Source organism: Callithrix jacchus, chromosome 2, assembly GCF_049354715.1.
Source record: "Callithrix jacchus isolate 240 chromosome 2, calJac240_pri, whole genome shotgun sequence".
Lineage (NCBI taxonomy): Eukaryota > Metazoa > Chordata > Mammalia > Primates > Cebidae > Callithrix > Callithrix jacchus.
Window position 1 is genome coordinate 109,480,039 of NC_133503.1, and position 288,358 is coordinate 109,768,396.

Sequence of the window (288,358 nt, forward strand, 5' to 3'; positions counted from 1 at the left end):
TCCTAAAGTTTTTTGAGCTTCCTAAAGCCAGTGATTTTGAATTCTCTGCCTTAGAGGTCACACATATCCCTCTATTTAAAATTGGTCACTGGCACCTTATTTAGTTTGCTTCATGAAGTCATAATGCCTTTCATATTCTTGATGTTTGTGAACATTCATATGTCTGTGTATCAAGCAATTAGGTATTTACTCTAGTCTTTGCCTCAGGCTTTTTTTGCACTCATCCTTCTTAAGAGGGCCTTCTAGGAATTCAAAGGGGAATGATTAGTTTTCTAAGCCTGTGGTCACTTCAGCCTTTTCAGCACTAGAGGGTGTCCTGAGCCCAAGTGTGCAATCTTGCATATTCTTAGGTCTGGTGTACTCTGGGACTATCAGGGAGTGTTCCCTGGGTTTCCATGTAGTCTCTAGCTTACTTACCTTTCTTTCCCCCAAGTGGGAGGAGTCTCTGTGTATTGCTCCGCTGTTGAGGGAGGCATGTCACGGGCACTGTCATGGCCACTACAGCTGGCACTATGCCCTATCATACCCTAAGCCCATGACTTCCCAAAGCAGTACATCACCAGGGCTCACTCAAGGCCTGAGGATGATACAGCCTGACTGCTGCTGATATTTATTCAGGATCCAATGCCACATTAGTCAGTCAATGGTGAAGCTGGCTGAGAGCTGGATCCATTCTGCCAGGATTTCAGTGAGTCTAGGGCACCTACTATGAGTATTCGTCTGGAATCAAGGAAAACCAGGTTGTACCCATTGCTGTGTATCACTGTGGCAGGGCTGGTAGTAAGGTCCTAATCCCCTGCACTCTCTCCTTTCATTCCCTCCAGCAAAAAGAATCTCTTTCCATACTGCACTGCCTGGTTTGGGGGAGGGGTGATGCAGGCATTCCTATTGCCCTTGCAGCAGATATCACAGGGAGTCACACGCCAAACCCACAGTTTCCCCAAGCACTGCAGCACTGGGGCTCAATCAAGGACTATGGTAACTATGGCTGCCTGCCATTAAAATTCTGAGGGAGCTCATCTGCAGTCAGTTTAATCAGCAGGTAGTGAAGAAAGCTGGGACTAGGGTTTCTCTTTCTAGGGTGGTATATGCCCTTCTGGCATAGTAGCATGTCTAAATGCTCCCTCCATAAGAACTAGCTTGGAAGCAAGCACAATGGATTTCTATTTAATGCTGTTTTCCTTTCGTGTCACCAGTACTAAACCCCAATACAAAGTTCCATATGCAGTTTTTCCTCTATCCCCAAGCACACAAATTCACTCTCCCTCCTTGAGTTGGTGAAAGAATGCTTTAGGAAATATGAAACTGTCCTTCCTACCCTCTTCAATGTGTATTTTCTTTCTTGTTATTATGCTACAACCAGATACTGAAACTCTCACTTGATAATTTAAATCTTGTGAATGTGTTTTCTTATGTGGATAGTTGTTCAATTGGGTGTTCCCACAGGGGATGACTGCTGTAGCCTTCTATTCCACTATTTTTCTCTTGTCCACAACAATGTACAGCAATGTCCTAGGCTCTTAAATTAACTCACCACTCCCCTACTTACCTAGAGGAACTTCCAGTTCAGCAAGCTCCATTCATGGTAATTGCCCTATACAGGTGTACCATCTATTAAATTTTGTATCAGATATTTACTATATCTTTTCTGTGTATAGATATGTTTACACACACAAATAATTACCATTGTGTTTCAGTTGTCTTCAATATTCAGCATAATAACAGGCTGCACAGGTTTGTAGCTTAGGAGGAATAGCTAGTGTGTAGCCTAGGTATGTACGAGCCGATCTCATCTAGGTTTGTGTAAGTACACACTATTATATATGCACAACAAGAAAATTACCTAATGATGCAATTGTTAGAATATAACCACATTGTTAACTGACTGTGATTATATTTATCCAGAATAACGTTGATGAAGGACTTGTATTCAGAAAGGCATATAGAAAGAACTCCTAAAATTCAGCAATAATATAGCCATTGTGAAAAACACTGATAGGCTTTGGACATTTTGTGCCATCCAAATATTCTGTTGAAATATGACCACCAATGTTTCAGGTGGGCCTAATGGGAGATGTTTTAATCATAGTGGTGGATCCCTAATAAATGACTTGATGCTGTCTTCAGAATAATAAGTGAGTGTTTATTAACTCATGAGAGAGCTGGTTGTTTAAAAGAGCTTGGCACTTTGTTCTTTCTTGCTTTTTCCCTCTCTCACCATGTGACATACTGGTTCCCTTCCCTTCTGCTTTGAGTGAAAGCTTTCCGAGGCCTCACAAGAAGCCAGGCAGGTACTAGTGCCATGATTCTATAGCACACATAGAACGTTGAGCCAAATAAAATCATTTTCTTTATAAATTTCCCAGCCTCAAGTATTCCTTTATAGCAAGGCAAAATGAACTAATATAGACATTATCGAGGTTCTTCAAAAATTTAAAAGTAGAGCTACCAGACAATAAAGTGACCACACCTCTATGTTTTCTTGCCTTTCTGCTTCCAGCCATGAAATGATGCAACAAGAAGGCCTTAGCCAGATGTGTGCCATTTGATCTTGGACTTCCCAGTCTCCAGAACTATAAGAAATAATTTACTCTCCTTAAAATTATCTAGTCTATAATATTCTATTACAACAACACTAAAGAATCTAAGACAGTCTGTTTCCTTATAAGTTAGACATGTATGCCAGGCTCAGTGGCTCGTGCCTGTAATCCCAGCACTTTGGGAAGCAGAGGCAGGCAGATCATGAGGTCAGGAGACAGAGTCCATCCTGGCCAACATGGTGGCTCCCTGAATCTACTAAAATATGAAAAATTATCTGGGCATGATGGCGCATGCCTGTAATAACAGCTACTCGGGAGGTTAAGGCAGGGGAGTCACTTGAATCCAGGAGGCGAAGGTTGCACTGAGCCAAGATTGCACCACTGCACTTCAGACTGGTGACATGGCAAAACTGTGTCTCAAAAGTTAAACATGTAGTTACCATTTGACCCAACAATCCCATTTCTACATGTTTAGAGAAATCAAAAATTACTTTCACCCCAAAATCTACATAAGAATGTTTATACCAGAATAATGCAAATTGACATTAATTGAAGTGCATAGGTGATGGAATAGACAAACTTAGCCTACACAAACAAGGGAGTATTACTGAACAATGAAATGTGATCAACCACTGACACACACAACAACATAGATGACTTGCAAATGTGTTGTGCTGTAATAGAGCCAGTCTCAAAGGTTACATATTTTAAGATTGTACTTATTTGACATTCTGGAAAAGGAGAAACTACAGGAATGATAAACAGATCAGTAGTGGTCAGAATTTGTGGTAGGAGGGGAAAGAAAAATAGGATGGATAAGTAATCGAATAAAAAGAAAAAACACAGGGAAGAATAAACAACTTTAAAGACTGTTTCAAACCACAGGGAAACCACAGAATTATGAGGAGGGTAGATTTACTTGGCTACGAATACCTGGTGTGAATTACTCACATAATAGTAGATCAGTCTTTGGCCACAGTATGCAGTGTAAATTGAGAAATTCCTGTTGCTCAGTGGATGGAAGACAGAATGTGAGGTTGTGTTTATAATTCTTTCATTTGCCATTTACTGAAAGAGTGATAGATGCTGTTACATATTTCACAGAGAGAGTGATCCTGGATTGGATGTAGACTACATGATGTTTAAGCTTACCTATCAAGGTTCAAGAATGATAAGGATATAAAACAGGACTGGCAGAGTGCTAGGTATGATGTAGAGTAAACAAGTGAAGGATCCAAAAACTGGGAGGTAGATGCAGAATGGGTGGGTAAGAAACTCTTTGATTTTGCCTCGCTAAGGAAGTAGAGAAATGCTAATCATATTACCCTCCATAAAATCTCTATTACAACATTTTCTAAACCTTAACTTTCATTTTTATACCCAGATATCTGGATGGGTCATTCCATCTACTCATTCAAGTGTTGATTCAAATAAAATCTACACATTTTCCTTTTTTTTGCATCCTATTTAAATCTCTCTCTCTTTTTTTTCTTTATTTTTTTAATATATATATATATATATATATATATATATTTTTTTTTTTTTTTTTTTTGAAACAGAGTGTAGCTCTGTTGCCCAAGTTGGAGTGCAGTCAGACAATCTTGGCTCACTGCAACCCCAGCTTCTTGAGTTCAGGCAGTTCTCCTGCCTCAGCCTCCCAAGTAGCTGCGATTACAGGGGCCCAATAATTTTTGTATTTTTAATAGAGACAGGGTTTCACCATGCTGGCCAGGCTGGTCTCAAGTTCCAGACCTCAGGTGATTTGCCCGCGTCAGCCTCCCAAAGTACTGGGATTACAGGTGTGAGCCACTGTGCCAGGCCTTAAATCTCAAATTACACCCAGGGTTTCCTGTTCTTTTCCTGTCTTACTTTTCTTCTTAATGTCTATTGTCAGTAAAAAAACAGTTTTCTATTTTAATTTCATTTGCTTTGCTGCTGTATCTGTAGCATCTAGAACAATGTTAGGAAATACAGACACAATTTATAGTATACTTAATTGAATTTGATTGTCCCAACTCTGCTGATCCTCTTCCTTCAGATGATAGTTTTAAGAGCCATAACCACTAAATACTTAGCCTTTGAAGTCATAAAAGAATGACAGTTTACTTGAAGTAAATCTACAACAACTGATGTCCAGAGGGACATTGTTTCCCTCTGAGATGTTCCGCAATATGTTCTGCAACTGCTGACTGACAGCTTCACTTGCTTTCCACAAAAATAGCCAATGTCTGTCTGCTTAGACTACAGTTTTCTCTACTGAAATTTCTGTCCTTCCTTGTCTTTTGCCATATTAAGTGTGAGAGCAAAATAGATAAATAAATACATTAAGTTCTTTTAAGATTTGAACTGAAAATGGGCTCCCATTCTCATACAGAAACTTAACTTTTTTTGTGTAACACCGATAAATATTTCCTTGTGACACTAACTGGAGGCACCTTTGAATAATTGCTTTGTCATTTTTCCTGCAAAGTAGACCAAGAGACAGAGCTTTTTATGCAGGAAGGGCACTGGGTCATCCTCCATCACAGTATGAGGAAAAACAAGAAGTTGGATTGGAAAAAGAGAAGAGAGGAGTTGGTTGCAGTAGGAACAGAAACTTTAGCCAGTCGCATAGGGCATATGAAATGAAGATGGCCCTTCAGAGACGTTCTGATCATGTAAGGGGTCTGGGCATCTCTAACCTCACATTAAACCATCATTGGAACCTGACCTCTCGCAAGTATATATCATCACATCTTTGATGGTCCAATTCCCTTCAGCAAAAGGCATTTCTAAAGGGCTCAGCTGCCAGCCATCTTCATGCAATACTTTCTGTTTCTAATAGATTGTCTCCTAGAGCCACACAAAACATCCACTACAAGCTTCATACTCATTTACAGAATTAACAAGAAATGATATGGTGGAAATAAATTAGAAGTGCAAGGAAGAACAGAATCGCTTTCTTGGAGGTAAATTTAAGAGTGGGTATAAATGGAGCAGATGAATCTAGAAGATATAATTTGGTTAATATTACTGTCTGATCATTGAAAAACAAAGTAGTTCTGCTGAAATAAGTAATTATAAGTACAGTATATACTAAATAATAAATATATTCTATTTGTAATCATTAATAAATACTTGGTACAATTAATTTTATTAAAATAGTCATATATATTCATAATGACACATTTTAAAATACATTTTAAAGCATATGCAGAAAAATAAGAACACCTAATTTCGCTACCCAGATGGTGATTATTATAATTCTTTGGGTTATAATTCTTTTAAAGTGCTTACCTGGTCTTACTTACCCTCTCTGTCTCTTGCTCTCATTTTTTATACACACTAAATATTTACATATATACAAAACAAAATATTTATCATTCACTCACAAAAATTTTCATCATAATGTATATATTGTTCAATAACAAATGCACTTTATTTAACATGTTATGAACATTTTAATAACTTCAGATGTTCTTATAAAGTAGTATTCTACTGGTTACATATTATTCTATTGCACAGAAGCACATTAATTACTGTATTTCACAGTGTTATCATAATTTATTTAACTGATAAAATGCTGCTCTTGATGTACACAGATAACACTTTAAACTCTTATTTTTGTTAAGCCTTGGGCAGATTTTACTGAAACAGCTGCTAGAGAATATATGACAGCATGTTTTACACAACATGCTTATAATTCCTCAATATGTTTCTCGGAATGTAAGGGGGCTTTGAGGCAGAATATATCTTAGAAGGTAATTAACACTTTAAAATGTTAAAACACTTAAACATATGATTATTTATATTGTTTATATTTTGGTGAATCCAATTTTGCATTGTTAAACAAATTTAGTAATTACTAGCAACTTCCCTAAGATAAATATACCCTGCTTCTATCTTCATTCCTATAACTGAAGATAACAGATATGAAGTTTACTTTGCTTTATTTAAATATCCCCTTTAATAAAAAATACATAGGCTGGGAGCAGTGGCTCATGCCTGTAATCCCAGCACTTTGGGAGGCCGAGGTGGGTGGATCACGAGGTCAAGAGATCGAGACCATCCTGGTCAACGTGGTGAAACCCGTCTCTATTAAAAACACAAAAAATTAGCTGGGCATCATGGCGCATGCCTGTAATCCCAGCTACTCAGGAGGCTGAGGCAGGAGAATTGCCTGAACCCGGGAGGCGGAGGTTGCGGGGAGCCGAAATCACACCATAGCACTCCAGCCTGAGTAACAAGAGCGAAACTCCATCTCAAAAAAAATAATAATAATAATATCTTTTAAATATTTAATTATGGGTGGTTATTAAAGACACATTAATGAGCATAATTAAAGAAATCAATGCATTTTATAGTAATTCTTCACATTCTTTTATAGTGGAGGCATTTTGTACAGAAATAAGCTGTATCATTACAAATGAAATATACCACCTGGCATAATTAGTGTTATACCTTTTCTTAATTTTTTAGTACATCCCAGAACTATAGTACAGTGCCATAATTTGCATTCTCATAGTTCAAACAGCTAGAAATTGATTTTTAAAATATCTTGTCCTGATAAATGCCATGGACTTTTTAAAGACAGTATACTTTGTAAAATCATAGAGCTTGATATACAAGTGGCTAAAATGTTCAGATAAGGGTTCCTGACTCGCATAATCCAGTAAAAATAAAAGGACTGTTATATTAAAACATAAACTCAGTACAACTAATCATTTTAGTATATTAAACTATCCAAAGGTATAATTATAATAATATTCTGCAAAAGCACACAAATTTTTCTTCCAGTATGCCCTGGGACGATGGGAGGAATTCTAAAAGGAATGAAGTATTCAACATACAAGACCTTATTAACTTGAGAACAGTTCTCAGTAGGATAAATATAGCACTATAGCTATGAAATTTAAAGCGATGATGATTCTAATAAAACAAATGTCAAAAAATAGTGAATTTCTCACTTATTAGGCAGATTACTAAGAGCATTTTATTCTCTGTCTTCCACCTTCTATTAAAACCACTCGTGATCATATAAGAACAAATATCACAAAAACCCTGAAATATAAAGTTAAAACATAAACATAATGTATCTGTATCTGGAAAAAAATATTTTAAGAATATCAAATGAAGAAATTCTATTGATGGTTGACATAACCTAAGGTTTCATAATAATACACAGCTGGGAATGTGTAACCTTTGGTAAATAGCCATTGTTTGACCATAGACCTGGTCATCATTTTATACTAAAACATTTAAACTTTTAATGAACAGGCTATTTTTCTCTTGACAATTGACTCAAGTACATTGGGGAAAATGGAAAATTCTTGGGAGGTTTTAAATAATGAAACATTTTCCTCTAAGAGTTTAATAATTTCAAAAAATGAACAGATAACTTTACAGTAGGTAAATTGTGCTTACAAAGTAGAAATTAAAAAGATGAGTTGGGTACAGTGGCTCATGCCTGTAATCCCAGCACTGTGGGAGACAGGCCAGTGGATAATCTGAGGACAACAGTTCGAGACTAGCCTGGCCAACACGGAGAAAAGCCAACTCTACTAAAAATACAAAAATTAGCTGGGTGTGGTGGCACACACCTGTGATCTCAGCTACTTGGGAGGCTGAGGCACAAGAATCACTTGAACCCAGGAGGCAGAGGTTGCAGTGAGCCAAGATGGTGGCACTGCACTCCAGACTGTGTGACAGAGTGAGACTCCATCTCAAAAAAATAAATAATAAAAATTAAGAATTTACTGTGTCCAAATAAATTTCAACTCCCTACATTATAGGTATACATCTTTTGATATCTGTTGTTGGATCAATTCAACAATTGCATACACTATCTAAAAATTTATTAATTTTAATGCATACTAGGCTTATTAAGCTTAAAACATTTCACACAACTAAAATTACACAAACATTTACTTTGATGTCTTCAGAAAATACTTGATATTCAGCTGGATATCAGGAATCCTTCATTTGCTATGGATCCTTAAAGTCCACCAAGATTAATTTAATAAAAGCTACATATAGGAAGCTTGTTCAAGAGCTTTGTTATGATAAGGAAAAATCATAATAAAAAATGGATTTAATATTATATAATTTACAAGTACTGTATGTCAGAATCCTTAATTAAAATTAAGAGAAAAAGAAAGCAGTACTAAATTATGAGCAACAGTTTCAGACTATTGCTTGATAGAAAAGCCCACATAATTCCATAAAATAATAGAAGCTCAGTGGTTTAGTGGAGCCAAAAATTTAATCAAATAATTCAATGCCATCATTTTAGACATTTTATACTATTCTTTTTTTTTCTTTTGTTTGTTTGTTTGTTTTGGTTAGTCTTATTTATTTAGAGATATAAATATTTTCACATTTTGAACTTATCCAAGTATCTCTTTATTTTTCTTAATTGCATTTTAGGTTTGGGGGTACATGTGAAGAACATGCAAGATTGTTGCATAGGTACACACATGGCAATGTGCTTTGCTGCCTTCCTCCCCATCACCTATATCTGGCATTTCTCCCCATGCTATGTCTCCCCAACTCCCCACTCCCTGCTGTCCCTTCATTATTTCCCCCTGACAGACCCCAGTGTGTAGTGCTCCCCTCCCTTTGTCCATGTGTTCTCATTATTCAACACCCACCTATGAGTGAGAACACACAGTGTTTGATTTTCTGTTCTTGTGTCAGTTTGCTGAGAATGATGTTCTCCAGGTTCATCCATGTCCCTACAAAGGAAATGTGCCACATTTTCCCTGTCCAGTCGATCATTGATGGGCATTGGGTTGGTTCCAGGTTTTTGCTATTGTAAACAGTGCTGCAATGAACATTTGTGTGCATGTGTCCTTAGAGTGACATTTTATCCTATTCTCAAAAATGTAAATTAACTCAATGAATAATATTTTGCTATAAAATTAGTAAATACAATTTTTTGAATTACAATGACAATGTTTGCAATGGTGACATGAATAATTTCATACATTATCTGTGGCAGTAATGTATAAATTTGGCAAAATAATTTGTTATAAAAGTATTTTGTGGGGGGAGGACTCAAGATGGCACTGTGAGAACAACCCAGGATTGGAGCTCTTGTCGAATCCGTGGAGAGGTGAGTCAGAGCTGCATTTCCAGACTAATCTTTGTTGCCCATGGAACGGGGAAACTCCCAAGTATAAAGGAGATGCGGGAAGCCAGGCAGTACCTCTGTCTGGCGAAGCCAGCAGCTGGGGTGGCGGTGGCCGGACACCCCAGCGCTCCCCACAGGGCACACTTGTCCGGGTGCCCTGTTGAACCGGCAACCTGAGACTTGAGAGGGCTGGACTTGAGACTGAACAAGACTTGAACAGGGGGCCAGCCCAGGGGATTGAGGGACAGAGTGTTGGGGGCAGCCCAGTGGGACAAACAAAACTGCGATTTCAAACAATCCCTGGGCAGACGGTCCGAGACGCTCTGTGGGGAAGGGGCATCCACCATTACCGAGGCAACCCACCCCAACTGAGATACACGCCCACTGCTGATGCAGCCAGCCATTGCCGAGGCAACCCGCTACAAGGAAGAGATTCTGCTGCAAGGCGTGGCAGAGACCACAGCAGAAAAGCAGAGCCTGCAGCAACAGGGCGAAACACACAACAGCAGGGCGGAGCCTCGGCAGGCAAACAGTGGCTAGTCTGCCTCCTAGCTGGGCAGGACACCTCAGCGGACATCCAAAAATAAAGCCCAAACCCCTCAACACAGAGCATTTGAGAAAAAAGGGTTTTTTTTTAATGAGCTCTGTTGCAGCAGAATCAAACATAGCAGCCTAACAGCCCTGAATGAATAACAGAGCTCACAGCTCAGCAATTGAGCTCCTATAAAGTACAGACTGTCTCCTCAAGCAGCTCCCTGACCCCTCTATATCCAAAAGACTGACATTTGGCAGGCATCATCCTGGGACAAAGATAGCAGAAAAAGAAATGGGTAGCATCCCTCGCTGTGCCACAGCTGCTAGAGGTGCACCCCAGACAAGCAAGGCCTGGAGTGGACCTCAGCAGTCATAAAGCGAAGGGGCTAGGCTGTTAGAAGGAAAACCAAGTAACAGAAATACTTCATCATCAACAATCTGGGTGTCCACTCAGAGACCCAATCGAAAAGTCAGCAACTACGCAGACAACAAGTGGATAAATGCACAAAGATGGGAAGAAACCAGCGAAAAAAGGAGGAAAACACCCGAAACCAGAACACCTCACCTCCTAGAAAGGACCAAAACTCTTCACCAGCAAGAAAACAAAGCTGGACGGAGAATGACTGTGACGAAATGATGGAATTAGACATCAGAAGTTGGATAATGAGAAACTTTTGTGAGCTAAAAGAACATGTATTAAATCAATGCAAAGAAACTAAGAACATTGAAAAAAGATAGGGGAAAATGATAACAACAATGGATAACTTAGAGAGGAATATAAATGAATTAAAGGAGCTGAAAAACACAATACGAGAACTTCGCAAAGCATGCACAAGTTTCAATAGCCGAATTGACCAAGCAGAAGAAAGAATATCTGAAGTCGAAGATCAACTGAATGAAATAAAACGAGAAACCAAGATGAGAGAAAAAAGTGCAAAAAGGAATGAACAAAGTCTCCAAGAAATGTGGGACTATGTGAAAAGACCTAACCTACGTTTGATAGGTGTACCAGAAGGGGACGAAGAGAATGAATCCAAGCTGGAAAATACTCTTCAGGACATCATCCAGGAAAATTTCCTCCACCTAGCAAGACAGGCCAACACTCAAATGCAGGAAATACAGAGAACACCACAAAGATATTCCGCAAGAAGAGCAACCCCAAGGCACATAATCATCAGATTCAATAAGGTTGAAATAAAGGAGAAAATACTAAGGGCACCCAGAGAGAAAGGTCAGGTCACACACAAAGGAAGCCCATCAGACTCACAGCAGATCTCTCGGCAGAAACACTACAAGCCAGAAGAGAGTGGGGGCCAATATTCAACATTCTTAAAGAAAAGAACTTGCAACCCAGAATTTCATATACAGCCAAACTGAGCTTCAGAAGTGAAGGAAGAATAAAATCCTTTGCGAACAAGCAAGTACTCAGAGATTTTGTCACCACCAGGCCTGCTTTACGAGAGCTTCTAAAAGAGGCACTACACATAGAAAGGATCAACCAGTACCAGCCATTCCAAAATCACACTAAATGCTAAAGAGCATCAACATAATGAAGAATCTACAACAACTAAGAGGCAAAACAGCCACTTAGCATCAAAATGGCATTATCAAATTCACACATAACAATATTAACGCTAATTGTAAATGGACTAAATGCACCAATCAAAAGACACAGACTGGCAAATTGGATAAAAATTCAAAACCCATCAGTGTGCTGTATCCAGGAAACCCATCTCACATGCAAGGATACACAAAGGCTCAAAATAAAGGGATGGAGGGAGATTTACCAAGCAAATGGAGAGCAAAAAAAAGGAGGAGTTGCAATTCTCATCTCTGATAAAATAGACTTTAAAGCAACAAAGATCAAAAGAGACAAAGAAGGCCATTAAATAATGGTAAAAGGATCGATACAACAAGAAGAGCTAACGATCCTGAACATATATGGACCCAATGCAGGAGCACCCAGATACATAAGGCAAGTTCTTAATGACTTACAAAGAGACTTAGAGAGTCCCACACAATAATAGTGGGAGACTTTAATACTCCACTGTCAATATTAGACAGATCAACCAGACAGAAAATCAACAAGGATATCCAGGGCTTGAACTCAGACCTGGAGCAAGCAAACCTGATAGACATTTATAGAACTCTCCACCCCAAATACACAGAATACACATTCTTCTCAGCACCACATCACACCTGCTCTAAAATTGACCACATAATTGGAAGTAAACCACTGCTCAGCAAATGCAAAACAACTGAAATCATAACAAACAGCCTCTCAGACAATAGTGCAATCAAGTTAGAACTCAGAATACAGAAACCAACCCAGAACCGCACAGCTTCATGGAAACTGAACAACTGGCTCTTGAGTGTTGACTGGGTAAACAATGAAATGAAGACAGAAATAAAGAAGTTCTTCTAAACCAACGAGAATGAAGACACAACATGCCAGATCCTCTGGGACACATTTAAAGCAGTCTCTAGAGGAAAGTATATAGCAATAAGTGCCCCTATGAGGAGAATGGAGAGATCCAAAATTGACACCCTATTGTCAAAATTGAAAGAGCTAGAGGAGCAAGAACAAAAAAACTCAAAACCCAGCAGAAGACAAGAAATAACTAAGATCAGAGCTGAACTGAAGGAGATTGAGACACGAAAAACCCTTCAAAAAATCAATAATTCAAGAGCTGGTTTTTTGAAAAGATCAACAAAATAGACAGACCACCAGCCAGACTGATTAAAAATAAAAGAGAGAAAAACCAAATAGATGCCATAAAAAATGATAAAGGGGAAAACACCACAGATTCCACAGAAATTCAAACCATCATCAGAAAATATTACAAACAACTCTATGCACATAAACTAGTAAACCTGGAAGAAATGAATAAATTCCTGGACTCCTGTGTCCTCCCAAGCCTAAACCAGGAGGAAGCTGAAACTATAAATAGACCAATAACAAGGTCAGAAGTCGAGGCAGCAATTAAGAGCCTACCACTCAAAAAAAGCCCAGGTCCAGACGGGTTCACAGCCGAATTCTACCAGACACACAAAGAGGACGTGGTACCATTCCTTCTAAAACTATTTCAAACAATCCAAAAAGAGGGAATCCTTCCCAAATCATTTTATGAGACCAACATCATCCTGATACCAAAACAAGCAAGCCGATTGCAACAGCAAATCAAAAAACTTATTCATCATGATCAAGTAGGATTCATCCAGGTGATGCAAGGCTGGTTCAACATACGCAAGTCTATCAACATAATTCACCACATAAACAGAACAAAAAACAAAAACCACATGATTATCTCAATCGACGCAGAGAAGGCATTTGACAAAATTCAACAGCCCTTTATGCTAAAAACCCTCAATAAACTCGGTATCGATGGAACGTATCTCAAAGTAATAAAAGCTATTTATGACAAACCAACAGCCAATATCATACTGAATGGGCAAAAACTGGAAGCATTCCCTTTGAAATCTGGCACTAGACAAGGATGCCCTCTTTCATCACTCCTATTCAATATAGTACTGGAAGTTCTAGCCAGAGCAATCAGGCAAGAAAAAGAAATAAAGGGTATTCAAATTGGAAAGGTGGAAGCCAAATTGTCTCTATTTGCAGACGACATGATAGTATACCTAGAAGACCCCATTGCCTCAGCCCAAAAACTCCTGAAACTGAAGCAACTTCAGCAAAGTCTCAGAATATAAAATCAATGTGCAAATATTACAAGCATTCGTCTACACCAATAACAGACTTAAAGAGAGCCAAATCAAGAACAAACTGCCATTCACAATTGCTACAAAAAGAATAAAATACCTTGGAATACAACTCACCAGGAACGTAAGGGACCTCTTCAAGAAGAACTACAAACCACTCCTCAACGAAATCAGAGAGGACACAAACAGATGGAGAAACATTCCATGTTCATGGTTAGGAAGAATTAATGTCGTGAAAATGGCTATACTGCCCAAAGTAATTTACAGAATCAACGCTATTCCCATCACGCTAGCATTGACTTTCTTCACAGAACTGGAAAAAACCACCATGAACTTCATATGCAACCAAAAGAGAGCCCGCATAGCCAAGTCAATTCTAAGCAAAAAGAACACAGCTGAGGGCATCACACTACCAGATGTCAAACTATAATACAAGGCTACAGTAATCAAAACAGCATGGTACTGGTACCAAAACAGAGATACAGACCAATGGAACAAAACAGAGGCACCGGAGGCAACACAACATATCTACAACTATACAATCTTTGATAAACATGACAAAAACCAGCAATGGGGAAAGGATTCCCTGTTCAAAAAATGGTGTTGGAAAAACTGGCTAGCCATGTGCAGAAAGCAGAAACTGGACCCCTTCCTGACACCTCACACTAAAATTAACTCCAGATGGATTAAAGACTTAAACATAAGACATGGCACAATAAACACCCTAGAAGGAAATCTAGGCAAAACTATCCAGGACATAGGAGTAGGCAAGGACTTCATGAACAAAACACCAAAAGCATTGGCAACAAAAGCCAAAATAGACAAATGGGACCTAATGAAACTCCACAGCTTCTGCACAGCAAAAGAAACAGTCACTAGAGTGGATTGGCAACCAACAGAATGGGAAAACATTTTTGCAGTTTACCCATCTGACAAAGGGCTGATATCCAGAATTTACAAACAACTGAAACAGATTTACAGGAAAAAAACAAACAAGCCCATTCAAAAGTGGGCAAAGGATATGAACAGATACTTTACGAAAGAAGACATATATGAGGCCAACAATCATATGAAAAAATGCTCATCGTCACTGGTCATCAGAGTGTTGCAAATCAAAACCACATTGAGATACCATCTCACGCCAGTTAGAATGGCGATCATTAAAACATCTGGAGACAACAGATGCTGGAGAGAATGTGGAAAAAAAGGAACACTTTTACACTGTTGGTGGGAGTGTAAATTAGTTCAACCATTGTGGAAGACAGTGTGGCGATTCCTCAAGGCCTTAGAAATAGAAATTCCATTTGACCCAGCAATCCCATTACTGGGTATATATCCAAAGGACTATAAATCGTTCTACTATAAGGACACATGTACACGAATGTTCATTGCAGCACTGTTTACAATAGCAAAGACCTGGAATCAACCCAAATGCCCATTGATAATAGACTGGATTGGAAAAATGTGGCACGTATACACCATGGAATATTGTGCAGCAATCAGAAATGATGAGTTTGTATCGTTTGTAGGGGCATGGATGAATCTGGAGAATATCATCCTCAGCAAACTGACACAAGAACAGAAAATGAGACACCGCATATTCTCACTCATAGGCAGGTGATGAAAAATGAGAACACATGGACACAGAAAGGGGAGTACTAAACACTGGGGTCTATTGGGGGGAAAAGGGGAGGGCCAGTGGGAGGGGGAGGTGGGGAGGGATAGCCTGGGGAGAAATACCAAATGTGGGTGAAGGGGAAAAGGAAAGCAAAGCACACTGCCATGTGTGTACCTATGCAACTGTCTTGCATGCTCTGCTCATGTACCCCAAAACCTAAAATCCAATAAAGAATTTAAAAAAAAAGTATTTTGTTCTTTCACTTACTGAATTCATTTCTAAACCTCTTTTAAGGAGATCATTTGTATACTGCACAATATACAAAATATGTGTTTGCATTATTGTATTTATACATTTATACTTTATTATGTTATTCACTACAAAAGTACTATTGCTTTGAATTATTTTATGCATATATGCTTAAATCTATACTATCTTATTTATTTTTTTCTAAGAAAATAAATACAAGCAGTAAAATTGTAATGTGGATAAAAATATATATTACTTATGTACATACCCCATACAAATATAACATGTATGCATGTATTTAGGTATATGGATGCTGTATGTGTACAGTCATACACTGCACAACAATAGTCAATGACGGACCACATGTGTGACCGTGGTCTCATAAGATTATAATACTGTATTTTTATGTGTATATTTTCTATATTTAGATACATTAAGATGCGCAAATACTTAGCATTGTGTTACAGTTGCTTACAGTATTTGGAACAGTAGCATGTTGTACAGATTTGTTGCCTGGGAGCAGTAGGCTATACCAGATAGCCAGTGTGATCTAGGTTTGTGTAAGTACACTCTATGATATTTGCACAAGGACAAAATTGCTGGACAGCACATTTATCAAAATTTATCTCCATAGTTAAGTGACATATGACAATTTTGTGAACATATACGTTATATGTGTGTATGTATATGTGTTTCTACATATTTCTACTGTTCTGTGGATATATGTATGTCCATTTAATCTATTCCTTCTCATTGAACTTCACTTCTAATTTTTACAGCACTTTAATTGTACATATCACATATGTAATTTTAACCAAATGTAAAGTGTAACATTCTTATTACGTTTTAGTGTGTAATGGTTTTATATTTGTTATACCACCCCATTTACCTTCTTCAGGACTCCCATTACATATCCCATGGTATATAACAATCAAAGATGCATCCTTTCATATTCTTCTCAGCACTCACATCGTTTGGTAACATACATACACATCTAACAATTTTTAAAATGCCCATTGATAATGGACTGGATTGGAAAAATGTGGCACATATACACCATGGAATATTATGCAGCAATCAGAAATGATGAGTTTGTGTCGTTTGTAGGGACATGGATGAATCTGGAGAACGTCATCCTCAGCAAACTGACACAAGAACAGAAAATGAAACACCGCATATTCTCACTCATAGGCGGGTGATGAAAAATGAGAACACATGGACAAAGAAAGGGGAGTACTAAACACTGGGGTCTATTGGGGGGAAAAGGGGAGGGCCAGTGGGAGGGTGAGGTGGGGAGGGATAGTCTGGGGAGAAATGCCAAATGTGGGTGAAGGGGAGAAGAAAAGCAAAGCACACTGCCATGTGTGTTCCTACGCAACTGTCTTGCATGCTCTGCTCATGTACCCCAAAACCTAAAATCCAATAAAAAATAAAAAATAAGTAATTGGAATAATTTATATTGAAAACATTAAATGATATTACAATGTCTGTATCTTGTTTTCTTACATAACCATTTTTTTGGAAATCTGACTATTACAACTGGTTTTGTTGCTTTAACTATTTGTTTTAAGACTGAATATTATTTTTTAATATGAATGTTATTCAATATTCTAAGATTTTTTTAATTTTGTGAGGAAATCTTTAATACTCGTTCTTTGAATATATCCTTACTGTGTTTTACTTCAATAGGATATATTCTCAAGAGTGGGATGACTTGGTATAAAATATAGATATTTTTAAAATATGGGCCAGGTGCAGTTGCTCATGCCTGTAATCCCGAGGTGGGTGGATCACCTGAGGTCAGGAGTTTTAGACTAGCATGGCCAACATGGTGAAACCCCATCTCTACTAAAATAAAAAATATTGAAATAAAGTAAAAACTAGCTGGGTGTGGTGACAAGAGGCTGTAATCCTAGCTACTTGGGAGGCTGAGGCAGGAGAATTGCTTAAACCCAGGAGGTGGAGGTTGCAGTGAGCCGAGTTCATGCCACTGAACTCCAGCCTGAGTGACAGAGCAAGACTCTGTCTCAAAAAAGAATGGCTTCACATTGTTTATCTCTTTCTCCTTCTTTTTAGTATTCTACCCCATGCATTTTGTTCCAATTGATATTGTCTCTTATATTAATATTGAGGCTATCAATATTTTTCCCTTTGTGCATTTATTTACATTTATTTCATATTTTAATTTTTGTCGCTATGTTTCCAATTTCACTGACTTTCTATTTCTGGGCTTAATCTACCAATCAGAATAGATTAAGCACTCACATAGTTTGTGATGTGCATGTGTCCTTAGAGTGACATTTTATCCTATTCTCAAAAATGTAAATTAACTCAATGAATAATATTTTGCTATAAAATTAGTAAATACAATTTTTTGAATTATAATGACAATGTTTACAATGGTGACATGAATAATTTCATACATTCAATTTAATTTTGGTATCATAATTTTATCTTTAGAATTTCCCTTTGATTCTTTTTTTTATATACCTATTATTCTTCTCATTATGTTCATTTTTTAAAATATTTGAGCATGCTAGGCATGGTAATTACACATATTTTAAGAAATGTTTTCTATTTATCTCATCATCTATGTTATTTCTTGATTTGTTTTACCTAGGTGTAGAAGTGTTTTAACCTACTTCTTTGTATGTATGGTAATTCTGGATTGGATGGCAGACGTTGCAAATGCTAAATATTTTATTACTGGATTTTGTTGACAGACATTTTAACAATATTGAACTTTGTTCTGATAGTCTGGTGAGTTGCATAAAAGTCCTTTGATTAGGGCAAGTCTAGAGGAAGAATCAGCAGGGATTTTGTGTGTGTGTGTGTGTGTCAAGAGCCAGACACTGTATCAAGCTTTACAGAACATTTGATTTCTACCACTCCATTATGGTAGCACTGAAGTGTCTGTAGATAATATGTAAACAAGTAAAAAGCCGTTTTTCAATGAAATTTTAGTTACTAGAAGGTAATAGTTCAGATTGGTCCTTAATTTGCTAATCCCCAGTCCAGAGTAATCTATTTTATGGGACTAATTTAGTTCAATTACCATGTTTTCATGGCCTGTCTTGCATCTCCACTAAATGCCTAAGTATTCAATGATCTTACTTTACTTTGCTTGCTAGGATTTGGAAAGAATCATGATACTGTTTGTCATATAGAAAATATTTTGACTGATATGTACCTGGAAATTATTCTTTTCTCAGAAACTTTTCTTTGCCTATCCTTAGGGAGTTTCACCTTATCATGCAGATAGGCATTCAACTAAAGACTTCATTAATTTCTTCTGCAGATTTCTGAAGCTCTTTCTCTGTCTAACTCTTTCTTCATACGTAATCTGTCCCAAAATATTCTAGCAATCTCAAATTTGTACTACAAACATCACCTCCTCAAATAAAAAATAAGAAAATGTTAGTTACAACTCTCTTGGGTTTGCTCTCTCTGCCCAATTTATAAATAACCTATAGGTAGAAAGAAGTGTAGACAGTTACCCATTTTATTTCTTTAGCTCATAGTATTGACAGTTGTCTGGTATCTAAAAACATCTTTTATCTGTTTTTAGTTACTTGTGAAGAGAAGCAAGACCTTTCCTGATAGTAGAAGTCATCTATGCAGTTTTTAAAAAGAAACATTTTTTCAAGAAACCCATTGCCTTGAATGTTTTTCCCCCTGAGGAAAAAATTTAGATAATTCCGAGAAAAAAATACAGAATAGATAGATTATTGTTTTCAAAATAGTCTACAAGAGGTCAAAGGTCTTGTAGAAGTTTTCTAGTGTTTTAGGATGGCAGAACACTACTTTTGAAGTATATGTTGGAAACCACTGCTATAGTAAAAAAAAATGCCCTTACACATAAATTTTGTATGCTACTGTCAGAGAATTAAAACTACAATTACATATCTAAAAGTTTAAAATTGTATTTAATATTCTTACTCTTTTTTCCATCTAGAAAGGTGTTCAACAGGAGAATTTAAGAAGAAAATTTAAGTTTTAACAGTGACTTTAGCAAATTGTTTCTCATCTAGTCATTCTTTATCTACTTTTTTTTACTTTTTCCTAAAACAAGTAACCTTAATATTTTTAGTTATTTTTTATTCCTCTTTTTTCATTTTCCATTTGCTATTGTTGCACTCTAGAATTTCAAATATGAAAAAAATTCTGTTATCACTTTCTTGAGAAAGATGACTGGTATGTAGTCAAAAACCTGTTTGGCAATGCAGTTAGAGATATAATCTCTCCACTAAGCAAACCCTACTATTTTAGCAGAGAGTACCTAAGGACTTAGGATGTAGCCATAGAGAGAAGGTAACAGTGTGATCTTGGGACATTTCTGAAATATACTTTTATCTAATTTAAATATTCAGATTTTGCATGATAGCTGTATTAGGTTCTCCAGAGGGGGGGGAAACAATAGGATGTCCTGTTTAATATCTAGAAAGAGATTTATCATAAGGAATTGGCTCACATCGTTACAAAGGCTGACAAGTTCAAAACTTGTAACACAGGCCAGGAGGGTTAAGACCCAGGAGGGCCAATGGCATAGTTTCAGTCTAAATGCTGGCAGCATCAAGACTCTGGAAAGCTAATGGTGCAGGTGAAGTAGAATAGCAGTCTGCTAGAAAATTTCTTCATGCTCCCAGAGGCTGGAAATTTTCTTCCATTCAGGTATTTAACAATTTGGATGAGGCTCACCAACATTATGGAAGATAATCTGCTTTACCTAAAGTTAAACAATTTAAATATTAATCTCATCCAAAAATACCCTACAGGTTGACACATAAAATTAACCATCACAGATGTTCTTTCCTTAGGACTTATTAAAATGCCAACAAGAAGAGAAACAATTTCAAATTGATACAACTGATAAACTAACAAAGAAATGCCAGTTTTATAGACCATAATAGAGAAGTAGTATCACTGGGAGGGGAAAGAGGAGATTTAAAAAATGTGTTAGAATGGGGAACACTCAGGAAATTGAGATAATGGCAAACAGTAGTATGTTGTTTGTAATCTATTATTAAATCTCTACAGTGTCTTCCATAATCGCAAAGGCCTCACATAAAGAGAGCTGTAAAAACCCATGAGCACTAAGGACTTCAGATACTTCAAAGAATAATATGTGAAAGTTGTACAATTAATGTGATAATTTGTTAGCCGTTTTAGTAACACAAGAAACAGTTTTTTTTTTAACCATATCATTTGGTGTGAATATTCTCAAAGAGAAAGAAATATCATACATGCAATAATTAAATAATTAAACATTATTAAAGGAATTCTTGTTTTACCTACCAACATACAGAAATTAGATTTATTTATGTTTTTATATTTTTTATTTACAGCTTTTTTCTGAAGCTCTTTTATCAGCCTTAAAGTATGAGTCAAAAACTGAGTGTGTTCCTTTTCTTAACTGGGGTCCCTTTTTTCTTGCTTGTTTGCTATTAAATTGCATAAATTTCTTACATATTTTGCATACTAACTTATCAGATATATGGTTCACCAATATTTCTTCTCAATCTGTGAATTGTCTTTTCATACTGTTGATTATTTGTGGTGCAGAAGCTCTGCAGTTTAATGAAATTTTACTATTTTTTCTAAATTTATCGATTTTGGCTTTTGTTTTTGTGTGTTTAGTATCATATCCAAAAATTATTGCCCTAACCAATGGCAAGAAGCTTTTTCCTGTAGTTTCTTCAAGTAGTTTTATGGTTTCAGGTCTTATGTCTAAGACTAATAGATTTTCAGTTGATTTTTGTTATGTGGTGCAAGGGTTCAAATTCATTTTTATATGTGTAGATAACCAGTTTTCCCAACACTATTTATTGAAAATACTATTCTTTCTCCATTATGTGTTCTTGGCACCCTTGTCAAAAATTAGTTGACCATACAAGCATGGATTTCTGGGCTCTCTAATTTGTTCCTTTGGCTTATATATCTGTTTTTATGCCAGTATCATGCTGTTTTGTTTACCATAACTTTGTAATATGTTTTGAAGTCAGAAAGGGACAGAGAACCTGAATAGACATTTTTCAAAAGAAGACATACAAATAACTAAGAGCTGTAGGAAAAGGTGTTCAATATCACTACTGATTGGAAAAATCCAAGTAAAAATTACCATTAGATATCACATCACCTCAGTTAAAATGGCTATTATCAAAAAGACAAAATGCAGCACATACTGATGAGAATCTGGTGGAAAGATAACACGTGTATACTGTTGGTGGGAATGTAAATTGGTACACTCGTTATAGAAAGCAGTATAGAAATTCATCAAAAAGTTAAAAATACAGCTTTTAGAAGATCCAGCAATTCCACTTCTGGTGTATATCTAAGAAGTGATATAATAATGATATAATGAGTCAAATTAATATTTGCACTCCTATGTTTATATTGTAGCATTATTCACCATTTCCATTCCCATTGATAGATGAATGGACAAAGAAAATGCAAGATACCTAGGTAGGGAGGTAGGGAGGTAGGTAGTCAAAATGGAATATTATTTGGCTTTGATAAAGAAGAAAATCCTGATATTTATGACAACATGGATGAACTGGAGGACATTGCACTAAGTAAAATAAGCCAGACACAAAAGGTCAAATACTGTATGAACTGACTTATATGTGGAATCTGAAATCATCAAACTCAGAAGCAGAGAGTTCAAGTGGTAGTTATCAGAGCTGAGAAAATAAAAATGGGGAGATGTTAAGGGTTACAAGGTTTTAGTTATGCAAAATAATATGTTCTGAAGGCCTCCTGTACACCCATTAACAATAATAACTTATATATTTAAAATTTGCTACAATGGTAGATCTTAAGTGTTTTCATCAAAAATAAAAATAAATAAAATTGTGTGAGGGGATGCATATTAATTAGCTTGATTGTGGTGATTATTTTACACTATAACACATGTATCAAAACATCAAGATATACTCATTAAATATATACAACTTTGATTTGTCAGTTGTACCTGAATAAAGCTGAAAGAAATGAATTAGCATGTAATTCAGTGATCTGTAAGGAATTCTCCCAGCTACCTTGTTTTATTTTTACCTTTTCCTTCAGGATACTTAGAACGTATAAAATTCCTATGCTCCCTTGATTCTAACCGACCACCCTCAAAGCTAAGTGTTTTATTCAGTTATTCAGTAATTATGAATATTTTAGTTTAGCTATGCAACTACACTGAGTGAAACTGGAAGAATGAAGAAGTAGAATCTTGTTCTTTTGCATCAAACAAGGCACATAACCAGCACACCGCAGGTAGTGAAAAGGTAATTAAGCCACATCCATTTTTACAAGCTTCTAAAACACTCCTTTGGAAAATATCTCTCATTATATTTCATTAAACTACGAAGAATGCTAAAATGACTTCTAATTCATTTGTATTATTTCCTAATTCTTTTGGAATAACCAGTAAAATATTTTTAAAGCTCTAATATTGCAATTTATTATTTTATTTGAAACAATACAAAGAATTATACAAACACTAGAGAAAGTCAATGAGGCTAGAACAATAACAAATAGATGTCAATATCCATATACAAAGCCTGAAAACACACATTTGAATGTATCTACGTTCAAATGTGTGTTTTCAGGCTTTGTATATTGAATGTATCTCATAGCAATATGAAAACATTCAGGTAAGTGTTATTGAACATTAAGTGCAACCATGTGATTATTCAGGAACAGTTATATAAATTTTTCATTGCCCATCCAAGTAAATGCCACACTGAGTATTCAGTATGTTTGAATGTGCAGTCTCTCACAAAATACTCTTTCTTCAAACCATAATGTTATACATTAACTTACTACAGGGCTTTTAAATATTATATTAGAATGTAATTCTCTGGATATCATATTTGGGATTTGGTGCTATGAGCCATGTGAAGCTCTTACACAGTGGTGCCTGGATCAATGGACCTAAGCCTTACTTTCCCACTGCAAAGAGATAGTAGAGTAGAGGTGTTTGCTACTTGCATGACTGTCTCTTATTTAGATTGTTTTATTTTGATAGTAAATCTCAGTGGCATTAAAAGCGATCCAAAAGTTAAATATTGTAAAAGATTTCCAAAATTAACAGCAAGATGAACAAAATTTACTTAAAACCGTAGGTGGCATTTATTGTTTTCTTTACTTCCTTTTATTTTCCTTTAGGCCTCCTAGATTTTCTGAAACAGCTCTATTTATCTAGTCTACAGAGATATTGGGGGCATTCTAGAATTTATTAGGAAGGAATGGGCATCTTCCTTTTGCTGAAGTTAGCTTTTGGAAAACGTGTCAGGAATTGACTGTCCTTTTGCTATAAAATCCTGGGTTTCATGAAAAAGAAAATACATTCTAATTCCCATAAATATGTTAAATAACAAAACTCTAACATGTGTCACTTAAAATAGCCATATGTGTCAGCACTGACAGTAGAGAATAAACATAAGGGAACCTGAATCAAGATTCTTACTACTCCCAGAAGTTATAGTAGAAACAGGGAGGTGAAAAGGCCCTAAAGTGCTTATGAATGTGAAATCGAGAAGTAGTGAATAACACAATGTCATTTGCAATCACTTTCTGTAATGGATAATATGATGTACCACCCAGACTACTCTAGCAGGACTGAGAAACTCATTCCAACACCTTCTGAAAAAGTGAGCAGCTACATCTCTCTTTACAATTTTCTTTTAGCTAGACACATTTGTGTTCAGGTCATGACCTCTTCCAACATGTAAACCTATTCACTGTCAGTATAAAAGTGTAAAGTCGTAGCTCCTTTGTCTCAAGGCAAGATGACTCTGAAGGGCCATTCCAGCTCAAGCACTTTTCCTGAAACTATATGAGGCAATCCTGTGACTGCATTGAAGTTTAACTTCTTCCTCTGCCCGATTCTAGAGACTTTACATGTTTAAAATGTTGATATTGAGGGTGCCGCCCAATGCGGTTCCCACATGCAAAATTCATCTCTGTTTCTTTTCAAGGAATCCTGACTTAAGTCAACTGGCATTATCAAGTCTAGGTAAACATATTTTAATCTGAGATATTTAAGCTGGTTCCTCTATCAGCCAGCTGGTAAGGACAACATCATTATTAGCAGGAGATGAAGTATTGCCATTATAGCAGTGCAATTGTTAAAACTCTCACCTTTGATAAATTGGGATGGTATGCTAGTACAAGTTAATGCACTCCAAATTTCAGTATCTCAGGCTTTTAAGTGGCTAAGAAAGTGTTAGTTAGAAGGAAATTGAATGATATGTTTTAGCTGAGTGACACTGATGCATCAGAGAAAAACCAATAAAATGGTGTGGGTTATTAATCACCAAGGAAAGTCAACTGTATAAAATTCAGAGGGCCTCCATGGCAGGTTAAAAAAAGACTCTTATTCCCTAAAGATAGAGGGCAGGAAAAAAACCCTGCAAGTCAGTCCAAAGAATCAATTATACTATTATAATTATTACAGTAGCAAAAAGCTTTCCAGAGGAGGTTGAATTCATAGCCAACAAAGGCTATGTTAATGCCAATGATAGATTCCTGGTTGGAAAAGATTGGGACCCTAAGTCTTGAGTTGGAGATATTTTCATTGATGAACTAAAAATCATTAAACCCAGATCCCCTGAATACTCTGGGCTTGAAAAAGATGCCCATTTCTTCATAATAAAGAGTAGAATGCTCCATTGTCTGAAACCAATAAAGTAATTTCCACCTCACATGGTGTCTTGAACACTCTTAAGCATCTAAACTTGCTCCTTTTTTAGCTTACACACTGGGGAAATGCTAGGCATTTTAAGAAAGATAAGCAACTATATCCCGAAGGGACCCAAAGACACCTCTCAACAAACTTCTAATGAGTTCATCAAGACCTAGTCAATATACAATTAGTCCTTTGTATTCACAAGTTCCCCATCCACAGATTCAACTAACTGCAGATTGAAAATACGACAAAAATACAATAAAAAATAATACTGTACAAATTTTAAAAATAGTATAACAACTATTTACACAGCAATTACATTGTGTTAGGTATTATAAGTAATCTAGGGATGATATAAAGTATACAAGATGATGTCCATAGGTTATATGCAAATGCTATGCCATTTTACATAAGGGATTTGAGCATCTGCAGATGTGGGTATCCAGGGGAGGTCCTGGAACAAATATTCTTTGGATACCAGGGATGACTGTATATTGGAAGGAGTTAGAAGAGTGTGATTGGATCTATACCTCAAGGGTCCTGTATCAAAGAAGGTAGAACGTGAGATTAAATAAGAGATGGCCAGTTTATTGGTAAAGGATACTTCCCAAAAGGATTTGACACTTTGATGAAAACTTCAGAAAACAATGTTAACATACTGATTGATTTCTTAGAAGTTCTGAGAAAATGGTAGTGTGTAGTAGATAGAGTATAAATGCCAAAACTGCCAGTGTTGCAAAAAAGAGTTTAAACATTTACAAAAGTGGTCAAGCTACTGAATATACTATGTAAGGCCAGAAAATTCAGCATTTAACCATATTCTGAGGAAGAGCCTGAAAGGCTCCTCGTTTACCAAAGTAGTATGTAACATCCTGGTGAGGGAAATATCGTCCTCCTGAAGAAACTCAATGTCACCGTCCCTCAACTGGTAGGACTTATGAGTAATAAATACTGTACAGAATTGCATTCCCTGATGACATGAGGGGTAATAGAATATTGAAAATGTACAGACCAATGGCAGAATTTAATCATCAGAAACAGTATGGAACCAATTGCCATAACTAGTGGCAAAATCAGAACGGCAACCTACAGGCCATGACTCTCAGAGAGTTATGAAGGTGTTAATAGATAGTAGCATCCTTTGGTGGGCAGCTGACAAAGGTTTCTCCATACGCGCAATCAAAAGAAATTAAGTATGGATGGTCAGTAGACTGAGGGGAACATCTCCAATCAAATGCAATGGATGAATGAATGCCATTGTTTCTGACACAGTTTCTGAACTTAAGCCAGTTTTCATATATGGAGCCCATTGAGATAAGGAAAGAGAGAGGAGGATGTGGGAGGAAAGAAAAACAGAATTAGCATCTCCCACTCTTAAGGATATTGTTACAATTCACAAAGTGACATGTATACCCTGCTGAGTATGTCCAGACCAGTAAAGTGTTCTGCAGTAGAGAAAAGCTAGGAAATGTAAAAGCTGTACCAACCTGGCCGATTCTCTTATACAGAGGTTTGGGTAATGGGGAGTGAATGTTTGTTATTTATAATAGTGGAGAATTATGCAACATTTAAAAAAAAAACTCTGTTTCTAGCATATTACTTGTCCCTGGCATAGAAGAAATACTTAACCATAAGAAATTAAGTGGTCATTTGCCCTGCAAATCATCAGCTGAGTTCTGTAAGACCCTTCATATCATAAGCAAGGCAGGCCTAGTAGAAATACATTATAGCATGGAAATACATCTAAAATCAGGAATGTGTGGTGATCCAGACCCTCGTTACACCCACCACTGGTATACCAGTCCCTCTCTCTCTGCCTGCAGTCTCTCTCTCTCTCTGCCTACTTTTATAACAATATAGGAATTTATCTCATCCAACTTATGGAAGTTGAACTTAATCAGCTGCTGTACTACAGCCCTAGTCAATAGTAGTCCCGAAAGTAAAAAAGCTTCAGTTTTAAGACCAATTGGAGAAGCGGAGGTGACAATTTATCCCACTTTTCTTCTTTTTCTAAGTTTCTCTTGGATTACAGACCAATAAAAGTCACATGAAAGATGTATGAAATTTATGATAGGGTGGAATAGATTAAGATAGAACAAGAGGTGGACCATAGTGGACGCTGTGGTGCACAATACAGAGATCTCCTTCAGATCTCTCACCAATGATTCCCTGCTGAGTGCCTCTCCCTGAATTGCCTTAAGTCAAAGACAGCTGCCTGTTCAAGGTAATATTTCTACCCTGAAGAAACCCATATCCATGACTGGTCAATACAAGGATATCAAAACCTTATCCCTGTGCTTCAAGTTTGGATAACAGTGAAAGACCATCTCAGATTCAGAGTTCACTATGAATATGCTGAGGCTTTTGTTAAGACTGAATCACAGGTTGCCTTTTCTCTGCCCAGATTTCCTTCCTTCACTCCAATACAGATGTTAATATCAAGGGAAATGGTAAATCAAATTTCTTCATGCAAGTTTTCATCTCACAGTTCTGCACCAAATATAATGCATAATCCTTACAAAAAATCAGAGTATTTTTATCAGCTAATATATTAGTATAATAATTAATTTCAGTTCATTCCAATGTGTAGGTCTTAATTGGTCAAACAGGATGGGGCAGACTTGTTTAAATCTAGAAAAACATGGATATTTCTAGTACAGTATTAGCAATAAGGAATTGAAGCTGGAGTTCTGATCTGGCAAAAAGCTGCTGTCTCTGGCAATCTCTCCTGGATATCTGGAGTACTTTATTTATGATGGACCATGGTGATCACAATTAAACATAAAGGACAATTTCTGGCACACTAAAATATTTATTGGACACTATGCTTCTCCAGGATAATGCCACTTCCCCTCACAATAGTCTATATTGTGACATATTTCTTGTCTTTCCCCCATCCCAGACATGCATTCATAGTCCTCCAAGAACACGAAAATAATTCCCAGTTATCTTGATCTGTTTGTATTGCTATAGCAAAAGAACATAGATCATAGATTGGGTAGCTTAAACAACAAACATTTATTTCCCCAGTTCTGGAGACTGGGGATTTCAATATCAAGGCACCAATAGATTTCATGTCTGGTGAAGGTCTACTTTCTGGGTCATATATAGCTATCCTCTTGCTGTGTTCTAACATGGCAGAAGAAACTAGAGAGCTCTATGTGTCTCTTTTATAAGGGTGTTAATCCCATTCATGTGGGCTCCACCGTTATGACCTTCCAAAGGCCCCACTTCCTAATATCATCTTATTGGGGGCTGAGGATTTTAGCATATGAGTTTGGGGGATGCAAATGTTCAGTTCATAACATCAGCTCAAATAATTTACCACTAAGAATTCAGGATGCATTTTTGTTTTGTATATATTGTTCTTGGTGCCTATAACTTCTATACTGTTGTATTGGACTAATCTTAGTACTATTTGCATTATTTCATGTTGTCTTCGAGAAAGACATTAAAATAGGGCACTATCACAGGTGATGCTCTCTTGAAAGCCCAACTCCTGTCAGGAGGTCAACCAACACAAAAAAAAAAAAATAGTGCATTAACCAACCAAAACTAAGGACCTTCACAGAGTCCATTTCACCCCTCTGTGACTTCCACCAGAGCAGATGTTGATCTCCATGGCTAAGAGATCTGTAGATGATTCCCATCATAGGACACTGTGCAGATAAACCCCAGTATCAGCATGGAACCAGGTAGACCTGCTGGGTTGCTAGATCCAGAAGAGAGATAACAATCACTACAGCTCTGCTCTCTGGAAGTCACCTCCCTGGGAAGGGGTAAGGGTCCTACATCAAGGGAACCTTCTGTGGGACAAAGAAACTAAACAGTAGTCTCGAGCCCTAGATCTTCCCTCTGACATAGCCTACCCAAATGAGAAGAAAACAAAAACACAATTCTGGTAATATGACAAAACAAGGTTCTTTAACACCCACCCAGAATTACACTAGCTAACCAGCAATGGATCCAAACCAAGAAGAAATCCCTGATTACCTGAAAAAGAATTCAGAAGAATAATTATTAAGGTAATGAAGGAGGTACCAGAGAAAGAGGAAGTCCAATTTAAGGAAATCAAAAATTAAAATACACTAAATGAGGGGGAAAATCTTCAGTGAAATAAATAGCATAAATAGAAAATAATCACAACTTCAGGAAATAAAGAACACAGAGAAATGTAAAATGTTCTGGAAAGTCTCAGCAATAGAATTGAACAAGCAGAAGAAAGAACTTCAGAGCTTGAAGACAAGGTTTTTTGAATTAACCCAATCCAAAGACAAAAAAAAAAAAAAAGAATAAGAAAAAAAAATGAACAAAGCCTCCAAGAAATTTGGGATTATATTAAGCAACAAAACAAGATTAACTGGTGTTCCTGAGGAAGAAGAGAAATCCAAATGTTTGAAAAACATATTTGGGGGAATAGTCAAGGAAAACTTCCTCAGGCTTGCTAGAGACCTAGACATCCCAATACAAGAAGCTCAAAGAACACCTGGGAAATTTATCATAAAATCATCAGCTAGGAACATTATCATTAGGTTATTTAAAGTCAAGATGAAGGAAAGAATCTTAAGAGACGTGAGGCCAGTAATCTTTCAGACCACAGTGAAATGAAATTGGAAATCATCTCCAAAAGTAACCTTCAAAACCATGCAAATACATGGATATTAAATAACCTGCTCCTGAATGATCATTGGGTCAACAATGAAATCAAGATGAAAATTTAAAAATTTATTCAATCTGAATTACAATAGTGACACAACCTATCAAAAACTCTGGGATATATCAAAGGCAATATAAGAAAAAAGGTTCATAGTTTTAAATGCCTACATCAAAATGTCTGAAAGAGCACAAATAGACAATCTAAAGTTATGCCTCAAGAAACTAGAAAAACAAGAACAAACCAAACCCAAACCCAGCAGAAGAAAGGAAATAACCAATCAGAGCAGAAGTAAATGAAATTGAAATAAGCAAACAAAAACACACACACAAAAAAAAATACAAAAGATAAATGGGGAAAAAATCTGGTTCTTTGTAAAGATAAGTAAAAGTGATAGACCATTCAACAAAAGGTGCTGGAATCATTGGCAAGCAACATGTAGGAGAATGAAACGGGATCCTCATCTCTCACCTTATACAAAAATCAACTCAAGATGGATCAAAGATTTAAATCTGAGACCTGGAACTATAAAAATTCTAGAAGATAACATCAGAAAAACCTATCTAGACATAGGTTTAGACAAGGGTTTCATGACTAAGAACCCAAAAACAAATGCAATAAAAACAAAGATAAATAGCTGGGATTTAATTAGGCAAAAGAGTTTTTGCATGGCAAAAGGAACAGTCAGCAGAGTAAATAGACAACTCACAGAATGGGAGAAAATCTTTACAATCTATCCATCTGACAAAGGACTAATATCCAGAATCTACAATGAACTCAAACAAACTAGCCAGAAAAAAAGCAAACAATCCCATCAAAACATAGACTCAAGATATGCTTAGACAATTCTCAAAAGAAGATATACAAACATGAAAAAATGCTCAGTATTGCTAATGATTAGGGAAATGCAAATTAAAACCACAATGCTATACCACCTTACTCCTGCAAGAATGACCATAACAACAACAAAAACAATCAAAAGATAAGAGCTGTTGGCAAAGATGCAGTGAACAAGAAACACTTCCACACTGCTGGTGGGAATGTAAACTAGCACAACCACTATGGAAAAAAGCACGGAGATTTCTTAAACAGCTAAAAGTAGAACTACCATTTGATCCAACAATTCCACTACTAGTCTCTATCCAGAGGAAAAGAAATCATTATATGAAAAAAAAAGATACTTGCACAAAGATAATAGCAACACAATTTACAATTGTGAAAATGTGGAACCAACCCAAATGTCCGTCAATCAATGAGGGGATTAAGAAACTGTGGATAAAGAAACTTAAATAATTTTAGATTTATTATTGAATGCAAGGTTAATGTGTTTTAAAAAGTTACATTTCTATTTAATAGCAAGAAAGAATTGAAAAATGACGTCTTAAAATTACCATTCCAAGTAGTATTTAAAAGCATTTAGAAATAAATTTAACATAAAACATAGAAGACATACTTATTAAAAAGTTTAAAACATACTTGAGATAAACTAAAGCCTAAATAAATGGGAAAATACACCACGTTTATGGATTAGAAAACTTTATGTTATCAAGATGCCTTTTCTCCACAAATGGATTTATATATTCATTGCAATCCCAATCAAAATAATAACAGATTTTTTGTTTGTTTGTTTGCTTTTAGAAATTGACAAACTGATTCTAAAATGTGCATTTAAATGCGAAAAAAATCATGGAAGAACAAAGTCTTTTGGAAAATAAAATATATAGAGAGAGGCTTGGTGCGGTGGCTCATGCCTGTAATCCCAGCACTTTGAGAGGCCGAGGCAGGTGGATCACGAGGTCAACAGATCGAGACCATCCTGGTCAACATGGTGAAACCCCGTCTCTACTAAAAATACAAAAAAAAAAAAAAAATAGCTGGGCATGGTGGCGCGTGCCTGTAATCCCAGCTACTCAGGAGGCTGAGGCAGGAGAATTGCCTGAACCCAGGAGGTGGAGGTTGCAGTGAACCGAGATCGCGCCATTGCACTCCAGCCTGGGTAACAAGAGCAAAACTCCGTCTCAAAATAAAATATATATATATATATATATATATATATATATATATATATATATATATATATTTATTTATTAATAGATATATTAATAAAATAAAACACAAATTCTGGAAATAGTTTTACTCTTGGCCAACTGGGTTTTAGTGAAAATGCCAAAACAATTTGAAGGAAAGCAGAATGTATTTTGCATAAATAATGCTAAAATAACTCAATGTTTATATGGACAAAGTATATCTTAACCAGTAATATATAACATACAAAAATTAATTTGAAAAAAATAACAGGCCTTGGTATTGAACCTAAAATTCTAAAGTAGAATATATATTCAACCCTCTGGAAAGCAGTTTTTAGGACGCAAAAACACTAACCATTGAAGAAAAGCTGATAAATTGCATTTTACCAAATTTAAAACATCTGCTCATTTTTAAGCAGCTCTCAGAAAATGAGAAGAAAATATTTAGATTAGGGGAAAATACTTACAATAAGTATATTTGAAGAAGTATTCGTTTGATGCAAAAGTTTCTGTGGTTTCTGCCATTAGAAGTAATGCCATTAAAATCGGATTACTTTTGGACCCAATATTTTGTCCGTTTTGTATAAAGAGCTCCTATAACTCAATAAAAAAAGAAAACATACACAATAAAAATGTTCAATTCCTGAACAGAAATTTCAAAAATGGCCAAGAACATAAGGAGACAGTATTTCACACTCAATAGAAGGTATAAAATTGGGCAAAGGACTGAAAATATCAAACGTTGGTGATAATGTGGAATAGCTAGAACTTTCATACAATGATGGGGGGAGTGAAACACACCCTTATTCAATGACCAAACATTTTTACCCCTAGAAAATAAAAATGTTTTCCAAGAGAAATGGAAATCTTTTTCCACAAAAATACCTGCAAACAAATGTTCTAACTTTATTTACAAAAGCCTCAAACTGAAAATTACCCCAACAATCCATTAACAGGAAAATAAATGGTCAAATATTTATCCAACGGAATACTACACAATTTTTTTAGCAAATGAACTACCAACAAACACAACATTAAAACTCTCAAAACATAGGTGTGAAAGAGCAGATACTGCATACATCAGTTTTTATGGAGACCAAGAGAAGGTAAACATTTATGGTGAGATAAATAATAGAGAATAATTGTCTATGATAGATGGGGATTTACCACGGAGAGGGAAAAAAGGTCATTCCGGGATGCTGGAAATACTCTGTTCTCTGGTAAATGTGATAGTTATTGCTGACAGGTTTTGCCACAATTACCACATTGAACACTTAAGATCAGTACATTTCACTGACCATAAATTAGTATATAAAAGAAAAAATGATTCCAGCTAAAGTCTAGAATGGACAATGAGAAAGGATAGTCAAAGTCATTATCATACCTTTGTGAACCCATTATGCTCATAGTTCATTTCTCTCTAAGTCTTTCTGCCTCAATTGTCTTCATCAGTGAGATATTTTGGATTATTAATGTGATATTCAAGAATTTTTGAAGTCTATATCTCATATATAAGCATTATTAATTAACTGAGGTAATGTAACTAAGGGGAAGTTTTCTCCAAGTTTAAGATTCAGGTATGTATAAGTAAGATGTAAATTCCCGGCCGGGCGCGGTGGCTCAAGCCTGTAATCCCAGCACTTTGGGAGGCCGAGGCGGGTGGATCACGAGGTCAACAGATTGAGACCATCCTGGTCAACATGGTGAAACCCCGTCTCTACTAAAAATTACAAAAAATTAGCTGGGCACGGTGGCGCGTGCCTGTAATCCCAGCTACTCAGGAGGCTGAGGCGGGAGAATTGCCTGAACCCAGGAGGCAGAGGTTGCGTGAGCCAAGATTGCGCCATTGCACTCCAGCCTGGGTAACAAGAGCGAAACTCCGTCTCAAAAAAAAAAAAAAAAAAAAAAAAAAAAAAAAAAATTTCCTGGAAGGTGAAACTTGTAAATTTTTGGAAAGGAATGGAGATAATGGTTGCTTCTTTTTCTGTTTTTTTTTTTTTTTTTTTTTTTTTTTGAGACAGAGTCTCACTCAGTCACAAGGCTGGAATGCAGTGGTTTGATCTCAGCTCACTGCAACCTCTGCCTCCCAGGTTCACACAATTCCCCTGCCTCAGCCTCCCAAAAGTAGTGGGTCTACAGGCACATGACACCACGCTGGGCTAATTTTTTTTTTTTTTTTTTTTTTTTTTTTTTTTTTTTAGTATTTCAGTGGAGACAGGGTTTCACCATGTTGGCCAGGATGGTTTTGATCTCATGACCTCAGGTGATCCGCCCACCTCAACCTCCCAAAGTGCTGGGATTACAGGTGTGAGCCACTGCACCAGGAGATAATGGTTGCTTTTTGAGTGAGAAATTTTTAAATTAAAGAGCAGAGATACAATGTTATATGAGACAGGTTAGCCACATGCTGTGAATATATAAATGTAACCTGACTACATAGATTAAGAAAGCTAAACAATAAATGGGTCAATCAGAAATTATTAAGATTAAATCAGAAATCCTATAGAAAAGAAATTCGAAGATACAAGTTTTGGCAGCTCCTAGTTCACCACTTGTTTATGGAAAGAGAGCTTTGGCAATCAGCTTTCAAATACACTTAGACATCTGGCAGAACCATCTCTATCCTGAGAAGAATAAAGCATGCTCTTCGCTTCATGGGTTTAATAATACATGTCTGCCCTTTGACCTATGGAACACTTGTAGAGTGATGATAGAATCATGTACCTCAGTCAGTAAATTTGGTGGCCAGAATCATGAAAATGTTACCATAAAAGAATTGTCATGTATGAGGGTTTTAGAGATATTAACTCACTTTCTTTTTCCAACAGTGTTATTCCCATTGTTTCATTTGTTTTTATTTTCTAGAATTTTTTAGAAAAAAATATTCCTCACATATATTCTTTTATTAAATCCACTATCCTGTTGGACTCTGAGGATGCTGTCAGCATTTGGATTTATTCATGACAGATACGTGTCTCTTCAACTAGTGTGGATTTATCTCTCAATGATTTATTAGTCTTTCAATGATTTATCACACACAGCTAACTTTGGTATTTTTAGTAGAGCAGGGTTTCACCAAGTTGGCCAGGGTGGTCTTGATCTCTTGAATTCATGATCCGCCCCCCTCAGCCTCCCAAAGTGTTGGGATTACAGTCATGAGCCAACGCACCCGGCCACTAATCCATATTTTCCTAACTTGTGTGAGGGATCAGTACCACCTTACAGTGTTAATCTTACTTTTGCTGCCAAATTTTTCCTCTGTTCTCTTTCTAGTAAGGGCTTTATCCTGTGTTATTTATTGACATGTGGCATATAGGGCCCTCCTTAAAGAGATACTACATTATTGTTCCATTGATTTAGAGCCTGGCCACACTTAAGCTTTAGTTGACGGAAGGTGAGTGAATATAACATATGGAAACATCTGAGAAGAAAAACACTTCAGAAGGCATCAACTTTTTTCTGACAGATTTCTCTTGCTTGATGTCCCAAATAAGGACCACTGAAGAGGCTGGAATCTGGTGTGAGAAGAAAAATGGAAAAAAGCAACAGAAGTTGACCCACAGCCATGGATATCTATCCAGAACAATAAATCAATGTCAATTGTAGCCACTGTCATTTGGGGGTTTGTTATTAATAAAGCCAACTAATAAAATTCATATACTAGATTGGAAAACAATCAAGGTGAAACATTTTAACAATAAATTTGAATTGCAAATCTGAATCCATCTTTTCTTTTTTTTTGATATAGAGTCCTGCTCTGTCCCCAGACTGGAGTACAGTGACTCAATCTCAGCTCACTGCAACCTCTGCCTCATGGGTTCGAGTGACTCCCCTGCCTCAGCATCCCAAGTTGCTGGGACTACAGGAGTGCACCACCACACCTAGCTAACTTTTGTATTTTTAATAGAGCAGGGTTTCACCAAGTTGGCCAGGGAGGTCTTGATCTCTTGACCTCGTGATCTGCTCCCCTCGGGCTCCCAAAGTGTTGGGATTACAGGCATGAGCCACCATGCCTGGCCACTAACCCATCTTAAATGGCATGTCAAGAGTAAAAAAGTTTGCTTCGAATGTTCATTGCAGCACTGTTTACAATAGCAAAGACCTGGAACCAACCCAAATGCCCATCGATGATAGACTGGACTGGGAAAACGTGGCACATATACACCATGGAATATTATGCAGCTGTCAAAAACGATGAGTTTGTGTCCTTTGTAGGGACATGGATGAACCTGAAGAACATCATTCTCAGCAAACTGACACAAGAACAGAAAATGAAACACCGCATGTTCTCACTCATAGGTGGGTGTTGAACAATGAGAACACATGGACACAGGGAGGGGAGCACTACACACTAGGGTCAGTTGGGGTGAACAGGGGAGGGACAGTGGTGGGTGGGGAGTTGGGGAGAGATAGCATGGGGAGAAATGCCAGATATAGGTGAAGGGAAGGAAGGCAGCAAATCACACTGCCACGTGTGTACCTATGCAACTATCTTGCATGTTCTCCACGTGTACCCCAAAACCTAAAATGCAATTAAAAAAAGTTTGCTTCTTGAGCAAAAATAAAAGTATTAAAGTTATTAAAATTCATATTATAAGAATACAATACTCTGAATTCTCAAGTTACTAAAAAAATTATTTCTGTACCTTTTGGTCTTAATAATATGTGATTAAATAAACTAGTAGTCTAATTAATGTAACTCCTGAGTATTTGAGGAGAGATCTCTCCTACTTCAGCAAACCCTTACAAAGTGAAGGCTGCTTTTCTTTGATGTGTCATCTAAGTCATGGCCAGGAATAGAAAAGGTATCTTTTTTGGTTCTCCATTACGTATACAAAACACGTCTTCAAGTCCTGTGGAGGTTATACCACCAATCGTATCTTTCTCTACTACTACTCATGCTGTCATCTACAGATCACCTATTCTTCCCCAGAAATTAAAGCCATGCACAGATCATTGAATCCATGCTTATTACCATTCTTAGTGAGTTAAATTTTATTGATGAACTCTTCAAAACCTTAGTCTCTCTGTCTTTTTACTCCCTCACATCTAGCAAAATCTGGTTTCACCTTGCTTTCGTCTTCTGTTCCCATGGAAACACTCTGGTATATCAGTTAACTTATTTTCCTCCAGAAATCCGAGTTGTAACCATCTCACTTTCTCGGTATAATTAAATATCTCTCATCTTTTCAGCTCAACTTCTCTAGTAGTCCCTCAAAATTGAGATTTCATCACAAGGAGCTGTAGTTTTTATCTTTATGCATCATTCTCTTTGTGTTTTCACTCCCCTTGTTACCCTCTTAGATTTGGTGGTTCATATTTATTATCATGAGTTTTTAAGCACTTACAACTCTTGTTTTCTCTTCACTGCTGGAACTCAACTGCATACATTTTCTGTGTCTAAACTCTGAACAACCGAACTGGGCTGAAAATAGTCATAAAACCATATTGACAAGACTCTCTTTAAATTTATCTCTGCCCAAAAATAATATTATATGTCCTAAATCAGTTTGCTTTTTTACAATTTGGTATAATTATTTCAGAAATTTGCCTTCAATTGTATTCTTTATTTCCTGACATTTCTTCCTAGATGATTTCCACTTCCTGATCTTTGCACTTTCCATTTGTTCTGACTGTAAGGCTTTTTCCCATTCTCTTCATAGCTAGCTCTTATTCTGAAAGTCTCAACTCAAATGTCGCCTCCTTGGAAAGCCCTTGGATGGAAACCCTATTCAAAGAAAAACTCCTTTATTACTCTCAGTTACATTGCCCTGCTGGTTCCCGCATAGCACTAATCACAATAATTATCTCCATTTATTTATTTTATTATACTTTCTTATATCTAAAAATTAAAGTCTTCAAGAGGAGGATTCTTTTGTTTTGTATTCTGCTATATACTTAGTGTCTAGTATAATGCCTGGCAAAGAGCATGTACACAGGAAATAATTTTTGATTAATGAATGAATGAATACCACATACAAATCACTTGTTAACACTTATTCTGTTTTTATATGTTAAGTGAGCAAGTGAACATACATGATTTCCAAGGTCTCCTTTTGGATTTTACTCCCATCTTTAATACCTTGACTACAAATTGTGAACAACTATGCCACATGATTAGTGGGTGGTTGAATCAACTGTTAGTTTTGTGTCTATTTGGGCTGGTTCTACCATTTGTCATAAAAGATCTCCTGATATGAGGCTACTTTTGATTCTTCCTACAGGTGACTGCATCTTCAAAGAGATCTCAGCATCCATAAACAAAATAGTTAATTGTCCAAACATCTCTGCTCACCTTATTAGAGATATAGTAGCTCTCTGTAATACTAACTACACACATTCAAAATCTTTATGGGTTGTAGGTTAGTCTGCACAGGAAGTTTACACATTAAAAAAAGTTACAATAATCAATTCATTCCTGAGAACTCACTTTAAATTTATTCATCTGCCCAAAACATAAGTGGATAAATCTACTCTGCCACCTTCCTCATATTCCCATGTAAGAGGTAGTCACAAAGCAAATAGCTTTACATGTAGGTCATACAAGAGTTGTTAAAAATCCTGATAGTTTGGATCTTGTGGTAGAGTTTAATATGTATTTCTTTTTTTTCTAATGATAGGATTGCAATCAGACAGCAATTAAGATAAGCTGTCACAGTCTGCATAAACTTTGATATTTGTAAGTATCATATGCTTAACCACAATATCTATGCTATCTATAGGTATTGACATAAAGTTTTCTCGAGAAATGCAGGCAATTATAATTGTGGAAATACAGAAGAGAGATCAATTATTTATATTATGTTGGGTAGGCATAGGTCAGATGTGAATAAGACTCATTATTTTTCTTGTATTCCCACAGGCTCTCTCCAATAAGTATCTATTGATTCATTCCCCCAGAGCAACTTTCTCCTGCTGACTGATTAGGCATCTGTACGGTTACCATCAAATTTAGTTTATATGAGTTTTATTTCGTTATTTTCTTAACTATTCACTTTACAAATGTTGAATTTATTAAAATTTTAAACTATCAAGCAGATCAGTAATGAAATGTGAATATCATAATAGAATTATTCACTTTAACGATTGCAAACTCAAATTCATGCAGGGTCCAAGTAAATAATATCAATGAACACAGTTTTGGAATAAACAAAAATTTAAGATGAATTAAGATAACACAACTGTTACTTAACTCCATCTAATATTTACTCTTATAGTAGGTAAGTCTGGCATTAATAAATCATATGATATTTTGAAAAGCAATTTGAAGTACTGGCAATAAGAGAGTGCGTGTGTGTGTGTCTGTGTGTGTGCATGCGTGCATGTGTGTGTGTGTGTTTGTGTGGTGTGTGTCTATGTGTTTAATTTCAATCCACTTTGCAAAGAAACCAAAGTCTTCTGCAGGCTATATCCATCACTTAGCCTGTCAGTTAATAATGACTGCAGTATTATTATTTTTTGTGACATTCAAACAATAAATATTAAAATAATATTTAAAATATTATTTACTTTACAAAATGCAGTGTACATAGAACTGCTCCATGTAATAATATGTACTTTGATGCAATATTTTTTAGTGATACTCAGTTTTTATTAGAACTATAAAAGCAGTTATGTAGATGTGTATATCTCAAAAGCAATATATTTATACATTTTTAGGCTTGCACAAAATGTACCACTATTTATTCTTTTGCTTTTAATATGAAGAGTTGAAATTATTGGATTGGACAATATGAGAGAGGAAAGGTCCTATGACAGGTGAAACAAGTTGGCTAAACCATATACAAATAAGAATTTGTAAAAGCCCACAAATATTGAAGAAATCACAACTCCAAACAATAAACTTCCTAGAGATAGTGACATAGAAAATTACCTAGTAAACAATCACATTTCAACAAGAGAGCCCGTTGGAGGGATATTTGTTTACTGATTACTCTGTTCCTACCAGACAGTTCCTCTTATTATATTTGATCAGAAAAACACAGCAAAATGAAAACAAAGAAAAGAAAATATGTTGCTTGGTATTAAAACAGGACATCTGGGAATTCCCAAAACAAGTGTGGGATAGTGTATTTGTGTGTTACCAACATTCTAGGGGTCTGTACAGTAGAAAATAAAACAATACTAACCTGGACTATGTAAGTAAAGGGGGTGAATGTAGATAAACAATTAAAATGTAGACTGTGAGCAATTGAAGCGCTTATTAGAAATTGGGTATATTTGACCAACAGTAGGTAAAAGATGTCTTTCAAAGGACATTCCAAATGGATATTACAAATTGAAGACTTGCCGCTTGCAAGGACATTCATGTTTAAAGAGAGATCAGAGTGCTAAATGCAAAGGATAATGCTATAAGTACACGGGTTGAACAATGAGGATGAATTGATAAGGACGATGATGAAATTTTTCTGTTCTTCCAGAAATTATACTAGGTTCATGATTGGTTTTTCTGCCCAATGTGAAGATCATCTTTCTGTTGTAAGCTTATTACCTGGTTACTATGGATGAAAAAATGTAACAGAAGGACAATTAATACACATACAGAAAAATCATTAATATTTTATAGGAATTCATGTGGGGAAAAATTAATTTAGGAAAAAACATACTTAAACTAGATGTTTTGTCCATAAAGAAATGAAACAGAAATAACAGCAGTTTTCTCATTTATATGCTTTTCCTGATTCATAAGTAAAAAGCTAAGCATTAATAATGCTCACTATATCATATAGTCACAAATAAAAATTTCAACCTTTTAACTTTTTGTGTCAGCTTAGCTAGGCCATGGTATTCAGATATGTGGTCAAACACCAGTCCAGATGTTTCTGTGAAAGTATTTTTTTTAAATAAAATTAACTTTTAAATAAGTTATTACTATCAGTAGAGTAGATTAACCTCCATAATGTTGGTGGGCCCAAATCAATCAGCTGATGGTCATAGTTAAAAGCAGATTGATGTCCCCTAAGTAAGAGGGAATTCCCCCTCTAATCTGTCTTTAGACTTGAAAATAGCTTTTCCCTAGGTCTTCAGCCTGCCAGCTTACTCTGCAGGTTTTGGTATTGCCAGCCCACATATCATGAGGTCTATTCCTTAAAATAAATCTCAATTTCACTGTACATACAGATATTTTTGGTTCTTTTTCTCTGAACAAACTCTGAAGTATATACACTATTTAAAATTTCCATTATTAAAAATGCCATGAGTTCTTGCAAAGGGCAATTGAAATTTGAAATGAAATGCAGTATTAGTTACATTAACTCCCCAAACAATGAAATATTCAGGTATAAAACTAATTAAATATGTATCAGATCTACATTAGGAAAGGTTGAAAAAACTCTAATGAAATAAATTAAAGAAGAACTAAATAAATGGAAAGATAGTCCATCCTCATGGCTAGAAATATTCAATACTGTGAAGATATCATTTCTTCCCAATATGATACATAGATTTAGTGCAAGCTCAATCATAATCCCAATAAGATTTTTTTTTTTAGGTGTAAACAAACCCATTCCAAAGTTTATACAGAGAGGCAAAAGCCCTAGAACAGCTAACAAAATATTGAAGGAAAAGAATAAAGTTGTAAGACTGATGCTACCCTACTTTACGTCTTACTGTAAAGTTTCAGCAGTTAAAACAGTGTGGCATTGGTAAAAGAATAGACAAATAGATAAGTGGAACAGAATAGAAAGCCCAGAATAGACCCACCCAAATATATTTAACCATTGCTTCTTTGATAATACAAAAAAAAGCAAATGCAATATGATGGAGAGAAGACACCTTTTTCAACAAATGGTGCTGAAACAATTAGACATCCCCATGAAAAAAATAATAATCTAGACACAAAATTTGCATGATTCACAAAACTTAACTCAAAACAGATTATGACCTAAAACAGAAAATGATGAAATGCCTAAAAGATAACATATCTTAAAAATCCAGATTATCTTAGGTTTAGATTTTAAATACAAAATCAAAGGAATCATTAATAAAATACCTAATTAATATGCTGGACTTCACTAAAATTAAAACCCTCTCCTCTGTGAAAGAGACTGTGAAGAGAACAAAAAGACAAGCCACAAACTGAGAGAATGTATTTTCAAAAAAAACAGATGTAACAAAGAACTGTTATCCACAATATAGAAAGAACCCTTAAAACTCAACAATAAGAAAATGAACAACCTAATTAAAAATCTGAGAAAACTTCAGAACAGACACCTCACCAAAGAAGATAAACATGTGTAAATTGCTCAACATTATATAATATTAGGAAATTGCAAATTAAAACAGCAGTAAGATACCACTACTACACGTCTAATAGAATGGTCAAAATCTAAACCTATACAACAGTAAATGTTGACAAGGATATGAAGAAACAAGGAGTCTCATTCATTGCTGATGGGAATAAAAAATGGTACTGCCACCTTGGAAGACACTTTGGCAGTGTCTTACAAAGCTAGACACATTTTTACCATAAAATCCAACAATCTTGTTTCTTTCTGTTTACCCAAATGAGCTGAAAGCTTTACATCGACATGGAAAACAGTACACACATGTTTATAGCAGCCTTATTCATAACTGCCCAAACTTGAAAGCAATAAAGATGTCCTTCAATAAGTGGATGAATAAACTTTGATATATCCATATAATGAATTTTATTTAGTGCTTACATAAAATGAACTTTCAAGCCATGAAAAAAAATCTGTTTTTCAACTCATGAAAAAATATGGAGTATATTACTAAGCCAAAGAATCCAATCAGAAAAGGCTACATACTACATGATTCCAACTTATGACACTTATAAAGGCAAAGCTATGGAAACAGTAAAAATATTAGAGAAATCAGAGCCTGGGGTGATGGGGAGTGAGAAAGAAGCATGAATAATCAGATCACAGAATATTTTTAGGGCAGTGACACCAATTTGTATTAAACTATAATGGTGAATATATGTTTAGTATATATTTTGCAAAACCCATAAAATGTGCAACACCAAGAATGAATCCTAATGTAAACTATGTACTGTAGGTGATAATGATATGTCCATGTAGGTTCATTGAATGTAAAAAAAAAAAAAAAAGTACAGTTTTGATGAGGAATGATGATAGGGAGGCTGTGAGAATGGGAAGAAGGTAGAGTTATATGGGGAATCTCTGTATTTTCTCTTCAATTTTTCTACAAACCTAAATCTTTTCTGAAAAAATGTAGTCTATTAAAAATGTTATGGGTCATTAAAAACCCCACCATGAGACTGCAAGCATCTATCTATTTCTTGCCAGCTAGATTTGAGAGTACAGCCAGGAATGCAAACATGAATTTACATTAAGTCAAAGGATAAAGTAGCATTTTAAAACCACTGCCATTACTTATATTATTTATTTATAGGCTATTGTATAATTGCAGAATTGTGCTGAATAAAGACAAATATATTCTTTATTGAATAACTTACAATCCAAAGATTAAATGAATATTTAGAAACAATCTTATTTGCTCATGAACATCAAACTAAGCATTCTAATAGAAGAAGTTCATTCCAAAAGACTTCTTGTGTGGACAACACTTTTTATCCAATATTTAGAGTTCTTGCTCCCACTTACATATTGAGAAAAATCAGAATGTCCTCACTTTGGTCTAAGTGTTGGCCTAAATAGCTTCCTTTTAATTGGCAGATTATAATGGCTATACATTTAATGAATCTAACAATATTAAACAAACGGCATTCAATTATACTCCAAACATTTAAATTGTTTTAGTTTGGGAAGAAGAATTCCCGGAGTCTAGCTGAACCGTTATTAGTTATTCAGAATTGCTCACCTTAATATAAAAAGTTCTGTACTTTAAAAATTCAGAAATAGCAGCATTATACAATTGGGGAGTTCACTTATTTTTCTTCTGGACATTTAAATTTGTCTTATGTGGTCTCATAACTAGTTCTTGGTTGCTTTAGTTTCAGTTCGGGTTTTTTGTTTTTTTTTTTCCTGTTTGGGCTGAGTAAATAGTTTCCCCTAATGTAATTTAAAGCTTAATACATAAATTAAACCCACTTTCCTCTTGAAGATTCTTGTGTGTGTGTGTGTGTGTGGCTTTCTCATTAGAAAAGACAGTTCCACACTCTGGAGCCAAAGAATATTATGATCACACTGAAACTTATGACCCAGCACTCTCCCTTACCACTTTCCCATCTTACAGTTCTGAACCACTCCAAAGTTACCCCAAAGTACCAGCGTTTTATTCCTCTCTAGAGTCTGGCATTCTCCTTTTTCCATTTGCAAAGTCAGCTTTGGGGCTTGAAAAGGCTTAAACACTCCACCTGCTTCAACCCAGGAGCTTACTCAGATACCATATATATTTCAAATGATGCTTCTGATTCATGGTGACATACTGTAAATCATTATTTTAAAAAATGTCCCCCTTTGAGTGAGTAGGCTTTGTGTCTGACTAGATGCTACGTTTTGTTCATCTTTGTGTTATCCCCTCACACATTGCCTGGCCCATAACAATTGCTTAAGAAATAATGAGTTGAATGCCATGATGTATACTACCCCATCCCTGTCAGAGAGTAGTGTTTTACTTATAATCTAATACATAGTTGTCTACTGTTTAAAAATCAAAGTTTACCCTTGAGAAATTAGCATCTTAACCATGCATACTTACCCCATCCCACCCCTGCCCTCAGCCCCCGTTCCCTTTTCACTTAAATAAGAAGCTGTTTTATTCTGGCAGTTTTTGCCGGAATAAAATTTAATCCAACAGAAGTCAGTCTAACAGAAATGCATTAATGCAGGCTGCATTTGCCTAGACATCAATAAACTCGAAAGGCTCCCTGCAGGCCACTTGTAGTGTCAATAAAAGTTCGTAATTACTTGCTCCTTGGAGCATTTTTATACCCGACCCGTTCACTGTGCTGCAAACAGGAAACTCAAGATCTCAGAAGTTCTTAACTTCCTAAACTCTAGAGGAAGCATGGTAAGCACTGGCGGGAACCCGGGTTTTTAAGCAAAGATGATGGCTGTTTCGTTGCTATTTTAAGCTGTCAGGGGATGAGCAACCCAGAATTCCCCTTCTTACTTCCCGCGGGAGGGAAGATTGGAATTGGGCCTCCTCATTTCTGAGCATGGGGACGCCTAAACGCAATGACCAGGAGTGAAAGATCGCTGAAGCTACTGTTCAACCTGAAGGAACAACGATTTCAACTGGAGAGAAACTGGCGACCAGGGAGCTTCGGACGTGCGCATATAGATGAGGGAAATCCTGGCTCCCACACACCGTCTCATGCTGGAGGTGCCTCCCGACCTACCAGCCCACAGTAAAGAGCGGAACTAGTAGAGTGCAAGTATCTTTCCCAATGAGGATGAGGACGAGAGGATGGTGGAGAGGTACTCAGAGTGAACACTCGAACACAGGACTCTTGAAGAGTGTCCCCGCCACCCAATACCAGAACGAAAAGTGGTAGGATGAAGGACAGGTGACAATCAGACCTATATATTTTGAGACTTTTGGAGAGAACTTTGCTCTTCCTTTTTTGGAGAGAACGTTGCTCTTCCTTTCTCCCCTCCCTTTCCTTTTCTTCTTTCTTTCCTTCCTTCCTCGGTATCTGAATGTGTGTGGGTGTACTTGCGTTTAAAAGAGAGGTCCCTGGTAGCTGCTTTTTTTTTTTTTTCTTTCTCAGAATCCTGTTTCTCCGCAATGAAGTTTAAGTGGGATTGGAGTTTCCTTGACTTCTGCGTGAGGAGTTTCCATACGACAATGAAAGGGAGGCGTATAAATATCCACAAAGTTCCTAATGACACTTCTGTCATCACTTGTTTCCTGCAGCATCCTGATCCAGGGTCGTCTTCCACCACCCATGCTGAGTGGGCGATCGGCTAACAGGTTCATGTGTGTATTTGTACTTTCCAGATTGAGCTGTGCATGGAATAACAAAAGTCCTCTTTCTTCCACCGCCGCCCCCCACCCCCACCCCGTTTCACTCCACTTTGGAAGGGGTATTTTTGCGTGTGAGCGTGTATATTAAGCAAAAGCGATTGGAAGAAGGTACGCCTCTTGTAATCCACCCCCATCTCTGCCTGAGGCATTTCTCCGGCGGGACGCTTTTGTAATCTGTCCCCAGGCGAAGTGCCCTCTCACCGAGATGCCGATAGACTATCTTGGCGCTCCCAGGCCCAGAGAGCTGATGTTTTGGTGTTCCAGGAGAGTGTGTGAGGGTCTCTGTGTGTGTGAGTGAGTGTGCGTCTGTGTGTATGTGTGTGCGCGAGCTCGCCAAGCGCGTGGCACTGTGAGCTTCCTCTCCCGGCACAGAGCAGGCAGAGCCGGGGACGTTACTCTTCAAGCAGCCTCCGCCCCCTCAGCTCGATGATTGGCTGGCTTTGCGCAGCCTTTCCTTGCTAGAAGAGGAAAGGGCCAGTGACGCCCCCAAGCCAGCTGCAGAAGCGGCCGCCACCTCCAAAGCACAAGGTGTCTCATCTGAAAAGAAACCTGTGCCCCAGGGAGGCGGCGCGGACGACCCTGGCAGAGCTGGCGCGAACCGGGAGAGAGGGCGCTGGGCAGCGCTCGAGGACAAGAGGGAGCTCGGCCACAGAAGACCCCAGCGACCTGATCCTGGGATCTCGACTCCAGGCTCTCCTCGCATTTTACAGGTTTCCCCCCGGCGACTATCTCCCCAAAACGGAGCCTTTATATCAAGAGAAGGTGCGGGAGCTGGGGCAACCAGGACTTTCCCGGGCACCCAAGATGCGCTCCATTAGGAAGAGGTGGACGATCTGCACAATAAGTCTGCTCCTGATATTTTATAAGACAAAAGAAATAGCAAGAACAGAGGAGCACCAGGAGACGCAACTCATCGGGTAAATGCAAAGCTTCATTTCAGGATATGACAAAAAGTCAAGCCATAAATGAAATGTGAATATAGAGGGTAGAGTGTGCTTAGGATGTCATGTGTGTTTGAGCTCGCGTGTGGTTAGTGTCAGGAATTAAATAACAAAGGCTGTTGTTGAGATGTGCGTGCTTCTCTAAGCTGTTCCCAGTTTGAGTTCAACTTGCTCTGTGCCGTTGTGGTGACAATTGTGTTGGCTCTGGGTGCTCTCACGCCAAAGGAGAAGTCACTGCAGAAGTGTCAACAAAGAACGTGTGTCCTTGTCCTTTTAATCTGTGGCAGAATTCAAGAGAGATGTCTTTATTCACCAAACGGTTGCCTGTTTTCGCTGTCCTATCACCTAAGGCGATACGGGAGATAGATGATTTCTTGAAAGGCTGAAGTTAAAGCTCAGAAAGCAGGAAGTAGGTATCCTCTGTTTCTCTACTTTTTTTTTTTTTTTTTTTTTTTTTTTTGACGTTGGATAGATCTATGTATTATAATTTGAATTAGAAACTCCAGTACCACTAAGGATACTTCCTTATTTGTTCTTCTACGGGTAAAACGCATGGGCGTCATGGTTACAGTTTTAAAAAGAAACTGGGTACTGTATCTTCACACAGACTATATTTCTGCTATTTTTTTTAGTTTGTCTAGATGAATTCAGACTCTCTCCCGCCCCATTAAGTTCTCTAAATATCACACTTCCTTCCACCCTCCCGCTGGCCTCTGTGCCTTTGAAGTTTACCCAGGAGGTGGTGCAACTTTGTGTTTCTGACATAGCTTGGACGCGTTTTTCTGAGGATGTGAACCCGATTGTCAACTCTGTTCAAAGTCCTGTTTCGGAAATCCTCCCTGTTCCGGTCTGGAGGCGTCCTCTATCAGAAACTCCACACCAGCAGAGATGCCTACCCAGTGTATATTTTCTCTGACATTGATTTAAACAAAGAAAGAAGCAGTGTGTGTGTGTGTGTGTGTGTGTGTGTGTGTGTGTTTGTGTGTTGGGGTGTTGGGACTGCTAAAACACACACATGTTCTTAAACTTCATGCACTCCATTTTTTAATATTTCTGCTCCCTAGGTAATAAGCATTTATTTAAGTGACCAAGATGCAGGTTTATCCTTACAGAAAGACTTTCTATTCTGTAGCACAGTCAAAGGGGACTGGAAGAGAATGAAAAAGCTAGCAAGGAATGGGCTGGAATGGTAGTTATGCATCAACCAATCTATACGTGGTCTATTCTGAGGGGGTAAAAAAAGACGGGTATGAGGTCGTTTGCACAGGAGTGGGTGGCTTGAAAATCCAATCTAGCTCAATTGCAGAAAAAAAGGACTTTGGGCAGGGGCGTGGGCATCCCTGCCAGACCTGTGCTTGCCAGGCAGACAAAGGGGTCCTTAGAAAGGTGATGAATGGGCGCGTGGGGCTCCGATGGGAGACAGAGGCTGGAGCCTGAGGGTCGAGGCTCTTTGTTCCCTCCTGGGCGGTGGGCAAAGAGTATAAGCCTGAGCCCAGACAAAGCGGCCAAGCCTCACCAGGACTCCAGGGGTTCGGGCCCTTGGCTCGGACCCTGGTGAGCAGGAGTGGGCGGGGCTAGTGAGGAGAGGAGTCGCCAGACACTGCTGAGGTGTCCCTCTCCAAGCCTCTCTAAACCATAGCCAGGAAAAGAAGAGCTCCTCGAGTCCCTGCAGGGGAAGTGGAGCCGGGACACTCCACATTGCATGGATGTCATTTCTCCCGTGGCCCTTTCCTAGACATCGCCGGCTGGTGGGTGCAGCCATGGGCGCTGAGGAAGAGGAGGCGGGCACGGGCGCGGCGGTTTAAGCTAGCCGGGCTGGGCTTCTGCCCGCATCCTTTTCAAGCTGAGACAGTTTCTTCCCAGCTTAGCTGAGATGGCATTGGGGCGGGCGCTAGAGTTAACCAAACAGGAAGAGAGGTGCGCACCGGGGCTGTCCCCTGTTCCGAGAGCGCCGGCGGCGAGGGGGAAAGAATGAGTGAGAAGACAGGGGGATCCTCTACTGCAGGACTCAGACCCCTTTCGTCCACCCCACCCCCCGACTCCTTCCAAAGTCACTTTCACTGCTCAGTTGGCAACTGGCTCCTCCTTCTTAATTATAACCCGCAATTACAGTCCGATGGGGCGAGGCAGAGAGCTGGCCGCGAGCATCGCGCTTACACCAGTGCCCTGTAGCGTCCTGGCTGCCTTGGCTCTTCCTGAGAGACCGAGACTGTGGATGGAGTTGGAGATGCCAGAGCAACGCGAGGACAGCGAGGCTCCCTGAGCACTGTTTCCTTTTTCTCCAGGATGAAAGGTTCAGTGGAAAAGCTTGTGACCTGAGCTCGTGGTTTCGTTTCAACTCCCAAATAGCGCTTCTGGTGGAGCAGTTGACTCATCAAAGGATCTAATCATCTCATTGACTCTCTTTCTACCCAAGCCACGTGGAGAGGCCAGTTTTGAGTTTTCAGTAAACTGGAATGGAGGTTTGATTCCAGATCCTTGTCCAGTATTGAAGTGAGGTAACCAAGGCAGTCTCTGGCCATTGGGGGGCACTGTGAGCCTTGTGGCTTGACAGCAGTTTCAAAGAAGGGCCTTCCATAGTCCTTGAATCTTGCACCACCACCCCAGATTCATATTTAGCTTTTCTGCTACCATTTTTGACATAAGCAGTCAGTTCCTTTATCCCTTCAACCCTTCCCACAACTGGAGGTCCCATCTATAGTTGGTATAGCATTACTCTTCTATATGCCACAATATTAAGCAATCATTCCACACAGATGGAAAAATAGAGAACCAGCACAATCTTCTCACCAACCACCCATATTATCATATCTCCAGAGGAACACCTGTGGCATGATTTTTTAAAGTAATTATTCCAGAATAGGTCAAGTAATGATTATTGAACATCTAAAATTCATATTTCCTTTCTATTAGGTAATAAAGTTTAAGTCAAAAGGCAGTGAAGGCATTAAGTGGTGTGTTCTTGACTACCATTTTTTTCTTAGTAGACCTCACAGTTGGCTTATGACTTAACTAGCTCTGTGTGCACTTTGGGTATAATAGGAAATGTGTTAATATAAGGTCCCCATAGGTAAAATATGTAAGCATCCTCATTTAATGAGATAATATATTTCAAAATGTAATATAAACTTTAATGTCATATAAATATTTGTTTTGTTAGTCCTTAAATCTTGCCACACACTATTTTTCTGGTTGATTACAAATGAGACTAACTTACTTTTCTTATTATCCAGGAATCTCCCTTATAATTTGACTATATACTTTAGGTTATCTTACTAAATGATAAACAATATTAATTCTGAAACCTATGATAAAATTGACAGTGGAGATAAGTATTTTCACTTAGAGTATTACAGTGTCAGCAAAGTTAGTTCCAGTTTGGTTTAGGATGAAATACAACCTTGTGAATGCAAAAATTCAGAATTTGCACTTCACATTTCGAATTTCACAATTCTACTAAAACTCATATGCAATAAATTAATGTAGAACCTCTCATTTTTATTTTTAGTTGTTTGTCAATTAAGTGATGAAAATACAAAATGGTCTGCTGTGTGTGTTCATCCTTAGTTTAATGCAAGTTCTTTTCTTAAAATTTGTGTAATAAAGAGGAAGTTTAACCTAGTCCAAAGGGAGCAAATTCATTTAAAAGCCAAGTCATGAAAAGTTTCAGTGGTGTTGAATATGGGACTTTTGAGACCTAATGCCGTGAAGTGATATTAATCATATGAGTTACACACTGCAAAACTAATAGAGTAAATTCTAATGAAATCTGGAAACTTGTATTTCAAAGAGAAAAATATTTATAGACACTAGGTTACCTAACAAATGATTAATTCCTGCCACTGGTATCATATAGATAACGATCTTAGTGGATTTTTCTTTGCTCCATATAAGCAGGGACACTTTGTACTATGCTGATTTATGCAGAGTGATTTCTTGATATGTTTTGATGTGTTTTGCTATTTTCCTTTTAAAAGTACACATTGAATCTTCTTGCAGATGTGTTTTGCTTGTGTTTTGCTATTTTCCTTTTAAAAGTACATATTGAATCTTCTTGTAGATGACCCTATGCAATAAATATTTTCAGTGCAGCTGTTCAAAAGTCATGTCTGACCTAGAGTGAGAAATAAATAGGGGGGTGGCAACATCCTTTGAGCTTTGCATTCATGGGAAGGAAGAGCCTTTTCTAAGGCAGAATGCTACCAAGGTCATGAGGGAAACATCCCATGGGACCTATTTAACTTTGTACAAATTTACTCTAGAGCTGCAGATTGTACTAAGTTTGGCCTTCTCCCACAATGACTATTAGAAGTGTGACTAGTTGTAGGTATTTTGACTCAAAATTCTTTCCAGCAATAAAAGTCTGAAATTTGGCTTATCACCAACTCAATGATAGCAATTCAAACAGCAGAGTAAAATGGTCGTGTTTTATTCTTAGAACACTGATTTAAACTTTTTAAATCTTGGAGATTCTGAAAAGGGTTGGACCAACTAAAAACATCATAGCAAACATTCTGCCATGTCGCATGTATTTGTAACTACATGTCAATGAAGCAATCATCTATAGATTATTAATTTAATTAATTAGGTTTTAGAGACAGAGTCTTGTGATATTACTCAGACTGGTCTCTAACTCCTAGTCTCAAGTAATCTTCCCAACTCAGCCTCCTGAGTAGCTAGGACTATAAGCACTGCCCACCATGCCCAGCTCTTCCATACATTTTAAAAAGTGCAAGCCCATGCATATTTTCACTTATTCTATAAAAGTTTATTGGTGGTGAAAATAATTATTATAATGATAGCAATCTGTGGTTAGATAAAGATGACATTGATACATCAATTAATAGAGTGATGATTAGAAATATCCCTTACCCCTAGAAATAGTGATAGTTTGCACCTGAACACATGAAGTCATATCTCCCAAAGTGTGAAGGTTAGCTTCTGTGTATAGCCATATTTTTATTCATACTTAGTTATTATCATTAGAAATATAATATAAAAATTGACTTCTGGGCCAATTGTTAGTAAAGTGCACCCCGTGTTTCCTTGTATCCTAAATGCCCCCCTGTAAAGCAATCATTATTTGCCATGAATAGGCATGCAAATGTATCATTTTCATTAGTAGGATAGTTTAAGATATTAATTTTTATAGAATTCTGAATTTCACAGGGAATAGCAGTTTATGATGTTTTGAGCAGCTTCAAATTTAAACTACATGTTAAAAAAATGCAAACCAAAATACCAAACTATAAGGTTTCAATTACAGGATTCAACCAACAACTGTTATACAGGTAATGTTCCCATTGATACTAGAAGAGGATTGCCTGCATAAAAAACACAGATTTAGAGTTTGTTATGGAGTGCATAGTCATGTTACATTTCAACTATATTTTTGACATTCTAAGAAGTAAAAGGTGATGTAAAGAAATAAATACAAATATTCAAAGGGCTATGGTTATTGTTGGTATTCTATAAGAAGTAGCTTTTATATTTTCTGAGTCTGGGTTTACACTGATAAAGTACAAGAACATGGTCTATTGAATAATGAATTCATTCAGATATAAATGTTCTAATGGTATGCATGCTATTACAGGTATCTGCCAGCATCAGGACTCCCTCCAGCACCCTAGCTAGTATCATGCTGCATGACACACTAGCTTGACACTACTGGTTGCAGGGGGTAGTTTTTTAAATATAGGATGAAATACTAGTAATAATGACTACTGAATGAATTTTATCCTTACTGTAATCTCTGTCTCTCCATCACCTGTCAGGGAAGTGACTCGTTGAAATGTTTTGAAATCAATGCAATTTTTGAAAAATTAATTTTACATGCAGAGCCTGACTTGATCCTCACAAAGCCATTGAACATTAGATAATTTTACTTCAATCTTCAAGACAGAGTAAGGCCACTGTGGCTTAGAAAGAGAATAGAGTCCAGGACCACAAGCAAGTCATAGAATCACAAACACGCCCAGACCACCTGATATTCCAAGTTATCCTTGCTTCAAAACAAGAGCCCCTTCTATTATGCATATATGCCTTCTGTAAAAATGAAATTACAATCTTAGGAGTCACAATTATACAAAAGGAGGAGCACTGCAAAACATTCTGCCTATATTGTCTAAACAGAGTTAGTGAGAGGCTAATAGGAAACAGAGCTTTTTATTTGTTTTATCTCATTTTAATTGCCAAATAATAATTGTGTATATTTATTGTATGCAATGTGAGGTTTCCATAGAGTATACATTGTGTAATGGTAAGATCAGGCTAATTAGCATATCCATCAGCTCAAATATCACCTCAAATGTCATTTCTTTGTGGTGAGTACATTTAAAATCTCTTGCAGCTACTTAAAAATATACAATACAATATTATTAATGGTAGTCCCTGGGTTGTGCAACAGAACTTATTTCTCCCATCTAAATGTGAAATTTTGTACTATTCACCAATTTCTCCCCATTCCCCATTCACTCCCTCTTCCCAACATTCTGTTCTCTACTTCCACGATTTCCACTGTTTTAGAATCAATATATAAGTGAGATTATAAGGTATTCGTCTCTCTGTGTTAGACTGATTCACTTACCTTAGTATCCTCTAGGTTCATTCATGTTGTCACAAATGGTGGGATTTTGTTCTTTTTTAATGGCTGAATAGTACTCCACTGAGTATATATATAACATTGTCTTTATTCTTCTGTTGATGGACACATAGATTATTTCTATATCTGGGCTATTGTGAATAATGCTGCAGTGGACATGGGAATGTAAGGATCTCTTTGACATGCTGATTTCATTTCCTTTGGGTATATGCCCAGAGGAGAGATTGCTGAGTTATATAATTCTGTCTTTATATTTGGTGGGGTTTTTTTCTTTAAGTACTATAGAGATCTTTTTTTCTTTAATCATAAATTGTTTTATTTCAAAAGTATCACATGTAGATTCTTGTCCTGATAGTTATTTTCACTTAATCCTCATAAGTTATTTTCACTTAATCCTCATGAGTTATTCATCATGCTTATATAATTCCTTCTAACTTGTAGGGGAAAATGTATCTAACATTCTTCATCAGTAATTAATTCAAATTATGTATTGTGCTGTTTAGACAAAATGTTTCTTACTTTCACAAAGCTGGAATTTTTGTTTTGTTTCAGAGATGGTGAATTGTCTTTGAGTCGGTCACTTGTCAATAGCTCTGATAAAATCATTCGAAAGGCTGGCTCTTCAATCTTTCAGCACAATGTAGAAGGTTGGAAAATCAATTCCTCTTTGGTCCTAGAGATAAGGTGAGTTTCTCTACTAAGGAATAATAAATTTTACATCCTGTCCTCAAATATGTTGGGCTTGGCAAACTTATATTAAACACCTGATTTATGGTTTAAGTATGAATACTTAAATAAAAGAATGAACCAGGTCTATTTAATGTCACTCACTGAAGAATATGGAACCATAAAACTGAAATTATTACATAGTCAGAGATTTACGAATGAATATGTGAGTTTTGAATATAGTGTCTTTATACTAATGGAATAAAATATTCAACAGAGTACTAACATTTTTTATTTTATTTTTTATTTTTTTGAAACGGAGTTTCGCTCTTTTCACCAGGCTGGAGTGCAATGGCGTGATCTTGGCTCACCGCAACCTCCGCCTCCTGGGTTCAGGCAATTCTCCTGCCTCAGCCTCCTGAGTAGCTGGAATTACAGGCACGTGCCACCGTGCCCAGTTGATTTTTTGTATTTTTAGTAGAGACGGGGTTTCACCATGTTGACCAGGATGGTCTCGATCTCTTAACCTCGTGATCCACCCACCTCGGCCTCCCAAAGTGCTGGGATTACAGGCTTGAGCCACCGCGCCTGGCCCAAGAATTATCTTTAATTTCTTCCCTATTGAGTCTTCATTCTGCTTTTGGGTTTTCTCAGCTAGCTGAAAATAGAGCCTATACAGTTCTACTGTACTGACAATTATAAATACATTAGCCTTATCCTGTGAATGAGTATTTCTGTGTGGGCTCATGTTTTAAAAATTGGATACAAATCAGAAAATAAGCTTTCTAGATTACTGACTTCTTTTTTGTAAGACTAGTCATTTTAGCTGAAACCCACTCTTAACCATACTCCATGCCTACATATATCCAGTATGTAATTTTCTTCTGATATAAACCTGTTACTGATAAGAAAGTTAAGGTCAAACATTCTTAATTATGGAGGAAACAGGAAGACTGTTTTTTCTTTATAGTTACATTGCATTACTGCATTGGTTGGTACATTTGAATCAGAGCATTTCAGTAAATGAAAACTCACTAAAAGTGTGAAAGCACACATTCCTTATATAATAAAATAATCTCAAAGTCAATGAATAGCAACCAAAATGCTAACTATTCATTGACTAGATATTAACACAGAGATTTTATAGGAATATTCATTGACTACGAGATAAGGGGCTGATTAATTTTCCTGGGTTTCAACCTATTCACTTATTGGATTATACCTACCTTTAATGTAGATTATAAGAAATTTGAAGAAAATGTCTATTAGTCTACTATACTCATCTTTAGAGTATGCACAGAAACTTCATACAATGTGTTGAAGCAAAGATAATCACTGCATGTTGGAATTTACTTGAATGAATGTCTGGAAATTTTTAAATATTGGGCATCAGGGTGATGTAGAAAGAGTACTACTACTTCGCTTTAAAGGCTTAAAATTGACTGGAAAGGAAAATAGGAATCAAATCATGGCAATGTCAAGTGGTGTATGTTTGTTTGCTTTTAGTTTAGTGGGAGCTTTCTGTATTCACCTGCTTCCTACAAGAATGAGGAAATGAGTAGAGTCTGATGACAGAGCTCATAAATCGATGACTTCTGGGTAGAATATGGCCAGCAAGTAAAATTTATTTTCAGTGGATAAAGAAAGAAATTAAAAAAAAAAAAAAAACCCTTAAAGCCAGTATTAAAAATCAGGAGGATTTAAATAAAAGTACAGATTTTCACAAACTCTTGAGAAATTGAAATTTGACAACTTTAGATCTGTACTCTTCCTAAGATTTAGCTGGTTAGACTGACCCTAGCCATGGTTGCTCAAATTTGACATTTTCAGCCTGGAGCTCTCACATCCTTCACGATACCTATCTAGTGCATTTTCTCTGTCTCATATCCCCATCCTCACATTTGAATTTAGAAACCCTGTGAGAGGTGAGATAGTTATGGGGAAAAAGGCACAAGATATGAGATGATATGGGGTCATAAACACAGATATACTATGGTTTAGAATGGAGTAATGATTCATATTTCTTGAAGTTATATTGGAAAGAGAGACAGGTGATTAAATAGCAAAAGTTTGATCTGTAAGCAGAAAGAGAACTTTCAAATAACATAGTTTAGCAACAAATGAGCCAATTAAAACTAGAAATCTGGTAAAGAAACCTGATAGAAGAAAGTAAAATGAAATATTGTAGTCGTTTAATTAATATATTTAGCCATGCTGAATAATATGTCCAATAACAAAAAATCTAATAAATAAATGAAATAAGTAATTGCCACTTGTTCAACTATTATATCTGGTCATGCCTTTCCTCATATTTATATAAAAATCAAATACCATAAATATGCATGAGGCTATATACATTTTGCTATTAATAACATATTCAAGCAAAGGGTAATGAACCTAAGTTGACCCGAAAGATTCATATTACAACTTTACAAATCAATGAGAGTTGCATTCATATATTTGAGGGTGATCTATTTTTAATTATAACTGATAATATAAATGAAATGTTAGTACTATTTTTTTATGGTTCTCCTTAACAGATTAAAGAAATAAACAATACAACAATGAACAAATGTTTAATAATACATACAAATTTGTCACTTCCTTGAAAGAAAATAATAATTTGTAAAACCATTATGTACAATGTGTAAAGAGTTCATAAAAAATAGAATTGGCTATAGCAGAAATGACTAGTGAGTATTAATCAGTTTGATACCTGTAATAAAAACTTTAGAATATAAAAATATCTGATTGTTGGCTTAGGTTTTGCAACTTTTTTTGGAAGACATTGGAAACTAAATATGGATCATTTATTATTATTATTATTATTATTATTATTATTATTTTCTTTCTTCCTCACTTTTCTGGAATTTAAGAAGTTATATATCACACCGAGTCAGTGATTGGGCATGGGTAAATTTTAAAAGTGTTTTCAAATTTCTACTTTTAAGTTTTTATTTATTTTTATTTTTATTTTTTGAGACAGAGTCTCACTTTGTAGCCCAGGTTGGAATGCAGTGGCATGATCTTGGCTCACTGCAATCTCTGCCTCCTGGGTCCCAGTTCAAGCAAATCTCTTGCTTTTATTTATTCATTTATTTATTTATTTTATTTTACTTTAAGTTCCAGGATACATGTGCAGAACCTGCAGGTTTGTTACATAGGTATACATGTGTCATGGTGGTTTTCTGCACCTATTCAACCCATCATCTAGTTTCTAAGCCCTGCATGCATAAGGTATTTTTCCTAATGCTCTGCCTTAACTTGTTCACCACCCCAGACAGGCCCAGGTGTGTGATGTTCCTCTCACTGTGTCCATGTGTTCTCATTGTTCAACTCTCACTTATGAGTGAAAACATTAAGACATTACAGGCAAGAAGGGAAGCAAAGCACACTGCCATGTGTGTACCTACGCAACTGTCTTGCATGCTCTGCTCATGTACCCCAAAACCTAAAATCCAATAAAAAATTAAAAAAAAAGACATTACAGGCAAATGTTTTTTATCTTACACCATTCGATTATGAATATAAATTTTTTACATTTAAAAATCTTATTAAACTTATAATGCTTTTATTATATTCTTAATAATTGTCCACATATTAAAATGTGAAAGTTCCTGAGATTATTTTTTTTTACATTTGTAGACATAATTTTCTTTCCTATTACTAATTCCTTCATTCCCATATGTCTTATGTTATCTTCATAAGCACACCAAGAATTAGTTCATATATATTCATCAAACAACCGTACTTCTGGGGAGCTGTCTACGAGAGATGGTTCCATGTGTTACTTCATTGTATTTTGAGGATTCAAGATATATGGAGTTCATGCATTCTACAGCTAACTTTGCACTCAAAATAATTATCTTAGTTTTAAGGCTTGATATTTTTGGTAAAAGTTTGCTCTTTACTATTATAAGTTAAGTAATGACGGATTTAAGATGCATTAGATGTTGTGAAAAAATTGGTGAACACTGAACTGACAGATTGCATAGTCATGTCCAATATTTGCAACTTGACTTCTTTTCCATATTTAGATTATTTATTTGCTTTTTTTCCTTATTTTTTATATGTTGACTAGAAACCCCAAGAGTGTGAACATCAAGTATAGATGTATAGAAATGTACAAGCTCAGCTACTATCAGGATAGCTTTATCACATTATAATTAGAAAAAATATTTCAGCTCTCAGTATCATGATACACCAAGTTCTGAAGTACACAAAACTTGAAGGTTAACTAAACATAATTGCAAATTTATATATGCTTAACTGACAAGAATTTTCTATTGCATACATGGATTTACTTTATGGAAAGTTATATATACAGTTTTTATACCATTTTCCACTTGCTTTGATTCGTAAGTTCCCAGTAGAGCTAATCTTGGGTCATAAAGCTTATTAATGGCAGTGTCAAGATTCAAACTCAGGCCTTCTGACTAAGGAACCAGAGCCTTATACAATACATTTTTTAAGGAATATATTTTAGTACCCAAATATATATTATTAAAATTTATCATTATGGAATAAATGATTCTCTTTCCTCCTAAATAACAAAAGATATTCTTCATTCACCATTACCAAATTCTGGGCCAAATATCAAATGGCACTCTAGGATGTAAATTAAACTAAAAATGTTCTTCATCAAGTTGTGGGACAATTTTGCCTTTTCATTTGTTGTGCTTAAACTTTTTTTGATACTAAGATGTCTTTCCTATAACTGCTAGGACTTAGAAATCCTAAACAAGGTGCAGGTGAAAGTCTTATTCTTTCAGAGCTTTAAGCCAACTTTTTTTAAACAAACAAAAAAAGTGTGTTCTCTCTGTTTTTTTTTTGTAGGCATTATGAAACACTTGGCATTTCTAAGTTTTACTTTTTATTTTCTTTCAGTGAATTGTGTCAGTACTAACTTAATTTATACAGTGATTTTTTTTTCTTTTGGTCTGTAGTGAGTGTTTAAAGTTTGTAAAAACTGGTTCCTAATATATGTATCATAGCCTAATTTGCTTCTCAACTTGTGATACATTCCACATATAAGATTTGTCACACAGTACTTTCTCATGCAGTTAACAATATCATTTAGATTAAATTTTAGTTGCAGCTGTGTGTTTATTATTGCCAAGAAACCTATAGAGAAGAAAGAGTAGCAGCTGGTGATAGGTTGGCTATATTTAACATTTCACAAATGAAAACAATGTTACTAAACAATGTTTAGTAAACTAATTTTCTGGGATTCTGCAGTTGCTATCTCAAGTGATAGGTGATGTTGAAAGGAAAGTTCTAGTTGAAAATTCAGTTAATGCTTTCTGTGTAGAATTTACTTGTCAGTTTAACAGTCTAAATCAACCTTCCCGTTTAAGGCTGATATAGTCTAACAAAAAATGGTTGTTATGACTAAGATATTTAGTTTCACTGAAAATGAAACATATTTTCAGCTTCCTTCAGTTATCTTCTACGTTAAAATAGTTGCTGAATTTTGGTGTTTGCTTATCTAATGAGGTTTCAAAAATTGGATTATGATCACGAAATGACAGTTAAAGACCGATGAGGGGTCTTTTTGTTTGTTTGTTCTTTTCAGTCATGCACAGAAACGCAAACCCCTACTTTGAATATCAGGTAATAACTTGAGCATGTACTAGAAAAACTTGTACTGGTAAAGCATGCAATATTAAGCATTAGCTTTTTTGGATTCATGTTTATCTGGAGTGCAGATATTCAAGCCAGTTTTCTTTCTACCTCTCTCATTTCCAAAATAATTTTGTTTGACCTACTATTAAACAAAAATTCCTATCAACTATCTTCTGAGCAAAAGCATATATGTTCTCCATGGTGATATACTGTTGTTTTAGTTCAGTGTAAGTATAGGAGTTTCTATGCTTCCAATAACATTTAGCTAATTATATTTGAATGCTTTTTTATTTCATATTTATAGTCTTAAAAACAACTAGACTTACCAAATACACAAAGCTTTTAATTCTCCATTACATCTAAAATCTAAAATCTGTTTTCACTAGGGGATAAAAAATTAACCTGTTCTTACTGTTTCCAAAAATTACTAAGCACTTAAGTTATAATATTATTCCCTCGTAGTAATTACTTTCAGTCTTTCTTGGATCCTACAAAAGGAATTTTAACTCAGATAATTTTCCACATGTAGATGTAAAACCTAAAACAGAAACTAAAATTTTGGTTCAGGAGTAAGAAAAAAAAACAAAAAAAAGGGGAAAAAAAACTTAAAAAACCACACACCAGAGTCACGCAAGTTTACCTCGTTTTCTTTTTACTTTGTAAAATAGCAAACTCCGAGTTTTGCCTAAGTTTTTCATTTTTTTATGTTTTGATTAGTCTATGTGAGTTGGTAGTTTTTATAGTTTTTAAATCAATTTTACTATTTTTACTGCTTCAATTGAAAAAAAAAAAAGACTGCTGAGCCTATAACAACAATGGAAGACCACATAATTACAATCTGCACTTAGTAATTATTTACCTTATTAAGCATTAGTTTCTTCTAAGAGTTAGACAATATGATGTCTTTTAAAACTTTGCTTAACTCTTAGAGTTTTCTTTAAAATCATTTTTCTCTAAGAGAAAAATCAAGGTTTGATTATACTCAGGATCTTAAACACATGTTTAACATATGACACACATTTTTCCTCTAGTGCTCTTATTGTTTAAGTTCATCACAACTGGTAAATTGTATTACTAAGAGCAGAATAGAACCTCATCCCTTGACTCCATCAAGAGTATTCAGAAGGCAGAAGCATGATTAGCAAAAAGGTTTAATTATACTCAGGAACTTAAAATACATGTTTTAAATTATTTTTGAGACTGTCTATAACATAGCAAAGGTACTGTTATCGGAAAGTCCCTTTTGACATTAGTTGACTAGCATGTAAGTGTTAACTTTTTTGACCAAATAAAAGAGATTTTCTGTTTTGAATTTCTAAGCTACAGAATATATTTTTCAAATCTGGGCCACAAATCTACTCACTGCAAGCTTGCAAGTATGCCACTTCTTGGGAGTGTACATCTTCAAATACATCTACAGCAACCCATTTAAATTATATTCAAAGAAAAATGATAACACCATCTAGTTTGACGATTTTACCACATCCGTGTAGTCTCTATTTTAGAGTCAGCCTTGTCGTTTTCACAGGAAATGAGAAATTTCTGTTGAAGTACAAGTGTCAAATATTAATTATTCACCAGACAAGTAAGTGGTAGTCAATAAATATGTACAAAAGTTTCTGTGTATTGACACCTTTTGTGCTAGTTGTTACCTTTTGTGAAGCACCACTTAGTGCTTAACATAAACATTTTCTAGTTTCTATAATGTATAGGCCCTAGGGTTACTGATTTCAAATATCATTTTCTTCTTATATAACCTGTACTTTGGTAAGATAAACTGTTATGGTGTCTCAGTGGTATTTCTATCAATTTTTGTGATTTCATTTGTAGACTATTTATATAGACTTTCCTGTACAACTTCTACTGCTTATGAATCTGATATTCAGAATATTTGAGAAAAAATTTCATAAAATTATTTTTTCAAAGAGTTGGTGGACATATTTCTTGAGTATAAAATCATAACAGAGTATTTCAATCACTTGGTTTTCTAACTAGAACAAATATTAAACTGGAACATATTTAGAGCAAACCAAAATAAAGACAACAAAAGGAAAGATAAGTGTTACTTTTCTCCCTTCTTTAATAATCACACTTCTGCCTTCTAAGTCTGTTAGAGAATTACTCTTTTGATGGAGTAAAGGGATGAGGTTATATTCTGCTCTTAGTAATAAAATTTACCAATTGTTATGAGCTTAAACAGAAGAGCACTAGAGGAAAAATATGTCCATCATATCTTAAATTTTTTAATAATGACATTGTTCTTATTGCTTTGAAAATACTTGCAATAAGAACACTTAAGTAAATAATATCAAATATCCAAACTAAATATAGTCCCCCAGATTGCTTCTTGCTGGTATTATGTTGGATACCCCTAGAATCAAACAATTCCAGACTTTTGTGGGCCAGGTTCATAGTTTGAGTCACGCACAGAAAACACAATCTCCTGCTTTGAATATCAGGTAATAACTTGACCACACACTGGTAAAGCATGCATATTAAGCATTAGCTTTTGTAGATTCATGTTTCTCTAGAGGGAAAATATTAAAGCCTGATATATATGTGTGTGTGTGTGTGTGTGTGTGTGTGTGTGTATTTTTTTTTTTTTCTTCTCAAAACTTACCAGGATCCTGAACTCTTCTGTTCTTGTTAGTTCCAGGTGTAAATAACCTCATCCAATGATGTCTTCTGCTCAGAGTTCTTAAGCCTTCAAACTCTCCTCTAATTACTCTGACCTATCCCTCCCTCCTGTCTATGGACCTATATGGAAAAGCAATATCCCTTTTGCTTCTTGGATGGCTCCAATTTATAGTGGTGTCTTTTGCTGACTGGTGTTACAGAAACATTTAAAAGGTCCTAATCAATAGACTCTCACACAGCTTATATTACAGACATTGCTAGATATGTATTCCTTTTCATCTCAGCCTGCAAGTAAGTTGGTTATTTCATGTCTGACTTTACCTCTTTTAGTGCCTTCCTAAAGAAGAGACTAACATAAACCAACATACAAACACATTTCAGACAATTATTCAAGAACAACATATTTATCAGATATATGGCACATCTTCCAAATTATTGCAGACAGCATTTGTATCAGGTGCTTTTCTGTATCATGCAAAAGGTCATCAGTTTCCAGCCGACTATATGTATTTTATCATTTTCCATCATCTATCTATTTAGCATATGCATACATTTATGTTCATATAGCCTCTCACATCTGTTATCAATTTATGTATTAGGCTAAGGATCTGCCAAAAATCAACTGTAAAATTTAGTGACTAAACAAGTAGGAAATGTCTTTATTTCTCATATAAACTCACATGATCACTCATATCCTATTTAAGAAATCTAACTTACATAACCTAACTGAACTCTACTTGGGTTTTGAGACTTGCGAATATTCTAGCTGAGCACCCATGTGCTCAAGTAAAACTTAGAAGATTCAAATATTAGAAGGAAGAAGAGAAGAAAGGAACTAAGGAACAATTAGGTAACTCTGCCTCGCAGTCCAATGTTCTATCTATTCATCTTGTCTTTGATGTATTCATCTTACTTTCTGGACTCTTGATCTTAGAGAAAAAGTTGCATATACATTTATTGCTATAGTTTAATTCTTCTTTAGATAATTATAATATACATATCATGTGTACAAATGTATATAAGTTTGAGAAGTTCATTCCTTTTAATAGCATTAACTGTGTTACAATAAAAACAATTTCAAATTATTTCTATCCACCTTAACTGGACAATATTAAACAACATATATAATTATCAAAATAGGCTGAAGCTGGCAGGATAACTATTCAAAGTCGAATTATGTCAACTCTGTTTTACTTAGGAAACCGATTTTTCTATATATTTTGATAATTTGAGTGCTTTTTTTACTCCACAAATACATGTATATACTGTATATATGAACACAGTCATTCAGAAGCTGTACAAAGAATTTTTTAAAATGTTATCTCTTACAAAATCTACTTAATTCATTTGATTGCCATCTAAGATTCCTAGTTTACCAATTTGGTAATCTAAGATTAGTAGTTTACTAATTTGTATTTTGTCTTATGTTATTTTGTAAATGACTTCACCAGTTCTTGGATATGCTGTCCTTAATGTAAAACTTTGCTTGTATTTCAAATACAGGAAGAATATACTTCGTTTCTTAGATGCAGAACGAGATGTCTCAGTGGTCAAGAGCAGTTTTAAGCCTGGTGATGTCATACACTATGTGCTTGACAGGCGCCGGACGCTAAATATTTCTCATGATCTACATAGCCTCCTACCTGAAGTTTCACCAATGAAGAATCGCAGGTTTAAGACCTGTGCAGTTGTTGGAAATTCTGGCATTCTGCTGGATAGTGAATGTGGAAAGGAGATTGACAGTCACAATTTTGTAATAAGGTGAGCATTCTTCTGTTCTTTGAGACTGGAAGTTTTTCAAAGACATTTTACTTAGGGATGGAAAACTGGCAGAAAATTTAATAGTATTACTAAAAGCTCAAACAAATATTTGTCTATGATATTCTTTGCTGTGTAACATTTAAATTACATTTACTCTGGAATAGAATATTATAATTATTGCATAGTTGAAATAAAAAGTGATCTCATCATAGCAACAAGATTCACACAGCTTTTTTGGTGATAGAGGAGGCAATTGGCAATTTTAGTAAGTTTAATATTCACACACAAAATTTTTTCTTACTATTCTTTATGCTCATTAGTTTCGTGTGATTTTATTTGTTGTATAAAGATTATGAATATTACTATGGAATGATGTAACAGATTTGTGTTAATTTTGCTTTTTATTAATAATTATCTAGAAGATAGTAAGAGCCTAGTTTAGTAAGTTTATATTTGATATCCTGAGCCATATTTCTTTAATTTCTCTTTATATATGGTATTTGTGTATGTTAGTATATTTGAGTTTTATAGTTTTCTTACATAATTAAGCATGCCTGCTTGTTTTTTATTAATGGTCAAGAGACGTTTGATGAATGGTATGTTTGATTAACTTCTTAACTGAAAAAACTTAACAGTGCAAGTAGAATTGTAATCACATCATAAATATAAGCAGTTTATAATGGGCAATGGTCATATCTGTACAGGTTTTTGGCTTGTTTTAGTTACTTAGAAAAATTAGGTAAATGAATGAAACATGGATATTGAAATGTGAAACAGCACAACATAAAGATGGATAGAAAAGTATGCCGAGTTGACATATTGAAAAACACCTACAGTCTCTTGAAGCTATGCTACAGTACAGCCTGTGAAAGTATAGATCTTAAAAAAGTCTTTTTGAAATAAAGTCTTAAAATGAAAGATAATTAGTTATGTATGTATTAATCATAAATAGGCAAGTACTTTTTAAACAACGTCATGAAAAATCACACTCAAGCATTATCAAGTGAAGAAAATTCTTAACAGCGAATACAACTGCAAACATTTTTACCTTATTATCTTTCCTTTTCTCTCTTGGGTGGAGGGTCAGAGATTAATTTGAAACCAGTTGAGCCTTTTAAAACCTAAACTCTTAAATTAATTAGAGTAAGAGAGAAACCTTGTGAACAAGTAGATATATATGACAAAATTGTATAGAAAGAGGATGTAAAAGTATTTGATGAGGAAATGGCAATGGAAGTGAAATCAGGAGCTTCAAACATTGAGGTCTATGAGAAGTACAGCTGTGAAAAATGTAAGGCCTCTAGAATTTCTGACATGACCAAATCATAAGGCTGGTAAAATAAGAAAGTAAAGCTGTCAAGGCATAGTCAAAATTGTTGCAATGTAAGGACTGCAACAATTGCAATAGGGAGTTTTAAAAGGTAATTAGTACTGGAGTAAAACAAAGTCTATTTCTGCATTGCTCTAAACTTTGTCACTGGGGCCTAAGTTGTTAGATTTAGCCCCACCTGTGACTCTGAAATTAAGGATGCTTTTACATGTTTGGAAGAGGCTTGATTGCAGTAGTCCCCCATGTTTATGTCATTTCCTTATTGCTTCCTGATCTGGCTTTGTTACTCCAGTTTTTATTAACTAAGATTTTGCATTATTCCAGTTCCCAAACTACTGAGTTCTTATGTAACATGGAATTGTGTGTCCAAAAAAGTGGTTCCTACACTCTTTCACTGTCTTAAGAGTGACTGGTGGTCAACCCTGCTTTATACTTCCACCTCTCATTTTCACTTTTCCTACCTTCAATTTCTAGAAGTTATACAGCCTGCACTATATATCACTTCCCTGTAATTGGCTTTGGTCAGCCCATAGGTTTCCAGATTTCTGAGATATAGTCAATCTGTGAATAAAACTCTGATCCCCAAAAATTTTTCTATCCACCTCTTTTATTCTAAAATTGAAGACAGTTTTCTCTTTCACTGGCCAAGCAGCAACTGGCCACCTGAAAGTATTGCCTTCATAGTTCTACTAGGGACTACTGATCATTTAGATCACTACTTAGCTACTCTGGTGCTACTCCAGCAAAATGCCTAGAACTTGGTATTGTACATATACTTTCTCTTCCTTTTATGTTTTAGGCACCTAATTTGTCATATATTAACAAATTCCAACTTCAACTTCAGAATATTCTTTGATCATCCCTATAGTAACCCAACTCCAGTGAAGTTCAGTAAACTGCTTTACCTGCTTTTATTCCATATTCTGTGGCTCCTGGACTCTTAATCTACCTTATTGCTTTCAGATGGATTTGAATGTCTGTTCTTAGTTTCCTGTCCACTATTGTAAATCAAAAGATCTAATGTTTTAGCAGAATATCCTTGGCCCTTCTTTAAGTGGTGCATTGGTCTATTTTCATAGTGCTAATAAGGACATACCTGAGACTGAGAGGGAAAACAGTTTTAATTGGACTTACAGTTCCACATGGCTGGGAAGCCTCTGAATCATGGTGGGAGGTGAAAGGCACTTCTTACATGGTGATGGCAGGAGAAAATGAGGGATATGCAAAAGCAGAAATCCCTGATAAAACCATTAGATCTTATAAGACTTATTCATTACCATGAGAATAGTATGGGTAAAACTGCCCCCATGATTCAATTTATCTCCCACCAGCCCCTCCCACAACACATGGGAATTATGGGAGTACAATTCGAGATGAGATTTAGCTGGGGACAACACCAAATCTTATCATTCCACTCTTAGCCCCTCCGCATCTCATGTCCTCACATTTTAAAACCAATCATGCCTTCCCAACAGTCCCCCAAAGTCTTGACTTATTTCAAAATTAACCCGAGTCCCCAGTCCAAAGTTCCATCTGAGACAAGGAAAGCCCTTCTGCCTATAAGTGTGTAAAATCAAAAGCAAGCTAATTATTTACTACATACAATGAAAGCACAGGTATTGGGCAAATACAGCCATTCTAACTGGGAGAAACTGGCCAAAACAAAAAGGTTACAGGGCCCACACAAGTCCAAAATCCAGTGGGGCAATCAAATTTTAAAGTTCCAGGTCTCACATCCAGGTCACTCTGATGCAAGAGGTGGGTTCCCATTGTCTTGAGCAGCTCTGCCCCTGTGTCTTTGCAGGATACAACCTCCTGTCCAGCTTCTTTCATAGGCTGACATTGAGTGCAGCTTTTCCAGGCAAATGGTGCAAGCTGTCAGTGGATCTACCATTCTGGGGTCTGGAGGATAGTGGCCCTCTTCTCACAGCTCCACTAGGCAGTGTCCCAGTAGGGACTGTGCTGGGGGCTCCAACCTCATTTCCCTTCCACACTGCCCTTGCAGAGGTTCCATGAGCACCCCACCCCTACAGCAAACTTCTGCCTGGACATCCAGGTATTTCTACATATCTTCAGAAATCTAGGTGGAGGTTCCCAAATCCTAATTCTTGAGTTTGTGCACTCACAGGCTCAACACTATGTGAAAGCCACAAAGGCTTCAAGCTTACACCATCTGAAGCCACAGCCTGAGCTCCACATTGGCCCCTTTCAGCCATGGCTGGAACAGCTAGAATGCAGGGCCCCAAGTCCCTACGCTGCACACAGGGACCCTAGGTCTAGCCCATGAAACCATTTCTCCTAGGTCTCCAGGACTGTGATGAGAGGGGGCTGCCGTGAAGACCTCTAACATGACTTGCAGACATTTTCCCCATTGTCTTAGAGATGTACACTCAGCTTCTCATTATGTATGAAACATTCTGCAGCCAACTAGAATTTCTCCTCAGAAAATGGGTTTTTCTTTTCTATCATATTGTCAGACTGCAAATTTTCTGAACATTTATTTTATTCAGTTTCCTTTATAAAACTGAATGCTTCTAACAGCACCCAAGTCACGTTTTGAATGCTTGGCTGCTAAGAAATTTATTCTGCCAGATCCCCTAAATCATCTCTCTAAGTTCAAAGTTCCACAAATCTTTGGCAGGGTTAAAATGCCACCAGTGTCTTTGCTAAATCATGACAAGAGTCACCTTTGCTTCAGTTCCCAGAAAGTTCATCTCCATCTGAGACCACATCAGCCTGGACCTTATTGTCCATATTGCTATCAGCAATTTGGGTCAAAGCATTCAACAAGTCTCTAGGAAGTTCCAAACTTTCCCATATTTTCCTGTCTTGTTCTGAGCCCTCCAAACTGTTCCTACATCTGCCTGTTATGCAGTTCTAAAGTTACTTACACATTTTTAGGTATCTTTTCAACAGTGCCTTACTCTACTGGTACCAATTTATTGTATTAGTCTGTTTTCATACTGCAGATACCAGTTTACTGTATTAGTTCATATTCATGCTGCTGATAAAGGAATACCCAAGACTGGGGAAAAAAAGAGGTTTAATTGGACTTAAAATTCCACATGGCTAGAGAGTCCTCAGAATCATGGTGGGAGATGAAGGGCACTTCTTACATGTTTGTGGCAAGAGAAATTGGGGAAGATGCAAAAGGAGAAACACCTGATAAAACCATCAAATCTCATGAGACTCATTCATTACCTTGAGAACACTATTGAGAAAATCACCTCCATGATTCTAATTATCTACCACCAGGGCCCTCCAACAATATGTGGGAATTATGGAAATACAATTCAAGATGAAGTTTGGGTTGGGACACAGCGAAACTAATCAAGTGAGAACCTCATTGAGTTGACAGTTATATTTTGACCTTATACTTTTTCTATGTGCTATCTGAGGTTTAACATATTTTAGATTTCATGAGTATTTTATACACACACACACACACACACACACACACACACACACACATATCTCCAAACTTTAAAAGGCCTAGATACTAGTAATATTAAGTAGGGTAGAAAAATACTTCAAAAACTTTGATAATAATGACAAAACAGTTAACAAACTAGTATTTTCTATTAGTGGGAGTTTCCAGGAGCTTTCTCTTCTCAAAGAAAGGATGACCTCAGATGAACTAAAATGAGAGTTATTATATAAGAATATATGCCACACAAAATACTAACTTTCTCAATTCAAAGTAGAATTATCTCTATGCTTTGTAATACAAGAGTTCTTTCTCAATTCTAAGAGAGTTAGAATTGAGATAGGGCCGGGCGCGGTGGCTCACGACTGTAATCCCAGCACTTTGGGAGGCCTGGGCGGGTAGATCACGAGGTCAAGAGATAGAGACCATCCTGGTCAACATGGTGAAACCCCGTCTCTACTAAAAATACAAAAAATTAGCTGGGCACAGTGGCGCATGCCTGTAATCCCAGCTACTCAGGAGGCTGAGGCAGGAGAATTGCTTGAACCCAGGAGGCGGAGGTTGCGGTGAGCCGAGATAGGGCCACTGTGCTCCAGCCTAGGTAACAAGAGCAAAACTCCATCTCAAAAAAAAAGTAAGATAGGCCTGCTGGAGTTTCAATTTATATTTTTGACTTTGGAACATCACTGTGGAATTTTACTTTTTTTAAAATATATTTATTATACTTTAAGTTATGGGGCCATGGATGCAGCAAACCACCATCATGGCACTGTGGATTTTTCATATGCGTTTCTGTAAATCTGCAACCTACTTCAGCCTACCTCCCACTGTTGGTGACTTTCCTACATGAGTCTTACCTGCATACAAAATCAGAACTTTTAGATTGGAGCAAGAATCTGCATCTTTAAAAAGCATATATATGGAGAGTTGACACTTAATTCACTATAATGTAGAAATTTAGTGAACGCAGATATATGGTGTTTAATGTATATCTAACTCAGACAATGGTGTCTTAGAATGTCAGATTCATATACACGCCCACAAGCTCGTAAAAGTGGATTGACGCCCTTTTCTACTTACTATTATGTCACCAATTAATCAAGAAATTCTATAGATATTACCTTCCAAATATATCTGGAGTCAAATGATTTCTCATGATCTCCACTGCTGTCACCCTGGTAAAAGCCAACATCATCTCTTGCTTAGAACTCTACAATTGTTCCTTAACTGATATGCCTGGGTGCATTCTTGCTCTCTGTCCCTAAAGCCAGAGTCTCCCTTCATCATATAACAGCTTCTCATCACACTCTATAAAATACCAGTATCTTGCCAGTAATGGTAAGTGAGGTAATCTGAAGCGTCAGGGACAGACAATGTGCCTGTCAGTCATGTTCCCTGAAATCCTTGTTCCCACGTACCTTTGGGTGGTGTTGCCCCTCATTTGGGGGAAAAGATGATGGTCTATGCTTGTACAGAATATCCTCTGCAAGTCTTCCCTGACTGTAGTATCAGAAACACCCCTTACCACTATTACCATCTAACACTATCTCTTGTCTCTTTCATTTATGAATTTATTTTTGCATTATATGTTTATTTCTTTATTTTTTATTTTTTCAACTAGACTATGCAAGACAATCTTTCCCTGCATTTCTCCATTTTTAATCTCAGACACTAGCAAAGATTCTGACATATTTATATATTCTATAAATATTTGCTAGTGGTAAGCAGGAAGGCACATAGTGAGAAAGAAAAGAAGAAAGGAAGGAAAGGAGGAAGAAAGTAAAGAAGAGAGGGAGGCAGAGGAGTGAGAAAAGTGCTCTATCATGATCTTCCATCATCCATCCCACTTCCCATAAATGATAATCCCTTATACACACCTCAATATTATCATAATAATGGTCATCTGGGATGAGTGGCTGTCATATCATCTCCAAAACTAGAACTCATCTAGTCATCATCGCCTCTAAAATCTTAGGTGACCAAGTTTCAGAGCAGGATGCAAACTCTCCATACAATAAATGCAGAAGCTATCTTACTCCGTCTTTCATGGAGTAATATAGATTTGGCATTTTTTTTTTTTTTTTTTTTTTGCCTTTTAGCTCACCATCTCACCAAGCAAAACATGAAAATCACTGCTTCGTGTGCCTATTCATTTTCTCATATTAAAGCTACTCTCATTTTTAAAATTAGAGTATATTGTCTGTAGTTCCAAATTTACAGAATGTATCTTGTAAAGTACCAATTTGGATGAAGTTGAGTTTACATAAACTCAGTGTCTTGCAACCTGGAGAAATGTAGGGTAGAGGCTACTTTACATGTGTAAATCAGAAATCTTTTTGTAACTAGTTTTTTTCCCCCTAAACTATTGTCATCTCTATTATAGTATTCCTTCATAGATACATCTCTATTATTCCTTTAGAGATAAAACATTCCTTTATATTATATTTAAAAATTATAATAAAATTGAGAGCAAATATATTGGGTTCTATAAATTCATATTTTTATGAGCTTAGCTTTCAAGAAAAAATTCTAAACCCTTCTCTATAAACTTGCTATGTAAAAGTTAGTTGTATAGCCACAGAATTTACTTATTTGTACTTAAATATTTGTAAATGGTAGAGTACTCCATTTACAATGGACTAGGACTTTAGGAGTCTCTTGATATTTTTAGCAGCTATGATTATTTTTTAAAAATGTTTAATAACTAATTAGTGACCAATTCAAGTTCATAATTATGGACTTACCAAGAAGTACAGAAAGGTAACGATAAGCATCTCTAATGAAGGTACAACAATTATCACCATGATTATTTTTTATTTTTTTCTGTATTTTTACTACTTTCCAAAAGCAGAAGTTAGGATGTTGTAGGATAAATTATTTACTAAGTCTCTATTGTCATTCAAAGGGTCAGGGATTATAGATTTGGCATCTTTTCTTTGCAGTTGGGCCCACCGTCTCACCGAGCAAAATATGTGCCACTGCCTACCATCCAATCCAGTCTACAACATTCTACAACGAAATTTGTTTTCCCACAAAAAATCTGTTTTTCTAATAAACATTTTAGAAAGTATCTACATTTTAGAAACAATATCTGTAGAAAAATCGTATTTTGTAACAATAGCTAGTTGGAGAATTCATTCCTTTGGGTTTAATTTTATCCTTTTATTATGAAATTGTATGATGGTCACTTACTGTATTCTACAGTGTTTAATCGTGGAGATATTTGGAAACTTTTTTCAATACCTATGAGCTGAAAAATATATTTATTGTAGGAAGGAATAGGCAAAACACTGATAGTTGGTTATTATTAAATAGGTGGTGGTAGTATCAAAGTTCAATTAGCACTTAAGAGACATCACTGCAAACAAAAAAATAAGCAAAAGTAAGGCCTGTGGCGGGGTGGGGGGACTTTGTGGCAGGGCATGGTGGCTCATGCCTGTAATCCTAACACTTTGGGAGCCAGAGGTGGGTGGATCACCTGAGGTAAGGAGTTCGAGACCAGCCTGACCAATATGTAGAAACTTTGTCTCTACTAAAAATACCAAATTAGCTGGGCTTGGTGGCACATGCCTATAATCCCAGCTACTCGGGAGGCTGAAGCAGGAGAATTGCTTGAACCCTGGAGGCAGAGGTTGCAGTGAGCCAGGATCGTGCCACTGCACTTCAGCCTGGGCAACAAGAGTGAAACTCCATCTCAAAGAAAAAAAACAAAAAACTTTGTCACTTCTGAATAAAGACTGTCACTTCTTGCCAAGGGGCATGTGACTTCATTTTCCTCATTGTATTAATTAGGCCACTCCTAAGAACATATCTTTCAAACTATCAAGCCAGAAAATGAGGTGCTGTCTGGCAATATTAATGATGAACCAAATTCTCCCAGTGCCTAAACTCCCGGTTAGTGAGAGCCTTTTTAAAGGTTCATTAACAGTCATTTGGATCTCTGAAATCAAGTAATTATGTGAGGCATTGTAAAGACGGTGGAGTAAAACAGAATCCAATGCCAACTCATTTTCCCAAAGACAAAAGTTAATTTCACCTCACAAATGCCAATCTGTAATTCATAAGTGGAGAGTGCCACCATAAGTAATTTAAATATAGAGTATATGAAACAAAGATTAAAGATGATTTCAGTAATAATTTTAATAATAGAAGTTCTCCATAATCATATGTAAGTGTTCAATCGATACACTTTGAATTATTCTGATACCACCTTTTCTCCTAGTATGATATCTATTTTCTGTTTTGAAGGTCTTATTGTGCTACCTCTTAACATTCTTAGATTTGTAACAATCCTTTAAAATACAAAATTCTAATCTGATTAATCATAAACAAATCAGTCACTTCACTGTGGACACAAGATCTTCAATGACCTATTACTGTACCAGTCTTCCATCCTTCCTTACAGCTCTTGTTCTTCTCGTTGCCCTCTGGCTCATTAATTGTGTACCAGATACCTTTTCCTTCCCCAAGTGTGTGAGTAGTCCTTTGTTATTGCAAATATGTCTCCTCTATCTTAGATGCTCCAGAGAGTCCTCTGAACATCTAAGAGCATCATTTATTGAATTGCTTTAAATTCAATAAATCCTCATTATTCTTTCTTGAAATAGTTTCCTAGCCACATTGAACTGGTTAAAATTATTACAAAATTTTAGTAATAATTTTTAGAATCTCTAGACTATTTTATTATCCTAGACATGTATTGTGTGTATATGTGTATAGCTATAGATATGATTGGCTCATTGATTGGTTGGTTTTACGTCTGTGTTTCCAGTGTTTTGTTTCTCACATTTCCTATAACATAGTAAGTTTACTTTGTAAACCAAAGTGATATTTTTAGACAAAATTTTCATTCAGCATTAATTAGATTTTTGACTTGACCCCTATTTTTAAAAGGACTTTAAAGAACTAAAATGCTATCTCCTTTAACAATGTTACCAGAATGCATTATTACATGCAAATGGGAATCACTTGCTCCAAAAGGTTGTCCTATTGTGGGAGGAGACAAGGGCCCTGGAAATGATATTATTTTCCTTTGTAATATAGCTTTGAGGAATTTTTTTTAAAAAATGTTTCTTATTCAGACAGTGTTTTGCTCTGTCACACAGGTGCAGTGCCATAGTCATGGCTCACTGCAGCCTCAACTCCCTGGATTCAGGTGATTCTCCTAGCTCAGCCTCCTGAGTAGCTGGGAATACTACCTGGGATTCACCATGCCCAGCTAATTTTTTAATTTTTTATAGAGATGGAGTTTCACTATGTTGCCCAGGTTGGTCTTGAACTCCTGGGTTCAAATCATCTGCCCATATCTGTTTCCCAAAGTGCTGCGATTACAGGTGTGAGATACTGTGCCCAACCAGAATGTTATTTTTAGTATCTCACACAAAATATTTTAAAATAAACCTACTAAACATGCCGATTTTATACATTTGCACATGAATAGACACACAATGTCAAGCATTTTCTTTCCTATAGGAGATACTTAGTGGCTGTGGTATCATTCATTAATCAATTACATTGAATGATGGTTTTAGTGGAGTTTCAAAAAAAGACAGTTTAACATAATGCTAAAAGTAAAAATAAATAAATAAATAAAATAAAATAATTAAAGCCCAATTTTGATTTCTTACTGAGTGACTCAATATAGAACTGATTTCTAAAATTTGGGTCTGATGTATCCCTAAATAACAGAAAATAATCATGAGTAAAATTCTTATTTCTTAACAAAAATGTCTAAAAACATAATTTAAGTAATAATTTTAAATATACTATATTCAACTTTTTTATATGTGCAACCCTATAAATACCTAGGTTCCTTAAATAGCAAATGCCGTGTTTCAAGGAAAGAAGATTGGCTAAGACAGAAAAACAGAAGTCAGTCACTGATTAGGTTAAAGGTATCTTACTTCTTGTCCTGCAGCCCTCTCTGATAAGAAAGGCTTATAAAAATGATTATGTCCTTGTAATATTAAGATTCTGTCATATGATTACTGACAAGCAAAATTTTAACAAATTTGGTTAGACATTGATGTGCCATTTATATATCATTTCTCACCTGCTTGAAAAGAAAAGCAAATGGGAACATAAGAAAAACAATTATTTTGGTATTATTCCTTAGACCTATCTCTTCAAAGATTGACAGGAATTTTGAATACTCTTGATGTGCTATCTTAAAACTGCATAAAATGATAATTTCCCCCTATGAAATTCTGTACAAAAGGATGTTCGGTTACATATATAACTTGATCTCTCATATTCTCTTTTCCATCTCTGGGATAATTTCTTTTATCCCTCAAATGACATCTGTATTTCTGGTATTGTTAAGCACAGAGGAGTATAGTTTTAGGCTTTATCACTTTGTTTTATTAATTAATAAAAGAAAAATTCCAATTATTCAGTCAACTAATGCAACTCTTCTAATATCAATAGTAACAATGTGTGCAGAAGGTATAATATATGGGATTTTTAAAATTGTAAAACACTACTTGATCTCAGTACTTTTAACATTAATAAATTTAGGAACCTTGAAAACTGGTTCCCTAAAATTTGTCTCAACCAGGGTCCATAGTAATGAAAATTCTATCAACTGAAATACACTGGTTTTATATTTTTCTTGTAAATGTTTAAAAAGAAAATTACCTGTTGAAAGATAAACATTTTATCTTTTAACATTTTATCTTTTAACAGTTAGTGCCTTTATTTTATCAAAGGCACTAACACTTGTTACATTATTTTATTTACACAATAAGCCTTCATGAATACCATCCAAGAGCCAGTCATGAGCAGTGCCCAATTACAGAAATAAACATCTACATTCATTCTTTTTTTTTTTTTTTTTTAATTTTTTATTGGATTATAGGTTTTGGGGTACATGAGCAGAGCATGCAAGACAGTTGCGTAGGTACACACATGGCAGTGTGCTTTCTTTTCTTCTCCCCTTCACCCACATTTGGCTTTTCTCCCCAGGCTATCCCTCCCCACCTCCCCCTCCCACTGGCCCTCCCCTTTTCCCCCCAATAGACCCCAGTGTTTAGTACTCCCCTTTCTGTGTCCATGTTTTCTCATTTTTCATCACCCACCTATGAGTGAGAATATGCGGTGTTTCATTTTCTGTTCTTGTGTCAGTTTGCTGAGGATGATGTTCTCCAGATTCATCCATGTCCCTACAAACGACACAAACTCATCATTTCTGATTGCTGCATTGAATGTAGGAAAAATGTGGCACATATACACTACATTCATTCTTAAAGGACAACTGGCACTGTGTGAGGTAAGGAATAATCACTACAATTCAGAGTCTCCAAAAATATGTAGCACATTTAAAGTATTTGTCTATGGTCAGGTTTATTCTTTTCAATAATGCAGAGGGACTATAGAATGTTTGAAAGAGAGATTAAGGTATGCTTCCAATGCTGAATGAGGGGTTTACACTCAGAATTTTACCTGACGTCTTTGAGATATTTCAGGATAACTATTTAGATTACTAATCTTTAAATATCACACACAATAAAATTTAAGAATATATCATTGGTCACTTTAAAGTTTTAGTTAAATGCCATAAGCTGTCTGACATTCTGCCATACACCAACAAGAACACAGCCAACATCTACACACCTTACACATCTTACTATTAACAGATTCAGTCACCATTATAAGGTGCTGAACAATATTCAGCTGACTAAAAAGCACGGTGATTTCTGCAATATCTGTGTGGTAGAATACTTTGACCCACTTTTAGACTTTACATACAGTTCATGGGATAGTCTAAATATTACCATATCTGAGCTGAATTTAACTTAAATAACCCTTCTTAATACCACATTTAGTGGAATAATGATAAGACTAGAATCTTTATTAAGTTAAATAAAAGCTAGTAAGCATAAAAGAAATTGTGCAATTGATATTATTATTTTTAATTTTGCACTCGGATTGTCTGATGTGCTAAATATCATATAAACATAGAGATAGACAGATGATAAATAGAGATGACAGAAGCTGGGCACAGTGGCTCATATTTGTAATCCCAGCACTTTGCAGGGCCTAGGTGGGAAGATTGCTTGATTTCAGGAGTTTGAGACCAGCCTGACCAACGGGATGAAACTTCATCTCTACAAAAAATTTAAAAATTAGCCAAGTGTATTGGTGTGTACATGTAGTCCCAGATACTCAGAAGACAGAGGTTAGAGGATCACTTGACTCTGGGAGGTTGAGGCTGCAGTGAGCCATGATGGTGTCACTAGACTCCAGCCTGCATAAAAGAGCAAGAGCAAGACCCTGTCTCAAAAAAAAAAAAGAAGGAAAAAGAGATCATATGTAGAGAAAGAGAGAGGGGTGAAGAGGGGAGAGGGAGAGAGAGGAAAAGACACACGGAGGGGATATAAAAATATGAATCAAATTGATTCATATTTGTGCTGCACTGAAAAGCATCACTCAATATCTAGTCCAAGAGTCCAGTCAGAGTTTATTGTAAGTGGTACTGGATGAAGTTTTTTCACTTTGTTATATTTAGTTTAATAATTTATAAACTGAGATTAATATATGTACTTTCTCTCTGCCTGGAGTTTTACAACTTACCTATTCACAGAGACCACAGAGTGACAGAATTGTTCCTACAAAATCCTTGGCTCGAGTTTACCCCCACCATATATACTTACTTATCTAAAAGTGTGCTGTAAAATTTCAAGAACTGAAAGTTTGAAAGATTGCATATATCATTTATATATCATCATAGGTAAAGGAAACAGATTTAGAAAGAAAGATTCCCTTATACAATCTGTATAAAGTGTCTTTTGAAATCTTTTTTAGGTTCTTTTTCTTTTTGTAGTTTTGAAATTATTGTTATAGTGCACATTTTACAGTAAATAATTTAATTTGTTGATTGTGAAAATTGTTTTGAATTTTGCAAAGCAATCTTTAAAGTGCTTTTAAATTTTGCTGTAGTTTTCTCTCAAGTTTTTAGATAATCTGCTCTCAGGAGTAGCTACAAAAAAAATTCTAATATTTGTACTAGCTAATGCAATAATTTCACAACAGTGATTTTTAATAAAAATATTTATTTGGATATTTCCTAATAGTAATGTTGAGTGATGGCAGAGAGCAAAGTCTCATTCCATCACTCCTAGTCTCCTCTTCCCCAACTTTGTTGGAAAAGTGGTGGTAAATTATTTCCTTTCTCTGAACTGGCCGAGGATTGTAGAAACTCTCAAGTAGTACTTCAGTGCTGCTTCCTTATAGAAAAGAAATCTTGTTTCCTCTTAGTAACAAGAAAATCTGACCCTGTACTGTCTTTGGTGTTATATGGTATATTCTGGGGGCGGCAATGATTAACAACTGCAATTGACACCTAGTATTTTTTAACCATGAAATACCACTCCTTACTTTGCTTAAACAAAGATCCCAGAGATAATGAGTCCTACTTAAGAGTCAGAAAGAAACTAGGAGCTCCAAAACACTTTCTTTTGTCACTTTTGGCTAATTAGTTGGAATTTCTAACTTAAGTTTATTTCCTTCTTTCTGTCTACTTACCTGTTCTCCATTCTGTCTTCTTCCTATCTTCCCTCTAGCTTAAATCTCTATCTTGTATTTACTCTTTTTAAATTTCTTTCTTTCTTTCTTTCTTTTTTTTTGAGACGGAGTTTTGCTCTTGTTACCCAGGCTGGAGTGCAATGGCGCGACCTCGGCTCACTGCAACCTCCACCTCCTGGGTTCAGGTAATTCTCCTGCCTCAGCCTCCTGAGTAGCTGGGATTACAGGCACGCGCCACCATACCCAGCTAGTTTTTTGTATTTTTAGTAGAGACGGGATTTCACCAGGTTGACCAAGATGGTCTCAATCTTTTGACCTCGTGATCCACCGCCTCGGCCTCCCAAAGTGCTGGGATTACAGGCTTGAGCCACCATGCCCGGCCTCTCTTTTTAATTTCTTAACCAATATCTTCAGTCCCTGCCCTGCATCTTTTTCTCTACTTGACCACTTTCCTCCTAATTTCCTCTTGGTGCATATTTTTTTTTTTCCTTAAAAATCAAAAACAGCAATGAGATATCAGTTAAGAGAACCACTTAAATGTGTATGTATTTATATAAGTAAATCCTTGCTACTCAAAGTGTGGTCTTAGATGACCAGCATTATCACCTGGAAGCTTGTTGGAACTACAGAATGTCAGAACTTGCACCTGGTCTGCTGAGTCAGAATATATGTTTGATTACAGTGCCCATGTGATTCTTAGGTGCCTTGAAGGTTGAGATGTGCAGGCCTAAACAATATGCCCCAGGCAAGCTAGAGCTCCCACTATGTCTGATTTTTTTTAGCCTATATCTTTAGGACCTAGCACTAAGATTGGTACACCAAGGTTGGTCAACAGGTACAAAATTACAGTTAGAAAGTATATTAGTCCATTCTCATGTTGCTAATAAAGACATAACCCAGACTGGGTAATTTATAAAGAAAAGAGGTTAAATTGACTCACAACTCCCTATGGCTGGGACAGCTTCAGGAAATTTAAAATAATGTCAGAAAGTACCTCTTCACAGGGTGGCAGGAAAGAGAATTAGTGCCCAGCAAAGGGGAAAGCCCATTATAAAACCATCAGATCTCTTGAGAAGTCATTCACTATCACAAGAACAGGATGGGGGAAACTCCCTCCATGATTCAGTTATCTCCATCTGGTCCCACTCATGACACATGGTGACTATGAGAAATACAATTCAAAACGAGATTTGGGTGGAGACACAGCTAAATTGTATCAGAGAGGAAGGATAAATTCTGGGTCTATTAAACAATAGGATGACTATAGAAAGTTACAATGTATTGTATATTTCAAGACAGCTACGTTACCACCAGAAAGAAAACAAAATGTTTAAAGTGATGACTACGGTAATTATCTTGATTTGATCATTACAAAATCTGTACATACATTAAAACATCACACTGTAACCCCATATATATGTATGATTATTATGTGTCAATTATAAATGAAGAAATATAGAGTAAGATTTTTTTAAAAAAGAATGTAACTGCCAAGAAAACATTGATACATTGAGGTATACAGAATTTATTTATTGAATGAATAAATAATTGAGAAGATTAATGTAGAAGTTGAGAAAATTTTGGTTTGTATTCATGTATCTGCTGTCAGAATTTTTTGTTTAATGGTTTAAATTCTCTTTATTTTAATTTAAATTTTGAAAATTAGTACATAAGAGAAGTCATATGTAAAGAGAATTTAAACCATTGCAAGAAAACATGGAACTATGAAGAGTGGTACAGTGAAATGTTCTAAAGATTAGGGATCTGATAACCTGAGTTTCGCCTAATTACTATGAATGTAACATTAGACAACCATCATTATTTTCACTGTTCAGTGAGGTCAGTAATAATAAGTCTATTAATAGCAGAGTGATGAGATGAGTTATCAGATGAGAACATCGTAAAGAAAAGCGCAAATTGTAAAGTGAAACTAATAATGAATGATGCTAAAGGACATCTTGTTTGAGTTCACTGTCATAGGTAAAAGTTAAAATAGGCACTGCATTTTCTAATAGCCATGGCTAAAAGGGAAGCCTGTTGACTAGAGAAGCAAACTCTCATTGTCTGATATCAATAAGAAAACAAACTTTCCCCAAATTTATCAAATATATGTAAAGTTGACACTCAATAACTGGACATAACTGACACTGAAAAGTATATTAGACAATGTGATATGCAAAGACAAAGCAACACCACTCAAATAGGAGTGTCTACAAAATCTGAGTATGTAAAATGAGACATAAATGTATGGAAGACATAGATGTCTTCAGAAAACTAAAGTAATATGGTAAATATATATTCTTAAAAGCAGGGATGATATTTCTTTCAAAGAAGATGCATGGAGGAATTTACTTCCCATGGCTGGTACAACGTATTTTATAACTCAATCAATTTTGGTTCTCCACTGGTAGATAATGTACAGCAAGTTTTAAATCTCCTTCTTGACCTTCTTTGAATGCTCTTTTATAACAAAATAAACTTTTCTGGAACAGAAAAACATATCTTATTTCTTTTTCTACATGTTCACAATGTATGGCCTTAAGACTTTATCCTTCTACTCTCACAGAAGATGTGTATTTCCTAAACTCAAACAGCAAAGGGCAAACCACTAAGTTCATGGTAGAGAGCCAGGTCTAGGGCACTAGAATGATTGTTGAAATTTGCTATTAAAACAAATAACTACTTGCAATTTAGGAATAGTAACATTGCTTATCTAATATTTGCTACATACATTTTCTCCAGTACTTTGGTGTAATATTTTATTCACATTTTTGATCAATGAAATTTTATAATTTTTAGAAAACTAGTTAAGTTATACTTTTTGTTTATTGATTTTTAACTGCAAAATTCATGTTATATGTAGAAATGATTTGTATTCATGTACCTCAAAACCTAAAATGCAATTAAAAAAAAAGAAGTGCTGCTAGCATCTGCTCTGTGCTCTGATAATGTATATATCATTATATACTTGCCTTGTGCCAGGTACTGCGCTGAGCACTTGACAAACATTATATTATTTAATCCTTACAAAAAAAGAAATGATTTATATTCTATTATAATTATGATTTTTAAATTTTAACTTAAAACTACACATGAAATATAAAATTTAAATTTTAATGAGAGCCACAGCTCTTTATTTTTAATGATGTTGCTCCTTAAACAAAAATTATTTTATCTACAAATAAAAATTTTAAAAAATAGATATGTTAACAATAAACTGTCTACAATTTTTGGTTTGAAGTATTTGTTACTTTTCAACGATTGTATTTATCTTTAAATAAGACATAGGTTAAAAAAAATGTACTCCAAAGCCAAACACAAATAAGTTTGTCAGTGCTTATTGTTTAAAATTATGCATAATCATAACTTGCATCTTTCTTATAATTGTTCTCACTTCTTCATTCAGTGCTTTACCAGAAAGTTCAGATACAAATGTAGAGAGCAAGTGTCTACTTTTGAGGTAATCACACTCTAGGAAAGGAAGTAAATTGATACACTAACAATGTGCAAATTGCTTTACTAGAGGTACTCACAGAGCTAGGCACTGATGATGAGGCAAAGAGAGGACAGAAGCTCTCATTATTATTATGTGTAGCTTTACTAATTTATTAAATATGTTAACCCCTGTACAAGTAATAAAATATGCCAGAGTTTAATATATAGTAGAATACAGATAAGAGTAAGTACTTTTACACCAGGCCAGTGGAAACATCAGTTTTGCCTGGGAAATTATGTAAAGCATCGAAATGGATATTAATCATTGGTTTTTAAGAACAAATACGACTTTTTCAGGTTGAGGACTAGGATGTCTTAGGAAAGGAGTTAATTTCAGGCAATGACATCAGCATAAAGGAACACAGATAAACAAAGACATAGGTAGTTTGATAATATTTGGATCTAAGACAGGCAAAGGACATATAAAACAAAAATTCTGGGTAGGGGAAGGACTAGTTATGAAAGCCACAATTAGGAATCTTGACTGAAACTACTGAATATGTTTGGTTAGGATAGTAACATGATCAAATGTGTATTTTAAACAACAAAATGCCATCTCTGAAACAGAATTGATAAAGTTGACAGTCCTTGTGGCAAGCAACTGGTTAGACCAGTGTCTTTTAGTATCTTTTCACAAAGATGATTAGTAATAGAAATACATTTTATATCATGATCGACTCCTAGTATTTTCCATGGCTACTGTTACTGCACATGCACACATATATGGAAGACTACAACAAATTTTCTTAAAATGATGTGCAAGGGGCCGGGTGAGGTGGCTCAAGCCTGTAGTCCTAGCACTTTGGGAGGCCGAGGCGGGTGGATCACGAGGTCGGCAGATCGAGACCATCCTGGTCAACGTGGTGAAACCCCGTCTCTACTAAAAACTACAAAAAATTAGCTGGGCACGGTGGCATGTGCCTGTAATCCCAGCTACTCAGGAGGCTGAGGCAGGAGAATTGCCTGAACCCAGGGGGCGGAGGTTGTGGTGAGCCGAGATCGCGCCATTGCACTCCAGCCTGGGTAACAAGAGCGAAACTCCGTCTCAAAAAAAAAAAAAAATGATGTGCAAGGAATGCTTTCATTTTCTGTTATAAACTATTCTTTTTTATCCTTTCAAAATTGGTGATCAATGAGTACACAATTAATTCATGACCTACCAATGGGTCTAGTTAATTGTTTGAAAAATAATAAGGCCATTATACTCAGCTGGTGTTGCCTCAGCTGAGAAAATATCAACAGGAACTTAGAAGAATTCATATATTCAGGGGAAATTCTGAGAAGAATTTTTAGAGCTTTGCAATGAATCAGACATAGAGGATAAGAACATTATGGGGATGAGGTATTACAGCTAAGTCAAAGTATTTGTTAAAACAGAGCTTGAGAATGATCCCCTTAGAATAAGTATGGTGTAATAAATGTGAATTGCCTTTGCCCACCTTATATCAGAAATTGAAACATTCATTTTTATACACTCGTGACATTGTTTCCAATGCTTGATTGGTATTATAATGGCTAAGTCTTCTGAGCATCACATCAACTGTCTTTCTGGGACCCTGTATTGAATAAATAATACCCTGTATTGAATAAATAATATATAAGTTACAAATCATTTTTCAAAGCTGGGTTATCCTTTTAAAAAGATATTTACAAGAATGACAACAGAATATGATATTAAGATTTTGTTTATTTAAACAAGGAAGTTAAATGCTTAAGTGACATTTCTGTGGCAATTCGATGGTATAATTACTAAGAGTTAGATATTTTTCCTACAACCCCTCTAATGTACCAATTGTATGTACTTTATTAACAACATGAATTGCAAAGGGAAAAATTAAATTTTTTCTACCTTAGTTTCCTATTACGGGTAATTAAAACATCAGCCATAATATTTGATAAATGTTGTTTCCTTCTTTTAGTGTACTATATAATTGTTAAGGAGTGAGGCACTGTGCTGAAACAGTTCTTTCTTCTGTAGAACAGTAGTAACTGCTCAGCAACCACAGACCAATGAGGTAGTCAGTTTCCCTGATGCTTATGGCAAGAGTGTGCCATGATACATACATCCTGAGATTTCTCACTTGGTTCCCCAAACCCTGATTTTAAATATCCCAATTACAAACTTTTACTCTAAATTTTATTTGGCAATACACAAGGAATTCTTCAACAACTGCCATACTTTTTCCCTGCATTCCTTCAGGCAAATAAAAACTACACATCTTTTTAATTACAGAGACAGAATTTAGAGGGTATACCTAGTATTAATTCTATGTGCAATTTTAAGGAACATGATATTTATGATTCAAATATATATTAGTTGACTACCGTAAATACATCCATATTCACTTTTATGAAAAAGAAAACCATTACATGCTAATTCTTAATGTTCTGTGACAAATGGTGAAATTAATATGTCATATTTAAATTACTTTGACAATTCCTGTAGTGTCACAGCAAGTTCCTAACAATGCTCATGAAGTTTAATGATGTATTTTTTACATATATATATGTGTTTATTTAGCCCAGTGTGAGTGTAGAATCAGGAATTAGACTACTTGGTTTTCAACCCCAGCTTTAGCAGTTAGAAACCAATAATCTTAGCCTGGTCACCCATCCTCTGTGTTTGTGCTTCAGTTTACTAATCTGTAAAGTATATATAGTTATAGTACTACTTCGTTATGTTGTTATAAGGCTTAAATGTGTAAGTTTATCTACGTGTGTGTAAACATCATATATATATATTGTGTGTGTGTGTGTAGTTTAGAAGAGGCCCTGGCATTCTAAAAGTCCTTTGCAAGTGTTAAAATAAAAACAAAGATATCTTTGTAACATTATGTTGAAGAAAATTTTTGCATAATCATTATTTTTACTTATACCAATATCTTTCAGTTTACACTTCAAAAGAAAATGTTTGGTATATGTAATGGAAAAATGTGAATTAAACAGTTGATCACTATACAGTATGTATAGCATGTTTAACTTTAAATATTTCCATTCATTTTGACAAATGTTTTACATATCTTATTGCTGCTATATATTGGGCTTTGACTGATAGGCACTGGAAACATAAAGAGAAAATAGATATGTCTAAGGAATCCATAGTCTAGTAGAAGAAACTAACGTAACTATATAATTAATCCACAGTGTGATAAATTCAGTGAGAGACAAACAGACACTATGTTAACATTATGTCAATGAAGACAAGACAGCACTTAGTAAAACCAGTGTTAAAATGTTAAAATTTAAGGTTCGGTACTTAATTCTGAAGGCATAGAGAATTACTATTGGTCATGCCCAGGTATCCTCAAGCTTAAGGGACAAGATTATGCTTTCTAAAGCAGACTGAGATTCCAGAACACCAGATTTTAAGTTTCATTCACTGGAAGTTTCATAAAATAAAATTCTCATAATCAGTAAATGTGCATGGATGATTGGAGGAGTACGAGTCTAAAGATTGTAAGAATTGTAACAAATTATATTTTATTTATTATATATATTTAAATTATAAAAACCTCTAAGCAAGGCATAACTAAAATTGGACTGTGGCAAGAAAAGTAAATAGGAAGGATTATATTTGGGGTAGTAAGAAGGGTAACTATGAGGCAGAATTTGATGACCAATAAGATATGGGGAATACAATAGGGAATAAGGTATAAGAAGTCTCTGAGATGTTCGTATTTTGGTGACAGTAGAAGTAATAGTGACATAGTATTAGAAAATAAAGAAAAAAAAACAAGAAGTTTATGGAAGAGAAAAGAGAACACTACAGGTAATGGTTTTCAATTTTAACATGCTGACTTGAAGTATCATTGGGATAATAACTGAAGAGTTCAGCAACTGATTGACACTCAGGTAGGAGTTAGAGTTGGAGATGAAGATTATCTAACCATGCTAACTGAAGGATGGGGGTAGTTGAGCGTCTGCAAGAGGTGAGGTGTGCATTGAGAGAGAAAACAGCTAGTAACAAAAATCTGGAAAATGCCAACAAGGAATAATTAATAATAAGGAGTGACCAATTGGATCTTTTTGCCTTATTTCTTTTTGCTATTTAGTATTTGACAATTTCTCGTTATTTAAAGAGAATCTGTAAATATGTAGAAAGGGGCCGTTTTGTCAACTACAAAAGCAAAAATTGAACAATATTTCCATTTATCTCTGCCTAGCAGCAAGGGAACAGAAATATGGTGAAAACTACTCTAACCACATTTTCCTAATTATGACTTCGGCTTAGTGAAATGTCAGGTCAGAAAACTGGGTTTACTGAAAATTCAGAGTTCCCTGATAGTGAAAAATTACTGAGGTGTCCCTGACAGGGACCTAACCCATTGTTTGGATGCTATGATCTTTTTAGTGACTTCTGTGGTTCAACCAGCTTTCCAATAAATCACTTTTTTTCTACGTCAGAGTTGTTTTCTGGGTGTTGGGTATGGACAAGATAAGAACAGAAACAAAGGAAATAAGACTTCACTGAAATTTAAGAAACACCATGAAAATGTCACAAGAAGTCCAATTAAATAACAGACATTATAATAACTGGTAGTCTTATGGGATAAAATTTTGAAGATATAGTATTCACTTATGTGTATGCTATGTCTCATTGATATTGCTATGTGCTTTGTACTACCTTTAATAAATGAGAGAACTTTACAAAATGATTACTGAACACTTACTATGAAATAGATTGGCAGTGGGAATAAGTAATAAACCAGACAAGTTAGCTCCCAGCATTAGTAGAACCTGAATTTTGTTGCCATTTCAGAATTTGCTATTGCCTTCTATAAACATATTGTGAAGTCCCAGGTAAAGAACAGCAGTTAACGCTCTACCCTCCATATTGCTTATTACAAATAACCATTCATTGACAACCAGATGCTGTTCCACTTTATTTTTAATTGATAAAAGTATTTGCAAATTGTTGTCCTTGTGATGTATTTCATTTTATTTTATTCATTTCTTGGTTCATTTTACCCTATGCTCTATTTTTTCATCCTTTCTTGAAAAAAGTGCTAACTTGTAATTAGTCATACAACGCAGATCTCCAAGGAGAAAGCTGATAAATGCAAAGTTTTAGTTTGATTTGAAATGTGGATTCACAAGGAAGCACTCTGACTATAAGCGCCTTTCCTGATATTTCAGGTTCTTTTCTGTTGCTATGCTGAAGTTAATAAGACAGTGTAAGACAGAGCTGTCCTTACTGTTTGTCCTTGGCTAAAGTCTCTGGAAAGCTCTCTAATTTTAGGTCTCAGTTTAATCCATTGCTTTTTATCAGAGAAGATAATTGTATTTTATATTACATTTAAATAAATTAAAGATGCTAATAGTCTTTTAATGACCTCATAATATTTTGAGATAGTGCTTTCAGTATCTTCTTATTTATTTTAAGACTTAAGTTCCAATGCTAAAGAAAATTTGTCTTCTCAGCAAAAGCATTTGCTTATGTGTAGTTTTTCATACTGTGCTTACTTCTTATGCAATATAAATCTCTTGAAGAGAAAGAAAACACAGATGTTCACATTTCAATATATTTATTTTAAAATTAAACTCAATGAGTGGATTTTACTTTTCATTTTCACCTAGAACAAAATTTTATTTTAAGAAAGAGAATATAGGCCACTGGTTTTACTGTAAAGGGTCTTGATTTGAACTCGTGAGTTCTGAATTTTAGTACCGTACTTTTAAATGGCACCTCAGAAGTAGGTCATTTTTCTCTTTTCTTTCTTGCTTCTTTCCTCCCTGCCTTCTTTGGTATGTGCGCATCTACTTTTAATTACCTAAACTTTTTCCGCACTTCCGTAGTAGGAAATATCAGAATCAACATTTTCTTTTCCTTCACATTCTTTCCTATGCCTATTTTCTTTGGTGGCTTTTCAGAGGAACACAACCATATGTATATTCCTACCTGGGAGTGACTTTCTGCGTGCTGGGATTATCAACTGCCCCACGCATGACCCCAACTTGGGGAAGGAGTGTTTACGGAAGACTGAGGGAAGAAGAAACCTTCACTTTAGCCTATCAGACTTTCAGACCAAACACAAGTTTCAACAGGGTGAAAGAAGTCACAACCACATCACCTTCACATATGCAACTGAACTTGTGACCATGTTCTTTGTATTTATTTTTTGCTTCTTTTCCAATCTTAGGGATTAAGTGGTTAGCAATGTTTAAGAGCATGAGCTTAAAATCCACCTCTACTACTTACAAACTATGTCATCTTGGACAAATTTCCTGCAACTCAGTTTCCTCATCAATGGAAAACATAGCAATAGTACCTGTCTCATTGGCTTATTGTGCGAGTCAAATATATTACATGCAAAGCACAGAGAATACTCCCTGGCACATCACAAATACCTAGGTTCAATAAAACTTGAGTATTCATCTGGGCCTGGTCACTCATGCCTGTAATCTCAGATACTTGAGAGGCTGAGGCAGGCGGATCATGAGGTCAGCAGTTTGAGACCAGCCTCACAAATATAGTGAAACCCCATCCCTACTAAAAATACAAAAATGTTAGCTGAGCATGGTGGCAGGCACCTGTAATCCCAGCTGCTTGAGATGCTGAGGCAGGAGAATCACTTGAACCCTGGAGGCAAGATTGCACCATGTGATTTATGTTATTATGAAATTCTGACTGGGAGGCCTTATTCTCCTTAATACTTGAGCCACCTACCACTTTTTAAGTAAAATTAGCCATGTCTATGACTTTTAAAGTTTCCACACTGTCTATGGAGTCAAATTTGTTTCATCTAATATTTAATATGTTTGCTGTCTGGCCCCATCAAGTCATTCAAACTCCAATTCCTAGAGGACAAAAACTAAATTTCAGCCAAAGTGGCTTACTAAATGTGTTATAAATAAAGTTTGGGCTTTCTTATGCTGTTGCTCATAAATATCTTATTTGACATGTGTTTAACTTACCTGCAAACATGTCAAAAGATTTATGATCATAATGGATTGTAAAAGGAAAGAGCATGTTAAAGGAATTAGCATAATCTAATATTTTTATCCACTCAGGGCCAGGAATTTTGAGAGGAATTCCAAATACTTCGTTTAGTTCAATTTTCCCAGTATAGTTTCCATCAGTGTCAGCTTCATTAGTAGAAAAATTTGAATATCTGAAATATTTTTATTTGTCACCTGTACTTCAATAAAGGAAACAGAAAAAAAAAAAAGAACCATAAGCTTAGAGAAGTTAATTAACTTGCTTGATGTGAACTCCAGTGCCCACATGGTTGCTGTGGTCATATGGCTAAGAATAGAAATAAAGCTAAGTATCTTTTATTTCTTAAAGTTTAAGCCAAATTTGGATAAATATGAGGTATACAATGTTTTTATTTAACTAAAACAATATGTTTCTCCTTGGCATGCTTCCCCTTTTATCCCCTCAAAAATTTAAGCTGTTTTATAATATCTGTGCAGTTATAGCAAATTTGACCAATGATTTGACTTTTGTTTTCTCCGAAGTATGGGAATGACAGAGTCTAACATATTTCTTGGTATTTAGGTCTTTGTTTTCTAGAATGAGTTTGATTATATTTTTATTCTGTGAATTTCTCTAGAGAGTATGACACTTCCCACCCTTGCCACTAATGTAAACAAATCTGGGTTTGTGAAAAATTTCCTCTTCTGTTTAGTCACTTCATTATTTTCGTGATGTTTGTTGTTTGTATTTCCATGTAGTTGAGGATTTCATCAGTGGGTATTTTGACAGCAAGCATAAAATGTGGTATATGTGTATATATGTGTATTTTTGTATGCCTATTCAGCATACTGAACATGCAAATATTCAATAATATTTCAACTTTATTTATTATATTTTGTTTACTACATTATGGCATACCACATATAAGTCAACTTTTAATCCTATGGTTAATATTTCAAAAGTCTTACAAGTTAGTTATTTAATACTTTCTACTAACGTTTTTAAATCCTGTCTATCCAGAGATCTGAGGTATAGATATTATGTTTATGTTTCAGATACTTAAAACCTTTTGTTTAATAACCGCTCAAAGTTTTGGAAACATCAGGTGGAATGGCCTTGAATAATATACCTGAGTCCTAGGAATCTGAGATGAAAACTTAGGGTTCAATGATAAAACACTCTTTCTTCTACAGAAAGCTTTGTGTGAGGATGAGTTTATAGACATTTGTTGTATTTCTGAATGAAATCATATGTATAAATAGTGTCAGTTAAAACTCCTGTCCTGGAATGATTTCAAACGAGATGGTGCTTTTTCTTTGCAATCTGTATGCCCTTGGACATGTCTCTTAACCACTTTAACCTTAGTTTCTCATCTAAAAGTGGAGTTAATACTACTTTTTACCTCAAAGCAAAATGATTGCTTTCAGGTCTATGTGAAGCCCACAACCTTCATGACAGGAAAGTCAAAGAGACTGACAGGCTGCATATGCCAGCTTTCCCTAGAAATGTTAAGAAAGTAATCACAAAGTCTAAAAAATAGGACAGGTAACAGATTTTTGTTGCTCTTCCATTTGCTCCTCAAGCTGAGAAGCAAGATGGGAACAGACAGGATCAACAAGCTTCCTCTAGGGGCAGAAAAGAGAAGACATTCGCTCCTATTTCACAATGGATTGACAAAGGTGTTTCCATAGGTAATCATGTTTTGGCTGAGGACTGTCAGCACAGGAAGCAACGCAGTGGGATTGGCAAAAGAAGAAAAAGGATGATAATTATGTATTTGAAATTGTCTGAATATCAACAAAGGCAGGAAAAATTTGGTCTATAACATACCTACAATTGTTTTATTCTTATTTAATCTGCTGTGTGTGAAAGGATGTGACAACCTCCAATTGTCACAGAAAACCGTGTTTTACTTCAGTATCTTGGATGATGAGTTCTATATCTAGCACAGATATATACATCATAGAATTAAAAAATATTTAGCTAAGTGAATGAGAATTAACTTATTGATATTACTTATAATATCTGTCAAAATACATTTTGGACAGATTATGTCGTTGTTAAATAACATAAGTAGTTAAATAGCTGGAAAAAGATTTCTGAACTTCTAGAGTAGTGTTTGCAAAACAAACTCTCAATAAATGCCTGTTGAGTAAATGAAAGTGGGATCTTCTATTTGCATATATTGTTGAAATATAATTTAAGGGGAAATGCATAAAATAATGGCCAACCCAAGAGATATTTTTTGCTAGGAAATTCTGTAATCTTGAGGTGCTCGTACACGAAATAAACATTTATTCCCTATGAATTCTTAATTTAGTATCTTATATAGGTTTTAAATTAATGTGAAAGTACCTTCAATTCTGCATATAGGGATGAAAAGCCATCATATGCAGTGTGAAATTACTGAAGAAAATTCAGAGGCCTAGAATACAGTGGAGCTAGCTGCATTCCTGTAGGTGTTTAATCAAGATTGTAGAATAAACACAAATAAATTGAGAACTGGAAAGTTTAGAGTAAATAAAGAATTCTGTTAATACAGCTAATTCTGTGAATATGTTTTCAACATGTCAAAAGTAAAATGTGCAAAAAGAAATTTAATTTGGCTAAAGATAATATTGTTTGACTCTATTAAATATTTATATGCACTCAGCAGTTTTGACTCACAAAAAATCCACAAATTTAAAGCTGACCATTCTTCTCTTTTATGAGATTAAGAATAACACGAGTACTGTGTATTACTCATAACTACTTGAGACACATTCTGGCTAATTTCTAAGGAATTTTTTTTAAAAAAGATGAAACTTTGTGATTGCAAATATATTCATAATCTTGTTCAATCAGCAGTTTTGCTGCTAGTAATGTTCAGATCCTCACAACAAGTCTACTTAGAATTGCAGGAGTGCAACAGAGCTTATTGGTTATTTTTAATTTTTTAACAACTTTCTTTTAAAAATGTGGCATTCAGCTAATTATATGACTAAAAATCTGACTCAACCACAGAGTCATTAATTTACCCACAACATGTGGACATGGTATTACTCATCTTTCCAGGGAAAATGTATATGTAGTCTTCACCAGGAAAATGAACAAGCTGGACTCCTAAAGACAGAAAGGGTTACATTTTATGAAGTGTTTTCTGTCTTGTTGTTTTCAGTATCTAAGTTACTATGCCTGACAAAGTCTGATTGGGCTCTGCTCTGATCCTCAAGGCTCTGCATGTGGATTTGTTACTCTGTGATCTCCAGTTACTCTTTTAGTTAGAACCATAATCATTTAGCATTTATCAATTAAATAAAATATGTCGGTTGGTTTCCTAGCTCAATCCTATTCTCCAGAAATATTCTTATTCCATTAGCTTTCTTTTACTTTCAACGTGGAAAGCATTCATCTTTCAACCTTCAGCTTTAATTGATGAGCATCTTACCACCACTTGAGAGATTCATGGCCAGAAAATCAAGAGTGGGTATTGGCAAATATGGATACAGGGAGGGGTGTTTAAATATGTGGCAAGAAACAGTATAGAGTAATTGAGTGATATTTTTTCCTGAAAGGATAATTCAGCAGAATGTATCATTTTTATTCCCTTTAATTGGGTTGGTTTTTATAGTGAAAATAAAGTATAAACCTTGTTTTTCTACAATGGGAATTCTCTAAAAAGAAATTACTGAGGATTTGTTGTAATGGAAAAATACATCTGAAGCCATTGCCCCAACAGGAACATGTTAACTGCAATGGTACAAGTGTTCTCTCTACTTTACTGAAAGAAATGTTAGTAATAATGATGTCCAGAAGACATTTTTCCCCAGAGTATCCAAATTCAAGTTATAATTAGCTTAATTAAGATTTTAGATTACTTTTAATATTTGTATAAAGCACATTTTAGAACGATCAAGGTCTTGGTCTGTCATGAGTTCCACAAGAAGATGTTCACTTTGACAAGTATTCACAGGCAGCAAAGCTTTTTCTGGGTTGTGCTGTTTGTAATATTCTTGCCATAATGAGAATGAATAATATCTAATCATAATTAGTGCTTTGAATCATGAGTAGAAACAAATAAATACTCTGTCATATAACATAGTGGGTATAATTAAAGATATCTAAATTGAAAAGATGATAATCTTTAATCTGTACTTTCTAAATAATATTATTGTGTTAATGTTTTTTGCTCATTAGCTCACCCTAGATAACAGAGTTTGAGATGAAGTATATTTGTTGTTATAGCTAAATATTGTCAGAGACCTAGGAAGTAATAAGATATATTAATTAAGAGAGATAAGGAATGATATATAGGATGGTATTTTTAACATCAGAACACAGTTTACATTTTAATTAAAATGTAACTTGTTTAATAATTTAATGTGACAAAATACACAATGAAGAGAAATCTAGGGAACTTTCATAATGTAGCCAAACATGCGAAAATGCAAAAAAAGAATATCTATGCATCTTCCCTCCCCTTGAAATGTTGATGAAAGTATTAAAAATAGTTTCATATTTTCATCAAGGGTTAGATTGAATAGCTTTAAACAACTTTTTCTAATACAATAAACTCTTGTATTAGTGGAGAAAACAGGACAATATATTCTGTTTCTTCTCTACATATATTCCCCAGGGATGCATATGGCTGAAAAGGGAAAACAGATATTTTGAGTATGTCCTCAAAATAAACAGAAAGAATGATATTTGATCTTCTAGTAAGTGCTTTTCAGTATTACTTAAAATCCCAGAAAGTCATATTAAATATGATATCTCCACTTTTCTTATTTTTCTTCTCCATTTAGATCTAGAGAAAGCAATTGTAAATATATTTGTGTAAAACACTATAAGGAATTGCACTTTTCCCCTAACCTCAGAGTATAAGTAAAGCCAACTTTATTTCCTTACACTTACAAAGTTGTTGAAAAGACTTAAACTTTACAAGTGCTGCAGATTGGAATGTCCAGTCCAATGTGTTTTACTTACTTATAGAGCAGCATGTGGTTTAAATTGCCTACTGAATGGCAAAAGAATTCTTGTGAATTAACTATCATAAATTCTTTGATTACAAATTCATATTGTGTGGTTTTATGAAGATAACAGCAAAGGGTATTCTTAGACAACAGGTTGAATTCATATAAGTGGCATTTTGAGCCCTGTACTGGGAGTGTACATTTTTGTTGCAAGCAGTATTCCTGTACATGTGGTGACTTATTGAAATGTAATCTTACCAAGTATATGATCTTTTGGTTTTCTTTTCATCTAGTTAAAAAAAAATGCTCATTTCCCGTTCTTTTTCTCATGAACACCATCTTACTAGTGAATATTTCTTTTTTTTTCATTTGTCCCATTAATTTTTTCCTCTTCAGGTGCAATCTAGCTCCTGTGGTGGAGTTTGCTGCAGATGTGGGAACTAAATCAGATTTTATTACCATGAATCCATCAGTTGTACAAAGAGCATTTGGAGGCTTTCGAAATGAGAGTGACAGAGAAAAATTTGTGCATAGACTTTCCATGCTGAATGACAGTGTCCTTTGGATTCCTGCTTTCATGGTTAAAGGAGGAGAGAAGCACGTGGAGTGGGTTAATGCATTAATCCTTAAGAATAAACTGAAAGTGCGAACTGCCTATCCATCATTGAGACTTATTCATGCTGTCAGAGGGTAAGTGACTGGAAAGGACCAGTCTGTCCTTGGCACAGTGGAACACATATAACTAAACATTCTCCCTGGACAGGAAGAAGCTTCAGTAAAATCTCCAAATGGATATATGTTGTCATTATTTTATAATGGTTACTCTATTTACAAACTTGAAGGTTGTTTATGTACAGTATGATTTTAACTCATCCTCTTTTTTGAAAAAGCAAATTGTTGAACTTGGCACTTATTTATGTCTGCTCATGACCAGACTACTAATTTTTATAGTTTTTGCACTAAAAACTAATAAGAGTTCATAGTAAAATTAATGAGTTTTGGGTAAAGAACTACAACAGAAGTGCTGAATGGCTAGTGGGCAATATTGTATAAGCATAAATGTTAAATATATTTAAGGAGCAATTAAGTCCCATCTGTAGCCAAGAGGCCTATAGTGAGAAAGGCATCTGGCTGAGATAAAAATGTTTTAATGCTTCCCCCCAAAGTCACAGACATTGTTTTAATGAATTAAGCCAGTATTTCCCTTTTATTAACACAAGCTCGGGAAAAAAAGATTAAGATACAAACTCTTGCTTAAGAGTAGAAAATGACCAAAAGATTAATTCACTCATGCACACACATAAGTGTATAAAGTAGATAAATCAAAGATGAACAATTATGTATTTTTACTGGAAGTGTACTGAGTGTCAGATACTGTAGCTGCAAAAATGAAAATCTGATCACTACCCTTAAAAAATGCATAGGCTTTATGGTAGAAACAGAGGCACATACAATTCACTTAGTAGCATAATAGAGGAATATATTGTCAGGGATGTATAATTTGTCCCTTAGGTTCACAAAGAAACTGGGAAAGTGGACCAAACATTTGAATTGAACTTTAAAAACAGAATAGCAATTGCCAGGGGATAAAAGAAAGAGAATAAGAAAACCAAAGAGAAGGAAATGCTGTTGCATTATGAGAGGGTGCCAGGGCAAGGAAATGAAGTGCACAGTAAAAGTATGGAATAATGGAATCTGTTGTGGAACCTGGAATACAAAACTGGAAAAGTAACTTGGGATGTGATTGACAAGGGAACTGAGTTTATGCTGTATGAAGCACAGTTAGAGGTCTGAATTTAAGAACAAATCTTATAACTGCAGACATTTATTTTACAAGGACAAGAAACTGCTAGAAGCATAAAAACCAATTAGGCTTTTGATTAATTTATTCATAAGATAATAAGGATGTAGGACAGAAGCAGTGGACTTAAGAAGAAAGGGCAAGTTCAGGGGGCCAATTAAATACAATGGTTACAAGTCCTGAAAAAAAAAAAAAAAAAAAAAGCAGGTTTCCAAGCCCAGACTTAAAAATAGTTTTGTGTACTGTAATAGGAACTGGACTAAGGTGTTTTTGTTTTGTTCCTGAGATATTTCCTGCAAGGATTTACCATTTCCTGTTTAGATATCCAGATAGTTTCCTGTATTGTATTATTCGGCACACAATTAAATTGCGTTCTTATAATTAGATCATGGTTATTCAACACACATTCTCTTGGTGTTTGACAGGAAGTTTCAGCAAAATAAGATAAAAATACATACATTTGGAGGATAAGCAACTATTTTTTTTAAGTTACAGATATCCCTGGTAATTACAATTTGACTGTTAAAAAAAAAATCTTAAGAAAGAGTAACTTTTACAGTGCATCGTGTTAAGAATATGTCTGTTTTTGTCTGGGTATCTGTTTAAGTTACAGATTTCCCTAGTAATTACAATTTGAGTGTTAAAAAAAATTAGGAAAGAGTAACTTTATAGTGTATTGTGTTAAGAACATGTCTATTTTTGTCTGTTTGGGTATCATCTTATTCTAAAAAATATCTTAAAAAGATAACTTGTCCATCTTACACTCTCTCTCTCTCTCTCTCTCTCTCTCTCTCTCTCTCTCTCTCTCTCTCTCTCTCCAGTGATAGTATAGCAGATTAAACTTTAGAAAGAAATACTCTGAAGCAAGTACTTCCTGACTATGGAAAACTAATGAGAAAATTTAAGATTACTCTGAATTAGTATCTTTGTTTCCTAGATTTTGGTTTATATTTCTCAATCCAATACCAAAACCAAAGCATGAATAAAAGGAGTGACTGTAATAGTGCATTTTCAATTAGTTAGAATCCCAATAGTATTATATATGACTAACAGTAAATACACATGGGTTTTACAGATATTTTAAACATAAAAATTGCAGATAATTTTAGTAATTTAACAAGACTTGTATGTTTTGTCCTATTCACTTTTAGTTTATAACCATTATAAATGTAAACTACTTCACTACTTCCTAAGCATTTTATTCCAAAGAGCAACAAGGCCCAACTTCTGACCACTGGTGAAAGGAATGGTATGGTTTCTTTAGTTACTGTGAGTTAGATATATGTGCTAAACTGATTTGGAATTCTGTAGAAATAACTTCCCTCTTCATCTTCCTCCTCATACATCTACATATATCCCTTTAAAGTGTCAAGACATCGAGTTCTAAACCGTGGCTAAGGCTAATAAAAGTAGCTCTAGAGAGGCTTGCCATTTTTTAAATAGAATGGAAATTCATACAGGTGGTATGTGCAAAAGGAAACTTCATTATGGATTTTATTGAAACTAACACATTGATGCATGCAATATAGCATTTTGACATAATGTGTGCACTTGCTGCTGGAACTCTAAATGAAAATAAGGAAGTGTGAGCACTGATGAAACAAAAATAATTTATGTGATATGAAAGCAAGGGCAAACTCCCCAAAGAATTATTCTTTAAGTAACTGTTTTACATCTCCTTTGACTTACCTCTCTGAAACCTCGTGGTTAATACAGTTCAGCAAAATAAGATGTTTTATATACTCTGCTGATTACTGGAGTTTGTTGACTCTCATATACGATTAAAACATCCAAGACACAGATTTTAGGGTGGGTATAATCATAATGTTAAAATGTGAAGGCTCTTCCAAGTACTGCAATTACAAATGGAAAGTTTAAGTGATTTGTAAAACGAGATTCCTGAGCACAATGAGGACCAATTAGATAGTTTTCATATGGTCAGACTTCATTACTTAAACATTTTCCCCTCTAAAAATTGTGATTCCTTATGAAGTTTAAAAGCCTATTTAATTTTGGATTTTTTTAAAAGCTCTTAAAATGAAACCACTAGTCAAAAAATTCAAATACTCTTAGGTATTGTTTTAATGTATTGTCATTCTTCTGAAACCATATTCAGTGAAACAGAAGGAAAAAATATACAGGTAGATTCATAGTTTAAAAAGAATCTTGCAAAATAGTAAAAGAGTAATGGGAACAAATCAAATATACAAATTACAAGTTTAAGAGAATATATGCAAGCAAAAAATTGGTGTGGGATTGCCACTTTTTTATTGGTATTTTTTCAGAAGCCCCACATGGTCTGCATTTTTCAAATTATCATTTTGTATATTTTTAAACAAAGAATAGAGCAAAATAAATGTCTGTGCAGTGAGTGGCTCATGCCTGTAATCCCAACACTTTGGGAGGCCAAGGGTGGGTGGATCACTTGAAGTCAGAAGTTCGAGACCAGCCTGGCCCACATGGTGAAACCCTTTCTCTACTAAAAATACAAAAACTAGACAGGTGTGGTATGCACACCTGTAGTCCCTGCTACTTGGGAGGCTGAAGCAGGAGAATCACTTGAACCCAGAGAAGCTGAGGTTGCTGTGACCCAAATTTGTTTTAAGTAATTTCATTTCCTGTTTGGTAAATTGGTACTGTTTTACATTATTACTTTTAGTGACTAAATAACTTTTGAATTATTTCCTCACTCATAATATAACAGTGCAATTCATTTACATACTTTATATTCAGTGTCTTTTTTGCCTCATTGTTTTTATTAAATAAAATTACAGTGAACAAGAAGATATCACTTAATGTACCCTCCCAGGACTCCCAAGGTTTTGCTAGAACATTGATATTTTATTTTGGCATACCTTCCCAAAGTATCTCTGTCCTTACTTTATAGCACAATGACCAATACCATAATTCTTAGCTAAATGTAAGAGGGAAAAATATGTCTTATAGATATAAAATCAAGTTACATATCTAGCTAAATTCTCATCTTGGTAGTTTTCTCTCTGTTGAAAAATATTTAATGGTTATTAAAAGAGAAAGCACTCATTAGTTGCTTTGGTAGAATATATTTTCTTATTTTTTCTAACAAATAAACAAATTCTATGTTCACACATGATTGATCAACTTTTCTTCAGTGTTAACACTAACACAAAAATACTGTTTCTCAGATATTAGTTGCTGCACTCATCTTTCAGATGTAAAATTCCATTTAAATTAATGTAAATGTGAACTTCTATATAGAATGTACATGATCTTCTGCAGCCTAACTTCATATGAATGTCATGGGTTTGCAGAAGAATTTGAATCAAGCCAGGCTCCCAATAGTCTTTAGCAAAACTATAGGCTAAAATACATTCTCAGTAGATCTCAGGAAATTGAGTTTATTAGTCATTCAAATAGATTGTTTTGGAGCATTCAATCAACTCAAGTCACATAAGGAAAAGCAATTTTAAAAACAACTTTGTAAAGAGAAATATTCACTCTAAGTGCTTTCTGAAAATGACTTACTTGTTTTAAAATTAGTCTTATGCTAAAAATATTTCCATATGGTTTCTATTTTGACCTATGAGCAACACAGCTGTAATATTTCCTTACAAAACATAAGTCCTAGTTTAATGTTTTTGAGTAGCTAGACACTACGTATTAGGTATTTTAAACCAAAGGAGATTTCCATGGAAGGATATTTCTTTCCTTACTGGTGGACTCTGGTATGCACACTTCTGGAACTTCAGTGTTTCCTGATATTTTAATCTGGTTACCCTTCAGTCACAGTGTTATTTCCTATCAGGTCCCATTATTCATATTGCATTGTAGAATGTGGAAATGTAAATAGTTTATATCTGAGAAGATATTCACAATTGTGCGGCTCAAACTAGAAAACAGCTTTCATTCTGCCCCTAACCAACATGCTTCCCAGTTCTGGTTATCTCTCATTGAAACGAAAAGGCTTTGCAAAACATCTAGAATTTCTTTGGAAGAGTAGTTTAAGCTTTCATAGCACACCTGTGACATAGGTATATTTTGGCTTTCTTTCTTGGTATGTATTTTTCTCTCTTCTTCAAATAGATCATTTTTTACTCCTTCAAGTCTCAACTTAAAGGTAAGTTTCAATTGGGCGTTATTCCCCACTCCTATTCCTTTCTGTAGTATGACCTTGGTTCCTGCTCTCTGTATTCTCTTCTCAAGGGATGTATTTCTCTTTTAGAACATTCTTCAAAATAGATGACTCTTGCTTATTTTTAACTTTGTAGGTTTATTTTAAATTTTATAATAGCAGTGATTGACTTATTTATCTCTAGAACTAATAAGAAGCATGAATTTCCAGTACATGTTATGGTGGAGGTTGGGGCACATGTGCCAAGGGTTGGGAAAAAAAAAAAAAATGGACAAAGTTGTGCTGAAGTTAGATGTTGCAATTTGGTTCAGCTAGTTCTCTAGAGCAATCCAAACAAGCAGGAAACCAAGCGGAATTGAGGAAGATATTCAATCTGTGTTGCACTAGAAATTATTTTCACCAGGCAGTATTCTGGTGAATAGGAGGGAAAGTTTTAAGAAGGGACGCTTGAATTCCAAATAGTGAGGACGTAACCTGGATAGTTTCTCTTCCTGCAATTTATTATTAATCAAAGTGTGTATCGACTTGTGCCCTGAGTCTACTAAACTGTGAAATTAATGCTTACTAAATTTTACCTGCCTATGGTGTTGCTAGGATAAAAATAAAAGAGCAAGTTCTGACATGAAAAGTAGATGAATCATCATAATGGGGCATAACAAATGGGAGCATGCAGAATGACCATCTATAAATTTATCCTGGCCACCTGTGAAAAGTACCCTAGATCTATAATTTAGTAATTTAGGTATTATCTTTGAAAATCTATATAAAGATATCAATCTATTAATTTTTAATATTAATTTATTATGGTGCTCTCTAAAGGAAAAATGGTTATTAAACACATTTTTGCCAGGCAAATAATCTTCATTATTTTATAAATTCTAAGACAGAAATTTCATAATCAGAAAAAAGCACTATCCTGCTATATTCACAAACTATGGGAAAACTCAATAATTTGTTCTATTGCCTATCACTTTCAAGATTCAGTCTTTTAATGAGTGATAGAAAGTGCACAAATAACATAAGAAATCAGAATTTCCTTGTTTCTCTGACTTTTCAGAAGAAAAGAACATTGACCGATATGCAAAATATATGCTGAGTTAATTTGCATTAAGCTATTCTAATTTAAATCAAGATGATTGGCCAATTACTGCATTCAGAGATTTCTTATATATAGTAAAATATTTACTATATTTTAATTAATTATTAAATATTAAATAGTTGGGAATTTAAAGTAGAATACAAATCTAAAGTTTTAGACAGTGAACATGGCTAGCTAGTTCTGAGTTTGTGGAGAAAAGTTATTGAATCAGGTTTCCCACAAATCTTTGAAAATGTTACAGGTTCTTATCTTCTTGAAATGATACAAGCCTAATTGAGCTTCATTGTAACAGTTTAGATAAGGTCTTTTGTTTCTATGTGATTGATAATAGTCAGTCAACTAACTCTAGTTTCTCATGGGGTTGATCATATAATCATGGCCTCAGGCCACAACTTCTGAATTGTGGTTATAGCTATTTGTCAAGCTAGTTCACCATACAAGTAATAAGTTAGAGAAAAAGGCAAAAGATTTGGGGCTTGACCACTAGAATTGCCATGTAAGAAACAAGACATTAATATATTCTGCCAACTTTTTTAGAGACCAGTGTGTCACACCAGATTCCTATTGGCAAGAGATCAAAGAAAGATTCATTTCTGCTTCTCCTTTTTCTCTTTGCTCTAAAACCTTACCCCCAAAATCATTTAAAATTCTGGATGAATAAATATATTGTAGCAGAATAAGTTTAAAGACTAGCTATAAATATATTTTTAAAGTGACTTTAACAATCTTTTCAGGTATTTGATTTCATAAAGCCAAGTATTGGAGCCACCAGAGGCAAGCTGGAAGCTTTGTTTCTTACAGTTTCCAGTTTGAGCCTAAAACCTATGACTGACTTCTCAGAAATAATGCATTTACTTTTTCACATTCCATGGATGAAATAGGTCAAAAAGAATGTTCATACCTACAGGAGAAGAATCACAGATTAGAACCCTAGTGAAGACCAGTATTCAGTGCAGGAAGTAAAATCAAATTGCAGTGTCCTGATTCTGATAACTGGCAGGCTTCCCTTATCAATGTGCATCTCAAATAGCCAGGGTTATTCTGTGCTCCTCACGACTCTGTTGAATAAGATTTCTTGTTTATGTGTTAGTAGGTGAATGCACTCTTCCTTTAAGATAGAACATTTATGATTGAGTATGGTTTTCTGAAGATGATATTTAAATATCATACCTGGTGGTTGATGTATGTGGGAAATGTTTAATAGTTTCTTTTCAGATCAATCAAATTATGTAAGACGCAAATTCTTACACAACTGTATCCTCTAGATAATCTTATGTTGGAACTGTCACCTGAGGGGCATAAGTAAAAGCAAAATCATGAAGTATTTCCTCAGTTCTTAAGGAAGGATACATGCCATCATATCTTAAGAGCTCTGGCCCTCTAGGATAAAATTGTGCCTATTTGTTGGCAAATTAGGGAACCATCTAGATGGTACGATTTTTGTATATTACATGAAGAATTCCTATTCCTCTTAAGGCCTTACTTCAGTATAAATTGAAAGAATTTTAGTTTCAGTGAACACCACCTAAAGTTTAAATGTTGGAGACAGATAATAAAATGCTTAAATACCAAGTAAGGTGCAAATAACTGACAGCTAATTCATTCTTAAGGGCAAATAAGTTGTTGAGATTAAAAGAAGTGATTTATAGTGACACTATGAGCATGCTTCAGGAATTTGCAGAGCAAGAAGTGGAAACTATGCAGGACCAGCAGTATGGCTGACTTCCATTCCTCATGATAATGCATACACTGCATCTTCATTCAGGTGGATCATGGTTAGGCATCATAATTAAGCTCAGTAACGAAAAAGTTGTAGTGAAAAATCATTGCTCTATATTGTGTAAATGCCTGCTGCTTTTTTTTTTTTTTTTTTAATTTTTACATGAGTTTTCAACACCAGGTTTTATTTCTTCAGGAATTATTTTGTTTAGCTGTATCCTCTGGTTAAGTTTTCCTGGTGAGAAAACACGTCGAATGCTAGCATCTTAAGAACTCAAACACTCAATTCTTACCTGCTTCCACTTTTATCCTCCAAACCATCTCCCAGTGACCATGTTGATAGCTGAATGGAGTATGTTGCAGAGGGAGATTGTGCTGGCAGTTGCTACCATATTTCTAACTAAGAATAAACTGATTTTGTTTTAGACAGTATAAAGATTCATTGTCAACATCAAGTTATTTTCATAATGAAAGTAAGGTCTATATTGCTTGTCCCATTCTCTAATTAGTCATTTAAAGTGTACTCCTAAAGAAAATATTGCCCTTTGACATCACTCCTGAGATAGTAAAATCAGCAGAAAACTATTGTTCTTATATAATATAAAGAAAATAATAAAGGGACGATATAATAAAGTAATTAGGAATTCTGAGATACATAACTTATGTGGATTTTCCTTAATAAATCATTGGCCTTTGTAATAGGGGATTCCTTGGCCTTTATAAAAATTTCAGCAAATTTCGCCAATATTCATTAGGCTGTAGCATCAAGCAACTGAGTTCAGCTTTAGAGTTTCCTTGTTTTAGAAACTCAAAAATATTTGCACCAGTTACCAACTTGGATAAAATTAAATAGCTAAAAGAATCACGTGACAACTGGATGTATCTTTACACAATCTAGCATGGCACGGATTCTACTTTACACTATTAATATAATATAATATAATATAATATAATATAATATAATATAATAATGTGACCTATTTATAGAAACTAACTTCTTTTCACCAATAAATCTTAATTAAAGTAAAATCATTACTTGCAGCTAAAGTTCTGATTACTCATTTTATTCAAATGATGATCTTATTCCTCTCAATAGAATTCAGTGAGCTTTTTGCAAGGACTATTTTATAGGCACATATAAAATCTTTACAATATGGCTAGCTAATCTTACATGAAAATATATATTTCTCAATAATGCTTGAGAAAATTGTATAGTCGTTATAAATGTTAATAGTCCCTATATGAAAATAATAAAAATTGAGGACCGTGTTGAAGTGGGATATGGGCACTTTATCAAAATTTACATCTTTGTTTTTACTTCTTAATAGTCTACATATTTAACTTGATACTTTGTGGAATCCATCTGTCCTACAGTCTAATAATCCATCAGCAGGTCTCCATTAATAAAATTCACTACCAGGAAGAATCAATGCTGCTAAAATTTTATAGTTTACTCAGCTCACAAATACTTCCTCGCTTTCTGTTTTCTCTGGAACAGATGCATACAACAGAATTACTGTCAGTTTCAGAATTAAAAAGCTAATGATTTTATGAGAAATTACACAGAATATATAAATACAAGTATTTTAGCAATGTACAAAATGTGAATTCCTATCAGACTGAACAAAAAGTGAAATACAGATTTTTTTTATTTAAAAGTTTCTACTGAAGTAGCAAAGCATTTGAAATCACATAATTTCACAACATTTTATAAATATGAATAGAAGTGTTCCTGCTATATCACATTCATTCCTTCCATAAACACCTATAGAGTGCTATACTGGGTAATTCTGAAGTTGCAAAGAAGGAAACAAAGCAGAGGCTTCCTGAAGCAACAAAACCAGCTTGGTAACCAAGAGATTTACATAGGGAAGTGACAAGGTAGTTTAGGAATGCAAGATCAAGGAATTTGGCAAATACTTGGAATACCTCTGGTGGATGGGATGTGTAATTTGTCACTGATTAGAGATTCACAGAAGAGATTCCAAATAGTACTAAAGGTCAGCAAAAAGTATAGACTAAGAATTTACAGTTATGCCCATCCACAAATTTTGTCAGAACTATGTTACCAGTGGAGGGTGTCTAGGTTCTTGGTGTCTTGAACAAATAATTGGACAAGGCCGGGCGCGGTGGCTCAAGCCTGTAATCCCAGCACTTTGGGAGGCCGAGGCGGGTGGATCACGAGGTCGAGAGATCGAGACCAACCTGGTCAACATGGTGAAACCCCGTCTCTACTAAAAATACAAAAAAATTATCTGGGCGTGGTGGCGCGTGCCTGTAATCCCAGCTCCTCGGGAGGCTGAGGCAGGAGAATTGCCTGAACCCAGGAGGCGGAGGTTGCAGTGAGCCGAGATCGCGCCATTGCACTCCAGCCTGGGTAACAAGAGAGAAACTCCGTCTCAAAAAAAAAAGAAAAAAAAAAAAATTGGACAAAACAGACAAACAAAGCAAGGAACGAATGAAGCAACAAAAGCAGTCATTTATTGTAAATGAAAGTACACTCCACAGGACAGGAGCAGACACAAGTCTAAGGACTCAAGAACAAGGTTACAAAATTTTCTGGGGTTTAAATACCATCCAGAGGTCTCCATTGGTAACTTGGTGTACACCCTATGTAAATGGAGAGGATATTTCTTGTCATCACTGAAGTGTTTCCATTTGATTTAGTTTTAAGAGGTTAGAGTGAATTGGCCTTATGTTCTCTGCATCCAGATCCTGTTCTTCTGCATCAGCTATACATTGCATAATTGTCCTTTTTTGAAAGAACTAAACATAATGGCTCCAAAACCTATGGCTTGAATAAAAATTTGTATTTATCCCAATTTACAGAAGTTCCAGTTTACAAAAAGCATCAGGTTCTCGACCATAATTTTACATACTTTATTCTAGAGGGTCATGGAAGGCAATAAGAGGCTATGCAACTATTGAAATCAGTAACGTGTTTAGAAATCGTCTAACATGACAACAAAAATATGTTCCCAATAGACTTACGAACCTCTCTTCTTTCTCCATCATTATGTACAATAGGTTTTGCATTGCCATTATTCTATTTTTCTCATTTAACTTGGTGTGCCCAGGAAATAAGGTTTTGGATGTCTCACTGTGACATTGTGGTTGATAATGAGGAGGCATAGTGTGATTGCAAATGGATTAGGTGGGGGCCAGGGAAAGGGATTCCTACTAGAGAATAAAACACAAACAATTTGATTTTTTTTTTTTAAATCTATCTTCATTTGTTTTTATTGTTTGGAATATATGTAATAGAAAACTCTGGTGACTATATTTTTTCTCATATCTGTCCATAGAAATATAAGACTATAAGAAATCCATCTGTCTTATATTCTTAAGTAACCCAGAGACAATGATGTTACAAGAGAGAATCTAGGCTGACTGGAAAAGAGACTCTGTGGAAGACAAAAAACTCCTAAAATGTGATGCTGCCCAAGCTAGTCAGGAGATAATACAGGCATTCATCTTCCTCTCCAGTAACTTGTGTGTTAAGAAATGACTGCATTATTCAAGCATGTGACTCATGATGAAATGAACTGCTTTGGGGGAATTTTGCAACTCTCTCAATGTTCTGACCCTTTTAATATTTAGCTATGATTGGGGATTTTCTAACCAAGCTGATGATGATATTAGGGAACATTTTCACAGCTTGTTTTTTAGTACATTAGTACAACACATTGAAAATGAGTTTCATAGTCTCCTTGAAAATTCCCTAACTTGCACCCTAAAGAAAACTCTAAAATTGCCACGTGTATATGTATGCATATGCACACACATATGTATAAACAGATACACACAAACACTTATTTCATCAAACAACTGTATTCTCTGCTTTGGGTTTCTTTAAAAATAGCACTACAAACCTCCTTAAAATAAGTAAAAAATACTCTAAAATATTACAAAAAAGGTGAAAGGAAATTTTTTAAAACTTGGAGAAACCTAAACACATTTGAAAATTCTCATTTCAGGTATTAGACTATGTTGTTGTGTCTCACTGAGAAGACCAAATAAGATATGACATGGTATGAAAGTTTGGGATCAGTAATAGTTTAAAAAAGACTGGATGAATTAAAAATATTAAAAGTATATATTTTATTGAAATATATGCATATGTTATATATACTTAATGCCTACATGTAGAAAAAGTTAATTACGATTTTTTTCGGCATAAGCCAGGTAAATTCCTTATTGTATAAAGGAGACTGATGTGGTCCAGAGTCTCATTTGCTCAATAGACACTCGGTGGCAGTTAGAGTTGCTGATTCCAGGAGCAGCTCTCTTTACACCAACTTGCTGTAGAACAGTGTAACTTTATAATAGTATGGCAATATTTGTGTCATTTTATCATTTTGTTTTGATGTATGATTTTTCAGTTTAATAAAACCTATTGATTTATAGAATCTTGCATGCATTGCCAAAATAATATTCAGAAATGGTTTGCTCTCTCTATATAAGTTATCAAAGATCTTGAGCTGTTTCTGCTTTATGTTTCCTTGGCAGAGATAAAGGAAGATTATTTGTCATAGAAAGAAGAGGAAACAACTAAATTAACTGTCTTTGTAGCTGAGGATTTAGAGTTCAAACTTCGGGCCCAAGTTTTTAAATAAGTCTAAAATAGAATTTCAATGGTTATTTTTTTCAATTTTAACAAAGAGAGCATGAATTTTATGGCTGAGTTCTGAAGCATTTCATTAAATTTAAGTTTGTTTATCTGCTCAGGCTTTCAGCTGACATATGCAGGGCAAAATCAAGATCTTTTCTGACAAATTGATTGATAGTGAGCCATAATATTTATGAGACTCAAACTATGTACATTTGAGATATTTTAAATTAAATGAAATTTGAAACAAAATATAAAACCTTATGATATATATTTAGCCAGAAAACAAGTGAAATTCATATTATAATTAAATACAATTGTTTAGATATTCTTAGTTAACAAGAGGTTATAGAAAAATATTTAAAAGTGTAGGTGTGGGGACTCATGCCTGTAATTCCAACACTTTCAGAGGTCAAAGTAGGAGGATCGCTTGAGGCCAGGAGGTTGAAATCAGACTTGTCAACATAGCAAGCCCTCATCTCTATACAAAAGAAAAATGATAATAATGTTCTGTTTTTAGTGCAAGTTTTGTCACCATGGTTTAAATAGTTTTGTTGGGAAGTTTATAATGTGGATGTCATAGTGTTAGAAACAGAATGCTACCATTTTACAATTTGCTGAAATTACCCAGTAGCAATTTTATTTTCTATTGTACATATTTGCTAGTCTATTCAAAGCAAATATTCATGAAGCTATAGCAGAAGAAACTGCCAGATAATATGATCTAAGTATCTACAATGTTGACGACTTACAGTGAGTCTTTGGAATTCACAAAAACATTTTCATTTTAAATTCAGATTAATTAATTGTATTCTTATAGATAAATAAGTAAATACTTGTAATACTGTGACTTTTAATTTGATATTTAATTTAGCAGGTTCTTTTTTTCTCTAGTGCTCCAAATTTAATGTTACTAATGTTTTGACTGGAATGAAAAAAAATATAATTTATATATCACTCTGGTCAAGATGTATTTTGGTTATGTTATTGTTTGTTGTATATTTATTAGCAGTTTAAGTAATGTAATGTTGGGCTTCATTAAAATCTCTAATTTCTTTATTTATCATATACAAACACACTACTGTAACTTCTGTTCCTTCTTTTGGTCATAGAATGGGGGTAGCAGACTCATGACTCACAGTTTGATTTGGCCTACTAACCTGCTTCATACCACAGATATTTCAAGATGAAGTTAGTTGTCATCATCTAAGTATCACGAGATTTTCAACAGACATTTCAATTTCTGGTGATTCTTTTAAAAATAAGAATATCTGGGAGTCCTAGATCTTTATTTCTTCATGATTCTGGTGAGGCAGAGCTAAATTGTACTGTCTTCTATATTCTGGTCACTGATAATCCTGTCCTTCACAGTCCCATGTAACTCTTTCTCTCTTCCATCCTGATAACAAACCTGATTCATTCATCCTGGTTTCTGTCTTTTTTCAGCTCCCTAACCATTCATTTTATTATTCTGCCTTATGAAACTAGAATGAAGTATAAACATGTATGGTAATTGATTCAGACACTATTAGAAGTAGAGAAGACTTTAATTATTTTCCAATGAAAATCTCACTTGAAAATATTGATGTTAAGCCATTCTTGGGCAGATTAAGTAGCTTACTAAGACGACACATACAGTAGCTTGGTCTCAAATATACGTCTTTTGACACAAGTTTAAGAAACCAAGTTTGAAATAGTTGCAGAAAAGTAAGCAAAACTTCACCAGTAGAGATTCCTTTCAGGCAGTGTGTGCTGTAAATGTTTAACAAACAACACTCTGGGGAAACAAACAAATTGGATTTATAGCATTTGCTGATTTTCATAACGTAAATACTCACACCATGTCCAATTCCAAACTAATGAGGAAATGACAAACAGCTCACAAAATTCCAAAAACAGTAATTCACTGTGGCTCTGTGAGTCAATAAGGGCCAGCTCCAGCACACCAGAATAGACGTATGGGTCAAGGAGATTCCTGTGTAAATTGGGTGAAGAAAACTGAAGCTATTAACATACAGGATTATTAAATGAAATCCTTTCTATCACAATGGCAACTCTATCAGAAAGGTCTGTCATATGTATTAGAATATTTTCTTTAAATTTTACCTGCTATCATAGTTTAGATTGGTGAATGCAATTGCACTGGCAACAGTGATATCTGTAAGCACAAAGTCAATACATTTTATTGACTTCATATCTTCTAGTTTATTATACTAATCAAATATCAACATGTGTAATGGATATGTTATAGAATAATCCCTAAAGTGGAGTCTCTAAACTTTTATGACTAAAGAGATAGTATTTAAATTCTTCATCCTGCTATTGAAGTTGGCCTGGCTGAACGCTTCTGAATAGCATTCAGATTATGGTGTGTGTCAGAAATAGATACATACGCTAAACTGTTATTATTTTTCTAACTTTTCATCTTTTGTCTAAAGTGTAAACGATTCTAATAATAATAGTAATGGCATGGCACAGTACATATATTCTAATTTCTCTATTTTATATGCTTGAAAGCATTTTGACAATACTTAAATATTTTCATTTTACATTGGAAAGATTATAGTTATGATATTGATTCTCACAGGCAAGAAATATGTTTACTTACATAATTGGAAAAAACTAATTTCTTTACTACTTAGCCTGAAAATGAGATGATATTAGTAAACTGATTGCTGCTTATCTGATAAAATAAAATTATATAATTTCCATTAGTCATACCTAAATATATAAGAAGAAAAGTAATTTGTGATAAAAGTTTTATACAAGAAACAGAAAAAAGATTAAATACATGATTAAAATATTATAAAGATTACATATACATATACATAGTATATATATATATATACACACACATACATATGTATAGATATATATACACATTTGAGTATGTGTGTGTGTATATGTATGTATGTGTATATTTGTATGTGTATATATATATATATTCCAGTTATTATGCATTCAATTCTATTACTAATTCCAGAATCCGAATGCAGAATTTTTTTAAACTAATTATTAATAAAGGTTATGATTAATTTCTAAATAGAAATAAGGTGTTTGGCTATAATGTATGCTTAACTTTTTAAGGGATAAAAACCATTTCACATATAATGTTTTACGATACCTCTCAGCAATTGACTTATAGAGTTTTTAAATTAAGAATTGAAGTATTATTTCTCCCTCATTCCATAATAAAAGGAATCTCACCACTAAGGAGAATTAAAACTGAATATTTTGCAGAAGTACTTAAGAATATACAGGTTATCTTTATTTCTAGCATTTTAAATTTCATATTGAGCATAATGGTCTTCTCAAAAGACTATGATTTTGTGGTGCTAAACTGACAAAATAAAATAGCAGATGTTTCATTTAAAACCTCTTCAATTCATTCTTATGGTTGAATGTGATCCCATTGCAACGACTGCATCTAAAATATTTTACCCCTCTTGCTGAAGTAGACTTTCCCAGTGCTTCAGAACTATTAAATGTTACAGATAGAGAACCTGCATTATTTGTTTCCATTAACTGTTCTGTCTGGATGAAAAAAAATCCATAAAATGACAGATACATGTGACATTGACTTAAAGAAAGCAAATAAAGATAAAATTTGCTGAAAAATATTCCAATATTTTTAAATACTGGTAAAATATTTCTGCTGCTCACAGAACTTATGCACCCCAATTATTTTATTTACTGTCTGTGAAAAGACTGGCAAAATGAGTAAGTGTGTGCATGTGCATTGGGAGAATAACTTGGAACAGTTGCTGAAATCTGTCCTCTGCAGTTTATGTTTCCTCACCTATAATATAAAGGAAATCATCATTTGCCCAACTATTTGGAGATAGGACTTTGAACTTGAAGTGGACTGTGTATGAAAATAGAAAGGACATAAGAGAAGAGTAAAATAGTCTGTGGTCAAGTATTCTAGAATTATTCTTGAGAAAGAATTTGGAGCAGAAATGGTGATGTGAGACTGAGATTTAAAATGCCTTATTATTTTCATATATGTTCTTTCACAAATTTAATGAGAAAATATGGTATGGAAATTAAAGCTGCAGTAGACAATCAATTTCCAGATCTCTTTATTATTTAGCTATCTATCCATCTATCTACTATTTATTCTCTTTCTTCTCTCTCTCTGGTAAACCAGTTCAACACTGGCTCCCTGAAGCACTTGTGACACTTATTGATGACTCAGGTTTTGCAAGTAGAAAGTAGAGCTAATGATCAGAACGGTATCTTATTTCCCTGAGGCATTAAGCTGTATGTGTGTGCGCGCACACCTGTGTGTGTGTGTGTGTGTGTGTTTTAGGACTAATGAGAAAATTCCGTAGACTTCCTTTAGAGTTCCTATGAGTAAAGTCAATAGTAATAATAAGTGACACGGGCTTATTTTAACCTGGAAATTGGAAAGTAAGTCTCCAAAGTATTACATTTTAATGTCAGTACAGAACAGCAGCAATTTTTTCTGATAGATTTTTTTTCAAGTATCAGTCAGTGTTTTCTACCAAATCTAAGTAAAAAATTCAATCTGGGGATGATAAAATAAAAAATGCTTTTAGAATTTAAAAAATTATGAATAGTTCAAGTTAATTGTTTAAATTCGGTTTTATTTTAAAAAATCATTTGTCCATCTGAGAGTTATGAAATGGTAACTTTAATTTGCCATGTTGGAGAAGTCAACTTGGGATTTAACATTTGCTGTAGAAAAGTGAAAGTTATTTATTTCTAGGTTACACTTAGCAAGGAGTACCATATATTTAGCTGAGAACGTGTGTTAACCTTCCTTTCTACATTCAATCTTAGGTTTCTTCTTTTCTATGTATTTTTATCCAAAAGTAGTCTAACATACCTAATGACAAATCTCAGAAAAATGCAAAAAAAATGCAGCATTCAACCCTCTGTCACATCTTATGTTTTTAACAATTTAATTTTTAAATTTTAAATCAATGTAATCCATGTAAAAACAGCATGGCCAAAGTAATAATAATACTAGAAATCCAGCTCAACTGGTCTTTAGGGGCACAGGCTCTGGAGCCAGATTACTTCTTAATTCCCAGTTCCACATTTTACTAGCTGCATGACTTTGTGCCAGCTAGTTATTAGCATCATACTTCAGCTTTCTCATATGTAAAATAAGATTATTAAGAGTGCCTACATCATAGGGCTACTGAGAGATCGTTTGAATTCTACGCAAAGCGCTTAGAACAGTGCCTGGCACATTGTAAGTGCTAAACAAGGCTTATCTCTAATTAATACACACTGAAAAATAGATTCAGTAAATTCTCCTTTGGGTGATTAAGTAAAGCTCATTTCTCTCTCAAGGTATTTGTCTCTTTCCAGACACGTCTACCTTTTCTGCAGGTTTATTTAAATTAATCACAGATGTTCTAATAAAGAATATTGAAATAAATAAATGAATTTTGGTTCAAAAAACAAATAGGAGACTCAGTGATAACATCTTAATTGCCTTACCTTGATTTCAGAAAGTACTCTACTCGAAATCTCTGAGTTTATCTTCCTTTTTACTTCTATATCTCTCTCAATTAGATTGAAGTCAACTGATGGTTATTTGTTCTATTCTGGTGAATATTAATAATGAATGAATATGTCCAATGTATCCCCCAAGGTGAGGATAAGTCCATTCCAAACTTGGTGGTTGAAAGCTGTATGTTAATTTTTGGTAAATATCTATTGATTTTTCTATGTTATTTCTGAAACAATAATTGGCATCCACAGTATCTATAATGACTTTTTTTATATTTTAAACTTCATCTTAAGCTTTTCACAGAAGTAACAAGTACAACCTCAGATGAAAAATTTGGTATGAATGAACATGAATTAGTGGAGAATCTTATTTTAACTACCAGTAATAGCAATACTGTATGAAGTTAACTTTCCAATATTTATCTTGAATAGTATTGCACATTTTGAAACTGCAAGTAGCTACATTTACTTTGGCTAAAAGAAAAAAGATTTTTAAAAATGTAATGGTTTTTCTCATGCATTTTCCTACTCATTTACCTGCTTTCATGTGAGTATAACTTAATTTGTTTATGTTTGAAAAAATGACAACCTCTTTCAAAATAAGTAGAGAATCATTCATAGCTGTCAGAATATCTCACAATGTCATAAAAAAATTAACTCTCCATATGATAATTCAACAGATAAGTGTCACTGTATAGCTAATGATGTGATATTACTAATAGATCTGAACCTCTGGGTATCTTTAGTATTTGTGACTAAAAATTTTGTGTACGAGCAGAAAAAGAACAAATTAACGTCTTCTCTGGGATATAAAAATGCTACATCTGGCCAGGCGAGGTGGCTTACATCTGTAATCCTAGCACTTTGGGAAACCAAGGCGAGTGCATCACCTAAGGTCAGGAGTTTGAGACCAACCTTGCCAATATGGCGAAACCTAGTCTCTACTAAAAATACAAAAATTAGCCTGGCATGGTGGCAGATGCCTGTTGTCTCAACTACTGGAAAGGCTGAGGGAGGAGAATCACTTGAACCTGGTTGGGTGGAGGTTGCAGTGAGCCGAGATCACGCCACTAGCCACTATACTCCAGCCTGGGCTAAAGAGTGAGACTCTGTCTCAAAAAAAAAATAATAAAATAAAATGCTATATCTATAAGAACAAGAATATAAACTGGAAGACATCTCAGCCCTAGTTCCTTGTTTGTTTTTCCATTTCGCCCATGTTTTATGTTTTGGAAAAAAAATAATACAAGAAGGCTGTATGTGTTAGACCATTTTTATGTTGCTATAAGGAGATAACCGAGGCTAGGTAGTTTATAAATAAAAAGGATTTAACTGGTTCATGGTTCTGCAGGCCCTATAGGAATCATGGCACCAGCATGAGCTTGACTCTTGGGGAGGCCTCAGCAAGCTTAAAATCATGGCAAAAGGCAAAGAGGGGGCAGGCTCTCACATGGTGACAGCAGGAGCAAGAGAAAGAGCTGGGAGATAGCACACACTTTCAAACAACACATCTTGTGAGAACCCACTCACTATCTCGAGGACAGCACCAAGCCTTGAGGGATCCACCCGCATAAACCAATCACCTCTCACGAGGCCCCATGTCCAATATTAAGGATTACATATCAACATGATATCTCCCAGGGACACAGATCCAAATTATATCAGCAAATCAATTTGATCAGTAGTGACAACTTAAGAAAGAGAAAAAAAGATAACAATAAGAGAAGAAACAATATTAAAGCATTTACAAACTCAACGTAAAATAAATGCCATAATAATACATTTTAGCAAATATATTTTAATGATGCCATTAGATACAAAATTATAGGCATTTTCATAGATAAAATCATTTCTTTTTAATGTGAGCTAAGTAGCTATGAGGTCACTCTGTTTAGTATTTAAAGTTTTAATAAATGCTCACTTCTAAGCATTCTGGTCTCTATGCCCTGCAACGAACAATTGTTCCTTTTGTCATCAAAGCATTCCATATTTTATTATTCTTTTATTCTTTTACCTGTCTAATTCTATTAAAAACAGACCTCGGTAGTACATATACATATACATTATATGTGTGTGTACATATAAGTGTATACATATTTAGATTGAATTTTATAGGAATGATCTCTTTTGATTTTTATATTAGCACTCATTTGGTTAAAACGATATCCTAATCTCTTCAATATCCCTTAATTATTTCATTTACTTATCCAACAAATATTTATCAAACATATTGTACGTGCCAGGCATTTTGCTAAATCTGGGGTGCAAATTTGGATTAAATAGATACAGTTCTGGCCGGGTGTGCTGGCTCAGGCCTGTAATCCCAGCACTTTGGGAGGCTGAGGCAGGCAGACCATGAGGTCAGGGGATGGAGACCACCCTGGCTAATGTGATGAAACTTTGTCTCTACTAAAAATACAAGAAATTAGCTGGGCGTGGTGGCACTCGCCTGTAGTCCCAGCTACTTGGGAGGCTGGGCAGGAGAATCACTTGAACCCTGGAAGTGAAGATTGCAGTGAGCTGAGATCACACCACTGCACTCTAGTTTGGGCCACAGAGTGAGATTCCATCTCAAAAAATAATAATAATAAATAGATACAGTTCTCACCTCACTTAGATTAATTATATTGGTACTAGGTAATTATAGTACGATACGATAAGTGCAAGATGAGTGAGGAGTGGATGGTCTTGGAGAATCACTTCTAGCAAAACTGAGTTAGGGGATTGATTAACAGAAAAAGACCTGCTGATGAAATTGATGTTCTAGTTAATGCCAAGAATAGGGAGCTATGTTTCGGGCAGAGTAAATTACATGTGTAAAACCAGATGCCTTTTTGTTGTGTAATATTAGTTAACACCGTGTAACACTATGTGGCAATCATTACTGCAAGTGATTTTCACACTATGTAAACAACCCTTTTGACTTAGGTTTGTTATTACTCCTATTTTCCCCTTGAGAAAACTGAGAAATAAAATTAGTTAAGTAACTTGCCCTAAGTTATGTAACCAGTAAAATTCAAGGCTGGGGCCCAAGTAGCTTGGTTTCATCATCTGTACATTTCCTGCTTCCTCTTAATTCCATACTGCCTTCTACAATAAAAATGCACAAATGATTTAATTTATTATGCTGGGCATTCATTGTGCAGCCCAATATATTCAGGAAAATGATTTTAGAGATCAACTAACAATTGTTGATATGAAACAAAATCCCTGTGTGTCATCAATCATGAATTTGAACTCAACAACAAGGCTAGGAATTTACTTCACTTCAACAAAGATTTATTGCCTTTCTCTATATGCAAAGCTCTGTGCTAGGTGCCAGGGATGTAAAGATTAGTTGGTTTAATCTCTGCCCTCAAAAAGTTCACAAGTTTGCTTGCAAAATAATATGTTAACCATTAAAAATTTATAAAACTTATGCCAAATACAACCAAGCAGACACCCACATGTGAAATGAGGGCAAAGAGTTTGCCTGACACACATTTGAATTCATAGCACAATGTCTATTACCTGACTAAAGACAGAATGAATGAATAAGCACAACAGCATGCTATAATGGGAAGAATTGTTCTCCTTGAGGTAAGCTTTGTTAAAAGGAGGCATTCAGGGCCTGTAAGAGTGGACTGGATTTTTTTTAATGGAAGGTACTAGAGTAGTAAGGTAGATGAAGCTTGACACATAGAGGGGAAGAGGAGTAAAAGCAATAAAGTAGAGAAGAATAAGAAATGAACAAGAACAATGAGACAATGTCCTGAAGAGTTGTATTGGTGTAAGTTTCTAGATGGCCTCAAATGATGGAACAGGAGGCAATAAGAACATTTTGGAGGTCAATTTGTTAAATTTGTCAAATTAATGATGGTCTAAGGCAGACTAATGAAAGCAAGAAGAAAAAGAAAGAGATATGTGTGGAAGTTAGCTAGGGATGTATTAAGATCATGTTTTTAGAATGCTGCAATACTTTTTGCAGTAACCTACATTAACCGAAAAAGGGAGAGTCATACTTTGAAAATAAGAGCAATCTCCTTCATTGCGTTTATGGGAATAGCAAATCTCTCTTCTTATTATTGCAGTTTCTGTGGTCCAAATCATGTTTGAAAATGAAACATCTGTGATACTGAAATATCTTCAATAACCAAACATCTGTGATACAAAAATATCTTCAACTTTTTTGGGAATTGAGAAGGCTTCCCTCAGGCATATGTCCCAGATATACAGTATCACATCTTAGTTATAACTGCAAACACTGCGGTGCCCCAATAGAGCCTCCAAAAGAAAAACTAACCCATATGGATTTAACTAAAATAGTTATGAATAATTAATTAAATAAAACCAAAACTGTGAACTGATTTGTATCAAAGCTCCTGCTCTAAGTATCAATGAGCTGAGCACATTTAATCCATCCAAATACCAAGTTTCTGTTATTGATATTTAGTATCGATCATTAGAAATTTAAAATTCCATTTAAACTAAACTAAATTCTCTTTTGAATTCATAGGTAAGTTAGTCCCTTCTAAGTATTTCCCATAACTAATATTTTAAATAGCATATGGTTTTATATTCTGGGTGTACACTCAAGTATTTTTGACTTGCATACACTATGTAGATTCCCATCATTTCTCAACGCCTGTGTCACCTTTCTAGCCCCTCTCCTCACAACACAAACCAACTGTAGAAAAGTTAGTTCAAGAGTTAGGTAAGGAAATTTTAAAAAAAAGTTGTTTTGTTTTGGGCTCCCTGAACCCTCAGAGATAATCAGACTCAACTCATATAGGAACATTTTAGCTCTATGCATTAGACATGATGGACACCAACTTCAGTGGAGCAGCGATAGTGGAGAACGAAAGAAAAATGAATATCATGAAACAGGATAGAAACAAGAAAATATGCTGAGGAAGAGTTGTGTCTCTGCATGAAAGAAAAACAATGGTAGTAATAATAATTCCATTTATTGAACATTTATCATTGAATTATCATGAGTAGGTTTATAAGTCTTTTTTGAGACGAAAAGAATTGTGCTTCAGAAAGAATAAAGAAAAACTTTTTAAGAATCCAGATGGAAAGTTTTAGATAAATATTTTATATCTTAAGTTATAATTTTAGTATTTTTATAGTTACATTTTGGAGATTATCTTGATCTGGCACCTGTGAGACATTTTATATAGTCCTTTTGTGGGCTGGTAAACAGCTCACTGAGCCCCAGTTATGGGATAGAAACTGTCAGTTACCCCAGGGTAGGGACTATGCCTTTTCTCATCTGGGCTTGTTCACCAGCCGAGTACCTGGAGAATAATAGTTCCTCGAAATTAAGTGGTCGATGGAGAACTGGAGCAATACATGAGAAAAGAAATCATTCAAAAAGTTAATTTAGGTAGATAAATATAGTTATATAATGTGACTAATTACCTCTAGCAAACCAGCTATTTCAATTTCAATTAATACTATTAAAGAGAGTTGTCAGTGAACATTTATTATAAGCCTTATATGTATATGTAATGAAATTTATTTTGAGAAGCTATAGGTTTAATTTTAAGAATGCATTGGTTACACTGTGCTTTACCAATTCTAAATAAACCTAATAAAACATAATATTTATATTTGAAGTCATACGAAAGTATAGTTACACAAAGATCTAATTACTTAATCTCCTATAGAAATTATTTGCTTGTTTCTTAAAAAATTAATTTTAGTTGTACTTGCACACATTTTTTCATATTTGTACATTTATGCACATACACAGACAAATATAATGCAACCATTATATTTTTGTCTAAGTTATACAATAATCAGTTGCCATACCATTCTTGATGATGTGTTCTTGACTGCTTGCCTGAACTCATGAAGTTATTAAAATATATTACCATCCAGAAATATTAGGTTTATAGAGGTATCTTGAATTCAGAATAAAATATTTAATGTATATAGATATTTGTTGCATATAGCAGTTTCTAATCTAGAAATGAATTGGGCTTTAAAAATTTGAAGCCATAATGGGAAACTATTGGTTGTTTTATTCAGCAATAAATATAGGTGCTAATTATGTGCTAGGCGTTACTCAAAGCACTTCAAAAATTTTACCTTATTTGGTCTCCTTAACAACTCTATAAGATAAATATTATTCTCATTTTATTGACGATGAAACACAGCACAATGAAGTCAAATATCTTACACAAGCTCACATAGTAAGTGGTAGCACTAGTCTTTGAAACTCATCAGTCTGGCTCCAGAGTCTGCATCTATAATTATCACACAGTGTGTCTTCTAAGCTCTATTCCCTTACACTGGCTTGCTTCTTGTAACAGGTCTTCAACAGTTTTAAAAGTGATTGTTAAAGGCTTAGAGTGAACCACGTAAGTCCTTTATCTTCAGTGTGGCACATTTGTGGCCAGAGATTGCGAAAATAGCATTACTACACTCTTAAAAATGAAACATAAATAATAAATAAAGACTTCTTATCTCTTTATCTGTTTAATTGTGCTTTGGAAAGATCATTTTTCCTTGTAGAAGAATATATTGCTAGGTAGAAATGTCGTAGTAATTCTAAACAATCGGAATACATTCAAGAATTTTAGAGGTTACATATAGCAAGTAATTTATTATGTCTACTTTCTCTTTAACTTATGACTTTCCTTTCCTCTATTGTAGATATATCATTGTCAATATACTATTTTTTCAACTTTTTCTTTATTACTCTAAAATAGAATTCAGGTAAAGAAAAAAGTTCATGTAAATGAAAAGATTTATGAAAGCGTTTAGGCAATAGTTTGGAAAAGTAAAGGAAAAAAATAGATCAAAGAAGATATAGGTGCTTGTATTTGAAAAAGGATTGAGTTTAAATTTCTAATCCATGAGAGAAAAAAAGACAAAGAATTTTTAGGGGTCAAGTTAATAGATAATTGTTTCTAAGGGAGAGAGAGTGCTGGGTCGACTGCTTGGCTCACACTGCTGTAGGGGCTCACCAGGTACTGTTCACTGGGATTCTCTTGGCAATTAGCCCAAAAATGCCAGAGCATGGTGGTAAGGTGAGAGCAAGCGTGAATACACACTGATGCTCCTGTGTGCAGAATATCCACAGTTTATATGTAAAAATGTGTGACTTGAGAGTATACCTACACCTACAAATGACTATTAACCACACTATTTTTGTAGGTCACGGGCTGTATTTTGAGCTCAAATATTGTCTGCATCAGAATTCATAGTTGTTTCATAGTGAGTCACTTGACAAGGCTTTGTTATTTTCCTGGCTGTCATAATTAAGCTAATGAAAATTCTTCTGAGTCTCAGACCTGCTAAAAAAATTTCTCAGGAAAATGGGCCTTTGAAAAAATGTAACTCTCCCCTTGCTTAATTAAGGATTAGGTAGTTCACCTCTTTTGACTTGAACTAGTGCCTGTGGAGTAAGGATCGTCCACATGCCACACAAACTGCTGATCCTCTTCTAGAATTCTAAAGCTTTTCTACCGAGATTTTCTAGAGGCAAAGTGCAGGTGTAGGCAAAGGAAATAGCCCTCAAGATGTCTATGGAGTCCAAAGAGTAAGGAATCCAGGGCAAAATAAACTTTTGGCCTGAGAGGAGCCTTATAGCAAAGACATGATTAGAAATCTTAAACCCAACCTATGTTTCCATCTGATGGAAAAGCTTTTGATCCACAATGAGCCATTTTCAGGGTTTTTCAAAGAGATATTGCTTTTTGAAGTCTCTGAGAGGGAAAAATGGAGCTTGGAGCCAGCAAGAAGCACACTGACCCTAAGGGGTAATGGAAAATTGCTTTCTCAGGTGCTGTGGGTGAATGTTTTCGAAAGCTGCTTGCCTGGCACAAAAGAGGAACTCTGAAAGACTGACAGAAATGTTCCTCATTTCAGCACATATCAATTTATTACTCATCAGATCATTAGGGTTTTACACGGTGGTTGGTTTATGCAGGCCCCAGTGTGTAATGAACCCAAGAAGTGAAAACTCCCCCAGAACCCCAGGCTCTCCTAGGACAGGTAATCTACTTTCCAGTGAATGACAGTGAACTCAAGTTTTGTAGTTGTAATCACAGATTCGCTCTGATTAGTCAGATGTCCCAGAATTGTAAATTAGAGTGTTTTATTTTTGCTTCAGTATATACATCTGTATATGCATAGCTAAATGGATCTGGAGATGGTTTTCAGTTTGAAATTTGCATCACTTAACCAGTGTTTATCCACATTGTACAGTACTGATGTTGTACGGGGCATCAGGGCAAAGTGCTACAATAAAACACAGGACATCTGTGATCTTAAAAGGCACTTTGCTCTGTTCTTGCAGAGCCGCAGATTGTTGCTGTGAATGCCAATGCTATTTAGGGAGGAACTAGAGTGACAAAGGTACATCCTGGATATCTTAGAGTTTTCTGTGGACACACATGCAGCTTGTCTCTGAAGCCAGGAAGGGCCTGATTAAATACAGGGCCCACCCACTGTGAGAAAACACTGTGGCATCCCAGCTGCCATTCAGAATGTGAAATCCAGGATATGACCTGTCAAGATGAGCCACTTCAGCATATTGTGGCATTGCAGCTGTCACTGAGATACATAAGTCTCAGAGAAAAGCATTCGAACTGTTTCCATGGTGGAATGAATACAAATGCATAGCAGCTCTAGTCATATTTGAATATGAGTTTTTTTCAACAGGATGTTTTATACTAAATATGCAGATGTGTGCTAGTGACCCCAGTACCTCTTCTCGTCTCTGATTGCTGAGCATTTTCTGAAGGCATATTTCTCTTAGTTTATATCTGAGAGGGGCAAGGAACATTTTTAAACCATACAGAGTTAAGATATGCAGTTTTCCTTCTTCCTCAATGAAGACAAAATTGTTATAGATTATCCAGGCTACTTCAATGACATGTCAGAAAAAGAGAAGTTTTCACAGCCTAGGTTTATTTTATATTTATTTCTTGATATTGAACTTATTCTTTTCAACTTCTGACAAATGTATAGTGTTAGCAACACATTTATAATAGAACTTCAAAACTTCTAACTTGTACCATTAGTATCAGGAGAAGCCCAGTGATTATAATTAGTGATTTTATAAGCATTTTTCTAATAAGGAATTAACATACATCAACCCACAGTTGTGCCAAATAAGTGGTAATAAAAATTGGGGGAGGAAATTTCCTTCCTGTGGGGTGTGTGTGTGTGTGTGTGTGTGCCTGTATACATACACACACACACACACACACACACACACACACACACACACATATATATATCTGAATAGCAAACTGGAGATATAAATTTGCATATGTGTTATATATGTTTACATATGATTCCATGTATTAATGTATTATATATAATTGTATATATAAATATACAACATATAACTATACACGTCATATACTAAATAGGATACTCACACGGATATTTACTTTACAAATTGGAATGAAATGATCTGTTACCTAATGATACCTATATTTGTTTCACTTGTTTATCTCAGAAACTCTTGATTCCAATAATTCATTAATTTAACAAGTATATTCATGCTTGTTATGTAAAAATATTCAGTAGATAAGTGTTTCTAGTTTGTTTGCATATAAATTTAGAACTTATATATCTCAAAATACCTAAAAGCTGTAACTGAACTACAGAGTAACCTTCAGACCTTCACACTTGTCACTTCTTCATTGCACTGTGACAGATTTTATTTATTTATTTTTGCCTCAAGTACCTATCATATTCCCCAGATGGCTTAGCCATCATCACTGGCAGATTATAAATAATGTTTTACACTGAACAGATGTAAGCAATTTGTAATTTTTCCCCTTTCTGAACCAGCTTTGTTTTGATGAATCAACTGGAAATTGAAACTTAAGTAGAACTTCTGTTTGGAAAAGAGCAATGTTTTCCCACATTGGAGAATGTAGTCAGCTCTTAAATATAGACGAGAAACAACGAATAGGGGAACTGGCCAGGGAGTGTGGCAAGAAAACAAGAAGATCATTTCTTAGCATTGCCATATAGTTTCAATTTCTTTATTCTATAGAACCACATGTTTAAAAAAAGTTTTAAGTTGCTTCAAGCCAACCAAAAGTTCATCATCAGGTTGCCTGTGTTTCTATCCAGTAAGAATATTCTTCAAAATAACTAGAATTCTGGAAATATAGTAAATGCTGGTGAAATGTTAAGAAAGAAATGAGCTATCCCTTTGACAAGGAGGTGTTTGTTCGGCTGAATGGTATTTTATGTAGTTATACAAATTATAATTACATTTTTGACCCTATCATAAGCAAGTCAAATTGAGCCTTACTGGCAATGCAGTGTTAGGATAAGCTCTCTACAAGCTATGAATTAGGCAAATAATCTTTCTACAAGAGATTATTCATTTTGAATAATGACAAAAATGTCTACCTAAGAAAGATCTTAATTCTATGGCTAAAAAAGCCGCATTTATTTATACATTGATATCCTTTTCGTAAATAATATACTTTCCTTACAGTAGCCAGTGGCCAGACCTAAAACACCACTCAATATCCAGTGTTCAATCATGGTCCTGCACTTTCAAAGCCTATTTCTGACCTAGTAATTCTTGCAGTGGAAAGACCAATTATAGTGAGTATCCTTAGCTTTCTTTAAAGTCTATCAGAGCAATCTGATTGGCAGTTGGTCTAGAATAAATGTGAATAACTGAATATTTGCAAATCTGAGAACTTTGTATTCCTGCAGATAGAATTTGATAACAAAAATGTAAGCTATCCAAGACAAATACTAATACACTTCTTATTTATGTGCTCCTTACTTAATTTCAATCATCACTAATACAGAAAGTTTAATGTTAATATATAAAGTATAATTCAGTAGAATTCATAGACCATCCTCAAAGTTTATTTAATCCTTGCCTCCTTTAAAAAAAACCATGAAATTTATGTTTTTCTTTAGTAATATTTTGAATTGCAAAACAAATTAAATGTTATGATTTGAACCCAATCAAAACAACTATATGTATTTTGCTACTTCTTCTATCCCACTCTAAGAATCTGTATGTTTCTCTGACAGTGAATAATTACGGGTTCTAATAACCTGGTAAAATATGTTATTTTTATTTCTTTTATAGAGACAATATATCATACTGTCAGCCAGCCTGAAGTGTAGTGGCATGATCATAGCTCACTGTAACCCCAGACTCCTGGGCTAAAGTAATCCTCCCACCTCAGCCTCTCCAATAACTGAGAGTACAGGTGTATGCCACTACTCCTGGCTATTTTTTTTCTTTATTGTAGAGACAGGGTCTTGCTATGTTGCCCAGGCTGGTCTCATACCTTGGGCCTCAAGGACCCTCCCACCTTGATCTCCGAAAGTGATGGGATTGCAGGCATGAGCCACTGTGGCTGGCCTAAGGATCCTATTTACTAAGTCTTTTGTGTAGGCAGCTATTGGAGGAACCCATTAGATGTGTTTTCTTATTTACTTAAGAAACTCCTAGAAATAGAAATTTCATTTGACCCAGCAATCCCATTACTAGGTATATACCCAAAGGATTATAAATCGTTCTATTATAAAGACACATGCACAGGTATGTTTATTGCGGCACTGTTTACAATAGCAAAGACCTGGAATCAACCCAAATGTCCATCAATGATAGACTAGACAAGGTAAATGTGGCACATAGACACCATGGAATACCATGCAGCCATAAGAAATGATAGCTTTGTGTTTTTTGTAGGGACATGGATGAATCTAGAAACCATCATTCTCAGCAAACTGACACAAGAACAGAAAATCAAACAATGCATGTTCTCACTCATAGGTGGCTGTTGAACAATGAGAAAACATGAACACAGGGAGGGTAGTATCACACACTGAGGTCTGTTGTGGGGGACTAAGGCAGGGACAGCGGGGGGTGGGGAGATTGGGGAGAGATAACATGGGGAGAAATGCCAGATATAGGTGACAGGGGGATGGAGGCAGCAAACCACATTGCTGTGTGTGTACCGATGCAACAATCCTGCAGGATCTGCACATGTACCCCAGAACCTAAAGTACAATAAAAAAAAAGAAAGAAACTGAATGGGATGGCTTACCTTGCCCCCCGACTTTTTTTCTTTTTAGATTCTGTAATGTAAAATTCCTTAGCTGTATAACAGAGTCCCTAAATTCCTGGGTTTGCTTTCATACACAATTGATAGGCCCAAAATAAAAGGCCCTTTTTTCCTTATCTGTACAAAATATAGAATCCTCTGGATATCCTTTAAAGAGTTCTCATAAATTTTAAGGCTTTGCAGCCTTCTTCCAAATAATAATATTAAGACAGCAGCTGAGATAATTCAGAGGTTTTTTTTTTTTTTTTAGTTAATTAAACCCACTAGAGATACAATATGAGTTTTCTTAATATTTTAAACTTAATATTTCCCAGTATTTTAATGCAGTTTATCCTCTAGTAGTCTATACTTTCTTTTCAAACCTGTGTATACCCTAGATCCTTCTCTTGCCTTCTGCACTCTACCTGTATTACATGCATTTTTGCAGTTTATGCATGAAATTTGAGACATTATATAAAACAATATTACATGAATGTACTAAAAGAGAAACAGATGGTCAAGGATACTACACACTTCTTTGTAAACTAACTCCCACAGATTGTCTTTCTTCAGATTTTTTGCCCAACTAGAACCATTCATCAAACAAGTGATTTGAGAGGCTTTATTATGGAAATATTCCTCTTGAACAATAACAACAACAAAAAGCCATTTCAATCACATTTTCATTTTAAAGAAAGTTATGTTTCACCCTCTTTAAGTTTATTGTTATAAAGTCTGAGTTAATTATCTCTATCAACTTATATTCTTATTCAAAGTGTCAGTAAAAAAGTTCGTGACTCTCATTTTCGAATTTCTATTATACCAGTGTAACAGAAAGAAAGCAAATTGTATGGAATAAATTTTTGTCTGAGGCAGTGCCTCTAAATTTAAGTGAATTTCATGATTGCTACATTGAGTTGAATTGTATAGCTCACATTCTAGATAGATACCACATGATTATTTTTCCCTCCTTTTCAAGTCCTAAAAATGCAACTATTGAATTTTTTGTTTCTTCATTTGTTTTGATTTGTTTTACTAGATGATTTCAAGTCCTGGTTGTATAATTCAGGCACTAATTTATTAAATTATTTAAATAAAAACAAGAGTTAAATGAAACTGAACTTAAATTTGCTAGTTGGGTTGAGTGCTATATAAGCATGTGTTACTGGAAAGGAACCCAGTCTAGACCCCAAGAGACAGTTCTAGTATTTCAGACAAGAAAGAATTCAGGGTGAGTCCATAGAATGAAGTGAAAGCAAGTTTTTTAAGAACATAAAGGAATACAAGAACGGCTACTCCATAGACGGAGCAGCCCCAAGGGCTGTTGGTTGCCCTTTTTTATGTTTATTTCTTGATTATCTGCTAAACAATGGGTGGATTATTCATACCTTCCCTTTTTAGATTTTATAGGATAACTTCCTGACATTGCCATGGCATTTGTAAACTCTCAAGACACTTGTGGGAGTGTAGCAGTGAGGATGATCAGAGGTCAGTCTTATCACCATCTTGGATTTGGTGGGGTTTGGTTGGTTTCTTTACTGCAATCTGTTTTATCAGCAAGGTCTTTATGAGCTGTGTCTTGTGCTGACTTTTATCTCATCCTGTGACTTAGAATGCTTAATTGTCTGAGAATGTAGCCCAGTAGGTCTTGACCTTATTTACCCAGCTCCTACTGGTGATGGAGTTGCTTTGGTTCAAATTCCTCTGACACAAATACATAGGTAGTGTGACTGGACTTTGTTAATGTGGTTGCTTCAACATGATATATTACATTTCATTTATGTGTTGATTCATAATTTACAGTGAATTATTATTTGTATAGTATCAATCAATTGCTTCAGCATTCCTAAAGGGAAGATGTTTTTGCCCAAATTTAGAGATCAGGAATCTGAAACACAGATGTGACAAGGACTAGGCAAGGATTAGCACTTAGACTCTGAAGGCTGACGCCATTCAAAGTCCTAGGATTTTTTGCTGTACCTAAGTTATTCCTTAGGAACATTAACGTTATTTTAGAAACTTTTTCTATATTAATGTTCTTGAATTCGGCAACCATTTTATAAATGCAGTTTATAAATTAAGTGATTCTGCCTAAAATGTATTGAAGGTATCATCACTGACTCCAACAAAAAATAAAGGATTAGCAATTGTTTGAAAAGACTGACATTTCACCAAACAGAGATTAACATGTAGAGGGGAAAAAACAATCCAGGTATTTAATAATATTTGACTAATGGAAAATATTTCGTATCATCTTATGGCCCTTTAAAGTTTCAGGACTAAAAGTTAAAAGTTTTCCTCTAATATTTTGGAGAATTATAACAGTGGCTTTGGAATGTAATTGAAAACCCAAAGCCTGCATCCTTGACATTGTCTTAGCATTATTCCTTCATGGAGGTTTTCCACAGCTGGGAAATTCCTTTTTATGTGTTCATGAAAAGCCTTTTTTAAGTCTTCAATTTGTGCCAGGGACAAGTCAATTGTCTAAAGTGGCAGTACCCCTACAGTATCTGCCCCCTTTATGGCAGGAATAAAAATAGAGAATAAACGTTTATGTTTGACCTACCTTCCCAAATGCTATTAGTTTGATACTTGCTGGAAATGCTTTTAGGAACCACTTAGAATTTGCTTTTGGCTATCTTAATTCTAGTTATTTGCTGGGCTTTGATAACTCTGCTCTTTGACTGATGTTTAGTTAGTGTACTTTGATAGAAAGAATTTTACATTATTCAAAGGAATATAGATCACATTTGTTGGTACTTAGTTTTCCTGAAATTGATTTTAGCATAACTCCTATCTGGGAGGTTAATGTAACCTGACTTATTGATGTAAACTGAGAATATCCATTTGTAAATAGTCCAAATCAAGCTAAAATAAGATCATCAGACCGTTAGAAGACTTGTTTATATTTTGTTGTCATAGTAAACTTAATTTTCATTGGGAGGCTAACTTCATATAGGCTGGGGAATATGGAAGTAAAGTCTCTAAGTGCCTCCTTGATCTCCATGTTAATATAAAGCAAAAATCTGCATGGATGAGCACCTAGATCATGCTCATCTTCCCTGTCTAATCCATTTTTACCAAGCTTTAGGATTACCTACACCACTATCATCCCTTGTTTTTTAATGATTTTATTTTCTTCATAAGACTCCATGTCCTGTGATTAATGATTTCATGGTTTCCTTTCAATTTTAGTAAGAAAAATGTAGTTTCCATGGTTTTTTATTTTCAAAAAGTAATATGATCTCATAAGAGCACTTAAGTGTTCATCTAATTTAACTGCTTTATCATGCTTCAGAAGACCATCTCTCTTCTGTTTTTCTAGCATTTCACTTTTTAATACGTCACCACTTCTTCATTCTGGCAGTTTAGATTATGAGTTTCAGTTTTTTCTCAGAAGGATTAAAAGTGAAGGTCATTAAAAATGGTAATGGATTAAAAGAAAAGGCCTTTAACATCTGTGGTTTGACATCTGTTTAATTTTTGCTCTGCCTCAAATTTACCAGCTCGATTTTAAACATTATCTTTGACAACTCCCAAAAGATATTTTACTAAATGCAGTTATAATCCATCTATTATATGATGCTTATTTTTAAAATTCCCCTTCACCAAAATCTAGCCCACATATGATGATTTGAATCACTCATGTAGTTTGGGAGACATCTATTTTAATTCCATTCGACAATCTGACATGGTTAAATAAAGTCTAGAGTATTCTCTCTGGTTATTTTTGTTTAATTTTTCTCACTTTTCAGCAAGATCCCATTTTCCTGTGACTTCATTCTCTTACTTAGCTTTTGGTTTGAAATTGTAATGGGTCATTTTATAACTTTCAGATAATCAAACATTATCAAAACATCATGTTTTTAATAACAAGTCATGTAATTTTATATGTCAATTAAAATAAATAAATTTGAAAAAATACATTAATTATGAATTTGTCAGGAGAATACATTATATGACCCCTAGTAACAAGTATTACAGGAAAGTGGAAATTATATTGTTAGTTTTTTAGTAGAGATGATCTTATCAAATAGCTCTGTAATGCAATTTAAGAGAAACATTGCATGTTACGGCAGATAAAGTAGGGGTGGTCAGTATCTGCCAACAAAATGTAAAGATTAGACTGCTGCTATTGTTGGATGGACTCTCACCTTCTTTATTCTGAATTCATACTACTTTTGGTCAAATAGAAATGGAAGTTTTAGATATAATGAAACCATATTAAGATCTTCATTTTGTTGGTGAGTAAACTGTGTCTGGATATGTTTAAATGGTTTGCCCAAGATTACATCATTAACAAAGGTAAAGCAAGAGCAAACTTCAGCATTTCCCAATACTGTCTCACTGTTGAATAGTCACTAAAAGATTGGCAAGTTGTGAGAATGTTGCATTTAATTAACACTACAAACCTCTAAAATACCAGCAAGAATAAATTAAATGAGCATGCTTTAAGCACCTACTGTGTATCCAGCATTGTGATGAATAGGAGTTCAAAATAAAAACATCATTTATTACTTCTGTTTCTAATTTTATTAAATAATAATAATACCCCATTTTCTCTCTTTACAAATGGAATAAACAACTAATACCTGAAAATGTTTCTAAGTAACTTTTTAAATTGACTTTCTTGTTCAAAACTTATGAAGCTACAGGTCAGGAGGAATATTTTCTGTCTCCTCTGCAGTCTGCAGTGTACTGGAGCTGGCTTGTACTGTCTTGCAATATCTGATTGGGTCATCTCCTCTTAATTCAGTGTTTGCTGATGTCAGGGTTGTAGCTTGAAATCAGCCATGATGGTAGCATTTACACCACAGAAATTGACAAATGTTATATATCAGTAGCACTGTCTCCCCACAGCCAGTGTCTGCTTTAATCATTCACCAGCATACCAATGTACTGCTTGTTTGCTGAGAAAAACTGGGCAAGCTATTTTGCTTCATAAGCCACAACTGCATCCTCTATGAAGTAGGTATGACAATATATTCTGCGGCATATATTGTAGTATTTTATGAGGATCATGTGAAAGTGGTTTGAAACTATATGAAGTAAAGTTACTAATACCACAATAATGAGAGTTATATATTCACTAAATATGAGACAGTTGGCAAAACCAACTTGAATAGGTAGATCTAGAATTTCTTAACATTATATCCACACTTGATGTAACAATGTACATAGCCAGATAAAAAGAAGAGGGATGAAAATCAGAGTTAAGGGCGAAGCCTTGTTTCTATGATAGACCTCAGATAACATACATTGGTACTAAATAGCATATAGTGATAATTGAGCATAAAGTAGTATTTCCATTCCTTTCTTCATGCCATGAGTCCTTTATGGCTCTGATGAATTAAGCTAATAAAGTTTGATAAAGCATTTTATGTATATATACTCTGAAGGGCTTCTGTTGGAAATATTTTCTACTTTCTTCTCAGCTACTTAACACAGAGCTCTGAATACAAAGGGCACATAGAAAAAATATTAACAATTGACCTCTTAAAGTTACAAACTTCTGCTTTCACTTTAATGACACTTCAAAATACCTTCAGAAGCATCATGCAACTCTGCGTGGAAATTCTTAACCTTTGGTGCAATGTCATTGCCTTTGTCATTTGCAATGTGGTTAAATAATATATGTATATATTTAAGTACAAAATCGTCTTCTAACTTCAGGCACTTTGGGAGTGTATATGTGTACATGTGAACATGTGAAAAGTGGGCCTTTTATACTGGTAATCTCTTATCTACCTTTAAAAAAATTCCCAAAAATCTTCATACATAGAAAAAAATCATTATTGATACTGGCCTGTTAATCACTGTAACACCATGTAGATCATTATTTACTTTTTTCCAAAAATTAACTCTGTGTTGAAATGGATCCTAAGGTCTTGCTATTCCAAGCTGAATGTTCTTAAGTGACTAAAGAATACAATTTTTTTTTTTTTTTTGTTAAAGTTAAAATAGATATGGCCAGGTATATGTGAGCTTAAATCTTGGTCCTGTTACCTACAACTTCTGTGACCTTACATTGATTATTCATCCTTCCTTTCCCATCACCACCAAACCTCAATGTCCTCATCTATGACATAACATCTACTCACAGGTTTCTGGTCAGGATTAAATGAAAAAGCACCATATATAGAAGTCTTTATACTGTCTCTGACCCATTATATATACTCAATAAATTATTTTTGTTGTTACTTATTGATAACTGCTTCTCCTTTTACCCCTAGGTTTATTCTTAGCTTGCCAAATTCTGTTAATTACACCTCTCCCTTTATTTACATGCATTAGAAGAAAATTTAAGATCTATCACTTATTGTCTGTCTGGCATACTATATGGATTAATTCATAGCACAGTGAATTATTCTCAGCAAGAATAGTGCTGGAAGTTCCATTTTTATTTGAAGAATTTACTGTCAACCCTGCTTTATCTGGCAGCACAAGCCATTTCATAATCTTAAAAGGTACCATGAACTGTACCAAAATAATTTCAAAACAAAATTAACTTGTTTGTGCTTTACTTAATATACTGCAGACTAGTATGCAATGAAAGGACTATTTTAACAGTTGGGAAGAAAACAGCAGAGATATTCCATTTCAATATGTCCAGGGATGACCGCTTTAAGTTCCATGTTGTATAGCTGATACACATATACTCCTCATAAGAATGAACAGACATATTGATAAATGTGACTGATGGGATCTCAAAACACATATATTTTTTCTTGCTCCATGCTGTGATTTTTGGTGGAAAAATAATATCATCATAAATGGTCTCTGTTAGCTTTCTGGGGTGACTGTAGAGTTGGGGTTGTGCAGACATTTCCTGCAAAGATTACTTATAGAAAGCCAATTATTTTATAATATCTCAAATTACTTTAGACTGGAAGATCAAAAGCCATATTTTTACACTTGACGTAGTCTTCCAGGGATATCAGCACAAATCTCAGTTATCAGAAAATAAATATGAGAGGAGAAATAGAGGAGACTCATGAATTAAGAGTATAAAGACATATTTTGTTATACACTTCATCTCACATTCCAGGTAGAAGAATTTCTGGGCTCATTAATAAAAACTTTGCTTATAATATAACATTAAATTACAACTATTGGCACAGTAAGATTCTATCTTCTATTTTCAAATTCTTCTAGAATTGTCGCATTTGATTTTTCGAAGAAGAATAACATTTTCAGAGGAAAAAATATGATTATTAGGTTGGGATAAAATTAATTGCAGTTTTTGCCATTACTTTCAATAGCAAAAACCACATTTTTTTTTGCCATTACTTTCAGTAGCAAAAACCACAATTACTTTTGCACCAATGTAATACTTCTAAACTTTTAGACATTTTTATTTAAATATAAATACAAACTAATACTTTGTGTCTGTCAATATGTTGAATGTGAGCTCTCCTTAGTATCAATATTGTTAAATATAACTTTTTTTTCTAAAACCCTGGTTGCTTGAAAAAATCAGGTATTTTGACTCATCAGGTGATTATTATCTGCTTTTATTATGAGACAAAATATAAAATCATACTGGATTTAAAAGCAATAAGTGTTTATTAGGTACCTTCTTTACTTTGCAATGTATTACAACTTGAAGGCAAGAAAGAGAACAAAATGGTGAGGAGGAAGGAGACAAGGAATAAGCATGTTTCACACAATTTCATGGAGAGAGAAGATTGAAACTGCAATATAATTTTATAGAGGAAACCCCAAAGCCATAGAATTAAATGTTTGTTTCACAATTAAGGAAACATTTCCACTGAGGTTACATGACATGACCACAATTGTCCAGCCAATATGTAGTCACAGAAGTTTCCAAGAGAGAAGTGGGATTGAAGAATGATTGTTTTGGGATATGTTGAAAGTCAAGTAGTCTTACTTATTATACGTCAAGCTTTAGGAGCTTTTACCTTTACTATCTCTTTTACAGAAGTACAACTTTTTATGTTAAATATTGTTAACTGAGCTCCAAGGAAGTGACACAGCTTTCTTAAGTACCAATAAACATATCACAAATTCAAAGCTGTATCTTCTGACTATAAATATAGCCTTCTATATTTATACACAAATTTGGTGGCTAGAGACATTTCATATTTTGAGTTTGTTTGAAGTAAGAAATGAAACTAATGTGTTGGAGGTAGAGAATATAAGACACCTCACTTAGCCAAAACAGAGCTTTCACATTGAGAGAAGTGAGATTTACAGAGGCCATCAAATGTATTAAAAAGTTATAAATGTTCTATTTACACATATAGTCAAGAGCGAATGTTTCACACAACAGAAAAAGGTATAATAATAAAACAAAAGGTAAGGAAAGAAGGAAGAAAGGAAGGAACGACAGAGGAAATTAATAATATCAAAAATAAAACATAGCCTCTCTGATAAAAAATAATTTGTATACGTCTATGTATGAATGTAACATATATTAAGATCCAAATCAGCCAGAGAAGAAAAGTATGTCACATGTTGTAGCAGTAATTATCTTCATGTGGTTGGATTATAGGTAATGTTTTTCTTACTCAGATTTTTTTACCTTTATATTTTATACTTGGAGCTTACATTGATCTCATAACTCAAAAAGAAATCAACTTACAGAAAAAGAAATACATGTATGCAAGCTAAATTATTGAATTTAAAATTTTGCTAAATTTTAAACTGTAACATGTACATTTGAAGTAAAAATTAGAACATGTTATACTGAAACAGTGTGAATATTCCATGATTTTATCAATGCATTATTTTCAATTTAATATTTGTTCCAATGAGGATGAAAAACAACTTAAAAATCTATCTATTTTTGATATACTACATAAAAATTTGCAGTTTTTAAATATCAAATTGTAAAAATGTGGATACATACAGGTATGGATTTCAAAATTGTAGTCTGGGCTCTACCTTTTAATATTACCTAACCAATTATGCTAACAGAATTAAAAAGAATGTCTATTCTTGGTCTTTTTATATGTAGAATTTATTACTGGACAAATACTGAATTGCAATAATTCAGACTGGCCTGTACAATTTCAGGCACAACCTTAGGTTGATAATAAACACGAAATATAGTCCAATAGACTGCATTTGATCAGGTCTGTGTTTTTAAATTTTTAGAATGTTATTACTTATGGCCTGACTTATTTAAGGCATTTCTCAACTTATCTGTTACATATTGATGCCATTTATTAAGATGCATTTTTCCGTGACACTTTTTAGAAATCAATAGGATAAGTGGCATTTATTTTGTATTGTTTCTTCAAAAATGTCCTGAAATATTGATGGCATACTTTTCTTTGAAACTATTCCAAGTATTGCAAATCAAATATCACCAAATTAATTTTTCTGTTAACATTTCTAAAGCTAAATTAATTCAATATTTTAACTGCATATAGTTATTTATTTAGAACAAGACCAAAAAAAAAGTTTCTAAAGCCACTCTACCCATTATTTTCAAATAAGATGCTTTGCAATCAGTTTCATTTTCAAGACACTTCAGTGATATTTTATTTGTGATAGCTGATAAGATGCCCTGTATCAAAAAAGGTTGATTGCACATCTCTGACACCATTTTAAAGCATGTAAGCCAATAATTTCGCCTTCAGCATTTCTGACATTGTAGTTACTTATTTGTATTGCATATAGAAATTGCTTTGGTATTTGTCTATGAGCAGTCATAGTTATATAAACCTTTAAGAAATCTCTCCAGAATTAGAAAATACAAAGCATTCATTGATATTTAGAACTTGGAGTTTCATACAAGTAGTATAGCAGCATTTTTCTCACTTTAGAAATAACTCAGCATGACCCTCATACTGCCAAATTATTTCTATTCATTGACTTTGCCTAGTGGAAATACTCTTTTCTTTTTTACTGAATTTGAATTTGCTTAGCTTACTTTAAACATTTATAAATAGATACATTTTTTAACTAACCAATTTAATCACCTAACATCTGTAACCATACACAGATCACATTCACAACACTCTTCCATAATCATTATTTCATGTTAAAAAACACTTGTTTTCTCAAAGCCCAGAGAGCTTCTGGCCACATCATAGTTTCTTCAGTCTTCGAAGAAGTTTAACTATGCTCCTGGCTGAGAATCAATGTCTGTGGATTCCACATTATGTGAATAGTGTATAGGTTATGGTTTTGCTCATTCAGTTCCTGTGAGTTATGAGAAAATTCCTAGATGATGTTCTCTGAAAATTCCTTATAAAATCTTCTTTATGGATAACAGACAGTCTTAAAACAATTGTGATATCAACGGGTTAATAACACATTTCATACAGCTCAAAATATTTAGCCCACAGCCTTCACTAAATGAGAAAAAGAGAAAATATGTAAGACTAATCCTGACTGGGAGAAGGGAGAACATGAAAGACAAAATATGGAATTATAATGGCCAAGTATATTTTTCCTGTTTGGATGTTTCCAGTGAGGTTTAAAAGTATAAAGTTATTTAAGGAAATGAAGTAACATATCACTTTAAGTTTTTTTCATACTCAGTATTCTAGGAGTATTTTATCTCTCCTGGAAAGCACTATAATAGTTTTAAAAAAGAGAGAAAAGAAGAAAATAATCTTATGTTAAATCTAAAGCAAGTTTATTAAATACAGCAACCATCCAAATCTAACATAATACTCCCCTTAAATTTGGATGGCAGAGTACGTATCTCTCCAAATAGAAGACAATAGTAAAATCTAAATAATTTTTAAAACATATTAAGTTTTTGTGTTTATAATTAGACAACTTTAAAAGAAAAAATCCACACTCTTTTAGCTGCTTTCAAAAAAGATCATTGTCCTTAACGAAATGAATATGCCAAGAAGTATTGGAAGCCCCCTTTCTTCCAGAGGTGATGATTAATTTGTGAGTTGCATGCTTTTCACACCAATGTTTGATAGCAGTGATGGATTTAAACATTTTGAAGTACTTTATTGCCTACAAAATACTTATAAGCATTGAAATATATTTTACCTATTTAATAAAATGTTAAATGGTATAAGTGGTAAACTATCAATTATTCTACAAATTTTTTATTGCTGTTGTTCTTACGTGAATAGAAGTAAGTCTTCTAATTTGCTTTAGTAAAAAGTGACTTGGAAAATGGAGCTGAGTAAATCAGTTGATATAACATAGATAAAGCCTTTTTTCCTTGGATTTTTAATTGTAATAACATTTTCAAAATCTGTAGCGATAGTTTCCATCTATTTTTTTCTGGGAGGATTACTTAATCTGTACCCAATTATCATGACTTGTGCAGTCATATTTAATTCTTTTGAGAAAATGTTACTCTGTATATTATATAATGCTTGTTATTGGTTCATTTCAAAGTTGAGATTCTAGAGTAATATTTACCTACATCCCAGGTCCCCTGGGTATTTATATGACCTCAAGAACAAGAAAGAAAATAAGGGTTAAAGAAAACATAAAATAAAAGCATCAAATTTTCTAAATGCTTAAAAATATTTCTTCAGTTATCCTTTAAAATATTATTCATAAAGATACCTTTTAAGTTTTCTACATCATGTAATTGTTATAGGATATGCTCTATGTTCCTCTAAATTCTTCTCTTCTTGATTTTTTGTTTTGTTTTGTTTTTCCAGCTACTGGCTGACCAACAAAGTTCCTATCAAAAGACCCAGCACAGGTCTCCTCATGTATACACTTGCCACAAGATTCTGTGATGAAATTCACCTGTATGGATTCTGGCCATTTCCTAAGGATTTGAATGGAAAAGCTGTCAAATATCATTACTATGATGACTTAAAATATAGGTACTTTTCTAATGCAAGCCCTCACAGAATGCCGTTAGAATTCAAAACATTAAATGTGCTACATAATAGAGGAGCTCTAAAACTGACAACAGGAAAGTGTGTAAAGCAATAAAGTACATTTTGAAACATACAGACAATATGCACTTCTTTTCTGAAGATGCTTCTGAAGATTTGAAAATAGGATCCAAAACATGGCTGGGTTTCAGCACCCACCAATTAACTGAAAATTTATTGAAAGTCCTTAATAAAGGACGTTCATGAGAAATTTACAACCAGCTGATGAAATACCTGAAAAGTGCTCTAAAAATTAAACATTCTGACTTCAAGGGTCCTAGTAAGTGCCACTTCCACTAAGAATACAGTTTGAATGTATAATCAGTAGTGTTTACAAGATCCAACAGTGCACTCATCATTAGTTAGCAAAGTAAATATGTTCATCACTGTCAGGCTGCCCACAGCAACGCCAAGCACATTAGAAGAGAAACCCCAGGAATACAACTCAGTCCTTGGGAAATTAAACCATCCTTGTCACCAGAAACCAAGACGGAAGCAATTTGAGCAATGAAATCCATAAGATTAAACAACTTAAGTACATGCCTTCAGTCAGGACTCTGAGTCTGATTACAAATTTTATGTTTTAATTTATGTTTTTGTTTGTCTTCTGGAATCTTTTTTGGTTTGGGTATTGGAGTGCTTAGAAATCCTTTCTGAGATACATATGAATGAGGAAAATAAACTTTAAGTAATTATTTTTAAATTTCTTATATTTTTTGGAAATCTATCACACAAAGACTTTTTAAAAAAATGTTTTATTTTGCACAACTCTAAACCTCCATATTATTTTCCAGTGGTGTAGAAGGTACCAGCTAAACTGTGCCTCTATGTAATATTAGGTCATTCTAAAGAAAAGATGTTCCATGTCATCTGAGATGGTAAAATAGGCAGAATAAAAAAGATCTTTGGTACCAAAGATTATACTTGTGTTTCTACACAGCAAACCATTTTTCTTTACTGAAAATAATATATGCTTAACATGAATATATTATTTTGCTATTAATGTGAAAGTTGCTCTAAATATTTTTAAATTTCCAAACTCACACTTTATTTTCATTTGAAATGTCTTTCACATGTTTTACATTACATAATAATTTTGTGGAAGCATTTTGCCCTTTAGAATAAATATTTGATTGAAATAGAGAAATGTGACTTCCAGTTCTTTGATATTTCCCTTGTCATTCAAATGGAAATATGGGAATGCTCTATACATTACTGTTCAATTTATTAGTGCAGAAATATCAATTTTAATAGAGTATTGTTTTCAAAACAAAGATGATTAATTCCAAGAGGTTTAACAAGAAAATTCTGTGTCAATATTTTGCACTTAAAATAGATTTAATTGCCCAACATATTCTGTAGTTAAACTTCGTCACAATATCACGTGTTTTTCAAGAAACATATAAAATTATTAACAAAGTAATTTTAAAAATTTAATGTATAACAGAACTGACCAATAGGCCAGTTTTCTGGTAACTTATACTATGATAGTAGATTGTTTGGTTAGAAAGTAGAAGCACTGCATTCTCACTTCTACTTTGATTTCTTATTTCTTGGGGAGACAATTTGAGGAAAGAAGAAATGGCACGGAGAATATATATGTTTGCTTTCTTAGGGAAAACAGTCTGAGAAATGAATAAAAACCGTGAAGAGTGTGTGTGTGTGTATGCGCGCGCTCGCGTGTGTGCTTGTGTGTGTCCATGGAAAAGGATATTCACAGTAGTACAGTTCTCAATATTTTTAATTACATGTAGTATTTTTTTAATTATAGTAAAACCTTGGGATATAGAATATTACATCTTTTGAGAATGTATGTGTCTATAAGTAAAATATAATGCATATAGAAGACTGATAACTGAAAATGAATGGAAGGTTGATGTACTTTTATAATTAAACCTCTTATCTATTGGGTATTGTAAGAGAATTAGACACAAGTTTTTAATGTAAAGTTGAAAAGTCCGGTTTACTTAACAAATTAAAAGTGATTTATAAAATCTGAATTTGGACTACTTTCAACTAAGTTGTTCAAGTTGCCTTTAATTTAAATCCAACAAAAATCTAGAAGTCACAAGCAAATTTCTTATAGGTAAAATCCATCCAGGCACTCATTTAAGTATGTTTTAAAAAAGCAGTAGCAAGGTACCTTGCCATTTTTAGTATATTATTTCCTTCTCTTCTCTTCTTTTTCTTTCTTTCTTTCTTTCTTTTTTTTTTTTTTTTGAGACGGAGTCGCACTCTGTCACCCAGGCTGGAGTACGGTGAAGTGATCTCGGCTGACTGCAACCTCCACCTCCTGGGTTCAAGTGATTCTCGTGCCTCAGCCTCCCAAATAGCTGGGATTACAGGAACCCACCACCATGCCCAGCTAATTTTGTATTTTTTAGTAAAGACAAAGTTTCACCATGTTGGCCAGGCTGGTCTTGAACTCCTGACCTCAGGTGATCCACCCTCCTCAGCCTCTCAAAGTGCTGGGATTACAGGTGTGAGCCATCACACCTTCCCATTTTTAGTATATTTTCAATAAATACATTTAAACAATGTTAAGGCCACAGCACACATATCTCAGCCATTCATTGTTCTGTGCATTGATGTTTGCCTCATAGATGCATTGAGTAGTGCCTTTTTAGCTTTTTCACATTGCTTTGTCACGGTATCCTTTGTGTTCCCTAATTATACTGCCCACTTCCAAAAATGCTCAGCATGAGAAAAGGGCTTCAGTATCGACTGAGACTACTTTTGTTCATCTCAGGGAACTTTCAATAGTCAAGAATGAATTAAGTTAAAGGTATTTAGGGTTCAAAGAAGACAAACAGTACAAGCCCATTTTATTTCTTGTTGCATACCTTTCCATCTGCCCTCTGGTTTTCACTGTCTACTGTGGCCTTCTTCTAGGAACAGGGCAAGATCAATGAAGGCTAACGAATAAGAAAAAGAGTTGAGATTTAATGAATAGGGGAGCATAAAAAATTATAACTAAATCATATTATAAAAGCATACTTGAAATATCTGGAGTTTTCTTTTAATTTTGAAAATATCATATATTCAGTTTTAATATTTGAATTTATTTTTTACTATTTAACCCTGTACCTGGCAATGCTCAGACAGCTGATTGTGAAATATTCCTTTCCTTACAGAACATGGTTGTTATTGTGCTGTTGACATGAATAGGCCATGGAAACATTTTTATCATTATTACTCAGCCTGTGCTTTAATTAATGTTAAGTTGTAAAAAAATAAAAGTTAGCAAGTAATAGATTTTCTGGGCAAATCTAATGATTCAGCCCACAGGACTGATGAAACTACTGTGGAAGTTTTTCTATCTTAAAGAAGGTGCTGGGCATTCAAATGTCTTCATGTATTGTATATCATATGAATTGTATATCAATTGCTAATGGGAATTTCTATATTTATGCTTACAAAAGCAATTTATTTAAGTAATGCTAGAGGTAGTGTACATACCAATTAGTTATTCAGCTACTATACAGAAAAAGAATGAACAAATTAATTTATTTCTAATTGAGCCAGTTAGACATAATGAATATAATGTGATATTTGGTTCATAAAAGAGTTGTTTTCATGTGGTTATTGTAGGGAGTATATATAATTGTGGAAGGGGTATGGGAAGAGTTGTGTATAGTTAGTTGTCATCTCTACAAGTTTGAAAGTTTTCCTATCAAACATTATCAATATCCCAATGTTTTAAAAATTGAGTGAGGGTTATTATTTGTATCTGATGAAAGAAAATTCAAATAAGGCCCACCTAGAAATAGATATTTTATTATATATGTGCTATAGATATATCTATATAGTACAAATAGACATGTGTGATGCATATATACAATGTTATATATGTGTATATGTGTGTATACACACTAAGTCTGTAATATGTACACACTAGATTTGTGTTATGCTAACATCTTCAGGGTCTGCACTGTGAACTCCCCTGGAGATAAGTAAGGCCACTTTAGAATAAAGAAGTTCTTTTGTGACTTCAGTTACTAACCTGCTTTAAGAGGTATCTAGTTTATAACTGAATCCTATGTCATTCATACGTAGAGTTACAGTGAGGGTCTAGTATGTCCAAATCTTAAAAATAATAATAAAGAAGAAAAGTAAAGCCTTCAAGCTAGCAATGTATCCGAATTGCAGTTTTCAGATTGTGGCTCCAGGCCTTGTGTTTCTCATTTAAGTAGCACCTTTTAATAAATATCATTTCTTTATTTGTACTTGGCAAAAGCACAAGTGTTTCAAATGTAAATAGCAGGAAAAAAAAAGAGTTTACAGAGATAGCATTGCTGCACAGAATAATTGCTACTGAGTATTTCTTACACAATTTGTGGAATTGAAAGATGAGGTTTATTCTGTCAAGTTCATTCTGTTCAACACTGTTTTCTTATTGTTCCTGTGTAGTAACCGGGTATTATTGTTTTATCATTTGTAAAATTGTAAAATAAATTAAATCCTTTTTTTCACTGTTTCTTTTATCTCTTGTATCCAAACCGTTAATTATACTTTGTATGTCAACATCAGGTGATCACTTTTAAGAAGATTTGTCAGTGCTTTTGTTTTCCACTCCCCTTAGTCCTAGTGGTTGGCAATTAGGCAAACCATTTATTTTTAAGTGTATGCATGGGAATAAGAACAATAGGAAAAAACTCCAGGACTATTAGGGAATCCTTAATGATTTTTGTGTAGTATATTTGTTTGTGGTTGAGAGGATAAAGTATTTCACAAGTGACAGTCATTTATATCTAATTTATGCTCCCACTGACTAATGTTAGTGGGTCATTTTAGATACAATGGCTTCATACACACCACATATTCTATGGCAGATGTTTGATTTAGTATTTCAACTGCTGTTTAATTCACGTAATACCGTTTGCAATTTACCTTCCCAGAGATGATTCCGAAAAACTCCATGCTTAAATCTTCTTCCATGGCTTTCTATTACTTGCAAGTCTGTTTTCAGACTCTGTATTGATTTGTGCAGAAATGTTTAACTGTAATTTTAAGAAGCCACTGTAGCATTCTGCAATTTTGAAACATTTACTGGAGACCAACAATGAAGCATTGACAATAATTAATAAATATAGATGCTATTTATATTTGCATGATTACTTTATTTTTTCAAAGATTCAAATACAATAGGTTATTCCTAGCTATTTGGGGGGTTATAATCAGATCTTATCATGTAGAACTCAATTTTTGATGTTATGGAAGAGCTTCCAGATTGTAATATGAGTTTTCATACCTGAAGCAATTTTCTAAAAGGCAATATTTAAAAATAATTTAATCCTACTGTCAAATATTATTTAAGGGCTTATTGGTTTAGGTATGGTTTTCCCTCTCTTTACTCTTATTATTTTATGTTATAGCCCAATCCTTTTCAAAATATATTCTGAGAAACATTACTATTTAACATGCTCTGCAAAGGATTGATACATTCTCACATAATTCCACAATACTCCCTGGAATTAATAAGGAACAGTATTATATTACAAACTAGGAAGTCTCCAAATAAAGGAAATTATTTAAATTTTCCTAACCAAGAATTTCAAAATTTAGCAAGTTTTTGCACCTTTAATACTTATTTTAAGCAATGCCAAATACACTATTTTTTACAAACCTTTTCTGGAATTAAAACTTGGCATACATTTTTATTTGCCTTATACTTAAATATCTATAATGTTCTACACGATTTATGATTTAAATATAAATTGCCTTATTCACACCTTTTCCTTATATTACATGCTACAATTTAAAATAGAAGTGTCAAGATGAACATTTTGATTAGGTAGGGCCTTTCCAGATAGTTTATTAAAATGTACATTTCTCTAAGTTTTTGAACAAGTTTTATTAGCTATAGATTACTGTATCAAACAAATCCAATTAACCAGGGCCTATAATGTTAGTATAAAATGGATTGAATATGTGCTCATAGTAACCCAAAAATGTACCAGGTCATTTGAATCTCCCCCATCACATGTTATCAAGACTTAAATTGTTCTTACTCTGAGCCAAACATAGTTTTTAATATCTTATGTGTATTAACTAATTTAATACTAATAAGTCTATGAGATAGATTTTGCAAATATTATAATTTCATAGATAAGATTACGGGAGAGGTCATATGATGTGCTCAAAATCATGCAGCTCAAAAATGAAAGAACAAGGACTTGAACTCACTGACTTCAGTGTCCATGTCCCTAACCATCACATTTTGATGCTGCCTTTTTTAGCAGCCAAGAAGTTTTTTGGGAAATAGTCTGCAAAAAAAAGATGAATATTTAATGAGTACAGATCAAAAATATAGGTAGATATATAAAAATAATATGTAATTTAGACTTTGTGAAGGTCTAATTACTAATTCCTGCCCCCACATAGGACAATCATTTTTGATAATAAGAATATCTGGACTTCCAGGTCAATGTCTTTCCCTGATTGGTGCTGGATAAAAACTGCAAATTCTTGCTCCTGACTATTCTTGTTATGTTTTCTTCATGCAAGCTGGATTACCTTTAGGTTCGAATCCGACTTTATGTATCACAGAATTTATTACATTACAGCTATTTTAAAGTCGAAATATAAACTTCCTACATAAACATTTAGATTGAATGTGTTTTATTCATCTCCATTAGCAACTGTTTATAGAAATCTCTTAAAGTTGAAATTCTGCAGATGGCTAAGCTCACCCAGTTGATATCATTTTCATTCTGTTTATAATTTTTCCTTTTCTTGGGGATAGGAGTAACATAACCTCCAAATTAAGGTGGCAGCTTAATGATTTGCTCTATAAACTAGCTTCATTACGCATAAGCCCATGAGAAGAAAAAATAATATCAGATATAAGTATCAAACTAACTTAACAAATTTTTAAAAGATAAACTATTTCAGTCACTTAATTGCTTAATTTTTAGAATCTCAATAAACAAATTATGTAAGAAAGTGAATACCAATACAAAAATAACTCTATTTACTTTTTGCATCCAGATTGCTGATTTCTGATTCAATCATGAAAGTAGGATTTCTCATGTAAACACAAAAGAATTCTAGCCCAGGATGTGTGACATCTCCATACATTTCCCATTTGGAGATTTAGAAAACAGATTAACATAGTAAAAGAGATGAGAACCTATAATAAAGAAAGAAAATTCTATTGTTTAAAAAGTCATATATACTTTTATAAGTACTTTTTTTGGCTATGAAATTATCTTCAGAAGAACATACTTTAGATAACACTTCTGAATGTAACAAATGTAATAAACATTACAAGAAGAGAGAACAAATAAGAGTTTCACATGTAAAAGCTGATACTTATTCAGTGTTTACGTACCTACTAACTATTTTTAATATTTTCAAATATGAAAAATGTTTAAAGTGATATATTTATTCTCTAAACATTTCTTAAATTATTTTTTACAGAAATTATTACTCTCTTTTTAAAAATATTGATCACACACCTACATGGTTCCATTCCTAAGAGCAGTCGAACAACTAAAAGCTATTGCTCATTCTAGGCCATACATACAAATCAGTTAACTTTCAGGCCTTTTTTGTAGCACAGGAAGAAACAAGTGCTATGATGCACTAGTTTGCATTTTCTAGAACAAGTAAGGATATTATAGTAACCTCATTCTCTGCTGTCTGTCCAGCCCAGCTTCCTTGGCTTCAGCCTCTGGCACCACACAGATGGGCTGACTGCGAGCACATCTGCCACTGCTGCAAAAATGTAAACACACTCAGCTGGCAGCAGATGTTTTCCAGGAAAGATCACTACCACTGGAGTTGTTCTGCTTTGGATTCCCTTAGCTGATCTCCATGGTTGGACATAAGGCCATTCTATTCAAATAGATCATTTGCCTCCCAGGTATAGGCAATAACACAGTAGATTAAGGCTCAACTGTTTTATAATTACCATGTTCATATACGTAGAAATGTGGTTAAAGCCTCTCCTAATGGGTCGAGATTTTTCTTCTTATTTAAATGGGACTTATTTTACTTTAAGATCTCTTTTACTGAGTTCTTCAATAGTAAAAAATAAAGTTTAGAGGAAGAAAAATAAGCATCTTTTCTGCTTTTCTATGGTCACTGGTATAATTTAAGTTAGTGTTCTCTTGTGATATTCTAATCATTATCTGCATTAATAGCTCTAGTCCTGCATTTTTATTGGAATACTCAGCATTCATTTGTGGTAAATGTTATTTAATACTGTAGACCTTGAAAGCACATTTTATATGAATTTATAAACTCATTTATTATGTATGTATTTGTAAATCTTGATGGCATATAAAAATCTAGAAATACTCCATCTTATAAAATTTTTACACTTATTCAGCATTTATAAAGTAATAGTAACTACTTGTCACTCTGTTAAACATGGAGGAATACCTTTCTCCAAGGTTATCAAGATTTAAATAGAAGCAGCAGAGAAGAAAATAAATGATATAATTTTCTTGTCAAGTACTCTACTCATCATGTGCCCAAAGAGTTAGGGAAGCCTTGAGGAGGTTTCTGAATGAGGGACATTGATCATGGCCTATAGAAATGGATGTTCAAGAAAGCATCTTCTGACTAGTGGCTATTAAATTGAGTGTTAAAGGACATCTTTAATTCAGTTAGACAACCGTTATTGAGTGTTGACAACATGCACCTACAGAGAGCTAGTAATTTTTACATTTGTGTGGCTTTTTTTCAGTTATCTGAATGACAAGTCATATGATTTGACTGTGTCCTCACCCAAATTTCATCTTGAATTGTAATTCTGAAAATCCCCGTGGGTCATGGGAGGAATCTGGTTGGGGATAATTGAATCATGGGAGTGGTTTCTCCCATGCTATTCTCTTGAGAGTAATTAAGTTTTCTCAAGTTACGATGCTTTTATAAGAAACATCCCCCTTTGCTCAGCTCCCATGTTTCTCCTTGCTGCTGCCACATGAAGAAGGACATATTTGCTTCCCATTCTATCATGACTGTAAGTTTCCTGAGGCCTCCCATTCCCTGGCAACAGTGAACTATGAGTCAACTAATCCTCCCTCCTTTATAAATTTGCCAGTCTTGGGTGTGTCCTTCTTGCAGCATGAGAACACACTAATATGACCCAGGAACTCTGATCATCCATGAGTGCAGCAGCTGATTAGGCAGGACATGGAGCAGAAGAATTCCAGGAAAGATCTGAGCTTGGTGGAAGAACCCCACTCTTTTTAAATAAATTGCCCTTGCACATCCTCTGCAAACTTGAAATGTCCTGAGCAGAGGACACAGGCAAAATTGTACATGGTTTGTAGTCTTTGTAAAATCAAGACAAGGGATACTTCATTAATAGACAAACAATATTCAATTAAGACAGAAGACCAAAATAACAAAAGGCAGCTGGTTTTTCTTGTTTGTTTTTAGAAATCTAAACATTAGAGTTTGAAGGAAGCTAATGATTGACCTAGAAAATTGAAATACCTAACAATACCTGCATTTGGAATTTAAAATTCTCTGAGCTCTCCCATCCTGATCGTATTTCTCCAGATTAACTGTTGAACTACAAGTTTGAATAAAACTGAAGCATGACTTACTACCAATACCAAGTAACTGCAGACTTTCTGAAATTATTTATTTTATGACACCCTTTACTTGCAAATATTACTGTTAATAGTTTGTGTTTCCAACTTGAAGGAATGATTCATAAAAGAAAATGTCTCTGACTTGATTCTAAATAATAAATTAAAAATTATTCTAATGACTTTAATATATGTTTCCAAATTATCCTAATTATAAAGTTTGATTTTTGAGTGATCCCAGGATCTGAAAAATCTACCTGCCAAAATTTTCATGATGTACAATTTGAAACTTCTAATATTACTTTTTACTCAATGACTAGTCCTCTCTCCTCTGTAGGCTCCTCTTTTATGTCCTCCTCTAAAATATTGTGTTTCGGGGAAGATATTTTGGTCTTTTTAAAAAATCTCTACACTTCTAGAGAGCTTATCTATTCTGATGTATTTAACAGATATATGAACACTCTGGAGATAATAAAAACAAGGAATCTATTCATAGAACTATGTCCACATGCATGTATTAGTCTAGGTCCCCTTAGAATCATAGCTCAAGGGAATTTTAATGCAAATGGTTTATTGGGGAAATGTTCCTAGGAAGCAGAAGCGAAGAACCAAGACGAGTGTAACAGAAAAAGAGTAAAAGCCTATAAAAAGACATTTTCAAATAGGCTGTTTCTGTGAATGATAGGTGCTCAATCCTACTTGGACTCTCTGAAGGGCCTTAAATAAGGATCTGAGGATTCACGAGATGAAAGAAGTAATTGTCCATCAGACCCCCATCACCTATAGAGAGTTTCCCTATGAGTGATTAACTTCCTGAAATTCTGTGTTGTGCTTGTGAATTCTAAGCTAGCTGCCACGTTACTCATAGCATATGCCAGAAAAAAAGCTTTCAGTATCAAGGGAGGTAGAGCTTAACATGAGGCATGGTATGCAAAATATCGTTTGCTGAATTCGTGACAGGAATCATGGGTGAAGCAGAGAGGAAGTGATATAGTGCATTAGAACACAGTCTTCCTAGTGCATCACTTGCATAGGCTCAAGCACTCCATTAATTCCAATTCATAGCCAACTCTCCAAATTGTTAGAAGACCGTCAAATTTATGGAAGACTTTATATAAGAGAGTTAACTGTAGCCCATCTATCTGTAAGTCATTTCAGGATGATTAATATTTATCAACTTCTTCTATTACCCATTTTAGAGCACCCTCATTTCAGTTGGTATGTGTTTGTTAACTAAGGGATGACCGAAACTTTTACTTCAAGGAGTCTGAGCACTTAATTGACTTTTATTTGGTGAACTGGATTGCTGAAATTTTCCATTCATATTTATTTATGGGCATTGAAGCATCAAGAGACACTTGGTGACTCTTCCAGGTCCCAAACATACTCTACTCTACCTACTTTGTATAGCAGGTAACTCTCTTTGTCATAATGAATGTCTATCACTCCTTCCAGCATAGTAACTCTTTTCCTTGCGTATTTGTTCACTGTGATGAGGAGCCAAATTTCATAAGGTAGCTGTTTTAGCTTCAAGTTGAGTAGGAACTTCATTGTGTCTCTTGGAAGAAACATCCCTCCATTAGAAACCAGGATTTCTGATGTACCACACACTGAATTATGAAGATAGGAAATTCAAAGTTCCAAAATGGGTTAACAGAAGTAATTTTACTTTCACCTCTTGGTTATGGAACTGGGATTCTAGATATTGGGGACACAGCATTATATAATAGCCTTTAGTTTAATGTCTATAACAAATTTTAAAGGACAGCTTCCCAAAACTGCATGGTGTCATGGCCCCAAACTGTCATTCTGCAAACCATTTAACAGGTCGTTCCATTGTATGATGTTGGTAGTTTGTGGTAATAAGCCATGTACTGAGAGAAGTGGATTCTATGGTAATGCACTTATCTCCTCACTTTGTTTGCTAAGAAATTGTTAGTCTGAAAAAAAAAATAAATAAAATAAATCATTGTCCAGCATCCCGTTCCAATAAATTAGTGATTTTGTAAGAGCCTGGGTGGTAGGGTTTGCAGAAGTACTGTATATAAGAAAGAAAATCCATATCCAGATTTAATTATATCAATTTGGTAAAAGTAAATTATTGCTTCTTCCAGGGTTTAAAGAGTCCAACAGAATTGCACCTGTCTCATTTCAGCATGCCTCTAATGTTGATAACATTTTATGGGTCCATATTGGTAACTGTATTTGACATTTTGTCCAATTAGCAATGGCAGTAGCTACCAGCCTTGGTGAGAAGGAACCCATACGGTTGGGCCCATACATAGTTCCATTTCTACCACCATAAATGTGTATGGGCCCATTGTGCAAACACAGTGGCAGCTGAGAAACAAGCCAAATGACATCAGCAGGACAAGCCATCCTATTCACTTACTGGTCTAGATTCTCCTCTATGATAGAAGCTCTCTTTTAGACATCAATGAAACATACCATAATTCACAGACTTTGTACCCCCTCTCCATATTCATCTGCTTATAATTTTCCCAACTTTATTTTATTCATAATTTTTGTCTGTTTAACTCCCAATTCAACTAGTAGAAATCATTTGCCATTTTTATATCAAAATGAATAATCAAGTATATTCTTCTTAACTCTGCTCACTGGGAGGATATCCCCTCACCACTGTCCTATAAGTGAACACCTGGAATGGGCTTAAGTATAGTAGCAGTACATATGTAGCTCACATCATCTATTGAGCTGACCCATCTGAGAACCAGACCCAAAGTTTCCATCACAACAACTTAGTCATAGAGAACTCCCTTGAAGGCCATAGAAGTGAACTAAGGGATAAACAGTGGTTCAATAGAAATAGTTTACATGGAATTCTGGGCCAACTATTTCTGTAACTTAGGTATATACCCTAGATCAAATTAGGTCCTGCTATAGGCTGAGTATATGTGTTCCTCAAAATTCATAGGCTAAAACTTTAACCTTCCAGGTGACGTTATTATGAGGTAGGGTATTTTGGAAGTATTTGGGTCATGAGGGCAATGCACATTAATGGGTTCAGTGCCCTTGTAAAAGAAGCCAAAAAAGATTTCTTCGCTCCTTATGAGTACATGGCAAAAAGGCACTGTCCATGAAGGGTTAGTGGGCCCTTACCACAGCAATTTTACCAACACCTTGATCTTGGAATACTCAGCCTCAGAACTGTGAGAAATAAATCTTTCTTTTTCATAAGCCACCAAGTTTCTGCTATTTTGTTACAACAGCCCAGATAGACTAACATGAGTTGTATCCTGATTTTCATTCCACATTTAGTTATACTTGTATGATCTTATGACTCAGAGTATCTGATAATACCCAGCTCAAGGTGGGCAGTGTTAGCTACATAATCCCTTGAAGCCCCAAGCACAGCCATTCAGTCTTTAGCAGAGTCCATTAGTATTCACAGAGTTGCTTCTCAAACTGCAAGTAGTTATCTCCCAAAGAAGACAAGACTCTGACTCCAAAACACTAGGGATTTATGGTGTGACCTTCCAGCTGGAGTATTCCAGAAAATCAACACAGAAAACTTAGTTACTAAAAATATGTCAAGCATCATCTTATCTGATCATAAGGTCAAAGTAGTATGGTCAGCTTCCACTGCAGCCTAGAACTGTCACAGAATCCTCTGTCTTCTGTCATATGGGTCAGAGTAATTTTTCCTAGTCCATTGTATGCTGCACTCAAAATCCAGTGTCCCTCTGAGTAATATGCCTCTTTCTATGTCTGAGGAAACAGACAATGTAAATAAACATAATTAATGAGAAATTCTATACATTTATGGGCCCTGCCCCACGCCTATGGGGCTGTCTGTGGGTCTGCAGTGGAGTTTGACATCTTCTACAGCCAAAATATTCTTTCTCTCTCCCTAGTACACAGATAATCATTCCTGATAAATATGCAACATATAAAACTCCATCTCAATGTCTGCTCCAAGAGAATTCAATCTGTGACAATTGGTATTAGAGGTGGCAGAGAAATCAAACAATAAGATGCCACTTTGTTGACAATTAGAAATTCATTTTATCACTGTTGGTAGGTAGAGCACAGGTATCTGCTTGCATACATTGATGTTTAATTGTTACAAGTCTCATCCAGTGAATTTAGACGACATAGTGGTGTCACGTAACAGGCAAAGGGAAGATAGTGATTATAAGAACATAAGATTGAATGACTCTTGTTAAGCACAATAATTTACGCTCTAGGAAAACGTAAGAACTACTTCCAATTAATAGGCAGTTGAAAAGTAACAGGAAAGATAAAAAGATTCTCTGAGAGCGCACACAAACATTCTTCTTTCACGATGGGAAGATGCAGACAGGCCCCAGACCTAATTATCATAATGGCAGATGGTTTGATGCTTCTCATCTTATTGAATTCCTGGATTCCTCTGGGCCACATTTAATGTGTTCAAGTGCAACATAGGACTAATGACTATTGACTTGGACAGGACAGCCCAGAACATCCCTTCTTTGATAAATTGTCTATGGACCTTCACAGTCAACAATCAGGTTACATCTATGCAGGAAAGAGCCCCAGGGCTACAGACCTGGTCTGGTCCTAGCTCCTTTACTCATTTGCTGGGAAGTTTCTGATTTTCCTCATCTCTTACCTGGAGAGAGTGGTAATATCCTCATAGAGTCTGACACTTAGATATGTTAAGATGCCATGATTAATAGAAAATAATCTTAGCAGTGAGAACTCTGTGATGTGCTGAGTGTACCAGATACTGGGAATAGTGTAAAGGAGCTAGTTTCTCACAACAAATAGAATACAGAAAACTTAACATATACATTAACGTATACTTATAACAAAATAGAATACAGAACACTTGGGTTTCCATAATAATTTTACCACATGCTTACATTATTAAATGACATGTAGTTCATTCTGCATGGCTTTAAGCTCAATACAAGTGGATGTTTGTCTGTTATATTGATGTTGATACATGTAGCACTATTTGATACATTTTCGATACTATTTTGTATTCTATTTTATGAATATAAATTTTTAAACGATTTTGGTTGGGATACTCAAATTGAAGAATCATTTGACAATATCTTGTCTTCAGCTTTCCCAATGTAAAGCCAGTTTCTCTGCATGTGTCAAGATGCACTCCATGTGCATAACTGTATGTCTCAAGTCAAAAAGTTCTGTTAATTACAGGTTGATTCTCTAGTTAAACATTTTCTCTCACCACAAACATTTAATTCCATTTTCTCCAAAGGAAGCAGACTATCTCAAGGAGAAGGTCCACTCAGGGTGATTTGGACTCTTACTGTATTAAATGATAGCAATTATGGATCTAAATGTAGATTTCTGTTACTCTTTTCTCATCAATCCTTCAAGAACATTTTTTGTCTCCTTAATCACATTTCCTGATGCTTAACTTCATGGGCTGTAGGGAAAAAATAATTATTTTTCTCACCCATCATTAGGTCATGGCTGAGACCCCTTTAACAAAAGAAAGATAAACAAGAGAAAAACATATTAACTTCTTCAATATATGTTTCACATGACACAGGAGGCTTGATAAGAAAATGAAACTGGAAAGAAACAGGGAGACCTGTGTACTTTTATGCTTAGGTTTGATGAAGAGTGGGCAGTGATGGGGGAGTATGATAGGACAAATGGGGGAAGAATGAGTAGTGTTTAGAAAGGCCTGTTTGGATTCTTATCTGTGTTTTTATGTGTTTTCAGAGAGAAGGATGTTCCTTATTTCCAGATATAGGAGGGTACATTATAAGTAAGGGTTTGATAACCTGCTACAGGGGAACTGGTGGGAGAAAGTCAGAGAATGGCCTTTCTCGATTTTGTGGTCAGCTTCAGGGAAGAAGTTCAGTGGGAAGGTCAGAGTGACCTTCCTGCTGCTTCTATATTTTCAAATGCCAATATGCCATATTTTGGGGTCGCATGTCCTGGGCCCATCAGGGCCAAACAGAATATTCTATCTGTACTATATTTAGTTAGTTTTCTATGTGCACTACCCTCTTTCTATTACCTCTGGTTTATTTGTTCCAGTTAGAGTATATGATACCCCATTTCAACTACATATCATCTGGTTAGGATCTATACCACTTGGGACTCAGCTCAATTATCAATTTATATGCCCCCATCACAGCACCATCCATACTTTATTATTACTTGTTTATTTATCCATTGATTTCATAAAATTATCAAAATAATAGAGGCAGATTCTATTTTATCAGTTAAACCTGTTATGACTAGAGGCCTCCCAAAGTACCTAGCACATAGTAGGTCCTTGATAATATTAGATGGATGAATTATTTACTTACTGTGTTTCAACTGATTTCAAAGCACACATATTTTAACATCTCTAAAGTCAGAGTGCTGCTTGTGTCTCAGGATCATTAGGGTGTCACTTTTCCCGCCAGAAACCTCTGTGGCCAATCCCACCCACTTGGTCTTACAGGCTGCACTTGGCTTGCACTATCGGTCTGGATCCCACACCTGCCAAGGGCTAGCCAGGTGCAGAGTGGTGAGGGGGTGTGTGAACAAATGCAGGGCCTGGTCACTGTGCACAACCAGGCACAGTGGCTGTGGCAGGGCAGGCAGCTCCAGGTACTGGCACAGGTATTGGCTCTGTGCAAGCTGCAGCTAGACTAGACATATCACAAGAGGCTTCTGCTTTGGCCACCAGCATCTGGACAAGGGGAACACAGTGGTGCCCAAAATCTCGGAACCACCAGAAGAAAATCCAGAGCCCCAAGGAGGGTGTTACTGTGTGTCACAGCCTTAACTTGGGGAGCCCAGAATTGTGGACTCCCAGAGGAGCCTCAGCTCTTCTCTCCTTGTTGCCTGAAGCATAGAAAGTTGCGGGCGGCGGAGGCCGGGGTTGTTGTTGGTGTTCCAGCCCTGTTTGTGTTACAGCTCTTTCAATCCCACCATTCAGTAGGTCCCAAGTTCCAGAAAGAATGAAGTATGCTGACAACTGCAGTATGAGCAAGGTGGAGAGGAGCTTCATTGAGTGATGTTCTGACAGAACATCTCTCAGAAGACCAGCACTCCTTTCTGTTAGACCAGTTAGCTCCTTTCTGCAGGCAGGTCATCCCAATGAATCCAGGAGATCTGAAGTAGGTAGCTCTTTCCCACAGCTAGCAGCCAATTTGTTGGAGTCTGGCTGAGTCTGGGGGTTTTATGGGTTCAGAAAGGAGAAGGTACTTGCTGATTGTTCCATGGGCAGCCATGTGTGGGCCTGGAAATATACCCTAAGTTCTCACTCTGGTGGTGGACTCCACCCACAACTCACAGCCCAACCCCTAGACTTCAGGCCATCCCTGGCTTGACTATAGGGTTTCACCAGGGACCTGTCCCTTTCTGCCCAGGATACTGTCTTCTACCTGTTGCCATCAACATGCCATCCATGGTGCCCAGGCTGTTCATGCCAAGGGTTGCCTGCAGGCCAATGCATAGCTGTCTTCTGTGTTCCCTTGGCCTCCCTTCCATGCTCATTGGCAACCAAAGTCCAGATCAGGCTGAAGCAGCAGGGGCATGGAGTGTCAGGGTCACACTAAATGTGTACACACCTGGCTGGATGGTGACAGCAACTGGGCTCAGCCTCAACTTTGTTCTGAAATTGGAGTAGGAGCAGGGAGGATTGGGAGCAGACACTTCCAAGACTGTTGGGGAAGGGGGCTTTCCAGGGCCTGGAAAGTGCAGGGATGCCCAGGTCTTCTGAGTCCATTTAGATCTCACCTACGTGGCTTTCATTCCCATGCTCTTCACAAAATGTTCATATTTCTAAATGCATTTTGACAGTATGGACAGTTATGTGACAAAATACAACAAAACTCCTCTTTCTTGGCTCAGGGAGGAAGCTGACGTTACAGGGATTAGACTTGTTTTGAAATGCTCAAAAGAGTAGCTGTCAAATGAATCTTGATATTGAAAGAAAAAATGTATATATCAAAGTAGCGAAAATTTTTAAGATAAACGTACCCCCTCTGTCATCTCACTCAAGCATAAATTCAGTCCTAACAGTGGCCCAACATGATCTGCTGCACTCTGACCCCCTCACATGCTCTTCTTCCTTCCCCTCCAGTCCCCTTCCCTGCTGTTGTGACATGTAAGTCAAGGTCCTGTCTCAGAGCCTTCGTCCTGCTGCAGTCTCTTCAGTGTTCCTTCTACTTGTGGCTATCTCAGGGCTCACTTCTTCTTCACCTTCCTCCTTCATATTTCACATTCTTAGAGGGCTTTCCTAAGTACATTAAATTAAGCTTAAACCCACCTCTCTTTCTTACTTTATTTTTTCCCCTAACATTCATCACTATTGGATAGACATACATTACTTACTTCTTATTCATTGGCTAATTTCCTTTACTAGAATGTTAGCTTTGAGAAGACAGGAAGTCTTGATCTTAGTGTCTGTATTATCCTTGGCATTTTAAACATTATCTGATACATAATAGATGCTCAAAAAATAGTTTTGGAGAGAAAGAAATATTTCAAAACATTTTAAGACTCAGGACAACCATGATATTCAGGTCCATAATTTTCACAGCTGATGAAAGGATTAAAGTGGAAAACATATCTAATTCAACAAGCCCATTCCCTATTACAAAAATTTATTAATTTTATACATGAAATTCAGTGCAACACTCATTCTAAAAGTATCTAATGCTTTCAATTAAAAAATGTTGGATTAATCTTTTGTATTTTCAAAAATTTCTGACACTGTGATTACAACCATAAATTAAATTTAAAGAATCATTAATTTACTCACTTGTTCATTCTTTTAATGTAGGGATATGAAATGACTCATCTGTGTTAAAGATTTTTAATGGTCTCATGGTACCCACTAGTCAGTTTGACTTATCATGAATCACCTTATAAAACAAAAAAATAAATAGCAAATATAGACTTTCTGGTCTTAGGTTCTGGAACTTCACCCTGCAAATAAGACAAAATGAATTTTGGTTATCTGAGCAGAGTCTATTTTCTCTTCTTTCATGTCAGATATGTTTCTCTAAGAACATTTTAGACATAAGAGTCTTCTAACTTTTTTTTTTTAACCAGGCATTCTACTAAAGGTAGAAGAGAAGTATGATTCTCAACTTTGCAGAAAGTGTGCTGCATTTCACAGATTACACATGTATACAAGCCAGTGTCCACACTGGTGGTTTTGGCTGGTTTCTTTTATAACTTTAATTATATTAGTATAGGTTTTAAATTTTTACTATTAAAGCTCTCCCTGTGTTTTCAAGTGACATGGATACATGTCAACATTTTCCATCAGGTCCAGTTATGAGCCTGGTCTCAATGGCACAATTGAATTTAAGTTAGAGTGGTGTCTTGGAGTAAGAAAAAACAAAAGGTAAAAAAGAGAAATAAAAATTTCTTTCTAATGCTTTCTGAGAAAATTTTTGTTCAGACAGGACTCACTTTCAGGGAGGCTCCAATAGGTTTTAAGGGAGAGTCTGACAAAGTTTCTGGTGAGTGAAGAATAGTTAAAATTTAATTTTGTGTCTTCAGGCATCCCTGGCTGATTATAAGTGGTTATGTAGATCATTAAAAGAAGGAAGGCAACAGTAGAGATGGGGTTAGATTTTATTACAATAAATAAGTCCTAGATACGTCTCTCTATATTGCAGATATATTTGTTTCACCAATTTACAAAAATCGTTAAAATGCTAAGCAGCATACAATTTCATTCAGACTTTCACTTAAGAGTATACATAAAAGAAATCAGTTTTTTAAGCTTACTTTTCCATTTGCACTTGGAATTCATTCATAGTAAGGTGATTATACAATGACACACATAAAAAGTAAAACCTTCCATTCCAATAGATGGAATTTTAATTACTGCCAAATAGATTGAGATACTGCTCCAGTTTAGGGAGTTAAGAAATCAGTGCAATGCTATTTATGTTCTTCACAACATATGATGCAGCAGTCCTGTTTTTCTATTATCTATTGTTTTGGAAACTGATTATGCCAGGAGCTATATAGCTTGTGAGGCAAAACTGAAATGTCCCACCTATTTCTAATTAACATTAAGAGAATCTTTTTGTCATGTTGAGTCTATTCACACATAAAATTACAATTATTTTGACATTAAATTCCCATTATTGTATTTACCCTGTGTGATCTTTTTACAGATATTTTTGGAAATGCTGACTTAAAACAATATTTTTTAAATGCTATTCCCTTGTCTACTTTTTTTTTCCCTTACCTCAATGTTTATTCCACCCTACACTAACACCACCCTCTTACCTGTCATGACCTTTGAAACTGAATAGCAGGAAAAAATTAAAAATGAAAAGAAGCATAAAATTATCATTTCCCCACTGGTTTATGTAGGAAGAAAAACAAAGACAAGAAGCAATCAGTAAAATCCCTGTCATACTAAATAGGTTTCTGAGAGCCCATTTTAGATGTGGTGAGGCGGCAGTGACAGCAGGAAGAGGCATTGCAGTGCTCTGTAATACTGAGCCCTGGCAGCTGTGGCATCAGGGTTCTAATTTAGTGCCCTGGCAACTGGAATGTGGTCTGAGGTCTCAGATACAGACCAACCCACCCTCCAACCTTCAGTTAACATAACCACTGAAGCTACAACCTAAGTGCTACAGGCAGCCCCTTGAGCAGTTGAGGACAGCTTTCTATAATGTCCTAAGAACTTGCTCTTTTCTGCTGCACACAATGTCCCTGAACTTTTCTGTGCTTTCCTCTCTGGAAAAGCTGACAGGCACAACCTTGGACAATGGAGCCTTAAAGGAGGCATGCTGACTTTATTGTCTCTTTTAAGTGTTCCTTTTGAAGTGAAGGAAGTCAGTCCACAGTAATCATTATAGCTCCCTCTAGGACGGTACTGCAAGGTCAGCTCTGCACAGGAGTCTTGCACTGAAGCATGAGAATAAGATAGGAATATTTGACTTCAAACCTCCTGGCGATTTTCATTAAAAGATAAATCTACCTCAATCTATTTTGAGATTGGGTTTTTTGTAACAGAATAATAAAAGGGTCATTGTGAAAAAGATTTCATTTCGCCTACCATATTTTTTCTACTGCTTGATCTACCCTATAAATGCATTTAGCAACTCTAAAGGCAATTGGAAAGTGTGTAGCATATGGTAGCTTTGCATCCAGGTAAAATATTGCTCAATCCAGTTAGAAAATGCAAGATCTAACTCTCCCAGAGTGACTGTCTTTGTTCATTTCTGAGAACACTGCAAAAGTCAACGTACTCTCTGAGTCTGTTCGTGTGAAGTGACATGATCAAGAGCTGCATTGTGTGAAAACACAGTGAGCAACAGAATGTCACCTACTATTTCAAAGCTATACTTCAGAGCATCTGAGAGTCTGAGAGATCCTGAATAGGTGATTTTAGTGAAAAAAAAAACTACCTTTAGTGGGCAATGTATCTTAGAACCCACTGTTTTTCCATGCTTTAGGGTTAGACTGTTTCTTGCAGATTTGCTGCTGCTTGGAGTCACATCAGAAAAGATACAGTCATATGAGAAGGGTGTGATTATCTCTGACGGGATATCCAAGAGGCCATACATTTTCTGGAATGACACATAAAACCTGACAGCATTTTAAAATGAATTAATTTCCAATATTTTAAAATACTTTAATCCACAAGAAATACCAGTTGTGATTAAAATGAATGTACAAAGAAGCACTGAATTTGAATGAAAGAAAGATTTGTTGTTATGATAATGGTATAAATAACACTAAAAGAGGAATTGCTTCCAATGAAATCATTAACATTTGCTTCAGGTCTAAGGCACCTATTTACCTTTCATCTCTGTCTCACATACTTTAATTTTCTTCTATTTCATTAAGTTTTGAATGACTTCTTCTTTCTACTTTTTTCTGTATCAATTCTCATATTAAAAAAAAGGCTTTCTCATGCACCCATATATTTCTTAAGCACTTATAAAGGTTTATAATAAGTCAATTATAAGCCTATTACAGGCATATCTGATTTTGTTGCACTTCATTTTATTGCACTGTGAGATACTGAATTTTTTAAACATTGAAGGTGGTTGACAACCCTGTATGGAGTAACTCTGTGGACACCATTTTTCCAGTAGTATATACTCACTTCATGTTTCTATGTCAAATTTTTGTAATTCTTGAACTATTTCAAACTTCTCATTATATTTGTTATTGTGATTTGTGATCAGTGATCGTTGATGTGACTGTTATAATTGTTGTGGGGCACCAAAAACTGCACCATGTAAGACAGCAAGCTTAGTCGATAAATGTTGTAATAGTGTATATATTCTTACTGCTCCCCTTACTGGTTTTTTCCCAGCTTTTGTCCCTCTCCTCTGGCTTCGGTATTCCCTGAACCACAACAATACTGAAATTAGGCCAATTAATAACCCTACAATGACTTCTGAATATTTAAGTGAAAGGAAGACGTTCAGGTCTTTCACTCTAGATCAAAAACTACAATGATTAAACTGAGTAAGGAAGGCATGACAAAAGTCAAGATAAGCTGAAAGCTAGGTCTCATACACCAAACAATTAGCCAAGTTGTGGATGCAAAGGAAAAGTGCTACTCCACTGAATACATGAATGATAAGAAAGCGAAACAGCTTTATTGAATATAGGGAGAAAGTGTGTGTGGTGTGGATAGAAGATCAAACGAGCCATAACATTCTCTTAAGTCAAAGCCTAATCCAACACAAGGCCCTAACTCTCTTCAACTCTATAAATGCGGACAGAGGTGAGGAAGCTGTGGAAGAAAATATGGAAGGTAGCAGAGGTTGGTTTAGGGAAAAAAACCCATCTCTGTAACACACAAGTGCAAGATGAAGTAATAAGTACAGAAGTACAAGCTGCAGCAAGTTATCCTGCAGCCCTCACTTTGATAACTGATGAAGAAGACTAAATAACAGCTTTACAATGTAGATATAATAGTATTCTATTGATAGAAGTTGCTATCTAGGACTTTCATAGCTAGAGAGAAGAAATTAATGTCTGTCTTCAAAGTTTGAAAAAAAGAGGCTGACTTTCTTGTTAGGATTAAAGGCAGCTGATATCTTAAAGTTGAAGTCAGTGCTCATTTACCAATCTAAAAATCCTGGCGCCCTTAAGAATGATGCTAAATCTACTCTGCCTGTGTTCTAAAAATGGAGGACCAGTTGAAAGCACATCTGTTTACAGCATGGTTCACTAATTTTTTTTTTTTTGAGACAAAGTCTTGCTTTATTGCCCAGGGTAGAGTACAGTCGTGTTATCTTTGCTCACTGCAACCTCTGTGTTCCATGTTCAAGCAATCCTCCCACCTCAGCCTTCAGTTGTAGCTGGGACTACAGGCACATATCATCATATCCAGCTAACTTTTGTATTTTTTTGTAGAAATAAGGTTTCACCATGTCGCCCAGACTTGAAATCCTGGGCTCAAGCAATCTGCCTGTCTCAGCCTCCTCCCAAAGTACTGGGATTACAGCTATGAACCATTGTGCCCAGCCAGTTTGTGAACTATTTTAAGTCCACTATTGAGATCTATTGCTCGGGGGGGAGAAATTTTTTCAAAATATTACTGCTCACACCTGTAATCCTAGCAGTTTGGGATGCTGACATGGGAGGATCACTTAAGCCCAGGAGTTCAAGACTGGCCAGAGCAATATAATGAGACTCCATCCCTACAGGGAAAAAATTTTTAAATTAGCCAGACATAGTGGCACATGCCTGTAGTCCCAACTAATTGGTAGGGTGAGATAGGAGGATGGCTTGAGCCCAGGAGTTTAAGGCTGCAGTGAGTTGTGATCACATCATTGTACCCCAACCTGGGCAACAGAGCATGACTCTATCTCAAAAATTAAATATATTACTGCTCATGAACAATTCATTTAGTTACCAAAGAGCTCTGATGTACAAGATTAATGTTATGCTGCTAATACAACAGCTGTTCCACAGCCTGTGACTCAAAGAGTAATTTTGACTTTCAAGTTTTGTTATTTAAGAAATACATTTTGTAAACCTATAGCTTCTATAGTGATTTCCCTGATGGCTTTGGGCAAAGTAAGCTGAAAACTTTCTGGAAAGGATTCACCATTCTAGATGTCATTAAGAACATTCATGATTCATAGGTCAAACTATCAGCATTAATAGGAGTTTGAAAGAAGTTGATTTCAACTTTCATTAATGATTTTGAGGGGTTCAAGACTTCAGTGGAGGAAGTAAGTGCAAATGTGATGAAAACAGCAAGAGAAATAGAATTAAAGTGGGGCCTGAAGATGTGACAGGAATTGCTACAATCTCCTGATAATATTTTAACAGAAGAGAAGTTACTTCTTATGCATGAGCAAAGAAAGCAAGGATGCAATCTACTCCCAGTGAAGATGCTGGGAACATTGTTGAAATGACAACAAAGGATTTGATTATTATTTAAACTTAGTCAATAAAGCAGTGGAAGGTTTAAAGAGAATTAAATCTAAATTTCTAATTTGTAAGTTCTGCTATTGGGTAAAATGCTATTAAGCAACATTACATGCTAATGAGAAATATTTCATGAAAGAAAGAGTGAAATTTGGCAAACTTTATTGTTATCTTATTTTCAGAAATTGCCACAGGCACATCAACCTTCAGCACCCACTACACTGATCAGAAGTCATTAACACACAGACAAGACCTCCCCCTGGCCTCCACGCCAAGACTAAGACTTGCTGAAGGCTCAGATAGTCATTAGCATTTTTAGCAAAGTATTTTTAAATCAAGGTATGTACATTTTAAAAGACATAATGCTATTGCACACGTAATAGGCTACAGCAATGGCACCAGGGACTAGTTTCATGGAAGACAATTTTTCCAGGGACAGGTGTAGGGAGTGGTGGATAGTAGGGTGGAGATGAAACTGTTTCACCTCAGGTTATCTGGCATTAGATTATCATAAAGAGCACACAACCTAGATCCCTCAAATGCATAGTTCACAACAGGGTTTATGCTCCTATGAGAAGCTAATGCCGTTAATGCTCTGACAGGAGACAGAGCCCAGATGGCTTACTTGTCTGCCAGTCACCTCCTGATACGCAGACCAGTTCCTAACAGACCACTGACTGGTACCAGTCTGGGTCTCAGGGGTTGGGGTTTCCTGAAGCTCATGATAGTCTATTAAGTAAAGTAGTATAGACATAACTTTTAAATGCACTAGAAATCCAGAAAATTTGTGTGACTCACTTTATTGTGGTATTTTGAAGCCAAACCCACAACATCTCCAAGGTGAATATATATATATATTTTAATTGCATTTTAAGTTTTGGGGTACTTGTGAAGAATAAGCAAGATTGTTGCATAGGTACACACATGGCAGTGTGATTTGCTGCTTTCCTCCTCATCACCTATATCTGGCATTTCTCCCCACGCTATCTCTCCTCAAATCCCCAGCCCCACTGTCCCTCCCCTATTTCCCCCTAACAGACCCCAATGTGTGATGCTCCCCTCCCTGTGTCCATGTGTTCTCATTGGTTAAATGTATATTTTTAATAGGACATTTTTTTTCTCTGAATGACAACTCCTAGTGGTATCTGTTGTCAGAATCTTGAGGCCCAACTTACAAGGAAAGCATCTCAGTGCCCTTGTAAAGCCATCACAAAGAGTCAGCCCATCATGAGCCAATTGCTGCATTGCAGGGATAGACAAAATCAAATCAGAAGCTGACACCAAACTAAACATTTTAATATACAAAACTCCATCTTTGCTCTGAAGAGACCCTTAAAAAATCAAAGGAATTTATTCATTTTTCATTAAATTTTAATTTTAGACTTATGAATATCAACTATATGCAGGGATCACTGCTCCTAATTCCAGGTAAGCCACTCTCTTTCACTTCTTCCCATGCTGCATATTCTCTATTGGCAATCTCTTCCATCTGTGTGGTTTTCATGGTGGCCTGTTTATACTTACATCTTTATGATCTGATTGTTCAGCCCAGACCAGTCTCCTCACTTCAAAACTCATAGAAACAACTGCCTATTGGCAAATGTAACATATTCAAAGCTAAATATTTTACCCCATTTCTGTCCCTTTCCTTCTTTTAGTGTTTCTACTTTAAATGGTATAATCATTTAAATCATATAAATCATTATAAATGGTATAATACTTACAAATAATGAAATACCATTCACTACATTTCTTAATACCTCCTAAAAATATAGATTTTTCCTTAGCCACTTTGCCACTGTAATAATTCATGATGCTATAATCTTTCACCTGAAAAATGACACGATTTTTTTGTGATGATCTCTGTGACCCCACAATCTATTCTCCATAAAGGCAGATACAGAGACAAAGCTGATTATACCTATGCTTTGCTTTTAACAACCATCTACCTTCTGACAAATTAACCCTACTTGATTTGCCTTTTAAACTCCTCCATTATCTGACTCCCAACTGAGATGGGGCAATATCTTTCCCACCTCAGTTTGTTCTTTCATTCATAAATCTATTCCTACATTTCTAAGATTTAGTTCCTAGACAGAACCAAATTCACTCTTACCTCCACATGCTATTTATTATTTTTTCTTGTTTCTGCCTTATATCTTAAATTTATTATTTTTCTATGTTTCTCCCCATCTCTTTAATTTGACATATTCTTGTTCATCACTCAAGATTCAGTCTAAATATCACTCTCCTTGTAATACTTTCCATTCCTTCCTAGAGTACTCTGTAAACCTCTAGGGTGTTTTTTTAGCAAGATGATGTATAGGTAATGATCACAAAATCCCGTTTGTGTGAAAATCATACCCAAATCATGCTTTCAAATCATCTTAAAGGTTTCTTCTAAACAACAACAAAAACACATAATTTCTTTCAATACTAGAAGCTAACTCTCTTCTATGTGTAATGCTATGTGCTTTGCATACACTTTAATTCTTCCTTAAAGCATGTACTAGTATCATCTCATTTTACTTCTGAAAGATCTGAGGCTACATTAGTGAAAGTGAAACAAGAACTTAAAGGCAGAAAGTTTGACTCCTAAGGTTACTGTAGGCTCACAGATTAGCTGTGCTCACTCAGTCTTTCCACAAAATAGCACAGAGATAGGAAAGGATAGTTGTGATTGAAAAGTCAGGAGTCACTCAGAAAAAGGAAGAGTTGTAGGAAGTTGAGAGTCTGCAAATAACAAACAAACAAAGAAGGCAGTGAAGATAACCCCCACTCAGTAGATCACCAAGAGCTCAGAGTGAGTGCAGCCTGAAAGGACTTTTGTGGTAGCTAATCCCTGAGGTGGACCTCGCCTCTCATTTTTACCTTCAGATATTCTGGAATAGAGACTGGCTGTAAGTGTGCAGATCCCTTTTTCTGTCACAGTAATTGGGCAATTTTTCAACATGGCCAGAGTTTTCTAGTGTAACAGACATTGCTTATGTGGCAAAAGTAAATCCCTAGTAGACACCAGCAAGTGAACTCACCCTCACCTCCGTCCTGACACGCACCTTCAATCAGGAAATGGCCTCCCTCGAGCTACCTCTCCCAACAACAAAATACAAAGGCATAAACAGCACCAGCTCAAGCCAGAACTTGCTGATGACTCCTGGCAAGATATCTCCCAAACACCCTGACTAATTTAGATATATATACACTAATATTCTAACACATATGGCATGATCAACTCACACTTGTGGCCTAGGCAGGCAGATCACCCCTACATAGGCTGCCCACTAGTGACAGAGCAACGGCATAGGAACACAAACACCTCTGAATGTACAGACTACTTTTTTTTTAACATAATGAAAATTCATAAAACATGGATTATTTGGCCGTTGAGAATACACTGAACTTCCCAGACAGATTCACAGCCCTGGAAATATCAACTGGTCTGGACGCATTTACAGCCCTTACTGCATCCTAATACTTCTGTCCCAGTATCCCACGGGCAACAAGTTAAGGAGGAGGTGCTTAGGCCATTCAGAATTCCCAGCAGGCCATATTGCACCTTCATGTTTTTACTAGATTTAACAGTAGTGGTTTTTATTAAACATTTCAGTCATTGAGCCCACTACCCACCTATTAATTACAAGAAAGCTATGCCTTGTGTCACAAATATTGATATCTATTTAATCACTTTGAACTCAGTCTGTGAATTTCAATAATATGTACTGTTAAACATCATCCATGTTGAATGTTACATAATACATTAAATGGTATATAAAAATTGACTGTATCACTGAGTAATTCATCAGGGTGTTTTTAAAAAGAATTTATATCTTCAAAATCAGAGTTACATCATGGACAGCTATAAGTTAATTTTTCAAGATTTCTATAACTGGATTCATAAGAAGCCATATCTGATGCAGATTTTTAATTGTCAACATTAAAAAAGAGCATGTTAGAGGTTTATTAGTAATTATTTAGATCTGCCAAACAGTATCTTTTATCCTGGAGACAATTAGTTATTGTTAAATTTGACATGTTAGTCCTGTATTCCTAGGTCTTAGTGTAGTGTCAGGTAAGTAATAGACAAAAGCATTGTTAAATGGTTAAATGCATCAACGGTTCCTCTCTCTAGAAGTTTCTACTCCAGATGAGAATATGAAACAATAAAATCACAAAAATGGTACCATAGTAGTAACACTAAAATGTTAGAGACAAGATTGAACAATGCGGGAGGTAATGTTGCAGACACAGCTGAGTTTTAAGCCACATAAACTTGGTTTCAAACCCCTGCTCTGTTACTGAGTAGCTAGGGGACTTCAGGCATATGGCATCTCTTTTTGAGCCTTCAATTTCTCATCTGTGGAATGGGTAAAAAGGAAAGCACATTACTTTCCAAGATATTACTACTTTATAAACTAAAATAAAATTTGAGGGCCAGTAGAAATCATGAAAATGTTTGAAGAATTGGACCATAAACTGAAATTTTAAGAATGAGTAGAATTTCTGATAAATAAAGAGAAAGGAAATGGAGACTCACTCTAGTTGCAATAAAGAAAGGGTAGAGGAGAAAAAAAAGTGTTTATGTGACGAGAATTGTTAAGAAACTATGTGATGAAATGGGGAAACATGAAGGTAGCTTTGATGGACTTAGTGGGGATGTTTGTAGTGTATTGCGTATGTGGATAAGTCAAAGATAACACCCATGTTTCTAATTTGTGAAACAATATAGAGAGTGACATAATTCACTGAGGCAGAGGACCCCAGAAAATAATCAGATTGAAGAGTAGTAAATCAAGAACACTGTGTATGATTAAGTTGAACTGCTATAAATTTTTCATGTTACTGTGTAATTATTAAAGAATCAGTTGAAAATTAAATGTACTAATCTGGAGCCTAGAGGTTTGAATCATCAGAGAGGCGGCTGTTATTCATGGGATAGAATCTAGCAGCAAATGCACCAAGGAAAAGATATTCCCCAAACCCAGCCAGCAAGATCAGAACAGGCTGGAAGCCAGAAATATTACATAGGATGAACTTGCAAAGCTTACTGATGGGGAGCGGGAAGTTTAATTAGAACCAAAAGAGATCTGCTGCCAAATAAATGAATGGAGAAAGCTTTAACTTAGTAGCCACATTTAAAGCCAAAAGAGTATATACAATGTGTAAGAGAGAAAGCATAGAAAAGGAACAGAGACTTGGCAGAGGGCCCCATTTATGGGAGCAGAATCGGGAAGAGAAACTGAAACAGGAAATGAAGAAAGCATGAGTCACTGGGAGAAAAACTTTAAAATGCAACTTCAGAGGAATCAAAGGGAGATGATTTTAAGATAGGCCCAATGAACATTTAAAAAGTCCTCAGAGAAACCAAAGAAAAAAGCTGAGAGATATCCCATGAAATTAGAAATTTTATCAACTTGAAGACAGTGATGGAGTCTATAGTCAATATGTAAAAAAATGTGTGAAGTCTACAGATATTTCTCAAAAGCTTTACTGGTTGTTTTCCCAAAAATCCAAATTCTTCCTACTAAACAATATGTCTTTATCTCCGGGATCAACATGAGAATATCAGAAAAACAAAATACTCTCTTTTAACATTTGCCATAATAATGTATATTCATAACAATATGTTACAAGCTTGCATATTAGTTATACATATTAACAGTTATCTGAATTACATTAAGATTAGCATCTCCATTTCCAGGTGGATATTTTAAGGCCAAGGAGATGTCAGATGTCTTGACATTTGTTCTGGTAAATAAGAAAAAATGGGCCTATCATTTAATATTAATAGAACTTGGAATGTCTTCCAATTTATTTAAATTAAGATCTTCATCTTCCGTGCACATTTAGATAATTTATTTTAAAATAACTTATAGCTAGGAAAAATTGTGATTTATTAAGAATAATCAGATCTCAATTCAGGCTGATATAACAGAATACCTTAGACTGGGTGGCTTAAACAACAAATATTTATTTCTCACTGTTCAGAGGCTGGGAGGTCCAAGATGAAGGTGCTAGCAAATTTTGTGTCTAGTGAAGACCTTCTTGCTGATTTTCAGATGACTGATTTCCTGCAGTATCCTCACATACTGCAGAGAGAGGGAGAAAGTTCTCAGGGTCTCTTCCATAAGGGCACAATTCCCACTTATGAGGGTTCTATCCGTATGACCTAATCACCTTTCAAAAGCCTCATCTCCTAATTCCATCACATTATGGGTAAGAATTTTAACATATAAATTTGGGAATGATACAAACATTTAGGCCACTATAAACCACAAATAAATAAATGATTCCAAACTTATTAAAAGCATTCTTCTCTCCCTTAAATTAATGTTGACACTAGAAGTCATTAGAGAAGACCATGTTTTTTTGTACTCTGCTGTTATGTGACTCAACAATACACATTTCTTCAATCAGCATCTCTCCTACAAGCCTTATCTTTCACAAAGGTTTGTGAAGGAAGTATATATACTATAGGTAATTATAGCAAAGAAATATTGTGATTTGTAAAGTATAATCATGTCTTAGTTCAGGCTGCTGTGACAGAATACCATAGACTAGGTGACTTAAAATAGAAATAATACATGTTTTTAAGAATATGCATCAGAGACATTTAAAAATGTTTTAAGCTTTAGGATAGAGTTGTGGTAGGGAAAAGTTTGTATTTCTTTACCTATGCCACTGCGTTTTCAAAAAAAAAAAAAGGAACTAAATTATCTATGTTAAAGAAAATGCGTCACATTAGTTGACCTAATTTCCTTTTCTTGGTGCTTATTATCAGAACGGATTACTGTTTATTGAAAATACAAAAGTGGACCTCTTTCCACCCTGGGAATTTTTGCAATACTTCGAAGAGCAAAGCTTAGTTTAAGAATTCTCTTTGAATTTAGACTGTTGTAAGCCTTAAGTACATGCATTTTTATACATATTTGTAGGCAGATAGCACGCTTTCAGGCTTTTGTACCCTCTGGCCTCTACCCACAATGTCACTCTGCGTTCCTTAGAAAACACAAAGAAGTAATGCCACTGGATAAGTAACTTGAAGTGAGATGCTGTTCATTGCCATGAAAAGCCAGCGATGTGTTTGACCCCTTGCTCTAGCAATAATATTTCTCTTGTCACCAAGCCTCAGTAACATTTAAGTTCTATCAGTAAAATTGACTACTATGTTTGCTCCAAAAATGCAGCAATTTTTATACCACATTTTGTGGATCATCTTCATTTTATCATTCTCTTAAACCTCCTACTCCCTTTCCTTCCTTAAAATTCAATAATTTTATTTTTATTGTACATTTTAGATATTCATTTTTTAGATCTTCTTTTCTTTTGTAATCAGCTGCCGTTTTGACCCTTCAACCCATCACCACATACACCTTCTAAAATTTGATGAGTGTGCCCTACATATCATCATCGGACGTTTTCTTTCTTGTGCCTAGTGTCTAAGAAAGAAAGTAGAATATCATAACATTTAAAAATATGTTTTTTAGATGTTTCACCTTTTTGTGGTAAAACTGTTTTAGTAATGATTTTTAACATTTTCTTGAAAAGATAAAGGACAGTCTTATATCACCATGATACAAATTGCTTATTTTCAAGAACAGAATTTACAGCATCTAGAGTAGAACTTGAGGAATCTCTGTTGCCACTTAGACTCTATCCTCTCATCTACCCTGTCCTCAGAAGGCCCAGATAATATTGCCTGACTAGTAAACTATGAAAACAAAAGTGAATAACTCAATATATTTCATTAAGATTCCACTCAAAGGGAATTTGTACCTTGGGGCCAGTGTAGTTCAAGGTTGGGCTAATGGTCTTATGCTAACTTCCAATTTTCTCTCCATCTATGTGTATTTTATACTCTTTAAAATGTATGAGCTATAAAGTGTAGGAGAAATAAAAATAAATTATTTTACGTGCAGATGGCAATACATGTAAATGTACCGTCATTCCCCAAAATATGGTCCTAGCATAAATGGATCAATCCCAGAGAGGTCTGGACACTTTTTTAAACGATGGAGCCATAAATGGTATTGGATAGAGCATGTGAGTGAGTATTTTGTCATGTCTTCAAGTTTGAGTTTAGGCAAGCAAATACAACCTGTTATGGTAGGAGCCTCAGAATTCCTTTTTGAAGAAGAATTCTGAGCAAAATTACAGATAAAAATGGCCCTCAATTAGCTAACCAGTGTCAGCTTAGTACCTTGGTTAAAATAGGCTTGCCAAATCACTTCAGGGGAGTTGTTTAATTCCATCTGATCAAATTTTACAGGTCTGTGATTCAAATTATTCCACGTTGTCGGCTGCAAGACTTCATCAGGAATGAATTTGTTCTGCTTGGAATCCTTAGTGTTTGAGAAAGATCTCTGTGATTAGCCAAATCAAAACTTTTCAGTGGTGGCAGCAGCCACATTCAGACTAAATTTCCACAAATGACTTATCTAACAAAACATTATCCTCTCTTTAATCAAGGGCCTAAAAACAAGATTTTGTTATGCACTTTCAGTAAATAATTGAACTTTGAGCAAAATGCAGAATCTGGAGTAGCTACAAAGATACACGCCCTATCCCACTCCCCAGGTGGGGGAATCTCTTCAATGCCTCTCCACATAAATCCTCTCAGACCTTCTTAGTCCTCTCAACTCAACTACTCATTCTGAGTGACAGAAGTGAGGCCTTTAGAATACTTCTGACAAGGGAGCAGCTGAACGCAGGCAATCCAAATATGTGTGAAAAATCTTAACAGGAGCACATCAGGGAGGTCTCTGTCTAACCAAATTAGGCACTTCTCCCGCATTTACCAGCCAGAATCTGCTTTAGGTTAATTATTCTGCACATTGCAGGTAGCTTTTTTCCTGGGGCTTCCAGGAGCCACAGCTTCCTCCCACTACATGCAGAATCTGGAGGAGCTAGGAAGACACTGGGTACATTTCCCTAGGTCTTGAAGGAGTTTCCAAATAGCCATCTTGTTTTTGGCTCACACTTTCTTTTTTTAAAAAAAAAAAAAGCTCAATGACTGGCATCTCTCCTAGTTTAAGCGTGCATACAAGTATAAAATTCTGATTTCTTGTTTCATGCATGGTTAGCTGTTTATTGTTATCATTTGCTGGTCGGCTAAGCTCATTGATGACTTTAGAAGGCAAGCAAATACCTCCAGTTTACAGCTGAGTACCTTGGCTGTTGTGGAGCTATATTGGATGGGAGCTTATTTGGATGTCTAGTGTTTGTTCAAGGTTAAGTGATGCTCTTACTTCTGCTTCAAAAATGGCAATTAATCAAGACATCTGACAAGTATTCTAGGATTGCTTTAGAACATCTAGCTGCTCAGCATCACCTGAAACATTTCCACAGTCCCTAAGAGAGTAATGTTTCACTAATATTGCAGAAAATACATCTTGTTGATAATCCTGTGGCAACTCTACTCATAACTGATATTTTTCTTCCTAAACATGTGTATTCTCTGCTCGATTCTTTTTGAGACAAAGAGCTATTAGTTGACTGGATGTTAAAGGTGAAGTATATGATATTTAGAAAAAATAATGATGAGAATACTTAATGACTGCTGTTATTGTTATTTAATCTTTATAATAACCATGAAAGATGGGTACAATTATTTTTAAATAAAACTATTATTATTGAGGATAAAATAAAAATATTATTATTGAGGAAGTAAAGCACAAAGAGGTCAAAATACAGCTAAAAAGATGCTGTATTATTAGCAGAAGCTTTTCTTTTGTTATTTCCACCTTAATTTTCCAAACCAAGCAGTGCATTCATCATCGTTGTAGGATGAGATTTTTAGTAAAGTAAAGGAAAATAGCCAGTCTCTGGCTTTTGCTTGCCCCAAACCTGAATTTATTAATACAGTATTTGAGGTAAATATCTCAATAGAAATAATGATGTTTAGGGAAAAAAAATCAACATTTAAAAGAAGGAAAATGCCTTCCCTGCAACCTTCTAATCCCAACCCCTGCCTAAAGAAAAATTCTCCCACTTTAGATATCTGTGCATATGTGATGGATAAGAAATAAAGGTAAAGGGGGAAAAAGATGAAAGTGATCCCAGGTTGAGACTATTGCTTCCTTAGAAAAACCAAAGTGATTGTTAATTGGTAATAGACCTGTGTTGTGCCTGGAGAGAGTCTCACATCAGAGTGACAAGCAGAAATGGCTCAAATTCATTTAAATGTGAATCACAAAATGAATGATTTTGCCTGAAGAAGATGTATGTTAGGTGTTCCTTATATATTTGTAGAACTAGTGATGAAGTTTTGGAAGAATGGTAAGTTTTAATTTAGAAATACCAAGTTTGTGTGACAGCAAGTCCTCCAGGATAAGATACCAAGGAAGCAAGTTTGCAATGTGGTATTGGTTATTAGGAGAGAGAGCCAGACTAGGAACATCATTTTAAGAGTTAAGCATAGAGATGTGATGGTTAAAGTCATGAAAAATGATAACTGAAAAGTCACTGCATATGAATAGCAGTCATTTTCCAGTTACTTTTTTATTCCCAGTGTCTTAAACAATACCTGACACTTCAGTGATTAGACAACCCATTGGACAAATACATGAAAAGGGTGGCTAGAGAGAGAGGGAAGGAAGTCAGAACATTGGAGAAGAACTAGAAGCATAACATGTCAAAAAATGGAAACCTCTCAAAGCTATCAAGATCTCACTGAATTTCAGGATAATCTTCAGATTAAAGAATATAGATTATTTTTAGAGGTTTCCAACCCGGCTACATTTTCACATCACTTGGGGAACTTAAAAACAGTCAAATCAAATCAAATCAAATAAAGAATATCTTGTCAGACGACTTAAATCCAAATGTCAGGCAACTGACTACAGATATCTGTCTTTTTAAACCATTCCTGCTCAGTTGTTTTTAATGTTCAGCCAGTCAAAAACCACTGAATTCAATGAGCTTTATAATCTCTTAGAACATGGAAATGTTATCTTTTAGAAATTTTTTAAGTACTTGCTACATGTCAAAATTTTTTTTACTTTTCAGAAGAAACTCAAGAACTACTGACCTTGACTTTTCCAAGTCTTCTTTGTCTACATCGTTCATCTCATCATTATCTTTCTGTTATCCAAAGACATTTTTGACCATTGTGACTTCATCTCCTACATTCCATCACTCACGAAATCTCACTGCTATGTTCCTTCCTTTATATTTTCTTTGTTACAGCTGTGGCTCCACACTACATGTCCTCTTCTTTCATGTTAATAATTTGTGAAACGATCCCTTTAATTTGAAGTGTTGGTTGCTGTAATCTATTCCTTTCTTTGCTACCAAACTTACCTTCTCAAACACAGGTCAGATTGTGCCATTCCCTGCTTGGAAACCTTTTATAGAATCCTATTACATAAAGAATAAACTCAAAACTCTGCAGTGACCTTCATGAATTAACTTTGATCCCCCCATTCCAGCTTGAATTCCTGTATCATTCTCCCTCTCTCCCAGTGTTCTAGCCTCTAGAATACCACCTGCTCCGCAAGCCTCACAATACATTAACTCCTTCATGTCTCACAGATTCCTTCCATCCTTTTCCTATCACAATGTGAACTTTGCAAAACAACTTGTTCAAAAACTACTTTCGGGAAACTTTTTCCTTCTCTAGCCAGAATTATTCTTCCTTTTGCTCTATTCTCCTGTCACGTTGTATCTATATTAAAGAACTTAATACATGATGTCTTACTTTATAGTTAATTGCTTTAAACTTCTTTCTCCCACACTAGATCATGATCCCTTGGAGGCTAGCTGTCAAGTTTTACTATCTCCCTATCTCACATTTCGTCTAGCACTGTGCTTTCTAGAAAGTAATTACTTAATATGGACTTATTTCTTTGACTTGAACTGAATTGACTAGCTTTATGCTAAAAAAGTTTTATATAAAATGATTAAAATAAATAAATATGTCCTAGGAACCTAGTAAAAATTTTTCCATACTAAAGGTATATTGACCTTTAATACAACTGATGGGATTCATCTTCCTTTTAAAGTATTTATTATTGCTTTGCAGTTATGAGAATGTCAAACAAATCAAACAGTTTTTGTTTTTGTTTTTTACTTGACCCTATTTATCTGTCAAACAAGAAGCAATTAAAAAAAAGTCTTAAGAGAAAGGATAGTGTATCCAACAAAATTGCCTTTGTTCTTTTGGGACTTAAGGTAAATTGTGTTTGTAAAATCATTTTGGATTTAGCCTATCTTTTTGTTAGAGCTAATGGATTTCTCTTTCTATTTAATAATTATTGTGAAGACTATTGCTAAATAACCACAGGCTTAAAAAATCAAAAATGACAGCTCTTAAATGTTGGCTCCCCACCCTTTTAATAATACAAAAGTCAAAATTGCTCTCATTGTGTTGTCTAGGTTTTACTATGCATTAGGAAAACGTTCTTCCAGAATAAACAGTAAATGACTTTCCTAATCACATGCCTTCTGCTTAACTTGAGGAGCCCTAATCAGTTATTGCTTCCCTAGGCACATAGGTGATACAATGGCATGCATAGAAGCTATAGTTATAGCATTAATTTTTTATTTTTTGCAATGATTTACTGGAAATCACTTTCTAAATTATCTGAAAAAATACTTTATTAACAAGGCTTTCTAAATCCAAAATATAATCTATATTAAAGAAAAAAAAAATCAAACAGTTCCCATTATAACCCTTTCTGTATTACAAAGAGTTTTTTTTTTTTTCTGCTTTTCTAGGTTCTGTTATTTTGCCCATGCTGTTTGAATACAAAAACTAAAATGTAATTTAGAGTTGCTGCCAATGAATTAATATGCACCTCTTTTGGTTAATCAGAAGTTCAAATATATGCTGCCATTTTAGAATATAGAAATGCATTTTAATGTGAATTATAATCACAATGGGAATTTCAAATGACATGAGGTATTTGCTAGTGGTGGTAGGTGAGAAAAATCTTGAAATGTAATAGTCTCTTATCAGATGGGACATTAGTTTTTGCAGATGTGTGCTGCAAACCAGAGACTATTGAAAGGCTATATAAACAATTACACTCACTTTACCTGTTCTCATAAATATCTAAATTGTTACATTAAACAATACAATATAATGTCCATCATATGTTTATGTTATTTGGAGGGGGAAGGCTATTTTTTGTGGGCTTGTCCACTGTTTTCCTAAAGGCTACAAAAATAAAATTTGTATCCAGCATTTTTCCTACTCTGTTTTAACTCTACTCACCTGTCAGCCTTTCCTATGTATTTACTATTTCTGAACAACCTTATTAAGAATCTGTGTGCTCTATCACAGAACACCTTTCGTGATCATCCTAATACATAATAGCACCCTGTATATTCTGTTGTCTTTATGTATTATTCTACCGCTCACTTATAATTACCTGACATTATTTTGCATATTTTAATTTATTTGTTTATTATCTGTTTTCTGTCAGAAGGTAACCTACATGAAAGCAGGACCTTTATTCGTTGTGCTCGTCATGGAATCCCCAGTACCTAAAACAGCTGCTGGTGATCTTTAAATCTACACAGAGTTTTGAATGAATGAAACCTAGGTATTACCTCTCACTCCAAAAACAGTAGGTACAACTTTAAATAATTTGGTAAACTCCAGAAAGTTTCTACCTTCAAAAAGAAAATGTCCAATAGTTCAACAAAACATTTTTAACAAGTAATATTTTAACCTTGGAAATGGTAATAAGTATTATGCAACTTCTGCATAATTATTTAGTCACAAAGCATCGCTTTATGTCTCTTTTGGTCATTTTCTGTGAGAGATTATAAAGATACAAATATAAATAATGCATCACCTTTATTCTTGAGAAGAATATCTCCCTTCAAGAAAATCATATGCTAATAAAGTAACTTAAGTAAGTAATTTCAGTCCTGTGATTAAAGAACAAGCAAAACAAAACCAAGGGAATTATAAGGAAGAGTTGTTCAGTGGGAGGTGTAATTGCCTCTTTAGGGGAGGTCATCAGGGAACTGCGACAGAGTAGCTGAGTCTTGAGCTGCAATGTGTAGTTCCCCCTTGTACTTCTTCTGGAACCCTTTAGAGTAAGAGTGAAAAAAAAAATCATCATTTTGCAAGTTATTTTAAACAAGACCACAGATTGTGGGAGTCTTTCTTACACTGCCTAAAAGTTCATACAGAGATCTAAAACTTCACTTAGAGCTAATGAATACACACATAAAGAAACATTTTAATCTTTATCCATATTATTAAATTGAGTAGATTTCGACACAAGTACTACCTGGGTTATTGAAAGCTCTAAAAATTGTCATCAGCTCAAAATGAGTCGTTGAACAATAAAGTAATTGCTAAAATATTATTAGTAAAGTTTCAAGAGGCCATCAGCTCAGTAAGTAACTGGCTATGTTTTTAAGAAATTAAAACTTACATATCTTTCTCTGTTTGGTTCAAATGGTGGCCATTTGTTTATTGCAGGCAAATAAATGGCCAGACACTTCAGAGATTCTAGTTTTTTCATTAACCTGCTGTGAGCCCTTAGAAAAGCCAGTAATTATGTATTCTCTTCGTGTGCAAGGGAAGAAAGCGAGCAGTTCTCTCCTCTAGAAGATTGTTCTCTATGACAGCTGCATGTTACTATGCTTCTCACTCCCATTATTGAAGAGTATTACTGCCACACCATCTTTGCCTCAGTACTGCATCTTGGCTAAACAGTACCTTATTTAATTGTATTTAATTTTAAAACATCTATAAGAATAAAAATGTGTGCTTTCTTTAGTTTTTTGGGTTTTTTTGTTGTTGTTTATTTCGAGATGGAATCTCACTCTCTCACCTTGGCTGGAATGCAATGGCACAACCTTGGCTCACCGCAGCCTCCGTCTACTGGGTTCAAGTGATTCTCCTGCCTCAGCCTCCCGAGTAGCTGGGATTACAGGTGTGCAGCACCATGCCCAGCTAATTTTTGTATTTTTAATAGAGATGGTTTTTTTAATAGAGAGTTTTTTAATAAAGAGTTTATCCATGTTTGTCAGGCTGATCTCTAACTCCTGACCTCGTGATCCGCCTGCCTTGGGCTCCTAAAGGGCTGGGATTGCAGATATGAGCCACCACACCCAGCCTCTTTATTCTTTAGCCTTTAATCCCAGCACTTTGGGAGGCTGAGGCTGGTGGATCATGAGGTCAAGAGATCGAGACCATCCTGGTCAACATGGTAAAACCCCATCTCTACTAAAAATACAAAAAATTAGCTGGGCATGGTGGCCCGTGCCTGTAATCCCAGCTACTCAGGAGGCTGAGGCAGGAGAATTGCCTGAACCCAGGAGGTGGAGGTTGCGGTGAGCCGAGATCGCGCCATTTCACTCTGGCCTGGGTAACAAGAGCGAAACTCGGTCTCAAACAACAACATCAACAATAACAACAAAATAAATAGTTTAGGTGGTCTAAATTTTAACCATAGGGAATATAAGACTAATTTCCAGCATCTTTGGGCCACTACTTTCCAACAGCAATGAGAAGACATTTAGAGGTTTTAATCAGAAAACTGAAGTTAAGAATAAATTAAAGAGGTCCAAGTCAGAGGAAGCCGAGCCAAATTTAGGTTGTGCAGCAATCTATGTGATGTAGATAGTGACAATGATTTGGATAAGAGAATTGATAGCAGGAACCGAAAGGCATAATGAATATGAGAAATAAATTAGAGGTGGATGCAATAGGGATTTGAAATTGATTTAGGTTGGGCGTTGTGGCTCAAGCCTGTAATCCTAGCACTTTGGGAGGCCGAGGCGGGTGGATCACGAGGTCAAGAGATTGAGACCATCCAGGTCAACATGGTGAAACCCCGTCTCTACTAAAAATACGAGAAATTAGCTGGGCATGATGGCGCGTGCCTGTAATTCCAGCTACTCAGGAGGCTGAGGCAGGATAATTGCCTGAACCCAGGAGGAAGAGGTTGCAGTGAGCCGAGATTGCACCATGGCACTCCAGCCTGGGTAACAAGAGCGAAACTCTGTCTCAAAAAAAAAAAAAAAATTGATTTAACAGAATAAAGAGAGAAGAAAGGTTGAGCAATCAAGAATATCCTAGTAGCTGACTTCAGGACTGCTAAACATGTCAAAGTAAAACTAGAGGAAAAAACTGGTTTGGAGCAAGAAGCCATAATTTAAATTTTGTAATTTTTGGATGTTAGGTTTCTAAGAGTCATTCAAGTGGGAGTAGTTAGTAGGTAGCTAAATATATGCCTATATAGAACTAGAGCTCAGAAGAACAATCTGCGTTGAAGACAAATTAGGAAATCAATACACCTGATGTCACAAAAAGCCCTGGAAAACATTAGTGATCTAAAGCAGAAAGACTCTCATTGGCAGAAGAAAGATTATCTGTGATATAACTACAATGATCACCACTGTATAAGTGTAAAAACAGAAGATTCACTACAGGTCATTAGCAATGGAGGACAGGCAAAAAAAATTAAGAGAAGGAAATGTTTTTGAAAGTAAGGAATGTTCAACAGCATCTTAATCTACAGGAGATGAAGTAAACATGGACCTGAAAACAGGCACTACATTCAGAAGCAACAAGACCATAACCATGGTAATAACAGTGTCAGTGTGAACCAGAGTAGTGGATATTCAAGCAGATTGAGGAGGGTTCATGGAACAGCACTACAAAATGGAAACAGCGAAGGTACCAGTCATTTTCTGGAATTCAACTGTAAGTGGAAAGAGAAAAGATGGCTGGCTAGAAGATATGGAACATAGACTGCTCTTTTGGGTTAAAGAGGCTAAGGCATGTTCTCATGGAAGGACGCAGTAGAGATAGTGAAGCTGAAAAGCAGGGAAGGGATGGTAAGATTCTTGTGGCAATGTTCCCCAATTCAAATTTTAAATCTGGGTAATGCTACGTAATCCATTGCCCTTTGGGACATACTTAATACATAATGGTATTTTAATAAAGCAAGCCTCTGTGAATTTAGTAGTAGATCTGTATAATTTTTTGTATCCCAAGTTTTCTCAAACTAATTTTATCAAAGAACATTTAAAGAAATAGAATTTCTGTTTTGGAACTTTGTGGAAAGACTGGGTTCCTAGCTTAGGGAGAGAAAATAATGGGATTCTGTGCTCACATAGGGGGATTCATTTTAAAAGTAGGATAAATTGTCCCAGTGTGACAAGATGAAAGAAAAGAGTTTGAATGCTACCTGGTTTATATGCTTGATGGCAATAAGTTGATAAATTCTATTTATCTTTAAATTTTAAGACTATGTCTTAGCAACACATACACAGAAGTAAGCTCACAAATACATAAACTGAGCTACACACATACAGACCATACACAGACATTCACATAAACACAAATCGTACATAAACTCACAAATGCTAGCACTTAACATATAAATTCACATAAATGGAGACACTACATAATATTCAGATGGAAGAGGATTACAGTTTATACAAAGATACTATTATTGAAACAGTCTCTGAAGAGACTGTCAGAAAAAGCTGAGTAGAATTTCTTAGAATTGCTGAATCCAAGTAATGTAGAGATCATAATTTATATTGACACTCATCTCCTTTCTAGTGCAATTTCTTCAGCAGCTTTAAATAGCTTCTTTTGTGGAAAAAAAGGAATTCATAATTAGGACTGATTCAGGATCAAGTTTTTTAAGGCTATGTACAGGAGAAAAATAAGGTGAAAGAATTGAACATATTGGGAAAAGAAAAGTTGAAGTATTGCATAATAAATTTAACAGTATAAACATAACACTAATCATAATTATAACACAAGATCCTCAGACGATCTAGAACCCCAATTTATATAATCTGGTTTCAGACTTTGCTCTAGAGAAGATTGACGAGACAAACAGTGAGATATATTGTCTACATGTCTTGATGGCCTCGAAGATCAGTTACAATAAGAGACACTGAGTAATAAAAATAGAAAGAAAAAGATATTTTTATTAGGCAATGTAATATTTGAAATTAGGATTTTAGAGATGAAGTTGAGGTGATAAGATCTAGGCTCAGGCAATAACAAATTGGTAATTGGAGTACAAAGAAGATTAATGTCACTGGAGAGGAGATTACGAGATTAGAATATTGACTAGGTCATCTATATAGCCACTGGATTTACCTACTATAATGTTAGAGAGGGAGGGAGCAAAGAAGATAGTGAAATCTAGAATTCCAAGGAACTGCAGGTAGCTGGGTGGCAAGACAAGGTAGAGAACATGTAACTAGAATAATGGAATCACATATCTCATATAAGCTGAGAATTGTTTTATATGAAAATAGGGTTTTTTTGTTAAAATAATGTATGATTATCATTACAAATTCAAACAATGAAGAAAATTACAGAGAAAAAGAAATTAAAATCTAATCACATGGAAATTACTATTATTAGTACGCTTACATAATCTCTTCTAGCATGTCTCTAATCACAGAAACAAGGTTTTTTCAAGAGAATGGAGTTCTTATCAGGATGTGGAAAATGAGGAGAATGTCAAAGCCACATTCCAACACTGAGAAAAATTGGTTGTGGGAAAATGTATGTCCCCCTGAAAGGGGAAATGGTGGCTTAAGGAGATAGCAAATCCCAGATAAAAGAAAGAAATAAAGATAATGTTCTTTGAATAGAAAGTGATTGTGATGATAAGGTATTTGTCAATAACAGAACATAGATTTCAGATGTCATAGAAGAATGTTTGGGAGCAGGAAAGCTGATAAAGGACGGGTCATACTAAAGGGAGTGCACATCTGCATTGGCAAAAATGTAGGAGAAGAAAGATAATACAGAGATTCCGTCTCAGATGGCAACCGAAGAACATGACACAGGGCAGATGAGGCTGATGCATGGCTAGCAATGCATTTATTCCAATGGCCTCTTCAGAATCTGGTGGGCACACAGGCCTTTCAGGATTCAGTGGCTGAGATGGCACTGATTTATTCTCTCATTCACTCAAAAACAGGCTTTAAGCACCTAGTTTAGCCAGGAACTATATTCATCTCTAGAGTATACACTGATAAATATGAGAGACGTAGTCCCTGCCCTCATAGTGAACAGAGTGACAAAACACTATGTGTTTCTAAATGATCTGAACATCTGAAAGTAGATAATATACAAAGAAATATGTCCTCCAGCAGAGGAATATGAGAAAAATTTTCAGTGAAGCAAGAACTGACCCAGGAAAGGAGAAATACACTTCAATCATAGTTTTCAGATAAAATAGCTAAAAAGTTCAGCATCTCCAAACTGTTTTTAATTACCTGGACTCTTCAGTTAATAAATATTAGCATTTTGAATAAATTTTAACATATTTATAGTTTAGGGGATTAGTATAACCACCCAGGAGTGCCCATGTCTTAAAAATATTAAGAAAAAGAAGATACTAAGTTTTATATGTATTATACACTTGAATCTTCCATATATAATTACTAAGTGTTATTTAATAGACAAGATTCCTTTAATAAAATAAGACACCAGATAGTTTCACGTGCATGTACAAAAAAGGAGTCACGGGCGTTTTGAGTAATGATTTATTTCACAAAGACACAAAGCATGACTTTGCAAAACTATAGCAAAGCAGATCTGACATCAATAGCAATGTCATCATATGTATACCCAGAGGAGTTGTTAGTATGACCAATATATTTATAAATCTCTAAAGACCACACACAGCAAATTTCTCCTGTCAGATACTGTTTCATTTCTTTCCTATCTTTCAAAGATAAAAATTATAATAATCTTTCAAAAAGAAGATTCAGTGATTTTGTACATTTGTAGATTCTTCAGCACTTTATTCCAAATAGATTTTAAATAGTCTTTGGCCTGAAGAAATATCTTGTACTGTTAGCACCATGATTCATAACATAAGCTGTATTCATAGGTAATATTGTTAATTTGTTTTTTATTTTTAGGATCTGATGGACTGTGGTTGAAATAGTTATTCGTAAACTAAGGAGATGTGATATGCTTGCCAGTGAGGAGAATAAAAAGCTTTTCAGTTTATTTCAGGGCAACTCTATAACAGGCAGTTATACTCCAAGCTTTAGTAACATTTTCCTGAGAACAGTCACCACAGGGAGACAGAAGAGTGACAGATGGGGTAGTGGCAGTTACATTTTAGCACCACAGAGTGAGGGCCATTGTTCACTTTTGAAGGCACTTGATCCTGTGGCATTGGCTTGAATGTGGTCCCCATGAGAGGACATCACCTGGTTCACCTTAGGCTGTATAAATCAGAAACATACTGTCTAGCAGAAGAGCTATAGGGATACAAACAAAACAGCTGAGATGTTTTAAAATTCTAATTTCTGATTACCACTGGCCTGGAAACTAATTTGTCAATAATCTCATTAAGAACAGCAGGAAATTTTTCTTTCTGTGAAGATGGTTTGGATTAACCTACTGAAATAGGTGGCTGTTTTTCCCCTACAGGTGGTTATGTATCCCAGGAATAAGCCATAGAAGAGAAAATTCTGGGAATGATTCCAGCCAAGGAGAAGAAAAGAATCCCACTCAAAACGCCTTTTCAGTCCTTCCCCTTAAGCATCTAATTCTTTGAATGATTATTATATAATTTCATTTTTAATTGTTTTTTCTGACATTCATACAGGTAGGATACCAGTAGCTCTTCTGATTATTTTCTGACTCATTGTACAGGAAATCACGACATAAAATGGCTTAATATAAGATGTGTATAAACGAACGATTTAGACCTTAGTTAAAAGTAGCAAAATAATTTATGAAGATTTCCCATGTGTGACAACTTTCTGGATGCAGAAAAATCCCAGGTATTGTGTTAATAATTAACATCCCTTAAGCATTCAAAGGGGAAACAAATTCACTTAACATTTCAAATTAATTAAAATTTTAGTACACTAATTTGTAGTGTACATACTCATTGTTTGCAGAGCAAAAGATGCAAAGTCTGCTTTGCTGAAATGCTTTTGTTTGTATTGTGCATCTTCATGTTTCATTGACCCCATTTTTCATGTCCGCGTCGCACTTCATTTCTTGCTCATGTGTGCCTGCCATCTGAATGGTCGGAGAGAATGGAATGCAGGACTATAGGCGAGACTTAGAAAATGACTTCATCTTCTACTTGCCCAATTTATCTAAAACAGGGAGGTAACCAGATAGCCATCAATAACCATGACAGCCATTACCTCTCTTAAGAAAGCCTGTACTATATGAGGTGAATCCTAAGCCAATTTCCCTCACACCCCAACTGTACATTTTTCTTGGATTCTATTATCTGTGACATTTTTCCTTATGTATCCTTGTGGTTGGCTTGTCATAGAACATTGAAATCATAAAAATCTGGAGCTACTTAATATTTTTTAAAACCCTATAATTCACATGTAAGATGTTACCCCTAGAAAGCCATATTAGTTACATCCTAACTGCTTTCTACTCTTAGGAAATGACATTATTTTACCTCTTAGACATCTTTGAAAAGACTAATAAAATGCTCAGACATAAACTGAGGAGAAACGTGGTGAAAACAAATTCTTCCTTTTGTAAATAAGTATGGGTCACTTTCAGGCAAGGGTTTTGTCTCTGCACACACCAGACTTACTACCTAAATAACAAAATTGATGCTACTATAGTTTGAATTTTATCCTATCCAAACCTCATGTTGAAATTTGATTCACATTATTGAAGGAGGAGGAACCTAAGAGGAAGTGTTTGGATCACAGAAGCATGTCTCTTGTGAGGAGATTAATGCCTTCCCTGTGAGTGATGATTGCCTTCTTACACTATTAGTTCCCACTAGAGGTGGTTGTTCAAAAGAGCCTGGTATCACCTCTCTCTCTCTCTCTTTCTCGCCATGTGATTTATGTACACATTGGCTTCCCTTCACCTTCCACAGTGAGTGGAAGCAGCCTGAGGCCCTCATCAGAAGCAGATGCTGGTGCTGTGCTTCTTGTACAGCCTGCAGAACCATGAGCCAAATAAACCATTCCTCGTTATCAACTACCCAGCCCCAGGTATTTATTTATAGCAACATAAAACAGACTGAGATAGATGCTAACATAAATTAAACACCCATTATGCATCAGGCGCAGTGGTAAGTGCTTACACGAAATAATTCATGAAGTCCATCCACTCTGCCAATGAGTCGGGTACATTATATGTAAGAAAAAGGAGACACAGAGAACTTAAGTGATTTTTCCAATACCACACAGCTACTAAGTTGCAGACAAGACTCAAGATCACAGAAATCTGCTGCCAGACTGCACGCAGCTGGTAACTCTTTTCAGTGTCTTTCTCCACTAAGACACTTACTGGCACAAATCTCACTAGAAAACAAAAACTAATGAAATATATAGAAAGATAGAAAGAGCAAGAGCAAGAGAAATTATGTTCAGGTTTAAATCCAACCCCAAGTTGCCATTCTGCATCCAGCATACCTAGTAATTTTCTTCTTTTTTTTAATATAAGAAATTTGTGTTGAAACAGGACTAATTACCTACATGAAATATTTAATTACATGTGCCATTTGAACTGCAGAAAATATATTAAGAAGAAAAATTCACTATGGCTTTTGACGATAACTACTTTCAAAGAAAAAATGTCAGATAAACATATCTGAGTACAGTTTCCAATTGCATAGCTATACGTTTTTTCTGAAGTAATACAAATCAAATAAGATCAGCAACTTATTCCACTGAGGAAAAACTCACCTTTAGAATGAAGGAATTTGTGTATCGCATATGCTGATTTAAGAGTTATACACATGAAAAGGAATCCCCATGGTGTCTGATCTAATCTTGACACTGACAGCATCCACAAGATCGATTGTCATTCGCAGCTCAAAGCTACCGCCTAGGGAAGAAAAAATGCTTTGATAACTCATTGTGTCAAAGAAAAAGATTTCACGGTGTGAAATATTGATTAAAACTTTAACGTAAAATTGGTACTTTCTGAAAGAACCTTGTAAAAGAAACAAAGAGAATAACAAAGAAAATCCAAAGGGCACTTTTTAAGATTGTTTTCAAAATGTTAATCTATAAAAAAAATCTTGTGAAAAAATGTGCTTTACATTTTAATGTCTACATCAATATAATTTTTTCACTGTGGCAATATGCTTTCTTCATATTGTTATTATTTTATATTTTAAGGTCAGAGTGCATCACTGGTTAACAAAATAAATGCATTTGAGCTCTAGCTTTCAGACCATTATTTCTATCAGTACAAACAAGTTAAGGAAGAGTCAATAGTGCCAACAGATGTTTTACAGTAAAGGAAGACCTGTGAGTTTATCTAAGCTTTTCAATCAATAAATATACTTATAAAATACTATAATGTGCTCACAGTAATTTTTGGAGAGCTCCTATTGTTGTAGAGGGTGTAGGAAGTTCTAACAGTAAAAAGTAATGGCAAATGGGGGCCCCTAAGGTGATTATATTACTATCAATGTTTTGAGAAATGTTTAAAACATTAAAAAGTCACTCTGGATAAATCACACAGTTTTCAAAAAAAATGGGGGCAGAGTGGAAAGAAAGGTTAAAACAGGAAACTCATGTTGAATCCCAGCTAAATGACCTTAGTAGCTCTTCAGAGAAAGGTAAGAGCAAAGATATGTGTGTGTTGTCAGACTACCTCAAATGCCTCTTTCAAATGACTTATCACTCAGTCCTCCTACATTTACTGTGCACCCACTCTGATGACTGCTATAAAAAAGGTAAGTCTAAAAATATGGTTCCTACAATTTGATTAAGAGAAGATTTCTAATGAAGTATTATAGTGCATAAGGTTTGTCTGAAGATATCCATAATATGTTGAGAGGACGTGATGAAACGGCAAATTATATTGGCATGGTTCCTAGGAAATAGTAAACAATCAAGAAATATCAGTTGATAAAAGGGTAGAGACCACTGAAGATCCAAGGACATGGGTTGGATCCTACTTCTTTTTCTGACACTTCAGTGTAAGACCATGAGTTTGGGGATTTATTTCTCCATTGGCGAAACAAAACAAGGACAAAATACTTCAAATGATGGATTCTCCGTCTCTAGCAATATTATTATATGAATTTTGAGAAGCAAAGGGTTTTCTAGATGAAACAAAGAAGAAATGATGGCAGTACTAAAGATGGAGGTCAGAAACCAGTTGAAAAAAGCAGCTAGGTTGAGGCTCAATTCAACTCCTGGAATCAAATCTTGTGCCTACCACCAGGAGTGTGATCTTGGCAAGCAACTTAGATCCTGCACCTCAGTGTCTCCACCATAAAATAGGAAGATAATTATATTTCCCTTATTGAGATAATGGACAGACTAAGTGAGTACCTAGAAGGCACTTAGAATTGTGATTGGAATATAGCACATGCTCAAAACATTTTGGATGCTGGTAAAAATGGCTCAGGTTTATAGCATCCTGGAAATTCACATGGTTCTCCTATTTTAATCTGGTAAGTTTGCAAGCATAAGTCCATTTTTCCATGAATGCACATAGTCCTAACTCAACTTTGTTGTAACAGGATGGGTCTTTTTTAATCCTCTTGACAGGACTACAACACCGAAGTAATGTTACACTACTTACAAAATAAAATAAACAGATGTATATTTAGCTCATTTATTTAAGGAGAGTGACAGTTTTATTCTTCCTCCTTTCTACATCTGAGATGAATTTTTCTAAAATACCCAAAAATAAAGACAAACCATAAAGATTTTCTTTTAGTTGTTTAAGATCTTTGCCTAGGTATTTCACATGACGTTATAGAGACAGACATGTCTGAGAAGCAGGGGGCAACTCTCAAAACGCTCTTTTCTTTTCAACTTAGCCTTTCAAACTATTAGTCTTCTTTGTCCTTCAAATCATTTTATATTGCATAGCCAGACAAATCCAATTGTTTTCTTAATGCTGAGGTCTGTGACTAACATTCATCCCTTTGGGATTTGGTTAGAAACATTAAACCTGCATGATGTATAATATGAAGCAGAGCATATTTACTAGCTGTGACCTTTATCATCCATAGTATCAATAAGCAGTTTAGACAAACTCAGGGAGAAGGTCAGGTTAAAGATAAAGAAGGTGGTCTCAGATAAAGCCCTTTAAGTGATATTTAATTTAATTGGCTGCCTTACCTGAAAAATGATGGAAACTTTCCCCTTCCTCCACAACCTAATATGTGTCCTACACCTCTCATTCTGTAATTCTAACTACAGTACAATTTTGCTTAGTTGTGCTTTTAAAATAAATTTTTTTTATCATTTTGCTACATGACAATGACACTTTCTGATGGATTAGGAAAAGTATCTTTTTATTTAAGATAATTAAGAGTTCAATGTGTGTAAATATATGATGAGTTTAACATTTTAACATTTAACTTGCCCTATGTTCAGCATTTCTGAGAATGTGGTGTCAATACAACTAAATTACCCATATATTTAACTCTGCATTTCATTCATTCAACCAGTAGCTATCCATGTGTTTTGGAGTACTAAGCAGTCACTCCCTAACACTTTTACTTAAACGTCACATTAGTTTGACTTCTTTACATAGCTGACCTTGTTTTGACACAGTTGTCACAAATGTCAATTTTTATAGGATCCAGGCAAACACAATTAATGCCAAAAGCAGGTATAAGATGAATAATTGCACGTGTTAAGCTATATTTTCAGGGAACCATATAATACAACATGGACTTAATATCATTCTGCAAATTATAGCCTAAAATTTTTGAGATAATGCCCTTTTTTCTGTGAGCAGCTGATTTGTTTAGATTCAGATGAGAAAAACTTAGGCCAAGCTCTTACAACTATTTCAGAATTTCCTCAAAAAATTGTTCATGTGGAATTCCGGCCTGGACTAGAATAGAGTGATCCCAATGTCTAGGCTTTATGATTATACAACAGGACTCTTGCCTCATTTGATTCTTGGAATTTTACATAGCAGAAATGGGCTCTGTTCACTTTTAAGGCTAAAAGAGTATGTGGTTTTGATTGATGTATATTAATGCTTCAAATCTCCAGGTACTGAGTTCCATCTTATAGAATACATTGCAGCATCCACAGTAAGTTCACTGTATAGAACCCATGGAAAGATTCCTAGACGCACATCATCACTTTGGTCCACAGCAGTCTTAGTGTGCGGCCTTTAAGGATCATGATCTTACTGTCCAGTACATCAGATTCTTTTTCTGTTTATCCAAATCTTTATACTCAAATCTTTATTTGATCTTACTGTCCACTACATCAGATTCTTTTTCTGTTTATCCAAATCTTTATACTCAAATCTTTATTTTTTTTCCAAGAAGAAAAAAAAAATCAAAGTACTATAAATCTTGTTACCTGACAAGATTCAAGTAGCAAATGATATAAATAAAATTTTAAAAATGCATACATAAAAGAATGCTCATAGCAACCTTAAAACTTATTTTGGGGTGACACCAAGCTTGCATTTTATTTAATTGCAGTTTCTTTTTTCTCTTTTTATTTTATTGTATTTTTCAAAAATAGAGGCAGGGTCTCCCTATGTCACCCAGGCTGGTCATGAACTCCTGGGCTTAAGGGATTTTCCTGCCTCAGCCTTCCCAAGTGCTAGGATTACAGGCATAAGCTACCATGCCTGGCCTTTAATTGAAATTTCTATTAAAAAATTAGCATCAAAAATCATGTCTTTACAGAAAAAACTTTTTGAGATATGTTAGTAGGTGCTTACTTTGTTGTGGTACCACTGTGGTTAACTTTTACTCCATTACAAAGTATTGAAAAACAGTTGCTGACTCAGAAAAATGCTCCTCAACCCCTCAGAGTTATGCAACTGCTCTCATTGTACCAACATTTTATTGTGGTCCCCAACAGTGCTATCCCCAGGTGAATAGTTTTTGCAGCATTTAGGAATTTACCAATAATTTGATTTTTAAATGTATTGTAAACTGACTGACTCATAGGGAGTATAGTGATTTATCAATGAAATCTAGAATAATAGATACAAAAATGGTACTTATTTAGTTTTTGTTCAATCAGTGCTTGTGAGATATCTTTATACTTTGTGTAGAGTAAATGAGAATCACCCCAAATCATTGTGTCAGCATCATTCTGGTACCCTAATTGCAAAAAGTCAGCAAAAGTAATGTCATGCTGAGGAGAAAGAGTGATACGTATCTAGGCCTCATTCATGGAACCCCAGCCCCATCAAGGGGCAACAAGGTCTTATATGCACAAGTCCTGAAACACCTTGGTGCATATGTTTTACTCCACTGGTCTGATACACAGGCAGAGAATTAGAGAACTCCTAGAAGGGGAGAAATGTGTTCAGAGCCCACACATTTTTCCAGTTCAGCTTCTGGATAAGGAAACAGCACTGCTTTCTTCAGCTCCACCATGTGTAAGATGACAGTACTGGGAGACATAGAAAATTTCCAAAACTGCAACCCAAAGTCATAGCAAAGTCCTTGTTTGCCATGGTCAGGGAACTACAGTGGACCTCAAAGAAGACTTAAATCATCCCTAAACTAGATTCTATTCCCTACTGCTCAATGGGCACAAACTAATTGAAAAATAAAATTGCTTAGATAAACTACCATTCTTAAGATGATCAAAAAAGCCAGGCTTGAGTTGTTTCTGTTACCAACTGCCTCATCCTACTTATTTCTATACCTACATCTCCCTAACTTGCTCTCCGCTGTTAGTCTGCCTTCCTTTGTCTATCTAGGTTCCTCAGGAGACTGTATCTTAACTTGCTGATTGCTAGAACAACTTGTCTTTATAAACAACACCTTTATATTCCCAGTCTTCCCAACACACTAGCACTGGCATGAGTCTGACTTTCGCCTTATCTATTGGCTTTCTTCCTCCTCACTCTAAATATTATTAAATTTTACTTTCCCTGTGTCTGGTTCATGATTGTCAAGAAGCTATTTAATTAGTAGAACAGGTTTGTAAAAATGTATTGGGAAGTCGAAGCAATTTAATGAAATGAGCTAAGACTTCAGACTTAAATAGATTAACTTCAGCTGGATGCAGTGGCTCATGCTTGTAATCCAAAAACTTTGGGAGACAGAGGCAGATAAATCACGAGGTCAGGAGTTTGAGACCATCATAGCCAACATCTCTAGAGCCCCGTCCTCACTAAAAACACAAAAAATTAGCCAAGCATGGTGGCACACACCTGTAGTCCCAGTTACTCATACGCTGAAGCAGGGGAATCACTTGAACCCAAGAGGCAAAGGTTGTAGTGAGCCAAGATTGTGCCACTGCACTCCAGCCTGGGTGATAGTGTGAGACTCTGTCTCAAAAAAAAAAAAAAAAAAAATTAGAATAGTTCCAAGTGTCTGCTTGCTGTGCTTCTGTAACACAGAGAATGCACACACACACTTTGGGAGTTTTGTATTTCATAAATGAGATGACTGAAATGACTAGCAATAGTGTCTGGCATATGACTATTATTTTAAAGCTTAATAATCATTACAGTGACATTAGTCTCACAAAAGTATTTCTTGTGGAATCTAATAATATAAAAGACCAAACCCTTAGAAAAAAATATGTGGTCATGTTAAAGGGCAATTGAAGATGAAATAGAGAGGACAAACTTGGCTGTTTTCAGCTTAGAGGCACATTTGCCATCATATTCCTCATCTTCGTCTTTCTTTGAACACTCACAAAGTTGGTTTGAATCAATGACCACAGTCAGACTTGGCTTTTAAAAATTTTTGTTTGCATCAAGAAGTCCTCATGTTCTACCATATTGTTCCCCTGAGTTCACATGATGTCTGAAAAATCTCACCTGTGAGGCTAGTATTTTGAGTCAATTGTGGCAAATACTTCTTTAAATCCAGGGCAGTTGTGTGAATGGTATAACACATTAAACTATTATAATTCCATTAGTCTCTTGAATGAATTAGCTGTCACAGTACGCAGAGTAAAGCCCCCAGGAAAAATGAGGGGCAAGCTGTGATGAAGGAAAAAAAATTTTCTGTGTTTAGATTTTGCTGTCCAGTTTAGCAAAGTTCACATGAAAAACCAGAATGAACTCTAAATAACTTAGAGTTCCGCTGAGGATGAAGGATCAGGGAGCACAGAGACAGATTGTTAGAAAACAAGCTTTACAAGAGGTCTTGATCCTAAACAATACATTTCCCCACTACAAAGCATTTTTCTTACTTTCCCCTTTTATATTTTAGAAGGTTTAAAAAATCATCTATGTTTTATAATCTATGTAGTTAATTAGGATATTTGATTGAAGTCAAGATATTTAGTATTAACGATTAGAGTAGATACAGTGTCTAGCACAAAAATACACACCGATACTCAGTATTTTTGAGCACTTGCCACACATCAGTTTCCTTGCCGGGAGAGGTGATTCAGAGCAAAAGAACTTCAGTTTTCCAGACCAGCCAGCATTAACACTCTAGTGGAAGGCAGCACATAGAAGACAACTACATGGCAGGAGAATCTCCCTTCACTATTTCAGTCAAATGTCTCATCTATCAATCCTTAACTTATCCAAATCCAAGGCAATTTGATCATCCCCTTGTAAAGACATCATCTCTTGTGCATATCTTGCACTGTACTTACCGTGCTGAGTAACAATCATGTTTACATTTCTGTCTCCAGAATTAAAGCTTAAGCTTCTTTAAAGCCACAGGTCAATTTTTGTTGAATTCGGTGCCCTTAGTACCTTACACAGAGTTTTATTTGTAATGGGCACTCAAATATTTAATGAATGAATAAATGAATATTATAATCACAAACTGTCTTTGAAAAGAGCATAAAAAGGCAAAACATTAATTTCAGCAAAGGAATATATCGCCGAGGCGATGACCTTCAGCTCAGACTTTGGAGGCTGAGATAAATTATGCTAGTATACAATAAGACAAAGCTCAACAGATTTCTAAGCTGATTTTAAATGCATTCATCTAAATTGCTTAGAATGTCCAAACACAATCTAAAGACAGCTTATCAAAATAGAGATTGCTTAGAGAAATATGTTGAAGCTCAAAGCAGCAAAAGTATTTATTTTTCAAGCAGTGTAAGAAGGAATTTAGGAGTGAGTGGGGAGCAAAGAAAATTCATATTAGTGAACTTCAATGAGCACCATATACCACAGTGGGCCTTTTCCTTGGATTTCAGAGCACACTGCTGAAATCTGTAATGAGGCTGTGATGCAACTGATCTTTAGTAGCACAATGAAGGTGAGCTGACAGGCCTGTAGCAGTGTGTTCTATGATTGAGAGGATTTGGCACACTTTGGGTTCTTCTCACATGGAACTTGTAACGGGTTTTTAAGCTTATCTCTCTTCTTGCCTAAAGGGGGCAAATCAGCCTTCTAATGTTTTTTCAGATATTTTCATGCTGAGACCGGAATGATGTGTGAGGAAATCTTGCCTAGAAATAGGAAAAATGTGTCTGGATATTATCATGGCAAATTTGACTTAGATTGGTCCAAGGAAACCAGATCTCCTGTGAAATAAGCTACGATAGCACATTTACTATACTTAGTGGCAATTTTGTGACGTATAACTTTGGAAATAACCAATCTATATAATGGTGTATCCTGACAAGTAACAAGCCAAGAGTCTCTTAGTCCATAGAAAAAAAGATTTTGAATATCACAAATTTAACTGTACTCAAAAATATTGTTTTATTTGTTTTAGTTTAAGGATATTTAGATTCACGCCGGTGATGATGGTTAGTAGACTTGGGTAATTTTCGTCTGTTTTTCAAAGTGTGCTACATTTTAAAGAGTTACATTAGGTAAGCCATGGAAAGAGACCCCAACAATCACGTTTTAGTGCCCCCATGAAGAGGGGCTATGATTTCACCATAGTCAATCTTTACCAGGCCACATCTGAATTACTGGTTTTTCAGTTATACATGCAATATTTTGAAAGGATCAAAGATCAAATGTATTGCGCAGGGAGGATAGCTATAATTGAGACACATCTGAATATCATGGCTTATGAGGACAGATAATGTAGCTGGGGATATTAAACCTAAAGAAAAAAATGCTATAGGGATGACAATGATAGCTAAAGAATTATTGGGTATAAGATGAAATTAACCTTTTTAAAATTTTGTTTCAGAAGGCCTAGTTATAATGAAAATGTAAAAGTTACAAGAGGATAGGTTTTATTTCAAAGTAAAATGATCACGGGTAAAGAAACCTAATCAACATTGTGATAGGTTACCTGGAAAACTATTAACAAGGCTGTGTAAATGACACTGAGGATGATCCATCTAGCTTATTGTAAGAGACATTTGTATACTAGATGGAAATTTGGATTAAATCACATTGTTATTTCTTTATATTTAAAAAACAGATCAACTAGATAATTAGAGATTACAAAGTCAAATAATAAACATGGTATAGTATAAGACAAAAACAGACAATGGTTCAGTGACATAAAAAAGGAAGCTCAGACACAGAAACAAGAAGCTATAGAACCTAAATTTACAAAAATGGGTTTCCACAGATCAATAAATAAACGGTAAACTTTTATTCTATAGGATTAGAAAAAGTAGCACATTGTATGGAGAAAAATAATATTGGATCACTACTGGCAACACATAAAAAAGAGGTTTCCAAAAGAATTAAATACTAAATGTTAAAGATAACACTGTGAAAATAATAGAAGGAATGTCAGAAAGTATCCTTGTGAAAAGGAAGAAATTAAAATTTCAAAAGTCCAAATTGTAAAGCAAAAATCTCATTTATTTGCATTGTAAAAAATTAATAATGGATGTTTATAAAGGACTTGGAACAAAATTAAAACTTACATAACTGAATGGGAAAAAAATTGAAGCATACAAATAGTAGGGCAATCAAAACTAAAATTCCTGAAAAATCAACAAACCAGCCACAATGGAAAAAATGTCAAAGGATGTGAAAAATAATTTTACAGTGGAAAAATAAGAAAAAGCTAAGAAACATGTAAGGAGGTGCTCAAAATCATTAGTGAACAGAGAATTCTACATCTAAAGTTAATGAGAGATCATGTTTCACCTATTAAGTTGTGAAACAAGCTAATACAATATGTTGGCATAGATATGAGATGTATGATTTCCATGTGCTGCTGCTGAGAATGTAGATTAGCATCTCTAAAGGAATGCTGTCATCTCCTAAAAAAAATGATATATACCTTATGGTCCAGTAATTCTACTTCTTGGTGTACATTTCTAAAAAATTATCACACAAGTCACCAGACAGATATGTATACAAACATTAATTGCAGCAGTTAAAATTTTTGAGGAAACCTAAAAATGCTTTGCTAGAAGGGTAAAAAATAAAACAAAGTAGATGTATACCATGAAATACTCTGCAGTGTTGAAACAATGAATTAGAGGTACATAACCATTAATGTTCTTAGAACATACAGATATTTATAGAATATCAATCATATGTAATACAATATCATTTAAGTACATAAAATACATATACACACAATGATGCATATTTGCTAAAGCATATGCATTCAAAATAAACATTAAACATATTAATTTAAATATTTGAAAAGCAATGATGAATAGAACACAAGAATAAGGAAAAACAAAAGCAAAAAAAGGGCTTTGGATGGATCTTTGATCATTCCACAGATCAGTGTCATGAAATGAATTAGGATAATTAATTCAGCCAATGCATCTGAGATACAGAAAATAAAATAACAAAGCAATGTAGTTATATTTTGTTTTCAGGAGACCTAGAGACTGAGGACATACTATTGCATGTGGTTCTATATATTTTAGCTGTTATTATCCCATATCCTTTACTCAGATCTCCTAGGAAGCTATACAATTTCATTACACCACATGGGAAGTCTCAAGTTTTTGCCTATAAAATGCAGATGTTTCTAAGGAGTTTCTTCCAGCTTATGATGTGCATACATATATGAAAGAACAGCAAAAGAGAATTACATCTGGATTCTTCACTTTGAAACAGTTTCCAACTATGTACTAAAATATTTCAATCACTTTTAAAGGTTTCATTTTTTAATGGAAGAAAAGTTTAATTCGAAGATAATATGAAACTGCTATAATAGCTTTTTAAACATAAAGGGTAAAAGAACTAGTGAAGCTTTAAAATGGTAATTAAAAGAGCTGATGTGTGTCTAATGCATTTATTCAGCATCTTCTAGCAGTAAGTGAGGATAATGTTAAAAAATTTGCCTATATAGTCAAGTTATTATTATTGCTGAAATTTCTATCTCCATCAACTGTCAAAGTACTGTGCTATTACTGCATTGGAGCCACCAAAATTAATAAACAATATACTCAGAAAACCAGACATGTGGACACATTGCCTGCTGCAACCCTACATCCTACATATAGAGAGTACACAGAGGCTGTGTTGCCATCACATATCTGGGGAAGGAGGGGGGTGTATATGTGACTTTCAATCAAAGCAAAACTTAAAGTGACAAAAATAAATAGTTATCCATATATAGGACATCTACTCTTCTTAAGGATGCTTCTCTTTTGCAAAGAAATTTGCATGTATCAGTAATCCACTGCCTCATAAATGTCTGTGAGATAAGTAGAGGGGTATTATCTGGATTTTGCAGCAAAGGAAACTAGATCTACAAGGACATTTTTGTAAATTTGTAGAAAGCCACATTGTTGTTATGCTAAGCGGTGATTTGAACACGGGTTTCCTGATCTCAAGTCAGAATCATTTTCTCTATCACAATTTGAAATTTCCATCAGATCATAAACAGTTTCCTTAAGTTCTTTAAGTTATTTCTCAGTTTGAATCAGAAGTTACATTTCCATAATGCCTGCCAGTAGGGAGACGTGTAACTTTTACCAGAAAGCGTTGGGGGAAGAGGGTGAGACACTGTGATGGAATCATAGAATATTTTGGTACAACGTATGGTTCGAAGTGATAGTTTCAAGCTGGATTTATGTTGATTTGGTTTAGTTTTATAATAATAATTAGCAATTCCTGTAGAAGTATTGAGAAATACATGTTTTCATTAAAATATAGAAGAATATGATTATGTTGGTAGATTGATTAAGCATACAGTGCCCCATCTTTAATTTTATTTATATGATTCTATTGCATAATAGTGTATAAACAAAAAAATTGCAGAAAACTAAATAATGAACAGAAAAAAATGTTAATTTGGAAATATAGTACTAGATCATTCTGTAAATCAGAATAGTATTTTCCATGTCAGAATTGTGTTGACAACAACAAAATGACATTACGAGTCCATAGGATGAAGATTTGTTTGTAGCAAGTCAATCTTAAGTGACTGTCAGGAGAAAGAAGAGACCCACAAGTCCTTGAATAAGCATGGAGATTCAGAAATCCCTGTTGAGAGAAACCTCTCACATACTTTCTATAACTTGTGATTAATTTGGCTAATGGCTCCTTTTAGTAACCACAAATAGCCTAGGGTGAGAGAGAAGCTATTTTATAGAATATTCACAGCTTGGTATCAATCATTTTAATTAAATAGGGGTTTTACCAGTTGTAGATGTTGACCCACTAATGAGTCTCCATGAGCAATTTTAAACATAAAATAGAATGAAAAATGAATAGAAGACTCAGGTGGTTTGGGTACAATCTAATCTGCACAATGTTTGTTTCAGTTACTTCATGTGTCTGTTTTTGTGTGTATATTTAGGATGTAAAGTCTATTGTTTATGCTTCCTAAATTTTTAAAACCAATGAATGCAGTGAATTTTATGCCAACAGCTTAAGAAATGTTGATGTAGGTGGACAAGAAGAAGTAAGGAACTGAAATAATAGGTTTCTTTGAAGCCTGTAACTATTTAGGGTCAAAAGAGCTGTGGACATGGGTAAGCCTCAGAAGAGTCATGTATGACATAGGGACTAGACACTGGTGTGTGATGTAAGATCCTTGGATTAGTTAGGAATGCAACTCAGTCCAGTCTTCACCAACCCAGGCAATCTTCTATAGTTTAGATCAGAGTCTGCAAATTATTTTATATATATCTCAAAAGCTAAGATTACTTTTTACCATTTTTAAGGATTGAAAAAAAATCAAAAGAACATTTTTGTGACATTTGAATATTATGTGAAATTCAAAATTCTCTACACAGCCAACCCCCATTTGACTATACCCATGATTAATTTGGCACTACAACAATGTCAGAATTGAATTGTTGCAACAATGTATGGCTAGCAAACCTTAAAATACAATAATGTGGCTCTTTGGAAAAAACGTTTGCTGACCCATAGTTTAGGTTACTCCAGGTACATTACAATGTTTAGAACAATCTCAGACCATCAGACTGAATCACAGAGCAGATTGAAGCCTCTCCTCCTAACTTGGTGTTTAAAGACATCACCTTGATAGTTTGGCATTACCATGTAGGAGTATTTACAATACTGAAATTAACAGGTACAAATTAGGTCCTTTTTTTTTTAAACCTGAGAACCAGTTAAATATTTATCAAACTATCACTGTATTAAACACATATGGAAACAAAATTTGTGTGATATTTTGTTTGGTAATAACCTATGTGAACTATATTTTTCTGATTTTTAGCCTTGACCACCTATACCATACAAAATTGCTTTTCATCCACATCCCTGCAAAGGACATGAGCTCATCTTTTTTTTATGGCTGCATAGTATTCCAGTGTGTATATGTGCCGCATTTACTTTATCCAGTCTATTATTGATGAGCATTTGGGTTGGTTCCAAGTGTTTGCTATTGTAAACAGTGCCACAAGGAACATATGTGTGCATGTGTCTTTATAATAGAATGATTTATAATCCTTTGGGTATATACCCAGTAATGGGATTGTTGGGTCAAACGGTATTTCTATTTCTAGATCCTTGAGGAATTGCCACACTGTCTTCTACAATGGTTGAACTCATTTACACTCCCACCAACAGTGTAAAAGTGTTTCTATTTCTCCACATCCTCTCCAGCCTCTGTTGTCTCCAGATTTTTTAATGATCATCATTCTAATTGGCATGAGATGGTATCTCAATGTGGTTTTGATTTGCATTTTTCTAATGACCAGTGATGATTAGGATTTTTTCATATGTTTGTTGGCTGCATAAATGTCTTCTTTTGAAAAGTGTTTGTTCATATTCTTCACCCACTTTTTGATGCATTCATTTGTTTCTTTCTCGTAAATTTGTTTTAGTTCTTTGTAGTTTCTGGATATTAGACCTTTGTCAGATGGATAGCTTGCAAGAATTTTTTCCTGTTCTTTTGGTTGCTGGTTCACTCTAATGATTGTTTCCTTTGCTGTGCGGAAGCTCTAAGTTAAATTAGATCCCATTTGTCTATTTTGGATTTTGTTGCCATTGCTTTTGGTGTTTTAGTCATGAGGTCCTTGCTATGCCTATGTCCTAAATGGTATTTTCTAGGGTTTTTATGCTGTTAGGTCTTATGTTTATCTTTAATCTACCTGTAGTTAATTTTTGTATAAGGTGTAAGGAAGGGGTCTAGTTGCAGCTTTCTGCACAGGACTAGCCAGTTTTCCCACCACCATTTATTAAACAGGGAATCCTTTCCCCATTGCTTGTTTTTGTCAGGTTTGCCAAAGATCAGATGGTTGTAAATGTGTGGTGTTACTTCTGAGGCCTCTATTCTGTTCCATTGGTCTATATCTCTGTTTTGGTACCAGTACCATGCTGTTTTGATTACTGTAGCCTTATCATATAGTTTGAAGTAAGCTAGCATGGTGCCTCTTGTGGAGGGTTTTATATGTACCAGACACTATAAAGAGTCAAATGAAAAGTCAAAACTTCATTTCTTTTTTAGGAGCAATATAACACAAAAACTCCAACAGGCTTTTTACAAGGTAGGTCTGAAAAGTCAAGTCAGCTCTCTGAATAAATATTACAGACAGATTTTTATATAAGGTCAAAGCAACTTGCCTAGAGAGGATCATAAGCTCCTGTAATTTTCATTCACTCTTTTAATAAAGAAATAAGTAGGTATATGCATATATACATGTATATATTGGTGTGTATATGTTTATATATATTTGTGTATAAATATATATACACATGTATATATATGTGTGTATAGATATATATTTTTATACACATGCACTTCCTCATTGCTCTCAATACATATATATATTTATATGCATGTGTATATCAATACATACATATATATGCTAACAGTGTATACCTGAGAACATAGATGAGTAAGACATTATGCCCTGACTCAAGAGAAATACTCATTCAAGTGGTAGAATTGGACATATAAACAGATAGTTGCTGTGCAACAGGTTCAGCACTAGAATAGAACATAATCTCATCTTCAGAGGCAAGATTACCTAACGTAGCCTGAAACATACTCTCCCATAACCTATGGGGACTGGAAAGAGAATTTTCAAGTCTGCCTAATGTAGAAGGAGTTCCAACAGCTCAACAACAAAAGAATAAATAATCTAATTTTTAAAAGAATAAAATATCTGAATAGACATTGATCAAAAGAAGACATACAAATGACAAACAGTTGTATAAAAAAGTTCAGCATCACTAATTACCAGAGAAATACAAATTGAAACTACAATGTGACATAATTTTACTCCAGTCAAAATGGTTTTTATCCAAAAGATGAACAATAGTAAATGCTGGCAAGGATATGAAGAAAGGGGAACTCTCATACACTGTTGATGGGAATGTAAATTAGTATGACCACTATGAAGAACAGCATAGCACTTCCTTAAAAACCTAAAAGTATTAACTGCCATATGATCCAGTAATTCCTCTGCTGGGTATATATTTAAAAGAAAGAAAGGAGATCAATGTAGCAAACAGGTATCTGTACTCTCATGTTTATTCTAGCACTATTCACAATAGCCAAAATACTGAATCAACCTAGTTGTCCATCAATGGATGAATGGATAAAGAAAATGTGATATATATTCACAACACAGTCCTATTCAGCTATAAAAAAGAATGAGATCCTATCAGTTGCAACAACATGGATAGAACTGAAGGACATTTTAAGTGAAATAAACCAGGCAAATATCTTAGAAAGACAAATATCTTAGAAGGTTCTCATATGCAGGAGAGAAAAAAAATTGAACTTATAAAGATAGGGTAGAATAATGGTTACCAGAGGCTGAGAAGTATAGGAGGGAGAGGGGGCATGAAGATAAAGTTGGGATGATTAATGGTTACAAAAATGCAGAATGAATAAGATTTAGTATTCTAGCACAGTGAGATCTAGCACAATGAGACAATGATAGTTAACAATAATTTACTGTATATTTTTTAAAACTAAAAGAGTAGAATTAGAACGTTCCTAACATAAAGAAATAATATAGGCTGGAGGTGATGGATACACTAATTCCCCTGATTTGAGCATTATATATTGTCTGTTTTAGAAATTATCACAGGTACCCTATAAATATATACAACTCTAATCTTCCCATTATAATTTAAAATAGAAAATTTTAAAATTGATTCATTCCTTAGTTATGATGTCAAATCAAGATTATATGAATATAGATTTATATTTATGAAAGTTTATGTTTGATGATTATAAAATAGGTAAAGTCCATAATTTCAGGCTTTAGGATTGTTTATTAAATACTACACTGGTATTTCTATTTCCCCATGTTTTATTGAATCATTATTTAGAAGTAGATTTTCTTAAAAATCTACTTCTAAAAAGTAAAGGTTTTAGCTTTTTCTCAGTAATTTATTAACTTCAGCATCATCATTTGTTAGTAAAGCAGACTAGACAGGAAGATATTATTTCTTTGTAAGCATGACTCCATTAAAATTTCTTGACTGATTTGACATAAGTTGCTATAGAAATGCAGAATTTATAACTTAAATTATTATAATTCTTTGCCACAAACAAAAGTATCTATACCATTTAAGTAATATAATTAAATACTAACTTTACTCAGTATCCTGTCAACTTTAATGACCTCAAATTCAGCAAACGATATTCCAAATCATTACCTTGTTAACATATTAAAATTTTTCATTGAGTCCCTAAAAGCACATATCATTATGATCTTAAAATATTTATGTATAGTCATTAATCAAATGGATACTTTTTAACATTAAAAAACAGACTAAGGTTTAATTATTGAGGTTAATAGAAAACTAAATATAGTATCCATACATTGAAACTAGAGATATTTTCAAGGTGCCATTTTAATCATAAATTTAGTTTTACTTCAAAATCAAAGTAAAACTAACCCCTATAGTCACATAAAAGTTTTATTTTTATGGTGATTTTTTTAACTCCATCATAAAATGCTCTGATAAAACTATATCATAGGTCTATAATGATCAGAATGGCCTAAGTGAGGGCCTGCGATAATTCTGGTACATGTCTGATATCTTAGTATGCTTATTAGTAGTGCCTATTTACTTTTAAATGTGTCCTTTATTGAAAGATAAATTATCTTACTATCCAAATTATAATTGAATATGAGAAAATGGCCATTTCACTTGTGAATACACTGTGTGTCAGAAAATTGAGAGAAAAGTTTATAATTGCTCCCAATTTTCAAAAGCTAGATTACAGTAAAATTTAATTTTCAACAATTTGTGAGATTCGTTCATTAGCCATATTCAAATATACACCTAATAAAATATTTAATAAATAAAATATCTTAATTTCTTTGGCTTAAATCTGCAACTACAAAGGAAATACCAAACTTGGTTGACCATAATAAAGTTCACAATTATTCCTTTTTTATAAAACTATAAAGTTACCTAGTTGTTTAACATCAGCATAACTAGTGTAACTGCCTAGCACATGCTTTCTTTATAGGGACATCAGCTCCATTCTCTTGCTGAATCACCTTTAATTCAAGGTTATCTTTGTAATTTGATCTCTCCATTATGCCAAAATTACTCTTACCAAGAATATCAGCCCCTTCCCTTGATATCAAAAGGATAGTTATTATGTATGTCAATGACTGGAACTTTGCTGCTAAGTATTATAAATTGCTAGGACTGACAAATTAAATTCTTAAAATGTACTTACTTCAATTTGTAGAAAGTGCATTACATTATTATGAAAGGAGCTACATTGAAATCTCCAAGGACCAGTTTTTTCCCTGTATCTAAAGAACAAGTTGCTCCTTTTCATGTCATGCTTTATGGTTATATTTCATAATATAAAAATCTATCAAAAGAAATTAGAATATAAATGTTCACTTTCTATTGTTTAGTCTTTAACGTTTAACTGGTGTTCTGCCACAATTGTCCCCACTGCCATGGTGGTAGTACAAATTAGTTTTTCAGTGATTTCATTTGTTGAATCATTGTAAAATCTTTGCATATTAATAATCATCTTCATTTTCTCCTGATACAAATTTACAAAAAAAGAGCCCATGTAGAACTCTATATTAGTCTCAATATAATAAAAATGAGGCAGATATTTGCTTCAAACATATTCATTGCACAGAATCAGAAATATAATAATTATTTTTTGTATTAGAAATAGGAATAACTTAAAATAATAAGCACATAAATTAACTTGATGTTCAATTATTTTCTCTTTAGCTAATACCCCAATTCTTTACTTCCATGTAATATTAAAAACTAATTGTTTGCTTAATTATTATTTCATTAATCTGTAAATTCAAGACTATAATTCATATGTAGAATGTACCTTTTTATATCATTGAGTGAAATGAGAACACCATCATTTTAAAGAACAAATTAACAAAATAACACAATGTAATCGTTTTACAATTAAACACAACAATTTGTCAATAGAGGCCAAAAGTGTTAGAAAGCAATCTGTTATTTTTTTTTTAAGTGTTTTCCTTTTATGTGATCATGTTGACTTAATGCTGTTGAAACAATAAAGAGTGAGAAAAAGGATCCTTAAATTTTTTGAGACATGGACAGCATTGACAGTTCGGGGAAAAAAAACTATAGATTCTTTCTCAGAAAAATAATTTTAAATGTATAAAATAAAATATGTAGAGTTAGAAAGGATACCAAAAGTAGGTCTAAATTAAATTTCAGTGTAAGATCCCTTTATGTAGAATATAGTAAGTTAATACATTGGTTTCTTCTCATAACAATCCACCATAAGGCACATATATCAGAGTGATGCATATCAACACAATTGACAGGAATAGAAACATGAGTTAAATCTCATATCTAAGGTATAAAGATGGATCATGGGGCCGGGCACAGTGGCTCACGCCTATAATCCCAGCACTTTGGGATGCTGAGGCGGGTGGATCACTAGGTCAAGAGATCGAGACCATCCTGGTCAACATAGTGAAACCCTGTCTATACCAAAAATACAAAAATTAGCTGGGCATGGTGGTGGGCGCCTCAGCTACTTGGGAAGCTGAGGCAGGAGAATTGCTTGAAACCAGCAGGCGGAATTTGCACCAGTGAGCCGAGATCACGCCATTGCACTCCAGCCTGGGTAACAAGAGTGAAACTATGTCTCAAAGAAAAAATAAATAAATAAAGATGGATGATGAAGCTATTTTGAAATGATAGAATAATTAGCTTGTTAAAATTTTATACTAAGTTTTGTGTGATTTGTAACAATCCAGGCTATTCAGGTACAGCCTAATTTATCCAGCTGTATATAGCAAACTCTGATTTTTTTGTCTGTTAAATATGATACTAGTTTATTTTATCTGAAGTGCCTTTTTGCTAGTTTTTTCTTTTTATTATTTGCTATTTTATTTATGTTTTTGTATTCATATTTATTAATTAGATTGGTTAAAGGTTTCTTTCTTTTTTTAGATAGAGTTTCGCTCCTGTTGCCTAGGCTGGAGTTCAATGGCACGATCTTGGCTCACTGCAACCTCTGCCTCCCAGATTCAAGCCATCCTCCTGCCTCAGCCTCCCAAGTAGCTGAGATTATAGGTGTCCACCACCACACCCAGCTAATTTTATATTTCTTTAGTAGAGACAGGGTTTCACCATGTTGGTCACGCTGATCTTGAATTCCTGACCTCAAGTAATCCACCCACCTAGGTGTCCCAACGTGCTGGGATTACAGGTGTGAGCCACTGAGCCCAACTAAAAGTTTCTGTCTTAAAAAAAAAAATCCATTTTTATTTTAGATAAAGGAGACACATATGTAGGATTGTTACATGGGTATATTGGACCCAGCTAGTAAGCATAGTACCCAGTAGGTAGTGTTTCAACCCATGACCCCAAACTGTCCCTTTCCTCAGTAGTCTGCAGTGTCTATTTTATTATATTTATGTCCATGTATGCTGAATGTTTAGCTCTCACTTATAAGTTGGAAGGCAGTATTCAGTTTTCTGTTCCTGCATTAATTCATTTAAGATTATGGCCTCCAGCTCCAGCCATGTTGCTGCAAAGGACATGATTTCATTCTTTTTTTCTTTTTAAAAATTAATGCCCTGTTCAAAATTTTTTCTTCTGAAGCTTCTTTCTCATGAACCTGTAGTAAGAATTGTTTCTTCCTCAGTGTTCTCTATTTGTTTTATTTTCCTTGTATGTGTGAATTCCCAGAGGATGGTGACTGTTCCTTACACATTTTTAGATCAGGATTTAAATATATTTTTTAAAATTTTAGTTTTTATATTCATGTAGCAGGATACAAGTTTAATATACCAAAGTTGATCACTTTCCTATGCACCACCAATGAACAAGTGGAATTTGAAATTAAATCCACATCATTTATATCAGCATAAGAAATTAAAATACTAAGGTATGAAACTAACAAAATATATTCAAGATCTATATGAAAAAACTAAAAAACATAGATGATATAAATCAAAGATAATCTAAATGAATGAAATGATATTCTAGGTTCTTGGATAAGAAGACTCAATATTGTCAAACTATAAGTTCTTCCCAACTTGATATAAAGATTGAATGTTATATCCATTAAAATTCGAGTAAGTTATTTAGTGGAAAGTGACAATTTGATTCTTAATTTTATATGTAAGGCCAAAAGTCTCAGAGTAACCAAGAAAATATTAAGGAAAGAGAAAAACAAAATTAAAGGACTAGCACTACCAAACTCCAAGTCTTACTACAGAGCTACAATAATCAAGATTGTATAGTATTAGCAAAGGAAGAGATAAATTGATCAATGAAGCAAAATAAAGAGCCCAGAAATATAACAACATAAATACATTAAATTTATATATAAAAAGGAAGCAAAAATAGGCTAATGGAGAACCAATAGTCTTTTCAACAGATGGTGCTAGATCAACTGGATATTGACATGCAAATCGACAAATGTAGGCACAGAATTTACACCTTTCACAAAAATTAACTCAAAATGTATCATAGACCTAAGCTGAAATGTAAAACTATAAAACTTTTTGAAGATAATATAGGAGAAAATTTAGGTGGTCTTGGAGTCTTTGATTTGGCAATGACTTTTTAGACAGAATATTAAAAGCACAATTCCTGATGTTAAAAATAGTAAGTTAGAGTTTATTAAAATTAAAACAAAAACCCCTCTTTTGCAAAAGATGGTATTCAGATAACAGAAAGAGAAAGCACACATACAAGAAAAGAAATTTGTAAAGCACATATTTAAAAAAGGTATCCCAAAATATAAAAAAAACCTTTTGAAATACAAAAATAAGTAAACAGCCCAATTAAATAAGTGGTCAAAAATGTGAATACATATTTCACCAAGGTAAATACATGGATGCTGTATAAATGTATACAAAGATAGTCAACATCATATGTCATTATAGAACTGTAATTTGAAACAACAGTAAGATACTATTGCAAACTTATTAGAATGGTAAAAATCCAAACCACTGACATCACCAAGTGGTAGAGAGAATGTGGAGCAATGAGAACTCTCATTTATAGCAGATAGAAAAGCAAAATGTTACAGGTTCTTAGAAGACAGCCTGGGTTTCTTACAAAGCTAAACATAATGTTACCATCAATTTTACTAGTGGCTGGTTTCCTTAGTATTTATTCGAATGAGTTGAAAACATGTCCACATGTTGCCTACAATTGCTTATAGCAGCTTCATTCATAATTGTTCTGAATTGGAAGCAGCTAGTATGAATACAAACTATGGTGCACACATACAACAGGAGGATTTTTCACCAGTAAAAAGAAATCAGCTACCAAGTTATAAAGAGACACAGAAGAACCTCAAATGCATATTGCTAAGTGAAAAAAGCCAGTTTGAAAGGTCTACACACTGTATGAGTTTAACTGCATGACATCCTAGACAAAACTATGGTGACAGTTTAAAAATATTAGCGATTACCAAGATTTTAGAGAGAGGTAGGGAGGGATGAATATGTGGTACATGAGGGATTTTAGGGGCAGAGAAACTATCATGTATAATACTCACTGAAATAGTAAATTCAAAATATCATGCTTTTGGCAAAACCAATTGAAACATATAACACAAAGAGTGAACCTTAATGTAAACCATAGATTATAGTTAATAATAATGTATCACAGTATAAACCTTACAGAAGAAACTCTTCAGATATATTTAGTTTGCAAGGGATATGACATCTAGTAATATATGCTGTATAGCTGAATATCCAGTTGCAGAACCAAATGGGCATTGAGTCAATCAGTAACTGAAGGGTCCATTTCCCACCCAGCTAAATTGGGTAACTCTCAGAATGTAAAATAATTTTATTCCTTTTCCTTAAGAATAACAGATGAAAATATTATTGTATACAACATAAACTGAGACTATATAGTTCAGTCTAGAGTGTTAATTATGTTTTGAGATTAAAAAAAAATTTGGGGCTGAGATTTGCCATTAAAGATTTCATGATGCTAAGCTTGGCTTGATTTCTGCTTTCTTTGCTGTTTTGTTTGGGGTACAGATCAAAGGAAGTGCAACATTTCTTAGGCAAAAAAAATGAAAATATTATTCTAAGAAATAATAATAACTCAGAATATAGCACCATATAGAACATGGTGCATAACAGTTATTTAATAAAGAAGAGAATCAAAGAATGAAAAAATGATGGTTGAGAAAAAGGTAATAATAGTACCAGATGTGGACTTTTAGAAGTACTTTTAAAATAATTTATAACAACTAAACTCAGGGAAAATAGGTCTTAAATTAAAAATTATAAAATATTAACTGGCCATGATATTAAAGAGTTCTCAGAGGTATTACAAAAGATAAAAGCATGTGGATTATAGAATTAAAATATTTATCATACAATATGTAAAAATAAGGAAAAATTGACAACAATAACAAAGCCTTTAAAAATACTTTATGAAAAGTATACTAGAGGATAATCAATAGGACAATGACAAGAAAGAGAAGAGTGTAATGAAAAAGAAACAAAATCAAAGTCATCATCTTTCTAATTTTCTGTTAACTTTTAAATTAATAGCCTATAGAGTGTAATAGAGGAACACAGGTCATTCATTTCTTTTTACTTTAAACCCTGTGTAAGGAATAGAAAGACTAAGCTGTTTAACATAGAATATAAAATATAATGAATAAATTAGGTGGTTTTCTGTGCTATCTAATTAAATGGGCCAGAGGTTCGCTATTCCAGCTGTAATTTGACTGAAATGTAAACTAATTACCCCTTTTTATAGATGAAGATAGTGTGGCTCAGAGAAGTTAAGCAGGTTGAGAAAACTAATAAATAGCAATATGGACTCAAATTTGATTTATCTGATTCCACCTATGACATTCTTTCCATTTGACAGTGAAACTTCACTGTTATTACTGGATTTTGAAGTAAGACCTCAGGGCCACTAGTAACTCTTTAGAAATTACTGTAGTGTAAAAAAGGTCTCTGAGGGATGCAAATGGCTAAATGCAGCCTAATGGAGGATGCTAATTTATATACAGGATATTATTATGCCCTGCAGTAAGACTGGCAGGGAAATATATAAGGTTGTTAAGGAATGTGAAGGAGAGTATTTTAGCAAGTGATACATAGAGAAGAATCTCATCCTTTCAATAAGCTTCCTGTCTACAAAATTTGGCTTTAATCAAAATGGGGGCCTATTTTAGGACCCTGAGATTCTATGGAGGATTCTATGGAGATTCAAGAAATTATATGGAGGATGATAAAACCTGACTTTCCAAGTTCCAGAAAGCAAGCAACTGGTTAGTCTGTGTTGTTTGGGAGGTATGTCTCCTCTTGTCTGTATTGCTCTGTGTGTTGGCTCCACCCACTTCTGAAGCTGGGCTTTTTCTTTTTACTCCTAGCTTCTCTGCACAGGTGGATACTCCTCTGAGTACACAACATTCCTTTTCACCTTTCCCTGCTTTATATTTCTCCATTGAACTCTTATAAACTCTCTACCCTTCTTGTCTGTTTACCATCACTTTCCCTGACCAGGTAGCATCACAGGGGAGGTATATTTGTCAGTTTGAGTCACTGGCTGTGTCCCCAGTCCCAGTACTTACTTAGTAGTTGGCATATATAGACTCTCACTAATTATATGTTGGGTTAATTAATGAGAGAATAATTAGATGAAGACTTCCATAAAAACTTAAACACTTTCCTGATGATTTGATATTTATTGATATTGATCAGGAAATTAGTTCAAACTCGCTCTTCAGGCTCTCTCTTTGTTGTATTTGACAAACAAGATTTGCATTTACCTATTCTTAGGCTTCAGATATATTTTTTTTTCCTAATTCTCTGGAATAACTAGTATCACCAATTTCTTAACTTCTAGTCTATAGTACTGTGGTAGCATCATGATCAAATGGAAAGACCAGTATACTTGGAATTACAGATCTGAAGTGGCAGCCATACATAAATCCTAATGTAGTTATTGTTTTAGGTGGTGAAACACACAAAAGGTATAGCCCATTTTAAAAGGGGTAATTATTAATTTTTTCTATGAAAGTGTATCTTGTTCATCACTATTAAAGTTCTTTTTAATTTAAGGCTATTACCTGTATGAACATTCTGCTATAAACATTCATGTAAACTTCTTCTACATGAATGTTCACAGCAGTTTTGGACATGTGCTGTCACTCCCCTGGTTAAATACCTTAGAGTATAAGGTATAATGGCTAGATCATATATAAGATTTATGTTTAACTTTCTATGAAAACGTCAATGGCCAAATTATTTCCAAAGTTGTTTAGCACTTTACATTGCACCAGTGGTATGTGAAAGTTCTAGACCCTCTGCATCACTGTCAACATTCATCATGTCTCTTCTTTCTAAATTTAGCAATTCTCACAGGTGCACAGTTATACATCACTGTTGTTTTAATTTGCATAACTAATGATATTGAACATTTATTCTTTTGCTTATTTTCTATCCACATGTCTTCTTTGACGCAAAATCTATTAAAATATTTTGCCCACTTCGTTGTGTAGTATTATTGAGTTTTGAAAGTTCTTTATTCTAGATATAAATCCCTTTTTGTACATAATATTTAAAGTATTTTTCTTAATGGCTTTCCTATATATATGTGTTTATGTATATGTGTGTGTATATATATATACACACACAAAGGCAGACTGCTGCCTCATCCAGTGCCTCATTCGGATGGTCTGGAGTCTTGGAAGCTTGACTACCCATATTCTCCTACAAATAGACCTTCAGAGCTTGTTTGGAAGTTCTAGCAGGGGAGCCCAGCTGCTCATATACCCTTGACCAAAGACACATCTTCCTCTATCAAGGATGGTTGTCTTCTTTGACCAAGCGTGTAGCTTCAGGAAGAATGCACATAGAGCAGTGAGGGAGGAAGGGGGCACATGCCTAGCCAGCTAGATCAGTGAAATCAACCCGGACGATGAATAGGGTGACAGATATTGCAACCAGATAGCCTTCACATTGTGCCTTTATTAATATATTCTCTTAATGGTATTCTGAAAGGAACTTCTTTTTAATTTTAATGAATTTAAATTTATCAATATTTTATTTTACAGATAATGCTTTTGGTATCATATCCAAGAAATACTTGCCTATCCCTGGATCTTTAAAAATGTCTTATGTTTTCTTCTAGAAATCTTATAAATCTAAGTTTTATATTCAAGTCTGTAACATACTTTGAGCCAATGTTTGTATATGGTATGAGTTATGGATTTAAGTTCAGTTATTTTACTTATGGATTTCCAATGATTTCAGTAACATTTATTGAAAGACTATCCTTTCTCACTAAATTGTCTTTGTACTTTTGTTGAAAATAAGTTGTCAATTTCTTGGTTCCTTTTCTGAACATTGTATTTTGTTCCAATAATTGAACTTTCATTCATTATCTCACTACAAAATTGTCTTGTTGGTTATACTTTTATAATAATTCTTAAAATCCATCACAGTTCATCTTCCAATTTAATTACTTTTTTACATAGTCTCTTTTGGTAATTTTAGGTTCTTTGAATTTTTACATAAATTTTAGTGCAATCTTATAAATTTCTCCTAGAAAACTTTGCTGTTTTTTCACTTGGGATTGTGTACTACATCTATAATTCTATCTGAGGGCATTTTTTTTTTTTTTTTAGAAAGAAAGAAAGAAAGAGAAAGAGAAAGAGAAAGGGGGAGAGAGAACAGGAGTCTTGCTCTATTGCCCAGGCTGGAATGCAATCTAAAAATAGGTATTAAAAACCTCTTTTATGCCAATAATTGTTTTTAACAGTGGAGACAGGAAGGAATAAGGGAAGAAAATAAACAAATAGCCAACCAATATTTTATTTAAGTCTGTGAAATGCTATGCAAATGCTGAAGAGTGATTTACTTCCAATTATGTGGTCACTTGCAAAATAGGTGTAATGTGATACTGAGGAAAATGTATGTTCTGTGGACCTGGGGTGAAGAATTCTATAAATATTCACTGCATTTACTTGCTCCAGGTCTGAGTTCAAATTATAGATGTCCCTGTTAATTTTCTATCTCATTGATCCGTCGGACATTAACAATGTGGTGTCAAAGTCTCCCACTATTATTATGCGGGAGTCCAAGTTGCTTTATAAGTCATTAAGAACTTGTCTTATGTATCTGGGTGTGCCTATCATACATATTTATGGTCATTGACTACTGTTATTGCATTGATCCTTTTACCATTATGTAATGTCCTTCTTTGTTTCTTTTAGTCTTTATTACTGTAAAAGTGTATTTTGTCAGAGACGAAAGTTACAACTCCTGGTTTTTTTTTTTTTTTTTTGCTCTCCATTTGATTAGTGAGTCTTCCACCAACCCTTTGTTTTGAGTTTTTGTGTGTCCTTGCTTATGAGATGGATCTGGATACAGTGCACCGATGGGATTTGACTTTTTATTCAATTTGCCTGTCTGTGTCTTTGATTGGGGCATTTAATCCATTTAAATTTAGGATCAATATTGATATTTGTGAGTTTAATATTGTCATTTAATGCTATCTGGCTATTTTGCCCATTAGTTGATATAGATTCTTCATTATGGAGATACTCTTTACCTTTTGGTAAGGTTTTGGGATGACTGATGTTGGTTGTTCCTTTCTCTGTACAGTGCTTCTTTCAGAAGCTCTTGTAAAGCAGGCCTGGTGGTGATGAAATCTCTGAGTGCTTGCTTGTTGGTGAAAAATTTTATTTTTCCTTCATTTATGAAGCTTAGTTTGGCTGGATATGAGATTCTGGGTTGAAAATTCTTTTCTTTGGGGATATTGAATATTGACCCCCTATCTTCTAGTTTGTGGGGTTTCTGCTGAGAGATCTGCTGTGAGTCTGATAGGCTTCCCTTTATGAGTAACCTGACCTTTCTCTCTAGCTGCCCTTAGAATTTTCTCCTTTATTTCAATTCTGGTGAATTTAACGATTATGTATCTTGGGGTTGCTCTACTTGAGGAATATCTTTGTGGTGTTCTCTGTATTACCTGGAGTTGAGTATTGTCCTGCCTTACTAGGTTAGGAAAGTTTTCCTGAAAAATATCCTGAAGAATATTTTCCAGCTTGGATTCATTCTCTTCATGGCATTTGGGTACATCTATCAAACATAAATTATGTCTTTTCACATAGTCCCTTATTTCTTGGAGACTTTGCTCATTCCTTTGTACTCTTTCTTCTCTAATCTTGTGTTCTCATTTCATTTCATTAAGTTGGTCTTCGACCTCTGATATCCTTTCTTCTGCTTGATCAATTCGACTGTTAAAACCTGTTCATACTTCACAGAGTTCTCACATTCTTCAGTTCCAATAATTCACTTATATTTCTCTCTAAATTGTCTATTCTCATTAGGATTTCGTCAAACCTTTTTTCAGGTTTCTTAGTTTCTTTATATTGGGCTAGAACATGTTCTTTTAACTCACAGAAGTTTCTTATTATTCACCTTCTGAAGCTTGATTCTGTTAATGGAATGCACTCTTTCTCCATCAGGCCTTGTTCCCTTGTTGATGAGGAACTGTGATCCCTTGTAGAAGGAGAGGCATTCTGATTTTATGTATTCTCAGCCTTTTTACGCTGGTTTCTTCCCATCATTGTAAGTTTATCCACCTGTCGTCTATGTAATTACCGGCTTTCAAATTAGGTCTCAGAGTGGACGTCCAAGTTGTTGATTCTCAGCACTGGAATCTGAGCAACCCACTGCGCAGGCTAAACCAGTGGCATTAAGATTCATGGTGCTTTTCTGCCTGGGAATCTCTGGTCTGATTTCCTTCTTGAGTCTCTTTTTCAATCGGCTGAATAGGAGACTCTGCTTTCCCGGAGCTCCAAATATTGACCAAAAGGGGACCCAGTCCCATTTACTCTGCACCAAGAACCACTGTGCTGGTCACAAGAGTTGTGCTGGTGGGGCTCCTCTGCTGGGAATCTCATGGTCTGTGAGCAACAAAAATTCATCTGAAAGTGTGGCATCCTCTCGTTCTCTGCACTTTCACTGGGAGCTACAATCCTGAGCTGCTAGTAATCAGCCATCTTGGATCTCTCTCTCCTTGAGATAGCTGAACAATATTGAGACTGCAACCTGTGAACATAATATATTTCTCCATTTATGCAGGTCTTCACACTTTTTTCTCAGCATTTGTTAATGGTTTTCAATGTGTGGTCATATTACATCTTTTAAAACATGTATTTTACATAATTCATAATTTTCATATTACTTTAAAAAGTATTTTTAACATTTCACCTTCCATTGATAGTGTGTAGAAATAGTTATTTTTTATTTATGTGTACTGTGATATTCTGTTATTTTTGCTTCACTTTGTGTATTCAGCACTGCCATGCCTTTTAAACTACTTCCACAGAAACCAGTGATTTTCTACTCGACAGCTGAGAATTTTAGCAGAAATAGAAGAGAGGGACTCTCCATCAAAGTGAAACCACAGAAATCCTGTTTACTTTGCACTTTCGGTTTAAGCATAGTTGAAACACACAGCTAGCCACATCAATTAGAAAGGCTGCTCTTTCTTCTTCCTGTCCCTATCTTCTCTCATCAGTGCACAAATTCTAAGCCATGTGACTACTTGGCTCTCCATTCTATGGCTGTGCTAGGAGTCCATTTACTTGAAGAACATAATCTCATGTCTATTTCCTTTAGAGAGAAGCTCTGGAAATACATTTGATAGTGAAGATTTGGAAGACTATTCCAACTTATCCTTCCAACAACTGTTTTTATTACCTCTTTTTCTACACTGTTTCTTCTACACTATATATCGGCCACACGGTGGCAAGGATAATTAAATTTAAGCACATTTTAGGTTAAAAATGTATTATCAATTTTTCTTATAAATTATAATATATTTCTTTGTATCTTTTGTCTCCTTTGCATTTTTATTTAGGTTACCATGATTCATGAATTTTACCAGATAATACTAATTAGATGAGAATGTTAAGATAATTGGTTTATACGAGGATATCTGCCTTGTAATTAATATACTATTCCTTGCTAAGGTACTAATTTGTGTTCTTAAGTTGAACTTTTAAAGTTCAGTATCCCATTAAAATGAAAAGAGCACAAAATATAAAACAAGAAAATATTAAAATCCAAAAATAAATCTCTTTCTGAAAATTCCAAGTTTTATGAAGGAGCTGATTTCCACAAAAGGCTAATTTTGTACATATTTTAATTTTCTAAAATATGATGTGTCACCTATTGTGTGTGTGCGTGTGTGTCTGTTTTTGAAATTTCCAATAATTAACTTGGTTTGGAAAGTATTTATTAAATTATGTCCTATTTCCACCTTTGACATTTTTTACTCTTCCTTTTCATACATTTAAGCTCTCAGATAATTGAGAATATGAAGTAACAGGGAAATGAGATACTAAACCATTTGAACTAATATAAACAAATTTCCAATATTCATCTCAAGCATAAAAATGCTTATGGGATCATGTTGGGATTAGTTCTTAATTAGATCTTGAAGCTCATTTTCTTAACCATATTCCAACAACTTTGAATGACATTTTAAATACTCCATTGCCTTGGTGTTTTATATCAATTAGCACTGTTGTTTTCTAGATTGCTTATTATTCTTTACTTACTAATTTATCAGTCTAATGATTTCATGTGTATATATCCTCATATTACCAGATGAATTTTGAATAAGTTTTTAAATTATTTTCATTCTTCTTTAATTAAATGGTCTCTACTGAAAACAAGATAAATTTGCATATATTCCATATGCATGCTGAATCAAGAATGCAGGTTTTTCTTAAGCAATACCCAAGGTAGTTATTAAATATTCAAGCATTTTGGCAATTTCTTTATATGCTGTTATTGACTTTCATTGGACTAATTTCTCCAATGAAGGTAAGTTGAATTTACAGATAGAATGGTTTGACAACAAAAGAAACTTAAATTTATAAAAATATTATTTCCCTGAAATAGATTGTGATGAGGCTTCTGTAGACAAACATGCACATGAGGTCTCATTCTACTTTCAATCTACCACTAAACTACTTAAACAGTTTGAAGAAGACTCAGTAATTAAATTGTAGATAAAAATGTCTATATTCATATATCAGTCAAATATCTACCCAAGCAGACCAAGATGTAGGAAAATTTTAAATGTTATCTATCTAAGCAGACTCTATGAGATACCACTTAGAAACAACCAAAACTCATTTTTATATAACAAACCCAATTTTGGAATTCCAAATAAAATATTCCCAAATCGTTAGGAAATTACATATATATACATATATATATATACACACACACACACATATGCACACAATACATATATATATTTCATGGTACAAAGTTCACTTAAAAGAGCAAGTTTTATATTTTCTTTGGTACATTTTCTCTCTGATGCTGTATTTTCAATATTTTCTACAGCTAACATACATTGTATTTCTACTTACACAAAATAAAGACGTGTTAATAAAAATTAAAATGTAGAATTGAAATAAACATAAAATCATAGAGCAAAATATTCTCATATATGTTTACATTTAAATATACACATAGCTATATATGTATACTACTTTGTCAAGAATAACATAGTATTTATTGAATTATGCCCTATTTAAAGGAAAGAGATTGTTTTTCTAAACTGATTGGCCACAGATTTGCCTTGCCCATGTATTTTTGGTCTATTTGATTTTATAACTTTGCTGCAACATCTTCTGGAAATTATTATTTCAGTGAAAAGTTGAAATATCTGAGTCAAAAGTTTACATATTTTCCAGGATTTGGAAATGTTTTGATACATACTTTCTAGCCAAGTTGCCTGTTTCATCCTTTCTTTAACAAAACTGCTTATTATAATTCTTAAAATATGTGCTAATTTGATAGTAAATAAATGACAGCTTATGTGCACTCACTTCAATTTTGTTTTTGTTAATAGCATGACTATTCTTTCACATATTAATTAGAGGATTTTTGTACCAATAGTTTGCTTGCATTATTTTAATGCATAGTATTTATGTATTTATGTTTCATACTTTGTAAATTACTTGTTTAAAAGATTTTTGCAAATCAAAATTAAGCTGTCATCTGTATTAAGCAATATGTAAATCTATTACGTAAAAATATATGAAAATAATAATTTGATCCAGATAATGATTGTGAACCCAACTTGACAAATCAATATGTCTGAGGCACAAATAAACTATCTGGATTGCATTTACATGCTAAAATTCTAATCATTAATCTATGCTTAAGCTATATCAATCTGTATTCAGCTACCAGAGTTTGGAAAATTGAACTATAAAATTAACAAAGTACAAGTTTTGCCAATAAATTTGTTTTTTTCTTTTTGAGACGAAGTTTTGCTCTTGTTACCCAGGCTGGAGTGCGATGGCGCAATCTCGGCTCACTGCAACCTCCGCCTCCTGGGTTCAGGCAATTCTCCTGCCTCAGCCTCCTGAGTAGCTGGGATTACAGGCACGCGCCACCATGCCCAGCTAATTTTTTGTATTTTTAGTAGAGACGGGGTTTCACCATGTTGACCAGGATGGTCTTGAGCTCTTGACCTCGTGATCCACCCGCCTCGGCCTCCCAAAGTGCTGGGATTACAGGCTTGAGCCACCGCGCCCAGCCAAATTTGTTGTTTTTACTGCAAGACAGGGAAACAATTTATAGTACTAAAAAGAGTTGCTTTCAATTACTAATATGCTTCTTTTGAAATAGCATCATTGTATTTTTGGCAGTAAATGGTTCAAAGTGCATCTCATACATTCAGAGTTCACCAAATTCTTTGCATTTCCAATCTGACCCACATCATATTTATTGGGCTATAATGACTGTGGATCACAACAAATTCAGGATGTTTCTGGAAAGCCAAAACCTCTTCTATTAATAATGCAGCAGTTGAACATTAAAGTACTGTCACTATGCTAGTTTATGATGTGATAAAATTGTTAAAAGTACATTGCTATGTAACTACAGAGGTATATTTGGCCATAAGTGCATTTTAAGTACTGAAGAAAAAGAGGAATTAAGTAAGGAACATGGAAGCTTTTATAAAGATTAAAAAAAAAAAAAAAAGAGGCATACTATGTGCTGTCTGCTTGGAATGATAGTTTGTGTTTACGTAGTGTGCATGTGCTAAATTCTGTATGTGTTTTAATATGTATGTGTGTACATGTGCGTGTCCATATGTGTTTATCTACTTATATGATTGTGCTCATGAAACTATGTGCGAAAGTGGCTTCCAGCTTTCTCAGCTTGCAGGTGAAGGTGGATGAAAGGAAGTATGGTGACTATATGAAATCAAAGTATGAATATTTCTTAGAATAAAGCAGAGAGTGGTGAAACCTAAGTATCTGTAATTACTAGTAAACCCTGCAAGATCTAAACTAGTTTGTAGCACAGTGCTGATTTCTTGCATGGGAAATATATATTTTAAAAAATTGATTTCGGGAGTTGTCTGTATTTGTTTTCTATTGCTGTCACAAATTACCACAGTCAACGTCTTAAAACAGCACACATTTATACATCACTGTTTCTGTGCCTTGGAAGTCCAGGTAGAGTTTAGCTGGGTCCTCTGCTCAGAGTTTCACAAAGCTGCATTCCGAATCTCTGCCAAGCTGCTTCGACATCAACAGCTTCATTAGGGAAGAACTTGCTTCCACGTTCATTCAGATTATTGCCAAAATGTATCTCCTTAGCATTGTAAGATTCAGTTGGCCATTTTCTAGCTGGGTCTTGGCTGGGGTGACTCTTAGCCCACAGAAGTTACCCACAATCCTATGCCTTGTGGTGTTTTCAAGACCAGAAGAAGAATCTCTCTAATCTCAAGAAGAGTGCATTTGCTCCTTTAAGGTCATTAATTTGAATAATTAGGCCCACAGAAATGATCTTTCTTTTGCTTAATCAAAAATCAGCTGATCTTATTTAACTAAAAATCAACCTTAATTTCATCTACAAAATCCTATTATTTTGGCCATATATATGACAGGAGTGACATTTCATCATATTCACAGTTTTCACCCTACTCCAGAGAGGCATTATACAGGGCATGGGCATGTACCACAAGAGGCTGAATCTTGAAGTTCATTTTACAATTCTGCCTGCCATGGTGTCCAAGCTATTTTAATAACTTATACTATTTACCTTTCCCTAATTATTCCTCCAACTTCCAAGATTGTCATTTGTTTAGGAAATGTTTCTAATTTTCTTATTACATTATTTCTTCTAACTCTCTCACTTTTCTCTATTTTATTGCTTCATTTCTTAAATTTTTACTGTGCCAAGATGCTTAAAATTGACAAACTAGTACACAGAGCTGCTGACTGTGGATTAGTCTTCCCCAATACCTCACTGTACCTTGCAAAAGCAGCATGAAAAAAAGACAAAATACATTTTCCACAGACAGATCTGAGTTTGAGTCTTGCTACTTTTACTAATTATAAGGTCTTGAGTAAGTGATTTTACTTTTTTGAGTTGCCATCTCCATGTCTGTTAAGAGAAATCATAGTGTTTGCTTTTGTTATAAGTAGAAGTAGAAACTATAATGCATGCATAACACCCAGTAGAATAATTGGCTCATAGAAAGTAATCGATAAATTGGAAACCCATTCTCTGAGTACAAATATCCTTTTAGTAATGGTCTAAATATCCTTTAGCATAGGTCTTATACACTGCTCAGGTTTTATATAATGATAATTTCTATTTATCAATATCATGTATGTTCTAGTCCATGTATTACAGAAGCAGCATGAAATGATATTCTTGATAATTGTCCCATTGAATGATGTATTATTTTTATGTGGTTGCTATGTTAAGTTACCACAATCTTGGCTTAAAATACAAGTTATTTCATAATTCTGGAAGCCAGGAGTCCAATATCAAGGTATCAGTATGGCCACACTCCCTCTGAAGGCTTGAAGAGAGAATCCATTCCTGACCTCTTTTATGATATGGTGACTCCAGGTGTTCCCTCCCTTGTGGCCACATCAAGTCAATGTATCATCCGTGGTCACATTATGTTGCTCCTTTTCTGTGTGACTCTCTTCTGTGTGTCTCTTGTATGGATACTCATATTAGATTTAAGGTCAACCCAGTTAATCCAGGATAATTTTCTCATCTTAATATCCTTAAATTAACTTCAAATGCAAATGCCCCCTTTTCCAAAATAAGATATGATTCACAGGTTCTAGGGATTAAAACAAGAATAGTCTCTTTAAGGGACATCATTTAGCCCACTACCAGTAACAATCTAAATTTTAAGTACTACTATTATTTTAACTTTATTGAAGAATGAACCATGTCTTAGAGATGTTTAAGTACTTTTCCCAAAATCACACAACCAATTAGTGGTATAAGGGTTGGAAGAGGGGCTAGGTATACATTTCTGACTTCAAGCTTGTGTCCTGAAACCCCCACTGTGCCGTATGCTCTGGCCCAACTAAGCAAGTCCTAGAACTCTTAGGAAATCATATCTTGGAGGACACATCCATCACTAAAATAAGAACATTTTACCCTTTTTTCCTTATATAAGCTTGACTTGACTTTCTGAAACTGTCAACATTATTTCTTCTAGCAAAAATTTACCTGGGTGTGGGAGTAAGAGTTGAACTGCTTTAAATTTGACGATGTCAAAGTGAGGGTCGAGTAGATGCCTATCTTGGTTCTTTAATTAGAAGATCTTAGAGATCTGTGATAAGGATTAAAAAGCAGGGTGAATCATTTCACCTTTATGCTGTTATCTTTGATGCTTTGTTGCTGACCCTTCACCACCACAAATTGCAAAGGTCAGAAACTATTTGGAAAAGAAGGTAAGTTCTGATGTCTATAGAAGTACGTTGTCTCCCACGCTTCCCCACCATTCCACGTTTGTCTCACCTTCCTAGCTAACCTACATTCCTCTCATCTACATACTGTGTTTTATTGGCAATTATGATAATTGGTTAATATGTCTCAACTTGTACTATATTTTTTCTAATCAGAATAAATTTCCGTCTTTATAAAACTCTTACCGGATCATCTAATTAGTCTTTCCCCAACCTCAGTCACTTTTATGTATTTGTACTGCATACATATTTTTGTGATGACCATCGAATAGACGTACAAGTCACACACTCCAGTAAAAAAAAGTCTTGGTCTGGGATAACAATTGTTATCCCTGTTCTAGTTTCAGTTTGGCATTACTTAGTTGTGTGCCCTCATCTGAAGGCCAAGATGAGTGTTTATGCTTTTGCTTTATTTGTAAAACTGAGATAATTACTGTTTCCTGACTCAAGGCATTATTGTAAGTATAAAAGAACTTTTAAATGGATGTCAAAATGCTCAGAAAAAAAAAATTGTATACTGTTAGCCAAAAAAGAGATGAGGATACAAAGCAACTGAAATAAATGAATTTAAAATCTACAGAATTATTTGGATGTTTTTCTAAGTCAGGGAATTCTCTACAGTTATCATAGTCTATTTACATGCCTTAGCATTTTCTGCTAATGACATTGGGATAATCAGGATTTCAGAAGTATTTTAATGTTGTTAAATATAAATTTGACTCTACTGAATATAATTCCTCCTATAATGGCAATTTTGCAAATTCTAAGATATGACTTTGGAAACTGATTCTAGCCTCCATTTCCTCTTAGCCCTGATTTGCAGAATTGTTGGAATACTTACTCTATGTGAAAGCTCATCAGCCAACTCCAGGGAGCTTTAATTCTGAGACAGTAATGTCAATAGATAAGTGCTTGAATAGTAACCAAGGATGCAGCCCCTTTCCAAGAGAAGGTGAAGACATTTGTAGTGAGAATGCAAGGCAGTTGAAAAGTATTTAAACTCAAATGATTAGTGGAACTGTCTGGGGTCCAAAGGATCTTATGTCAAGTGGTTAGCAAAAAAGATTTGCCTGCTGTTTTTTACAGATAGTTCACATTTAAAACATAAAATAATTAAGTGTTTTAATTTTGATCCCCTTAGTGCTTCTCCTTTTAAGAGCACAGCAGGGTGGGTGAACATAATTGGCATCATTTGGAAGGTTGAGTGCCTAAGGTTGTATCAAGTTCTCTGATTGTATCTAAAAGATGACATTTTGGTTTAATATCTTGCTGTACTTATCCATACTTTGTTCCTATACTAACTATTAAGTAGAAAGATTATGCCTGTCTCAACTCAAAAAGCAGCCTCAAATCTTCAAAAGCTTCATCTGAGAGACTTAATAGTATGTTTACTTGGGAAGAAACCCAGGCTAAAAATGTTTGGGTATGCATTTTTTTTCCTGATATTATTGTGACTCAGACAAGATGATACAGTACTTTTATAGTTTTGTTTCGCTCTAAAACTCATTCATATACTATTTAAGTCCTTTTATGGTCCCTTTCATTTCCTTGTTAACTAAGCCTATGAATTAGGCTCACATGCCAAGAATAATTAAATAACAAAATAAACCCTTTTTCAGTTGATATAGTAATAATAGAGAAATATGAAAGAAGCAGCTCCTCTTTAAAAACGACTTCTTTACCAAGGCACTGAAATTTCAAAATAGTGGCTGGCATGCTGTAATATGCTCTCTATAAATATTTGAGGGTTAAATAAATGAATAAGTTTTCTGCATTATTTATTTCTGTTATATAACACAGCATGGCAGCTTCTGACCCTGCCCTTGGCTATATAGCTTGAAGATCAGATGACAAACATCGAATGGGTTAGATTCAGTGTTTCTGTGAGGATATTTCTATTTGATTTACCGTGTCAAACAAATGTTTGCTTTGTATTGCAGTTAGAGGTGTGTTGAATTAAAAAACAGAAGACCTTGATTCTAGATGGTATTTGAATACATGGCCTATTTATCTCATATACAAAATGGAAATCTTAATGTCTTTCCTACCTATTTTACCTAATAATGATATAAGCCAAAGAGAGTAAAGACACAATCTTTCAGACCTACCAAAGATGCTGTTATCCAGATGTGAGAGATTTTACTTTTCAAAATAAATGAGAAACACATAACCTGGGTGAATAATTCTTGTCATTATAAGAAAAAAAAAACCCAACATATGAGGATTTAGAAACAGAGTTTTCCAATCTTTTTTTTCATGTTGGATTGAACCAGAGAAATAAGGCTATAAATTGTTGATATTTTGGCATAGCTGTTTGTTAATGAAAAATAGTATATGACGAATACACCTATGATATTGCTTTCTAAAAAAGATAGGACTATATTATTTAAAGCAAATAGGTAAATGTTGAATAAACACAGTATTCCACCATACTCATTAATATTTCAAGTATGGACTAATCTTTTTTAAAATTTATTATTTTTTTTAAAATGCCATATAAAAGTACATGTATTTACTACATACAATATGATGTTTTGAAGTATATATACATTATAGAATGGTGAAATCTAATTAACAAATTAATTACCTCAAACAGTTATCCATTTTGTGGTGAGAACATATAACATCCACTTTCTTAGCATTTTTTAAAAATACAATATGTCATCGTTCACTATGGTTACCATGCTGTACAGTAGACCTTGAACTTATTCCTCCTATCTAACAATATATATGTAGCTTTTGACTAAAATCTCCCCAGCTCCTTGTCCCCCACTAACCACCCCAACCTCTGGTAACTACCATTCTACTGCCCTTTTCCTTTCTACTTCTATGAGATCAGTGTTTCTAGATTCCAAAGCTAGGAACTATTCTTGATCAGTTCACCGTTCCACATAATTATTCTTATATTTTTATTTATCTAATATGCATTGTTGTAACTTAACTGCAATTGATTAGTAAATAATAAATAAATACAACAAGATATTTCTTGTTTCAAGGGAGACAATTTTTAGAGATGTTTTAAAATTAGGGCATTTAAAAAATCACAGTACTGTAACATTGTAAAAGGGGAGATAAATTGAGAATAAAATTAAAATACACAATTTTAGAAATAAACTAGGAATGCAAAAAAAAATTGAAACTTATTGAAAGTAGTAATCCTCTAAACTAAAATGGCTTAAGAAAAAATAAAGCATGGTATGGACATTATTGCATCACAAAATGAATGTCGAAAAATGTTTTGATCTGTAATTATAGCATATCTGGATCCAGGGCTCAAATAATATTGACAGAAAATGTTTTTCTCTCCATCTATCTCTTGGCCTTGCTACCATTTAAGTTGGCTTCATTTTCAAAAAGAAAATATCCCAGTGCCAAAATGGCCACTGACAGACCCAGGCTGACTTTCAAAATCTAGCAACCTAAAGCAGAGTTTGGCTTCTATCCATAATTCAGGCAAAAGCCTCAAGTCTGATGTCCATTCACTTGCATTGTTCAAGCTTAGTTCACACTTGTACTTCTGAACCAATCACTATGGACAGGAGAATACGGGAATCTCACTAGCAACTATGGATGATGGAACCCATGCAGGTGGTAGAAAGTGGGGTGAGGCTTACCAAATCATAGGAGCAAAAAGGCAAAGTAATGAGCAGTTACATAAAGAAGGGATAACCAATGCTGGGAAGGCAAAAATCGATAAATGTCCACCACAGAAAAAGGTACAGCACTGACAAAACTTTTTAGAGAATGGAATAAAGTGTTTCAGAGAAACACAAGAAACATAAGAAGGCATCAAATCCTCCTTAAAATTAATCTTAGAGGATATTATCCTGCAGAATGAGGACTGTCAGTTACTTGCAAGATGCTCAATAAGATGTCAGAAGAGTAAAGTTGATAAAATAATAAGAAAACACAGAAGCAAACCCCTTTTCATCATCCCTCAGAAAGAACAGTTTAAATTCCAGGCATGAGGAAGCTTCAGGTCACAGTTAAATTCGGTAAATAAGTATTTAGTTCATCCAGCATCTTGTAACACTAAGGAAACTGGAAGTATTTTAATGAATGTAACCAGCGTTATAGAGACATATTTGAAAGCATCAGTTCTGGAGCCAAATTGTCTGATTTGATTCCTACATTTTCTCTTTGCTATCTATGTGACCTTAGGAAGGGTATATATGCTGTGTCCCTTCATTTACTCGTTTAAAATGTATATAGCTGGGAGTTGTTGCCCATGCCTGTAACCCCAGCACTTTGGGAGGTCAAGGCAGGTGGATCACCTGAGGTCACGAATTCAAGACCAGACTGGGCAACATGGTGAAATCCCATCTTTACTAAAAATGCAAAAATTAGCCGGGCATAGTGGCATGTGCCTTTTGTCCAAGCTACTTGAGAGGCTGAGGCAGAATTGCTTGAACCTGGAAGGCAGGGTTTGCGGTGAATGATTGGGCAACAGAGTGAGTCTCCATCAAAAAAGAAAGTAAGAAGAAAGAAAGAAGGAAAAAGAAAGAAAGAAAGAAAGAAAGAAAGAAAGAAAGAAAGAAAGAAGAAAGAAAGAAAGAAAGAAGAAAGAAAGAGAAGAAAGAGAAAGGAAGGAAGGAAGGAGAGAGAAGAAGGAAGGAAGGAAAGTAAAAGAAAATAATATTAGAAATGATTTAACAGGGCTTTGTCAAGAACGTGAATAGTCTGAAAGTTTATTGTCTCAAGCTAACAAATTATCCTGTTATAGTTTCATGAATGCTGGTAGAAGACAAAAGCCTCCTGGGTCAGAGAAAAAGTACTTAATTACTCATGGCATATGCCATTTCTTCTTTCCCTCAAAGTCCCATCAGAGCAACATAGAGAGTTTCAGATGGATGCTACACACATGGTGAATTTGTGTTACAGCTGAGGATCCCTGAGGACAGGAAAGCCCAGTCTTTTCTAATAAGCTGCAATCAAACCTACCTGAATCATTTTTCTGAAGGGAGACATAATTTTTATTTTATGGGGCAAAAAACAAGTCAGCTTTTTGCTCGGGAAGAAGACACAGTATCTGTCTTCCAAGGATGTTCCTTACACAAACACTTTAAAAAAGATAAACAGAAATAAAAAGGCACTTATTACTTCTAATTCTAATAACAAAATAAATTCAAGAGATCTATAAAGGATTTTTTCTTATATCTCTCACCAAGTTGTTGTAAGTTGAATAAATGTATTTTTATTATTAAATATTTTTGAACTATTATTATAGTTACAGATTTTATTCCATCTATTTAGCTGTCATGCATATGATTTATTATAATCATATCTGAGTGGTCTAGTGAGTGTGAATACGACAGTAAATTGTATAAGGCCCCAGATATTCAGAATTAGGTCCCAAAATAACTTTCTAGGAAGTAATCATTTAATTTCTTTGTTTTTTTCTTAATAGTCCTTACTTTAGGTTTAGAAGTTTCCCACTTTCAATTTATTTCCCCCATGCTGAATGCTATGGTTTTAATATTTGTCCCCTCTGAAACTCATGATAAAACCTAATTCTCAAGGCAGCAATATTGAAAGATGGGGATTTTAGGAGGTGATTGGAGTAATAAGCCCTCATGAATGAATTAATCTATTCATGGATTAACGGATTAATGGCTTAATATGAGAGCGGGGGTGGTGGCTTTGTAGTAATAAAAAGAGACACCTGAGCTTGCACAGTAGCAGGCTCATATCCCTTGCCTTGTGATGTTAGGCAATAGTTTGGGACTTTGCAGAGAGCAACCGCCAACAGAAAGGCTCTCACCCTATGGACCCCTTGACCTTGAGCCTTTCAGCTTCCAGAAGTATGTAAATTACTTTTTAAATAAATTACCCAATTTTAGGTATTCTGTTAAAAGCAGCAGAACATAAACGAAGGCACTGACTTAGTGTACTTTCATGTAAGACCTTGTAATTGACAGAATAATTTAGTTTTCTCAATATATATGTAAATAATTTTGTGTGTTATAAAATAATCATGGTGATAACAATAATAATCTGGAAGAGTTCTCCATAAGAGTCCACATTATCTCTGCATAATACTTTTTTCTGCAAATTTCATGAGGAACTGCTTTTTTATAGTTAAATTAGAAATATTGAAGAACATTAAGAAATACTAATAGGAAAAGGTTAATTAGTAATATGAAAAATTTAAAGGTTTAAAATTTCAAAATAAATGCTAGCATATCAAAAATAGTCAATGATAAATTAAGGGATTTTATTAAGTTAGAATAAAGCAATTTACATTAACCAGCCCTAAAATATGACCTATAAAGGCTTTCTGTGCAGATGTAGAAATAATTTTTAAAAATTCAGTATGTGTACCCAACATAGAAAATACATGGAATGAAGATCATACACCACAGGGTAATGGTGGCTAAGAATGCAACTAAACCCAACCATCCATTAATATGCTCACCAAGGAATAACCCTGTAGCTGCCAACAAAGTTGAATTTTCTGCCAGAAGACCAGATGCAGTTCTGTTTAAATTAAAAGAAAACAAAGTCCCTGAATTACTCTATAGCCTGTGGCATCTAGGAATAAAACAATATCTAGAATAAGAATCAATAAACCTTTTGTGAAAACAAAAGTTAGCAAAAGAAAACGTAGTAAGGGTATGCTTGGGTACATGTAGGGTTTTGTATATAAAATCTATTGAAAAATAATGATATCTCTTAATTGTGCAGTTTTTTATCCTTTTTAGTAGGATTTTTAATGTAATATATAAAACAAGTAAGTTTTGTTATGGCTATTACTCTGCCATCACTTTACATGTAAAAAAGTTGATGTCAGAAAACATAAGTAACCAGTGACACCTAATAAAACTAATTTTAACCTAAGAACATAAATGTCTTAAAACCAAGAAAACATCAAACCAGAAGTTAATAGATGCCAATTTATTTTGGAAGAAATTCAATCTCTGAACAGACCAATAATGAGTTCCAAAATTGAGGCTGCAGAAAAAGCCTACCAACCAAAAAAACAACAACAACAAAATCCAAGACTGAATGGACTCACAACTTATTTCTATTATATGTGCAAAGAGGAGCTAGTAGCATTTATGCTGATTCCAAAATATTGAAAAGGAGGAGTCCTCCCTAACTTATTCTATGAGGCCAGCATCTTCCTGATACCAAAACCTGGCAGGGATACAACAAAATAAAGAAAACTTCAGGCCAATATCCTTGATGAATTTCAATGTAAAAATCCTCAACAGATTACTAGCAAACTGAATCCAGCAGTACATGAAATAGCTTATCCTACCACATCCATTAAGTAGGCTTCATCCCAAGATGCAAGGTTGGTATAACATACACAAATCAAAAAATGTGATTCATCACATAAATAGCACTAAAGACAAAAACCACATGATTATCTCAATAGATGCAGAAAAGGCTTTTGATAAAATTCAACACCCATTCACGTTAAAAACTCTCAATAAACTAGGTATTGAAGTAACACACCTCAAAATTGTAAGAGCCATCTGTGACAAACCTATAGCCAACATCATACTAAAAGGGCAATAGCTGGAAGCATTCACCTTGAAAACCAGCATAAGACAAGGATGCCCTCTCGCACCACTCCTATTCAACACAGTATTGAAAGTTCTGGACAGATCAATCAGGCAAGACAAAGAAATAAAGGTATTTACATAGGAAGACAGGTAGTCAAACTATCTCTGTGTGCAGATGACATGATCCTATATTTAGAAACAGCCATAGTGTCGGCCTTAAATCTTCTTAAGCTAATAAACACTTCAGCAAAATCTCAGGATACAAAAAAAAATGTAAAAAAATCACCAGAATTCCTGTACCCCAACATCTGTCAAGCCAAGAGACAAGTCAGAAACAAACTCCCATTCACAGTTGCCACATAAAGAATAAAATACCTAGAAATAGAGCTGACTGTAGAGGCAAAAGATCTCTACAAGATCTGTAAGCCACTGCTGAAAGAAATCAGAGATGACACTGACAAATGGAAAATCATTCCATGCTCAGGGATAGGAAGAATCAATATTGTTAAAATAGCCATAGAGCCGGAAGCAATTTATAGATTCAGTGCTATTCCTATTAAACTGCCATTGACATTCTTCACAGAACTAGAAAAGAACTACTTAAAATTCACAGGAGCTCAATGAGGTGATCTAGTCAACACAATCTTAAGAAAAAAGAACAAAGCTGAAAGCATCATGCTACCTGACTTCAAACTATGCTACAGAGCTACAGTAACCAAAATAGCATGGTACTGGTACAAAAACAGACACATAGACCAATAGAACAGAATAGGGGACTCAGAAATGAGACTGTACACATAAAACTATTTGATCTTTGACAAACCTGAAAATAATAAGCAACAGGGAAAGGGTTCACTATTCAACAAATGGTGCTGGGATAACTGACTAGCCATATGCAGAAGGTTGAAACTGGACCCCTTTCTTACACCATACACGAAAATTAACTAGAGATGATTTAAAGACTTAAATGTAAAACCCAAAACTACAAACACATTGGAAGGCAACCTAAGCAGTACCTAAGCAGAACACAGGCATGGGCAAAAATTTAATGAGAAAGATGCCAGAAGCAATTGTAACCAAAGCAAAAATTGACAAAAGGGGTCTAATTAAACTAAATAGCTTCTGCACAGCCAAATAAACTATGAACACAGTAAACAGACAACTTACAGAATGGGAGAAAATTTTTGCAAACTATGCATCTGACAAAGGTCTAATATCCAACATCTATAAGGAAATTAAACAAATTTACAAGGAAAAAACCCACTCAGTAAGAAAGTAGGCAAAAGAAATGAACAGACACTTTTCAAAAGAAGGCATGCATGCAGCCAGCAGTCATATAAAAAAACTCTCAACATCACTGATCATTAGAGAAATGCAAGTCAAACCTCAAGATACCATCTAACACCAAACAGAATGGTTATTGTTAAAATGTCAAAAAAAAAAAAAAAACAGATGCTGGTGATCTTGTAGAGAAAGAGGAATGGTTATACACTGTTGGTGGGAGTGTAAATTAATTTGTCTATTGTGGAAGACAATGCGGCAATTTCTCAAAGACCTAAAGACAGAAATACCATTTGGCCAAGCAATCTCATCACTGGATATATACACAAAGGAATATACATCATTCTATTATAAAAATACATGCATATGTATGTTCATTGCAGCACTATTCACAATAGCAAAGACATGGATTCAACTTAAATGCTCATCAACAATAGACTGGATAAAGAAAATGTTGTACATATAAACCTGGAAAACTATGCAGCCATAAAAAGGATGAGATCATGTCATTTGCAGGTGCATGGATTGAGCTGGAGGGCATTATCCTTAGCAAACTAACGCAGGAACAGAAAACCAAATACTTCATGGTCTCACTTATAATTGGGAGCAAAATGAGAAGAACACATGGACACAGAGAAGGAAGAAACACACATGGGTGCCTTTCAGAGGGAAAAGGGCAGGAAGAGGGAGAGGATTAGGAAAAATAACTAATGGGTACTAGGCTTAATATTGGGAGGAAGGGAATGAAATAATCTGTACAACAAACCCCCATGACACAAGTTTACCTATGTAACATACCTGTACTCGTACCTCTGAACTTATAATAAAACTTAAAAAAAGAGATATGCCCTCAAAGCTTTCTTTAATTTTATTCAGAATTTAATATAAAGGCAATGTTTACTCAGAAGATGACTCTTGGCTCCTTTATCTTATCCAAGACTTTTTGTATTACTGAAGTGGCAAAAGCCTAATTGCTGACCACTTTTATTTGATGAATATGAGATAATCTTTATTTTAAAGAGTAATATGTTTAGATTTGGTAATAATTCCATGATACTATTTTACCATGGCTACCTAGATTAAAATAACAATAAGAAAATAGTTGGTCATACCCAAGTATATCACTTTCTTAAATACATTTTTATGGAAATTGTTTTTAATAATTAATAATTTATTTTTATTCTTGTATAACTGAAAAAAATCACAATTTAATAAACTCAAATCATGACTATATTTTCTTAGGGTTTATGATGAAGGAAAAGCAATAACTGAATTGGAGAGCATTTTAAATACCACAGAAGTTGCAGGCTTCCTTAACATACCTTTTAAAACATGTCAGTAATTATAGTTATTGAATCTCCCCAATTTATCTTCTCTGTCCAGAAAACTCTATTAGGGGAACAGATGAATTTTAGTAAGCAGTTTCATGGCTGTAAACAAAAGCCAAAAATCACAAAACTGACTGAGCTGAAGCAAATTTAGAAAATGGCAGTGGTTGCAAGCATGAGGTCTTTTGGAGATATATCCCTGTTAGTAGTGCACCAATCTGTATGCAAGCCCTGTCTCAGGATGAGATGCCAGGGAGGCCTAATTGGGTCATACTTGTCAAATCAGATGTTGAGGATTAGTATCACAATATCACATATAGGACTAATGTGCAAATAAAATTCCTTTCTTACCAGGTAGTGCTTCCATCTTTCTTTTTGAAATCTGCAAAATATAATTATAAAGTCAACACAAAACAAGAAATTTGGTGTTGCTGCTACTGAGCAATGATGTAGAGAAAAAAATTTACTCCCAGTAGCTGTTCCAAATTTTCATTGAATAAACAGGTAATTATTTTCAGGTATGCCCCTTTTATACCTTTGTCCTGTCACTCATGTGGATCACAGTGCCCTCAAACTACCACCAGAAATCATGTTTTATAATATCTTCATGTATGTATCCATGAATTAATTAATTAAACATATATTTACAGATTCATATATAATGTCATCATGGGCTCATTGATAGTCAAGATTGAACAGAGTTCTCTCTTGGATAGCATAGTTCGAAAAAAATAATTAGCCCTCCTTACAAGGTGCTCTCACTTGTCCTTCCCATTTCCCTTTCGTTCTTCTTGTTTTTAGGTTAAGATGTCTTCACCAACATAACAGTAGTTAATAATTACCTGATGTCTTAATGTATCCTTAATAAAATTTTAGTTGTATTAAACACAAGGATACAATAATGTAATTTTATTTTTAATTAGAGTGTTCTAAAGATATTCTAACCAAAGATTAGAGGCATTGTAATATACTCATGCAGGAGAGTTGATATCTGTCAGAAATCAGGTTTTCTTTATATTAGTCTCCCCTACTTGATTACTAAATCCTTAGAGGCTAAAATTCATCTGTTATTTAATTTTTTCTTTTTTTTTTAAATTGCGTTTTAGGTTTTGGGGTACATTGAAGAACATGCAAGATAGTTGCATAGGTACGCATGTGGTAGTGTGATTTGCTACCTTCCTCCCCTTCATCTATATCTGGCGTTTCTCCCCATGCTATCTCTCCCCAACTCCCCACCCCCCGCTGTCCTTCCCCTATTCCCCCCCAACAGACCCAAGTGTGTAGTGCTCTCCTCCCTGTGTCCAGTGTTCTCATTGTTCAAAACCCGCCTATGAGTGAGAACATGCAGTATTTCATTTTCTGTTCTTGTGTCAGTTTGCTGAGAATGATAGTCTCCAGGTTCATCCATGTCCCTACAAAGGACACGAACTCATCATTTTTGATGGCTGCATTATATTCCATGGTGTATATGTGCCACATTTTCCCTGTTCAGTCTATCATCAGTGGGCATTTGGGTTGATTCCAGGCCTTTGCTATTGTAAACAGTGCTGCAATGAACATTCGTATGCATGTGTCCTTATAGTAGAACGATTTATAATCCTTTGTATATATAACCAGTAATGGGATTGCCAGGTCAAATGGAATTTCTATGTCTAGGCCCTTGAGGAATCGCCACACTATCTTCCACAATGATTGAACTAATTTACACTCCCACCAGCAGTGTAAAGGTGTTCCGATTTCTCCACATTCTCTCCAGCATCTGTAGTCCAGATTTTTTAATGATCACCATTCTAACTGGCGTGAGATGGTATCTCAATGTAGTTTTGATTTGCATTTCTCTAATTACCAGTGATGATGAGCATTTTTTCATATGTTTGCATAGGATGTTGTTGGGCTCATAAAATGATTTGGGAAGGATTCCCTCTTTTTGGATTATTTGGAATAGTTTCAGAAGGAATAGTATTAGCTCCTCTTTGTGTGTCTGGTAGAATTCGACTGTGAACCCATCAGGACCTGGGCTTTTTTTGTGTGGTAGGCTCTTAATTGCTGCCTCAACTTCAGATCTTGTTATTGGTCTATTCAGGGTTTTGACTTCTTTCTGGTTTAGGCTTTGGAGGACACAGGTGTCCAGGAATTTATCCATTTCTTCCAGGTTTACTAGTTTATGTGCATAGAATTGTTTGTAATAATTTTTGATGATGGTTTAAATTTCTGAGGAATCTGTGGTGATATCCCCTTTATCGTTTTTTATTGCATCTACTTGGTTATTCTCTTTTCTTTTTTACTATCTGGCTAGTGGTCTATTTTGTTGATCTTTTCAAAAAACCAGCTCCTGATTTATTGATTTTTGAAGGGTTTTTTTTGTCTCCATCTCCTTCAGTTCTGCTCTGATCTTAGTTATTTCTTGACTTCTGCTAGGTTTTGAGTTTTTTTTATCTTGCTCCTCTAGCTCTTTCAATTTTGATGATAGGGTGTCAATTTTGTATATCTCCTTGCTTCCCATGTGGGCACTTATTGCTATATATTTTCCTCTAGAGACTGCTTTAAATGTGTCCCAGAGATTCTGGTATGCTGTGTCTTCATTCTCGTTGGTTTTGAAGAACATCTTTATTTCTGCCTTCATTTCATTGTTTATCCAGTCCACATTCAAGAGCCCATTGTTCAGTTTCCATGAAGCTCTGTGGTTCTGAGATGGTTTCTGTATTCTGAGTTCTAACTTGATTGCACTGTGGTGTGAGAGACTGTTTGTTAGGATTTCTGTTCTTTTGCATTTGGTGAGGAGTGATTTACTTACAATTATGTGGTCCATTTTAGAGTAGGTTTGATGTGGTGCTGAGAAGAATGTATATTCTATGGATTTGGGGTGGAAAGTTCTGTAAATGTCTATTAGGTTTGCTTGTTCCAGGTCTGAGTTCAAATCCTGCATATCCTTGTTAATTTTCTGTCTGGTTGATCTAATATTGACAATGGGGTGTTAAAGTCTCCCACTATTATTGTGTGGGAGTCTAAGTCTCTTTGTAAGTCATTTAGAACTTGCCTTATGTATCTGGGTGCTCCTGTATTGGGTCCTTATACGTTTAGGATCGTTAGCTCTTCTTGTTGTATCGATCCTTTTACCATTATGTAATGTCCTTCTTTGTCTTTTTGGATCTCTGTTGCTTTAAAGTCTATTTTATCAGAGATGAAAACTGCAAATCCTGCTTTTTTTTTGCTCTCCATTTGCTTGGTAAATCTTCCTCTATCCCTTTACTTTGAGTCTTTGTGTATCCTTGCATGTGAGATGGGTTTCCTGGATACAGCACATCAATGGGTTTTGGCTTTTTATCCAATTTGCCAGTCTGTGTCTTTAATTGGTGCATTTAGCCCATTTACATTTAGGGTTAATATTGTTATGTGTGAATTTGATACTGCCATTTTGATGCTAGCTGGCTGTTTTGCCTGTTAGTTGATGCAGATTCTTCATTATGTTGATGCTCTTTACCATTTGGTATGTTTTTGGAATGGCTGGTACTGGTTGTTCCTTTCTATGTGTAGTGCCTCTTTCAGGAGCTCTTGTAAAGCAGGCCTGGTGGTGACAAAATTTCTTGAGCACTTGCTTGTTCACAAAGGATTTTATTTTTCCTTCACTTATAAAGCTTAGTTTGGCTAGATATAAAATTCATCATTTAGATCCCGTGCTCTCAAATAATGCCTGGTAGTGTTTGTTGAAACAAATGGAATTGAATTGAAATGCAAAATGAACTACTTTTATTTTGTATAGATTCTGCCCAAACTATAAACCATTTAGAAATATATTAAGATTTAATAATTTATAAATTTCTGTGTTCTGGCTTAATTTCTTTGCATGATTTTCAGCAAAATCCTCCCTAACTTGTATATAAACTGATCCATGTAAAGATTCATACTTTACATATAGATAATAATAGGTGTTTTTGGTTTGTTTTTGGAGTTATTTTAAATGTTTCTAATGATAACTAGTGTTGACTCTAGAATGTTAGATTCTTTTAGAATATCATTTTTTTACACAAAATGAATAAATACACTCAAAAATGCAGTTTGGGGAATTATTTTTCACCATACTGTATAATTTTTCTTTATCTGCATTTATTTTTCTAGTGTCCTGAACAAAAGTCAAAAAGCATTTATATTTATTTGTATCCAAAATAGAGTGGTTACCATTAGCCAAAAGTAGCTAGCACATAAACAAACAAACAAAAATTTAAAGCCTAATTTTTCATTTGCAAATCTTATTTTTATTACCTCTTTATTACTCTCTGATTTCCTATATGCCACTCCAAATCCATTAGAGAAATAATGGCATGAAAGCAAGAGTGTAAGAATTCCCCAAGAGACTAGAGCTTCCAGATAGAAAAATGGTATGAAGAAGGGAAGAATAAATTCCACTTGGTTCTTCAAATGTTTTATAGTTTTCAAAATTTATTTTCATCAGAATTGTTGTAGAGTTTAATGGATGAAGGTTAGATGGAAGACATTATGTCATTGGCTTATTCATTTGTTAAACATTTTTTAATACCTTCTTTGTGTCACAGACCAAAATGGGTATAGGGCACTCATTAAAGAGGAAACAAACATAAAAAAATTAAACAAACAAAACCATGGTGTTGGCCTTCACAGTATATGCATTTTCAGAAAGGACGTGTTAATTACATAATTAATGAATACAGAATTGAAGTTTGGCCAGTTCTGTGAAGAAATGGCTAGAACAACAGGAGAACTTGAATTGGGATGGTTAGCTTAAATGACAAATATGAGTAACTTAGGCAAAAAAAACAAGGGCTTCCATTTTGCTTTTTAGAAACATCCTCATCACAACATATTCATAAATATTTTCACTAATATGCCCTTATGAAGAAGAGCATTAATTCATATCCTGGAGACTTGAGGCCACAGACAAAGGCTTTTTAAATAAAGAAAGATCTCAATGATTTAATTTATTTTCAGGCTGGAGTGACCTCACCTTTCAGTCCGCCCTGAGTCATCCTAGTTTATGCCTGTTGTTCCAGCTGAATTTTTAATAGTTTACCAGTTTACTCTCAGAAGTGTAGCAGTTAGGACCGTAAATATTACTGTCATTACTTCTTTACATTCATATTTTATCCTATTTAGGAATACATTCCATTTTGTGCCAGAGAAAGCCTGAGTTATAGAATATACAAAAAGGTAATAAAGGAGACATTGTTTAAGATGAAGATAGTAGTCTTAGAGTGGTTGCAATGTGACTGAAAGCAATTTCAATACATCATTTAAGCACATAATTTTATTTTATTTATTTATTTATATTTTTTATTGCATTTTAGTTTTTGGGGTACATGTGCAGAATGTGCAAAATAATTGCATAGGTACACACGTGGCAGTGTGTTTTGCTGCTTTCCTCCCCTTCACCCACATTTGGCATTTCTCCCCAGGCTATCCCTCCCCAGCTCTTACCCTGCTGGCCCTCCCCATTCTCCCCAATAGACCCCAGTGTGTAGTACTCCCTTTCCTGTGTCCATGTATTCTCATTTTTCCTCACCTGCCTATGAGTGAGAATATGTGGTATTTCATTTTCTGTTCTTGTGTCAGTTTGCTGAGGATGATGTTCTCCAGATTCATCCATGTTCCTACAAAGGACATGAACTCATTATTTTTTATTGCTGCATAATATTCTATGGTGTGTATGTGCCACATTTTCCCAGTCCAGTCTATCATAGATGGGCATTTGTGTTGTTTCCAGGTCTTTGCTATTGTAAACATTGCTGCAATAAACATTCTTGTGCATGTGTCCTTATAGTAGAAAGATTTATAGTCCTTTGGATATATACCCAGTAATGGGATTGCTGGGTCAAATGGAATTTCTATTTCTAAGGCCTTGAGGAATCGCCACACTGTCTTCCACAATGGTTGAACTAATTTACACTCCCACCAACAGTGTAAAAGTGTTCCTATTCCTCCACATCCTCTCCAGCATCTGTTGTCTCCAGATTTTTTAACGATTGTCATTCTAACTGGCATGAGATGGTATCTCAATGTGGTTTTGATTTGCATCTCTCTAATGACCAGTGATGATGAGCTTTTTTTCCTATGTTTGTTGGCCTCATATACGTCTTCTTTTTTAAAGTGTCTGTTCATATCCTTTGCCCATTTTTGAATGGGCTTGTTTGTTTTTTTCCTGTAAATCTGTTTGAGTTCTTTGTAAATTCTGGATATCAGCCCTTTCTTTGTCAGATGGGTAAACTGCAAAAACTTTTTCCCATTCTGTTGGTTGCCGATTCACTCTAGTGACTGTTTCTTTTGCCTTGCAGAAACTGTGGAGTTTGATGAGGTCTGATTTGTCTATTTTGGCTTTTTTGGCCAATGCTTTTGGTGTTTTGGTCATGAAGTCCTTGACTACTCACATGTCCTGAATGGTTTTGCCTAGATTTTCTTCTAGGGTTTTTATGGTGCCAGGTCTTATGTTTAAGTCTTTAATCCATCTGGAGTTAATTTTAGTGTAATGTGTCAGAAAGGGGTCCAGTTTCTGCTTTCTGCACATGGCTAGCCAGTTTTCCCAACACCATTTATTAAAAAGGGAATCCTTTCCCCATTGCTTGTTTTTGTCAGGTTTATCAAAGATTGTATAGTTGTATGTATGTTGTGTTGCCTCCGGTGCCTCTGTTTTGTTCCATTGGTCTATATCTCTGTTTTGGTACCAGTACCATGCTGTTTTGATTACTGTAGCCTTGTAGTATAGTTTGAAATCCGGTAGTGTGATGCCCCCCACTGTGTTCTTTTTGCTTAGAATTGACTTGGCTATGCGGGCTCTCTTTTGGTTCCATATGAAGTTCATGGTGGTTTTTTCCAGTTCTGTGAAGAAAGTCAGTGGTAGCTTGATGGGGATAGCGTTAATTCTGTAAATTACTTTGGGCAGTATAGCCATTTTCACGATATTAATTCTTCCTAACCATGAACATGGAATGTTTCTTTACCTGTTTGTGTCCTCTCTGATTTCGTTGAGCAGTGGTTTGTAGTTCTCCTTGTAGAGGTCTCTTACGTTCCTTGTGAGTTGTATTCCAAGGTATTTTATTCTTTTTGTAGCAATTGTGAATGGCAGTTCGCTTTTAATTTGGCTTTAAGTCTGTTATTGGTGTAGACGAATGCTTGTGATTTTTGCACATTGATTTTATATCCAGAGACTTTGCTGAAGTTGCTTATCAGTTTCAGGAGTTTTTGGGCTGAGGCGATGGGGTCTTCCAGGTATAGTATCATGTCATCTGCAAATAGAGACAGTTTGGCTTCCACCTTTCCTATTTGAATACCCTTTATTTCTTTTTCTTTCCCAAATGTCTATAGCTAGAACCTCCAGTACTATATTAAATAGGAGTGGTGATAGAGGGCATCCTTGTCTAGTGCCAGATTTCAAAGGGAATGATTCCAGTTTTTGTCCATTCGGTATGATATTGGCTGTTGGTTTGTATTAAATAGCTTTTATTACTTTGAGATACGTTCCATCAATACCGACTTTATTGAGGGTTTTTAGCATAAAGGGCTGTTGAATTTTGTGGAATGCCTTCTCTGCATCAATTGAGATAATCATGTGGTTTTTGTTTTTGGTTCTATTTATGTGGTGAATTACGTTTTTAGACTTGCGTATGTTGAACCAGGCTTGCATCCCTGCGATGAATCCTACTTGATCATAATGGATAAGTTTTTTGATTTGCTGTTGCAATCAGCTTTCCAGTATTTTATTGAAGATTTTTGCATCTATGTTCATCATAAATATTGGGCTGAAGATTTCTGTTCTTGTTGAGTCTCTGCCGGGTTTTGGTATCAGGATGATGTTGGTCTCATAAAATGATTGGAGAATAATTCCCTAATTTTGGATTATTTGAAATAGTTTCAGAAGGAATGGTACCAGCTCCTCTTTGTGTGTCTGGTAGAATTCAGCTGTGAACCCATTTGGACCTGGGCTTTTTTTGTGTGGTAGGCTCTTAATTGCTGCCTCAACTTCAGACCTTATTATTGGTCTATTCATTGTTTCAGCTTCCTCCTGGTTTAGGCTTGGGAGGACACAAGTGTCCAGGAATTTATCCATTTCTTCCAGGTTTACTAGTTTATGTGCATAGAGTTGTTTGTAGTATTCTCTGATGATGGTTTGAATTTCTGTGGAATCTGTGGTGATTTACTGTTTATCATTTTTAATTGCATCTATTTGGTTGTTCTCTCTTTTCTTTTTTATCAGTCTGGCTAGTGGTCTATTTTGTTGATCTTTTCAAAAATCCAGCTCTTGGATATATTGATTTTTTGAAGGTTTTTTTGTGTCTCTGTGTCCTTCAGTTCTGCTCTGATCTTAGTTATCTCTTGTCTTCTGCTTGGTTTTGAGTTTTTTTGATCTTGCTCCTCTAGCTCTTTCAATTTTGACAATAGGGTATCAATTTTGGATCTCTCCACTCTTCTCATGTGGGCACTTATTGCTATATACTTTCCTCTAGAGACTGCTTTAAATGTGTCCCAGAGATTCTGGTATGTTGTGTCTTCGTTCTCGTTGGTTTCGAAGAACTTCTTTATTTCTGCCCTCATTTCATTGTTTATCCAATCAGCATTCAAGAGCCAGTTGTTCAGTTTCCATGATGTTGTGCAGTTCTGAGTTAGTTTCTGAATTCTGAGTTCTAACTTGATTGCACTATGGTCTGAGAGACTGTTTGTTATGATTTCAGTTGTTTTGCATTTGCTGAGGAGTGCTTTACTTCCAATTATGTGGTCAATTTTAGAGTAGGTGTGATGTGGTGCTGAGAAGAATGTATATTCTGTGGATTTGGGGTGGAGAGTTCTGTAGATGTATATCAGGTTTGCTTATTCCAGGTCTGAGTTCAAGCCCTGGATATCCTTGTTAATTTTCTGTCTGGTTGATCTCTCTAATATTGACAGTGGAGTGTTAAAGTCTCCCACTATTATTGTGTGGGAGTCTAAGTTTCTTTGTAAGTGGTAAAGAACTTGACACTTATATCTGGGTGCTTCTGTATTGGGTCCATATATACTTAGGATTGTTTGCTCTTCTTGTTGTATCGATCCTTTTACCATTATGTAATGACCTTCTTTCTGTCTTTTGATCTTTGTTGCTTTAACGTCTATTTTATCAGAGATGAGAATTGCAATGCCTGCTTTTTTTGCTCTTCATTTACTTGTTAGATCTTCCTCCATCCCTTTATTTTGAGCCTTTGTGTTCCTTGCATGTGAGATGGGTTTCCTGGATACAGCACATCGATGGGTTTTGGCTTTTTATCCAATTTTCCAGTCTGTGTCTTTTGATTGGTGCCTTTAGTCAATTTACATTTAGGGTTAATATTGTTGTGTATGAATTTGATACTGCCATTTTGATGCTAGCTTGCTGTTTCGCCCATTAGTTGATGCAGATTCTTTGTTTTGTTGATGCTCTTTACCATTTGGTATGTTTTTAGAATGGCTGGTACTGGGTGTTCCTTTCTATGTATAGTGCCTCTTTCAGGAGGTCTTGTAAAGCAGGCCTGGTGGTGACAAAATCTTTGAGTACTTGCTTGTTAGCAAAGGATTTTACTTTTCCTTCGCTTATGAAGCTTAGTTTGGCTGGATATGAAATTCTGGGTTGAAAATTCTTTTCTTTAAGGATGTTGAATATTGGCCCCCACTCTCTTCTGACTCGTAGAGTTTCTGCTGAGAGATCTGCTGTGAGTCTGATGGGCTTCCCTTTGTGGGTGACCCAACCTTTCTCTCTAGCTGCCCTTAGTGTTTTCTTCTTCATTTCAACCCTGGTGAATCTGACGATTATGCGCCTTGGGGTTGCTCTTCTTGCAGAATATCTTTGTGGTGTTCTCTGTATTTCCTGGAATTGAATATAGGCCTGCCTTGCTGGGTCGGGTAAATTTTCCTGGATTATATCCTGAAGAGTATTTTCCAGCTTGGATTCATTCTCTTCGTCACATTCTGGTACACCTATCAAATGTAGGTTAGGTCTCTTTACATAGTCCCATATTTCTTGGGGACTTTGTTCATTTCTTTTTGTGCTTTTTTCTCTAATCTTGGTTTCTCATTTTATTTCATTGAGTTGTTCTTCGACTTCTGGTATTCTTTCTTCTGCTTGGTCAGTTCAGCTGTTGAAACTTTGGCATGCTTCGTGAAGTTCTCGTGTTGTGTTTTTCAGCTCCTTTAATTCATTCATATTCCTCTCTAAGTTGTCCATTCTTTTCAACATTTCCTCGAATCATTTTTCAAATCTTTTTTTAACATTCTTAGTTTCTTTGTGTTGATTTAGAATATGTTCTTTTAGCTCACAGAAGTTTCTCATTATCCACATTCTGTAGTCCGATTCCATCATTTCATCACACTCATCCTCCATCCAGCTTTGTTCCCTTGCTGGTGAGGAGTTTTGTTCCTTTGTAGGAGGTGAAGTGTTTTGGTTTCGGGTGTTTTCCTTCTTTTTGTGCTGGTTTCTTCTCGTCTTTGTGGATTTATCCACCAGTTGTCTGAGTAGTTGTTGGCTTTTCAATTGGGTCTCTGAGTGTACGCCCAGATTGTTGATGCTGAAGTATTTCTGTTACTAAGTTTTCCTTCCAGCAGTCTAGCCCCTCTGCTGTATGACTGCTGAAGTCTACTCCAGTCCCTGCTGCTGTGGGCTCTGCCCTGCTTTCCTGGGCTCTGGCCTGGGCTCCACCCTGTTGCCTGTGGGCTCTGCCCTGCTGTTGTGGGCTCTGCCCTGTTCACGGAGTCTCTCTGTCATGGCGGGTGGCCTTGGCAATGGCAGGCTGCATCAGCAATGGGCGTGTACCTCAGTAGGGGTGGAATGCCTTGGTAGTGGCGGATGGCCCTCCCCCACTGTGCTGCACCATCCTGGATTCAGCTGTGCCCACAGTGAAACTCTCAACCTGGAGCATTTCGAATGGCCGTTTTGTTTGTCCCTGTTGGGGTGAGACCTGCGGAGCCTGATCACCTGGCTACCTGCCTCAGAGCTTTTTGACCCTCTTTTTTTTTTTTCAAGTTGAACAGTTGGCTCTCTCCCAGGTGTTTTAGTTGCCTGCTGGTAGGGCACCGGGATCTGTGTGATTTCCTGTACAGGGGCCCACTACACCAGCTCAAATGTCGCTTCCCAGTAATCTCCTTGTCTGGCTCACTGTCCATGTCCCATTTAATCAGATGGGTATGCTAATCTGCCCTCCCAACTCTCAGATTGCCAGTTTAACAGGGCACCCATATCAGCGTGTTTTGTGTGGGGTGCCGCTGTGCTGTGGCACCGGCTGAAATGGCCTGTGCAAGCCGAGAGGGCTGCAGCATCCCGTGTCTCTCCTACACTTGGGAATTTCCCCGTTCTGTGGGCAAAAAAGATCCGTCTGGAAATACGGCTAGGACTCACCCTCTGTGCCTTCACTGAGAGCTGCAATCCCGAGTTTTTCCTACCGTGCCATCTTGGAAAACCTCTAAGCACATAATTTTAAAGTGGTTTTTATAAATACAAATAACAGCCTCATCTTTGGTGTCTCCAAGAGTTAGAAGATGAACAGAAACAATGACCGCAATTACAAGAATTTTAGAGAGGATGAGAGAATTACATAGCAACCAAGGACAAGGCAATAGTTATTACTTTTATTAATTTTAAAATACTATTGTACATTTTTATTAATTTTCCACTTAATTTCACAATCATAAATTTATTCTCTTCTTTATTCAGCACATATATTCTGAGCACCAATATATACATTAAGATACATTAAGCATAATTTTTTTTTTATTTGAGATGGAGTTTTGCTCTTGTTACCAAGGATGGAGTGCAATGGTGCAATCTCGGCTCACCACAACCTCTGCCTCCTTGGTTCAGGCAATTCTCCTGCATCAGCCTCCTGAGTAGCTGGGATTACAGGCAATCGCCACCATGCCCAGCTAATTTTTTGTATTTTTAGTAGAGACAGGGTTTCACCTTGTTGACCAGGGTGGTCTCAATCTCTTGACCTCGTGAACCTGCCTCGGCCTCCAAAAGTGCTGGGATTACAGGCTTGAGCCACCATACCTGGCCCATTAAGCATAATTCTGCTCAAATGTGGCTGGGCACGGTGGCTCACACCTGTAATCCCAGCACTTTGAGAGTCCAAAGTGGGTGAATCACTTGAGGTCAGGAGTCCAAGACCAGCCTGGCCAACCTGAAACCCCATCTCTACTAAAAATACAAAAGTAGCCAGGCAGATGCCTGTAATCCCAGCTAGTAGGGAGGATGAGGCAGGAGAATCACTTGAACCCAGGAGGCAGAGGTGGCAGTCAGCAGAGATTATGCCACTGCACCCCAGCCTGGGAAACAAGAAAGAAACTTCATTTCAAAATAATAAAAAATAAAAAAAATCTGTTCAATGTGTTGGGAATATGGTGGGGAATAACACAGAAAAAACAAAAGATCTATCTTCATGGAGCTTAGAAGCTAATATTTACTCACTTTTATATTTTAGAGTAAGTTATAAAATAGCTAAAATAAAGTAGTACAGTATGTATGTGAAGATGACATTACTGTAAGAACTTGTATAGCATCAAGCTTAAGGAAAAAGGAGTCAGACAAACAGTAAATAATCCTTCCATTATTAGGTCTTAGATTGGTCTCTGGGTTTTGTAGACAAGAAGGACACAAGGAAACTCCATCAGTATTAGATTTTGCCCCACCTAAAGAAAAAAAAGCCCTGAGAATGCCCAAGAATTTTTTAGCAACAACTTCTAAATACACATACACACACAGGAAAGCACTTTAAAAAATGGTAATATAAAGTGTCCAGTGCTTCCAAAGCTAAGGTCCACAGAGTTGCTGCACATGAGAATAAAGCAGAAAACTTGAAAAAACAAACGAACAAACGAACAAAAATAACTAAACCCCCCACAAATTCTAAGACATCTTGTCCCTAATATTTTAAAAATAGTTCTCAGGTAGCTCAGAAATATAGTTTGCTATGGGAAGCCCTTGTATTGGCAGAAATATTCAATAAAATTGGAGCGGACCTTATATGGTAAAATATGTTTGAAAACAGAGATTAATTTTTAACTGACTAGAAAATTAAAATATAATAAATATATAATATATAATAAACATATAAAAATTAATTTATTAAATAAAGCTATAATAAATCTTGATACCAATACATGACAACAAAAGCCCTAAAAGTAACAAATTAACTATTATTTTATAAATAATAGTTATTTAGAAAAACATGGCAGAACTGGCTGGGGGGACGTTTTTTGGAATTATCTTATTGCCCTACTTGACCTAAACTGGTGCTCGCCCAGGTGGTTCTTAGAGACTTTGGAGCATTTGTTTCTCCTTGGAGTGTGCAGACTAGTTGGATAACATTTTATGCTTTTGTGTGGGGATTAAAACACAAATACAAAAATTTTAGAAAATATCTGACTACATGTAGTCAGGAAGCACAGCTCCAACTGAGAGAGATTAGAGTCTCAAGTAAACCAATATATTTTAAACAAATCTTAAGAGAGAAAAAAACAAGAGTCAACAGAGAGGCAACATAAAGTCACTGAGGTTATGTGGGGTTGCTGAATGCTCAGGCCAACTGCAAGCCCTGAATGGCTCCTAGAGAAAGGGATGAGTGAAGGAATGGTGGGATAAACTACTCTCACTACAGACTTCTGAGATCCTAGTTATAAAAGATCCCACAACCCCCATGGACATTTGAACTGCCAGGGGGATCTGCCTGGAGAGTAGGCAGAGACAGAGCTCCAGCCTGCATGAAGCCCAGGAGCTTTTTCATGCAAGGTAGCTGCAGTTGAATACAACCATGGGTAGCCACCCCTCAAGCCTCCCTGTCTTTCTCGAAGCATCTTTAACCTTGGCTAACTGCTAGGCCAAGAGAAAGTAGGGCCAACTTTTCTGCAGGTCTAGGACACATCTGTCCTGTAGTCCTTTCTGTTCACCAGCCCATCCCAAGGCCTCTGCCTGGCTGCTCCTGCAGGAGTATGTGCACAGCACAGCCTGTGTAGTATTGTTTTTCCCTATAAAATATTGTGTGGATGAGTAGAGTGAAGTAAGTGAAACATATCTTTTATATGTCACCATTAGGATTAAAAATCAGTATAACATTGTGAAAGTAGGTTTGGTGGCCACATATAAATGTCTGAAATATTTCCATCATCTCTTACCTAATGTTTCCACTTTAACTAACTTGTCCTAATGAAATAATGTGAATCCACATTACATAAACAAAATGAGGCCATTGTGATTGATGAAAGTATAATAAACAAAAATAATCAAAGTGCACAAAAAGTAAAATTAAAACATTTGTGGCATATTTGTAGGCTGGAATTCTCTAGCATTTATAAACCTTGTTTGCAATATTATATAATGTCTTAGAAACATAGCCAATTTTTATTAAGTGAAAATAAAAATACTTCAAACTTTATATGAAATTATTTGGAGAAAAATTTCCAAATTTTATTTTCAGTGTGGGCATAATTTCAAGGAGAAAATAAATTTATGCTGTCACACCTATTGACTCAATACTTGAGAATTAACCATAAGAGAATTACAATAGAGGTTTTCTCTGAGAATGGGTATACGAGTAATTTTACACTTTTAATAATTTTCTGTATTTCTTATATGTTATTATTCTAAAAATGTAGTAAGTTTATGAGTAATTCTGAAGTGGCTTAATAAAATATTTTGTCCTTGAAACAATTAATCTTTTAAGAACACCATGTTTATATTATTCAGTTATGCAGACACAAGTGACATGGAAGAACTCAGAGCATGGTTTTAAAGTTATTCACAGAATTTTACGTCATCTCTAAATGTGACTGTTATCACTGGTTTGTTATCAGATAAAGAGAGGCACCGATGATTTGGCTGTCATGCATCTCTATATTTCTTTTCCAGAAACCATGACAGAAAGAGCACTGACAACCAGGATTAGAAATTCAACAGCAAATTTGTACCTTCTTGTAAATGAGATGTAATTAGTAAAACAATAATATTCCCCTGTCTCTATGGCTTAGCCTGATTTGAAAAAAAAATGCCATAAGCACAGAGGTAAACACTGTGTATGAGCATCTTATGGAAACATGTGTATCTTCGTAGAATTCAGTTCACAATAAACTTTTATTGTTGCTTTCTCAATTGTGGGTAGGATGTGTATTATTAAATGCCTGCATGAGAAAAAGATCGTTTAAAAACAAGATTTCACAATGCTTTCCACAGATAGCCATTTACAAACTTGCTGAAGGAGGAAGGAAATTGGGTAATAGTTTGTATTCTTAAAAGCCATCAACTCAAAATAAATATTATCCTCAAGAAGAGGAAACTGCACTTGTGTAGCTGACACTGAACCCAATTCTGTTTTTCAATATGCAGTTGGCCTTCCTTAAATGGAGAGAAAAGAAATCTTCTCAATTATTTCTTGAATTATCTACAAGCCAGATTTCCATTTAATTTTGTAATAGAAAAACACACAGAACAAAGCTCATAATGATAAATCTGCATTTTCTGTGTAGTTACATGTAGTCAACAGTATGTGTGAAGACACATCCCAATAGCACATCAGGAATCTATCAATACATTATAAAATACATGCATATGCAGAGAAAAGCCTCTAGTTTGCCAAACAATATGATAAACCCTGTGGAGGATACAGAAGAAACCTAAGGCATGATGTTTGCCTTCAGCAATACTACAATTCACCTGCAATGGTAAAATTTTATTGAGTGTTTTCTCTCTTCCTGAAACTGAGCTAAACTCTTTGCAAAGAATTACCTTACTTAATCCTTAATAACTCTTGAAATAATACTATTATTCCTATTCTACATAATAAAAACCAATTCTAAGAAGTTATATATCTCCCCTACAAAGACATACTATTAGTAAGTGATAGAGCTGGGATTTGAAACTCTGTTAGATTCTAAAATTTATTATTTTAATCATATCCAGGATTTCACCATGAGTTATCTGGATAATGTTGGTCTTTACTGATAGTATGACTTGGCTGAAATAGAAGACATTTGTAAAGAATGTGTATTGTATTAAATGTTATTTGAAGCTATTCCCTTTTCTCTGGTTAGAGACATGGGCTTATTGAATCACAAATAATAAAAATTGTATATCAAATTTGAAATATTCTGTATATTTGCACATAAAGCTCTTATTATATGTTCAGACCTGGCATTTAACTTCATTTCAGATTACTAAGGTTTTTAGTTTTGCTCTAAATCAAGGCATGAATCAAGATTATTTCAATATCCACCTCTCCCCTTATGCATTATTGCCACCACTAAGGTCAGCTAATGCACTACCTACTGAGAGTCTCAAATTTCACTCATGAAACCATGATCAGTATATTATAAAGAAATTATTTTATTTCTATGCAAAATATTATTTAAATTTAAATGTATTGAATTGTCAATATGCCCCAAGCAGAAGCTCTATTGTCAAATTTATATGATCTAATTTCTTTTTAGTGACTTTTTTACTGATGAGTAATCCATTTAAGATTTATTAATAATGATATTTCACTGTTATTTAATATATATAAAGACAAGTGAAAAATATATATACCAGTAAAAGATAATAATGACTTTTACTGTCATTTAACATATATTAATACAAGTTATATACACAAGTAAAATATTATTTTCTGTAATACATATTTCTATAATATATACACCTGACTACATGTGTATCTGTGTGTATATGTGTGTGTGTGTGCATGTGTGTGTGTGTGTGTGTATGTCTGTGTGTGTGTGTAGAGCCTGCCGAAGTTAGGCAAGTTGCAATAGAAAATTTTATTGGAACTATTCCAGTTTCCTTATAGTGCTGGTGAGTGTCTAGACTGTGTCCGGCACTTATGCACCAAGAATAATGCTTAGTACTTGAAATTGTAAAGCCCACAGATCAAATCTATTGCATTGTGATAAAATACCAAACATTTACTAAACCATTAAACCATGACAAACTTAGTGTGGTAAGTCCAAATTAAGAGGAACATACTGTCTCCAGATCCTTTAAGTTTACATTGTTCATTTTTATCCATGTTGAATAATTTAAACTCTTCTTAGTTGTGTGCAGAAGGAGAGATTAAGTATTGATGCAAGTGTATGTAGAACTGAGGATCAAACTGTGGGGTTAACAGAGAGAAACATGAATTGTTCCCACAAAGAACTGACTGATATGGCTGAGTTAACCGATTAGAAATTTCAATGTGACCTGGGAATTATTTAGATGTTTCCTCATATTGTAGTTTCCTCAACATGGTGAAAATCCTATCTCTACTAAAAATTTAAAAAGTTACATGGATATGGTGGTGCACACCTGTAATCCTAGCCAAAAGTATCAGATATGTTCAACAATGATCAAGGATTTACTATGAAGATATAATCACAACTCTCTTTAAGAAAAATATATGGAAACACAAGCTAGTATTCATTTCGGTAATAGACTTTGCAAAAAAATTATTTAAAATTTATATGTGTGGCAAGTATAATAATTTCCAGTCGACATACTCAGTTGTTCAATAGAGGCACTACATAAATCTGCTCAACAACATAAACACATTGCCTCAGAGCCTTCTTACAAATTAAATAGTTTGTTTCCCAGAGAGAAAAAAGTATAGAACAAAATTAATAGTATAGCTACTGTATCTCAATGGGGAACTACCCTCAAGCCAGAATCATTCCAGAAGTGAACAGAGCTCATTTTAGTGAGCATGAAAGTGAAAAATGCCTGGGAACTCAAAAAAAAGGAGTAAGAGAGTTGAGATTTGGTACTGTGTTATTAATTAGCTAACTTAACAGAAATGAAGTCATGTAAGAAGCTAAGTGAAATTGATATGGATGATCTTTGTCTTCATTTTTTAACACAGCCAAAGCAATCTCTGAGCTCTGGAATCCAGCTCTAGAGAACATGTTTCTATGGGCTGGATGCTGATAAAACGCATTGATTTCAGCTGTTCTTAAAAGGATGCTTTTCATGCTCCGATGGTTTGCCAAGCCCAGATATCCATGCCAGTTTTGTCTTGAGAGAAACCTGGTTTTTGTAAGATTGTCAGGCACATTAAAAGTAGGAAAAAATTGATACTGTTCTCATTTTATTATCTAATTATAACACCCCCAGTCTTAGCTGCACTGCTGACTTACAAAGTACGATGAGCTTACCATTCTACACAGAGCTGAAAAATACAAAGTGTGGGACTTTTGTGTCTCATTTAAAGAACATGACTTTTTCATATTGCTTCTCATTGAATTAAGGCTGCATTTTATCACTTCACCTTGCACATATTAAACACATATATGAGTGTTTATAATCCAAGGAATCAAGAAAATGGGAAAATATTCCATCTCGTTTCGGGGTGCTCACTTTCAACAAATTTAATTGTATGTAAATCATAGAAATGAATAGAAGAAGAATGGGTTGTAGCCTAAAGTCTGTGATAATTTATATAATTCATCCTTGCACAGGTAACAGAGTAGATACCATGAAAGTTCTAAGGTTTAGAGGAGCTATTTGAATAAATTTTTAAAATAACAACAGTGACCATTGGGTGCTCTCTACATGCTAGTGACTACACTAAGAACATAAATTATTTTATCATTTTCATAAAAATCCTCTCTTAAATTATAGCTCCTCTCCAGGCACAGTGGTTAATGCCTGTAATCCCAGTATTTTTGGGAAGCTGAGGAAGGCGGATCACTTTCGGTCAGGAGTTTGTGACCAACCTGGCCAACAGAGCAAAACCCCATCTCTACTAAAAATTCAAAAAATTAGGTGGGGGTGGTGGCATGTGCCTGTAATCCTAGCTACTTGGAAAGCTGAGGAAGGATAGTTGCTTGAACCCAGGAGGTGGAAGTTGCAATGAGCTGAGATTGCACCACTGCACTCCAGCCTGCTCTGCCTCAAAAAATATATATATTTAACTCATATTTTCAGCTGTTCTTAAAAGCATGCTTTTCATGCTCAGGTGGTTTGCCACCAGAGTAGTGAATTAAACTGAAACACAGAGAATTTAAGTAATTGCCTATGATCACAGTTAGTAAGAGGAATAAAAAGGCTTCAAACTCAAGCCTCTTTCTTTATAAAGCCCCTGCTTTCAATCTGAAATTCATAGACTGCAAAATCTAAGAAGTCTCTCCACTGGCATTTTTTTCTTTAAAAAAGAAGAGTCTCATTTAAGAATTTTCCCAATCATACCTTTTTAGCAAAGCTCATACTATTGATATTGAACACTGGTACAAAGTATTTAATATTCAAGATATTGCTGTTTCTTTTTAGATAATTTTAACTAGTGTATATTATTAATATTTGATGTTTACATTCTGAATATAGGTGACTAGATGAAATGCTAGGAAAGCCAAAACCTCTTTAGATCTTTTTTCACTTTAAGATTTTGAGAATTTTTTCTCTATTTTATTAGTTGTAACTATTTATATGCCTTCATTGTCAAGTTGAATAATTATTTACCAAAAAAAAAATCCTGAAGGAAAGGACTTACAGTTTTTCAATTGAGTCTAAGATATGTCTAACCATGGCATAATTGGGCATGTCTGATAGATTGATTGGGAGGGACAAGACATAAATGTTTTTTTGTGTGAAGTGCAAAGAACCCTCTAGGGAAAAATTTACCCTTAGAGGATACCACATAATTCTGCACAAGGAGAAAGCTTCTCTGGAGCTGTGAAAGGGATGGACCATTATGATGAGATGCCTGTCACTCAAGTTTGCCCTCTAACTCATCTGCTTTGGGACTAGGATTGATTTCCAGAGAAAGTTGGGCTGAAGTATATATAAAGCCCAGTAAAAGATATTCCCTAAGAGATCAATAGCATACTGAGGATGCAAGATATCGTACACAGTGAAAAGACTATACTATGTTTACAAATGCAAAGTTAGTGTGCTGACTGCTCCAGATGATCTCTGGGTGTAAATGGTTGCTTTGACATACCGAGGGAACATACCTACCCTGGCAGCAAGATCCAGTGCCCAGGTGTGAGGACTGGTCCTGCATTCAGTGTAGGGGACCTCAAGGGGAGTGGTGTCTAGTGCCTGTTATTTGGTAGCAGCAGACATTTATGTCAGTGGCAACATTGGTGCAAAAACTACTTTGGAGTTTCACAGAATCCCTCGGCACAAAAAGCAGATCCCCCAAACAGGACACTCAACTATTGCACTGATGATACAGCTTCTTGAATATGTATAGTGGGTTTTAGAAAATGGAGTGGGAGCAAAAGAGTGGGGAGAAGAAATCGGCAGGGACAAATGTGAGTGATAAAAACTACTTCTCATTCATCTGGTAGCAGACTATCAACCAGGCTCTTCTTTCAAAGCTAGGAGCTGTTTTGAAAAGGAAAATATTTCTGATAAAAGTGAGTAGTTGTATGACAAGGGAAGACTGCTTTTTTAAATTCAGATTATAAAAACTATAAGACCCTGGCTAGGAGAATAACAAAACTATCAATTTTACTTTTGAAAACGAAACGTTATTTATCTTAGGTTCATAATGATACATCAAGAAAACCTAGGCTGATATACATTTGGTGTTTGTGAAAGAAACATTACATAGTTGGCAAACAAAACTGTTTGTCACCTTTTCTATTTATGTGCCTTATTCATAGTCATCTTATTAATATATGTCTTTAATTCAATTTTCTAGAATATCAAGCAAGAGGTCAGTGAGACCTAGTGTGCAAATTTTAAAGGGTCACTCACTTTCAGAATTGTGCGAATGTTGACCTTGTCTTTTTAATGGCTTCACCCTAGTTCCAGCTCTGGAAGACATTTGTGTCATGTTCTGATTTAATTGAAATGCTTTTGAAATTTTTTCATTTAGAATAACGTTTGCTGTAGGTTTTTGAAAGGTACTCATTATTTGATTAAGAAAAGTCCTTTATATTTTTAGTTTGCTGTTATTTTCTAAATTGATATTGAATTTAAACAATTGCTTGTCTGTATTAATCAAAATTCTCAAGTGTTTTTATAATCCATTATTCAGTCAGTGCAGCATGTATGTTTCATTAATAAATATCTATGATGTTGATTCATTGTTATGTTCCTGAACTAACCTTGCTTTTTGTAAAGCCCAATTTAAATATCACTTTTGAGCAGTCCTCCAAAAGCAATGTATTTTTCTCTCCTCTAAATTGCTACAGAACTATATTTTTCCTTTATTTTAGCACATTCTACCTTGTATTATATCTGGATATGTGCATGTTATCTCTCCTACTTCACTTTACCTCATACTAAACAGAATAACGGATTGGAAGCCAGATAAATTGAAATAGATCCAGGTCTACCACTTTAGTATTTCTAAAGCTTAATTTCTTTTTATGTAAAGTAGAGATTATAATTCATGGCTTGCTGGCCTTATAAACTGGCCTTATAGAGGTTTTCTAAGTATTTAAGTGAGATATGTTGATCACAGTATTTTGAAAATGTAGAAAGCTTTATACATATTAATTTTATTATTAATCATTAAGCTTCAAAACCTGCAAAAATTTTACTCACAGCCATGCTTAAAAGTAAAAATTACCTTGAATAGGTCTTCATATTTCTATTTAAATATCATATCTATCCCTGGAATAGATATGTAATAGCAAACATTACATGGAAAATTATCAGTGATTTTTTTACATCCTGTTAATCAGATTGCCTTGTGGCTCACCATATGATCTATGAATGGCAGCCACATCTTCTAAGAGATGGCAGCTACAATGGGAGCAAAGTGATCACTGATCTGCTTTAATGTTAAAGATTAGTTATTGAGATCCTGCGAAACAATGATCTTGAATGAAAGAACTTGTAAAATGGGTGAAGGAGTTTTTAAACTCTATATAATTTCCTTCTACACTGCCATAATAAGGCTGAGTATCAGTACATCCAATCTTGCAATAAGAGTGGGCATTAAAAAACACAGTATATTCTGTGGGGTAAGTAAAACAGAGCTATATTACTTTCATGAGAATAAAGAGAACAACTCATGTATCAGCCATTGCTATCTAATAGACAATACCAAAACTTAGTGGTTATTGATTATTATTTCCTGTGACTCTATGAATTACAAATTGCATTATGCTGATCTCAGCAGCTTGTGTTCTTCTTCCCATGGTTTTTCATCTTTCAGCATTTTATCTCAGGCATGCTTTCATGGTGAGGACAGAGGACCAAATACACAGAACTAAACTATAAAGTGCTAATTCCCGGCACTTTATAGTTTAGTTCTGTCTATTTGGTCCTCTGTCTTCACTGTGAAACTATAAACTAGACAGGAATTTTCATACTGTTACTTCTGCTGCCTCATCTTATTGATCAAAGCAAATAACTAGGCTAACCCAAGTTGAAGTCGTAGGAAAATTGATACCATCTCTATTGCAAATTCACAATCAGAGGGGTGTAAATACATGGAGCGATAAAGAATTGAGGGAATTTTTATAATGTTCACACCTGTTCATGGCAAAATTCTATAATGGAAGTACTGGTTATGGTAACTGAAAAATAAAAATCAAGAGGGCTTGGCCTAACTCTTATTGATAATGAGAAAAGTGACTTTTTGCAGAAGTCCAATGACCAGTAGGAAGTTATAAGAGGAACCTTGGTTAGAACATTCATCTCTCACTGCATCCATGTGTAGTGAGGTCAACCTGATTAGAAGTTTCTGTATGCCCTGTGAGAGACAAAATAGTGATAATCTTGATCATTCTTGAGAACTGACATGCATTCTGCAATCACATAGCAAGAAGTAATCTGCAGAATCTGGGCTAAAAAACCAAACAAGAATGACGTGATGTTGGTAACACATATAGAGGCGTGCAGCATTGATAAGTGATTCAGGAAGAAATATCAGGCGCTGGCTGCATGAAAAAACAATGTACTTGATCTCTAACTCATGGAACAGACCAGTTAAAACACTGAAGTAGAGACTAACAAAGACCATAGAAATAATACACAAACTTAATTGTTTTACCTTCCCCTCTCACACATGTATAAGAAATCAATTACACCATCCTGTATTTGTTCGGGACGAGAAAGATTCCTTCGTGGAGAAGTCGGGGGTAGGAGCAGAACACTGAAGGCTGAACTTTTACTCTAAAGACAAAGTTTATTTGAAAAGGAGATGTGTATTTCAGAAAGCATTGAGGTAATACTATTTGACAAGAGTTTTGCTGTTGTTAAGTTCAAACTTGATATGAACTATGTAAACATCAGATTTTCTTTGCATATCAGAGAAGCAGTAAGGGACAGTTCCAGATTTTGTGGAGGCTCTGTTAAGAATAAATACAACAAAATGTATTACTTTTACAAATTTTACACAAACCTACAGTCATGTGACTCCTTGCAAGGACTCCTTGTAAGTTCTTGGAAGGGATTTATCCAAGTGAGTTGTTGGCAACTTAAGCATCATTAGCTCCACAGTAATTCTGTCTTGAAAGCAGCAAATGAACCATGAATTTTTAAAAATATATGTGTATTATCATTATTCCCTTATCTTCTTTCTACAGGAATGTTTCTATAATGAATAGGTTAAGTAGATCTTGGATCTATTAGGTGGCAAAACAAAAGTATTCAGTTATTCAGAACAGAACATACTATTGCAGAGAAATTCATTCTCCTCTAAGTTTGAATGAAAAGTATCACTTTAAATAGGTCTTGATTGGAAATTACTTTAAGCATGTCTTCTAAAACCTTGAAGACTAAAGTGTCATATGTTGGCAGCAAAGCCATATGAGCAGTGTGGTTTCAAGCCCCAGAATAAAAAAAGCCAAAATATCCTGCATTTCAGAGATTGTGGAAGAAGAGACCACCACTTCCCAGTCTCAACACAGTTAACTCAGTAAGCTTCTCAGATGTAAACATCATATCAGCTTTATAAGAGGGTCTCTAATATGCATTACAGACTTCTCCTCACCTCTCCATATAACTGCCCTCTGATTATCTGAATGTAGTAGAATATTGATGTTTCTTGTTCTGCTTCTATAAGCCCACATCTCTCTCTCTTCCTCCAATTCTGTTTAATCTTTCATGGTCCTAGTAGCTAAATTGTGTTTACAGCAACCTTTCTTTGCGGGTAGTAGATAATATACTGAATGCTCTTGCCCAGATCCAGTCTTTAGCCAGGACCGTGGAATAGGATCATCTCCCAACTGACTGCCTCCATCTTTCCCTTGGGAAATGACATTGTCTTAGTCAATCTATGCTGAAACTGATGGTTTATGATTTCAGTCTATTGTGGCATCATAATTAGTGTATAATTCTATATTTTATTACCTAAGTAATTTTATTTTCCATTTATATGTAATACAATATAATGTACCTAATTAAACTTTATTCTATGCATTTTAAATATTTTATAATTAATTAAAATTAATTCTATATTATTTTATGTATTTTATATAAAATGAAAACATTTTATACAAATGTTTATGTGAACCATTCCCATTTAAAATTCAGGGTTGTCATTGTCCTTATTTAGTTTTCATTTAATTAATTTTTTAGAATCACACTTTATGATTATGCATACTAAAAATTACAAGTTTTCATATTCTCCCATTAACTAACTAAACCACTTGTCTTATATATTCCATCTTTTTTGCTTCATACTTCACTGAACTGTGAAAACCTACTCAACTATTTGAAATGTATTTTGCAACATTTACTGATATAATCTGATATTCCAATCTGCCTGCTCACCATGAGATCATTCTAAAAGTTTCAGAGAGAGAAGAAGATAGATAGCTACGGAGGATTTATACAGTGTTTTATACTACTTCTTAAAAATTGCAATGTAAGACAATCTGCTCATACAATTTTGGCCTTCTTCTTCTATAGTCAAGACTGAATTTAGGAAAACATATAGAAGTTGAATCTATCTAATTTTCATGTCCTGAATAACATTTTCTTCTTAACAATGGCTAAGCTAATATGCATACAAGTACTTCCACTGCAGTAAGAAATTCTATAAAATAGATATCCTCATAAACTCCTGTTTATATAGCATTTAGATCTTTTAACAATGATTCTGTAATTTTAGAAAGTACTATAACCATCATGTTAGAGATTTCTGTGGCAAAAATGGCTCACATCATTTAGAGGGATCAAGCAGGCGGACTTGGGTCCACCTTCTAGAAATGTGAGGTGTGTCTGCCCAGTAAACAATGATTAACTCCTCCATTTAAAGATTTACCAAACAATGTGAATGAAAGAGAAACATTTTGTAAAGAAAATGAAAACCGATGAACCAATGTATGTTAGATACTGCAGAAGAAGAAAATTGTCAGGGGGTATGGAAAAAGTCAAGCTTGGGGGTATAGATTTGAATTTTATGTATCTCTAACTCACACTTGGTGTGAGCCAGTCATGCCATTTTTTTCTCTCTAGTACTTAGGCTCTTGGTATGTGGCATTCTGTGATTAAGCTCAATTAACACTTTTCAAAATATGTTCCATAATCCCTACAGACATGAAATGATCGATGAAAAAAAGGAAAGAAAAGTAAGCAAACAAGAAAGAAAAATAGGAAAGAAAGGAAAGAAAGAGTGAGAGAGAAAGAAAAAGAAAGAAAGAAAGAAAAAGAAAGAGAAAGAAAGAAAGAAAAAAGAGAAAGAAAGAGAGGAAGAAAGAAAATAAAACAAGGAGGGAAGGATGGTGGAAGGAAAAAGGAAAAGAAATGAAAGGAAAGGAAAAGAACAAAAAAAGTGATCTAAGGAAGTTTAGAGAGAGTACATGCTAAATCAATAGATTAACAGTGCATATTTAATGAGACTGAATAACTTGGCAGTAAGAAAATGTCTTATATTGTTTTGAAAAATTACTTCTCAACACTTTTAATTGGAAAATCCCTTCATACACTCTTTTTACATAATTTCTATTAATAAACCAAAGAAACACTACTCCAAACAACATATATTGGATGATGCTTGCCTATAAGCTTCCTCTAGCTTTAACAGGAAAAATGTTTTTCTGCAAGTGCTGCTCTTCAAAATTTCATTTTCTGATTTTAAAGATTCTGCTTGAAAATTTTTCTTCTGTCTGGTACTCCACTCTCCAGTTTTGCCTGCACAAATGTGGTCACTGCCTTGGAGTTAGTCCAGGTCTTCAGAGGGATGAGCCACACACATGAGTCATCTGACTGGTCCCTGCTCTGGTCATCTTCCTGAAATGTCCTCCCTTGTCCTATGCTAAGGGCCCACATGTTCCAGTCTAACACATTCTCCTAGAGTTCACAGCAGTCTACAACTCTTCTCAGGCTATGGTTAGGAGCAGAGTCTGGGAAGCACTGCTCCCCCTCCCCACTTCCACCACCATATCTAACCAGAGCTGAATTTGAGATCTGCATGAGAAAGAGCATTCCATTCTAAGAGGACATAAAAAACAAGCTCTTTTGTAATCTTCCACAAATTCATAGATGCTTAAGCTGCAAACAAACAAAACAGCATCAAGAGGAACAACTATAACCAAAAATGTAACCCATAATTAGTATCCTCATACAGTACGATAGCTACAAAAAGACCTATTGTAACAAGCTGAAAAAAAATGTTCTTTCTCAGTATTACATGGAGCTTATATTTTGCTCCAGGCTGAATAAAACTCATGATGACTGACTTTAGCCTCTCACCTAGCACTACTGCTTTTCCAACTTTTCTGGAATTCCTTTCTACTCACTTTTACTCCTTAAGGAAACACAGTTTACTGTATATTACCGATACTAAACATATTATTTTGTGTAGAGCTAATACTTACTGTAAGTCTAAACCCTTCATTCAGTAAAGTTTAAACTAAGAAAAATATTTCATTAGTTGGACATCTTTCTTTTTTTTTTGGTACTTTAGGTTCTGAAATACATGGGAAGATCATGCAAGATAGTTACATAGGTACATACATAGCCAGGTGGTTTGCTGCCTCCATTCCCCCATCACCTATATCTGGCATTACTCCATATGTTATCTTTCCCCAACCTCCCTACCCCACACTGTCCTTCCCCTACACCCTCTGACAGATGCCAGTGTGTGATGCTCCCCTTCCTGTGTCCATATGTCCTCATTATTCAACACCCATCTATGAGTGACAATATGCAGTGTTTGATTTTTTGTTCTTGTGTCAGTTTGGTGAGAATTCTTGTGTCAGTTTGGTGAGAGTGATGGTTTCCAGATTTATCAGTGTCCCTACAAAGGACACAAACTCATCGTTTTTGATGGCTCCATAATATTCCATGGTGTATATGTGCCACATTTTCCTCGTCCAGTCTATCAACAATGGGCAGTTGGATTGGTTCCAGGTGTTTGCTATTGTAAACAGTGCAATAATAAACATACATGTGCATGTTTCTTTATAACAGAACAATTTATAATCCATTGGGTATATACCAAGTAATGGGATTGCTGGGTCAAATGGAATTTTTATTTCTACATCCTTGAGGAATCGCCACACTGTGTTTCACAGTGGCTAAACTAATTTACACTCCCACCAACAGTGTGAAAGTGTTCCTATTTCTCCACATCCTCTCCAGCATCTGTTGTCTCCAGATTTTTTGATGATCCCCATTTTAACTGGCATGAGATGATATCTCAGTGTGGTTTTGATTTGCATTTCTCTAATGACCAGTGATGATGAGCATTTTTTCGTGTTTGTTGTCCTCATATATGTCTTCTTTTGAAAAGTGTCTGTTCATATCCTTCACCCACTTTTGAATGGGTTTGTTGTTTTCTTATAAATCTATTTTAGTTCACTGTAGATTCTGGATATTAGCCTTTTGTCAGCACAACTTTTTTCTCATTCTGTTGATTGCTGGTTAAATCTAATGACTGTTTCTTTTGCTGTACAGAAGCTCTGGAGTTTAATTAGATCCCATTTATCTATTTTGGCATTTGTTGCCAATGCTTTTGGTGTTTTAGTCATAAAGTCCTTGCCTATGCCTATGTCCTGGACAGTTTTACCAGGTTTTCTTATGTTTAAATTTTTAATCCATCTGGAGTCAATTTTAGTGTAAGGTGTCAGGAAGGGGTCCAGTTTCTGCTTTCTGCACATGGCTAGCCAGTTTTTCCAACACCATTTATTAAACAGGGAATCCTTTCCTCATTGCTTGTTTGTGTCAGGTTTGTCAAAAATCAGATGGTTTTAGATGTGCAGCATTGCGTCCAAGACCTCTGTTCTATTCCATTGGTTTATATCTCTGTTTTGGTAACAGTATTATGCTGTTTTGATTACCATAGCCTTGTAGTATAGTTTGAAGTCAGGTAGTGTGAGGCCTCCAGCTTTGTTCTTTTTGCTTAGGATTGTCTTGGCTGTGTGGGCTCTCTTTGGTTCCACATGGAATTTAAGGTGGTTTTTCCCATTTCTCTTAAGAAGGTCATTGGTAGCCTGATGGGGATAGCATTGAATCTATAAATTACTTTGGGCACTATAGCAATTTTTAAGATATTGATTCTTCCTAACCATGAGCATGGAATGTTTTTTCATCTGTTTGTGTTCTGTCTTATTTTCTTGAGCAATGGTTTGTAGTTCTCCTTGAAAAGGTCCTTCCCATAACTTGTTAATTGTTTTCATAGGTATTTTATTCTCTTGTAGCAATTGTGAATGGGAGTTCGCTCTTGATTTGGCTCTCTTTGAGTCTGTTATTGGTGTATAGAAATGCTTGTGATTTCTGCACATTGATTTTGTATCCTGAGACTTTTCTGAAGTTGCTTATTATCTTATGGAAATTTTGGGCTGAGACAATGGGGTCTTCTAAATGTACAATCATGTCATCTGCAAATAGAGACAATTTGACTTCCTCTTTTCCTAACTGAATACCATTTATTTCTTTTGCTTGCCTGATTGCTCTGGCTAGAACTTCCAATAATATATCAAATAGGAGCGGTGAGAGAGGGCATCCTTGTCTAGTGCCAGATTTCAAAAGGAATGATTCCAGTTTGTGCTCATGCAGTATAATATTGGCTGTGGGTTTGTCATAAATAGCTTTTATTATTTTGAGATACGTTCCATCAAGACCTAGCTTATTGAGAGTTTTTAGGGTAAAGGGCTGTTGAGTTTTGTTGAAGGCCCTCTCTGCATCTATTGAGATGATCACATGGTTTTTTCCTTTGGTTCTGTTTATGTGATGGATTATGTTTATAGATTTACATATGTTGAACCTGCCTTGCATCCCTGGGATGCAAGGAAGCCTAGTCGATGGTGATGGATAAGCTTTTTGATGTGCTGTTGCATTCAGTTATTCAGTAATTTGTTGAAGATATTTGCGTTGATGTTTATCATGGATATTGGCCTGATATTTTCTTATATAGTTGTGTCTTTGCCAGGTTTTGGTATCAGGATAAAGTTGGTCTCATAAAATGAGTTAGGGAGGATTTCCTCCTTTTGTACTGTTTGGAATGGTTTCAGAAGGATTGGTACCAACTTCTCTTTGTAAGTCTGGTAGAATTCAGCTTTCAACCAATCTGGAACTAAAATTTTTTGGTTGGTATGCAAACAGTTGCTGCCTCAACCTTAGCCCTTGTTTTTGGTCTATTCAGGGATTCGACTTCTTCTGGTTTAATCTTAGGAGGGCGTAAGTATCAGGAATTTATCAATTTCTTCCAGGTTTACTGGTTTATGTGCATAAAGTTGTTTGTAGTAATAGCTGATGGTAGTTTGTATTTCTGTGGAATCAGAGATGAGGTCCCCTTTATCATTTTTATTGTGTCTATTCGATTCTTTTTTCGTTTCTTTTCTATTAGTCCGGCTAGCAGTCTGTCTATTTTGTTGATCTTTTTAAAAAATCACCTCCTCAATTTATTGATTTTTTAAAAGGGATTTTATGTCTCTATCTCATTCAGTTCTGCTCTGATCTTAGTTATTTCTTGTCTCACTACAACCCCTGTTTTCTGGGTTCAAGCAATTCTCCTGCCTCAGCCTCCAGAGTATCTGGGACTACAGGCATGCACCACCACGCCAAACTAATTTTTGTTCTTTTTATAGAAATGGGGTTTCACCATGTTGGCCAGGATTATCTCGATCTTCTGACCTTGTGAGATGCCCACTTCAGCCTCCCAGCTTTTATTATTTTGAGATACGTTCCATCAATTGGGATTACAGGTGTGAGCCACCATGCCTGGCCAACTAGTTATATTTTTTACCATGTAACATGCCCTCTGCAGTCGACAGATCTTAGGGCTGACTCACCCTAAAGCAGCAAATCCATAGTCTATAAAACATTTCAGAAGACAGTAAGACTCTAATCTTCAGTGTTGAGATATAGTTGACTGTCGGAGCTGAGGCTGGAAGAATGTGCTGGTCTCACAGGAAGCCAAAGTTATAAGGAATAAGAAGTTGTGAGACAGAGAATTCACACAGGTTAGAAAGGGAAGATGGCTATTCTTAGTGAGAGTAGATAAGAAGGTAGAAGAGGAAAGATGAAAAAAACAAACAAACAAATAAAAACAAAAAGGCACAGAAAAAATAAAAGAAAGAAAGGTACATAACAAGTAGCCAAGTCTGGAATGCCTCCATTCATAAAGGCTTCCATTCCACTTTCTGTGACAGCAATTCCACTTCTCATTTGATATCCCTGCTGTTAGTGTTGCTCTCCATATGTTCCTTCATAACTACATAGCCCCTTATGTGTAGTATTTTCACTGAGTTTCTGTTCCATATTAATGAGTAAACCAAACTGAGGAACGTATCACAAAATGATTACTTACTTGACTAAATAATTCACTCTGGAGCTGATTTGAAAATAGTTTGCTCTTATGGTATATTAAGATTTTAACTGACACAAGAACAGAAAATAAAATACTGCATGTTCTCACTCATAGGCGGGTGTTGAACAATGAGAACACATGTACACAGGGAGGGGAGCACTACACACAGGGGTTGGATGGGGGAGTAGGGGAGGGACAGTGGGGGGTGGGGAGTTGGGGAAAGATAGCATGGGGAGAAATGCCAGATATAGGTGAAGGGGAGGAAGGCAGCAAATCACACTGCCACGTGTGTACCTATGCAACTATCTTGCATGTTTCTCGCATTGACCCCAAACCTAAAATGCAATGAAAAAAAGATTTTACTTTAAAAATGTACTTGGCATGCAATTTGTTAAAATTAAGTGTTTTGTTCTTTTAGTTTGGCTTCCAGAAATCTGAAGAATAAAAAAATACAGTCTCCAAAAATGTACTAGTCTATTGCTAATAGAAAATACAGTCTCCAAAAATGTACTAGTCTATTGCTAGACAAAACAGCCTTGGGCCAACCATAACTTTGAGCTGAGGAAATGTGGTCTTTATATATATGCTGTTTTTCTGACTGGTTAAGTCAGGGAAAGTTGAAATGACAATTTACTACATGTTAAACAAGACTGTTAATTGGTTCACCAATTTATTATTAAATAAATATAAACTCTATTTCTAGTTTACAAAATATTTGTAAAGGGCTTTAGATGAAAAATTATTAAACACTTCAAAATCACTGTTATTAAATATAATTTGTTCCCATTTTTAAATTTTGATACTAGTTTGATTTATGAAGTCACAACTATATTCTGGAAATGAATTATAATATCCTCCAGTACCTTTCTTTCTTTTCTGAAAATAAAAATGTACATTTGGTAAGGTCACATATCTCAGCAACAAGGCAGAGCTGCTGACATACTGATCACAATCAGCATCGAAATTTGCCTAGAAGCAGGGGTTCTGTTCTCCTAATTGACCTGCCAGTTTGAAATCTTTTCTTGGCAACTGTGACTTCCTACAGAGTTGAAAATATTGTCCACCTTGAGCTCAGATAGCATATTTAGTCTTAGACAAAATGTTTTTCAAAATAATACTCCTTCACAAGAGATAAAAAATATCTGTTTTAATAAAACAATCAAAACTATTGAATTCAATATTTTGAATACATATTCAACATTTTGAATACATATTGACATATCACAGAGTTGTGATTTCTGAGGACATTTAAGTAGCTGTCTAATTATAGTATAAATTTATGTGGAGAGTAAATTTTCTTTTCTATAAGAATTATTAATAATTGATCAATTAGTGTGATCAACTAATCTATAAGATGTTTCTATGTAGAAATGGTAGACTTACAACTTTGCTTCTCAATGCATTTCTTCAGTCTGGATCTTCAAACACCATGAGAAGTTTCAAAAGTGTCTTCATGATATACCTAGCTGCCATACTACTAGCTATGATAGCAGATACAGTTGGTGACTGGCTGTTTGGTACTCTTCCCTACTCTAGAGCTAGCTCTGTGTGCAACTTCAGCAGAAACTCTTGGAGTCTATAGGAGTAACTTTCATGTCCTTCAAGTTATGGGTCTCATTTAAAAATTTGTCAGGGCACAGTAGCCCGAGCCTATAAACCTGGCACTTTGGGAGACTGAGGCAGGAGGATTGCTTGAGCCAGGAGTTTAAGACCAGCCCGAGCAACAAAGAATGACCCCACATCTACAAAAAATGAAATAAATAAATAAATAAATACATGGGCACAGTAGTGTGTGCCTGTAGTCTCAGTTACTTGGGAGGCTGAAGTGGGAGGATCACTGAAGCCTAAGAGTTTGAGGCTGCAGTGGCCATAATTGAACCACTGAACTTCAGCCTGAATAACTTCTGCCTAATATATATATTTGAGACATGGACTCACTCTGTTATTCAAATATGTGTGTTTGTGTGTGTGTATGTGTATGTGTGTGTGTGTGTGTGTATATATATACATATACATAGACACACACAAATATATATATATATACTACACATGCACACATTAATATATCAGGTCCACAATCTACGTTTACTGTGCACTACTGTGTTATATATTTCTGAATGAATAAAATCTGTAAAACCCAAAGTGACACCAGCAAGATGACCAGCTAGAGTTACCTGGTGCTTGTTTCCATTAGAAGATAGAACGAAAACAACAAATAGGCAATTGTATTTCTACTAGATTGACCAAATAAATAAGATGAAGAGCACCAGGGTGCTCCAGAAATGGACCACAAATAAAATAATTATATGAGATGTCTGAAAAGAAATTCAAAATAATGATCATATGGAAACTCAGAGAATAAAAGGAAACTCAGACAAACAAGTCAGTAAAATCAGAAAAGCAATTCATTAACAGAATGAGAAATTCAACTAAGAACTAGATGTCATAAAAAGAAACAAACAGAAATATTGAAACTTAAGAATTCAATGTGTGAAATAAAAACTATATTTTGAGAGCCTCAACAATTTACTAGCTCAAGCAGAATGAATAATTTTCAAACTTAAAATCAGGCTTTAAAAATAATCCAGTCAGAATGAAGAATGGAAATAAGAGTATAAAACAATGAATAAAGCCCACAGGTCTTATGGGATGTCACTAATTGAACAACTTTTCCCATTATAGGAGAACGAAAGGAAGAACTCATGAAAGAAGGCACACACCTATTTAACAAAATAAAAGCTGAAACATCCATATTGAGAAAGATCACAGATTCTCAAGTTGATTAAACTACAAAACATTATCAAATTATAATAAAACTGTCAAAAGACAGAAAAAGGTAATTTTAAAAGCTTTAAGAGAAAAGTGTCAATTCACATATAAAGGAATCTTCACTAGATTATAAGTAGATTTTCCAGCAACGACTTTGAAGAGCAGGAGATAATGAGTTAATATATTCAAAGTGATAAAAGCAAAAAGCAATTGTCAGTCAAGAATACTAGGTTTCGCAAGTCTGTCCATCAGAAATCAAGAAAAAATGTAGACCTCCCCAGAAAAGCAAAACATGAGGAACTTCATCACCAGTAGACCAGCCTTAAAAGAAATGCTTAATGAGGTGGTACAACTGGAAACAAAATAACAATAATTACTATCATAACAACACATGATAATATAAACCTTACCAGTTGAGGCAAATTTATTAATGAAACTCAGAATAACCTGGTGATGTAATGGTGTTATGTAAATCTCTTCATCTTTGAGTATGACAGTATAAAGCCAAAAATAGTCAAAAACAATAACACATAATATATTTGAAAAAAAGTAAATTAGGGCAACAAAAATATAAATTGTAGGGAAAATAAAAATAGTCTATTTTTTATGTGACCAAAATTAAGTTGATACCAGCTTTAAATAGCGTATTATAACTAGAAGTCTCTTTATGTTAGCTCCATGGTAACCAGAAGGAAAAACATCCCAACAGATAACAAAATGAGAAAGAGAAAAAAAAAACAAAGCTTAGTATCACAGAAAACTACCAAACTACAGAGATAAAAAGTAGAAGGAAAAATAACTCGCTAAGGATCTACAAAAGAACCAGAAAATAATGAACAAAATGGCATAGATATATAAAGAGTAAGCATGGCATGGGTAGATAAGAAGTCCTGATATATCAATGACAGACAGCTTTGAATATAAATAAATTAATGTATCCAATTAAAATATATTGAATAAATAAATGGATAAAAATACAAGACAGGATTAGTCATATTTAGATAAAATAGACTTCAAGAAAAATGTTAAAGGATCAATTCAACAAGATGATATAACAATTATAAGTGTGTATGCACCACAAAACACTCTATATAGATTCAAAGTGGACCTAATAGACATTCACAGTACAGCTGCAGATACATATTTTTCTGAACTATACATGGAGCATTCGTCAAGATAGATAACATGTTAGGCCACAAAACATGATTTTTAAAGAAACAGATTAATCAAGTATTTTTTTCTGAATACTATGAATTAAAATTAGAAAACAACAAGAATAAGAACTTCTGAAACTATACAAATACCTGGAAATAAATCAACAAGTTCTTTAAAAACTGATGCTACAATGAAGAAATTAAAAGAGAAATTTCAATGTTCCTTGAGACAAATAAGAAGAGAAACACATTATACCAAAGCCTGGTGTACACAGGAAAAGCAGTTCTAAAAGGGAAGCTAATAGAAATAAATGTTTATATCAAAAAAGAAGAAAGATTTCTAATAAGCAGCCTAATAATACACTTCAAAGAATCAGAAAAACAGAAACTAAATATAAAATTGTTAGAAGGAAAGAAATAATAAAATTCAAAGTATAAATAAACAAAATAGAGACTGAAATAAAACAATCAATATTTAACTAAATGAAGAGATGTTTTCTTGAAAAAACAAACAAAATTTTCAGATGTTCACTGGACTAAAAAATAGAATATTTAAAAGGATAAGATCAGAGATGTAAAAGGACACATTACAACTGATACCACAAAAAAGAGTCATAAGAGCATACTAGGAATCATCACATGCCAACAAATATAAAAACATGAAATAAATATATAAATATTGGAGCACATACCACCTTCTAAGTTTAAATTATAAAAAAATTGAAAATCTGAACATATCATTAATGAGTGAAGAAATTGAATCAGTAAATAAAAAGCCTTCCATCAAAGAAAACCCAGGACCTGACAGATTCATTGCTGGATTGTGTCAAACAGTTAAAGAATTAATACCAATTTTCCTTAAACTATTTCAGAAATTTGAAGAGAAGGGAAATCTTCCGAATGCATTTCATGAGGTCAACATTTCCCAGACTCCAAAACCAAACAAGGACACACCAAATAAACAAAAAAGCAAAAAACTACAGGCTAATATCCTTGCTGAACATAGATACAAAAATTCTTAAGATGCTAGTAAAGTGAATTCAACAGAACATTAAAAAGGTCATTGTGATAAAATGGAATTCAACCTAGGAATGCAAGTTTATTTAAACATTTGCAAATAAATAGATGTCATACATGCCATTAGCAGAAAGACAAAAAATATATAATCGTTTCAATAGAGAAAAGTTCTTGAGAAAAGTCAACATCACAAATTGGGTATGGAAGATACCTAATAAAAGTCATATATAACAAATCCACTACCAATATTACATTACATGGAAAAAAGCTGTAAATGTTTCCTCTAAGATTAGGAGCAAAACAAGAATGCTTGCTTTCAATACTGGTATTCAACATAATACTGGAAGTCCTAACCAGAGCAATTAGTTAAGAAAAAGATATAAAAGCTATCCTAACTGGAAATGAGAAAGTCAAATTATTCTTGTTTGCAGATAGCATGATCTTATACATGTATACTTTGTTTCATTGTGCTTTGTAGATACTTCATTTTTACAATTTGAAGGTTTGTGGCAACTGGGCGTTCAGCACATCTGTTGACAAAATTTTTCCAAAAGCATGTGCTCACTTTATGTCTCTGTGTCAGCAATTTTTAGCAATAAAGTATATTAGATTAAGGTATATACATTGCTTTGTAGACATGTTATTGCACCCTTAGTAGACTCTATAGTGAAAACATAAATATGATATGCACTTGGAAAATGAACAATTTGTATGACTCACTTTATTTTGATATTCACTTTATTGCAGTCATCTGGAAAGGAATCCACAATATCTTCAAGGTATTCCTGTATATAGACAATTCTAAAGACTACATTAGGAAACTGTTAAAACTAATAAACAAATTCAGTTAAGGTGCAGGGCACAAAATCAACAAATAAGATCTAGTAATATTTCTATATGCAAATAGTGAATTATCTCAAAAATAAATCATAAAAATAACTTCATTTATTATAGCTACAAAATATAAGATACATAGGAATAAACTTAACCAAGAAGGTGAAATATCTGCACACTGAAAATTTTAAGACTGATAAAAAAACTAAAGACATAAATAGATGGAAAGATATCTTCTTTTCATGGACTGGTAGAATTAATATTGTTAAAATGGCCACACTACCCAAACAAACTATGGATTTAATACAGTTTCTACCAGAATACTCATGACATTCTTCACAAAAATAGGAAAAAAAAAATCCTAAAATCCATATAAACCAGAAACAAAGCAAATCACAACAAAAGAAAAAAGCTGGAGGCATCATATTACCTGACTTCAAAATATAAAGCTATAGAAAACAAAACAGCATGGCATAAAAATTGACCCATACACCAATGTAATATCATAAGAGCCCAGAAAGAAATGATTGTACCTATAGCCAACTAATTTTGACAAAGGAGTCAAGAGCACACATTGGATAAAGACATTCTCTTCAATAAATGGTACTGTGAGAATTGGGATCTCCACATGAAGAAAGTGAGGCTAGATTCCTACCTCTCACCATATACAAAAATTAACTTGAAATGGATTAAAGACTAAAATGTAAAATGCAAAACTACAAAACTACGAGAAGAAAACAAAGGGGAAATGCTTCATGACAATTGGATAGGCAAGAATTTTTTAAATAAGACCTCAAAATCACAGGCAACAAAAGCAATAATAGATATGGCACAGAATAGGAGAATATAATTGTAAACACTATGTTCTACAAGGGGTTAATATTCAGAATATATAAACAATCTAGGCCAGGCATGGTGGTTCATGCCTGTAATCCCAGCACTTTGGGAGGCCAACGCAGGTGGATCACCTGAGGTCAATCAAGAGTTCAAGACCAGCCTGGACAAAATGGTGAAACCCCATCTCTGTCAAAAAGTACAAAAAAATTAGCTGGATGTGGTGGCACTGTAATCCCAGCTACTCAGGAGGCTGAGGCAGGATAATCGCTTGAACCTGGTAGTGGAGTTTGCAGTGAGCTGATATCCTGCCATTGCACTCCAGCCTGAGTGACAAGAGGGAAACTCTGTCAAATAAAAAAAAAATCATCATCATGATCATCAGTTAATGATAGCAAAAAAAAGAAACCCCACAAATAATAAAGTTAAAATGGGGGAAAAATGCTTTAATAGACATTGCTTAAAAGAAAAAAAAAAAAAACAAATGTCTAAGACATATGTGGGGAAATGCTCAACATTACTAATAATCAACGAAATGCAAATCAAAACTACAATGAGATACTACTTTAGTTAGAGGGGCTATTATAAAAAAAAAGAAAACAATTATTGCTGAGAAAATGGAAAAAAAAAAAGGAAAGCAGACAGACTATTGGCAGAAATGTAAATTAGCAGAGTCATTATGAAAAATAAGATGTACATTCCTCAAAACATTCAAAATAGAATTACAATACAATCTAGTAATCTCACCAGTGAATTTAAAGCCAAAGGAAATGACACCAATATATTGAAAAGACAGCCATAGCCACGATTTGAAATCACACTAAGTCTTTAAGAATACATGAATGGATAAAGAAAATATGCTATATGTATGGAATGGAATAATATTCAGTCGTGAAAAATAATAAAATCTTGGCATTTTTGACAACATGAATGAACCTGGAGACCATGATGTTAAGTGAAATAAGTCAGACACATACAGTTTGATCTCACGTGTATGTAAAATCCACATCCCACCAAAACCTATCCCAAGAGTTGCTACGGCAGAACCATAGTAGAACCAGAATAATAGTTACCTGGTAGACACTAGATATGACAGAATGTGGAAGGAAGAGTGGAGAGGGGTTAGTCAGTGGGTGAAAAGTTACAATTAGAAAGGAGGAATACATTCTGGTATTGTATTGCCCAGTAGGGTGACTATGGTTGATAGTAAAATACTATACATCACAAAATAGCTAGAAGGAAGGGAATATCTTCATCACAAAAGAAATAATAAACATATGGGATGGTGTATACACTAACTGCCCTGATTGGGTCAGTATACAACACAGACATGTATCAAAACATCAAATCCTATCCCATAGATAGATATAGTTGTAATGTGCCAATTAAAATAATTTTTAAAATCTGTAGAGCTTACAATGTACTGCTTTTATTTACCAGTTCTTACCCAGAGTTATATTAAAATATATATTTTTTTACCTTAGACTAGGTATATTCCCTTTTAAAGCTTTGTTATGGATATTTAGCTCCATAGTAATAGTGACAAATTTCAAGGTTTATATTGCATCCACAACTAGGGCAAAGCCAGAGACTTCTGTCTGAGACCCAAACTGTAAACTGGCTCTGGAGCCCTTGGATACTACAGATCATCTCAAAAGGTAGCAATTATGGTAAAGGCTGCTTGCTGTCTTCTTCCATCTGCGAATTTTCAATTACACCAGTAGGTTTAATAGTTTCTCTCTGTGGAGCTAGAAAGTAACAAGAATCTCATGAGCTCCTCTCAGAATACAGAGTGGTTTCCTGAAGTGTCTGAACCCTCATGTTTCCTGTAGCACCAAGCTCCACCTTTAGATTAAACCTAAAGGCCACCTAACAGATTAAAAGATGATTATGGTTTAATCTTAAACCGTATATAGATAATTGATTTTCTTTTTTTTTTTTTTAGACAGAGTCTGGCTCTATCGCCAAGCTGGAGTGCAGTGGTGTGATCTCGGCTCACTGCAACTTCTGTTTTCCGGTTTCAAGCAGTTCTCCTGCCTCAGCCTCCTGAGTAGCTAGAACTACAGGCCCACACCACCATGCCCAGCTAATTTTTTTGTACTTTTAGTAGAGATGGGGTTTCACCATGTTGGCCAGGATGAGTTCGATCTCTTAACCTCGTGATCTGCCCCCCTTGGCCTCCCAAAGTGCTGAGATTATAGGCGTGAGCCACTGTGCCCAGCCAGATTTTTTAAATCTATTTTGTTTTCTCTGATAAGGCAGAGACCTGGAGTAGAGGTTGAAATATTTATTAATTCATCCTTGTGCACGTAAATCACCGTGATTTCTTTTAAGACCAAAAAGTTACGGTGTTATTAACTCCATCCTCAATCTAGTAGTGAACATGGATTTACATTTGTCCAATCACAGCATGTTATCACTGTAACCTCTAGTTACAGTGATTGGTTCAGGGAAGAATACATGAGTTACAAAAAGCCAGTAACATACATTATGAGAACGTTTTCTCATATTGTTGAACAAAAGGAACATTTTAGTCTCTCCCTCCCTCCCTCCCTTCCTCCCTCCCTCCCTCCCTCCCTCCCTCTCTCTCTCTCTCTCTCTCTCTCTCTCTCTCTCTCTCTCTCTCTCTCTCTCTCTCTCGCTCTTTCTCTCACTCTGGTTCTCACTGTCTTGTACACTCTCGCACTCTCTTTATTCTTTCAACTCTCTATTCTCTTGTTTTTGGTGTTGTGTATGGATTTGGAACAAGTAAACATGAGTCTAGACTGTTGACAACAATATTTCTCCCCAAAGGGGAGCATTCTTAAGAATATAGTTAAGGTAGAGCAAGCCAAGAGATGAAGAAAAATCAGATCTTAGTAACATTGAGCCTATAGATCCAGCCCAGCATAAAGTCAGTTCTTCTTTTAGACTTTTATGATATTTCAACCAGAATGTTCCCTTTGTGCCCAAAACATTTAAGAATTTATTTTTGAACTTACAACATGACAATTCTTAATTTATACTAGCTACAAACAGGATTATGATTTTTTTGGCTGAAGGCTGAAGACAAGTTAGGTTTCCTTATCATGGTTTCTAACCTTTAGCCTCAGGAACATTTGTATCTGATATCATATCTAGAAGTAAATACAAATTTATAGCCTGTGAAATAGAACTGATTTAACTGCTGTAAACTAATACTTGAACTAATATTGTCTGTAGATGAGCCACTGAGATCGTATTTGGTCGAGGATGCAGAACAGCAACAACAATTAGGTATCTATGAAAACTAATGCCAAGTAACCCCAGTAGCTGCAAGATGGCACATAACCTCCCACCACTGCATTCATTAGCTACTGTGATGAATGCCAAGCCAGAAAGGAAGGAATGATGACTGAATAGTTCTCTATCATTTCTAGTCTGCCAATAACTACATGTACAAAAGCAAAATAAATAACACATCTGATTTTTGGCAAGTGAGTCAGTGCTTTAAATATTCCTCCTTAAGTAGTAGAAAGCATGTGTACTTTGGCAGGGATAAGCTTTGCTTTACTCTGCCTCAAAACCAGCTGTGTTTATGTTAGCTCTAGAAACCCCATTTTAAGGAGCACTTGATTGAATATACTTTTCACTCAGATGAATCATTAGCATTAATGAAAACCTATAAATCTTCTACCATTTCAAATGAAATTACCACAAATACTTAGCCACTGGACTCGACAGAATATGCTTTGTGGGATCCATGATGGAACCTTAAATTTGGGAAAAAGAGTAAAAACTGTCAGTTGTTATGCCCACAATTGTAGATTGGACTTAATGTACTTGAAGGGATAGGCGGTATAGTCAAGTGACTTTTATTTGGTGAAAAGTTGGCAAAAAAAAAAAAAAAAGCGTGATTCTATTCAACTTGTTCCAAACCACATTGGAGACTAAACTAAGCTACAGTTACACAGGAGCCTCAGAAGAAAATCTGTGGCTGTGTTTTTGCTAATGTCTGAACAACACAAGGTCTACTAGACTGTACAGAATTTGTGTATCTGTATAGATTAGAGAAGGTTTTGCCTCCATTCCTTAGCCATGGATTCATTGTGTCCAATTCCATTTTCCCATTCTATTCCAATCATCAGCATAAAAGCCTGTTGGGTTAATTTCTTTCTATAGATAGATAGATAGATGATAGATAGATAGATAGATAGATAGATAGATAGATAGATAGATAGAGAAAGAGAGATAGAGAGAAAGAATATGTATGTATACATTTATCTATACATATACATTTAAACATTTATGTATATACATATACATTTATGTATATACATATATAAAGCTTTCATGATGTTAAAGTTTTGTCTTATATAATAATTTAAATTTATTTAATTAGATACATAATCCAGGAGCAAAATGGGAGGGGACTTGTCAAAGGCTTTCACATAACAGAAAAACATACAATTACAACAAAAAGGGTAACAGTTGGCTGTGGAGCTTGGCAGATCTGACACTTTTATTTTCTTGGGTGTAATAAAAGGTACCTGAACACATTTTATTTTATTATACTTTATAGAGAGATGATAATTTTTTGAAATATTGTTGAGGTTTCACAATTTATACTATTTTTCAAGAGTTAAAATAATTAGATAGCTGATATATTTAAATATGACTGGGGCTTACATTTGAAATAAAGTTATGCCATGTGCACATTGTTTGATTTATTTAAGGTCTCTTATTCATTGTAAGCTAGCTGTTCAATGAAGAGATAAATTAAATTTTCAGTTAACTGGAATGTTATTATTTATAACCCCATCACATGCAAGGTATTTTGCTAAGCACTTTAAGGACATACAAAGATACTGACTAGACCATGCCTCTCAATTTGCATTCCAGTTAGTAAACAAGTGCTGGACACTGAAAATATAACAATGATTGCTGCAGTGATTGAAGCTACTGCCAGCGTTTGAAGGAGAGAAGTGATGCAAATGATTTTTCAGTGTGGAGAAAATCCCACATCCCTGCAAATTTTTGAATGTCTGACTGGTAATGTAGTTTTAATATCCATCTAGAATTACATGAGTCTGAACCTCTGTTTACATCTGTACACAATTCAGATAGATTTAGTTTCTATCGAATGTTCTACTTTAATCTATGAATTAAGAAATTATCGTACTCTTATTTCCTGAACTTTATCAAGACAGGTTTACCTTCTCAGAAACAAAAACCCCACAGGAAATACCAGTCTTAGAGCTGCCAAAATCATACATTTCTATCATTCTGCATTTGGGCAGGATGTGCAGATCATTCACAGGATATGCATGTGTGTATGCACACACATAGATCTGTGTTTGAAAGTGCCCAGTAGTATAAAATCTCAAAAATTGTTATTTAAATTTGTGATATTATATTCTATAGTGCTTCCTATAAATTGAATTTGCAACCCTTTGCCAAGAATTTTGTATTCCTGATGAAGTAAAGTAGACAAACCGTTCAGGCGCAGTGGCTCTCACCTGTAATTCTAACACTTTGGGAGGCTAAGGCAGGCAGATCACTCAAGCTCAGGAGTTCGTGAGCAGCCTGAGAAATATGGTGAAACCCTATCTCTACCAAAAATACATTAAAAAATTAGCCTGGCCTGGGGGCACCAGCCTATAATCCCAGCTACTGAAATGGTAGGCTTGCTTGAGCCTGGGAGGCAGAGGCTTTAGAGAGCCAAGATTCAGCCACTTCAATCCAGCCTAGGTGACAGAGTGAGACACTATCTCAAAAAAAAAAATCCAAAAAATCTAAAGTTAAATGACAAATTTACAATGAAAGTTGGCAAAGTGATAGAATATTTTCTCTAATTCAGCAGTTTGTAATTGTTTAGCCCAGTTTATTTATTCAATTAAGATTATTACCCATTTTTCTGTTTCTTATTATACAATAATCTGACTGTTTCATATACATCTATCTTAACATTTCTTGTTATTTTTCAAATTTATTTTCAATTCAGGGGTTCAAGTACAGGTTTGTTATAATGGCATCTTGCATGATGTCCAGCTTTTGGGTATGATTGAACCTGTTACCCAGTTAGGAGCATAGTACTCAATAAGTAGCTTTCCAACCCTTGTCCCTCTCCCTCCCTTCACTTCTTGTCAACCCCAGTGTCTGTTGTGCCCATCATCTTTATGTTCCTGTGTATCCAATTTAATGCTTATTTTTGTATTAATATGTAACAGAATCTCTTCTCACTGATTTTTTATAGCTCATGTACACAATAGCTTCTAATATTTCCTTCTCAAACCTAATTAATGTAAAAAAGGAGAATGAATGAAATTCAAACTTAATTATTGTACATAGGTAAATGAAATGAAATACCTCATTGAGCTTTCTACTGTAATCATGCTTAAATATTTAAACATTAAAATATAGAGAAGATCCCAGAAGGCCCTTTAGGAGCAGCTCAGGATTGCAGCTCTCAGTGAAAGTGCAGAGGGTGAGTGGACACCGCATTTCCAGGTGGATCTTTATTGCCCACAGACTAGGAGATTCCCAGGTGGAGGAGACCCACAGGTCACCAGTGCAGCTGTTTTGGCCAGTGTGGCTGTTTCAGCTGGTGCGACGGTTTTGCTGGTGCCCTGGCGCAGTGGCTCTGTGTACAAAATACACTGGTCTAGTTGTCTTTTTAAGTTGGCAATTGGAGCCCTGAGAAGGCAAATTCGCTGATTCATCTGATTAAACAGGGGTCTGAAATGGAGCCAGAAAAGGAGATTCCCAGGCAGCACCATCGTTTCAGCCAGCACAGTGGGTCGCCACATGGGAAATCACACAGATCCCTATGCCCTTTCAGCAGGTGACTGGAATACCTGGGAGAGAGCCAACCATTCAACTTAATAAAAAAACTCTGAGGCAGGGAGCCAGGTGACCAGGCTCAGTGGGTCCCATCCCCACAAAAACAAAAACAAAAAAAAGAGCAATTGGAAATGCTCAGGGTTGAGAGTTTCACAGAAAGCACAGCTGAACACGGCACAGTCCAGCTCTATGGGGGAGGGGCATCCACCATTACTGAGGCACTCCACCCCTATGGAGGTAGTCTGCCATTGCTGAGGCAGCCTGCTGTTGCTGAGGCAACCCACCATAATAAAGAGACTCCGCTATTACAGAGGCAGACCACAATTTGTGAGGCAGTTCTAACCACACCCATATAAACAGGACTGCAGGGAAGTTTGCATGGCAACAGGGCAGAGCCCACAGCAGCTCAGCAAAGCCTCTGCAGGCATACTGTGACTAGGCTGCCTCCTTGCTGGTCAGGGCAGCCCTGACAAAAAAGAAAGCAGCATAACGGATACTCATAAATAAAGCCATAACTCCCTTTGACAGAGCACCTGAAAGAAAAAGGGGATTTAAGAGTTCTGCTGCAGCAGACTTAAATGTACCCTACCTAGTAGCTCTGAATGAAAAACAGAGCTCACAGCTCAGCACTTGAGCTCCTATAAAGAACAGACTGTATCCTCAAAGAGCTGCCTGACCCCGTATATGGAAAGAGTCACCTCACAAAGGACTGATCAGACTGACATTTGGTGGGCATCATTCTGGGACAAAGATAGCAGTAGAAGAAACTGGTAGCAACGCTTACTGTTCTGCAGCTGTGGCACATGATCCCCAGGCAAGCAGGGCCTGGACTGGACCTCAGCAGTCCTACAGCAGTGGGCCATACTGTTAGAATAAAAACTAAGAAACAGAAATAAATTCATCAACAACCATATGGATGCCCAATCAGAGACCCAATCTGAAAATCAGCAATGACACAGACAACAGGTGGATAAATGCACAAAGATGGGAAGAAACCTGGGCAAAAAGAAAAAAAAAAAAAAAACACCTGAAACCAGAACACCTCTCCTCCTATGAGGGATCAGAACTCCTCACCAGCAAGGGAACAAAGCTGGACCAAGAATAATTGTGATGAAATGACAGAATCAGAATTCAGAAGGTGGGTAATGAGAAACTTCCATGAGCTAAAAGAATATATTCTTACTCAATGCAAAGAAACTAAGAATCTTGAAAAAAAGATTTGATGAAATGATAACAAGAATAGACAACTTAGAGAGGAATATGAGTGAATTAATGGAGGTGAAAAACACAACATGAGAATGTCACGAAGCAGGCACAAGTTTCAACAGCTGGATTGACCAAGCAGAAGAAAGGATATCAGAGGTTGAAGATCAACTCAATGAAATAAACTGAGAAGGCAACATTAGAGAAAAAAGTGCAAAAAGGAATGAACAAAGTCTCCAAGAAATATGGCAGTATCTGAAGAGAGCTACTCTACGTTTTATAGGTGTACCTGAATGTGACAAAGAGAATGAATCCAAGCTGGAAAACACTCTTCAGGATATTATCCAGGAAAACTTCCCCAACCTAGCAAGGCAGGCCAATATTCAAGTCCAGGAAATACAGAGAACACCACAAAGATATTCCACAAGAAGAGCAACCCCAAGGAACATAATTGTCAGATTCAACAGGGTTGAAATGAAGGAGAAAATGCTAAGGGCAGCCAGAGATAAAGGTCGGGTTACCCACAAAGGGAAGCCCATCAGACTTACAGCAGATCCCTCAGAAGAAACCCTACATGGCATAATAGAGTGGGGGGCAATATTCAACGTCCTCAAGAAAAAGAATTTTCAACACAGAATTTTATACCCAGCCAAACTAAGCATCATAAGTGAAGAAAAATAAAATCTTTTGCAAACAAACAAGTACTCAGAGATTTGGTCAGCACCACACCTGCTTTACAAGAGCTCTTGAAAGAGGCACTACACATAGAAAGGAACGACCAGTACCAGCCACTCCAAAAACATACCAAACGATAAAGAGCATCAACAAAATAAAGAATCTGCAACAACTAATAGGCAAAACAGCCAGGTAGCATAAAAATGGCAGTATCAAATTCACATATAACAATACTAACCCTAAATGTGAATGGGATAAATGCACCAATCAAAAGACACAGGCTGGCAAATTGGATAAAAAGCCAAAACCCATCAGTGTGCTGTATCCCAGAAACCCATCTCACATGCAAAGATACAAAAAGGCTCAAAATAAAGGGATGGAGGAAGCTTTACCAAGCAAATGGAGAGCATAAAAAGCAGGAGTTGCAATTCTCATCTCTGATAAAATAGACTTTAAAGCAACAAAGATCAAAAGAGACATAGAAAGACATTGCATAATGGTAAAAGCATCGATACGACAAAAAGAGCTCATGATCCTAAATACATAAGGACCCAATACAGGAGCACACAGATACATAAGGCAAGTTCTTAATGACTTACAAAGAGACTTAGACTACCACACAAAAATAGTGGGAGACTTTAACACTTCACTGTCAATATTAGACAGATAACCAGACAGAAAATTAACAAGGATATCCAGGACTTGAACTCAGACCTGGAACAAGCAAACCTGATAGACATTTACAGAACTCTCCACCCCAAATCCACAGAATATACATTCTTCTAAGCTCCACATCACACCTACTCTAAAACTGACCACATACTTGGAAGTATATCACTCCTCAGCAAATGCAAAATAGCAGAAATCATAATAAACAGTTTCTCAGACCATTGTGCAATCAAGTTAGAACTCAGAATACAGAAACTAACTCAGAGCGACACAGCTTCATGGAAACTGAACAACTGGCTCTTGAATGTTGACTGGATAAGCAATGAAATGAGGGCAGAAATAAATAAGTTGTTTGAAACCAGAAAGAACAAAGACACAACATACCAAAATCTCTGGGACACATTTAAAGCAGTTTCCAGAGGAAAATATGTAGCAATAAGTGCCCAGAAGAGAAAAGTGGAGAGATCCAAAATTAACACCCTATCATAAAAATTGAAAGAGCTAGAGAAGCAAAATCAAAGAAACTCAAACCTAGCAGAAGACAAGAAATAAGTAAGATCAGAGCAGAACTGAAGGAGATAGAGACACAAAAAACCCTTCAAAAAATTAATAAATCCAGGAGCTGGGTTTTCAAAAAGATCAACAGAATAGACAGACCACTAGCCAGATTAATAAAAAAGAAAAGAAAGAATACCAAATAGATGCAATAAAAAATGATAAAGGGGAAATCACCACAGATTCCACAGAAATTCAAACCATCATCAGAGAATATTACAAACAACTCTATGCACATAAACTAGCAAACCTGGAAGAAATGTATAAATTCCTGGACACTTGCATCCTCCCAAGCCTAAATCAGGAAAAAGTCGAAACCCTGAATAGACCAATAACAAGATCTGAAGTTGAGGCAGCAATTAAGAGCCTACCACACAAAAAAAAGTCCAGGTCCAGATGGGTTAACAGCAGAATTCTACCCAACACACAAAGAGGAACTGTTACCATTCCTTCTGAAACTATTCCAAATAATCCAAAATTAGGGAATCATTCCCAAATCATTTTATGAGACTAACATCATCCTGATACCAAAACCCGGCAGAGACTCAATGAGAAAAACAAACTTCAGGCCAATATCCATGATGAACATAGAGGCAAAAATCTTCAATAAAATCCTGGCAAGCAATTTGCAACAGCACATCAAAAAGCTTATCCACCATGATCAAGTAGGATCAAGTAGACTTAAAGAGAGCCAAGTCAAGAATGAACTGCCATTCACAATTGCTACAAAAAGAATAAAATACCTAGGAATACAACTAACAAGAAATGTAAAGGACCTCTTCAAGGAGAACTACAAACCACTACTTAATGAAATAAGAGAGGACAAAAACAGATGGAGAAACATTTCATGTTCATGGTTAGGAAGAATCAATATCGTAAAAATGGCCCTACTGCCCAAAGTAATTTACAGATTCAACACTATCCCCATCAAGCTACCAATGACCTTCTTCACAGAACTGGAAAAAAACACCTTAAACTTTATATGGAACCAAAGGAAGACTGCATAGCCAAGTCAATTCTAAGTAAAAAGAACCCAGTGGGAGGCATCAGAATACTGGACTTCAAACTATACTTCAAGGTTATAGTAATCAAAACAGCATGGTACTAGTACCAAAACAGAGATATAGACCAATGGAACAGAACAGAGGCCTAGGAGGCAACACGACACCAACAACTGTCTGATCTTTGACAAACCTGGCAAGAACAAGCAATGGGGAAAGGATTTCCTGTTTAATAAATGGTGTTGGGAAAACTGGCTAGCCATGTGCAGAAAGCGAAAACTGGACCCCTTCCTGACACCTTACACTAAAATTAACTCCAGATGGATTAAAGACTTAAACATAAGACCTAATACCATAAAAACCCCAGAAGAAAATCTAGGCAAACCCCTTCAGGACATAGGTGTAGGCAAGGACTTCATGAACAAAACACCAAAAGCATTGGCAACAAAAGCCAAAATAGACAAATGGGACTTAATCAAACTCCACACCTTCTGCACGGCAAAAGAAACAGTCATTAGAGTGAATTGGCAACCAACAGAATGGGAAAGAATTTTTGCAGTTTACCCATCTGACAAAGGGCTGATATCCAGAATTTACAAAGAACTCAAACAGATTTACAAGAAAAAATCAAACAACCTCATTCAAAAGTGGGCAAAGATATGAACAGACACTTTACCAAGGAAGACATACATGAGGCCAACAAACATATGAAAAAATGCTCATCATCACTGGTCATTAGAGAAACGCAAATCAAAACTACATTGAGATACCATCTCATGCCAGTTAAAATGGCGATCATTAAAAAATCTGGAGACAACAGATGCTGGAGAGGATGTGGAGAAATAGGAACATTTTTACACTGCTGGTGGGAGTGTAAATCAGTTCAACCATCGTGGAAGACAGTGTGTCGATTCCTCAAGGACCTAGAAATAGAAATTCCATTTGACCCAGCAATCCCATTACTAGGTATATATCCAAAGGATTATGAATCTTTCTACTATAAGGACACATGCAAATTAATGTTCATTACAGCACTGTTTACAGTAGCAAAGACCTGGAATCAACCCAAATGCCCATCGATGATAGACTGGACTGGGACAATGTGGCACATATACACCATGGAATATTATGCAGCAATCAAAAACAATGAGTTCGTGTCCTTTGTAGGGACATGGTTGAACCTGGATAACATTCTCAGCAAACTGACACAGAACAGAAAATAAAATACCGCATGTTCTCACTCATAGTTGCATGTTGAACAATGAGAACACATGGACACAGGGAGGGGAGCACTACACACTGGGGTCTTTTGGGGGGTAGAGGGGAGGGATAGCAGGGGGAGAAATGCCAGATATAGATGAGGGGGAGGAAGGTGACCGATCACACTGCCACGTATGTACCTATGCAACTATCTTGCATGTTCTTCACATGTACCTCAAAACCTAAAGTGCAATTAAAGAAACATTAAAATATGTATCATTGCATTTCTTGCCTTTTACTTATCTTTTGACAAGAGAAAGCTATATTGATTTTTCAAAAAAAAATCTCAGTGCTTAAATACGTTGTCTGTCAATTTAATTTCAGGATAGTAAGGAAGTCATTGTCAAACAGATGTTTTGAAAAGAGAGCACTGGGTTTGAAATCACTGAGATCCACAGACTCAGAGTTTTAATGAAAGTTACATAATACGGTATATGTACATTGTTAAAAAATAGTTGCCTTATAACACATGCTCAATAAATATAAAATCTTATGTGATAAGGAGATATGCTCACTCTTACTCCAGCAGGAATAGTCTCCAAACTGCACAAATTAAATTGCATCTTAAATAAATTATAAATTTTTATTATTTTTGGCAGAAATAAAGACAAAACTTACTTGATGAGTAAAATATTTGAGCAAAAATATAAAGATATAAAAATACAATTCACAGTGTGTTCAGTTTTTCTTCAGGAACTGTCTGGGAGTGATCCAGTGTTTGAAGCTTTAGTTGAGAAGTGTCTGTATATAAAAATGACACATCATTTGGGCAAAAATCCCAAGGAAATACCAAACAGAAGAGACAAGATAGAATGGAGAATATGAATGTCAGAAACCTGGATAAAAATAAGAAAAATTAGTTAAGAGGAGGGTTTAAAATATAGACAAGAAACAAAGCTATAGAAATTTCTTTCTTGAAAGAGGGTCAACTAGGTAAGTTCTATCCAGAAAGAACTGATTACTTTAGTAAGGGCAGGAGGGATGGCAAGGTCTGAAAAACTTAAAAAGCAAGGAGCACAGAGGTAAAGAGGAAAATTGTTCTGCAAAGACCCCCTACAGCTGTTTTCAGAATACAGACCACTTATTTTAAGAAGTGGACAAGAATGTGTTGATAAATTATGAAAGTATTCTTAGTAAGTCAAAATCTTGGATTGACTGGTTAGTCTCCTTTGCCAATTTTTGACCTGAAATGCCAGGTGAAAAAAGAAAGCAAAAAAAAAAAAAATTTGCTTTTAAGAGAAATGAAATGTGATGTAGTTTGTCCACATCAATATGTATCAGTTCACAAATAAATCATTGGTTGAAGAAAGCCACAACACTAGAGGATGCTTCTTCAATATCATATTCTTGAAAAACATTTGACTCAAGTGTTTCCTAAAGGATGAAAGTGGGAAAGTATATTTTCCATTCACTCCCAAAAGTACACTTGACCATTATGGTCCTATTAGTGAGAGGGATAATAAGGAACAAAGTCATCATGGCATCAGCTGAGAAAATCAGTTCAAAAGACTGAAACATGATTTATCTTCCTTAGAGAATTTACTTTTTTTTTGAGGATATATTTCTTTTTTTTTATTTTTATTTTTTTTATTGGATTATAGGTTTTGGGGTACATGAGCAGAGAATGCAAGAGAGTTGCGTAGGTACACACATGGCAGTGTGATTTCTTTTCTTCTCCCCTTCACCCACATTTGGCATTTCTCCCCAGGCTATCCCTCCCCACCTCCCCCTCCCATTGGCCCTCCCCTTTTCCCCCCAATAGACCCCAGTGTTTAGTACTCCCCTTTCTGTGTCCATGTGTTCTCATTTTTCATCACCCACCTATGAGTGAGAATATGCGGTGTTTCATTTTCTGTTCTTGTGTCAGTTTGCTGAGGATGATGTTCTCCAGATTCATCCATGTCCCTACAAACGACACAAACTCATCATTTCTGATTGCTGCATAATATTCCATGGTGTATATGTGTCACATTTTTCCAATCCAGTCTATTATCAATGGGCATTTGGGTTGATTCCAGGTCTTTGCTATTGTAAACAGTGCTGCAATGAACATTCGTGTACATGTGTCCTTATAGTAGAACGATTTATAGTCTTTTGGATATATACCCAGTAATGGGATTGCTGGGTCAAATGGAATTTCTATTTCTAAGGCCTTGAGGAATCGCCACACCGTCTTCCACAATGGTTGAACTAATTTACACTCCCACCAACAGTCTAAAAGTGTTCCTTTTTCTCCACATCCTCTCTAGCATCTGTTGTCTCCAGATTTTTTAATGATCGCCATTCTAACTGGCGTGAGATGGTATCTCAATGTGGTTTTGATTTGCATCTCTCTGATGATCAGTGATGATGAGCATTTTTTCATATGATTGTTGGCCTAATATATGTCTTCTTTCGTAAAGTATCTGTTCATATCCTTTGCCCACTTTTGAATGGGCTTGTTTGTTTTTTTCCTGTAAATCTGTTTGAGTTCTTTGTAAATTCTGGATACCAGCCCTTTGTCAGATGGGTAAACTGCAAAAATTTTTTCCCATTCTGTTGGTTGCCGATCCACTCTAGTGACTGTTTCTTTTGCCGTGCAGAAGCTGTGAAGTTTGATTAGGTCCCATTTGTCTATTTTGGCTTTTGTTGCCAATGCTTTTGGTGTTTTGTTCATGAAGTCCTTGCCTACTCCTATGTCCTGGATAGTTTTGCCTAGATTTTCTTCTAGGGTTTTTATGGTGCCAGGTCTTATGTTTAAGTCTTTAATCCATCTGGAGTTAATTTTAGTGTAAGGTGTCAGGAAGGGGTCCAGTTTCTGCTTTCTGCACATGGCTAGCCAGTTTTCCCAACACCATTTGTTAAACAGGGAATCCTTTCCCCATTGCTTGTTTTTGTCAGGTTTATCAAAGATTGTATAGTTGTATGTATGTTGTGTTGCCTCCGGTGCCTCTGTTTTGTTCCATTGGTCTATGTCTCTGTTTTGGTACCAGTACCATGCTGTTTTGATTACTGTAGCCTTGTAGTATAGTTTGAAATCTGGTAGTGTGATGCCCACCGCTGTGTTCTTTTTGCTTAGAATTGACTTGGCTATGCGGGCTCTCTTTTGGTTCCATATGAAGTTCATGGTTGTTTTTTCCAGTTCTGTGAAGAAAGTCGATGGTAGCTTGATAGGGATAGCGTTGATTCTGTACATTACTTTGGGCAGTATAGCCATTTTCACGATATTAATTCTTCCTAACAATGAACATGGAATGTTTCTCCATCTGTTTGTGTCCTCTCTGATTTCGTTGAGCAGTGGTTTGTAGTTCTCCTTGAAGAGGTCTCTTACGTTCCTTGTGAGTTGTATTCCATGGTATTTTATTCTTTTTGTAGCAATTGCGAATGGCAGTTCGCTCTTGATTTGGCTTTCTTTAAGTCTGTTATTGGTGTAGACAAATGCTTGTTATTTTTGCACATTGATTTTATATCCTGAGACTTTGCTGAAGTTGCTTATCAGTTTCAGGAGTTTTTTTGGCTAAGGCAATGGGGTCTTCTAGGTATACTATCATGTCGTCTGCAAATAGAGACAATTTGGCTTCCACCTTTCCTATTTGAATACCCTTTATTTCTTTTTCTTGCCTGATTGCTCTGGCTAGAACTTCCAGTACTATATTGAATAGGAGTGGTGAAAGAGGGCATCCTTGTCTAGTGCCAGATTTCAAAGGGAATGCTTCCAGTTTTTGCCCATTCAGTATGATATTGGCTGTTGGTTTGTATTAAATAGCTTTTATTACTTTGAGAAACGTTCCATCGATACCGAGTTTGTTGAGGGTTTTTAGCATAAAGGGCTGTTGAATTTTGTCAAATGCCTTCTCTGCGTCAATTGAGATAATCATGTGGTTTTAGTTTTTGGTTCTGTTTATGTGGTGAATTACGTTGATAGACTTGCGTATGTTGAACTAGCCTTGCATCCCCGGGATGAATCCTACTTGATCATGATGAATAAGTTTTTTGATTTGCTGTTGCAATCGGCTTGCCAATATTTTATTGAAGATTTTTGCATCTATGTTCATCATGGATATTGGCCTGAAGTTTTCTTTTCTCATTGGGTCTCTTCCGGGTTTTGGTATCAGGATGATGTTGGTCTCATAAAATGATTTGGGAAGGATTCCCTCTTTTTGGATTGTTTGAAATAGTTTTAGAAGAAATGGTGCCAGCTCTTCCTTGTGTGTCTGGTAGAATTCGGCTGTGAACCCATCTGGACCTGGGCTTTTTTTGTGAGGTAGGCTCTTAATTGCTGCCTCAACTTCAGACCTTTTTATTGGTTTATTCATAGTTTCAGCTTCCTCCTGGTTTAGGCTTGGGAGGACACAGGAATCCAGGAATTTGTCCATTTCTTCCAGGTTTACTAGTTTATGCGCATAGAGTTGTTTGTAATATTCTCTGATGATGGTTTGAATTTCTTTGGAATCTGTGGTGATTTCCCCTTTATCATTTTTTATTGCATCTATTTGGTTGTTCTCTCTTTTATTTTTAATCAATCTGGCTAGTGGTCTGTCTATTTTGTTGATCTTTTCAAAAAACCAGCTCTTGGATTTATTGATTTTTTGAAGGGTTTTTTGTGTCTCAATCTACTTCAGCTCAGCTCTGATCTTAGTTATTTCTTGTCTTCTGCTGGGTTTTGAGTTTTTTTGATCTTGCTCCTCTAGCTCTTTCAATTTTGACGATAGGGTGTCAATTTTGGATCTCTCCATTCTCCTCATATGGGCACCTATTGCTATATACTTTCCTCTAGAGACTGCTTTAAATGTGTCCCAGAGGTTCTGGCACGTTGTGTCTTCGTTCTCATTGGTTTCGAAGAACTTCTTTATTTCTGCCTTCATTTCGTTGTTTACCCAGTCAACATTCAAGAGCCAGTTGTTCAGTTTCCATGAAGCTGTGCGGTTCTGGGTCTGTTTCTGAATTCTGAGTTCTAACTTGATTGCACTATGGTCTGAGAGGCTGTTTGTTATGATTTCAGTTGTTTTGCATTTGTTGAGCAGTGCTTTACTTCCAATTATGCGGTCAATTTTAGAGTAGGTGTGATGTGGTGCTGAGAAGAATGTGTATTCTGTGGATTTGGGGTGGAGAGTTCTGTAAATATCTATCAGGTTTGCTTGCTCCAGGTCTGAGTTCAAGCCCTGGATATCCTTGTTGATTTTTTGTCTGGTAGATCTGTCTAGTATTGACAGTGAAGTGTTAAAGTCTCCCACTATTATTGTGTGGGAGTCTAAGTCCTTTTGTAAGTCATTAAGAACTTGCCTTATGTATCTGGGTGCTCCTGCATTGGGTCCATATATGTTTAGGATCGTTAGCTCTTCTTGTTGTATCGATCCTTTTACCATTATGTAATGGCCTTCTTTGTCTCTTTTGATCTTTGTTGCTTTAAAGTCTATTTTATCGGAGATGAGAATTGCAACTCCTGCTTTTTTTTGCTTTCCATTTGCTTGGTAAATCTTCCTCCATCCCTTTATTTTGAGCCTTTGTGTATCCTTGCATGTGAGATGGGTTTCCTGGATACAGCACACTGCTGGGTTTTGGATTTTTATCCAATTTGCCAGTCTGTGTCTTTTGATTGGTGCATTTAGTCCATTTACATTTAGGGTTAATATTGTTATGTGTGAATTTGATACTGCCATTTTGATGCTAAGTGGCTATTTTGCCTGTTGGTTGTTGTAGATTCTTCATTATGTTGATGCTCTTTAGCATTCAGTGTGATTTTGGAATGGCTGGTACTGGTTGATCCTTTCTATGTCTAGTGCCTCTTTTAGGAGCTCTGGTAAAGCAGGCCTGGTGGTGACAAAATCTCTGAGTACTTGCTTGTTTGCAAAGGATTTTATTCTTCCTTCACTTCTGAAGCTCAGTTTGGCTGGATATGAAATTCTGGGTTGGAAGTTCTTTTCTTTAAGAATGTTGAATATTGGCCCCCACTCTCTTCTGGCTTGTAGTGTTTCTGCCGAGAGATCTGCTGTGAGTCTGATGGGCTTCCCTTTGTGGGTGACCCGACCTCTCTCTCTGGCTGACCTTAGTATTCTCTCCTTTATTTCAACCCTATTGAATCTGATGATTATGTGCCTTGGGGTTGCTCTTCTTGCAGAATATCTTTGTGGTGTTCTCTGAATTTCCTGCAATTGAGTGTTGGCCTGTCTTGCTAGGTGGGGGGAATTTTCCTGGATGATGTCCTCAAGAGTATTTTCCAGCTTAAATTCATTCTCTTTGTCCCTTTCTGGTACACCTATCAAACGTAGGTTAGGTCTTTTCACATATTCCCACATTTCTTGGAGACTTTGTTCATTCCTTTTTGCGTTTTTTTCTCTAGTCTTGGTTTCTCGTTTTATTTCATTGAGTTGGTCTTCGACTTCAGATATTCTTTCTTCTGCTTGGTCAATTCGGCTATTGAATCTTGTGCATGCTTCGCGAAGTTCTCGTTTTGTGTTTCTCAGCTCCTTTAATTCAGTCATATTCCTCTCTAAGTTATCCATTCTTGTTATCATTTCCTCAAATCTGTTTTCAAATCTTTTCTCAAGGTTCTTAGTTTCTTTGCATTGATTTAATACATGATCTTTTAGCTCACCGAAGTTTCTCATTATCCATCTTCTGAAGTCTAATTCCGTCATTTCATCACAGTCATTCTCTGTCCAGCTTTGTTCCCTTGCTGGTGAGGAGTTTTGGTCCTTTCTAGGAGGTGAGGTGTTCTGGTTTCGGGTGTTTTCCTCCTTTTTGCGCTGGTTTCTTCCCATCTTTGTGGATTTGTCCGCTGGTTGTCTGCGTAGTTGCTGACTTTTCTATTGGGTCTCTGAGTGAACACCCTGAATGTTGATGATGAAGTATTTCTGTTGCTTGGTTTTCCTTCTACCGGTCTAGCCCCTTCGCTATATGAGTGCTGAGGTCCGCTCCAGACCCTGCTTGTCTGGGGTGCACCTCTAGCAGCTGTGGCACAGCGAGGGATGCTACCAGTTTCTTTTTCTGCTATCTTTGTCCCAGGATGGTGCCTGCCTAATGTCAGTCTTTTGGATATAGAGGGGTCAGGGAGCTGCTTGAGGAGACAGTTTGTACTTTATAGGGGTTTAATTGCTGAGCTTTGAGCTGTGTTGTTCATTCAGGGCTGTTAGGCTGCTATGTTTGATTCTGCTGCAACAGAGCTCATTAAAAAAACCCTTTTTTTTCTCAAATGCTCTGTGTTGAGGGGTTTGGGCTTTATTTTTGGATGTCCGTTGAGGTCCTTCCCTGCTAGGATGCAGACTAGCCACTGTTTGCCTGCCGAGGCTCCGCCCTGCTGTTGTGAGGCTCACCCTGGCTCAGCTGTTCTGCTGTTCTCTGCCACGCCCTGCGATGGAGTCTCTCTGTTGTAGCGGGTTGCTTCGGCAACGGCAGGCTGCGTCAGCAGTGGGCGTGTATCTCAGTAGGGACGGGTTGCCTCGGCAATGGCTGGCTGCCTCAGCAATGGGCGTGTATCTCAGTTGGGGCGGGTTGCCTCAGTAATGGTGGCCGCCCCTCCCCCTCAGAGCGTCTCGGGCCGTCTGCACGGGGCTTGTTTGAAATCGCGGTTTTGTTCGTCCCACTGGGCCAATCCTAACGCTCTGTTCCTGCAATCCCCTGGGCTGGCCCGCTGTCCAAGTCTAGCTCGGTCTCAAGTCCAGCCCTCTCACGTCTCCGGTTGCCGGTTCAACGGGGCACCCAGACAAGTGCGCCCTGTGGGGAGCGCTGGGTAGGGCCGGCCGCCGCCACCCCGGCTGCCGGCTTCGCCAGGCGGAATATCTGCCTGGCATCCCGCGTCTCCTCTTCACTTGGGAATTTCCCCGTTCCGTGGGCAACAAAGATCAGTGTGGAAATGCAGCTCAGACTCACCTCTCCGCCGACACGAGAACTCCAATCCTGGGTTGTTCTCACAGCGCCATCTTGAGTCCGAGGATATATCGAGATGTTTTATATGTATGGAAAATGTATAGGTACATAGATATGTGTGTGTGTATATATGAAAGATGAAATTTGCATTAATGGTTTGATTTCTAACTGTCATTTTCCAGTTGATTTCATCTACAGAAAAAGCGTGTATCTCCATAACTAACTCTCCATTAACTTAAAATATTTCTATAGGACCTTGCCTTTCCAACTCAAAATACTGGTAATATAATAGTGGAAACAACTTTGTTTAGATTTTATTTGACTCATTTTACTTTTTGCACACACTTTTTTCACTCAATTTACTTTTAGCAAACAAGAAACATTTGTTTATATCCCAATACTGATTAACAAAGGGATTATGTGAACACTGTTTTTTCCATTTAGAAAAATTTGGACTAATTCAAACGTTTATAAGAGTATACAAATTGCAGCAATGCCTACCATAGTGAAAATGTTGAATAGCATAATGGCTGTCAAAAGATTTGGTTAAGGCATGCAAAAACACACTTAGAAGGTATAAATTTTAATATTTGATAGTAAAGCAGAAAAATTATAATTAACAATGATTTATTGTATATGTCAGAATAGCTAGAAGAGATGAACTGTGGTGCACCCAACGCATACAAAAAAAAATAAATGTTTGATGAGATGGCTATTCCAATTACCCCAATTTCATCATTACACATTGTATAAACATAACAAAATATCACATGTGCCCCCAAAATATATACAACTGTTATATGTCAATTAAAAAAATGACTGGAGTAAAATGGAAGGCAATATAAATGCTTAAACTCATACTAAAGACTTGTATTTATTGACTTTGCATAAACTGCCTATTGATAATCTCCTACATTTGGTAACAAATCAGTTTAGAAGTTCATGAGCAGTAAATGTGTGTTTCTAGAAATCATGGATATGTGTATTTGTAAAAGAATTTTTAAACCACATAAAAAGATTAATATTCCTTTGGGAAAGAAGAATAAATAATTATAATAGTTTAATATATTTACAGTAATTAAAAATAGTAATATAATAAACACCTTTGTATCTGCCACCCACTTTTAATTTATCTTAATGTTTTGCCACACTGGCTTCAGATCTGTTTTGTTTTACACTGATAAAATCTTTCTGCACATTTACAGTAGCTTCCCTTTGAAAAAAATTATTTTATTTTTTCTTTCTTTGTAAGAAGTAGTCTCTATACTGAATTTAACTTTTATTTTTTGTTCAATATTTTTATTCTATTTTAAGTTCTGGGGTACATGTGCAGATTGTACAGGATTGTTACATAGGTATATACATGCCATGGTGGTTTGCTGCATCCATCCCCTAGTCATCTACATTAGGTATTTCTCCTAATGTTATCCTTCCTCAATTCCTCCCACCCCTGACTATACCTCCCCTAGCTCCCCCATCCCAAAACAGGACCCGCTGTGTGATGTTCTCCTCCCAGTGTCCATGTGTTTTTATTGTTCAACATCCACTTATGAGTGAGAACATGAGGTGTTTGGTTTTCTGTTCTTGAGTCAGTTTGCTAAGAATGATGGTTTCCCGCTTCATCCACGTCCCTGCAAAGGACATGAACTCATCCTTTTTTATGGCTGCATAGTATTGTAAAACTTTTGCTACATATATATGTTACTTGACAATATGTAATGTCTTTTGTCTTGTTTTTAATCATTCATTATTAGATGTCATATTGGATTAATCATTTTCAACATATTTTTCCTATTCAAAATTATGTTACTGAGATACATCAACTTTATTTATGGTATTCTAGTTCATTCAGCTCCAGGGAAGCAAGAAAGCAAAGTGGTTAAGATTAAAGCCTGAAGACAGAGTAGTTTGAAATCCTAGCTTTGGCTGGACATGGTGCCTCATGCCTGTAATCCCAGCACTTCCTGAGGCTGAGGTGGGTGGATCATGAGATCAGGAGTTCAAGACCAGATTGGCCAACATGGTGGAACCCTGTCTCTACTAAAAATACAAAAATTAGCTGGGCATGGTGGCTCATATCTGTAATCCCAGCTACTTGGGAAGCTGAGGTAAGAGAATTGCTTGAACTGGGACCTGGGAGATGGAGGTTGCAGTGAGCCAAGACAGCGCTACTGAACTCCAGCCTGGACTACAGAGCAAGACTCCATCACAAAAAAAAAAAAAGAAAAAAAAAAGAAAAGAAATAATAGCTTTGATACTTATTAGCTGTGTGCTACCTTTTATATGGTACTTAACCTCACGGCATCTCATTTTCCTCACCTATAAAATTATTTAATAGTCTTTATTTGACAGACTTGTAATAAGTATTAAGTATGTTAATATTTGTAAGTTATCTGGAGCAGCATATGACATGTAGTAATTTAAAAGAGTCTGTTAAAGACATGACCTGTATCATATTCCATTATATGAAATGCATTCATCATATGTTGTTGAATCTTTAGATATTTCTAAGTCTTTTTTAACCATTGCACACTGTGCAGTATTCTGTTGCTAATAACGTATCTTTGAGGATGTCTCTGTGTGCATTTGCTCAGTTGTTTCTCTAAGGTACACTTGTGATGTGGAGTTTTTGGGTCAGAAGATACAGATGCTTGGTTTCTCCACATATTTCCATTGCACTAGCCATAGCTGTTTTTTGACTTACAGCAAAAGAATGTCTTCTATTACTGGAGAAAATTTAAATCGTAATGAAATCAAATGAATTGTTCTTTTCTCTTAAAATTTAATTTCCTTTTTAGTTTCAACATTTCATTAATAATGTGTTCCATATCCTACAGTTACAAAAATATGAAATAGGACCTTATTTTTTTAGTTATGAATGACCTGTCTACATAATTTATTGAATATATTTTTGAGAATAAAATTGTTTTATTTTCTTGTTTAAGCCATCTCCTATTTGCTATGTATTATTTCATTATAAATATATTTTAAATCCAAAAAATAATTAAAAATATTTCCATTCAAGTAAATATTGAACC

The 288,358-nt window shown here is 35.2% G+C and overlaps 1 protein-coding gene across 2 annotated transcripts; it reads left to right on the forward strand.

The window, feature by feature from the left end:
- The first annotated feature begins 46,546 nt into the window (after positions 1-46,546).
- ST8SIA4 (ST8 alpha-N-acetyl-neuraminide alpha-2,8-sialyltransferase 4) lies at positions 46,547-183,663 on the forward strand. 2 transcript variants are annotated; one of them, XM_078365868.1, is made up of 5 exons: positions 46,547-46,966; positions 54,144-54,275; positions 64,023-64,280; positions 94,322-94,615; positions 180,928-183,663. In XM_078365868.1, the coding sequence occupies exons 1-5, from the start codon at positions 46,854-46,856 to the stop codon at positions 181,052-181,054; spliced, it is 924 nt and encodes a 307-aa protein (XP_078221994.1). In that variant the 5' UTR covers positions 46,547-46,853; the 3' UTR covers positions 181,055-183,663. The 2 variants fall into 2 exon arrangements, with proteins under 2 accessions (XP_078221994.1, XP_002744789.1); XM_002744743.6 differs by lacking the exon at positions 180,928-183,663 and adding an exon at positions 136,405-141,101.
- Positions 183,664-288,358: the final 104,695 nt, after the last annotated feature.

Bases quoted from the DNA above. Each gene is read 5' to 3' on its own strand.
- ST8SIA4 (XM_002744743.6), top strand. From the start codon at position 46,854: ATGCGCTCCATTAGGAAGAGGTGGACGATCTGCACAATAAGTCTGCTC. The intron at 54,276-64,022 runs GTGAGTTTCTCT...TTTCAAATACAG, and splicing joins TCTTTGGTCCTAGAGATAAG to GAAGAATATACTTCGTTTCT. The intron at 94,616-136,404 runs GTAAGTGACTGG...TTGTTTTTCCAG, and splicing joins CTTATTCATGCTGTCAGAGG to CTACTGGCTGACCAACAAAG.